Here is a 272,128-nt window from a genome sequence, read left to right as displayed (position 1 = left end):
AGTGTATGGCATATTCATATCATAGTGCCTTATGTCAAAATACAGCAATATGTCATCACTGTTGCCCATCACTGTCAAAGGGAGTGTTGTGCTAAACGAGACACTGTATTTGAATGTGAGAGTCTTTAAACCAAATCCGTTTCAGTTCTCATTAGATTTGTCATAAAAGCTGTAATCTGAGTATCGGTAGACTTCTTTCAAACTTTAATGACAGTTTTGTGTTAAATGTTGCGTTCTGAACCGAGATGTAAAACAAGACTGATTTTAAAAACAGCTTTATTTATTTTTACTTTCATGACAATTTTTTACACATCCTTGGTGGATAGCTGAGATTTCACCATATCCATTAATAAACTGTTGATTGTTATACAACCAAGTGGCAGATTTTTCTCATTATTTAAAACTCTGGAGTGGCAGGAGCTGTGGCCTGTTGATCAGTCCATGTTACTTGAGCTGAAGATTCCAGAAGTGCGGATCGAACGTGCTCTGTAGTGTGACACACGGGCACCGCGGAGGAAGTGAGGTGCCAGAGAACGCTGTTTTCATCTGTATTAAAGTGTAAAACAACGTTTGTACCACAAAACCGAAACTTTTTATTGTGTATGATTTGTACAGAAGCGGAGGAGTGAAGAAAGCCGTGGGGTGTTCGCGCATGTAAATGTACTGTAAAGTTGGAAGAGGAGACTTTTATAATTGTAGATTCTTGTAGATGGAAGAAATTAAACCCTACAACATCCGTTTGGTTGTAGCAGTTCTTGCCAAGTTCTTTCGCATGTGTAACGGAGGTGCATTTTGGTCAGTGTAAACTGGGTACAGAAGCATTCCTGTTTTCCTCCAACTTCAAAGGTGGTTTATGCTTATGGAATAATGCAGGCCATACTTTTTACTGTGCTTCCAGACGGAATGCTCTACTGGAATCATGCCAGTAAATTGATCTGTTATTTTTCCATTTATAAACATTGAGGTAGAAAGTTAACAGTTTTCAGTTTGCTCATAAAAGGTGAGGTTTTTAATGGCAGTGAAAACCCTTTCTTCAGAACTTTTCCACTTTCACTAAGAATTTAAGTTTTGAACTAAAGGTGTGAAAATTTTCTTCTTACTGGCATCTTTCATGTATAAAAAATATGCCTGTAGTACATCATGGAAACTGTTCTCTTGGACTTCATCTCACTTTCTCACTCCACGAAAAACATTGTCAAGTCGTTTCCAGCTCCTTTTCTGACTGGGTAAATAGCGACTGTTCCCTGCAATTCCGACTGCTATCGAATTGAAATAGCTGTTTTGGCCCGACACTGGTGACCTTCAGGTCTAGAGCTGATTGCTGCCATCAGAGATGACATCAGCACAGCTCCAATTTATCTTTGTTGGGGAGATGAAGTGATAGAAACTAAAAATAGTGGCTCTTGTTCTTTGTGGGGTGTGTGGAGGGGATAACTTGTGGTGGAGGAGAACTGTGGATAAGCGGTCAGCAGCATTACCTGCAAATGCCACCTGAGCTGCACGGCAACTTCATGAGAGTCTGGATAATTGCTCCAGCACCTGCACTATTATAGCCTCTTCCAGGAGGTGAGATCCCAGGGAGTTGCCAAAATGTATCGTGACATCTCTCTCTACCTGTTACTGCTCTGCATAAGCATATTCTTCAGCCCTGTATTCAGGGTATTTTTGAAGATCAGGGTTGAACCACTCACAGGTACTTTTTTTAATATTCTTTATTTTTAGCACAAAGTCTTCTGGCCTTGTTCCATGCAGACAGTTTTGGGCCTGTCTGCATAAATTAGTATGCAGAAAGCCAGAATGAATTTGCAGTTTTCCAACAACTGTGCACAGACTTCCTATTTTAATATTATGACAAGTGCTGTTGACATGTTCTGGACACAGGATGAGCAAAAACAGCCTCCTCAGTGATACCAAACTGTATCCAGAATAAAATCATATAAAATAAATAAAATAAACTGTATTTAGGGAATTTCCACCCTTACTTTCTGAAATTCAGTTCTGAACTTTGAATTTGGGAGAAGCATGAGTGAAGAGCAGTGCTACCAAACAGGCACGAGTAGCGGTGCTGATGCAGTACACAAAACCGAAGAAATTGTGTCGTGTTTAATTCAGACAGTTTTACTACAGAGCTAGAAAAATGCTTGTTGGAGCACAAGGGAAGGACAGGAGTAAGCGCGGACAGAGAAAGAAGGGTGGCTCAGCAGCACTGCTGCATGCACCAGGTTACAGTGACGGGGCAGCTGAAGCTGCTCTAGGACTTCATGTGGCTCGTGAGAGGCCTCAGCCCCGGAAAGGAACGGATAAAATGTCACTAAACTCAAGCTCACGCAGGTTTTTTTCCCCTGAACAGGCAGCGAGCAGCACCTGCAGATCTGAGACCACCACGATGGCTCCAGGTGCCCCCTTTCTTTCCAGACAGGCCCGTGCTGCCCATGGCGATGGCAGAGACCTTCCCCAGGGACTACTGGAAGTCCCAGATCCAAGCTTGCAACAGCAGAGCTCATCTGCCGTCTGAGGGCGTGAGACGCTGTGGAAATGGGTCCTGCTTCAACCAGGACTGTAAAACGTGCTTGATTCCTGGGCTTCCCTGTGCCCTTTCCTTGCCCAGCAAGAGATGTCTCTGGAAGAGAATTACTCTAAAGTGCTTCTTGGTCTTGGAAGAGAGCAGGTGAAGTTTGGTTTTACCTACTCTCGGGATTTTGGGCTGTTTAGGTGTAAGAAAATGTTTCTTAGTAGATAGACTTCGGCCCTCAATATTTTTCAGTATCTACAGATGCTGTGAACTAACTTTGGAAAATTATCCTTTGCTGACATTGATCACTTGACTGAAAGTACTTTCCTGTTTTACTTCTGGAATCCTTTCCGTTAAAAGCTCTGGCATCTTTACACCCCCACAGACAGCATTTGCTGTTTGCTAGGAACTGAACTGCAATCCTTGCGTCTCTGAGGCCTATTAATCTTCTTTTACTAAGGAATATTATTCTTCTGGGAACGTTTGGGTAACACAGAAAGACATAGCCTCACTTTCTGAGGTTTGAGCTCTTGTCCTCCCAGCAGACGAGGAATCTGACCGCAGCGCTTCCAAGCCTGCACGGTGCTTTGAGAACGCTCCTCTGCATCTCTCGAGAGAGTGCCGGGTGAGTTGGAGTATTCCAGTTTTGGTCCAACCAGACATGAAACCACACGTGCTTGTCACACAGCAGGCTGTCCACTGTTGGTACTGAGCTCGCCGGTCAGTTCTAGAAGTAACCAGCTTACTTCGGAAGTTTCTATGAACTTCCACCCCTTGTGCTCCCATATCCAACGCTTATTAGCAGTAATTTCCAGAGGAAAATGTCATTCTGAATCATTTTATATCCTCACAATGCATGTTATGCAAAAAGAACGTTCTGCAGACACTGCTCTTTACTCTTGACTTCAGGTCAGAATTTAAATGTGGTTGTGAAAGTCACTTTCTGAATCTGCGTTTGCCTTTCGATGATTGCAACCAAGCCTGTTCCCACACAAGGCATGGGAACAGGAGGTGACCTGTGCTCGCACATCAAACGCATTCCTCTAGGAAAAGTCTCTCCAGAGCACGTCTCCACCAGCTGCGTACCAGGACCTGCCTGGCAGCAGCCCCTGTGACTGGAGTTGCAGAACCATTTAATACTGAATTAGTTCCTTAATTCTTTTTTTTCTGCTAGCATTTTGCCAGTGTTTCTAACTGAATATTGGAAAATACGCTCGCTGTGAAAACACAGGAGGGAGTAGGAACAAGAGTACGATTGAACTGAACGGACTTTGTAACCTCTGTGGGCAGCAAGGTCTGTGCTGGACACATGGGAGCGTGCCCAGTGCCAATGCTGGACACGGCAAAAAGCTCCTGGGGAAGGTCCTGATTTCCCAAAAGACAGAGCAGGGAATTCAACTGGTGACTGTTCTTACAGGGCTCGAACGTACATGACAGAGCTGTTCTTTGGACTCTGAGTAGCAGCGTGTTCCTGGGTTTGCATGTACTGTAGTGTCACACGAACACTGACTGTGGAGTTACATTTACTACACGAAATTCATCACCCCACCTGCAGCGCTGCGTTCAGCTCTGGGGTCCCCAAAACAAGAAGGACATGGACCTGCTGGAGTGGGTTCAGAGGAGGCCACAAAGATGATAGAGGGCTGGAGCACCTCTGCTATGAAGACAGGCTGAGAGAGTTGGGGCTGTTCAGCCTGGAGAAGAGCAGGCTCCAGGGTGATATAGCAGCCTTCCAGTACCTAAAGGGGGCCTACAGGAAAGCTGGAGAGGGACTTTTTACAAGGGCATGTAGTGATAGGACAAGGGGCAATGGCTTTAAACTGAAAGAGGGGAGATTTAGATGAGATATAAGGAAGAAATTTTTCACTCTGAGGGTGGTGAGGCACTGGAACAGGTTGCCCTGAGAAGTTGTGGATGCCCCATCCCTGGAACTGTTCAAGGCCAGGTTGGATGAGGCTTTGAGCAACCTGATCTAGGGGAGGATGTCCCTGCCCATGGCAGCGGGGTTGGAACTAGGTGATCTTCAAGGTCCCTTCCAACCCAAACCATTCTATGGTTTTGCCTCCATCATGGCAAAGCAATTCAGGCAACAAAAGAAAGACATAGCGTCACAGAATGGTTAGGGTTAGGGACATGTTCTGGTTTTGCATCTCCCTCAACGTCTGTTCCTGATCTCGCTGCATACATATTTTCTACTGGTACTTGCGGTTCTCCCTTTGGTATTTTCCCTTTTTCAGAACCTAGGCCACACCTTAGGCATTGCATTCATTGATCATGTTTGCTGTTGACTCATTTACAATAAAATCAATATAATTTATCACCTGAGCTGATGACGAAGGCTACATTTGATTTGAAGGACTATCTGGTGAAGTGAGATACAGAGCAGACCTGGAATACAACCAGCGCATAGGTGCACGGCGTACGTCATCTGTCCCAAAGTTCTCTGAACTCCTCTGTAGTTCACAGCAAAACCTGCAAACACTGCAGAAATGGAGACGCTGGAGTAGGACCAGGGAATGCACAAGCAAAGCCCTAGCCCCTAAGGTACCACTGCTACGGAACGCTCCCCTCTGAAATCACAACCTGAACATCACACCTGGGGTTGTTGGGGGGGGGGAGAGAATTTTGGCAAAGGGCCCCTTGGGGAGCGTGTGAAGCTGTGCAGCCTGAAACATAAACGGTAACAGTCCCAGTCTAAAGCCCCAGTTAGACATACATGACAGAGGCTTCACAGCCCGAGTGTGCTCTCCCTCTGCACCAGAGCGCTCTAGGAAGCGTTTAGGATTAACCTGGGCAGGAGAAATGCAATGACTGCCTCATCACCATCTGGATCATCTCATCTCTGCTTAAGCTGCTACCACATGAGGAGCAGGACCCCAGAACGCTCCCAAAGGCCGCTCAGCACTATCGCCGAGCACGGAGAAATGACAAAGTTCCCTGACAGCTCTGTATTTGCTTGTATTTCGAGTGTCCCAGTCAAGACAGAACAAAACACTTACATGATCCTGATGGAATAAGCATTATTAGCCAATTCCTTCCAACGAACCAATGGAAGAAAAGAAAGTCACAGTTTTTTCTGCAAGTTTAAAACCCACCCGTGCCCAGGAAAGATGAGTTCTGTGTTCCTGCTGCGACACAGGCAGAGCAAGCGTGGAGGGTATCCTAAGGTGGGACAACTCTGTTGCAATTAGAGGCTGTAAATAAAGCAGCTGAAGGGGGAGGGAGCAGAAACCCTGCAGCAGTGAGCTCTCCTAAGTAAGAGTGAACAAGTGCCAGTTAACAGAAACAAGATAAATAAACAGACAAGGGTGCAAAAGGCGAGTGGGATAAGAAAAAGAGAGTAAGGGGAAAGACCTAATCAAGAACAGTGTGGTGTCAAGGAGAGAGCAAAACCAGAAACTCTCAGAAATCAGAAAATATTGGTGCTTACCACTCCCTGCTCTCAGCTTGAGGAAAGATCTGAAGGTATTTTATGAAGATGCAGATAAAGTTTCAGCAGAGCGCAAAGCACAGTGCCTAAGTAAAACGCGCCAAGTAGTAACAACTGTGAGGGTATGGAAATTGAAAACGTAACTACCACAAACTTCCCTTAGGTTTCCAAATCCTTTTATGTCATTCGAAGTTAACTGTTACCTCAGTACTTTCAGTCCTCTGGCTCAGTAAACAGTCCTAATTTTGGACCATGCCGTGGTTCCAGAGGGAGTGGGTGTAAAGAAGACGGCACAGCTGCAGAGCTACTCAAGGGATGGTCCTGCAGGATTACAGTGACCCATGTCTTTTTAAAATTACATCTTTTAAAACATGCAAGGCAAAACAGCGATGTGCATCAGGCAGGACTGTCCCTCTGCACCTCACAGATTGCTGAAACCGAGAGCACTCCGGTAACAAAGGCAGGATTTCTAAATGCTGCTCTTTCCTCAGCCCCACCAAATCCATCTGTGGGGTAGGACTGCACCAATCCCTGCGGTGTGGTACTCTAGAGCTGTGGCAAAGCAGGAACCCGTACTGCAGCGAGTGGAAAAGAGAGAGGTTGGACACTGATAAAGAACATGCAGAGTGACATCCACCACAACCATCACTGACCAAGTACATAAACCCCCCATTTTCTCACGAAATAACTATCTTTTCATCATGTACCTATTCACTAGAGGCAGTCACACCCGCTGTTTCACAGTGACCGGTACTTAGCCTTCAAGATCCTATAATCCAGAAGATGAAGGGTACAATCAGACTATGCCAAAAAACGCAGATACCTCCTTAAACCTTGTCTGCTTCTTCAGCAGCAAACTGCTTGTGTGTATAAGTGTCTTTTCCTTTAATTCCCTGCCCTCTTACCAGGTTAGATGAATGCTGGTACGAGGGAATGAATGGTTGCGATCCGGGGGAAGAAAACCCATCATCTCCCTTAACACCACAGAGCTGCTAAGTTAGTTTAGTTGTGTTGATCAGTTGTACCCCAGCATAATTGCACGGCCCCCCAAAAAAGACACACATAGAAAACATTTTTTACTTCGAAATAATGCTTATTTTTCAATAAAATGTGGAACGGGTAAACATTACCAGAAAACGTTTGCAAAGTAAGCAGCGGTAAATGTGGGAAAGGCGGATTCCCTGTTCCTCGTGCCTTTCTCCCCGAACTCGGCACCCGTGCGGTGCTGAAGTCACCGTTAGCCCCCGCAGCGCTCCCTCTTTCCGCAGCCTAAACCTCACCACCGCAGGATCCCGCGGCCAACGCTCTTCTCCCACCCCACGCCCTTCCCTTCACGCGCGCTCCGCAGGCGTTCGGACACGGAGTTTCCTCGGAAAAACCGCGTTTACCCGCGCGCAGTGGGAACGCTCCGAAACGGCACTGAGAGGATCTTAAACAAACGCCGCGGCCCGGCGGAGCGACTCTCTCCGGGACAGGCGGCCCAGCGGCGGTGCCTTCTGTGTCCAGGGCCTGCGAGCGCGGGGAACACCGTCCCCCCGCCGCCCTCACAGGGAAACCGGCCGCCGCCAACCGCCTGCCGCGTTCCGGGCCGCGAAGCGACGCTCCCCACGCGCAGGAGCGGCGCCGGACCCGATCGCACCGGCTGTGCCGCCGCCGCCCCGGGAGGAGCCCCCGGCGGCAGCGACCGCAGTCCCTCAGGAGCGTAACGTCCGCCGACACCGACCGCCCCTCAGCCGGCCGCACACCACGGCCGCGCACGCGCAGCTTCGCACCGCCCTCCACCCAATCCGCGTCCCCGCTCGCCAGTCAGCCCCACCCCTTTCTTTGAACGTTGCCGCAGCCGCCGCTCTCGGCCAATCGGCGCCCGCGCTGCCGCCGCGCCGCCCAATCGGCGGGCGGCGGGTGAGGCGGCGGGGCGGGGGGGCGAAAGGCATGACGCAGCGAGTTTTTCCCCTGGCGGCGCCCGGCGCCGGCTCTGGGCGGCGGGAGGTCGCCGCTCCGGCCTGTGACGCGTGACGCACAGGTACGTGAGGGGCTGGCGAGCCCGGCGGTCACGTGGGGCGGGCGCCGCCGCTGCTGCCAGGCGCCGCGCGTCCCGTGCGGTCGGCCCGCCGCTCCGCCGCCCCTCCCCCCTCCTCCCGCTGCCGCATGTCTCTGGCGGCGCGCCCCGCTCCCCGTCAGCCTCCCGCCGACTGCCGCCGCCACCGCCGCCTCCTCCTCCGTTGCCGCCGCCACCGCAGCCGCCGCCCTTGATGTGGTTCGGGGCCGGGCGGGAAGAAGATGCCGCCGTCCAAGTCCCGCAAGATCGCGATCCTGGGCTACCGGAGCGTGGGTGAGCGCGGGGCGCCGCCGTGAGGTGGGGCGGCGGGGGGAGAAGGGGGGCGGGGAGCGGTCGGGGCGGCGGTGCGGCGCCGTCCCCCGGCGCGGGCGGGCCGTCCCGGGCGCCGCAGCGCCCCCCCCGCCCGCGGGGAGCGCGGCCCGGCCCGGCCGGGCGGCCCCCGCCGCGCCGCCCTCCCCCGCGGCAGCAGGTGCAGCGGAGGGGAGGGGAGGGCCGGGCCTCCCCGCTTCCCGCCGCCGGGAGCGCGCAGCCGCGGCTGGCGGGCGGGCCCCGCCATGGCGGCGGCGGCGGCGCAGAGCGCTGCGGGCGCGGGGCCGCCGTGCCCTTAATAGGAAGTTTCGCCCCTTCCCCCGCCCTGCCGCCGCCGCCATCCCGGCGGTCATCCTCATCCGTTGGCCAGGAGGTTGTTGCCGCACCGGGAGGCTGTCGCTGCGCGGGCAGCTCGCCCCGCGGTGCCGGCCCCCCGCGGCCGCTGCCGCTCCCGGGCGAGGGCGGGGGGTCCGCCGGGCGCTCCCGGCGCAGCGCAGGTGGTTGCGCGCCCGTGGGGCCGGTGAGGGACGCGGGGCGGGGCGGGAGCGCTCCGGTCCCGCTGGCTCGGGGAAGCTGCGCTCTAACTCCCTCCAGACGCGCCCCTGCGTGGGATGTAGAGTCCGTTTGGCAATGGCGAGGGGAAGCCTGGTTGATCTGTCCGCGCTTTTAGCTTTTTATTTTTCCCCTCTCCGTAGAGACGCTTCGTGCCCGCGCCGACGGCGCGCAGCCGGCCGTGCAGCCGGTTGTACTGGCCGCGGCCGTGGGGTTGTGTTGGCTCCGTGGTGCGTCCCCAGCGCGGATCGTGTCGCACGGTGCTGCTGGCACAGTCCGGCGCGGGCTCACCGACGTGGAGGAACTTCCTGGAAGCGTCCAGCACAAGCCCACGGTAGCTGACAGGGTTTTGTTCCGTAACTGCCCGCACCTATAAGCCTTTCTTCCCCTGTGTTCGCCATCTCTGATGGAAAAGTCTCAGCTGTTTCAGCGCTCGGGTTCTTAAAGCAGAGGGGAAGAAGCCATCGAGCAGCTATCCCGATCGATCGAACTTGAAAGCGTAGATCAATGTTGAAGATAATGTGCGGTGGGGAAAAAAAAAAAAAAAAGATGCTGCAGAGAGATATTACGCTGCTATAAAAGGGGTTTTTACACTAAAGTAGTGGCTATATCGGTAATCTATCTTTTGTTACGTGCTCAGCAGAAAGAACCCTCAAATCAAAGCTTTTTTCCAAGATTAAAAAAAAAAGGCTAAATAAGCAGAGGCATGTCTTAGATTTTATATGTAACTGTAGCCTGACTTTGAGACGGGGCAATGCTGAATTTGTCGAGTCCTTAAAAGGAACAGAGAGTAGTACATTAATCAGTTTGCATAGCGTATTTGGCATTACTTGTTGCAGTCCGTTTCCTTGTCTGTCGTGTTATGTTTTTGTTTCTCTTTTTTCTTTGAGTACTGGCAAAGACAAGCAATAAGCAGTGTAAGCGGGAAGGAAGAATGCTTGAAATTCTGTCCTTTAGAAGTCTGTGATGAGAGCTGGGTAAATTATTGAGCTTTGGTCTTTCTTCTGTTGACAATGGAAAGCAACAGTCAAAAAATCCGATGATAGTAGGGCATATAGTCAGTTGAGGAAAAATAGAAGAAATAGTGTGGTATTGTTAATCTGTTTGGTCAAGTTTCAAGCAGTAGTACTCATATGGAAAGGATTTTAGAAAGATGTGGGCAAAAAGTTACCTAATTTCTATTAAGACCTACTGCTGAACTTTTTCAACTGAAATTTTTGGAGACTAGTGCAGTATTAGCCTTAATGGGACAAGATCAGTTTTATTTGGACAACTATAAGTGGTAGGAACAGAGAAGTAAGAGGGGAAAAAAAATCTGGTTTACGGTAGTTTTCATTTCATTGTCCTTGACAATTCTATGTTACCTCTCACAGGTAAAAATCTTGCATGATAAAACTGCAAAGTTACTCTTAAATATAGGAGCATTAAATTTCTAGGCAAACACTTACGTAAAAGTTCAAGCAGTAGAAACAGGTCATTGAGGTCTTTCTTACGTCTTGTAAAGCTGTTAGAAAAACAGGAAAGTTAAACAGATTTAGGTTGGGTCCTCTGCTTATCCAAATACGCTTCTTAAAGTCTAGGAGGACAGCAACTTAGTTTGGCTTCAGAGAAGCTTTTGAGTAAGTCTTGCTTTGTATCACGATGGCAAGAATGTTACTTGGACCCTGGGTAAGAAAGGATCTCTTTCTTAGGACAAGCTTTTGGATGGTCAAAAATGAAGAGCATTTCTTCCAGGGAAAATGCAAAATTTGAATAGAGCTAATGTTCGTTAAGGTGGGGAATAGTTCAGAAATCTGAAGGACTGGAAGGAAATGTTTTCTAAATATCCTTTTATAATTAGGGAGCTACATTCCATTAACATTAATCTTGACCCTGGAATGAGGGAGACTAACTCTGATGAGTTGTAAAATGTTTACAGTTTCATAGGTTAGCATAAATGCTTAGGTGACCTGCTCTGTGACGTTGGGTGCTCTCCGTAGTTTGTATGGTGTTGGAGATGAAGCTAATCAGAAAATAGTGAGCCTTTCTTCCTGTGTCTCTTTCAGTTACATGTTGAAATAACCAAGTTTCGATGACATATTTCAAGCAGAGAGCTGTTGCCTACGGTGGATGATTCAACAATTTTGTGGCTCTTTCAGGTTATGAGCATGTATAGTAATGGGCAGGCACGTCCTCCGTAGGGCTTTGTGAAACTTGCCTCAATCTTGTCTTGTCTTCACACTAAGCCATTGTTTCTTTTACTTCCATTAAATTTTATTCTTGCCCCAATGCTGTTGTCAGATAGACTAGAGATTGGGAGTGGTATTCTGATATAATTGTTCTCGGAATAGAAAATTCAGGAGTCTGCTCGTTTGAATACACTCCCTCTATCTTTCAACACCACCATCAGCCCTTTCATATGTGAAACTAGTGTGCGTCGCTGATAGGAGAGATCACAGCGGAAGCCTCACGAATTCCCAGGCAGATGTGCTTTCTGAGATACAGACAATATTTGCCAGGAACTTCGGGACTTGTTTTTTGGTGAAGAAGGCCAATTGCTTGTGGATATAGCGTGCAGGTTGTGGCATGACGCTATAGACAAAATCACACAAGAATGTCTCCTTCGGGTTTTGCTCAGGCTTAAATCAGCCTGAGAAAGTTGTATTTCATTATGTGAGTGTGCTCGTCTCAGTGAGGTTCTATATAGAAGTCGTGAGGATTTAATCCCAAAATCTAATAGTTTCACAGTGGGAAAGTCAACTTGACTTTGGTTACTGTTGTTTGATAAGTGACCGGAGTGGACCAGCTACTTGAGATTTGATTCTCTTACACATGATGAAGCGTAAGATTTGTAAAAGTTACTGTCTTCACTAAAAAGAATCTTCATACTTGTGTTTTGATCATAATTTAATATAGCCCAAATATAACTGGAAATAATGGATTTGCATGGAAATAAATCAAACAAGACTTAGATTTTCTCTTAGACAGGTTTTTCTGAATCTCTTCAGAGTAACAGCCGCTCTAAAATGCAGCATATAGGTGTCCAAAATGCTTTATGCTCAGTTTGTGGTTTTCTTTGTTTGTAGAAGAAATATGTAAATTCAGATAGACCACAAATGCCTGTATCAAAGAAGAGGTTTCTTCAGATCATCTTGTAAAGTAGCTTGTTACTGAGATGCTCTATATTATATTGAACTGATGGTAGTAAGATAAGCAGGGAGGTGTTGTTTGGATCATCTGCTTCAGTCGTAGGTCAGTATCTTGGCCTGATTTGTTTTTTGCTGTTCTTATAATTCGTGCTGCTGGTATTACAGACATACTTGCAGAAACTGGAATTCTGTTACTGAATTTTACACATTTGGACTGGTGATCTGAAAACACTCTCCTGGTCAGTTTATAGATCTGAGGGGGGAAATCCAGTTAAGTTAGTGGTGACTTACCTGTATTCTTCCCCAGTGAAGTAGTACTTGACTTTTGGGTTTATAAATCAACTTTTTTTGTGTAGGGGGAGAGCAGTCCATACTGCAGGCAGAAGTAGTTGTGGTCTGTGACTGTGGCATGCAGGTAGCAAAAAAAAAAAAATGTGGTGAAACAAAATAATCTGCCAAGGTTAGGCTGATATGGAAAGGCTTCCAAGTGGTTGTATTAAGCTAAAAAAAGCTTCTCCCCCTTCCACCTTACCTGAAAGCAAGAAAGACAGAAAAAGCAGTACCTTTAATACATACCTGGAAACAGTAAGAAGAACTATTAGGACAAAATGTAGTTACTGGTTTTGAAAACACGAGTTATTTGAGCATTAGGAGGTTTGTATTGTAAAATGGAGTTGAGGCTTTGCTTTTCCTTCTGAAAGATGGCATCTGTTCGCACAGTAGTATACCACCCTGAGGAAGTATCCCTTTGATACTGGATGGAGGGAAGTGGTAATTTTAGCAGGCAATAAATTGCCCGTGTAAATGTCAAGAGGGAAGGAATGGAGAAATTACTGCTGTCATGTGCTGTAATTTGGTTTACAGAATTGCTTGTGCCTGCAACATTGGAAATCCTGAGATTTAGCAGGAAAATCGAGCGGTTCAGGATCCAACTGATACCTAAGGTTAAAATTCTGCCGAGTCCCTAGTAAGTGCTTGGTTTATTTTCCCAGTGTTTCTCTTGTTAGGACCGCGTTCGCTCTGCCGGAGCGCGACAGCGCGGCTAAAAGGGAAGGTTGCAGCTACCGGGGGACTGGAATGAGGCTGGAAATGCCAACTTGAATTGCATTTCGGTGCGACTGGCTGCGCCGTTCGGCAGGGAAAGTTGCTGCAGCACATTTGATAGCAGTAGCTGGAAGCACTAGAGGCAGCATGCTCAGCTGTAATATCAAGCCACAGTAGGGTTATTTGAGGACACCGTTCCAGGATTAACTCTTAAATTGCCTACTCTGATCTCTTTTGGTGGTAACGCTTGCAGGTTTTGCTTGTACATTTGAGCGCCTTGGTGTTTGATTACTCAACGTAATCATGAGTTAACGTCGACGGGAGAAACCAAACGAAACGTAGATCCTGTAATTTATAATATAATCCTTTGTAACATATGAAGTTGAAGCTCTTGGTTTAGATACGCTACGCTGCCTTAAGCGTAGGTTCTGGGTAAACCGCCCACCTCTGCGGTACGCGCTGCTGCGGAAACTCGGCATAACCGCACGTTTGGGATCAGAGGAGCCGGCTGAAATGTGATGAACTACTGATTGTGATTAACTTCCTGTAGCTCTCCTGAAGGTCACATTCAAGGGTGTATTTTAAAAACTACTCGACTTAATTGTGTATTCAGTCCAAAATTGAAACAGCTTCTCTGTGGGATGTTTGTAATGCACTCAAGCTCTGCGAATCGTGCATGAGTCAAAATTGCTTGGTGTCAACCCAAATTAGCCTAAATCGGAAGCTGCAGACATGAAGCACGGTATGTAAAAACACGAAGCTGCCCTTGTCAGTCATGGATCTGTCTCCTTAAGGACTCGGTAGGTCTCCTTTTGTTTTCCAAGGCCTATATTTGAAGTGAATGGCAAATCTGTTGTGAATTTGATAAAGTGAGAAACTAAAATGTGCTTCCTGAGTTTGAGGAGTGGTTGTTGATTAAAATTTCTCACTTCCAATTCTGGTCGGGAAATTTGCTTTGCTATACGGTTCTTGCCCATTGATGGCAGCTATCCTGCAAGTAAGGGTATGTGGGATGGGGAAGAAGGGAAGAATGTGGAGAAAATCTGTGTTATCTGTTGTCTGGCCAGACCTCTTAACAAGATTTAAGATCATTAAGTTTACCAAAAACATTACTGTGGGCCGTTAAAGATTGTATTTCTTTCTTGAGAAACAGGAATTACAGTGGATGCCGAATTGTTTTTTGGAGGAAAAGATGCTTGTATTGAACTTGTAACAAGGAGGTAAACTGAGGCAGTTTTTGAACAGGGTGCTGAAACAGGCTTTCAGGTGCAACTTTACTCAGAGACGTCCTTGCCACTTTCTTTTTTAATTGCCATGTAATTAAGGCAGATGCAAATGAACTGCATAGGGTGGAGCTTCCTTTGGCACAAGTCGAGCTCATCGTGCACTGTGGCTGGAAATTGCTCCTTCCTGCCCCAACCTGTGCACTGGCACTGGCATGCTGGAAGCTTGGTCGCCAGCTGGGGGAATTGATTTCTTTCAAAAGTAAAGCAACCAGAAGGGAAAATTTTCATCTTGCTCTGCTGGTTGGTTCTGCCAGTACAACCCAAAGAGAGGGAATGGGGTCAGGAGCATGAGCTGTTTGGGGGAGGGTGGAGTGGGCTTTTTGTGGCTGTGCAGACTTTGGTTCAGTCAGACCTTCCATGAAACCACGTCGTATCTTCCTCTGCTGCTCCAGATAAGCATGAATGCTTTTTCATAAACTTTCAATGGCAGGCCTTTTGAACCCAAGTTGTTCTCTGGATGGAAAAAGATGGCCTTGTAAAGGTGGTGAAAGGCGTGTTAGGGAACCATGAAGAAATCAAGTTTTTCAAGATTCTTGTTTAAATAACCTTCTGTAGTCAAATCTAATCATTTCGTGCAAAGTCGAGGAAAAGTGAGATGTTTGACCTGGGGTGTAAATCTCAACCTTGTGCTGAAGTCTTCAAATTCGGATGATGCTTCAGGTGATATGATTGGAATTTTCTGGAAATGCTTGATAGTAAAGATGCTGCAGTGGATCGAAGCCAAAGCTCCAGACTACAATCATAGAATCATTTAGGTTGGAAAAGACCTTTAAGATGTCCAGCTGTAAACCTAACACTGGCAAGTCCACTGCTAAACCATGTACCTACACCTGCACCACATCTACACCTCTTTTAAATACCTCCAGGTGTGGCGACTTAACCACTTCTCTGGGCAGCCTCTTCCAATGCTTGATTTCAGTGAAGAAATTTCCCCTTATAACCAGCTTAAACCTCCCCTGGCCCAACTGGAGACCGTTTCCTCTTGTCCTGTCACTTGTTACTTGGGAAAAGAGACCAACACCCACTTTGCTACAACCTGTGCAACTGTACAGTGCAGTGCGAGGCATTTGGAATCACTGATTGCCTCCCTACTTGAAAAACTGGTGGAAATAAATCTAAAGGCTCTGTTGCTTTTCAGAGTAACCTTCAGTGTTTGCTAAGATACTCTAAAAAAAAAATCTGTCTTCTGCAAATACCTGGTTGACTCCTCAACCTGATTGACTCCTCCTTTAGTTACAGGTATTTATTGACAGAGTTGCAGCATAGACATGATTCACAACTATTTAATCTGTTTAGAGGCGCTGGTTCTTCCTCAGTTTACCATATGCACTTTGATCCCGGTACATGCAAATTTTAAGTGTAGTTGTATGAAAGATGTGGGATGAGACAATGGTGTAAAAGGTACTGGTATCAACAGATCATACAAGTTCTCAAAGTGCAGATTTTGGATTATCAAGTGTGATGTACTAGTAAAGATGAAGATAGGACAGACAAAGGATAGCTTCAGCCTTGGAGACTCCTGCAAAAGGGAAGTCTCTTGGAATTTCTTATGGGACTTCTTATGCGAATTAGAGAACTTATAACTAGAACAGGAGGAGGAAACCTATAGCAGTTTAATTTGGATGAAATCCATAAGAGTTTGTGGATAATGGCCAAAGATTAGTCTTCTGAGGCACAAGACTAAGTGAATGATTTCTGAAGGCCTTTTAAGGAACAAAAGACCCTAATGTGTGACACTCAGAAGACTTGTTCAGAAAAGTTGCAGTGCTTCTATATTAAATAGATGTGAACTGAAGAAATCATGATTCCCAGATACATTATGCTTTAACCGGTTAAGTTTCCTTTCAGCTCTCTAGCACAATGCTGAAGTCTTAAAGACTGAGGAGCTGCTACTTCTGGAATGGCTATCAGTGTTCTTAAGTATTTTACAGTACAGGAACCAGAACAGCACGCATGACATCTTAGCTAGTTAGCTGTATTCTGTGGAGTATTGAGTTAAATGAATTTTAATTTGGAAAAAGAGAGAATACATAAGTGGTCTTCAGTGTGTGGGTGTGAACATGTGCCAGTATAATATGAAATTATGATATGAAAGTGTCTCTTGACAGCATTGTCTCCTGAGTTAGTGGGATACATCTGTCTAGTTTCAACAACTTGTCAGATTGTATTGCCAAAACTTCATTCAATATGTGCGACCTCCTTTAGAGGTACTCTTGATATATGCAAAAGAGCTGGGATGCATAATATGTAGGAAGACTCCATTAAATCTGTCCTACAAACTGTCAAAACAACCAAGCACTTGACATTAATGCAGTGAAGTGTATTTTGCTTTAAGGCTTGGTCCTCCACTAATAACAAATTTTTGGTCTTCTAAAATCTGTTTCAAAATTAGCATTTTTAATTAGAACTGGAAGTTTCTGCTTTGAAACGTGCATATGAAAAAGCACCGTGTTTCTTGCAGGTTTCTTTTAGTACCTTCTTCTGCATTGCTTTCTTGGAAATGTCCTTTTCTGATAGATTTTCTGCTTCATCTGTATGGTTTGACACTGGTCTAAAGACAGTTGTGCTGTTTTAACTTTTTTCATGTTTGGACAAAAAGATTGTCAAAATTCTTGATACACCTTTTGTGGTTGCTGAACTTGTCTAAAAGTTGTTTAAATGTAAGGTAATGAAGGTTTTTTTCTGAACAGTAAAGCTAGGAAGAATAAGAAGTTAATCTGAATGTTTCAAAATCGTGCTGTTTGTATACAGAGTGTATCAAGGAGTCTTAGGACACTTAAACCATTTTTCTGCTTATCCTTCCTCAACTGCAAAATATCTTTTATCCATAAGTGTGGTGGTAGGACAGAAAGAAGAGTTAAAGTGAAACTTCCAGAACTGTTTCAATGACTAGCTTGTTGAAATTTCTTCTAGGTGTCTTGGATAGTGTTCCTAAGTCTAGCATTGGGTTGTGCTTTTGTCACAACCAACTAACTGCTATGAACAAGTGTAAGTTAATGATAGTACAGAAAAAAATGATGCCTTCTCTCTTTGCATTTCCAGGAAAAAAGGTGGTGATCTTAAAAAGCCATTATCTCATACACGATTTATAACTAATAATGAGACTGTAGGATATAGGTTTATTTTTTCTGAAGATGATTATGGGAACATCCCGTTGTTTTGACATCTAGCTACTTATGTGGTCATGGGCTGTATATCCCAAAGGGTTTAAAGGTGGAGGTTGGTAAGGAGAAAAGGGGACAATATGAGAAGGGGTGTAAGGACTCAAGTTTTAAGGGCAGCTTGTTGCGGGGAAATTTAGGCTATGTGCTAGCACAGGAGAGTTGAAGTGGTCAAGGCTCAACTGTATGTCTGTTAATCAGGACTGTCTCACTGCTCACAGCCTGGAGAAGAGAAGGCTCCAGGGTGATTTTATTGCAGCCTTCCAGTACTTAAAGGGGGCCTACAGGAAAGCTGGAGAGGGACTTTTACAAGGGCGTGTAGTGATAGGACAAGGAGCAATGGCTTTAACCTGAAAGAGGGGAGATTTAGATTAGATATAAGGAGGAAATTCTTGACTCCGAAGGTGGTGAGACACTGGCACAGGTTGCCCAGAGAAGCTGTAGATGCCTCGTCTCTGGAAGTGTTCAAGTCCAAGTTGGATGAGGCTTTGGACAACCTGGTGTAGTAGAGGGTGTCCCTGCCCATGGCAGAGGGGTTGGAACTAGATGATCTTTGAGATCCCTTCTGACCCAAATCGTTCTGTGATTGTATGATTGTCTGCCTGTGCATCTGTTGGCAGAGGTGTGATGGAGCTGATCATGTCCTGCTCTGCTGGTGGAAGAGAGTCAACACTAATCTTTGTTAGTATCCTAAAGACCCCTTTCTCTGTTTTGTGCTAAGATATGTTCATGTTGCCAGGGTTGGTGCCACAGTTCACGATGCTTCGTGCACCTTTGGGAGCTCCCACCAGTGTAGGTCATAGTGGGTCAATAGTGCTGTGTGCTGATGTTGAACGCCGGTAGCAGCACACTTTCCATGAACATCAGGGTTTGGCTGCCCCGTGCATTGCTGGCAGTTGTTGACATTGGGTTCATCAGACTTTGGACCATCAGTGGAGGCGCAAAGAGCCTTTTACAATGACTGACTACTTTGTAGTCATGCATACGGCTGCAGGCTGAAACTGCCTTTTGTTGCTGAGATCTTTTAGCTATTATTATGAACTTAGGTTTCCATATATATGTAGTATGTTGTAAAGTAGCCTGCCTCTGCTGGAAGTCAGTGTCTTCAGGTTTTAGTACAGGTTGACAAAGAGCTCTGTGGACCGCCCCCCCTCAGAGTAAGACTGACGTTTCTTAGCTATAGTTGCTGGATGTATGTCACATTATTTGCTGGGATTATGCTACCAAGAGAGGGGATATTACCATTATTTGCCTTCATTCATCCTACAACAAGAAAGAGAGAAATACATCTCTTACTGTTGGTCTTGCAATTCCAAGAAGATCCTGAGGGCCTGTGTAATACACATGTCGGTAGTGCTGCCAGGAGGGTGGGTCCGTTCCTCACCATTTCAGCTGCATTTCTGACAATTTACTTGACGTTACGATACGCATAGGGTCAAGCCTCTAGATTTGCCTTTTTAAAATGACGCCAGGAAAATTTCACCAATGTTTTCAGAGACTTAGCCCTCTGCTTGGTGCTGGTTGTAGGCATCTATGAGGTATGGTGGCCACAACGTTGGCAATGGTGAATGCTATGGCTCCAGTCCTCATAAAGATCCTTAGAAAGGAAGATCCTTAGGGAAAATACGCATTTCAGTGGAACAGTACTGATCCATTGAAAGACTGAGGTCTTTCATCTTGGTAAGGGTTCTGTGCTAGTAAAGTTTTCTCTGTTATTGGTGTAGATAGGATGGTCTAAAAATGTAAGTAAGATCTGCAGTGAAATAGAGAGAAGAGTTTATCCTGTTTTCCACTGGAAATGTTATGTTTAAAACTCTGGTTTTTACCTGTGAACTCTTGCTTGTTTGATGGCACACTGCTACTGCTTTGCCAAGAGGACAGTAGTAGCATGTAACTTAGTGTCGCTGGTGTTAACTTCAGCCAGTTGTGTAGAAGTGGAAAAAAGGAAAACAATGGCTGCAAACTCCTGGTAAAGCTAAACAGCTGCTTATATCCCATGTGGTGTGCCTAGAGCGGAGTTCATCGGCTTCTGCCGTTAAATTCACCTGAGCTGCAAGTGCATTTAGGGCAGTGCCTCTGCAACGAGTGGAGAGCTGGTGCTGGTGCCTACAGTTGGAAAGATGCACTTCTCAGAGTGCGTAAAACCTCCTAGTCCTGGTATTTCTGGAGTGCAGAAGGGTAATTCAAGTTGTACACCCCAGTGATCTTTAGCGTCAAGGAAAGATCTGACTGTAAGTTGGGAGTTCGTTCCCTTGTGTTGAAACTAAAACCTTGAATATGGGAAGGGGGAATGCATGGAATGCGTTAAAGCAAGAGAGACGCGTTTTTATTTCTAGTGACATAGCATTTTAAAACTGATTTAATGATGAAAGAATGACAGTTACTAGAAGTATCTTTCAAAGACGTTTCGTGTTGTACATACCCAATGATCCAAGGAAAGGTCAAGTTTATTCAGATACCTAATTAGCTGCTTGAAGTGTGTGCTTAGGGAGAGAGGACTTGGCTTCTACCCAGCAGTACAGCTTCAATTTTTCCTCTTCAAAGGGAAATCAGTACAAAGTTCAGGCTCTTTCCCTCTAAGTATGTCATAAACTGAAACATTAGGGTCTGATCTTTAAGCTTACTGCCTCATATTTAGTTTAGGAATACATTTGCTAATTAGGCTAGCAGGCATGCCTGATAAGTCAAGTTGCCTCTGAGTTTCTAAAACCACCTGAAGTATTTTAGGCGTGGTGCTGTGGAGTGGGAAGATGCTGCAGGGACACACAGTTTCTGTGGGAAGTCTAAAGAGAATACGGAGGATGATATTTATCTCAGCAAATATCAGTTGACTGTTTCGGAGATGGATGTCTGAATTTCCTTAGTAGTTAGGAGAGCTCGGGATGCAATTTTCCCAGACCTATTTAAAACATCTTAGATGCAGCCATCTATGCATGCATACCATGGCCGGGTGAGGTGCATCCCACAGAAGTTGTCTAGATTTGTTTAAGCCTTGTAACAGCTTTTCCATCTTTGACAACTGATAGTAAACACGTGGAATTAAAATTGGTTTACCTCGTTAAAAGGGAGACATCAGGCAAACTGTGGCACAGACTTTTCTGCCCGCAAGGGTAACGAGCAGAGGTAACTAGACCCTGCACTAAAATAACTAAAACGTTTCTTCTGACAATCCTTTGCTGAGGTTACTGACTTAAATGGAGACAAAATGGACACCTGGAAGTGGCAGCTAAGCCGTTGCAGCAAAACAGTGGAATTTTTCTGTATGTGCTTGCCTGGATATGTAACACACTGCAACAAAGGGCAAGTGATCGCTGAGGGACGAGCACTGCAGCAGGATGGAGCAAGCTTGCTGTTACACATCAGGGAATAAAGCACATGCTCTCTTCTTGCTTTCCTTACAGAAAATATCATCTAGATAGCGTTGTTAGGATTCGTGGTTTGGGTTTTGAAGGCTCGTTGTTGCCAACCTAACAAGGGCCTGCAAATACAGTTGTGAGTTTGACCGACTGCTTCGAAATCTGAAGAAAATAAAGGAAACCATCTGACTTTCTTTCTGAATGAGTGCCTCTCAGATTTCTTCTGGCTTGCAGAGGAACACCTTTGATAAACCTCAAGAAGATTGTGCAATGCAGAAGGAAGAGAAACAAGCATGTGTCCTCTTCTCCCTGCGGGCTTGTGTTCTTGGTGTTACAGACCATCATGTGAACCTCCTCTTCTACAGCAGGAGTGGTTCTTGCTACTATACCTTGCCCTTTGACTGTCAAATGTATTTCATTATATCCTAATATAAAATTAGATCAGAAGGCAAGGAACAGTTGTAGCAGTGGGATAAAGTGCCATAGAAGTTGAAAAAGAGCTTACGTTGTCCTGAAGTGCTGATCGGCTGTTTGCTTTCTCATGAAGGTTGCTTCTGTTCTTGAGGTCCCTCACTGCCAAAAGATGTCTCATTGAGGTCTTCAGGCTTTCCCTCTTAAAGGATTTTAAAGCCAGATCCTTTAGTCTGTCCTTCAGAAAACTCAGAGAACACTTTGAGAGAGGAGTGCCTCCAGCCTTTGTGTTGCAAATTGAGCACGAGTATCATATGAGCAGGTATACCCGTTGAGCTCTGTGTTTCAGCAAGAGTTTTCTCTATAAACGTCAAAAATTTTTAATCCTGGTAGAATGTTGACGTCGCAAGGAAATCACTACAAAATCGATAAAACTATGGCTCAAAGTCGATGTTTATAAGTGATAAATTCCTCATGATTTAAAGTCTAATAGTAGAATTAAGTTGCATCTGAGTAAAACACAAACTACTCATTGTATCACTGTCTCCAGAGGTTTAGAAACACAATTCTTTATTGACCCAGATGTATCATTTTTTTAGTCATTAGAATGAATCACTGAACTACATAGCAGTGGACAGCAAAATAGCAACTACATAGCTGTAATTAGCACCTGGGGGAAAAAAATCTTAATTAACCATAGACAGTTGCTAATGATGAAGCCTGAGATGAATGATGAGCTAGCGATGGGTTCTGAGATGTTCTATCTTGTGAAAAGATTTTTGTTGAAGAGTGATGCTGTAATTCCCTTTGCTACTCAGTTAAACCTCCGTGTGCTCCAAGAAGTTGTTCTGTCTCTTTCTGTGCTCTGAGGGCAAACAGGTAGTCTGCACTGTGGAAATGCTGGTGTCTCCATTTTGTGCATCTTGGTATTCTGAATTAAAGAAGATAAAGATCGTTGGGCTCAAATTAAATTGAGTGTAACTGTCAGTATGAAAACTGAAGTGTAGTGAGTGCTGCTGTGTGCGAGGTACTGAAGGTTGGGTACCCAGTAGGTCGTACCTAATTTGCTGTGACTGACAGCATTTCATTACGAGGTTTCTTGAACCCTTGTGTGACAAAACCTAAACTAGTTTGTTCTGTAGGTAAGACTGAGTAGATCTACGTAGAGACTGGCTTAGGTAAGGTGCTAGGCTTGTGGAAGGAGCGGATTAGATGCTGCCAGCTGTTAAGCATTTAGTAATTAAGCAAAGTACATAAACAGACGTTTTAGTAAAAAAAAAAATCTATTAAAGAAATGATGCATCTAAAATTCTGACAGAATGGCAAATTGCAGCTCTTCAGTAGTTGTTGTTCTTGACCTCGTCAAACTGTTTACTCATTGCTTGTGCAGATGATTTCGAGTATTGAGAAATTCTTCCTGTTGAGATAAACTGGGCTGCACTGCCAGGGGCTGTCATCATGGAGATGCCACGTTAGAGGGCAGCTGCGGAATCGAGCTTGCACAATGCCTCACTTGTGGAGCTGTTGTTTGGCTTGCTCGCTGCCCAGTTGCATCATTTCTGTCTCCTGAGTTTGGGGGGGAAGTTGGCTGCAGATGAGAATTTCATCTGGGCTTTCCCTCTGCCTATTGCGAGAAGAATAAGGATGCAGGACGGGGCTGGCAGGCGGGTGATGGCGTGTCGGAGAGAGGGCATGGCCTCTTTGGGGAGGCCGGCTCTTCGGGAGCCCACCCGGGCTCCGTTACTCATCTTCTTGGTAAACTGCCTGGTGTTGTAAAGCTTGAGTTGTAAAGCTAGATGAAATACCACAGCTCTTGTCCAAGAGGTAAAAGGATGAGTGAAAACTCGATTTGGCAATTGTTTTGCCTTGACAATTGCAATGGCATTTGAAACTGATGTGCTATGACTGCACTAGTCAGTGTTTATGGGATGTTCCTGCTTTACGTAACCAGTGGTCTATTGTACGAGCAGAAATACGACAGCTTTATTTTTCGAAATGGCTTTCTGTCTGAAAACCTGTTCCTTTTCTGTTTTGACAGTGGAATGCTCTTCTTTACCACTCCCGCATCATATCATAAATAACATATTGTGTATGCAAATAACCTTTTGGTAGTTCTGGATGACTTAGTTTTCAGCCACCTGGGATTTGTGGTGGAAACATTTGTAAAAGCCATTCCTCCCAGCCCTTACCTTCTGTCCTGTTCCTCCAGAGAGAGTCAGTGAACTTGAAGGATTTTGCTTACAACTCCTCTGCCATGCATTATCTAGTGCTTTGGGTTGCCATAGCAAGTACAGCTGGAGGTCTCATACTGCTGCCCTGCCCCAGAGTTGCCCTTATTTGATTCATTTATTTCTTCCTAGTCATTTTAAGCTCTCTGATTCTAGACAGTCAAAAGGTTAAACCATAATCTGCTGCAGTAACATTTTGCAAATACTTTTTCATCTCAAAATCACAGGTCTCTGTCAATTTAGTGAATCACTTCGAGCAGACTTTGCCTTGCTTCCGCTCATGACATTTCTCCTTTTGGTCTGGTCTCAACGGAGATTTATTTTCCTAAAATTTGAGGACAGCAGGTATGCTAAAAGTACCAGCGCGGAGGATGCCACAAGGAAAAGCTTAGCAAACTCAGAAACATTTGGTGTTTGTTCCAAATGAGGGCATGTTAGAGCTGAGCCTTTTTTGAGGTATGCACCCTTGAGCAATCATTTAATCAAGTCTTTGCTGCTGGTGTCAGGCTCTTTTGTCCTTGTAGGCTGAAGTGTGCTAGCAGGGTGTGCGCAGCTCGACTGCGCTGTCTCCCTGCGTCCTCCCTGCCGCGCTCCCAGATGGGGTTAGCACATCCAAAAACGCGGTTGCGTGCAGTTCCTTGGCCCCTGCCTCACGGATTTTGTGTTTATTTTATAATTCTCTCTGAAAATGGTGCCTGATCTTTCTGAGGAAAGAGGAGATAGGAGCTAAGTTGTCGACTTAATTTTCCTCTCTGTCCATGAGCGTAGGTCAAAGGCCTGGAATAAAATCTATGGGACAAAGTTCAAGCCAAGCTGTTGTTTACATGATCCTGTGTGCTCCTGGAGCATGGGCTTCGAGACAGCAGTGGGGTGTTAATCACTTAGGTTTTAAATTTCTTGTGTCCCCTTTGGAAGCCTTGGTTTAATGGGATACTGTTGCATGCACTTATCCCGAGGGGGTATGTGGCCGAATCCAAGACCGGAGAGCTTCCCTGTGGCTCATCTAGGAAAGCAGGCATCCTCTTGTGATGACAAACACATCATTACTGGAAGGCTTGTTACAAAGCGTGGAGGAATTTAGGAAGCGAGTGTTGGAATACTGGTTTTGTCTGGTTTTGTTTCCTCCTCTTTCACTGTTAGGAGGAAAGCAGTAATTAATACAGCTGGATGTTAAATGCAGCATTTTCTGTTGGCTCTGACTTCTTTCTAGTATTTGGTTTCCAGACTTAGCAAAGACAGATGGTAGCAGTCAAGTCTTTCAGTTAGTTTAGGATCCCTCTTAGGAGGAAAAATGTTTAGTAATGATGTGCGTTTAACTTTGCTGCTCTTATCTTGAAGATATGGACAGCCTAATCTAGGAATAGTTAACTTTGTTTTAAAATAGAGTGCTTAATGTGCTGGTGTTGGCAAAGAACCTGGAAGCGTGACCTCTGGGTAGCAACTTAATAAGCTTATAGCTGAAGAAGAACTATAGCTTGGAAGTTCATTCGCTCTCTTTAGTGGCATCCAAAATGCACCGTTTCAGAAAGTTGCTGGGATGCAAGAGCCTTGAGTAGCCTGATCTAGTTGAGAAGCGTCCCTGCCCATGACAGGGAGGTTGGATTAAATGATCTCTAAGGGCCCTTCCAGCCTATGCCATTCTATGATTCTATGCATAGTCTCAGTTCTAAGTCTTTCCTTATTAGGATGATTTCAGATGTGCATGGTTGCTTTCCCAGCCACCCCCTCCTTGCTGGAGCAATAGTTTAAAGTGCAATGTTCTCTGTAAACTCGTACACAGTGAGTAAGACACCTTTAGTTGTGCTGCTAGATGTATCATTATTTGATATCTAAGAATTTGGTTTGAGAAAAAGCAACTCTTAAAAGGTTGTGTGCTGCTGGTCTTCCTGGGGTTTCTCTTGGTTTTTTTAGTGTTGCATCTTAAATAAACTGATGTGATTGATAGGAGACAAAAAAGGGGTAAGTGTGGCAGAGCTGGGCAGTGATGATAAAATAAACCAAGCAGTGAGTTGATGAGGGTTATGGCTGTTGGAAAACACAATATGATGATGCTTGTGTACTATTTTCTCTCTTCCTCCTGGAGAAGTAAATCCCGGAGGTGTTGCAGTTGATGAAGGGGTTGACTGCACATGAAATCATAAATATTAAGCCAGACTTTCCCTTGCATCACTTTTGTTCTTGTACTTTTTGTCTACCTTGCAATTTTTTAGAATATCTTTAACAAAAGGACTTGCCAAGTATGCTGATAGTAACAAAAAGTCAAATGTGAACAAGTCAGGAGCCTTGTATGATGAAGCAAGAAAGGGGGGTTGGAAGTGGAAAACTTTTTTTTATTATCTCCTGAAGGAACACCTAGGATATGACTTTTTCTACAGCAAAGTATAAACATAGCACGGTCTAAGCACTGGCAGTCTTTATCCAAAGCAATTAATTTTTGAAAATAGTTTTACTGTAAACTAGTTCATCCACAACATTGGTTACTTAACGATGTCATTGAAAGGCTTCCACTGAGTAGGATGGTCTCGAGTCTAAATTTTAACTTGAGGTTGTATTTTGTTTGTGCTTCTCGCCGATGCGAAGAGTATAAAGGAGCATGAAGAATATGCTCATGTCCAAAAGCAGCTAAGGCACTTGGCAATCTTTATAAGAGCAAACATAATGTAATAGGATCTAGTAGATTCCCAAATGTAGAAGATATGCTGTAATGGAAATTGTGTTAAGACTTCAGGAGTGCTTTGGAAAGTCTTCAGTTGCAGAGCTTTAAAGGTGTTTTTTATGGTCAATGTATACGATTCACTTCTACCATCTTGAAAATCTTTCAAGACTAAATTAGTTTTCATTTTTTCAATCTGCTACTAAGTGCAACATTTTGCATTACTCTTTATTGAGGGATGTATAATCAGTTCAGCATAACTGAAATTGGGAAAATTGTCTGCAAAAGCAGCAATTCAATTGCTTTCAAAAGATAAAAATCCAGTTAAGCCCCCCCAATCACTATGCTTAAAATACAGCATCCACTAGTCTTTTCTAATGTGGCATTAAGAGAATTAAAGAAGAGGGGTGTATATTGATCTCAAGAATTTTGAGATCATCCTTTTGTCATGGGAAAGATGTCTGATCTCCTAGCCAAACCAAATCTGGCTAATTCCATCGAAGTTTCTAGTTTTCTGTGCAATGACTGAAAAGTATTTCTAGTTCTCCTTGCTCCTAAACAGGAAAACCTTCCAAGTATAACAGTTTGTTAAATTTAATTTTATGAGGGTTGGACACTGCTACTTTTAGATTTGGTTTAAGCTGGAGGAGGCACTTAAATTATGCTATGTTAAAACAAAAGCAGAACATGTGCTGAGTAGTTCTTGCACTACTTTTTATATGTTCAGGAGACCCAATTACTAGGAATAGGCACTTCATTTAAAAGTAGGTCAGTTGTCATGTATAGATGTTTAAATGAACCATACAAAGCTCATATTGGCTCTTACAGAAAAATTAGTGTATCTACTAGTAAGTGTAAAGTGATAACAACCTGAAGACTTGCTTCAATGCAAATTATCTTTTAGAATCATAGAATGGTTGTTGAAGACTTGTTTCAATGCAAATTATCTTTTCCTTGCTTTACAGGAAAATCTTCACTGACGATTCAGTTTGTGGAAGGACAGTTTGTTGATTCATATGATCCAACCATAGAGAACAGTAAGTAAATAACTGACAAGCTGTTCTTCTGTTCCTGACTCTTATCAGAAGCCGTTGTGTTGATACATACTATTTAGGTGGGCATTTAGTTATTAACATTAAAGCCATTCATTAACTGTTCAGTTTCATTAGTCTCTTAAGCCAGTGCTTACCAAGCTTGCAGTATTGCAGCGTGAAAATCACTGTGTGCATATTCTCCAAACAGCTTCACTGTCTTTTAACACTAAATGAAGTAATACCTAATCAATCTGGCTAAAATGCATCTCCTTCTTGCATTATATGTATGTTATTGGACATCTGCTTCCCCTAATGTAGTTGAGGCACCTCAAATTAAGTGTGTCATACCTATATGAAAATGTGCCACTATATACAAATATTCCAAAGTCTCAAATGTTTCGTTTGATTGGTATATCCAGATGAACACAAAGCCAGCCATACCAGTCAGGAGCAAACAGCTGCTTTAGAAGGTAGACATGCTGTGGCCATGATAACATTATAATCTTTTAAATTACTCATTTCCAACTGCTTGATAACAAGCCTGGTACACAATAAGCTTGCCGCAAATACTGGGTAACTGACTTCTCAAGTGTCTTTTTTTTCCTTTTAGCAGTTTTTTTTTTTAATATTAGTGCCTTTGTGAATAGCTAGCATAGTGGGTAGGTAAAGATACTAACACTAAAAATGCTGCCAAGAGCAGCACGTCACTTCAGAGGCAAGTTACTGGTATCATTACAATCCAGCCACCTCTTTCTGAGCTAACAGTGGTCGTAAAGTACTTGAGCAACTGTGGTGCTGGGCTGCGTAACTTGGTTGTATTGGCTCACTTTAATCATGTGGCAGATAAAACTTTTGGTTTGTGATCATAATCCTGGAGTTCTTGTACTTTAATGACTTCTGAAATGCAGTGGTAGCACACGTTTTTACTCTTTCGAACTTGTGCAGTAGGATGTTAAGCCTACATGGTAACTCTGGAAGTTTGAATGAAGTAAGCAGCAGAAGAAGGGGGGGTTTTGGGTGTATATATAGTAATAATTGCAAATCAGTAGCTATCGGAATGTTTCACTCAGGATTGTTTTCTTGCTTGGAACTAAAATTCAAATGCTACTTTTTGAGAAGCTCTAAATTTGCTTTAGTGAGTCAGAGTGAATAATTTGCCCTTGACCTGAATGATCTATTAGTCCTTATTCAGATGTCATTAATATTAATACTTTCCATCATCTCTTTTTGCTTTGTTAGAATTATAAATAAGGTTTGTTTTGAAGTAAAGCTGCTAACAATACATTAGGGATTGAGTGTCTGTATTTTAAATCTTAACATTAGTTGGGACAGGTTATTTTTCACGCTCTGTGGTATACAAATGCAACTTATTTAAAGTAATCTTTTACCTTTATGCAGTATGTGGAAATAAATAAAGCTTGAGAGACATGGGGTCAAAATATCTCCAAAATACTGAGTCTGTATCTTGTTTTAGGATTTTGACACCTGAGTACAATGTTGGCTTGTTTCATCACTTACAAGCTCTCGTTGTCCACACAAACCTGTTGTCTGTAGCTGCTGTTAGTAACTCTGTAGTTGTATGTCTCACCCTGGCAGCATTTCTTAATGATATAAAAATATACTCTGGATGAATTCTGTTCTTATTTGACTCTTGTACAAGTCTGCACTGCTTGCTTGATCTGAATTCTAAACATTGAGCATGTCATGGCCATGAAAACTGTTGGGCAGGGGCATCTAGAAAAAGTTTAACTTTTCACTGGATTTCTTATTTATTTGGAAAACAAACAGCATTATTCATTTGGTGAAAGTCTTGTGATCTGTGGCATGGCTAGAGGAATTTGCTTTCTGAAAGGTAGAGAATTGAAGGGCACTTCTTGCATCAGAACATATTGCTGGGAAGTAGGGGTTGACAATGTAAAAGGATGTGCCCTGAGGTTTAAGACAGTAGGAAGTCTGTCCCATCTCTAAGCCCTGGAAGGCCTGATAGAGAGAAGGTTTTAAAAATGCCTCTGTGAAGAACAGAAGAGATAACGCATGCTAATTTAACAATAAAATTTAAAATGCATCGAAGGTATCTTTTTTAAGGAAGACACGTAAAACTAGTTTTGATGGGGTTAGTATGAAATCATTCTTTTGACTTAAGTTCTTAATCTTTTTAAAATGTATTTATTCTAAATATAAATCTTTGATCAATCCAGTCTTCTGACACTCCCAGCTGTATGCAGGATCATAAGGCATAAAGTACATATTCAGCTCTTCAATTGTTTTCCTACCTTGTAGTTTCAAAACTGGTTGACAATGTTGGTAAAAGAGGTTGAGAAGTCCAGGTGCCTATAGTAGGAGCACGGTTGACAAATGTTGCATTTTTCCAGTGCATTATAGCGGGTTATAAAACCTTTTCAGTTTTGTCTAGTGATTGACTCTACTTTAGTGTCACAAAACATGGAAATGAAGAAAATACAGGCTAAAGAATAGTCTGGCCTCTGATTTCTGTTTTGTCTCCAGAAAATTGTTTCTGATGAACACCGTGCTGATGAAAGGATAGAAAGCTGAAGTACTGCTGGTAGCTTAATCTTTATCATTTTTTTCTTCAAATCATAAAACTTGTACAGAAAATTGAGTCTAAAGCCAAATTGTATAGAAGGCAAGTTATAGTTAAGCTCTTACAGGAACAAGTTGCATAGCATATAAGCGTTGAACAATATTCTAGAGGTTTCATATTTTCCATGTGAAAATCGCTACCTTCTTTGGGAGTAGTAAAGGGAAAACAAGTTGCATCAGATTTCACTTAGTGTTTGTTAAGTCAACACTGCTTTACTGCTGCATTTTCCTTTCCGTGGATTAGATTAGAACCAGAAAAGTTAAGTTTATTTAAGTTAAGAAGCATGTTGAATTCAGTTACTTCTGCTAACTTGTGTACCAGGAAGAGTAACTTGTAGAGTTTTGAGGCAGCAGCAGAGGTGAGAGTTAATTGCTGAGGAAAATAGTTTTTCCTTTTCTGAATGTCCCAACAGGAGTGACACCACAATGGATGGCTACTCTTGAGAGAGCTTGATTGAGACATTAGTGGAACAATTATTTGTGGGAGCATTGGAAAAAGAAGGAAGATCCTTGCAGAGCAGGAGTGTGTGGAGGGAGTCTCTGTGGGCGTGGAGCTGGATGGGGCTCTGAAGGCAGAGCTCAGACAAGCTAAGACCAGAACAATTTAAAACTCAAAAATTCTGCTGGAAGGAAAACTAGAATCTTAATTTGGAACTCAAAGCAAATAGGTCAGAAGGAATAGACAATGAAGATGTGCACATAACTCCACCCACCTCCATCTTTGCAGGCATGTCTTTGGTTATCATTAATTCAGTGATTTTGCATTGCAGGAAAGCTGACTTTGCTGCCTGAGTCTAAAAAAAAAAAAGAAACGTTTTCTCCAGCTCCTCTGAGGCCTGCCTGGCGGCTTTCTGCTTTTCCTTGCAGTTTCAGAGAGGCTTCTAGCACTGTGCCGCAACTTTGTGGTCTTCCTTTCTCCCCTAAACAGACTCAGTAGCTTCCTAAGGAAAGGAACAGTTTTCCCCCAAGGGCTTCCTACCTCCATCCCGTGTTTTTTGGTAGAATTATCATAGAATAATAGAATGGTTAGGGTTGGAAGTGACCTCAAAGATCATCTAGTTCCAACCCCCCTGCCATGGCCAAGGACACCTTCCACTAGATCAGGTTGCTCAGAGCCTCATCCAGCGTGGCCTTGAGCACATCCAGGGATGGGGCATCCACAACTTCTCTAAGCAACCTGTTCAATTGCCTAACCACCCTCAATGTAAAAAATTTCTTCCTTAGATCTAATCTAAAGCCATTGCCCCTTGTCTTATCACTATATACCCTTGTAAAAAGCTTTCTTGTAGGGCCCCCTTTAAGTACTAGAAGGCTGCTAGAAGGTTTCCCTGGAGCTGAGTAGAAGCATATTAGGAAGGGGGAGGGGGCTGGAGGAATCTTAGTAGTTGTTGAGGGGATACCTATAGGTTTAGATGGGTCTGCTGGAAGCATCTTAAGGTCTAAACTTCTGTGCACATCGTGACAACTGCACTGGAAGGGTGAAGTATGCTTCTTCCCAGGAGTTGCTGATGAGCAACCTTCTCAAGGGGTGGAAATAAGGCTTCTGAGAAAAATTAAAAATAGCTCTTTTGCATTACACATCTCAGTGTTGTAAAAGGTGTCCTGACAGATTAGTGACAGGCATTGACTTTGGAATGAAGACAAGTAGAAAGGGATGCAGAAGGTAGTAACCGAGGAACCCTTAAGTGGTGACTGTATTTAGCTACCAGCCAGTAGTTCTGGAAATAATATTACACCCCTCTTTTACCTTCACTCAGTAGTACTGTTGATCTAAAAGCCTGCATTTGTATGCCTGGTACTGATTTTTTTTTTTATCATAATGGCTTGCTTTCACAGCAGCTGTCATTTGAGTTGCATATGCAAATCATTTTGTTCATGTCAGTCTGATTGAAATATACTTGATCTGAGGGTAATGATGATCAGCAGCTGATGGAGTTGCTGCATAAGTAACGGTTCTGTGGAGCTGTAGCAGCATTCAGGGCTGCACTCTGCATGTAATTGTACCAGAACTTTCTCTGGTGGCAAAGTGGCTTTAGTTGCTTTGCAATGCAGCTGTTGACTGCTGCACCCTCAGCTGTGTGTATATATCTGTTTGATGCTGTGCTGTTCACTGCAGCAACAAATTGTCCCAAGTTTCAGCAATGCATCAGAACTAGGAACAGTTGTAGGCAAAGGTGGGGATTGCAGCTTTCTTCATATAAGCTGCACTGGAGTTCATAGTATCATAGAATCATAGAATGGTTAGGGCTGGAAGGGACCTTCAAAGGTCATCTAGTCCAACCCCCCTGCAAGGAACAGGGATATCTCCAACTACATCAGGTTGCTCAGGGCCTCGTCCAACCTGGCCTTGAACGTCTCCAGGGATGGAGCATCCACCACCTCTCTGGACAACCTGTTCCAGTGTTCTACAACTCTCATGGTAAAAAATTTTTTCCTAATATCCAACCTGAATCTACCTCCCTCTATTTTAAAACCATTACCCCTTGTCCTATCACAACAGACCCTCCTGAACAGCCTCTCCCCATCTTTCTTGTAGGCCCCCTTGAGGTACTGGAAGACCGCTATAAGGTCACCCCGGAGCCTCCTCTTCTCCAGGCTGAATAGCCCCAATTAGTTAGGTGTTACAAGCTGTAAGCGTGTCCTGTTAGCTTCGTGGAGCTGAAACAGGCTTTACCCATGCTCCAGCTGGTGAGCGGCGTTTCGCAGATGCTCACGTTATGACTAGGACTGCAGAGATTGTTCAGGTCTGCTGAAATCTGTCCTTGGCATACCAGGAGGAGCCATGCTGTGCCGTGATCGTATTATCGGTTGTTTGTCTTGCTCACGGGCGCAGCAGAAGGCAATGTGTCCTGGAATGGTACGTGATGGAATTGGAAATGAAGACTTCCTCTGGATCAACAGGACCTGTGGATCACTAATGGCATTTAATACAGCTGCAGGTTTTTCCCAAGATGAAATTGTTGCTGGGAACGTTTCTAAAAAGCTTCAGCAAAGAAATGAGAGTCATTAATTATGACTGCAACAAAGCAGATGCATGTTCATGCAGTGGGCTGTTCCTAGTGCTGCAAGCCTCTGCGCTGAACTAACAGTTCTCTTCACCCAGTCTGTGGTGACTCCTCCACTGTTTCCCTTCCCCTGGCTCTGTCACACTCTACTTCCAGTACCGATGATGATGATGTCTTTGCTGGGTCTATTCTAGACTTCTAGAATAGTCTGAAAAAGCTGCCATCTGTCTCTGTCCCTCTTTAAATATTAACTTCATGAGGCTCTTGCAGCTACTGTGATTGCAGAGTGCTTTGATGTGTGTGTCAAGTGTCAAGAGACTAGAGGCTGTTACTTTTAACACACCTGTTAATGCAGTCCCTCTCCGAATGGGCCTGTTTTCCCTCTGACGTGAAGCAGGGATGTTGTGTATAGCAACGCCGCGTGTTAACATCTGTTCAAACAAACAGTTGCTTCTGTCCCCGCCACAGTATTCATCCAGGGTGAAAAGTTGTTGTGGATTCTTGCTGTGTAACCCTAAAATTTTGTGCAGTGATGACAACAGTGTCCAGACAGTGACTTGAGAGCAGCTTGCATGTACACGTGCTAAAGCAGCTTTCTTAGAGGATGGACAGGGCAAGGTAGGAGCTCTCTGTCTTTGAGGCTCCATTTCAAATGGCACTTGTTGGTGTTGTAATGGAAACTGTAGGTACGCTTTACGCTGTTCAGACATGCTGCGTTAGTTTGGCTTTGCTGTGTGAATTGCTCCTTTTTTTTTTTTTAGAAAGGGTGCTTTGATTTACTAGGTGGGTTGAAGCCTCCAGTTTCAGATATTTCAGCCCACTTACTCAAGAGAATACTCACATTGTGGAGGCTTGACAGGACAGTGAGCATTGGTGGGGAGGAGGAAAGCTGGAGAACTTTCAGCTCCTAGGAGACCCTGTACCAAACCCAGAAGACGTAGGCAGGGGACTGCACAGCGGGATGGAGAACATTCAATTTTGCTGCTTCAGGAAGCTATTGGACAACTTCGAGTATGATGAACAGGCCACTCCAGTGTTGGCTGTTTGCCTGCTCATCCCCACAATGAAAGGTGGAGCTTCTTAGGACCATTAGTATTTGGGAAAACCACCTCAACCAGAGGACAACACAAGCTTTACTCAACATAATCAGTAATTGTTTCTGGAGTGCAACACTAAGGCCAAAGGGAAGCTCTGAAGCCAAGTGTGCGTGCTGTGGTCGGTACGTGTAGTGCTCAGTAGTACATTATTCCTGCAAGAGCTGTGACACCGTTTGCTTTTGCAGTCGCATAATACAAACACTGAGTAAGATTCCTCTGCACACAGCGCATTGGCATTTCATGAATCCGAGGAAGAGAAGCAATTCTCATGGCTTTCAGGGACTGAATGTACTTTCTGACTGAGGACTAGATAGGCTGGTGGCAACATGGTGAGCTTCTAACTAAATTATCATTATGTAGGTTTAGTGTATTTGTAAGTCAGGCTATGTGTGTTTTAGCCCCCAGAGAATATTTTTTAATCCAGATCATTTACCTCCTGATGTTTACATTTAGGAAAATTGATTTTGCTAAACTGCTTAGAAACTGAGGAAAATATTCTATAAAGTTCAGAGTTAGATTTGATGCTAGCTGTATTTAAGTGTCTTGTGTTACCACAAATTACACTTGCCTGGAAGTCTCTTAGAAATGCATGTAAAACCCTGCTTATCCTTTCCTTATAAGTAAAGGAGAAACTGCTGCATCCAATGTGAGAATCTTCCAAAATTTGAAATTTTAAAGTAAATTTCTGCGTTTTGTTATCTGCAATATGCTAGTTAAAAGAGTACAGCCACCTAATCTAGCCTTTTACTGCTACTTTAAACCCTGTAACTAAAGTTCTTTTTTATAGTGCGTTGGCTGACCGTGGCATAGATGAATGACTTATGATCCCTTCCTCGTGTATAATTCTGACATGTTTATGTGTGTTTGTTCTAGCTTTTACAAAACTGATCACAGTAAATGGCCAAGAATATCATCTTCAGCTGGTTGACACTGCTGGCCAAGTAAGTTATCTTTTTTCTTTTAATCATTCTTCAGAGTTAAGACAACAGGTACTCATACTCTATAGAGCTGAGTTAGTAGCAACCCTGCATTCAAAGGTGAAGGTTAACTTAAGTGATTCTGCCTTGTTGTTTAGTCACCAAAGAGTAATGTTTCTGTAGTGTTTATATTTGAAGACTTTGTTTTGGGTTTGGTTTGTTTTTTTCTCCTGTCAATTGAACATAGCCTAAAAGTGAAGAAGCAACTGCCTTAACTCTGATGTACCAAAAGTTCTTAAGTAGCTTGCTTGGTATTTATGGACTAAACTAGCAGTCTTGCTTTAGTTGGAAAATGTCACTTCAGTAAGCCGTGGAGAAGTTTTTCACGGCTTTTTTTGTTTGTGTGATCCAGCTACACCACTGTGACTTGCATCCATTAAACAGTCATGGGGAGTAGACAGAAATGCATATAGGTAGTACTTACCGGGCTACCAATAAGCTGTTGCAGTTTGTTTACATTTTCAAGTAAGTGATGATGCATGTGTACTTCCGAGCCTTCACGTGATGCCGGGGAGAGCAGGAGGAGACAATGAACGTGTGTCCTGTAGCATGGTCGGTAGCTTCATGAAGTACAGGTGTTCATTATATAGTGCTGCTTGGCTGAACTGGCACTGCATGTTCCATGCACAGGAGTGCTCTTTCTTTTGAAAGACACTGTATTAGGAAAAAAAACCCAGAACGGGGACTGTTAAACCCCTGTATTTTTATCCTGAACTTTTTATCGCTTACATGTTCTTACCTTCCGTTGAGTTCTGAGTAGTGTTAAACAACGTTCGTATTGTAAAATGTGCTGCTAGTACTTAAAACTTAAAAGCTGCAGGATGCTTGCTTAGAGCTGGGAGACTATGCAGAAGGGTTGTAACCTCCTAGGTATGTTTGATCATCTTCTTTAAAGAGCTACGTGTTAAGAATAACAAAGATGTATTTATATGATGTCAGCCTGTGGTGCTAATCAGCAGCATCGTTATCCACTTACCTGTCAGAGGTGTCTGAAGTGATCAGAAACACAATACTGGCCACGTGTTCTGTGGCAGAATTGTTCGATGGGGAATATTCTGCAGATGAGAGTGAGGTTGAGAGATGGGCAGGCTGAGAGGCATGAGCTGCAGAACAAGCTCCACAGATTTCCCTTTTAGCCAATATAAGCGTGCTTGCCTTGCATCTCCAGTTGTAGCATAGTGATAAAAGTAAAATTTCTCTTTGAGGAAGAAATGCCTGCCTGGGGAGGCAGTGTAACTTCACCAGTAACATACCTCTATTGCTGAGATTTATTTTCAGAGTTGATTTAATATTGTACAGTATTGTAAAACCAAAATAACTTCTTGACAGGCTGAGAGAGTTGGGGCTGTTCAGCCTGGAGAAGAGAAGGCTCCGGGGTGATCTTATAGCAGCCTTCCAGTACCTAAAGGGGGCCTACAGGAAAGCTGGAGAGGGACTTTTTACAAGGACGTGTAGCGATAGGACAAGGGGCAATGGATTTAAACTGAAGGAGGGGAGATTTCGATTAGATATAAGGAAGAAATTTTTTACATTGAGGGTGGTGAGACAGTGGAACAGTTTGCCCAGAGAAGTTGTGGATGCCCCATCCCTGGAAGTGTTCAAGGCCAGGTTGGATGAGGCTTTGGGCAACCTGGTGTAGTGGAGGGTTTCCCTGCCCATGGCAGGGGGATTGGAACTAGATGATCTTTAAGGTCCCTTCCAACCCAAACCATTCTATGATTCTGGGATTCTTTCCCAGCCTGTGGTTATTTTCAGATTTGACTCTTCCTATGAACAACTTGAACTTTGAGTTCTGGCTCTCAGGGTTAGAGGAGAGATGATATTGGTTTATGGAAGGTGTGGCTTGAACAAATGGCTTTCTTAAGTCTGTCTTGCTTAATGATCCATAGGGAGTTCTCTTGTGTATACAGCATAGCAAGGATTATATTGTGGATTTGTTATAGACTTGAAAACTTGGCTATTACTTGAAAAGTTATAGCTACGTTGTTTTATCACTTGGCAAAGTTCTTAATTTGACCCACAAGTTCCAGGAAGCATAGCAGCTTTTCTTGCTTCTCCTAACAATCTAAAAATTAGGTAATGAATTGGAAGCAGTTGAGGTTATGGCACTTATTTTTGTTGGTACTCCTCTTGTGTCCCGTGCCTCTCTACCTTTCATGGTTATCTGTTCAGATTTGCGTGGTTTGGTTAAACGGGAGCTTTAGCACAGGATCACAGAAGAGGAGTGCAGAAGGAAATCTTACCTAACACCACATTCCAGCTGGGGCAGTCCTGAGAAATTCCGGGTAAAGTCAAACAACTACAGAGTTGCACTTTCGCCTGTTTTGCGCACAGACTAGCTCAGATCCCTTCTGTATTGACTTTGGGATTACACGGCTAACTGGAGTGGCCGTTTGGAATTTCAGTGAAGAGGGGGGAGGGCTGCACTCAGTGTGTAGCAATAAAGGGAAATAAGGGCATCTTTTGTCAAGTGTTATTCTTTCAGACTTTTTTGGCTGAATCTGTGAAGTTGATTTTTAAAGAGTTTTTCCTCATTTGCCAGTTAAGGACGTTTGATTCCTTTTGGCTGTCTAGATTCGAGTTGCGTGATTGTGTTGCTCCATCTGTTCAGTCATGACAATATACAGAGAGGTTATGTGATCTTAAGCTAAAATTAACGTCTTAAGCGGCATGGGTTTAAAAATTTGAAAACTCACCCTTTAAGAAGTATGTCTCTTGTCAAAATGGAAATTTTTCCTAGGAACATCTATTAGAACAAATCAGATTTTTAACTTGGGATTGATAGTATTTGCATGACACTTCCTGCAATATGTCAGTCTGGTTTGTTTACCTATTTGATCAGATCCTTTTCTACAAGGGTAATAAATTTGGTGATTAATTTCCTAGCTTGGTGTTTGGTTTGTGATTTTTTTTTTTTAATTAAACGCTTGTCATATAATGCAAACTTCTATATGTCGTAAAGCAACTAGTAACTGTATTTCTTACATCTACAGTTGATAAGCATTAGTTAGTTGGCGAGCCACAGTTACTCGCTTCCTAACAGATCCTTTGAGTAATTTAGATGTGATCAGTGCCACTTGAAATTACAAACTGTTAATACTGTCATCAGCTGTAGAAATTAGGAATTTGAAACGTATCACTAGCAAGATAAGAGACGTGATTGCTAATTAGTGGTAGGACAGAGTGGATGTTTTGTACTAATATAAACTGATAATTAAGCAGGGTAAGAGGATTGGGGATGGCTTTAGCTGATCCGTAGTCTTAGAGAGAATAAATCAAAAAAGCTGTGGATTAAATTTTAGAGTATACAGACTGACTCAGCTTTCTGTTAATTTGGTAAAGACTCCACATCCAGAGTTCTGATGAAAATGCTTAATTTTGAGAGTACTGCCTATACAAAATAGTCTTGCACCCCGTGTCTTAGAAATAGACTAACTTAACTGCTGGTGAACTACTAGCATCAAGTTATGAGCTGTGGCAGGAAGTAATTCAAAATACATTATTTCTTCTACAGGATGAATACTCCATATTTCCTCAGACGTACTCCATAGACATCAATGGCTACATTCTTGTTTATTCAGTTACGTCAATAAAAAGGTAATAAAATCTGTTGTGTTCTTCTGGTTCAGATATTAACCAGATATGTTCTGGGTTCAGCTCCTGCCTCTCCTGTATTTTACATGCATTTAATTCATTGAATCTCTCTCCCCCTTAGCAGTATAATGGAAATAAAAAATTAATGGGTTTTCAGAAACTTCCCCTTAGATCCAAATGTTGCAGACACTTCACAGACTAATATGCAAGGTACTGTGTAAGAATCGAGACAGTGCTGAACTACATTGTTTTGAGGTGTGAGTAAAAAGTACGTAGAATGATTTCAGGAATAAGTAGAGTTCATTGCTCTAGCATCAGATATAAAGGCAGACTTGAATATGGACTGAAAGGGCACTGTTCATTTACATGAAGTACCCAGTTAGTTGCTAGATCAGTCCCTCAGTCTTGTAGCTTGTTACAGTACTGAGATTTCTTTGGCTTCTTGTCTTGGATTTTCTGGTTAACCATCAGAAACTTTCATATAAATAACAGTATATCAGTATATGACTTTTGGCCTGCATGCTCACTCTGGCCATTCTGCAGCAAATACGTTATTAGAAAAATTTCCCAAAGTATCTATTTCATCCATGCTGTTGGCTGCAGTCCATTCTGACATGAGGACATAGTCCGTTGTAGCTGGAGTCCTTCACTTGCAAGAAGCCTCTCGGCCTTCATAAGGTTTTATCATCTTCCTTTATTTTGTCCCTTCCATCTGGTTGTCTTGCTTTGTTTAAATACTGGTTGTTCTTGAATAGACCTTAATTTTCTAGTACTGTACAGCATCTTTCTTATGGCAGCCAAAATCCTATTTTTTTAAAATTTGTTTGAGTTGAGTAAAATGATTAAGACCTTGGGCCTTTCACTCTCTTAAAGTAGAAGAGAAGCTGATGCTTCCCTTCTATGTGCAAGGAAGCTGATCAGCTTTTTACAAGTGCTGCAGCGTTCCCCATCTCTTCCTCTGATGAAGACAAAACTGTTCATCTCAAGTGCTCTTTAGTAGACCGTCATAAAATACAGGTAAAACAACTTGCCTGTTACCTCTTCTGTGCTTCTCAAAGAAGGGATATGGTCTGGTTATAAACTTCCGTTGCGTGCAAGGTCTTTACTGTTGAACAGGCTTTGGCAGTTCTTCATTCTTGGTTTTGATCCTTAGTTCTGAAGTCGTGAAGGGTGAGCACATGTCATCTGGAGGAGATGAAACAGATGTTGGGCTTGCGTGTGTGTCTAACCAAACCACCGAACTCCTGTTTTTTTTCATCAGGGTTTCATTGTTGGTGATTAATAACGTCTGTGAAATAGGAGTTAGTGTTGTAAGTCTTAAGTAGACAATACTCGACTTCTAAAGTGAAGAGAAAAATGTTCATTGGTAAGGAGGACAAAAATATCTGACTAAAATCATCAGAGATTCTTGGAGGCTTCTGCAGCTTGTACTGTTTCCTGGTTGGAGCTAAAGGACATGCTCTTTTACAGCTGCTCCAGTTGTTGCTTCATGATGACTTGAGCTTAGCAGCCCAGATAAAGACATGAAAATCTGTTTTCTGTGGTAGCATTCCATCAGTTAGAACTGATAGAAACCAGATTATGGTGAAAATACTAACACAACAAGGTACGTCAAGACTGTAGGTAGATAGTATTTTCATCAGTGTTTTAGTCTTCATCTGTTTATTCCCAGTTTCTTCCTTTAAATTTCAAAGTATCAATGATTTTGCCTTGTTCAGTTCCCTGTGTTCTGTATCAAGACAGTGTTAGGCAATAGGAAGGATCTTCCACAATACTCCAGTAGCTTAGGTGACTTGCCCAGGCAGTCGTATTACGGTTACCATTTGTCTTGACTTCTCTCAAAGTGTGTATATTGTTCTGAGTATTGTTCCAGCAGAGCTGAGAGCTTTGACAGCAAACTTAATAGAAATGCCGTTTTTAAATTAGCATCTTCCCTGCTAACCTCCAGTGGGAAGTTGAAATGAGACTTGAGTAAAAGCTAACGCCCTACATTTTTCATACTCTCAGATTCTCAGCTGCAAGGTTATTGGAAGGCTTTTGCTCTAGTTCAGCTTAATTAAATGCCAGTTTTGTATCTCGCTAGGTTCCATAACTGTAACACATTCGTCTGACAGCTAGTAATTTTTTATTGCTGTATTTCACACATGGAGCTGTTTGCTGTAACCCTATTTGCTTGTCACAACTGGAAGGGACCTCTTAGGGTCTCCAGATCTCTTACTGTTTCATGACTTGATTTCATGCTGCTCTTTTTGGATTGGTCAATATGCATCTTAAACTGTGCCTCTGCTCCTTCTAGTCTTTATTAATTTGGAAAGCTTTCTAGAACATGAACTTGATCTGGTCAAGCCAATCTTTCTTGGCAGTTCTGAGCAACTTGTTTCTGTGTCAGAATTGTTTCTGAGTTTAAATAGCCCTTCTCTCTCGGTTTCCACCTTGATCTGTTAACAAATATCAGCTGTTTATTCTTAGTCTTTTTACTAAAAATGGAGCTCATGGGCTATAGTAGATGAGCAGATACCCAGGACTGGGAAATGAAGAGCCCGATTTGAACAAGAGCACTTTGCAGCATTGTGCACTGGAACCTCAGGTGAGAGCCCACCGGAGTGCTGTGCCATGGCATGGCTTTTTCTGGCTGTGCTGGGAACAGCAAGCCTGATAGTGGAAAGGAAACAGTGATTGTATTGTGTTAGTGATTCAGTCATCCGGTGGCTTGTACGCTAATTCCTTCCTGTTGCTTCAGACTGAGAAACGGTTTTGTGGTCTGTAGCAGAATTTGTTTTGTAGTATTTTTATTCCTCTTTCAGTTTGCAGGGTCACCTAGTTCTGTATGTAGCAATGCCCTCAACTCTGTCACAACCAGCCTCCATTTAACTCTTATTTTTGAAGTAATTATAAGCATGAAAGCCCAAGACAAGTTCTCAAGACCAGAATTTCACTTACGCCTTTTCAGCACAAGCTCTTTGTAACCCTGAAGTTCTTTCATTGATTCCATGTCTTTGTGGAATCTGTAGTATCGTACTTGAGTTACTAATAGTAAGTTGTGCCAGACTGAGTCGTGCTTTTGTTTGCAAGAACTAATTTTCTTGATAGGATAAGCTAAAACTGTCCGCTGAGCATGGAGAAGCACTGTTTTCTACTCAGTCTCAAAAATTATTGCTGGTCAGACAAATTGACCTACTTGACAAAAAATATTTTTAAATATGGTAGTGTTTATTGTTCCAGAAGTGAGAAGTTTTAATGATTCAAATAGCTTGAATAGTGTTTTTAAGCACCAGTTCTTTGAGGGCTATGAGTTGGAAGTGTTTGAGTGCTGCTCTCCTTTTAAGAGATTCAGTTCTAATTGAAATGCAGTGCAAGTCAAGACACTGCCTGTAGCTAACAGCCTTGGAAGTTGGAAAAGTTTCAGTCACTTTGTTGTTGTACAGTTGTGTTTCTCATCTGTGAACCTGTGCCTCTCTCTTAAAACAAGACTGAATTGTGCACTTCATGTACCAGCATTTTTTCCATACTGTAATTAGAGGAGCACAACACCTGCTCTTCAGCCCCATTTATAGCTTATTCTAAAAAGTACTGAATGTCAAATGCAGTGGATTTTGTTAGTGAGGGTTTTGGCTTCTTGATATTTCACAGTACCGCTTCTTACCTCCTGTCATCCAAACTTCACGTACGTGGTAGGTGAACAGGCAACAAGTATTGGAATAACCACTATTTCAATACCATCCTGCAGATCTGTTTACTCACTTTCCATAGAAAATTAGAATTTAGGCTTCTCTTGACTTTCATATAAATAAAACTATAGAATTCTTTATGAACCAAGTGTTCTTAAAAAATAATGTATTCTTTCAAGATGGAGTGTGCTTAACTAAATACCTTTTCTTTGAGACTGCTTTAGTTTGACATGCTCATCCAGAGTTGTTGGACTCCAGCAGTTAAATTTCTTACTGCAGATACAAACCAGATGGGAGGTGGGAGGGGCTTTTAGTGATTCTGTGTTAGATGCATCAGTCCTGGGTAATGTTATTTATTTCTGCAAATGTTCATAACCAGGGAGACATAGGCTAGTCTTTGCTCCTTCCGGCACCATTTTGTCTGTTGTACACAAAATCCGTAAGACTTTCAGCATCTTTGTAGTTCTGCCACTATACATAGAGTATTTTTTTAAACACAGCAACCTACATATGCATTTAATTGCTTGTGTATTGGGTATTAAGGATAAACATTGGAGTGCATGTGTGACTTCATCCCTTTATTTTGCAGTTTTGAAGTGATAAAAGTTATCCATGGCAAGTTATTGGATATGGTGGGAAAAGTCCAGTAAGTAGTGACACTTTCATCTCATTTCATTGCAGGCATGTTACTAGTACTTTGTTCAGTATACTATAACTGTTCTGAAGTTCTGAACTTTCTTTCACAGAATACCCATTATGCTGGTTGGAAATAAAAAAGACCTGCATATGGAACGGTATGTGAACTCCAGTATGTGTGAAATGCAAGACAGCAGCCGGCATTCCTGTGGCTTCAATGCACTGGTTTTGTTCCTGGCTTTCCGTAACTAAAATCAAATTGTAGGTTAAAGTAAGATACTGGCAAAGGAATTTTGTCCAGAATGTGAACTAGGAGCCATGAACTTGTGTTGTAATGTTGACTTTTGCTATGAGGTTCCAGGGACGGTCACTTAACACTTCTTTTTCAGTTTGGTTTTTTTTCTTTTTCAAAACAAATAACAGAAGCATATTTTTCACAACTGTGAAATACCAGATTATATTACAGATAATGAAAACAAAGCAATATTTTGGGACAACTACTCTTCTGGGTCTCACAGCAGTTTTACCTGGCCCAGTAGCGTATTTGACAGCAGCCAAAAGCAAATGCTCCGGATCAGACTTCACAAAACATTCCTATTACATGTATTTATGTGCTTCAGTACTCTGAGGACTTTCCTGATGTATCAAATTCCAATTCTTTTGCAAGTTATAAAGAAGCTTTGCTTTTTTTTGTCTTTGGTCAGGGTGATCAGCTATGAAGAAGGGAAAGCTTTAGCAGAATCCTGGAATGCAGCTTTCTTGGAATCTTCTGCTAAAGAAAATCAGGTAATGGATTTAAGATTCACTTTATTTGAATAGCAATGTAATGTAATGACTCACAGTTTCACTTAATAAAGGAAGCTAAAATATGTGCATGTACTCTACAGATATTTGTTGTAGATGGTTGGAAACAAAATGACTGCATTCAGGTTTATGTACGCAAGTTTTTCGACTCAACTGTAAATGGAAGGAGGAAGTGAAGAACTACAAGTTGAGCTTCACTGAACGTAGCAGAGCAGTTAGTGACAAACTAAAACTCGAATCCATGTGGTAGGTGGAACAGGGTCTGTGATCTGCTGCAGTTCCTTAAATAGGAGGTCATTGTGGTTGCAGAGGAGTGAGTTGGTGTAAGGGGACGAACTGCACGTTTTAAGGTGCTAGACAGGGCTCAATCTTTCTAATGTGGGGAATAATTGTATTGTGCGTCCATGAGGCGGGGGGGGAGCAAACAGAAAAATGTTAGGATGCAGTCGAGGCTGTCAGACACTACTGTGATACAGCTGTAATGAAGTTGCACAATTGGATGTGGTATAACCCGCACATATTTGCACTTGTTGGCTTCCTATCACAGAAAGAAAGTGTTTAATTACATTTTAAATAACATCTTTTTCTTGGTTGCTCTAACTTTCTTTAAAATGCCTCCTAAATACGTTCTGGTATTTGAATTATTCCTGTGGCTGTTAATAATACTTTGTCATTGATTTGAGACCTTATATATCTAAGCTACAAGAGCCTCCTAGTTTGGGCTAGAAATAATGGATAACCGCTGCGGATTGCTGGGGAAGGTGTCTTTTTTTCTGCTTCCTCCCTTTTTTTTTTCCTTCGTCCTCTATTTTTTTTTCCCCTATAAGTCTCAACAGCGTCAAAGCTTTTGTTTTTTGAAAACGTAGACATACAATAGGGTCAAAAGGGCATTCTCAGGCTAGTTTTAAACAAATGAGTCCTTATGCAGAAGAAACACTTATATTGTCTCATATTTAACCTAACGTATCGCCTCCTTGATTACATCAACACAACCGAAAGGGCAATTCTGTATCTAGGACAGGACCTGTTTAAGCAGCCTTTCTTTACCTCTCCTCTGTCTCCAAAAGCAAAACAATTAGCATTTGTCCAACATCTGTTGTCAACAATTCTGCAAGTTACTTGAGTAGTTGGATTTTCCCTGGAAGAAAAACTTGAATTTTTTTCTCCAGCTATGGAATACTTGCAGAAAAGTGTATATATGTATATGGAGTTGTATTATCAGTTCTTCTGTTTCTGGCTAAGACTTGCATTAACCTCGTCAAAATCGGGCATGATGAAAGCATGAAATTTCTCCATATCTTCTCTGTGCTGCTGGAGAGCTTCAAATGCATACCCAATGAAACTGAGCAGACAGTGTAAATAATAAACTAATTAAAGGCATCTGATTTTCTTTCCCTCCTCTTTATTTTAAACAACGTAATACTTCTGAATTAGGCAAAGCTATTGCCTGTAATTGTTTTCTTCTGGCATATGTTTGCAATGTGTAACAGCATAGAAATTCATATCTAGTAGAATATCTTACTGATAACTTTTTTGAAGTTTGTATTGTTCTTGATCCAAGAAAGAAAAGGTTGTATGTATTTATGCAGAGAAGCTACAAGCTTTAGATGATGCTTGGCCTGTCTTGCATATTCAATTGTTGCACAAAGTAAGTCCCACTGACTGCCATTTACTTGTGTCTGTTCCTTAGTCTCAGACTGTCTGTCTAAAGTTATGCTGCCAGCTGAAATTTGTACAGCAAACTCCGTAGCCTTCAGGGAAATCGGAATGGCAATTGTATGTCAGATACTCAAAATCCTGTACAGTGCTGTACAAATCCTGCAAAAAATCAGAAGTTGTGTTCATTCTTGCTGTCAAAGGTGTTCTTACAGGCCTTCCTTTCGGCAGCCTCCTTCAGAGTAACAGTCGCAGGTAGCCGTAAATTCGGTCCCTCTGGATTTAGATGCAGGTTGTTAGAAACAGATGCTCGAACACAATTCTTCCTTCGTGCCTCTTACATAACATACACGGTAAATTTGTCTGGCTTCAGAAGTTTAGGAGATCGTTGTGTCACTTCTGAGGTGGGTGCCCACAGCATATGACCATCTTTCAGGCTCTCTGGCGTGCTGCTTTTGGAGGCTTGGGATGTACAGAAGAAAGCGTGAAGAAGCCCAAAACTGGGGCGGCTGCCTTAGTCTTCTCACAAATGGTTGGAGAGGAATGTGCACCTCTGAAGAGGTGAAGGATTGAGCTTTGAGAGCAAAGTATGGAGTCGAGAACTGTGAGGCGCTAGGAGACACCAGGTGTTGTAGCATTCCTTCCTATGAGTTAGACCAGAAGCACTTCTGGGCTCATGCAATTTTTTTCCTCCAAATCCTAATTTGGCAGGATCAAAACAGCTTATATATAGACCTCTATCAACACAGGATATCTTCTTTTACTCTAAAAATGTCTCTGGTTTTGCGAGGGGAAAGGCTTTATTTTGAACTTGGTAACAAGACGTGTTGTCGTTCTCCTGGCACTGAATGTTCACCTTATGTGAGTCAACGTTACTGGAAAAAGAAGTCTGTCAGCACTTTTTTTTCTTGGAGGTTCGTCAAAATGTTCCCCCGTACTGGCTTGGTACAGTGAATGTAACATACCTATCAAGGTTAAGTCTAAACGGCTTCCAAAACTGCTTCAGATTCTGTTTGCTTTGCAGAAAGCTAATTTGATGCTTAAAGGGATGAGCTGGACTGGATTAGGAATTAAGAGTTTAAGAACTTCAGCCAAGAGCTCAAACCTTCCTGACTAAGAGGGGGAATTCTGTTAATCCTTTCTCTCTGAAACCTAGCCATCTGTATTTGGTGGATGTGGAGCAAAAGTATGACAATTTCTAGTATGCTGGTCTGAAAGTGGTTTGGTACGTGGTGTTCTTCACAGCAGTGAGAGTAAAGACAGTAGGTCTCCTTGCTGCAGGGGTTGGACCAAACTCAGGTCAGCAGTGTGGTTTATCCTTTACAACAGCTCTGTTTGTGAGGAACTGCTGAAACAAGAGAAGGTATTCATTGTAACAGGTTCTGATAGGAAAGATTCCTTTCCCCTAAATGGGAGTGGGAGAGCTTTGACTCTTCTCACTTCCTGCTTTGGCCAAAAAAAAAAAAAAAAAAATCCTCTTTGGAGCATCTGTGAGAGTCCTAGGAGCATAGCCCTACTATGTTGGGCAACTGAAATAGCAAACTAGTCCTGTTCTGCCAGGAGTTACCAAAAGATACCACGTTCCAGAAGTGGCACGATGTTGAATAGATGGAAAGCAAGAGAGGCAAGAATCATAGTTGCAGTGAGGATCAATGTTAGTGACTGGCAAGAGTTCCTAAATATACATATTCCCTCAAATATGTTTGAGGCTATGTATCAGTTCCTGCAGACAAGGGTGACGTGGTAGGACTTTCGGAGGAGGCTGCATATGAAGAACATATCAGTCATCTAGGGAAATCCCTGGGCTTTGAGGAGGAAATTCCGAGACTTAATGGAAGAGAGCTTAATGGTACCTGAGCATGACATAGATGATATGGAATAAGAGGTGGGAATGTGCTGGTTTTGTCTGGGATAGTTAGTTTTCCCAGCTGGGACAGCTGATGCTAACTGACCAAAAGGATATTCCATACCATATGACGTGATGCTCGGCATATAAAGCTGGGGGAGAAAGAAGGAAGGAATGGACATTCAGAGTGATGGCATTTGTTTTCCCAAGTCACCGTTACACATGATGGAGCCCTGATTTTCTGGAGGTGGCTGAGCACCTGCCTGCCGATGGGAAGCAGTGAAGGAATTCCCTGTTCTGCTTCGCTTGTGTGCCTGGCTTTTACTTTACTTATGAAACTGTGTTTATCTCAGCCCGCAAGTTTTCTCACTTTTATCCTTCCAGTTCTCTCCCCCATCCCACCTAGGGGGGGAGTGAGCGGGCGGCTGAGTTGGGGCTTAGTTGCCATCTGGGGTTAAACCAGGACACCTCTCAGATTCCTGCTGGGCTATTATTTTCATATCTTCTCAAGCTGCTTATTTATTATCAAGTATGTCAGATTGCTTTGGCTAACTTTAGGAGCTTTGAGCCTTTCTTGTGGAATTCCCTACTTTGTTTCACTTAAGCTATAGTAGTATGAGCAGTTGAGAATTTCCTCTTAGAAATAATAAAACAGTTGCAGAGTTGAAAAATACAACAATACCAAAGGATGAGCTGACTGTGGTGACTGTGGGCTGGCTTTGGGTGTTTGCACCTTCCTGCGCTGGCTCCTGGTAGCGTGTTCCTGACTGTGCTCGCGCGGAGAGCACGGCACCTCCCGAGCCGTCCGTCCCACTCGCACCAAGGAGAACATCTGCAGAAGCAGTTGAACCTCTGGTGTCTCTTGCACAGGGCTAAGCTCTTTAGGCAGCATGCCTTGCCCAGGCTGACGTCTGTTTCCTTAGGGGAGAAAGGTAGAAGAAAGGCAGATGGCTTTCTGTAGGCTAGATGTGACCCACCTTCTGTAATCGGACCGTATGGAGACAGATGTGTAGGAAGTCCGGCTGCATTCTTTATTCCACGTCACAAAACACAGCTTCCTGCGTTGTTTAAAAGCTCATTGTAAAATACTTCAGTGTGTTTGGGCTGAATTACAAATTCCTAAGGGTTAATTGTAGGACAGTGATTAAACCTCCTCAGTGAATATGTATTTTCTGTGAAATGAATTAACAAGCCCTGTGAACTCCTACATCTTACTGTTCCAAACAGCAGGTCTTTGACAGAGAATGTACAGATTCTTGGTTGAGGGAGTAAATTGTGGAGGTTTTTTTTAGCGGGTGCTTTGAAGCAGGGGTGTAAGAACTTGAGCATTGAAATGAAACCATTGAAAATGTCAGCTCTTCAGTAAGGAAACAGTGGTGCGGTATAAATCAATGTATCACCAAGTTTTGATTAAGGGAAGTTCTTAATTAGTGGCACCAGTTTGATGGCAATTGCAGTCCTGACCATGATTCTGAAGTCTAATTTGCCCAGGAAATGTGTTGTATAGTACTGGACCAGTGAGCTGCTTCTGTCAGTTAGTTGGGATTGCAGGGAAACTTCGTTATACCAAGGAATACTCTATTTCTAGCTGATGAAGTATTTCAAATAGTTTCAGAGATAGTACTGTGTACAAACGGTGTACGTATGGGAAACCTTAAAATTCAGTCTAATCTTGTTAAGATTGCTTTAAGATTGTTACGGGGCTACTTTAGTCAATGGGATTAATTTGGAAGTGATCCAATTAGGAATTATACCTTGTGGAGGCGGAAAAACATCTGTCAGGTCAGAACACATAGTCATAAATCACAGGGCGCTCTTCAGCCTGCTGATTAAAACCAACAAAGGTCCCTTTTTATCCTCTTTCATGATGTGACTGCTTTTATATAATGAATACACTTTCCTTCTTAAGGAGTGTATGCCTGGAATTCACGAGGTGGTTGGCTAGAGGTTCGATCAACTTAAAATGGCATGTCTGAGATGATCAGGAGACCATTTCCAAGTCAAAGATTCACATGCTGAAGTACTGATCATACGGTGAATCTTCAGCTTGAAAATACTGTAGAGAAGAAAAGCACTTTCGACTTGTCCTTGGCTGTAGTATAGATCTATCCTTAAATTACTTCTAGGAAATTTCAGATGCTGCGGGTTGTAGTCGTAGTTCCTCCGTATTTTGATGGAGGTTAGTGTACAGTTTGGAAACCCTGAAGACTGGGTAAATCCTGAAAATACCAGATTAACAGTTGAAGGTATTTACTACAAGTAGCATTCACGATGTTGTCCCAGGCACTCTACTGTCCCCATCTTTCATCACCTTTAAAAACGAACAAATAAAACCCCACCAAACCCAAGCTATACTTAACCAAATTCTTCCGTAAAATCTCCTGAATCACTCAAGTGGTCTGACATCTTTTCTTAGCGTCTCTGGTTCAGTTAAACTACTTTCCTGGGAAATTGCATCTTTCTATCCCAAAACTTTTAACTTGGGCTCACTAGCACATGTGTGTCTGGGGAGGTGTTGCCTTTCTGAGCCCGTGCGCTCTGTTTCATCACCTGCAGTTTTGGCAGGAGAGAGCCTTTCTTCCCAGATGGCTTTACGCTCAGCGTGGAGGGAAGAGATTCGGCGTAGCCGATGGCAGAGCAGATGACTCCTGCTCTGCAGAGCGCGTGCTGCCTTCCCTCTGAAGGAGTGAAGGGATCCATAGTGTGGCTCACGAGTTTGCAGAGGAGACCATTACAATCCTGCTCGTTCCGTGCAGTAGCTGGGATGTTTGTGTGAGCCTGACCACATTAGCGATGGCTATCCTGTGGTTCGAGCTGTTTAAAATATAAACCCCCTTTCTCTCAGAAGGACTTTCTCAAAGGATACTGCTTAATATTAGTGGCTAGTTTGGCTCATGTTTTCCCCTCGTCTTCTTGCACCGTGTCTACTACTGGCCTTCCCTCTAGGTAAACGAGAAAATCAAGAGCATTAAAGTAACCCTCGTAACTGGGCTGTGCAAAGTTAGTGTTTAGAGCTGAAAAACCTGCTGCCTTCTGGAATTACTTGGAATCTTAAAGATTACTTGGAGGAAATGAATTGGTTTATTCTGTGGAGCAGCACAGCATCGAAATTTTCAGTGCTGTCAGTCTCTCAGCACGCACTTGCTGTTTAAAATAAAGCTGAATTACAGTGATTAGCTCTGTTGTGAGTATGGCTCAGTTCGAACTTGCCCTCCCTGCAGTGACTGAGAAAATAGTTGAGGGTTGCTGTGGAGAAGGGGGTTACACGTTTCTTCCAAAAGGTTGTGTTCAAAACTGAAATTACTGTATTTTCCCTCTTTTATTTTGGAATCAGTGTTGGACGTGCATTTATCTATTGGTGTAGCCAGTAAAACTGCTGACATTTTTTTATTATTATTTTTTTCAGTAAGTGGGCAGTTTCTTCTTACCTATTAATCTTGTACTCTCTTTGCAGACTGCCGTTGATGTTTTTAAGAGGATAATTTTGGAGGCAGAAAAAATCGATGGGGCAGCTTCACAAGGGAAGTCTTCATGCTCAGTAATGTAATTCCACTGCAAAACCTGAAAACACTGGGAATACATTCTACCTGAAGAAGCAAAACTGCCCATTATCTTTAAGGATAAACTATGCTTCTTTTTTTTTATTTTTATTTTTTCTTCTGTTAACCTGAAAGATAAACAGTTGGTTTGGAGCCTTTCCCTTCAGATTATGTTAAACTCTGACTCCTGTGCAAATGGCTTCACTTCCATTTTCAAATTTTAAGCAATCATATTTTCAATTTATATATTGTATTTCTTAATATTATGACCAAGAATTTTACTGGCATTAATTTTTCAGTGTAGTTTGTTGGTTAGAATAATCATCAAAATGATGCATATTGTTACACTACTATTAACTAGGCTTGGATATCAGTGTTTCTTTGTGTTAAATGTATACTTGTAAATAAAATAGCTGCAAACCTTAAATGTTCTGTTCATAATTTTTTTTGTTGATTACTCCATATTGATTTTTTTTTTGTGAAGTGTTCACCTGCTGGCCTTAAGAGGAGGTGTGAGATCCGTGGAGCCCATGGATTGTTCAGCTATTGCTTGGGAAGCTGGTTGTGCGCGATCCGCACCGTGTTTGCTACTAGAACCCCAGACTGGCTGAGTAGCTCAGCTGTGCTTTGTTCATGGGAAGGTGGCACCAGTGACACGGTTGATTTGGAAGGGAAGTCTTGGGTTTTCAGTGAGACAACCTGCCCTGTGGTTTTCCTCTGTAACTAAGTTATGGTGTAAAAGATGCTCAGATCCGTTCCAAGTAATGGGCTGGCATGCACCTGCCCTACGGACTGTTCACGTGGACTTGTAACTAGGAACGCTTTCAGGATGGAGCGGATTTATCCAGGTCACAAGCATAGAATTGCTAAGAAAACAAAAATGTCATTTAAAATAAATTACACATCCCAAACAAATTGTCGTGGGCTGTTTATCATGCATTTCTGTACTGCTGCATCTGGACTGCACTGGTAGAGGTGAGGGGTCTCCTGGCACCTGGCTGTTCACGATGTCAGGGTCCCAGCACAGCTCTGGCAGCTTCCCCTAACGAGCTGCAAGTTTTTGCTTGGCTTTTGGACTAGAGGCTTAACAAGCCTTAATCTGTTGAGTCCAGAAACAAATTATTTCAACTATATATTTTAAAAAATGTGCAGTTGACCTGTTTTGTATTTAAAAATGAAATAAACCCCAAAACAACAACAAAAAAAATCGAGGCTGATTTGGAGAACAGTTAATTAAATGAAGTGTTTCTTATGCATTTTTGTGTCCATTTGAAAACTTAATTCCCGACAGGAGTAAAATGGAAAGGAAACTTGCAAAGTTTTTGCGGCCAGAATTGGCTTTTGTGTTTTGGTCTGTTGTAAAAGATACAGATTTGATGTGTCTCATCTCTTCATTTCTTGTACAGTGGTTCCCTCATATGATGTAAAACCCCTCAGTGAACAGTGTATGTAGAAAAACTTAGTATTTTCTTTGGTCACTATGAGATTAACTGGCTTCTTGGCAAAAATGTTGCCTTTTTTCCTCCATTTAGGATATTTTCCAGAGTTTCTGAAAGCTTGTTTGTTGTCTGAGTTTTGATACCTTGTGCCAAATACAGTTTGTGTAGCTGGATGATGATGACACGCGATAAGATCACCAAAGTTCAGCAAAGTTGGAGTGCTCGTTCTGGGAAACCAGTACATGCTTTCACTTCAGTACCAGACTGATCTGGAACTGTGCAGTAGGTTCTTCACAAGAACCTGCAACACTGGAACAAGGGTAGTTTGGCTGATAATGAAGTTGCTGGGGATTCAGAAGATCTGTGGACCTTGGGGTGACATGCATCTGTTTGGCAGTGTCTTTCATTGCCTAAATAGTGAGGTGGTAGGTTGACTTGTTGCGTGGCCAGAGTCTTTGGCATTGCATCATGGACACAACATCATGTGGTCTACATCAAAAGGTAGAAGTTGCGGAATACCAGAAACCTCAAAGACCACGTTTACTCAATTTTTTTTTTTTGTAAAATAGTGGCTGCATGTGTACTGGCCATCAATCTAAAGCCTGAAATAGCAGCTGCATTGGTGCTTGAAGTGTGCCAGCTGCTAAGGCTTTGAAGGGGATGGATGAGGAAATGTGCAACCTGGTAGTCCTGGGATAATCAAGGCCTTACTTTCCAGGGATGAGGAATTTTCAGGAGGACTTAACGGCCAGTGCAGGTTCTCTGGGTGATTTGCAGTGGGAACTTCCAAGACTTCATGTACTCGGCACTGAGAAGCATGTACTGCTCTTGCATTTTGTGTAATAGCTGAAGAATTGCATTCGTCAACGTATGTTGTTTCCTTTCTCCTGTTGCTGGCCCATCCGGTATGAAATGTAAATTACTCCACTGGTCCAAGCCTTTCTCTGCTAATAAGATCTAAAGACCAGCCATGTGCAATAGTCGTGCAGTTTTAATGAAATGTGTACTCAAGCGTGATCAGCGAACTACTTGTCCTTTTGCTCTACAGAGATTTCAGCTGGCCTCTCGGGATGGCACCTTCCAGCAGTTGGAGTCTACTAGAGGCTGGGGCAACCTCCTGCTTCCTTATACTGACTTAAGAGCTGGCACAAGGTGTAGGTTCTTCACTGAGAGCCCTCAAATGGGGTGGTGGGCAATCTTGGAAGCCCTGTGTTATGTACAGAAGCAAGAAATCAGTATCTAGGAAACTGCTGCTTGCCTGGAATTGATGGATTTATACAGCCTTGTCTGGCAGCTGCCGTGATCGTTTGGAGGCTTCTGGAGGATTGTGATAAATGGTGCACGGATTAAAAGGTAAGTCATGAAGGAAATAAGCTCTCTGGCCCTGGCTAGAAAAAAAAATTGATAGACATTTAATAGGGCCCAGCCTTATTCTTAAGGGACAATCATTGGCAAAGGTGAAAGCGTGAAGATCCTTTTCCTGTTGAGGAAATGAGCAACATGTGACCACCATAAGTCAAGTTAAATTCCCATTGACTTGCATGGATTTAAAATGTGCTGTTCTGGAAATGATTCCTGCCTGCCTTGTGTTCCTGTCCAACTCTGTGCTTTGCTGTGAGAATACTGAGAAACCTCTCGCTATCCTGAGCCCTAGCGACTGCGCTGCCCGTCTCCCAGCCTGCCGTGCATGGAAACATGGAGGACAAGGAAGGCGGTGGGGCAGGAGCAGCTCAGTAAGTGGAGGATGGTCTGCAGGCAGAAAGCAGATAGGTTATCCTTCTTTTTCCTGAGGTTTCTGTGTGTAGCAGAGTGTATCCCTGCCTGATTAACTCCACAAACGGGGAAGCCTTGGAGGCAGTCTGCTTTGGGTCTGTGCAGTCTTCAGCCTAATGCTTCTTCCCAGCTTTTGTAGAGGGTTGGTGAATGCATGCTGGAGAAGAAAAAAGCTGGAAAAGTGTATTTACTGCTCCCGTGTGTCCGCAGTAGCTGTATCGTAGTGTCTGGACCAGGCAGCCTTACGTCGTGCGTTCCTCAACGAAGGGCAGAGCAGAGTGGACTGAAACTGGACTTTGCTGAGGAAGCTCATGCAGCATTGGAGGCAACGGTGAAGACGTCAGGCTTCCCATGTGAGAAGCTCCTTCCATCAGAGAAGTTTCTGCATCGAAACTTGCACCCTGGAAGTGAACAAGGACATCAGGCACCGCTCTTGCAGTTACCTTAATTTTTGGCAGGGGTGAGCGTGAAGCACCCAGCTGGATCTGCCCCAGCTTACAACCGTTTCCTCTCAAGTGCAAGAGGGGCAGCAGCCCGAAATGAGAAGGGTAGCCTATGTCGTGGTCGTATTTTGTGTTTTACTCTCTTTAAAAGGAATGTGTGATCTTACACCTTTGTTGCTAAAGAATTTGTGCTGCTGCTCTGTGCAGATGTTGCAGGTGGTGCTGGTGCTCCTGGGCTTGCCAGGCTTGTCCTGGTAACGAGCACTGCTGTGCTGCAGCCTCTCCAGAAGGAGAAATCAACAGGTTCTAATTAGTCCTTATGTAATTAGTACTGCTCATCTTCAGAGCATTTCACTAATACTGACTAATCTTCCCAGCCTCATCTAATAAGGTCAAAATTACACCCCTTTGGCAGCTGGGGAGGGAGAACCTTTGCCCAGATGCCTTCAACTCATTACAGGCACAGCAGAAATGTGGCTAAACTAGGTCTGGGTGAGGGGTGTCCTCAGCATCCAGCTTTTTCTTGGGTGTCCTAGGTTTCCTTACTGGAACTTTTCCCTTTTTAAATAAGATGAAAATTTAAAGGATTTTGCCCCAAAACCCTGGGCTTTCTGATGTTTTCCAGAATGAAACCCAAGCCTCATCTCAGTCAGATACTTGCTGATGTGCTGCAGCCCTATACAGAATATTACTAAAAACAAGCTTTTGCAGATTTTTTTTCAATATCCATCCCTGTGATGCTGCTAATAAACATTTGGCTAAATCTGACCAGCAGGTGCCCTCTCCAAGGTGAGGAGTTATTTTTCTGAGCAGGAACCTGTCTGGGTCTGAATCACCAGTCTGTGACAAGATTTGCCCAGGTGTGAGGAGGTTTTTTGAAGTCTGTACTCCATGTGAGGTGAAGCTAGTTGTTGCCTGGCAGGGGACGGGTGGTGAGTCAGGGCATGGGATGCCCACCCTCGGTAGAGATGTAGCATAGACTCTCATGTCTTGATGCATCCATGATGAAGACAATGCCTTGAGCCCAAAACCATCACCTGGCAGCTGATTCCCATTTCCAGGAACAGGTGATGTATTCTGCCAGTGGAGAGGTGTGTTGGAAAATCCTCTCTGCTTGAATGGTTTGCAGAGATGTTCTACAGTTGGTGTAACCAGCCTCGCCAGCAGCTCTGGGAGGCAGCATGTGACGTATCCAGGCACTGGGAATGGGTTAATCACCAGCGGAAATTAGTGCTTTGGCAACTGGCTTGAGGTGGGTTAGGTCTTAATCAAGCAAGGTGGATTTAATACAGGAACTCTCCCTTGAGTCATAAGGATGGTTTCTTGCTCTGAATTGGCCCACAAGGTGTGCTTGTCCTTTTCACCAGTGAACCAAAAAATTTTCCACAGGAAGGAGCTAGTTCCATGGCTGTTCCATAGCTAACCAGCTAGAAGTGTCTCGTACTAAAGTATGCGAAGAAGAAATCTGTGAGATTTTTTTTTAAGCAAGATGGCCTTTTCAAAGCCCTGAGATATGGATGCTTCTTGTGCTGGATCTTAGTCTGCTTTGCAAACACTAAATGCTCCTCCAGAAGCTGGAGTGTGGCCCTTTCAGAGGATGTGGTGCAACTCCTTGGCTGTTGCTCACTTAATTATTATTTGCACGGGGTTGTGCTGGCCCTAGTAGGTACCTCTACAGAATGCAAATCCTGCTCAGCCTCTTCTAAGAAATACTCCTGTTGGCATTAGCGAGGTCACTCCCAAAGATTCACCCCCCAGGAGTCACGCCCCGCTCTCGAGGAAATCTCTGCGTCAGAGTAGGAGCGAGTTCGGCATCTTCCTACCGTCACTCAGGTAGTTGGGCAGCGTCCTTCTGCCAGCACCGCAGGTTGTTGCCATGCGTATTGCTGGGTCGGACACGTGCCATGGGCAGCGTCTGAGCTGCATGGAAAAATCACTCCCATAAATACTGTATGGGAGCCTGTGGAAAGAGGTGGTGGCATCTCAGAGCTGCATTTTGAAGACCACCCAGCCTGGGCTTATTTATGCCAACGTAACCTTGCTCACAACCCCTTGGCATGTAATGGAAGTCACTTTGTAAGAGGACAAGAGTTGTGCCCAAATCCTGCGTGTAGGTGGGATGTGGTAGGAAAACTGGGTGGTGGCCAGAGCCACCACATTTATCCAGGGAGGGTGTTTTGGTCCTGGATGGTTGAGTTCTGATTTCGTAGCATGGCTGGATCTGTCTCTGTGACTGATGTTGGCACCAACAGTGTCCCGCAGCATTAAGTCCTTCCCACCCTGGTTTTGTCAGGGATGTAACCACAGGGTTATAATTTACAATGGACCTGAAATCAACCTTGGCCATCTTGCATGGTTGGGGTGTTGAATTTTCCCACCCCTGGTTCTGGCCTAGACTTGGAGCAAAATGGCTCCGACCGTCTCACTCCTCGGCCCCATGGCAGCCAAGGCGGGCAGGGATAGCACAGCCCGGAGCCACCCCTGTGGACATCAAGTCAGATTTCTCTCTCTCTCTAATCCAAGATGTGCAAAAAAATCTCAGACCTACGTGTTTTGTCTTAAAGCGAAATGCTGAAACTTGTAACTTCATGTATGTCTCCAGCGCTTCATCCTTAAAACAGCCGCAGCGGAAGAGGGTGGCCCGTGGTCCTGTTAGTGTGAGGCACCGTGGTCAGATCATAGAATGGTTTGGGTTGGAAGGGACCTCAAAGATCATCTAGTTCCAACCCCCCTTGCCACAGGTTGCTCAAAGCCTCATCCAACCTGACCTTGAACACTTCCAGGGATGGGGTAGCCACAACTTCTTTGGGCAACCTGTTCCAGTGCCTCACCACCCTCAGAGGGAAGAATTTCTTCCTTGGGTCTAATCGAAATCTCCCCTCTTTCAGTTTAAAGCCATTGCCTCTTGTCCTATCACTACACACCCTTATCAAAAGTCCCTCTTCAGCTTCTCTGTAGGCCCCTTTAGGTACTGGAAGACTGCTAGAAGATCTTTCACGGAGCTTTCTCTTCTCCAGGCTGAAGAACCCCAACTCTCTCAGCCCATCTTTGTAGGAGATGGGCTTCAGCCATTGGATCATTTTTGTAGCCCTCCTCTGGACCTGCTCCAACAGCTCCATATCCTTCTTGTGTTGGGGACCCCAGAGCTGAATGCAGTACTGCAGATGAGGTCTCACAAGATCAAGTAGAGGAGCAGAATCCCCTCCCTTGACCTGCTGGCCACACTGCTTTTGATGCAGCCCAGGATGTGATCCTGCACCTGGGCATGAGCAGGAGGCAAGGTCTGCCCCAGCGTCGTGTGCCTGAAGGGTTGGTAGTGGCCGCAGGCTCCTCAGGCTGCTCTTTTCTCTTTTCCGTCAGCAGCCTTTCCATCCTTGGCAAGGAATTAAAGGGATTTGTCCAGGAATTATGATTTGCCATTCTTCAAGATTCTTTTTTCCCCATCATTTCTTTCTTTCTAGAGATGGGTCCTTTCGTATCTTTAACGTGGTTTCTCAGAGGAATGAGAATAAAGTTGTCACACCCTCTTTCTGTCTCTCCTAAAATAGCTTTTGAACCTGCTGAACAGCTAACAAATCTGACAGCCGGGTACAAGTCTCCTGAAGTTCCTGCAGATTTAATTAAAGCTTGCACCTTAGGAAAAACAGGAGAATCCTGTCATGAGAGAGAGCCGGAGGCTTTTGTGGTTCCATAAAAACCTCTTCCTGCGGTAATATTTGCTTTACTGAGTACTTTAGGGCCAGTTTGTCATGGATGCTCTGCGTCTTCCTCTCCAGGCACCAAACAGCTCATGGCCAATGGAAAGAGCATGTGGGCCTTTTCAACCCCAATGGATGGGAGAGTTGAGTCCCAACACCAGCTATGGTGCCACCTCATCACCCTGGTTCTCCCCACCATGACTTGGAAGAGGGACAGATGTCCTCCTTCGCTCCCAGGGCACCAAGTGCAAGGCTGTGAGGAAGGGCTGATTTTGGGGACACTGCTAATGCCCCCACCCTGGCTGCTGCTCTTCCAAGTGGGACTTTCCATGCACGGTTACTTTTCTCACACCATCTGGTGACTAATTTAGCACCTAGGAAATAACACCAGCGTTTCAATGAGGGTTTGGGTAGGGTTTTTTTAATTAGATGAGGCTTTTCTTCATTATTTCCTGCCTCTCATCAGAACACGTAAATGTAAACAGTGTTTCTGCGATGCCGGGGCAGGTTTACCTGCGTCAGCTGAAGGATGTGTTTCTTCTCCAAACACAACGTGCCACCTCCCTCCTTCCTCCTCCAGCGCATCCCAGTCAATGCGATGTCTTCCAGCTCAGCCTACGTGTGCGTGCACACACGCTTATTAACTTTTACATCTTAATTGAAAGGGCGGTGTACGTTTAAGCCTCAATAATGACGTCCTTTCTTCCCAAATGGTCTTTAATCTTGACACGAAGCGGTGAACAACGCCAGCAGAGCGGGGATTGCTGCATGAGGCTGCTGGCACACGTGCGGATGGGAGCGACCTGCCAAGAAATGAGTTTTTAGGGTTCAGAGTCAAAGCGTGTGCCTGACAGTCTGGGGAGCAGAGTGCCGGTGGCTGGGGGGGAAGTGATGGGAGCCCCGTGGGTGACAAGGAGGAGGATTTGATGAGCAGGAGCAGGGTGTGAGGTTTCTTCCAGAGCTATTAAAGAGCATAAAAGACAAATCTCCTGTTAACATGGTGCCTTGGCACGTCTTATGGGTCACCCCATGCATTTACCTTTACCTCTTCCTAGCCCAAGTCATTAATATAAACTGACGGGGTTTATGAGCTGGGGCTTGTCCTTGCTCTTTGTCCTGAGAATGCGACAGTTAAATTCCCTGGGTGCTCTTATAACACAAAAGAGGGGAATATGAAGCAGCCTTTCCTTGCGCTGGTGTTTGAGATGCCAGACTCCGAAGCCATAATTGCAGCTATATGACAAATATTACTTTATGGTCAATGTTATGGCTTAAAAATCCCTCTAATCCTGACTTATATCTGTGTCTTGGTGCTTCAGCGCTGAAAGATCAAAACATTCATAAAAATGACCCTCGTGAATAGCATCAGTGGGTTTGTGAGCCCAACCTTCGCACTTCGGAGGGGATTAGGTCCTTGGCTTTCGGAGATGCCATTTAAAGAGGTTTGAAGGTTAAACAAGAAACTACTGCTCTGACGGATGGAGTGCAATGTGTTACTGGTGAGGAGTCTTCCCAGGATGCTGGCTTTTGGCTGCCAGGCTGCAATAGGCGAGAAGAAGCTGGGAAAAAGCTGAGAGTAAGAAGAAGCAAACCCAGCATGGAGAAACTATGTGCCATGCTTAGAACTGCCACTGTTTCCTTATTTACTTCTTATCTGTTACCAAAAAAAAAAAAAAAAAGAGGGGAAAAGGGGGGGAAAAAAGGAGGAGAAGGAAAAAAAGAAAAAAGGTGGGGGGAAGGGAAAAAAAGTCCTTCAAAAAGGAGCAGTCAATGTGCACCGCTAATTGACCAAAGCCCTGCCAAGCAAATCTTTTGTCAGGTCGTCTGCCTGAAATCAAAACCCCGGACTCAGCAGGCCCCGTTACTGGCGGTTCTGCCTACGAAGCAGGACAGCGCAAAGCCCTCGGTTCCCACTGCTTTGTTCCAAAGCCCTCACGACACTGGCCCCATCTCCCCCCCGCCCTCCGGCTGCTATATAGCAGGGCATCCAACCTTCCCGTCCATCACGGTTTTGGTTTGGCTCCCACTTTTGGTCTTGGATAGCAGCCAGGAGAAAATGTCTCAATACTCGGGAAAAGTAAGTACCGATCCAACCGCTTGTCTTTCAGCCTGGAGCCGGAGAATCCGAGCATCCTCCGAGCTGAAGGAATAAGGATCATATCCCGGAGGATGCGGCGTGAGTGATGATACCAGGAGAAAATTCGGTAGCGGGGACGGGGAGGGTGCGGCAGGAGTTGCAGCTTTTCAGGAGCCGAGTTTCCTGTTCAAACATTCCTGCTGGAAATATGTGTGAGCGAGCGCGAGGCGGCGAGAAGTGTCGTAAACGCGGGATGCACTGCGTTCCCAGAAAAACAAATGCAATTCTTAGGAAAAAATGCCAGTGATGCCGTGCTCCTCTTGCTGGGCTTAAAAAAAAAAAAAACAAACCCAAACCACCTTCAAATGATGCATCTGCAAGTGGTTCCCATCTGCTGGAAACAGGGTCTGGCCGTGCCCCGGCTCCTCACCGTGCGCCCGTTCTCCTCCCTGCCCCCAGATCACTTTCTACGAAGGGAAATGCTTCACGGGCAGAAAGCTGGAGGTCTGCGGCAGCTGCGGCAGCTTCCAGGACCGAGGGTTCCTCAACCGGGTCAACTCCATCTGCGTCCATAGCGGTGCTTGGGTCTGCTTCGATCACCCCGAATTCCGAGGGCAGCAGTACATCCTGGAGCACGGCGAGTACCCCGATTTCTATCGCTGGAACGGCCGTAGTGACCACCTGGGCTCCTGCCGACCTGTTGGGATGGTGAGTGGATGCTGCTGGTGCTTTGGTCTCCTGGCTGGAATGTTGGTAGGACGGAGCTGCCGTTGGGCTTTGGTTTTCATGAACTTTGTGAATATGTGTAACAAAAATTTGTGCTCTTTAGAAATAACACATCCCGTTGAGAAGGAAATAGTCTCTCCGGGGAAGGTTTGTCACCCTTTGGAGTGGTCTGCACAGGCCACGGAGCCGAGTCACGGTTTCTCATGCCTTCTAGATGGGAGGAAGACACATCGTCTTCCTCCCGCAGCACGAAACGCAGCGGCTTTAACGGGATGAGATTTTCCTGGGGTTTTTCAGATGAGGTGGTGAGGTCCTGCTGGCGTCACATGCTTTTCCTTTTTTAACATGGGTCACTATGAAATACTCGTGGGGGAATTAAGGAAGGTCGTTGCCCAAGGCAAGTCTGAGCCACAGCAGCCGGGTCTCCCCACATGCCTGGCGGGGGAGCGGGCAGCCCCAGGACTTTCCAAACCAGACCCATGGGGCAGCTGTGCTGCTTCTGGCAAATTTTAGGTGAATTCTCTGCTATTGCAAAAAAAAACCCTCAATAATCCTAAACTAACCCCACTTTTTTTCCCATACTAGATACCCTTCCACTTATGAAGCTTTTAAAAGCACCATCCGGAGGGAGGTTTAATAGGGAAGATTAAAAAGTAGCAAAGAAAAATGAATCTGGGTTAAGTCTTTCCAACTCTCCTATCACTCCTGACCCTCAAGGCAATGAGGAGGCACCTGGAGCTGGTGGGGTTTCTCACTGGCCCCGAAGCTGCTTTTCAGCACAGCATCAAATTTGTTTCTCGTCCATAATGTCCTTCCCAAAGCACCTCTATGGTCTGTACCCGGAGGGATATGCTCTGCCTCAGGCCCTGGAGCCCAGCCAGCATGAGGACATGCTCCTCACTCCCTGGCCCATGATTTTCCCCGTGAGATGCCAGCAAGCACTTCAAGGCATTTCTGCAGCGCAGATTCCCGAAGGAATGTTTCTCAGGCACGGTATCCACTGCCGGCAGCTGCCTGCTGTGGGGTTTGGCATGGCAGCCCGGCCTTTTTCTGCGTTGACGTTGTTTATTTGAAAAATGCATTTAGGTATTTCTTGAATTTGGCTTTAAAACACCCGTTCGGCTCGCTCTGTCCCACATACCTATGCCTCAGGCTGCAGAAATCTCCCCGGAGGAATTTATGTCGTGTCATCCTCAAGGGTTCACGCAGCAACGACGATGCTGAGAAGGTTTCTTTTTATTTTCTCTTAATTTTTTCCTTAAAGAAAGGCACAACAGCTCCCATTAGGACCCGCAGCTACACGTGGAACTGGAGGCAATATAGATTAGTTTAGGGACGTAGTCTAACATCTCGGTACATTCAGGATGTACGTCCTTTTTTGCTGTGTGAGTGCATGCAGAGCTGTATTTGGGACGGAGGGTTTGTGGGCTGGGGAGGGGGGGTCTGCAGATGGGCGAGGGGCTACACGTGCCTGAGCGCAGCGCAGCCCGCGAGCGATGCGGTAGCACGTGCACGGCAGCTGTAGAAATGGGTGCGAGGGGGTGGCACGAGTTCGTGCGTGCTCTGCACGCGCTGGCACTGATGGCGTTGGACTGCTTTTCATGTTTCCCTTCCAAAGCACCCTTCCACCTTCCTCTTTGTCTTACAAAAGCCAGGGAAATAATTTGCTGCTTTCTTTTTTTTTTTTTTTTGGTTGACTCGAATCCCTTTGTTCCCAGCACGGCGAGCATTACAGGATCGAGATATTCGAGGGGAGCCATTTTAGCGGTCCCAGCCTGGAGCTGACGGAAGATTGCTCCTTCCTGCAGGGACAAGGCTGGGACAAGACCTGCATCAACGCCCTCAAAGTATACGGCGATGGCGCGTAAGTCACTGCACGCAGGGGAGGGAGGTGGCCGCGGAGACTCCCTCAGTCGTGGAAAAGCCTGTCGATGCCAGGGGGACTTGGGGAAAGCCTAAAAATGTGAGTTAAGCCTATGGTTTAAAGATAAATTTTGGTGCCTGCCCATTGAGAGCTGCTTCAAAGAGGCACCATTTTTGGTGGGTGGCAGCTTAGCACAGTTTACAAGAGCTCTGAGATGCCTTTTAAAGGTGTATGAAACAAGGATCTTAAAACCAGAGTGATGTTTTTTTTTCTTTTCTTTTTTAAACATTTCTCTGCATGTTTCCAAACACCTCTTTAAAGTCCACTTAGAGGCTTCTGGGGAGGGTGGACGGCTCCAGGCAATACAGGTCAAAATCTGGGCAATGCTGGTCATAGAATCATAGAATGGTTTGGGCTGGAAGCGACCTCAAAGATCATCTAGTTCCAACCCCCTTGTCATGGGCAGGACAACTTCCACTAGATCAGGTTGCTCAAACCTTCATCCAACCTGGCCTTGAACACTTCCAGGGATGGGGCATCCACAAAGGTCAGGGGTTTTGCTTTGCAAGTGGCTTTATCAAGGCTTGCTATGACACCAGAAACTTCTTTCCTGAACAGCAAATGTAGGCAGCGGTTTCTCACCTTAATTAAATCCTGTCTCTGAAGGAGAGGGGCAACCGCAGTGGCACGGAGGTGGGATGCCTGTACGCACGGCCGCCCCAGTGGTTTTTTCATCACCCTCAGTGCCTCATGAGCCTGCTTAGCAGATGTGTTGATGATACCCAGCCCCTTTCTCCCTCCCCTGCAGATGTACCCCAAAGCCTCGGCAGGATGGCGGCTTTGCCTTTTTTCTTGCTTTTGGATGGCAATTTGCGTTTTCTCAATGGTGTCAGTCATTTTTGTAGGGTTTTTTTGCACCAGTTACGAGATGGGTTGTTATCCAGCCATCTCCTCTTTCCTTTGTCCAACAATTACATTCTCGCTGCAAGTGTGCTGGGAGCCAAGGAACGCCATAAAATCCTCTTGGAGCTGGGCAGAGGGTGGCTGGAGTGAGGCACAGGGCAGAGAGGAAGCCATGCAGAGGACGAAGAGCAGAAATGCTCTTCTGCATGTGTCCTGGACTGGATATTGCACATCTCACCTGTGCCCAGTGTGGAATGTTGGACCCTTTCCGTCCACAGCAGTTTTTTTCCCAGAAGAAGAGAGAGACTGTTACCCTCCACGCTTGTGACATCCTGACAGCCAAGTGTCCTGCAGGACTCTTTCTGATTCAACCAAGACCTCTCCTCTTCAAAAAAAACCCAAACAGGTTTATGATCAGGCAGTGGTGGTTCATTAAAACTAAGGAGCGGAGCCACCAGCATCTAATGGGAAGAAATGGCTGGAGCCTCCCAGGGACCCCGTTAGTGCTGAGCATTTGAAGCAAAAGGCATTTGAGTACCAACAGTATAAAGCCAAGAGAGAGCCTGTGAGCGCTCTGGCAAGAGTTTTAGGGCCAATTATTTACCACATGTGTCCCTGTAGCAGAGCCTGGAGCTTGAGGAATTGGGATGCTGCCCAGAAACTTTCAAGCACTTCAATGTTTCAGATTGATTTTTCCTCTTCTCTGGAAAACATATAAGGGGCACATAGCTTGCTTCCCCTCGTGTGGAAGCCTGGACTGTTTATGTTAACGTTACATGACTTCCCAAAGGCTTTGAGTAGAGATAAAAAAATAGAAAAAAAAAATACTGAGAGGAGCATGAGGAGGAAACTTGCTGAGTTACGTTCAGCCTCTGGGAAGACAGTTGTAAGCACATGGAAAGGTCTGTAAAGGCCATTAAAAGGCAGGATGGTGCAGAGGGACGCGCAGGCCACAGGCTGCAGGAGGAGGGAAGGAAGGAGGAGACACCACAGCAGAGAGGTGAGACTGGGGAGGAGAAAGGGACCCTAAGGCACTGCTTTTCTATTTTGGGTGGACCATATGAGCCTCAGTGATCCCAGAGGTGCTGCAGCTGATGCTGAGCTCAGTGCTGGCAAAGCCCTCCCAGGACATGTCCTTGACCATGTGGGGAGCGGAGGAGATGGGGTCACTGGAGATGAGGGGAGTTTCAGCCCCAGGGTGTCTCCAGCACATCCCCAGGATGAAGGTGGGTCGGTTTTACCCTCTGCCTGCCGAAAGCAGATTTAAAGCAGGGTCCTGCTGAGTTCCCTGCCCGCCAAAGTCTCGCTCTGTGATTTTCCCCCTTAATTCCTGCAACGCGACATCCGTTGGATGCAGAAATATTTGCTTCCCCTTCAAAACCCGGGGATGATGTCACGTGCTGTTAAAAAGCTGCTGCCTGCACTTGTGGGGGTGGCCGTGCCTGCGGGGAGTGACGGTGGATCAGCTGGAAACACGGGAACGGAGAGAAACGCCTGCCTTTGACGTGGTGCGCTGTGGGGCTGAGGGTGTCCAGCACCTTCCCCACTGCCCTTTTTGGGGGCTGGCGACTGCTACCCCGCACAGCCTGAAAGGCTGATGATAAAGCTGTTAAAACCATGCTGGAAATGAGATTGCTATTTCGGAGTGGTTCTGAGATGTTACCGCCTCCTCGGAAGCTGTGGCGGTTTGCGTGGCAAATGGCTTTGCCCGTCCCACGGGCAGAGCCAGCTCCAGCGTCACATATGGTGTCATCTGGTTTTAGATGAAGATGTGCACTTCTCGTCCTCCTTTGTGCCTCAGCCGCTCCACAGAGGATTGCTTAGAAATAACAGCTTTAAAAAGCTGAATTTGTTTTACAGTCCGGGAGAGAATACCCCAAAAAGGGCTTTTGTAAGCTACAGTGATGTAACTTGAAGGAACCAGCCCAACCATTTATTCTGCTGAAGCATTTATGAGCACTTGGTAGATGTTCTGCAGTCAGGCTGTGAAATACCAACCAGACCAGATACTCAGACGTTGCCACCCAACAAACGTTACCTATTTCTCGCCAGAGGCGATAGCTGCTCGTGGCACTGCTGGAGTCTGACGTGGAGAACAAGTGACCTCAAGCCCTACTGAGAGCATCCCGCTTGGTTCAGGCTAAAGCTGCAGCACTTTTCTGGTTTTCCAGTGTGAGCAGCCGGTTTTGGCTTATAGGGCTTGAGCTGATTCCATACGAGTTTTATTCCCGTGTCCTCTGGGTTTATGTGCTAATGAAACACAGCACTGAGATGTTTGAGGGCTGCATGCTATGTGCCTGGATCAGCTCTCCCATGCTGGGCTTGAGGACAGGATCATCTTTTTGTTTTTTTCCCTGAGCTCCTGACTGACTTGATTTCCTCTCTCACTGATGGTGTCAGAGAACGTAAATTTTAGGCTATAAAAGAACAGCTAAGTAAGCCATACAAGTCTTCACTCATCACCTTGCACTGCCAATACACTTCACTCCCATCTTTCTGCTATTCCTTTTATTCCTCTTCTTTTGCAGCCTTTCCCTAAGCAGAGGGACAAGCCGGTGTGGTCTTATCACCATGCCAGGTCACGCAGTCTGCTTCCATCTATCCCAAGGCCTGTCCCATTCCCTCCACGTGACTGTGCAGACGTATCAACCGTGTGTCTGGAGAGAAACACAGAGGTCTTGGGCAAGACAATGACTATGAGGGGCTGCTCTACCCCCTGCATTGTTCCCCAGGGTCCAACAGTTGTTGAAAGATGCCTTAGAGCAGAGCAGAGCTGGAAGAACCACCACGTCCTGGTGGGCCAGCAACGCCCTGTCAACATCCCTGTCCTACCACCATACAGAATTTTCAGTAGCGTTAGGTATTCCCAGCAGGAGGGAGTGATTGAAAGGTGCAGAAGATAGGATCGAGAACTCTCTTCAGGAGTGCTTGAGGGAGGGATGGTGAGCTGCTGGAGAAAGAGGCCCATGATGGTCCAAAAAAATGGAGAGGTACATGTGAGCTGAAGGGATGGGATAGAAAAGGAAGAAAGCTATGCATGCCTTAGAAGCAATGCTGGGATGTATGTAGAGGAGGAGGATAATTTGATAAATTGTTTGAATTAAGGTGAGAGCTGAGCACGCTCCTCGACAGTGCACATCAGGATAGGTGATGAGGGGGACATGGCTTCGGGGCAACCTGCCATTGCACTCACATGAGCAGCAGCCTTCTCCACACTGCAAAGTGAGCTTCAAAGGAAAAGCCTGAGGACAACTTTGTAAGTCTGGTTCGGATACAAACTGGCTGCAAAAAGTGCCGAAGAATGAACTTTGTTTGTAGGAAATACTTCGGGATCCAGATGTCTTGGCTGAGCACGTTGCAGCGATGCTGCAGAACAGGGCTGTACAAGCGTGGGCAGCAGGGAGGAGAGGGGCACCAGGCAGGCGTGTGCTCAACCTGCTGGTCCTATCAGTGCACAAGCAGATGGGAGAAGGGACCCACCACAGTCCCACCTGGTGTCCTCTCAGAAACACAAAATAACTCCAAATATGCCAAGGAATCTGTAAGATGGCTCAACTAAATACTCTAAACTTTTGCTTCTTTTTTTTTTAAATAATGCCGATGGGTGGGTGGTTTTATAAGTAACTTTTTTCCTAGGCCTCCAGCTTTTTGCTTTGGATCAGACTGAGCTGAGTTCACCAGCTGTTGTCTGACCCCGGAGGCCCAGCAGTCTTTGACCCATCCAGTACTTAAAGGAATTTGTCCCTGGAAATCCCACATACAGTAGGTCCCAACCCTGATGTCACAAGTGAATTCTTGGCAAGAGATGGACCACAGAAACCAACTGATTTGGAGGATTGCATTTGTGCTCTGCTGTCATTGCTGAGCTGATAGATGGGACAAGCAGCAGAGATCCTTATAAAATCCTTACAAACATTGGGAAGAGAAGAACGAGGCAGAGATGAGCAGTTCAGCAATGATGGGGTGGAAACCTGACTGTAAAACTATCAGAGCAATGGCAAAACTTGGTTAAAAAGCATGGGAGATTTAAATAGAGGAAAGAAGTGACATTTGTGGCCACATTAAAATTACGGCACCGTGTGTACTAAAGGGATGAAGGGAGAGAAGAGCAGCAAAATTTGTCCCTCTTGACCATCAGAATTGCTCCTGATTTGAAGATTTTCAAATGGAGAAAGACACAGCCAAGCTAGGTGAAGAAGTCAGGCATGCCAAAGTCACCAGGGCTGTTGAGTCTTGTATCTATTTGACTATATTCCAAGGGAAAATTGTAGTAAACTCTGGACATAGTGATAAAGAGAAGATAACTGAGCCAAGTCTGTTGCAAAGCATCAAAGAAAGGCCATTGAGAATCACTAGTAAAGAGAGACATTATTAAATATGGTTCCCATCAGAGCTAATGAGTCAGTTCAAAGAAGTAAAACATCCTTCAAGAGTTGCACATTTCTCCTTACAGTCCAAAATGGGTTTATCCAGGGGCTGAGGGGACTCATGTCCTCCTTTAGCATTAATAAATGCTGTTAAATTGATACTGTTGCACATGGTGAAACTCAGAGAGATCCATTCCTACAGCACTGTGAAGTGGCGAGCCCCTGGTCACAGGCTTCAATGGTGGTGTAACCCAAACCAACTTCTAAAGGCAAGGTCCAGCCCGGCTGCAGTGCCTAAATGCAGCCGCTCAACGTAGGCACAAGGCCATCTCGTATGACCACGTCGTTGGGACCCAAGTAACTCTCCCTTTCTGCTCAGGTGGGTGCTGTACGAGGAGCCCAACTACCGAGGCCGCATGTACGTGGTGGAGCGGGGCGAGTTCAGCAGCTTCAATGCGTGGCAGGCACGCAACGGGGGTGTCCAATCCATCAGAAGGGTCATCAACTACTTCTAGCTGAGCTTTCATCCTGCCAGCGACGGCCTGCTGAGACCAGGCATCACCCTCCTTCCCACTCACTGATGTGTGGAATAAATTGTTAAACAACAGCTTTTGGCTCTAAGTACTTTTTTTCCATCACTTGCATGAGTTAAGAGCCAACAGACTTTCAGCCTTTCTAAGCTTGATTAACGTGGTATGAATTTGCTTTTTTATTTTGCAGTGATTTATAAGGAGGACACATGGGTGAAGGGCCAGAACTGGTGGTAACAAGCAGACCCGGGAACGTGCTCCCTGGTGCGGTTGTGGTCTGACACGTGTTCACTCTGCCCCGTCCAGGGCCACCACGTGATGGACCCAGCTGACTCCTGATGCCTGGAGCGGGTCACGTTGCTACACACACGCGTGGTGAGCGCGGGCGCGCGGACATCGGAGGGTCTGCTCGTGCCGTGTGAGGACACACGTGAGGATCATGTAAGGATCTGACCGACTCGCGGGGTCTGTCTGAGCGTGACGTGCTGGTCCTGATGCGAAGGTGATTGATAGAAATAATTTATCCTGAGTTTCTTTGACCTTAGATCAGCGCACGTTAAAAAATATATTTTAAAAAATTCCCCGAAGGCACAAAACCTGAGCAATCTTCTCTTTGCTCCCTGATTCATAAGCCCTTCAGCTGACAATGACATTTTGAGGGGGCGGCAGCAAAGAAAACAGCCACAGCACTGTCACTTTCTGCACAACCCTCTTCCCATCCTTCCGCCCCTTCGGTGCTCCCAGTCCATCCCAGTTGTTTCAGTGCTCCCGGACCCCATTGGGTGCTTGGCAGCTGGAATGGGAACAGTGATGGACCATCCACTGCAGCCTGGGCGCTTCCCCTTGCATTCAGCACCCAGAAGTCTGGTGGGCTCCTTTCCGTTAAAATCGTGAGCTGTGTTCAGTGTTAGCTGAGAATGTTTCTGGCTATTTCAGAAAGGGATAATTTTATTCGTTTCACTCCATTATTCTATTAGCCGTTAAGGCTTGGCTGTCTGATGGATTCTGACAGGCACGGGCACGGTGCCGGCAGAGCTGCAAGGCTCCGTGCTAATCTATTGGGAAGGCTGCTGATCTAACCACTGTCCCCAGCCCTTCGAAGTGATGTGAGCGAGGCTGACAGGTCCCCAGCACAGGGGAGCACAAGGCACGTGTGCCTTCAGGGCTGCTCTGCTTTGCAGGTCTGTGATGGGATCCTGCCCTTCGCAGAGCGATCGAGAGGAGCAGGGGTCTGTGCTCCGTGCTGGGACAGGGAGCTGGTTGGTCGTGTACTGCATCCCAGTCTGACACCGGATCCAGCTGCCATTCGATCAATTCATGCTTCTCTGCCTCATTGTTCATCTCTCCAGTTAGAGAGCCTCTTGTAGACAGCCTATGGTCTGGATGCCATCCTCTACCCAAATCATTCGGAAGCACTATAGTGACACCACACCAGTTCTGGCCTGTAATCACCGTGTCCTGGGTGGCTTCTGGTGACATGTGGTCCATCTGAGCCGTAAAAATGTTTAAACATCTTTAATGGATTACAAGGTATTTCTGTGTCAGAGGAAAAGGCAGGGAAATGATTCATTCATTGAGTGGGATGCACGAATGTACGACTCGTGCATCAACTCTTGCGTATTTCATTTTCTTTTAATTAAATACAGCTTATGAAAGATTTTAGGACTCCTTCCAGGATTAGCGTTGCTCTTGTTTCATGAAGGCTCTAATCAGCTCCTGAGTTCAATGCACTCTATTAAAAGTTAATATTCAGTCATACACATTGTTCTGTGTTGTGACCTTCTGGCCATTAATCTGCTAAAACCCCAAATGTGGTCCCAAAGAAAGACAGGCACTGAATTGTGACCAGCTTTGGAGGCTTTTCCTTCAGATGAAACACATTCAATGTCATGGTGCAGCATGAAGGATAATGAAACAAAGGCTTTAAAACATACATGAACTGGAATCCCAGATGCTCTAAGTAGTTAGAGGACAAAAAGAAAAGAAAATAAAGAACAACCATCCACCCAAATTCCCTTGAGAACAACAGTGTAAGCCCTGAAATCCCCACAGCTGGGTTTCTTGACACTTGGTGCACACAGCCAGGGGAGGTGACTGTCCCGCTAAGGTTGGGGCCAGACCTGTGATATCGCCGATATTCTGCTGCACGGCTTCCAGTGTTCAGTGGTTCAACCTCCCTCCGTGCAGACCAGCCCTTAGAGGGACCCACCGACATCCCTCCCCGTCCTTAATGGGATACGTGGGACTGCGCACGTACGCACAGACATACAAGCTGACTCCAACATACAGCTACTGTGTGCAAGCCCGCTTCACCTACACGCTTCAAACTCATCGTTTGTTTATACGTTCTAGTAGGTTAGTATTTGTTATTTAAATTGTGGAAGTACTTAGGAGCCCCAGTCCTGGACTGAACCCTGCTGCGTGCGAGGAGTTAAAAGCACAAAAAAGACAGTCTGGTTAATCCGTGCTGTTGCGGGGAGCCCTGTTTGTAACCAGTGAGCGTTTAGCCACCTCTAGCACATTTCACACACGTCTGTACAGACTAAATACTCATCATTTATTAACATCTGATATCCCAGTTATGAACACACGCTCAATGCAACGAGCTCCTCTCATGTGAACACTATTTAAAAAAAAAATCCTCTCTATGCCGAAGTTTAGTATCGCTAGAAACTGGCAGCGGGGAATTGAATTCCATCTATTTTTTCCTAATTTGAAACCTAAGTAGGGTGGCCGTGGGCCTAATCCAAACACTGATGCTGCAGGAACACGCATTGCGTTGGCAGCGGGGGGATGTGGCTCTCCTTCTCTTCCTTTTCCCTCCCCCTCCTTGCTAAATCTGCACTTGTTTAAAGGACAGAACGTACAGATCCCATATGTTTGCTAGTGGTTAGGGGGCTTTTTTAAAGATTATTGACATTGCTCTAGTATGGAACGGTACAATTTGTGAGTTTATAGCCTATAAAATATAAATGACAAAAATGCCGGCTCGATGTGAAGTGGGTGTGAGATTGCGCAGCAGAGGTTGGAGCTGCACGTCATCAAGCTGTGTGGCTGAATGAGTTCTGCTACGTGCACCAAGCAGTGGATTAAACAACTTGGAAACTATTCGACAAAACGCTAGAGATAAAACAAAGTTTCAAAAATGAACAAAAGGGACGAGTTATTAATTACAAGAGAGAAACCTAAATGAAATCAGCTCCATCTGGAAAACCAGGAAAGCCCTAATGATCAGCATTACTGGACTTGGCCAGGCTGCTGCCATGTAGTATTCAGAATAACTTTGGATTACAGCTGGCCCATAAAGCAAATAGCTCCTGCCAGAATGCCTGCATACATGAATGTCCTTTCTCTGTAGCTGGATAATGTGGGAATTTGATGGAATATCTCTTTCAAATGAATCCTTGGAAGATATCTGAGCAACTGCAGTACTTTCACATTGTTATATTACGCAGTACGTGCGTATCTAGTGAAGGTAAGGAGGAAACTGCCTACTGAGCCACTGTTGGCATGTTTGATGCTGCCATAGCTCAAATGAATCTCCACTAACTGCTTACACAGGCCAAAGGGCTGCACAGCCACCTCCCTTCCCCCGGGAATTCAAGAGGCGTTATCCTGCTATTGAGGCCACCCAACACTCACGTCTTCCTGTGCTTTCTTCTCTCCTCCTCCAGAGACACCTATCTGGACCTGGTAAGAATGCATTCACTCCCTGGTGTCTGCTAGAGCTGTTTTATTAGTTCTTTAAGTAGGAAGTCTTGCTCAACATTGACCTCTTTGATTGCAGAAAGGAAACAACTTCAAGGGACATCTCCGACCTCTGGCACCAGGAGGAGAGCCATGATCATTGTTAAAGCCTAAGCAATGATAGGGTGAAAATGTAGAGAGAACAAACCTTAGTGCTCTTGGAGCATTGACAGATATCCTGGCTCCCATGCTTTATCTAGTTTGTTTTTAGCTTTCTTTTCCATGTTGTATTAAAGTCAAGGAAAAATTAACTTGGGTGACAACAGGTTTGGCTTTGAAATTTTTACTATCCGTAGGCTCGAACTCTTGTTGAGGAGTAAATCTGATACAGCTAACAAGTCCTTGAATCAGATGGTATCTGCCTGATGCGCTCAGCATCTTCAAGATTGCAAATGGTGATTTGTTTTGGTTTTTAATTTTAAATCATCTGGTTTATTGGAGACGTAAAATTCAGTTAAATCAACCTCCAGTGGTTAGGACTCATGTAGCTTGGTGTCCTCTTGTTCCAAGAGTAATGATTCAGTCAGCAGACGAGGTACAATAACATCTCACACAATTTGAGCTGCTCCCGTATTTACTTGTGGCTATGACAAAAAACAAACATACATGGAAGAAAGTGGAAAAGGACAGAAGTAAAATGTGTATTAATTTCCCATGGAGTAACAGAAACCCTGAAGAAAGAGTAAATGGGTGCACCACGTTTTCCAAGGACAGCTGACCATCTTTATGTGGTCCAGAGTAAGTCAGTTTGTACTCAAGTCAAGCTGTCCCAGTTTAAGCATGTTAATATATGGAGGAATGTATCAGCGTATTCAGTCAAATTGTGCATGAAGCAAACATGAAATCATATTGAAATTGTTAAAGTAAATTCCTTCTTTAAATATGATGATCTCTAGTGGATTGTGGTAAATCCACACTTTGGGTAGGCATTCACACCTGCACTCTCACAGTCCAAAATGCACTGAATGTTTCCTCTCAGAAGGGTTTTCATGTGCTCCTGTTAGGATACTCCACCATTCAGGATGGATCAGTCCCTGCTATTCCATGCAAAAAATGCATTTTAAAAAATTTTGTTTAGCTCATTGCAGCAGTTTTGGGATGCTGCCACTCAGTTTGTTTAGCCTGATATAACCTAAGATAGGTGTTTTCTCATGTGAGTAGTTTTTGGTGGTCACCAGTGTTGCTCATCAGTGATGGGGTAAGAGAGCAGTGCAACTTCTTCCCCACAAGACACCACACCAAGCAAGACAACCCACTCGTGGTCAGCACAGGTTTATTCATGTCTTGGGAGAGGTACTTTTAAGCTTTGACGTTTCTGCCCCACGATGATGGTGGTGGGAAGGTGGGTGAATGATCCTGACTCATAGATGGGCAAGACTCTCTGGTTTCAGCTGACTTTCCCCTTGCGTTTTTTGTGCTTTTGGAAACCAACAGCTTACAGAGAGCAATAGCAAAAGAGTGTCCATGGAACGGACCTTTTCCTTGCATACTTTCCTGAAGGTAACCACCAAAACAAGTCTCTTACCTGTACATGAACCAGTGCTGTGTGCTGCATAAGCCGTAAGTTAAACGCACATAACTGAGCCCCTTCTGACATGGCAACATGCCTAATACTAGAAGCTTAGTTTAGTTCTGCAGGGTAGGCTGTACGTGAGACCTGCTTTTAAATCAAGCTCAAGCTTTCAAGAAGACAAAGCGCAGTGGGGGCCGTCCGCACGCAGAGCTGACCTGCTAAACTATGCGAGTGCAACAGCTGCTCCAGTACCGTAAGTGGGAATCAAAACTGCTGAGATTTGCAGAGCTTTATGTGGTTGTCATTGGTTTTCTTGGCTGGTAATGCAAGAAGAAAATAATAACACTTGAGTCATCTGAACCTACAATAATAATAATAATAATAATAACAGGATTCCAAAGGTTTTATTTCGTGTGTATCCTGCTATTATTGACTTGCCCTTTGAAATTATTTTTTCTGAAAATAATAGAGCTTCTTTCTTCACTGGGGGCTGGGGCCAGATTCATTTCTCATCTACCTTTTAAAAAGAGAGAGAGGAAAAAAAGCAGGCAAATACCATTTTGATTTCTGGTATTTATCATTTCAGTTCAAGTCTAACTACAGAGCTGACAATCTGGATTTCAAAGGATTCAAGCTTCTCTTCTTACAATTTATTAATAAATTATATTTAACAGTCAGCTCCCTTGAAAATTAAGGATCACACATCCCATCAGAAATAAGGACTTCCATGACTGGAAAAACTTCTGATTACACTGAATGATTCTTCTTTTCAGCTGTATTCACACAATATGGGTTTGGAGACACACAAAAAAAATCTGGTAGGAATCCAAAATGTCTGTAACAACCCCCTAGGCCTGGGATTTGTCTAATAGTTTACTATTAAAGAGTTCTTCAGCTGGAAAGAAGTACCAGACAGAGTTTCCCTTGTTCCACTTCTTGGGGTATTATTTTTTTCTTTTTCTTTTAAATTGGCGTTTGTCTCTTTAATACAAACTTGCTGTCAAGATGACGGAAGCTCTGGGGGAGGGCATAGGTTACCCCCAGATTCTCAAAGCTTGCACTGATGTCTTGCAGAAGGTGTTTCTTCCCCAGCACCTCCCTAGTGAGACAGAACAATATTAAGAATAATAGTAATAATAACAATAATAAAAGCATCCAAATCAGTGATTTTTCCATTTGGATCCAAATCACTCCCTGAAAGACACAGCAGAGCACTTTAGCTCGTATAGAAAAGACCCAAGACTACGTCAGGAAATGTCAGTCTCAGTCCTTTACTGTTCTGGCCTTCTGCTGGTGCAGCAATGACAGGGAAGCCCTGATTTCCCAGCTGCAAGGTGTGATTACCCAGTGTGGAAGGCAGTGGGTGCCAATTAGCGCGAATTAGGGCAGGCCCAGAGCTGCGCAGTGGCTGCTGCAGCCTGTTGCAGAGGGACACGGGCTGGCAGAGGAGCCCGGTGCACAACTAGCTCCTCGAGAAAGCCAGGTAGTTCTATGAAGTTCCCTTAGCCCAACTGCACCAATTCACTGCAGCCAAACAGCTGGCCCACAGTGTGTGTATGTTCCGATATGGTTAAAAATCATTCTTGACATTTCTGTTCCTGTTGAAGAGTTCCAAGAGTGCATATTTCAGCAGCGCCTCTAAAAAGCAGCTATTATCATTTCAGTGGTTTAGTTGTGAAATTTGTGCTTGACGAGGAAGGGAAAAAAGTCCAAGCAGCCGACCAAGGTAAATAGCATCACCTCCATCCTGATTCTTCCCTCCTGTCACTTCTGTGCTGTTATAACTCTCTGGGAATCCATCCCCATGCCTTAAACATCAGATATTCACTAACACCCTTGTAGAGCCCTGATTAGATGAAAATGGTATATCAAATTTAAGACTGGAAGTGAAGCAAGGCCATTGGTTTGATCAGCTTCTCCTTTCCTTCACCAACACAAACCCCAGGAGAACGAGCACCTTTCTCGTTAGCAAATGATAATGGAGACCATAGCCAAATTTAGAGAGAAGAGAGGAAAAGTATATTCCCTAACATTAATAACCTTAGCTAATATAACTGATTCAGTTTTATCAAAGTCAGTTATAGGTAAAACTGAGCTCTGAATCTTTTGCTTCCTCATTGTGTGGCTACGCCTAACGGGGATCTGAAGAGTTAACAGCACAACTGCTGGTCCCCTTTGTATTTATCTGTATGACCATAAGTAATGCATATTTCGAGCAACTGCATCCAAAATGAACAGATCTGTGAGAGGAGATGGATCACTTACAGAGCAGAACAGGAAGAGCCTGCAGCTGTCTTCCAAAAGCATGAGGTGGTTATTTTCTAGGTCCTAGTGCCGTTCCCAGCATATCCTGAGGCTGGAACACTTAATCAGCATGATTATCATCACACAAATGCTGCCAGAGACCTTGATTTGCACATTTACTTTTTTTACTAAACCAATAACCTTTCCAAAACCCCGTGACGTTTGAGCCGCTGTCATAATTCTTCTGCATTTTGGACGGCTTTCCTGCCTGCTTGGGGTTTGGAGCTTGTGTAAAGAGGTGTAATAAGAAAAGTTATTCACAGGAGACCATAAGACAAAGCAGGCAGCTCAGCCTGATTTAGCTAAGGCCTCATCCTCCTGGGGCTGAAGCCTGGCCATGGTGCGAGCAGATGCAGGAGCTCCTATTGCTATTTCAGGGGGAACTGTATCTGCGTAGAATAGGGGAGGGATTTCATTCCGGGCGAGCAGATGTTTTGTCAAACTGGTGCAAGCTGTAGGGAACTGTGCTGGGTCTGTATGTTTTCATGGTCCTTGGATCTCAGTGGGTGCATCGCCGCTGCCTTGCGACAGCTTTCCTTGTTGGCATGCTCAAGGCCAAATTCTCCGGGAGGCCGCCCTGCCTTGGCCCCAGAAGGTCCCTGCGGGTGTGACAACAGCCCGGGCTGAGATTTAGGAGGGTGCCAGAAGCACCCTCCCTTTCATCAGTCTCAAAGCACCTTTTTGGGCGCAGTGAACAACTAACAACCAGTGAGTGACTCACCTAAGCCTCCTGGTCTTGGTTTCATAGCACAGGCTCTCTTTGCCCCTCTTTGGAAGTGGGATGGGGAAGACCAGCTGCCCTACGCCTCCCAGGGCAGTGCCGAGCCCCAGGTCATTCCGGCACTTTATGCTCACACCTTCCCAGAGCTCCATCTCTGCCCTAAGGGCTCCACAAGGCATGTATAAGCGTCTGTGCCTTTTTTTCTTTGCCTCAGCTTTCAATTTACGCTCGAATGACAGCAGAATATAGCAGTGAGCCTTCTAAGGAGCCCAGGGTCCTCTCCCTCCCTTTACAGCCCTGGTTCTTGGCTTCTCCTCTGTATCACAAAACGTCCCTTTCCCTGCAGCCAACTCGCTGCTCTCTCTCCTGTTTCTTCTCCATTTCTCTCTCTCTTTCTCTTAAATAGTTGGCAGGAGGCCCTTTCTTTCATAACTTCCAGTCATTTTTGCCAGGTGACCCTGTGAGTAGTCTCCCCCAACAAATACACGAAGGCCTGGTTAAAAGACCACTTGTGGCAGAAAGAATATTCTTCTTTTGAACCCCCTCATTATTCTCTCCAGTGGGTCTCTCAAGACAAACAACACGAAATCCGGATCATCCGCATACCCAGACCAGACACTACTCTGTGGCACACACACTCGGTTCTTATTTCCCACCCCAGTGAATGGTTCTGGGAAGAAGTTAACCTCTTGATGCCAGGAAAAAGGCAGCAGAAGACTTAATAGCTTCAGTGATTCACACACGCTATTCCATAAAGTGGCATGGCAATTCCTTTAGTCCCCAGAGCTGCGTGCACCAAGATTTTTTTTTTTGGGGGGGGTTAAGTTTCACCCAACAGGCGTTTTAAATGTCACAGTTTATATCCTAGATGAATTTCACTTGCGAGTGTTGTTGCTAAGACAGACCATATTGTGGCATCAATTTTTAATCAGGTTGTTCCCTCAAACTCAACAGGGAGCTCTGCCTGAGACCTGCTGGCAGTATAAATCAAGAAGCTGTGCTGTTAGCATTTTTTATTACTCACTTTATGCCTCTCCCTGAAAAAAAAAGGAAGATAAAAGAAACGAGAGAGAGTTTAACAGAAAAATTAAGTAAATACTGCATGCTCTCTGATGAAATCTGTCTACTTTACATTCGTGAAAGTGCAGCATCAGCCCCCTCCTTGGAATTCAGTTTGGTTTTCCTCCCAGGGCTTAGATGCTTGAGTTTGGTGCTCCTGACGTTCGCCCGGCGAGGAGCTGGATGCTTGACCCTGTAGTCCAGTGTGTGGACCATGTGTGGGCTGGGGAATCGGCAGACTTCTCAGCCATTGTCTTTCTGACTGTGTCGTGCTGGTATCCGCTCCGTTTTCCAGGACAAAGAACACTCTCCGAATCTCCCGGCCCCACCTAACCCTTTGCTCTGGATGTGGTTCAAGTCCGCACAGAGTGTATCAGTGCATTGTTTTCGTGGGCAGCTGGAAAACCTCAGGAATGAATGGAAACAGACTGTTACAGAGCAGCTAAATTGCACACTCTCCTCTTGACAGAAAAGGGCTCCAGTCAGGGTGCCTTCCTAAACCAGGAATGGGATGAACACCACTGCAAACTCTATGGGGAAGGGAAGAAAGGAGAACAGAGATGAGGAAAGATTTATTCACCAAACAAGCCGCGGGGTATGCTCGGGAAGTGAAAGCAGAAGACTGACATCCCGTTACCTTATCTGTCATGCTGGTATCAGTGTATGGCATCAGGCTTCTTTGTGCTGCTCCATGGCTGCCATTTTGTGCCTCTCCAACAGAACAGCAATCACCATCAAGACTTTCGCACTTTCGACACCGATTTCAGTATGGTTTTGCTTGGCGATGGCACTGTGGGCCTGAGGAGGCTGCTGCAGCATGTTCCAGCTCTATCTAGCCCAACAGCAACAAGTAAGAGAGACAGACCATGCCCACTGGTGAGCCCAAACTCATGCAGATCATGGATCACATTATTTATGGTGGCTAGAGGTGGAGGCTGTTGCGGCACACAGTTTCCCTGAGCAAACCTATGTTAGACAGGTAGAAGTAAAATCCAGTCCTAAGGGTAAGAATATTTGAGAAGGCAAAGTCACATTTCTTACGAGGTCCAAGAAAAATGTGTCTTGTAAATAGCATAAAGAAGGGCCAAGAAAAGAAAAATAGGGGCATCACGTGAATATTTTGTCTATGAATCCAACCTGGCTGGGAAGCTGCATCGGAGCAGCTCAAACTTCAGAGGTGCTAGTAATCCTCGTGGTAGGCTGAACACTTATCCTAGTGTCCTCTATACCAAGTATGACTGGGGTATCTGGTAGAGAGAAATGATGAACAGCATTGGCTCTAAACAAGCTCTGGCAGAGACACAGAAGAGAGCAGCAGCTTTGACATCCCGTGGGATGGGACTATTTGCTCCCACCAACGGCAACGCTTGTCTAAGCTCTTCCCTGCCCTTCTCAGACCTCCTGGAACAGCTTTGCAATTCCCACGGTACCTGTGTCAGGAGCAGGGGCAGTCTGGCCCCGAAAGCCTGGTACAAAGCCCAGTCAAGGCTGTAGGAGATTATTCTGTTTGAGTCAGTGGGCTTTTTATCAGTTTTTCATACAACTCTCTCAGTAGCGATGAGCTGTAAGAGATTACGGATGTTCTCCCCTTACTAAGGTAGCAGAGCGATTTGGCTCTGCTAAAAACGAGACAGACAAAAAACTGAGATCTCTTCCAGAGGCCAGATGTGAATGCAATTGTTAAAATACTGCCTAGGTCACTGGTTGCAACATAAGCATTTTCAGAAGTTTGTTTTTGTACCAATGTCAAAGGCACTGGGTCTCTCTGCTTGCATCAGTACAAATCTGGATTAATGCAGTTAAAGCCAGCAGAGTTGTATCCATGCAAAATCAGTTAAAATGGGCTCAGCATCAGACTCAGAAAGTTACCCTTGTGTCACTTAGCAAGACATATTTCTTTTGGCTTCCATTTAGATTTGGTCCTTAAGGAGCCTGTCATAGAGATATATGGTCTGGGCAAGAGGCCAACTTACCGTCTGGAAAAAACAGCAGGGCTCCCATCGAAGTAGGGAACAGGGTAAAATGAGCTTTTGACTATTATTTTGCAATTTTGTAAATATTTGTGATTTTGAATTATGCAGTAAAGTTCTCACTATACAGTGACATGATGGAAGGGCCTTGCTGTCTATGGACTGTGTGAGGGGGAAGATGTTTACAGTAATATTTGAAACAGCTGCCATGAGATCTTACACTTCCCGACATGTAGCATCTTAAAAATTTCTAGGAAATTGCATCTGCTTTCTTAGCCAGAGAGATAAGATGCCTTCACAGCAGTGTTTCTTAAGCTATCAGTTCATCACAGCAAAAAGTTAACGCAATCCCCGACCCCCCCAGTTCCTGGCTAAACTCTCGTTTTATTAAGTATCTTTTTATTAAGTATCTAGTTTTTTTAACTATCTGGACTGATACTTGGGTTAGGTGCTAAGACTCCATTTGTATCAACCAGCAATTTTACCATCACCTAATCATTCATTCGGTCACTGAATTCCACTTTTTCCAGATCCCAGGCTTTCGGACTCCTAACATTGATTAGGAACCGTCCTTCCACTTAGGTAAAGCAGCAGTGGATAGCAGAGATGTACATGAGTTTTGCAGACAGGGGTGCTTGTTACAGCAGTATAAGAAACCTAGAAAAACAAGTATTTTCAAAAAGAACTGGTTTGGAAACACTGCTTCAGATCTGATTATAAACCAACAGAACTTTGTAGATGTTTACAGGAAATCCTAGGGTACATGACAGTTTCCAACCATCTTTCGTCCTGCAGGGGAAATTTGCTAAATGCTTATACCTGAGCTAGACTCAGGAGCACTCCAGGACATTTTAAACTGCAAAGGATCCATGCTTATATGAGGAGAGAAAGAACCGTGCCGCCTGTAAAAGAGGCCAGTTGCAGAGGGGTCAGAAGGAGCTGCAGTGCTGACTTATGTCGTGAAGCTTGGGTCTGAAGTCTGAAAGGATGACTTCAGATGGTGTGCAGAACTGCACATACAGGCACTCTGCCCAGAGCCTCTGAAGGCTTTTGGATGACCCTGGGAGAATGCATGGAATTCCAGAGCAGGCAGATGGGGAAGGTCTATACACCTTCCAAAACAGCTTTTGGTGTTTCCTAATACAATTGCCAATACTACAGTTGCCTGTGTACCTCTACATGTGTTTCTCCAGTCCTTTCCCCAGTGGTGCCTCACACACTGGTGCTCTATGGGTTAGGGTTTTGTGAAGCCCAGTTCTGCACTCCAACTACAAGCTGACACTGTGTTAGGCACCACAGTGAGCGGTGCATGCACATACCATCCCTCCTGCATGGAAAGACAGCCTCAGCTCGCAGGCTGGAAGGGAACCATGGTATACTCCAACAGGTCTTCCAATCTGGGTGGCAAGAGGACTGTTCTAAAGACCATGTGGTCCCATGTGGAGACACTACTATAGAAAAAGACTGCAGGTGGTCTGTGGATCAAACCAACCCTTGCTTTCAAAGACACCCCAAGCAATGTTACAGACAGCCTAGACATAATGCATAGTCACAGCTTCCCCTGCACTGTGACTGAGGTGCAGAGCTCCACATACATCTAGAGCTACATGGTGGTCTATGAGAAATTTTGAGGACTGGCAAGGTCCCACTGGTATGAATTGTTAGGGAATTTCTTTGTTAAACTCTTGGCCGCAACAGCATCCTGTGGCAATGAGTTCCACAGGCTGATTACACGTTGCCTAAAAGGTATTTCCTTTCAGAATTGTGAATTATCTGGCTTCCATTGACTTGCCCTCATACTTGTGGCATCGGGCTGGGAAATCGAGACATTTTATCCTACAGAGCTATGCTGCGGCATTTTAACACAAAGCTTAACACAAAGCTCTCTGCCCGTCTTTTAGCTGAAGTTTGGCTCTACCAGGAAAAGTTGAATGCTGCTGTTACTGGACTCACCAAAGGATGGAGGGAAGAGAAGGAGAGGGCAGCTTCTTGCCCTCCCTTTGAGCATTAGCACTGGCTGGGTCTGTGGAGCAGGCCCTGGTCATGTACTATTCAAGAAACTGTGCTGACTTCTGCTGCCTCATCCTCACTTCAGAGTAAGGCTACATCTGCTCGAGTTTTGGTAATTAAATCCATGGAAAATCAATCTGCCTTCACCAATGCCAACTCTTAATGCAAGTGAAGCTACTTAGACATTGATAATGTTGTGAATTAAATCAAACCAGTAGAAGCTACATTTAAATCTATTTAAGGTTAAATTTTATTTACGTTGTACCAGAGTAACTGGATCGATTTTTAAATCAAATTTAACCCTACCAAGGCAACTTTCTTAGTCTTTCTTAGTGTGGACTAGGTTTGCTCAGTGAGGAATCCTGCCTCTGGAGACACCACGTAACATGCTTTTGAGGCTAACAGTTCTCATTGACTATAACGACGTAGTTGATTAAAAAAAAACCAAGGCTGGATGTCAGTGCAGGATTTGCAACTATTGATCTTCTGGGCTCCTGACAGTAGTTTTAAGAGAGTTAGTTGGCTTTTGCAATTTTCTGAGGTGAAGAAAGAGGAGGCAATACTTAATTATCAGCAGTCCTGACAGTGATTGGGGTTGACAGCCTGAAGCAGAGCAATAGGATGAAAGTGAAAAGATGTTGGCAGCCAGAAAGGTCCTCTGTAGGAATGTGGAGGGGTTGGGATGATGGAAGGGGTTAATTCTCTAAGAAAGATAATTTGCTTGCTGCGCATTTTATTCTTTTGTTTTAGGCTGGGTGAGTGGAGCTCTCTGTGCTGACTTCTTTAGGGCTTTATTGGCTCTGCTTCTTTGACAGAACAAAAGAGCCTTTGCTGTCCATCAAAGACCATTGCAATCTATCCCGATACCCAAGGCCCCAGAAGGCCTTGAACGTGGAGGAGCTGCCTGTGTTCCTTTCCCCACAAACAGCATCAATAAATTTATTGCAATAATTTGCATAATTACTGAAATCTTATCAAGGGAAATGTGCAGCTACTGATGTAAATGCTGACTTAAATAAGACAGCAGGGTTTGGAGCTTACGCTACATGTATGAAGGTCTGTCAGATGAGTCTAAACAGAAATAATTTGGGATGAAGTTGCTTATAGAGGCTTTTACACTCAACCATTGCTGTCTTGGTGGGGATTTAAGGAGTGTCCCTGCACTGTGTTGTCTCTGGATCACAGATGTGAGAACAGGTTGAACCTCTAGTGGAATGAAGGTATGTTTTAAAGACAAAGGTCCCAAATCATCCTACTTAATGGAAGAGAATTAGGAACCTGCTGATGTTGGACCACTGGCACAGTCCATGGTGAAGGATAGAGGCATCCCTCACCCCTTCCAAATGACAATGTAGCTGGTCTAAACTCCACATCCTTCATTTACTTCTAGAGACTGCCAAAAGAGTTTAAACTTGGCTCCAACCTTAGTAATAGCCACTAAATCCTGCAAATCATGTACTATGAATCTAGCCATAAACATCTAGATGCCTTCTCAAGGTTTTATATTTATCTGGATGTTATAGCAGCAGCTTATGCATCTGTGTATGTACAGATGTGTATTTATGTACATAGCTAACAAAAAATTGTTGGGGAATGACAAGTGAAATGTATACCAGCAATCCTGAGTTTTGTACTTGTGCATCCTTGGGCATCTAGACGTAGGAGGATTCATTGCAGGATTTGGGCCCTGAGGAGCAAAATCAAACAGCAGATAACTTTATTTTGCTTTCCTCATTGTACTACAATTAAAAAAAAAAAAGAACACAAATGTAATAAAGAAAAATTATCTAAAATTCAGGCAAATAAAACCAATAGAAAAAAGAATACTTAAAAAACCTTAAGAGAATGAATAAATATTCATGAAAATATTCAAAAGCTCAGATGCTCTCATCAGTCACCACAGGAGGGAATTATTAATTTGAAACAACAATAAAAAACCTTGAAAAGGCTTTAAAAAAGGAGGGAAGGAACAGCACATCCTCTGCTCCCACGGGCTCCCATAGCTGATGCACAGCTGAGATGTGGCCAAGGGCTTCCCCTCTAGCTCAGCCTCCCCTGGAGATTTAAACTGCGCTTGTTTAAAATGCGCATACCTGCCCCAAACCTAACAAAATACCCCTTCCGTCTGAATTTTCCCTTGCGTTCACATCGTAGCAGCGTAGGAAAATAAAAAGGAGTGCTAATCTATCCTACAGTTTCCCGAACAAGGACTCCAGGCAGGGGTTTTGTGAGTGGATTTGACAGATGTACGAGCAGATGGTGAGGGACACTCCCTGAGAGCAGCCGATTCCCAGGCCTCCATGTCCAAAAAAAAAATCTTTCCATGGATAATGTGATTTTCAGAGCGAAAAAATCCAGGGCTCATGTCTCACACCAAAACTTCTTGGTCGTTTCTTGAACGCACAGGGGTTGTGCGAAAACGCCTGTGGTGAGAAAAGAGCTGGCTGGTGACGATGTGCCGCAGGACTCGAGCTGACCCTCGCAGAACCGAATTCGCAGCCCGGCAGCTCTGTCCCGCAAGCTTCTCCATGGCTGCATGGCTACAATGGCCAAATGGGGACCACCTCGTGTTTGCGTTGGGTGTGACATATTCGGCCCGTTTTGCCTCTGCCGGAATGCGTTGAGCAAAATAGCATATCCCATGGAGCATCCGTTTAACGCATGCGTTTCTGCACAGCCCAGGCACTGAAGCACATCGTGCAGGAGCGGGGCTGGTGCCTTGTTGGGTGTCTGCGAGCACCCAGTGCACCCCTACGCTGCACACGAGGGTGTGAAACGGAGTTAATGGGCCCGTTTTGATGCCAGTGATTTGACACAAAAAGGTGCTTTTCTGATTAAACGAGGCAGAAGCCGGGAGAAGTGGGCTTCGCAATTTATCCTGCCTAAAAACTGCTGGCATGTTTTTAGCAGCAAATTAGCCTTCGCTGCCTGTTTCTTACGGAGGGGATCCGTGTCAGACCCTGCTGCTGTCTTGCTGGGAGCTCTCGGTCTCCCCATATCGCCTTTCTCTGCCCAGCGGATTTATCATTTGGACATTTAATTATTCCACGGCGGAACAAGACCCTTTCAGCCCGTGTTTCGCACAGCTCCCATGGCAGCGGATCTCCGCTTCGGAGCAGCTCCAGGCCATCGCCCCACCACGTTGGAGCCCTTGGCCAGGCCAGCCCCTGGGTTACTGGTAGCGGACAGGACGAGGGGATGCTTTAACAAGAAATAGCCGAAAAAGCTTTGGGAATGCTCGAAGCAAAAGAGGGGGTTCGGTGTTCCCGTTGGGGGGCTCCTGAGGAGAGTTCGGCGGCAGCTGGCCCGGGGCGGTGGGCGACAGGAGGAAGAAAAAGCGATGGCTTCCCTCAGAGCCGACCCCCAGCTCAGCAGCACAAACCCCCGTGTCTTCCCGGGAGGAACCGGCCTGAGAAGCCGGGAGAAAACGCGGCTGCCCGCCGGGGAGTGTGCCGCGGGGCCGGTGTCCCGGGGGTGCCCTGAGGCGGCGGGGCCGGGGCTGGCGCGGCCCGAAACGTGCCGCAGGAAGCGCTGCCTCCCCCCGAGCGCAGCCTGGGCACCCCGCTGGCGGTGCGGGGTTGTGGTCGGGTGGTTTCGGCTGCAGTGCGGCTATTAAAGGGTCCCCAGCCGGGAAAGACCCTCCCGCCCCCCAACTCTTCCTCCCTCACTGCCGGGTGACTGAAATGAAGTGAGGGGCGGCTGCAGCCCCGGCGAGGCGGGCGGTGAGAGCGGCGGGGGGATGCCTCTTTCCCCCGAAGAGGGGGGCTGCTGCGGGAAGAGGCCGTCTCGGAGAGGCAGAGAGGCCGGGCACCTCCCGGGAGGACGAGGGGACCGGCAGCACCGACGAAGCGGCGCGGGTTGGGGGGGGAGGCCGCAGCTTCCCGCCCCAGGGAGGGGGGGCTGCCGCGGTGGGACGCGGCTCGAACATGGAGGGGGAGGTAACGGAGAGGGGGCCGGCGCTGGGAGCGAGGAACCGCCCCGAGGTGGCCTGAGGAGGGCACGGCGGCGGCGGGGCGCCCGCCTCGGCCCGGCGGCGGGGGCGGAGGGCAGCCCTTCCCGCCTCCCCGCAGGGCGGAGGCGGCGGCAGGGGGGAACCCGCGTTCGTTCCGGCGCTGCCTTCGGCATCCCCCTTCGGTTCCCTCTCCCCCGAGGGCGAGTGCGGGATCGTCCCGCCGGAGGCGAACTCCGCGCCTCCACCCGGGGCCGTGTCCGGGGCGGTGAGTTAGTGCCGAGGGCGGAGATGGCGGGGGGCCGTGCGGGCGGGATGGCGGCAGGCGGGGCGGGGAGGGCTGGGGGCCGCCGGGGTGACCCCGCGGCGGCCGGGGGAGGGGGCAGGCGGCCCCTCGGGGCGGTGCGGACCGCCTGAGGCTGATCTTCCCTCGCTCGGAGGCGTCGCCCCTTCGGCGTGCCCCAAGTTAGCCTGGAAGTTGCTTCTAGCAGCAGCGTGCCGGCAGCCGCAGAGCAGGGCACCGGGCAGCGGTGCCACCGCCGTCCGGGCTGGGTCTGCTTCCAGCGGCTGCCCGTACCTCCGTGCCCATGGAGAAGGCGCAGCAGCGAGCGCGTGGTTCCAGGGCCGTCTGCCACGGTAGGGCTGCGGTTCTTCGGTTCCCGCGGAGAAAAAGGCATTCGATGGCTTCGGCACACCCTGACAGAAAGTGGTGTATCCGCGGGGGAGATGAAACGGTTTAACGTGCCATCCTCTTCCTCCTTTGTGTCCCTGCGCAGGAGTCTGGACTACGCTGATGGTTTTTTGAAGTTGAGGTAATGGCTGAAGTTGGTCGGTGGGAGACGGCTGGAGGCCTGAAGCACCTATGATCTGACCCACAGCCTCTGCCCTCGCTGGGACCAGCAGGATGGGGAACAGTGGCTCAGCCGTGAAGGTCTGCACGGATCACCAAGGAGGCATCAACTGGCTGAGCCTCAGCCCGGACGGGCAGCGCCTGCTCACGGGCAGCGAGGATGGCACCGCGCGGCTCTGGAGCACTGCCGACAGCCAGTGCCATGGCCACTTCCAAGGTACAGTAGCTTCTTTTTGCCTAGTTTTTGAGTCTGAAGCCTGGTGCAGGCCACACGGCATGTTCTGGTCTGTTTCAGCCACTGCAGCCTGCTGAGCAGCCAGTCATGCTTGTTTTGTGTTTTTTTTTAATGTTGGTTACAGTAATGTTAAGCAGAAGCTGTGTCAACCCAAAAGAGGTTACCAGTGCTACTGAATGCATGGATCCTTTTATTTCAGGGTGTGGAACATAGCAGTTGTTTCACTTATGTCCCTTTCTGGATGCCCTGTTTTACACCCTGATGAAATCTGGATTTTTTGTGATTGTCTCTCTTTCTTTTTTTTTTTTTTTTTTGTTCCTTTTAATCATCTCATTTCCCAGACAATCTTTATTTAGAACCTTTTGACCCAGAAGTCCGAAAAGAAACCTTCCTAAATAGGCTATTTTTTCCCCCCACATTTGACACACAGAAATGTTAATTGCTGGGCGTTCTCATTTTAAATTGATTTTGCATTTTAAACAAAATTTGTTATCCTTAGACCAGCATCTCAATAATTAAAAAGAAAAGAAAAACTATAGAAAGTACAGTCATGCAGGAGTCAGATGTGAACTAAAGATGTTTGTATTCTTATTCAGTCATGTTCGTTTCTCTTCATACAGAAAAAAAAAAAAGCTCCTAAGTCTGGAATTTCTGATCCTTTTTTCTTCCAAAGAAGAAATCACATTACTGTGATTTTTTTGTTGTTGTTATTATTTGTTTGTTTGCTTGCTTGTTTTCAGCTATGGAGTATTGTCTTTTTTCCCCACATCCTGCCGTGGTTCTAGCTCCTGGAAAACTCACTGCATTTGCTTTAGGCGTAGAAACCCCTTTAAACCACTAATTAACTTTTAACTAGAAAGAGAAATGTGTTGGATAATATTCAGAATCTGGCCTATGTACTGCTAGTGTTGGGGGTAAACTGCACAGGAGGTTGGTTAGATGGTTTGTGAACCGTCAGTCAAATCAGATGATGGTATGGAGTTCATGTTTATGCACGTACCCAATTCTGGTGTAAATTTATCTCGTACAAGCTGTAATTACTGATCAACCTGTATCTGGAACACAGTTTCAAGCTTCCAGCACAGCATAACCGACAGACTTCTGTGGTGGCTGTTTTGGACCAGACCAGCACCAGACTTTGTCTGCCACAGAGGGTTTTGGCATCCTTTGTGTGGCTCGAGTGTTATTGATGCTTCAAATCTGACTGAGAGGCTTCGATGCAGTAACCAAGATGCTTATTTGATCTTCTCAGAGCAGGATTTACATGTCACTGAGAAAAATGCTGCTGGTTGAAACCTGTCCCATTTAAGCTGCTTTGCAAAAAGTTTTCACAAAAATCTGAGGATGAGTATAGTCCTGTTGATGTGCTTAATTTTTGACATCTGGTGAATTTGCTTAAGACAAAGCAAGATGTATGTTTGTAACATGGATTCTGGTTTGCTTTTGAACTACAACAAGGCTTTTGAACTGCAGGAGTTGTAATAAAATCTGGGTATTGCTGTCAGTGAAACAAAGCGTTTTACTGGGCAGTCTGCTTTCCCTCAGTTTTTTTACCATCTCCTTATTCTACAACATGATTCTGCTTTTCTAATATCTTTGTCTGGCTGTCTAATCATGTTTGTCCTTATATTTTTTCTTTTCTCCTCAAAGTATAGTGTTATTTAAATTGCAGTAGGGCCCACTAGCTTCAGTCAAAGTCTGGGGCTCTTTTGTGATAGTTACTTAAGAGGAACCAGTTCTAACCTTGAAAGCTTACAGTCTAAATAATTAAAACAAAAGAGCACAAGATAATACTATCCCAGCAATTAGCTTGGTGACAGCAGTTTCACACAAGAGATCTTGGACCAAGCTGGAACTTGAATCTGAAGGTGATTTTTAAAATGTGGTGCATTTAATGATACAACGGAAAAATGACACAGCTTGCTAAGCAACAACAAAAGCTTAAAGTTGTAATATTGATTCCTCTTCGCTAGCATTACTCTGTTTTTCAGCATGAAATTCTTAGGGTAGTGATTGTGTCTATTTTTATTGTAACCGTAGAATCCCAACATACTCTGAATACCGTATAAATATACCCTTACCCTTTCTTTCTATATAATTTCTTTAAAGGTGTACTGATATTTTGAAAATTGTGGGGTTTATTCATGTTGTCAGTCATAATGGGGAAAGTGTTGGCTGACTTTTTACCAGTGTTTTTTTTTTTTGTTTGTGTTTCATTCTACTTGGACAATGAAACTAAACTTGCTGGTAACTCTCAAGTTGCTTCCTTTTTTCATAGTTTCATGCTTTAATTTAGAGCTGTTTGTGTGCCGACAATCAATGGGCTGGGTCGAAATGCAGCTTTTTCTTCATGACTTCAGAAGAAAGAAGCAAAAGCATTTCTTTATTAAAAAAAGCCATTTTTTTTACTGGTTTTAAAGTTCAGTGGTCTGACTTTTATTATACTGGTGTTAATTTAGCTCATGCTTTTATAATACTCTTTGATCTGCCTGATTGGTAGAACTTTACTGTTTTTCACTTAATCTGTATATCAATGAAGCAGAGTTGTCTGCAGTTAATTAAAAATGTTGTGGTTTATACATATCCTTAAATGTGAAGAACATGGTGATGCATTTAATACTAGAGTTTCAGGCCGTTTGTTTGTTGTGTTTTTCTTTTAGTTAAGGTGAAGAGCTTGACTAGTCTGTCCTGCTTGCATGCAGAGTGATTGAATTTATTTCCTTCGTTATTCCTAGGGCATGAAAGTTACATCACCTTTTGCCACTTAGAAAATGAGGCTGCTTTCACGTGTAGTGCAGATCATACCATTCGAAAGTGGGATGTGGTGACAGGGCAGTGCCTGGCCATTTATCGAGGACACACATCAATTGTGAACAGGTTGGTTCTGTGGAGTTCTTCCCTTCTGTTACTGAAATCTATTGTCATACGTAGTGTCATTTTACTGCAATTCTCCATTACTACACTAATAAAATGGGTTGTGTAAACCTTTGAGTTCATGCTACACGTGTTCTGTGCTGTAATGATTAGTTTTCCTAGCAACAGTGCTGACACATCCATAGAGAGCAGATAGGAGAGAAATGAAAGGCACACAGCAGGGGAATTGAATCCCGGGCTAGGAATGAAATTCCAGAAGAAATTATTCAATTGATAACAGATGCTTCTGATAAATAGATTTAAAAACATCACGTCAAGCCTTTGTGTCAGTAAGATGGATAAAGACAGGGATTTTTCTGGAATTACTATTCCTGATTGTGCAAATGAAGTTTAATACTAAACTGATGGTGCGTGACTGATTGGCCTGTCAGTCTGAAGTGCCTCTTAATAGTTGGACTGGATTTAATTAATGACAAATAGAGCAGTCAAAGATTGTGTTTTGTTTTTTTTTCTTTAGTGGGTGGATTTTTTTATTCCTTGCTAAACTCAAAACACGTATGATGTGTAGCTAAATTTTGTAAATAGTTAGGAAGGCTGGCTCTGTCTGTATTTTGGCACTGGCCTGATTTTTGCTTGAATCAGCAAAAGGGAAATGTGTTCCCTATTCATATGACTTTGTTGCCAGTTTGAAAGGTTCCAGAGGACTAAACTCAGCTGACAAAGACGACAGGTTATGATGTTCCCTATTTCTGGTTTGGAAGTATGAACTGTGGAGATTTTAATGTTGTTATGTGTTTGTGCAGCTACTACTTCTTTTTTTTGGAGGCCCGGTAGGTTGAGTTTTGAGCTGTAATCTCTGATTTGCTCTTCAATTGTGTAATAAGTGGGTTGCTCTTGCTCTACCTTTTTTTGAGATCCTGGGCTAAGTGGAATTAGGTGTATATTTTTTCAGGTACTCTCTCTATTTGATGATGGAAAGATCATCATTACCTTTGCTCTCTGTCAGTTGCAGTTCAGGTTCCTGGAATGTATTTTTTTGTTTTAATTTCAAACTATTTTCATAGGACAGTTTATAAATACTTATTTGTAAAGAAATACTAATAAATAATTATCAAGAATGAGTCCCTTTTAAAAAAAAACAAACACAAAAACCGCGACAAACTCTTGCTTAGCAAATGTAACTTCTGAAAAGTGCATAATAGTGCTACTGGAAAAGATTTGAGAAAAACACAAGTGCCGAAAGTTACAATGCTATAGTGCTGAAATGTCTGCATTGATGTACCTGAATAAGAGGTCTCAATTTTAAAAGTAGAAACGGGGAAGTATTTGATGGTTTTTTTTTAAAAAAAAAAAGTTCATAAACAATGTGTATTAAACAGAGATGCTGAATTGGGGTTATATATGTTGCGTTCATGCTACCATTTCTAACTTCAGTGTGTTTGGCATTGACATTGTGACAAAAATGTTTATGTAAAAAGAATGATACTGTTCATACTTTATTTTTTACAGGATCCTGGTTGCCAAAGACTATCTCTTTAGTGGCTCCTATGACAGGACAGCCCGCTGTTGGAGTGTGGACAAGGAGAAACAAATCCAGGAATTCCGGGGCCATCGGAACTGTGTCCTGACTCTAGCTCACTATTCCTCCAGGGATGTTCTTGAAGAAGAGGAAGAGGATGAGGAGGAGGAGGAAAAAGTGAGCAGAGACCTCCTGGTGACAGGTAGCACAGACTGCACTGTTAAGGTCTGGTGGGTGTCCAGTGGGCGCTGTTACCAGACTCTGCTGGGACACACTGGGGCTGTCTTATGCCTTATACTTGACGCACCAAACAGGGAGCTGTTTTCTGGCAGCACGGATTATACCATTCGAACGTGGAATATTGTCACTGGTGAACAGCTGAAAGTATTCAAAGAGCATCAAGGATCAGTAATTTGCCTAGAGGTAAGAATGGAGACTTCTTCAAGAACCGTTTGAAGGGGGTATCCACATCCTAACTCATGTGGGTCTGTTTAGTTGTCTTTTCATTCATAAAGAAGCTCTTCTGAGGCAGTTTATAAATGGTAAGCGTAAACATTCATGTAATAACGAAATGATAATGCTCTGTGGTCTTGAAACAACTCTTCTTTCCCTAAAACTCTTTCTGGTATCCTCTTGGCTTCTAGTGGCTATCCTGGTCTAGCTTCTAGCTCAGTATCTATTTAAATCCTCCTAGGTCTTGAAACTCATGAGTATGTTTGCTGGGAGGACTGTTCATATGAGTAGGATTGTGTACACAGAATCACCAGGCTTTGAAGAAAAATAATGTGAGGTATTGATAGTGCAAGGAAACAGGCACAGGGTCAGATAACTTAAAATGAGGAGGGGGAAAAAATCAGAGTAAACCATATACCTTAAAAAAACCCCAAACAAAACCAAACCAAAAATCACTAAAACCAAACAAAACTCCCAACAAAAACCAACCCAAAATTGTGGGTAAAAGATAATAGGAACACATAAAGCTAAAGAAATCCTGCTTTAAAAACCACACAGACATAATTTGAGAAAAGAAAGGGAGAAAGAGATGGCTAAGACAAAAAAATGGGCACGGAAAATGGGAAAGAGAAGTAGAGCATGAGGGAGGGAAATCACGAAACGGTGAAGGAGAGAGGGGGAAAAAAATTAATGTGACCTGAAAAACCATACCCTGTTTTTCTGTTTGCAGTACTTTTCTGGTAAATGCTGCCAGTTTTGTTAATGTTGTAGAGGAGAGAACGAGGTTAGGTAGATGAAGAAGGAACCAAGTGCTTGTCCGGTATGCTTCATTATCCACCAGAAAATACTAATGGTATATTTAAAGAAGGTATATGGTGGTCTGTAACTCAGTTTCAGGTCAACAGACCTTAAATGTTCTTAAATGGATGTGTCTGACAGAAGTTAATGACAATAGTTTTTCTCATGACTCTCCTTATTTGTGTTTATGGTCCGTAAATGCTTCTTTACAGAGGTTACAGTATGTATTTTTAATAGCTGTTTAGTAAACCTTGCCTTTTTTCCTAAAGAAGGTAGTCACAGCTGACAATAGCAGACTGAAAACATGGTAGTACTGAAGGAATTCTATTTTCCTTCAGTTTTAGAAAGGAAAAAAACCACGCAAAATCATGTTGCCCTGGAGTAATGTTTGTCTTGGTTGGGTAAATTCTCAGTGTTAAAGCTTGTTTTATGATATTGTGGTAATGTATTTTGAGGATGCTCAAGTAAATCTGTTGCTGTTCTTAGTGTCACGCTATGTTTTGCTGTTTAATTGTAACCCTTCTCCAAGGCAGAGATTGGCAACAGCAGAGCTTGCTTTAATTTAATTGGGTTCTTGCTGAAATCGTTCCACAAAACTGGCTTGACCCTCTCCCAGAAGTCTGGGAAATTCAGTTACACTCTTTGAATGCTCAAAAATGAGCTTTGCTTCTCTGCTTGCGAGCACAGAGTTAAACAATGGTTTTAAACAAACAGAACTTCTTGTAGGGGAGAAAAAAAGCAAAACCGATACATCTGTTTGGAAAACCTGAACAGTTCAAAGTACACAAGAGTGCTGCTGCCAAGACTGTGTTGGCAACAGTCCTGGCCGAATCTTCTGCTAGCTGTGAGTAACTGGTAGCCCCTCACTTCTCTCATCACCCGTTGATGTCTGAGGCTAGAGGAGTCCAGCTGAGGTACATACTGCCCCCACAGAGAGCATTTAGTTTCTGGACCTCTGAAGCTTATCCCAGCTTAAGCAGTCGCTGTACTGCTGTCGAATAGCTTTAGGCTGTCGATCTTTCCTAATTCCTCCCTCTTCCTTACTGGGTTCAACACTAGCCCTTCTGTTCCACTTGGCTGCCTCTCAGCACGGCCCACATGGTATTTTCATTCTTTTAGAAGGGGGTCAATCACCAGAATCCATACAAAGATGTTACAACAGAAGGGAAACTTCCTGAATAGAGGTGTTTGTTTTTTTAAATTTTTGTTTTCTTCTCAAATAGCTCTTGGAGCCTTTTATTCCTAGGGCTTCTTAGTGACAGTGTTGCAGTCTGTGGCAGTGAGTTGGGACAGTGTTTTTCAAACTTTGGGTCAGGAAGGGCTGGAAGGTAGTTGTGAGTTGTTGTTCACAGTAGCCAGCAGACGGTTTTAATTGTTGACAATAGTTCATTTTCTTCAGGGCAGAAAGGAGCTGCTAATTACACCAGATTTTCACTCCTCTGTCCTGGAGGAGCTGAGTTGGTACCAGCAATTAAAGGTAGTTACCTGTTCTCTAAGCGGTATAATGCTTTTACAGAGAGAATAAAGGGAAATTAGTACTTATTTTCATTTTTTAAAATTCAAATAAAGATCCCTAAGGGAGGATGACCTTTCAGAAAGTTTGAGAAATGCTCAGTGTGATCTCTTATCCTGGACACAGATCAGGAAAAATTTTAATATTGAGACCATATTTTCCCCAACATTAAAAAGTACTGTTACTAATGGGAATGCCCCAGGATGTTCTAAACTGCTGCAAATTAGGTCTGGACTGTTCCAGTCATCTCCCGTTACTTTCCAGTAAGTACCAACAGCGTTACTGTAGCAGTGAATGGAAATTCCTGGAGCTTCTTGAAGGAGCCTTTTTGGATAGATATCCACAAAGCACACCCATGTTTTCCACTTCGCTTCCCGCAGTGCTGATGTATGAAAAGCAGAGGGGTGATGCCACAGGCATGTTTGGATTTTGACTGTTCCTCCATTGCTCTAAGGTCCTGTAGGTGTTGTCACCAGCTAGCATAAGTTAGAGGAGCCTGAAAGCAACTTTAATCTAGCATGGTAGGATGGAAAGTGTTGGTGAGTTTTCAGCTTTCCCTTTTCCCCTGTCCTTGTGTCCTGGACAGTGGAGTGAAGAGGAGGAGCTGTTCACGTAGACCCCAGGACTTGTCCTGCTGACCTGGGGTCAGTCCGTTGAAGTGATTTACCAGCTGAACTGAGTGCACGTGGTCTACTGTCAAAGTTCTGCAAGTACCAGCTTATTCTAATGCCACTCTTCTCTTCCTTCCTAATCTAAATTACACTGACGAAAGTTTTGCCAGGAGACTTTCTGTCTATAGTGGGAATCATGTGCATGTTAGGTGCTTTGACAGCCTTGATTACTTCACTCTCGTAGTCAGGCAAGGTAACTAGCCGTGGAGCAGCCAGAACTCTTTACTCTCTTTCTCCTGCCTTGTGTTAATAGCTTGGCAGGCGAGGGACAGCAGCTGTTTTGAGTGCTCCCTCTTCGTACAAGAGCCAATGATGAGATTTTATAGAACGATGGGAAAAAGCAAGGGTGGGCTGAGTGTGGTCACACAGCTCATGCTAGTTCTTCCACTTAAAAATTTCAAGCCTGGCTGAAGACCAGTGTTTACAATTAATAATCAAACACGCGTTTTCATTAAGGTGACTGCCTGCAATAGGCTCAATAACCCTGACTGAAATATTTACTCGTGTGTGATTTTTCCAAATGTCTCCAAAGTAGCTTTGCAAACTGTTCGCAAGGATTGCTTTGTCCTTTGCTGGTTGTTCTGCCTCTGTGTATTTATCAAAGTTGTGCTGCTAAAAACTGGCAGAGAGAAATGATCTAGCTTGGAATTTAGCTTGGATCCTATAGCAAACATTCTTGCAAGAGAGTTTTAAATGAACATGAGTGGGCAAGGACTTGCTTCTGGTTTTCCTGCAAAAGATCCTTTGTTTGGACTGTTCCCTTTAGTTGATTTTTCAAGCTGGCTAGAAGAAAAGAATGCTTTGAACAAAGCTGTTGCTTCAGCTCCCTTTATATGCTTAACTGTTGTGATCATGGGAACAGATTTTTTTTCTTGTCACACCAATTAAACTAAGTGCACGTATTTTTTGTAATTTGTGTTTGTTGCGTAATGCATCAGAGGATGAAGATGTGAATTAGAGGAGTATGAATGTGTACAACACCTGTAGAAAAGAAGCATGTTTCTAGGATCATTACGTTGCACTGCAGTAAAAAAGTTGAAAAATGTTCTCTAACAGCCAGACCAGAGAGCTCATTCTAGTTGGATTCTCAGGAAAAAAAACAATTTCTTGCCCACAGGGAGTTCATTAGCTCGTTAAAATGAATGTGGTTTGAATAGGATCCCGAAAGTCTAACTCGGCCGAAGGCTTACATAGTTGTCACTTGAGATTGGTCCAAGTTGGTGATTTTTAACTTAGAAGTGGCTGCGAACAGAAGACTCAGCTGTCAGATTGCAGGAATATGCACCCCCGTGTGAAGAATAAGCTGGTAATGAGACATGTGGTTGCTGATGTGAACTCATCACAAAGTTCCTGGGAGCCAGTCTCAGTTCAGTGACCTTCAGAAACAGGATGTGTCCAAATCTGTTCGGAGAGCCAGTTGCCTCTCCTTGGATCAGGGTTAAATTGTTCCTCGTAGCAAAGGTTAATTGGGAGAGCAAAGTCCACTCCTATAAGGTTGAAATACCTGCTGAACAGCTGTTTTGCAGATATTTTTGTAGTTGAGACAGGTAGAAATTGTCTTAAACTGCTGCATATATTCAGTTCTGCCAAGCTTGTGGAGGAGTAGGGTTGTGATTGTCTTGAGAGCCCAACCCTACATGTGATCGTTTGTTTTTTTATTCAAACGGGGGCTACAACCAGGGTCATGGTTGCATAAAACTGGCATTTTTTCATAGTGAAACCTGTAACTGCTTCAGCATTTACAACCTGTGTTCTGCTACTGCTGTTACTTTGCTGCTCACAAGCAAGTCGGACTGAACTTCTTCACGGAATAGTACATCTACAGTACTTTGGCCTGAGGATTAAGACAAATTTTCTCCATTCATGTGTCTCAGTGTTTCATCTGGTTCAAAGCAAAGTCAGAGTAATGAGAAAAATTAACAGTCTAGAATTACAAATATCAATGCAGTGATTTTTATTCTGTCTGGCTGAGGCTTTAGAACTGGGCATCTGGCTGTCATCAGGTTTTTAATTCTTTTGAAACTACTAGGGTTTGAAATGTCCACTTGTCTCGTTAGTATCTGAGCTGCAAATCTGTTCTGTGTTGTCTGCTCTGCTACAGGTGTCCTTGCCTTGTCAGGAGCTTTGTTGGGCAGTTGGCCAAAGCGAACGAAGTGCTGAAAAGCCAGCCAAGGAAAATAAAGCTCTGAAAATATCTCCGCTTCTCTGAAAATATTTTCTGCACTTGCAGATTAGAATATGTAACTGTTTATACTGATTGTTTTTAAACCAAGAATTGACAGACTTGGGTATATCAGGAAAAATCTATTGAGTGAAATTTTACGTTTTTTCCTTCTATCTCATAAGAAAATTAAATTCTTTAGTAAAAATAGGACTAGGACCTAGGGAATTGAGTGTGAGTTTGAAGACTTTAGGCTAGAAAAGCCCAGTACTTATGGGCCCGGGGACCTAGCCCACAAGTACTTGCTGAAAATGTCTGCGCCTGGATGCCCATCCACAAAAATAGGTGCCAGCCTTGGCAGCAGGGAGGCTTAGCTCCCACCAAAGCAGCAGCAGCATGGTCTCACATTTTGGTGAAGAAGTCAGAATACTTTGTCCAGCTCCTGAGAGGGGACTGATCCACTGAGCCTAACGTGTCAGCAGGGATGTTTATCTGAAGGAACAGCAACTGTGAAGAATTTCATTCAGGAATATGACAAGAAGGAGGGGAATGTATTATTTTGCCCAGTATTCCAACAGAACTGGTGGATCTGGATTAAATAGCCTCTGCAGGCTGAGGAGATTTGAACCTATTCAGAGAGTCCCGTAACCGCTGGTTAGGAGAAGCCCAGCTGGTGTAAGGAGGTTGGCAAGAGTCCTAAGATAGCCACCAGAAGGTGACCTAACTGGAAATCAGTGCTTTGGGCACCTGGCTGGAAGCAGGCAGGGAAACTGTGTTACAGTCCCTCTTTCTTGGTTTTTTTAGATAGTTTTCAATACAGTCATGACTTAAGAAAAATGATTACAGGAGCCAAGGACCTGCGCTGCTGGCTCACCCTAGGACCTCTGCTGCTTCCACAGCAAAGGTGGCTTGTGCTCAGCCAGCACGAGGGCATTTGGACACACTGTGCAACCTTGATGAGTTAGAGCCAAGGCTGCTATGTCTGCCTTGTTGGGGCATAGCCACGTACTTTGGGTGCAAACTCTGAAAGAAGGCACTGGAGTAAAAATACTGACTTGACATGGGTCATATTGGACTGGTGCCTCTGTCTTGCTCTTCTCAGACAGAATCCCATCTGGTTTTCATATACTCTCCTGACCACTTTCAGGGACACTGTGCGCTGTTACTTGTCACAACTGCCCTGAAGCACGTAATGCTTTCTGTGTGTTGTAGAAAGGGACAGTTGCAGCCTGGATCAGCCTCCCAAATCAGGGCTACGCTCTGGGATTTGGGCAGTCAGAAGTTAGATAGCTACAAATTTCAAGTCCTTGTTTGGATGGAATTCAGTTGGATTGTATCATGATTCCCCATCTATAAAGTAGGGAAGGTATTTATTTTGTGTTACACGGAGCGTGAGGCCTGCTTTAAGGTGCTTTGGCTAAGGGAACAGTTTGTGATGATTATTATTATTTTGATTAGATATAGATATCGGAAGTGTTGTAGCTTAGGCTCAACTTGTAATCTAGACCTATCTTTCGTCAAGCGAGGGAGGAGTCATCTCACCTAAATTGATCTAGATGGCTACAGCTGAGAAGGTTGTCCTTGTCAGGGGGCAGAAACAGTGAGTTTTAAGGCGTGATCTGAGCAGACATCTGCTTCGTGATGAGATGAATCGTGCCCTAGACTGTAGTGACTATAAGGGGACTGTCTTAGCTGTAGATACCTGCATCGACTTAGATGAGATGACACCTGTATCGTATCACTAAAGGCAGATCTGATTTGCAACTTCAGCCTGAGCTGCTAGCTCCATGGCTTTCTCCACTAATACCTGTTTCATGCTCTATGTTTTAAAAATACCATGGAAATGAGAGGCCGTGTGACAGTTAAAGCCTCTGACTGGGTTTTGCTGCTGGCTGTGCTGCAGGCTTAGCCCGTGACATCCAGTAGATTGTTTAACCTGTTAGTATTTCGGTTTCCATGCAAGACTGAGAATCCTTAGTGACTGTTCTCACCTGCTTAAACTGGTGAGGGGGAGGAAGGTGCATAGAAGTATACCATGGGGCAGGCTGGGAAGCACAGAGGCTTTGAATTTCATGAAGATGGTCGATGTGCCAGCCATCTCACCAGATCTCTCGCTGGGTGTCAGAAGCTTTTATGGCTCTTAGGATCCTGGTGCTATAAATTACCTGAATAAGCCCACGTCATTTAACACATTTTTCTATCTAGCAAATTAGCAGATCTAGGCAAGTTGTAGCTTTTCTGTTTCACTTCAGCATTTATACACCCACTTAAATGTAAAGATGAAGCAGCATAACCTAATGTACCATTAATGCAGAGTAGCATTTACCTACAGGAGGTTGTTATAACTTAGTGTTTTCCCTTGTTCAGTGCAGTTGACACTGCTAGCAAAAGTCTGAAAAAGAGATGCAATGACTTGGCCAAGAACAACGCAGCAGGATCTCAACTCAAAGCATCCTCTTTCATCTAGCAGGCATAGCATTTAGACTATGCTCTTTATGCCCATCCAGGTTGCGCCTGGAAATTAAAAGCCACGTTACCTTCCTCAGGGTAACTGTATAGCTCTCAGTTTTTGTTAGTGCTGCTGGTCATTCCTTCTCTTTCCTCATTGAGATGTAATATTAATGCTGTTGCTAAAACAGCTTAAAAGTGATAGCATGTGACGTTTCAAAGTGCTGCTGGCTTTTAGCAGTGGTATGTGTTTTACAGGCTCCTGATGTTTAGCTGCGAAAACTGTCCCATGGGCCAAGTTCTGCTGGTAGGAAGTGAGACATGCACTGCTCCGACTGGGCTGGTGGGAGCTGCGTCCAGTGACCCTCTTGGTCTGCCTGCACGCATTTCTTACATGGGTTAGCATAGTCCCATCCCTGTAGTGCTTTGCATCTTAAAATACGTTTTGTTTCATGTCATTGTAACACAGCGTAAATGTTTTATTTGCACAAAGTTCACTTATGACATCTTTTGGGATTGGGATGATCCTCGTTTGGAATGGGAGCAAAGATAGGAGAGCATGAAAAACATTCCAACCTTACAGATAAAGAGTGGGAACCGAAGGTTTATAATAATCTAAGACGGTAGAAGAACCAGACCCTTAAAAGTGACCTAAGAGAAAAGTTTAATAGAATCATAGACTGGTTGGAAGGGATCTCAAAGATCATCTAGTTCCAACCCCCCTGCCATGGGCAGGGACACCCTCCACTACACCAGGTTGCCCAAAGCCCCATCCAACTTGGCCTTGAACACTTCCAGGGATGGGGCATCTACAGCTTCTCTGGGCAACCTGTTCCAGTGCCTCACCACCCTCAGAGTGAAAAATTTCTTCCTTATATCCAATCTAAATCTGCCCTCTTTCAGTTTAAAGCCATTGCCCCTTGTCCTATCACTATATGCCCTTGTAAAAAGTCCCATGTCAAGTTGATTTGTCATTTATTCTGCAGTTGGTTTCTGAAGGTACCTGAGAAATGTAAGGGGTTAGTGCTCTGCTGGTCAATTGAACCTTCTGATCTGCGTGTCTGGAGACATACTCCTTGCAAAATTGCATCCTCCTTATGCAAATTCTGTTTTTTTGGTGGGGCAGGAGGGGGGTGAGGTGGTGATGTCAGATCTCTCCATCCTTTTGATATAGATATTGCTGCAACTCCATGAAACTTTACCTCGAACTCCAGCCTGTGGATTGCTGTGAGAGGCTGCCTTCAGGTGGCAGGTGGCGGGCCGATTCTCTGCTTGGAGGAGACTGCAATCAGCTGTACGTGATGACGGCTGTTAAAACCTTTAATTTGGTTTCATTAGATGAACATGGAATGCCAGATTTTTCTTTGCCCTGTGGAGGAGGATTTCCTGGTTGAGCTGCCAGGCTTTGGATAGTTTGTTGCTGCGTACTGGCTAGTTTGATGGTCTTGCACAGATCAGTTTTACTTTCTCTGTGTCTCGGGTTCCCCAACTGCAATGCTTCCCTCCCATTCCCTGTGGTGTCTGTGTGGAATAAAACCCAACCTCCACTACCGGTGAGTTCACACCGTGCGCAGGATGACTAGTCTAATGAGGCACTGTTCTGCTCTGGGGTTTATAGGCAGAGTTGCTCTAAACACACAGCAGAAGGCAATCTGATTGAAGATATTTAGAAACCTGTGTGAGGATGGTTAATCATTTAATCATTTGATAACAAAGATTAAAAGGAGGCTCATGGAAATGCAGATAAAGAAGTTTCAAGGAAGAGTTAGTGTTTCCAAATATTGACCTTGTGCAGAGTAATGATGTTAAACTGTGGTTTATGTTGTATAGGATTTTATTCTTAATTTACTTTTTTTTGTTGCTCAAAATCATTCTGAAATTTTTGTTGTAATTAAAGCTTACAATCTGATAAGAATTCTTGTTGAATGTGCTTTGCAGAAACTACACTGCAGGGTTGTTTTTGAGACTGTATTATTGTAACTAATTATGGAAATAAGGTTAGCATTGTTAAGCTCAATGAAATCCTGCCTGCTTACACCAGCAGATGGGCTAAATTTTTCATCCTCTGAAATATGAGAGCTGTTTTTAGGGGCTAGAAGTTAATGGGAGATGCGATGGTGAAGAATGCAAAGTCGGGTTTGCTCACCCTCTCTCTGTTCCAAGGTGTAGTTGTTGCTCTTTTTAACAGGTCGTTGAGTTGGAAACCATGACTTTGTATGAGTCACTTCAGTACAGTTCTTCTCCTGAGAGAATACTGCTGATGTTTTTTTCTCTTCCCTTCAGCTAGTGAATCGGCACTTGTATTCAGGAAGCGCGGACAGGACAGTGAAGTGCTGGTTAGTAGACACTGGGGAGCGAATCCAAACGTACAAGGCTCACAAACACAGCGTTAGCACTTTGAAATACCACGCTGGGATCTGTAAGTTGCCTTTCCTATGTTCAGCAATCCCGTCTCCTTTTCCATATTTGTCTTTCATCAAAGATTGTTAATAGAGAATACTGTAATTTTGAAGGCTTGTGAAACCACCACTTTTTTCAAGTCCAGCATGTTTATGTTCAGTATCAAACTTTGCTGTACTACTCCATGTAGGAAGCTTAGATCTTCCCTCCGTTTTTCACCTCCTTCTTTTGGCGAATGAAGAGGCAGTTGCTTTATTTCTGTTACTGAGGGAAGCGGCTTGAATCCTGAGCTGTGGGTTGTTTGTATAGCCGTGGTTTCACCTTGCTAGCCTGGTGTCTGCCAGCCTGCTTCTGACTCACACTCGGGGACAGCAAGCGCTGCTGCTGGATATGCAGCCCTGTGCCTGCCGCTGCTGCCTGGCAGGAACCGTGCAGTGCACTGTCCTAAACCAGAATAGGTTTAGGTGCTCATTGCTTCTTTCTAACAGGCGGCCTGTTCAGACTCTGACAATCTTCTAGACTCATTTTCCACAAGTTCTTTTCTCTTTCTCTGCCCTCTTTCGCGTATTTATTCACCAAATCACCTTTCAGCAGTAGCCAAGTATTGCTTGTCTTACTAATGCTCGGGACTCGGTTCCCATACTTTCACTACTCCTGTTAATAGTGGTATCTCCGCATAACTGTCCGTTGTTGGCATAACAGTATAGTCTGACCATGAAACCTCCCTCTTTAAATACCTCTCTTGGCTGGCTTTCCTTCTACACGTCATCTATGCATTTCTGGGTTTGAGTTGCAAGGCTGTGCCTCTGTTTTTATCAGCCTGAACCTCTCTGTGTCATCCTGGTCTTATTCTACCACTGACGTTAGACCCGATGTGCCTTCATTTGCTTCCCAAACAAGTACTTCTCTCCTTTAGGGTAACCAGGATGGCAACTTCTGTCTTAAACTAATCTGGAAATTCGCAGCACTTTTCTGATTTCTATTTCTGTACTTCAACTGTAAGACCAACGTGTAACACCAAACCAATGGTTGCTATTTGGGCCTTGAGGTCTCTTTTGGCAGATCGTCAGTGTGATGGTGATAAATGGCTGACAAATGCAAGATGGCAGTCATTAGATGAGAATCGTACCTGCACGGGCAGATTACAGTTTAGTGGCAGTTTTCTAGCACCATGCTTGACGTGGCTGACTGACCACATTTATCACCCAGGAACTGAATGGATTTCTTAATTATGTTTGGAAACTCAGTGTATAACCAAGCCCATAGGTAGATTTTGATTTTAATCAGGAAGCCTTTATTTGGTCTTCCTTTCAGCATTAGACCCACAGTGCTACTTTTCTCCATTAAAAGAGTTAATGATAATTTACAGTTAGTTTTAGCTCTCCTCATCTGTATTGCAGACCTACCTCACCCTGCCCTACTTACAGGTTATAATTTCTGCTGATTTCAGCTTTTGCAGTTGGTTAGAAGGCTGAAATGGAAGGGGAGAGGGTCTGAGCTTGTGCTGCAGCCTGAAATTATTGTTGATCAAAGGTACAGGCAGGTAGGGCAGGGGAAGTGAATGAGAATTTTTAATCCAGGATGAACACTGGCAAACAAAATACTGTTTTTTTTTTTTGGTGTGTGTATGTTTGCGTTTTCCCCCTTTTAATTATAAAGATACAAACCAAAACATTGAATTCATCAAGACTACCCAAAAGTGAGATAACTGTGCTAAGCTGATGTTGGCCTGATCCAGTGGGGAATCTTCATGTCTGGGTGGGAGATGAAGAGTCTGTCTCCTTCATTAATGAGACCTCCAGAGTTGCATTTTTTCAGTGTTGATCCTGCTTTTCATGCAACCAGTCTAGACTTGACCATACTTTCTAAAGCCATCATAAGGAAAGCTTAGGCTCAAACAAAAGTTTCATGATCTGATGCCACCCCCATCAGCTCTGCAGCTTTCTCTCTTTTCACCCTCATCCTACCACCCTGTCCTTGCCATACACATATATTATTTTTCTATAACACTTTTTTTTTTTCCTTAAGATGCAGGCAATTATTGCTGCATTTAGTCAGACCTGTGAAGAACATCCTGATAGTGTGACAGAAGTGTTCACAGAGTTATTTAAGATCGCGTTCTAAATCAAATACAAAAATACTAAAAGTGTCAAACAGGGAGAATTGAATTGTTCCACTTGAAGGGTAGAAAAAACGTCATGGAAAAACATTAGGGACTTGTTTGAATTTAATTTAGACACATTTTAATTCTCAAAAGAGGAAATTTCCCCTTAAAAATGAATTTATATACTATGATTGCTTGCATTATAGTAATACATTGCAGTTCTAATTGAAACGAAACTATTAGATAAGAAATCAAAGGCATGTTCGGTGGATATCGAATGTTGGAGCTAGTGTAGCTTAAAATTCTAGCTGTTCACCTGGGACAGAGCAGCACCACGTGTCCATTCTCTGTCTTTCAAAAACGTGGAGAAAATACTTCCATATAAATGACGCTTGTTATAGTTTGTCACATTTGCACCATTACAAGAACATGGGAAGAAGCTCAGCTCAGAAGTGGTAACTTTCTGTTGGAAGATCTTAATTCTGTTGCTCGCTATCTGATCAGTAGCCAAGGGTTGTTGCTGCAAAGAGTTTACGGTCTGCATAAGAAAACATAGTAGAAGAATGAGAGGAAAAGTTTAGGTGTTTCCAAAATGCCTTTATAGTGTACAGGGAGTCCAGACAGATCTGGGAACTAAGCTTTAAATCATCAGAATGTATTTCTAGTGGCTTTCCTCAGTCTGCTTGTGTAATTAATAGCATAGGGAATATTAAAGCTGGTTCTCAATCTAATTTACTTAATGATATTATGTTGGTTATTTCTCTCTTATCGTAGGTGCGCAGTCATTTACGATATAATGCGGTTTATATTTTTTCATGTTGCAAAAACTCCAAGGGAACATTTAAAAACTGTTCTCCTTCCCAAGGGTCTAACAAATTTAAGTAAAATCTAAAAATGAATTGTTGATTTAATTTTTTTAGTTGGTTGTTTGTTTCACAGATGGTGTATATATAAGCATATATTTAAATTCTAAATCTGGGTTAGATCAACAGCTCTCCTTTGAAACTCCGAGGTGCAAAGTAACTTCCTAAATGTAGAGTGACAGTTCAAAAGACATAAAAGATGTCTGTCAAAAGCAAAATCCTGATAGCGATAGCTAAAGTAAGCTGACAGCTGCATAGTGAAAAGAGCTCTTAATTGGTTCCTACTCCCTACATGTGTGTAATAGTATTAAGTGATTTCCATTCACTGGAAAAAAAAAATGTCTACTTCGTTCCCTGCTTCACGTTGTTGTTACTTGTTTGCAGAATGGGACACAATGCTTTTTCAGGATTGTGTTGGCAACTGAATTTATAGCAGCCCATATAAAATGACATTGATTTTCCACATCCAGATGTTTCTTGAAGGTGTACCCAGGAAGTACCCAGCCTCCTGCTGCTTAATTTGAAGTCGAAAAGCTGATGGCAGTAGGTAGCCTGTTCTCTCATCTCTTGTAGCCCTGGATTTACTGCCGTGATAATTTCTTCACCTCTCTTTAGGAATCCAGTGCCTGACTTCTCTCAAAAGATAAGGTATCTGTTGTCATAAGGCACTTCAGTTTCTTTCCATGGTAGTGGCTTTTGCAAAGACCTGAAATACAGGGAGCCGTGAATGTATTGCTTTTTGGAGTTCTGAAATATTTATCTCTTGATAAACCTGAGGAGTTTGGCTTAAGTGAAGGGAAGTGAGTGTTTACAAAGAGAGTTTGTAACCCTTAAAACACACAAATATGCTCCTTTTTGGGCATGTTGCTAAGTATAAAATGTAAATATTCAACACTGCTGTGCAGTTTCTGGATGCAGCAATTCTGGGGATCTGATATGAAGATCCTGAAGTGTTGAGAAACTGTTCTTTGAACACGTTAAGATACCCTAAGGAGACCTGATAAACAGGCAAAATCCCTGCTCATGCTTAATTTACTTTAAAAAACCCCAACCCCAAACACGCCCCTGCCCCAACCCCACTCTGGTAGCACATGTACGATGTAGCACATAGAATATGAGAGTTGTAGCCAGAACCCTCAAACAGTTCAGTGCCCAACTGGAACGGAGATTATAGCCTGGGCCTTGGGTCACTTCAAGGCTCTGCTTCTTGCAAAGATCCTAAGCTGCACGATTTAGCAGAAGGGATCTACCATGCTGAAAGAATGTATAAAGCTTCTTTATGAAGCTGCCTGCATGTGCCACTTGCCTCTGAAGACAGAAGATTTAACTGCTGTTTCGACAGAGATGGCCCTGCCTACTGAGAGTAAGCTTTTGTTGAAAATGAGGGGGGAAAAAACAGTATGTTTTAATGAAGTTAAGGCCAAATTCGTGTCATTAGTGTGAAAGAGGGCAATGCTGTACTGTGGTTTGCAGCTTCTCTGTACAGACACTTCTGTTGCTTGATGCTGCAGCAGAAGTGATGAAGATACTGTGGTACTGAATGGAAACCTGGAAATAACTGTGGCAAAACAAATGGAAGGCTTAGTGGAAATCCTTGAAAGCAGACTCTAAACAAGTTGCCGGCTTAGAATTATTGAGGCGTGTTGAGGCAGGGAAGTGCATGTGGAAGAGTAGAACAGAAACAGATATTTGGAGTGTGTGTGGACTGAAATGCTGATGTATGTAGGAACTTCAGGCTTAAGGCAGTTCAGTGTTTCAAAAAATACAAATGAAAACAAGCATGCTGGGGTCAGAGAAATGAAAATGACCTGAACTTTTTATAACCCAGAAGAGAACCCAGCCTAAAAATGATACGCTGTTGCCTCTGTGAACTGGTTTTAATGTGTTTTTGAACTCGGGAGAACTGACCTCGTGTGGCTGCTCACATCTGGCCCCGTGCTCTGTTGTGTGGTTGCCTTGCAGTGTTCACAGGAAGTGGTGATGCCTGTGCAAGAGCTTTCAATTCCAAGAGTGGTGTCCTGCAGAAGATCTTCCGAGGACACAAGTTCATCATCAACTGCATCCAGGTCAGGAAGGGGTTTCTTTGCAGGGATTTCTCACTTGTGATTGCTGCCTCATTTGTTTTGTGGGGATTGATGTGGCTAGCTGTTCTGTGTGTCTTGGACTGGATGTTGTTCTAGGATAACATGAAATGTGGCAGGCTTGAATATTCCTTATGTAATTTTAGAAAAACTCGATAATAGTACGGATAAGTGGAACCACAGAACGAGTCCCCAGAGCCAGTCCTATGTCTGTGATTGGAGGTTTTTCAGGTCAGGTTAGACAAGTGACCGTAAGAAATGAGACTGATACAGCCCATCCTGTGTAGAGGCAGGGAGTGGACTCCGACCTCCTGAGACACCCCTTCGTTACAAGACACTGATGAGAAGTGTTTTGCAATGCTCTAGGCGGAAAAGAAGTTCCTGCCTTATCCAGGCAGAATAACATGTAGCATTATCCCCCTGAGCCCCCTGGGCTTGACAGCCCCCCTCAACAGTCTGCCAGCTGCTTACCGTCTTTTTCAGTCTTAGTGAAGAGCTGGTGGTGATTTCCATGTGTTACCCTATGTGTAAACATTTATATAGAATATTTCCAGAAGGTTCTGTTTTTCTGAAGGTACAAAGATGTCAGAGAAGCTCTGTATTGATGTCTGACCCACATCCCACCAGACAAATGGAAAGGTCTCTGCTACTGGCTTAAACGTTCTCTAAAAGTTAATTTAAGTCCCTAAGAAGTTGCCTGTGTATTGTCTAGGCTCAAGTGATGCTGGCGTTTAGAAGTTAAAAGGGGAGATATTAGTAATCCTTGGTGGCAGTGCAAAGACCCGTCTCATGCAAGGAATCCTGAGGGGAAGGCTTTAGTCCTTGGATGCTTTGTGCGTTTAAGAATCCACCTCTTCCTGCATCGGGATCTCAATAAAAGCTGTATGCAGGATGAGGATTTTGATGAAGAACGTGAGACGCTGCACGTATTTCTGGCAGGCTGACAGTCAGAAGAAAAGAGAGAGGAGATAGAATTCCTTCTGGAGTTGAACTCAAGCGTAGAGAGCTGTAAACAGGGTTGTCTTTTCTATGTTTTTCTGAATTAGCAAGTGGCTAGTTGATCTTCAACTGCAAAGTCTTGGGTATTGAACAACTGGTGGTGTGGCAGATGATCACCTGGACATATCTGAGTGATAAATGATATATTTACTCTGTGCAGCCCAGAGCATCGACAAGACCAAAGCTTGGCTTTGTATTTTTTGGGGGATTTCATTTCCAAGTCTACAAGGCAAAAAATCTTGGGGAGAGGACTGAGAATTGGTGGCCTTAACATGATCCTAAGTGTATTGATGAGGGAGGGCTGAGAGGGCTGTGGTTGTGTGGTGCTTCGTGCTGATGTAAGCCGGACTGCTGGTGGGATGCTCGCTGTCATGGCCTGCCTCTGGAGACTGCGAGCACCTGCGATGGATGGTTCGATGCAGGAAAGGAAGATGATCCAGACCGATGCTGCACTTCTAGGGCAGGGTGAGGACGACTGGAGTCATTACCAACTGCAGCAAATGTTTCATTAAGGAACTGAAAATGTAGGAGGGGAATCAAGGTTAAATTACTACAGGTTTGGAAGAACAACAGATTTTGAAGGAGGAATTGTACCTATAGCTTTCTGAAAAGGAGGAAGGGAAGTGAGAAGGAAAGCATTCCTGAACCCCCCGCTGATGCTGATTTTGGTGCCTCCTTAAGCTTCATCTTCAAAACCAGCAGTCTGAAACGAGCACAGAAATTCCCAGCTACAGCCTACTCTGATATTGAGTTTAGTTCCCCATTGCTTTTCTGGTGGGTTTAGGTTATAAATAACTCTTGCCATTTACATTTTATGGCTCTTTGAAGTGGCTGAGAAATGAGTCCTGACGTGGTAATGTCTCTTCCCACCTCAGCAGCGTTCGTGATAATTTACACCAGCTCTTGCAGTGAGCTATCAGGCCGCAAGTGTTAGGATCAAGCTGTGTTTGCTCTGATTTTTGACAGTTTGATTGTGCCGATTCCGGGCTGTACAGCTTGGTATTAAACGTGATCCTGTTGTTCCAGATCCACAATGAGTTGCTCTACACCGCTTCCCATGATGGCACACTAAGGATTTGGGACATCCGAGGAATATGCAAGAGGAATAAGCGGCGTTTGAAGAAGGAGAAGTCTGCCCAGGGCAGGAGCTCTCAGAAGGGAAGTCTGTCTCGACTCTTCAACAATAAAGTCGGCTGTATGGTACAGCAAGAAAATGGGGAACACGAGGCGGTTGAACTAATGTGACTGTCCAGAATGGACTTTCCATCAGTGACCAAAGCTGAACCTTTTGTTTTCTGCACCACTGTGTCCATGTGAACCAGAACTTGGAAAGAGATGGGAAAGACTTTGCTCGAACCTCATTTATCAGGAGCCAGGATTCTCTGTGACTGTCAGGTGGCCTCAAGTCAGATGTTGTCGCTGCAGAGGACTCTCGGCGGAGCAGTACTGGGGTCAGGAGGGGCTGCAGTGTGGTTCAGGTGATGTACCGCTGTGTGTGTGTAACCAAGAACTTATGACTTCTCACTTCCCTCTGGCACAGAGGCGTTGCATACTTCTGCCTGCCTAGTATCTAATGAGAAATGTTTTCTCCTGCTTACATGCCAAGTGTAGAAATGAAAGGTGCCCTGCAGTACGACTTCGAATTTGTTCTTCACAGCTGACCTTTGGGTCAGTTTTGTGCTGATTAGACCAACACAGGATGGTACAGCTCAGCAGGAAGGAGTTTAAAGCAGACTGGGCACCTCTCTGGGAAGTTGGGAGTAGTAGGACAGAAATTAATTTATTTTTTTTTTAACAAAATGTAAGCTAGAGAACAAGCTCAACCTTGGACCTTTTGTACCGAGGTCAGCTATTTGCCCAGAGCACAGCAGTTGTCCTCCTCCCAGCAACCTAGTGGGTTCTTTTTTTTACCTTTTATGATTTCACACTTCAGCAAAGGAAGCATCAGTGGCCTCACATGTGTGTTTTGTGTGCTGCCAGGGGTGTACGCTTCCAGCTGCCTGCCTGCCCCCTGGCATGGGTCCCCAGATGGGAAACTCCTGATAGATTCCTCTGAAGGGCCTTGTCTCAGCATGGCAGGCATTGGAAGCTGATCACTAGGCACCAGGTCTACAGGGGTGACTGAACCACCTCTCTGGGCAGCCTGGCCCACTGCTTTACTGTCCTCGTGGGGGAGAGGTTCCTTATATCCCCTGGGAATGTCGAACTGGGGTTTTCAGAGGAGAGCAGAAGAGGAGTATGTATTGGGTGCTCTACATCTGTCATCTTTCCTCCTTCCAAGGTTATGGTCTGGCCTTGTTTTGCTAGGTTGGTGGTAGCATCACATAAGCAGTTGAACTGAAGTTCTTCCAGTCTTTTTCCAGGTTCATCCCTCTCTGATAACCACTGAGCCATGAATAAACAAGGATTCTTATATTTTTCTATTTGCAGATATAACTCTGTGTAGAACCAGTACAAAAATATCTAACCACGTTTTTATTTTTATGGCTTTATTTATTCTGTACTACAGCACGATAAAAATGCTGTAATCCTTTTTTAGAATGGATTAATAAACATGTGGCATCTACAGCCAACTGTCTAGTTTTTATTTTCTTCTCATTTAGAAGGGATTTGGCTGGCTGCAGATGCACAGCAGTTAAGAACGGATGGAATATGGAAAAAAAAAAAACTCAACCCAAAACATTGCTTGCCTTTCCTTCACTGCTGGGGCCGGAGTCAGCCATGCTGTGGTGGAGCTGTCCTGCCTCCCAGACTGCCAGAGCTCAGTTTCCCAAGTCAGGGGAAGGAGTGACCAGCCACAAACCAAAGCGCAGTCCGAAGGCAAAGCGAGGACGAGGAGGAGCCGCACTCACCGGCTCAGCGCTCGCTGTGGTGGCACTGAAGACCCCTGCTCTGAAACCGTAACACTGTCCTTGCTGCGACGTGCCCTGCCTGCCTCTCCTGCTGGGAAGCTCAGGTAGCTCTTCCCTGGCAGCTTTCTGCATCCGGTAGGAACCAGCATTTTAATTGTGTTCAGTGCCTACCAAGAGAGACCGAGTCGGGAGGTCGTCTGCACGGTGTAGACTGAATTCTGCAGTAAACCGCTCAGTCCCATCGTCATAACGATTTTCCTGTGGGCAATACAGTTTTACGAGGTGGTGGCTCTTGGTTGCTGGCTCGCTATGTGGCTGATGTCACTTGTATTTTGCTCATGAGGTCAGTGCTAAGTAGGAGACCTTTAGCAGCGATGGACAAGGTGGCACAGATGGCTCAGGCTATACTTTTTGTTTAAAACTTTGCAGACCATATGTTAGACGTGAGAGCTTACCTGGCCATGCAGCAGTTGCACATGGGAATTAGCCAATGGATTTAATAGACATGGATCTTGTAAAGAGTGGAGTTAATAAGTCATTACCACTTCTGCCTGTTGCTAAACATACTGCTGTTTTCAAATGCACGGTCAAAATACCTTCAAACTTGTAGCCAGCGCCTCCTGCCCTGCTGATTGCTTACAACTGCACGCACAGTTACTGGGGGCAGCGCTGGCAGAACTACGTCATTGAGGAATGGCTTCTCTGACAAGCGCTGCGTGTCATGATGCTAATTTTAAGTTCCCCAAGGACAAACATTCGCTTCTGGAGTTGTCACTGCCAGTTTGCTGTGCAAGCCACCTCAAAGAGAAGAAATACTGTCTGTACAGCCCAGTGCTGCCTTCGGTGCATGCCTGTGGGTGAGAGTAAGGTAGTGCCAGTATATTTGGGAACCCCTCTGGCTGAAGGAAGGAATAAATCTGTGCTTTCCTGTCTACTTCTTCTTAAAACTACATGCGTAGCTGAATGTTTTTCTCATTGTCAATTCTTTCGTATATTCTGCATTAGTCCAGTGGTTCCTCAGTGCTCCCGTGTAGAGAAATGGGATAGTATGTTTGCTGGGACTGTTTTTCCCCTCAGAAAACTGACTTTAGAAATGCTTCAACCTTCTGGGAGGAGATATAAAACTATTCAATTTTTATAGCACTTGTCCTGATGCAGAAGTATAGAATACAAATAAATCTTGAAGAGTGTAATCGCTCCTTGTTTTTTGCTGACCTTGGCTAAGGTAGCCAAGAAAAATAAATGCACTACTGAAGCCTATTTAGTCCATCAAACCAAAGCTCCATTTCCTCTGGTATCATGCTCACCCTAACGAAAGTTCAGGCCCTTGTGTCCCCACTGATAAATCCTGAGTACGAATAAACCGTCACCAAAGAGAAGGTTCATTTTCCAGCAGCCGCTGTTCGGCCTCTCTCTAAGCAGAGATCGCTGCCAGTTCCTCTGTTCCCACCAGCTCCAGCACTGCACCTCGAGCAGATGGGGCATGAGCTCCCTCTACCGTGAGACTGAACTTATGGAAAGTAAACAAACTATTTTTAAGAAAAGCTGACGAGCAGGGGAACTTCTGGTGCCCATGGAGAGGACGGCTTACATGGCAGAAAACAGGATGTTATAAAACACACAGAAAAACCCCAAACATTTCTGCAGAACGCTGAAGGTGGCTACAACTACTGAGATAGACAGCTGTGGAACGAAACTTGGTTCAGGCACTGCTTAAAGAAGATCTTGTAGTCCCCAGGAATTCCATGAAGCTCAAGCCCCACACCTGCAAGAGGTTAAGAGTTGCTTATTAAGTTGGTTATTTAGTTATAAAAGGAAACGCCACTACAGAGGTCAGTGGGGTCTGCCAGGACACAGCTCTGCCAGGTAGTTCCTACTGGTTTTTAAAACCAAAGCACAGAAGACTTACTCGCAGCAGAAGCAGCACGCAGTTACCTTTATTGCCTGTGCAACACCCGCATGAAGTGACAAGCAGAACACAGTATAAATCCATGCACAACAGCTACATAAACGTCTCTTCGAAATCTTTCAGAAGAAAAGGAGAACAGTTTGTGAGTTGACACCTCTATAACCTCATGAGCTAGGCTTCTGATTTACAAACTCACTTCCTTTTTTAAAGCTGGTATTTTAAAATGGCATACAAATGCTTCTTTACTTGAATACTAAGTGAATTAACTTATTTCACAATAAAAATATAGTTTAGTTCTATTAAATTTTCTTCTGAAAATAAATGTTTCTATTTTTCCGCTATGACAATAAATTACAACGTATCACAAATGTAGGCTTTAAGCAGCTTTATAAATAAGCAGGAATTAAGTGTTCCACCTATAGTTTAACTGAATTCAAGGCCTTTAGTAAGAGATAAGCTGAAGGTGCATTTATAATCCAAACTCAATTTGCCAGGGTAAATATACGGAACTGAAGTAGATGTAATGGGATTTAATGCTGTGGTACTTGTATATAGGATAAGTATTCATGAATGATCTGTTCCTCTTCCTCCAGCGTTAAATCCAGATAATCCTCTTCATGCTCAGGAATATCCTCTAGGATTTCATTGACTGCATCAGTCTCCATGTCTTCATCTGTTGGTGAACTAGAAGAACCTTCCAACAAAGAAACGCAGTGGTGAATTCAAAGAAGTTGGTGCTTTCCCCCTTTCACCAGCATGGCTGCTCTGTGAGTCTGGTGCTGTCAAACTGCCTCAGTAAAAACAGCTCCACAAAGGATACTGCAGGATGGCAACTTTTTCCTGTCATTTAAAGCTGTAGGAAAGCCCTGAGTTGTACGACAGGAATCACTACAGCTCTGACAAATAATGAGGGAGAAAGAGAATGTGCAAGTTTCGTCTGTGCTAAATGGCAAGTAGAGATTACAGCTCTACCACATAAGGGCCACAAGGAAGGAGTACGTGGTCAGATCAGCTGACTATAAAGCAGAGATTTGGATAAACTTCCCAGCAGTCAGAACCCAGATACTAGCAAGGTAAAAAATCGTCATTATCAGTGGCAGGTCCAGGGAACATGCTCCAGCAATTGAGTACTTGCTCTCTGAAAGAGCATCGGCAGGGAGAGGTTGGTTTGTTTTGGAAGAGACCTGGTGTGAGCATGTACAATTGGATGGCAGAAGTGAGAACTGCTTGTGGGCCAGAGGGCTGCGTGTTCCTTACTGGGGAGGGGAAGACGCAGATGCCCACAACCACAGCCTGCTCAGCAGCCGTTTCCTCTTAGCCCTTCCTAAGGACACCTCTGACGGTCACCCTTTTCTGCTGGGCTGCATCCATCTTACGTGCTGCTTGTAGCTGACAGCATCCCTTATGGCTTCCTACATGGCTGTCACTGGCTGCTGGGGCTACAGCTTATGTGGGGTAACGGATGCCTTGCCTGTTCACTGTTACTAATAAAAGTAGTCTGGGGCATTACTCAAGGCCTCCTACCAGTATTTAAGCAGAAATTGCTTAATCGTGTTGTACAAGAGCCAGAAGAACGGCCTCCCCCCTTCCCTCTCCTCTGCCTGCTGTACACAGCACTTCCTACCTGCAGACTCAGTAGGCGAGTCCTTTGATGAAGCTGATTCTTCTGATGGACTGGACCCTTCCAGAGACAGCTGCAGTGAAGCAGGAAGAACTCCCCCATAATGAGCGAGGGTTTGGGAAGCCAAGTGGATGTTGCCTTTGAAGACCTTTAAAGCTTGCTCTGCTGACTCACGGCTGAAACCCATATACATCAGCTACAGGAAACGGAGAGAAAAATATCTGGAGAAATCCAAGCTGATCCAGCACCAGGGTCTGACAGGAATCTGACTCTGCATCTGACAGTCATTCCTCTTGTACAGAGGAAAGCGCTGCATGCCAGGAATTCCAGGACACTGACTCTGGTTTACTGGAACAGTTAACAACAGGGCAGTGACCTATTCAAGGAATTGAGATGTTGAGCAGAATCAGGAGCCTCTTCTTTAGGACCAGACCAATTCTTTTTCTGTTTTTCAAAAGGAAACTTCAAAGCACTCCAGTGTATTGGGAGAGCTCATGAGCTCTTCTTCTAGGCAATATTGTTTTCTTGCCTATCTGGCATTAATTACATAGCCACACTAACTACTGAGGAGCTTTTTAGACAGCCTGTGATGAAAAGGACACATTCCAACTCCTTCCCTTGGCCACTGCAATGTTTAGAGACTTGAATACATTTCTCATTTGCTTTCTTTTTTGGGATAGAGCATTAGAATAAAGATACTTCCCTCTGCAATCTCTGCATGACAGGTTGGTGTAACGGGCATGAAGTACACACGAATTACATTTTAGCTCGAGTGTGACTTCACCATGAAGAGCAGATGCCACAGTGGAAGTGTGACAGTTTGAGTGACATGGGACAAAGAATATTTGTACAGCTTTGCTTAAGGAAGATGTGGTGTGTCTGAAGGCATAATTCAGAAACAAGACAACTAACTCCTAAGGAAGCAAAAGGTCTAACTTACTTGATCAATACTTTCCTGGGAAACCTGAAACTGGTCCATGGCCACAGGATCATCATCATCATCTTCCAACAATAACTCAGGATTGTCAAGAATAAACTACAATAAAACAGAGAGGGATCAGAATAGAGCAACAGGGATATAATAGTCCTCAGTATGGATATGTATTTAGCCCCATAGTTGATTAAGTAAACCTCAGCCAACTGAAATGATATCTGATTCATCAGGTCAGGAAGTGGAAGTTCAGTCATTACTGTTCAGGAGAGTTATGAACTAACAAACACAGACTACAGAAAACAACGATCTGCTATACAATAAGTCAAAAAAGCAAGCAAGTTTTTTTTTGCACCAAAGTACTACTCCTGGAAATCACTTACCTTAAAGGCTTGGTCCAGGTTTCCTTGTGTATTGTGAAGAGCTACTTGAGCAGCTCGCTCTGAATAGCCCATACTTTTCAAGGTGTTTACGTCTTCCAGTCGCTGCCTTCTTTTAGCTCTCTCCTCCCTCCTTATCTGTGCCTTTTCCTGCAAGAACAGCCATAACAAAGTTAAGTGTGCACGGGGATGCTTCAGCCTTACCCTGTGCATATAGGCTTTCTTGGATTTACTTCAAGTTTGAATCTCTTGAGGAAAAGGGATTTTTTTAATATTTTTAAATACAGACTGTGCTGCCAGACACTCGTTTCTAAATAAAGTTGCACTTCCATGAGCTAGCACTGTTGCCATACTTCCGCTCTGTAGCCTCTGCAGATGGGATCTTACGCTGTTGCAGCTATTATGGGCCCTGTGTGGTGAGTGATAAACTCGTCTGGCAGATGGGCCTGTAGGCAAGACTTGCCAAGGACACACAGTCAGAACTGGGCATGTAGCCAAGGAGCTCAGCCCAGCCCTTCTCTCAGCCATTTGACTTTTCTGTCCACATTTTGCTCTCTGAAGTCTAGAAGTGCCACTTCACTTACAGACGTAAATTCAGGCACTTCAGATGTGGGCAACACTGTCGTCAGTCCAGCACAAAAAACATCCTTCTCCCTCTCCTCGATCTACCAAGTCCAAAGCCGTAATATGGAGTAGCTCGATGGTTACTCTCATAGCACTTCATTGCGCAGCCTCTTGTCTCTCAGACCTGCCAAGCCCAGGAGTGACAGCTTGATCATGGTGGGTTTTTTTCTCCCATACGGAGCATCGCCGTCTAGCAAACACTCATGCAAAGTCTTCCTGTGTGCCTCTGTGGTACAACCACAGGTCTTTGGCTCTCCCATCCCATCTGTTTCGGGATAGAGCTTCCCTTGGTGCATTAAGTTTTGGTTTCAAACTTCTAGCAACAGATGTCAAGCTGTCAGTTATGCTAAAAGCGCCAAAGCAGGATAATCAAAGTCCTTAATTTAGCACCATGTTGCACTAGTCACACAAAACATGATCTTATGGACGCCCCAACTAACGTGATTCTTGATTTAATACTTTCACTGCACCATACCTCTCTCCTGTTGGTGATAAGATTGGCAGCGTGCTCCACATTCCCATGGCATGCTCGCAGGGCAAGGCGAGCTTCCTGTTCAGAGAATCCCAGGAGTGACAGGCGATCAACTTTATCAGGATCTATGGACAGCTCTTCATATAAGCGAGATGCCTGCATACAGGAAGAACAAAACACTACTACTTACACTGCTGCTAACATACAAACAAAACCATGCTTCCTCGTTTTCCTAAGCAAAGAACAGATGCAAGACAGAGCCCAAGCACAGGAGCTAGCGTGAACGACTCCAAAGTTTCACCTAATGCTGTCTTACCTTCTGGATATACTCAGCAGCCTCCTTTTCTCTGCCACTGTGGTAGTGTCCTATCCCTTGAAGGAGGTAAAGCCGTAGAAATAAAACCTTCTCCCGACCGTAGCTTCCCTAAAGAATTGTTCAAACAAGGGAGGGGGAAGGGCACATGGGTAGAAGCATATGGCACAACGTCAATACATTATCAATAGAACACTTTACAGATGTAATCACGCACCCCTAATTAAATCAAAACCAGCATACTTTGATATCAATAAGTCTTTCATGGTTCTCTCCATAGCACCTCTGGAAGCATCTATGTGCTGTGGACAGCTTTTTCTCTGCGTCATCCAGGCAGTCCAGCTGCTCCAGGCGGAAGTAGCACCACACAATATCCAGCTGCAGTACTGCATAATTATCAACAGTATTCAGCAGTTCTGCACTACACTCACTGGAAAATAAAACAAACATTTAATTTGGTTTTTTTTTGGGGGGAGGAGAGGTGGTTTATTTTTCCACAAAGTTTTTAACACTAATGAAACAACATGCTAGAAATATGTATGCTCACATATTTGAGCAAGCAGCCACTTCACATTTGAGGTAGCAAACTGATGTCAGTGGGCCTTGAATAAAGCACTGATCTCTCGTCACGTTCCCTAATACATGGGGCACTAACGGTAACACTACATCTCAAAGAATTACAGCAGTCACAACTAATTTTGTTACTATTTAAGACAGCATCTCTTTAAAAGCAGAATGGAGTTAAACACTGTGTAATCTTTGAGAAGACTGAGAAACTGTCTTCCCTTGTGCACGCAAACACGCTGAGCCCCATGCCAGTCTCCTTGCACATGCGTACAGATGAGAAATGGATGGGGACAATATTACTTTTGGAGATCTCAAAAGAGCAACTTAGGGCTCTGACTGCTGACAGGAAAGTAGTTTACTGCAGAAGCCCTGGTATTGTCAGTGACTTCAGCTATCTGCTCCACCTTTTACAGGAAATTATTACTTCACAGGAGCAATTGCAAGCTATCTGGAACTGTCTCTCAAGCTAATGCCATTTATAGCCGAGTACATGAATACTGACAGTTTCTGTTTATGTTGATATGAAAGATTAAATTGCCCAGTGGCACTATCTGTTTCAGCTGTTCTACATGAAGCCACCTGTCACTGCAAGTCAGAGCCTTTGTCTGCTGTTTCTCATCTGTGGAGGCGGTGTGAAGTAATCCCGGGGACAACAGGCTCCGATTTACATGCACAGGTAGAGCTAATACTATTCCTTTATTTGGTTGACAGTGAAGGAAAGAGAGACATGAAGATTCAGAGACATTCTTACCAGAAGTGTTTATCAGCATCCAACAAATACGGCAGTGCTATTTCATATTCTTTCTTCTTCATTAACGCTCTGCCCTTCTCATGACAACCCATTGCCAGCACAAGTGCCTGGAAAAACAGATTGAAACTTTTTTTGCGCCTCCCCGACTCACTTAGATATTTCTTTTTAGTTATATAAGTAATCCATTAGAGCCTTCGTTCTTCCTGGAAAAATACCATTGTATCAGCTCTGTAAGAGCAGTACTATTTCACCTTGCTTCACAATTTTCTGCCATCTGCTAATGTTAGACATTGTCTAATTAAAAGCAATGAATGTTACTGACACGTGAAACATTGCACCAAGTTTATTTTAAGAATGCAACCCTAGATAGATTTGCAATGATGAGTGATAAAAGGCTTCGCGTTTTCCCGAGTGCTACACCTCCTAACAGCATCAAATTTGTTTTGCTTTGCTATTACAACTATCTTGTAAAATCTAACAATTCACCTCCCGCAAAACCTCAAAACTGAAGATTAAATTCTGAACGTGGCCAGAAAACACTCCGGTGCCTGGAAATGTAAATAATATTTCTGGATAGAAGCAACCTGCAATATTTCCTCTCACCCATGTTCAATACTGATGAACTTGAACATTTGATGCTTTAACTCTGCAGGGGAATTACTGCTTTCAGCACTTCGTCAGAACAGCATGCACTGGGAGAGTGGACAGTTGTCCCAATCTTCAAGAAACTCCAGATGACGCAGAAAACACGTTATGCCTCGGAAGAGGCTGAGGCAGCAGCCTGCACATGTTGAGGCCTGTTCGTTTCTTCACGAGGTACTTTTCTTTTTTTGTTAGTGGGTGTAATTCCAAGCATTTGCAAAGATTTTTATTTATCTTCAGAAAATCCAGCAATCTTAAAAGATAGCATCTATCACTATTCTTCGCTTCAGGAGCGAACATCAGGTACGTCATTCCTACTGTAATTCAATGCATGCACCCAATCAAAGGTATCTTCAGGTGAGAACGTGGAACTTTCTTGAATGGTGAACAGATTTAAATTTGAGAGGGGTCACAGTGCAAAAGATCTCAAAACTATTTCAAGAGAGTCTGATTTTGAGAGATTCATCAAGTTTACAGCTGAAACTGAGGCCTAACAAACAAGTTATTTTCATGCCATTCTAGGGCACTCGAAATTTAAAATAGGTGCTAGGATATAACAAAGTTAAAGCCCATCTTAAAACACTAAAGTAAGATATGGACCGCACAGGGGTCAGTGCAAGATTAGACCTGCAACGAGATCAGCATTCAGACATCTCTCTCCAGATGACTGAAGTATTCCTAATTGTAGAATTCTACTTCAATTTTAGTTCAAAATTATTTCTATTAAGCAAACATCTACTGGACTCAGGGTTATATCCAAAAAAAGTCTGACTGTATGTCCATCCCGTATTTTAAATGGTTCACAAGTCAAGCCTTAAAAAGCCATCTTAGTAGCTTTATAAGATACTTTTACCTACTTTTTTAGCTTGAGGAGGAATCTCGATTGACCTTCCAGTCTGATTAGCTATATCTAGATATGGAGCAGAATCTGGATCCAAGTACTCCTCTGAAAGGTAAGAAAAAGCAATTTAAACTGTAAGTACCGCCTTCAACAGAGCACTCTGCTGTTGTAAGATTATGTCAGTAAGTACCTTGTTAAGCAAAAAAGCGAACAAACAACAACAAAAATATTGGAATTCCATAAAAAGGCTGCATGTGTGGGTTTTTTGGACGTACCTACCAACAATGGCTCTCATCAGGCAGACATGAGGAACCTTTAGAAAGGTCACTAAGAACAGGCCCTGTTCATCCAGAAATTTAGATACGACATTGAAAGTTACATGAATTGTAAAGAATTTTTTGCAGAAGACGAAACACCTACATTTTACACAATAAAACATTTGAAATGCTTTATCAAATAAAGCATAGCATATAAAAACTCCACAACTGAGCACAGCTGATAAAACTGAAAAAAAAGGTGCAGCTAAGTATTTTCCTTTCCCCACTTTAGTGCTTATAACCAAACTACCAATTTTGTTTTCATTTCCGTCTGATTTAAAATGAAAAGATGCTTTTCTTGTAAACAAAAGACAGTTAAGCGGGAGTTTGCTGAGATTAAAAGCTTCTGCCCTACAATTTTTCTCAGATGAAACAAAAAGGTTGTTAATTCCTTTCTACACTTCACACAAAACCTTCGGCCTGCGACCCATTGTGGACTCCACTTGATACTGGGGCATCGTGCTACAGCTGACAGTGGTAAACGCCTTAAAGAGGCTCTACGCAGGATTCAAGGGCTGGGGTCTAAATCACCCCTTAAATCCATAAAAGGAATTTCTTCTTTTGTTTGTTCAAAATCTGGCATTATAGTAAGAAGCAGGCTGTCACTGACTGTTAAGAAGCTTTGTTCAGGTATTTCTGCATTTGGCAGGAATTCATTACAGACTCAGTTTCGCAGCTTCTTGTTTGTGGATTTTTCAAACAATGAAAAAGAAGCGATTTAAACTCCCCATCTAGCAATGCAATTCACAAACACAACCTCATTTTGAAAAATTATTTCTGTTCAATTGACTATATCCATTCAACTTAATCCCCAGTTGCCAGCAATCAGCATCAAGCGCCATCGGAACAGGACAGCCACATTACAGATGAGAATGACAAGTGAGCTGTTCCGCACGATGAAACCATGGTTACGCACAGACGTATCTGAGGTAAACTACCAAAAACGTGTTTAATAATTTATAACACATTATTCCACTCTGCTTAGGTCTACAATAAATTTAAAGCCTGTTCTCAAGAGTCATCAGTCTCTTAACTGTCAAGTGCCAATTAAATAATAATTGATTCATATTATATCCTTCCCAAAGTGCCAAATGTGTTCTAGCATTCTAGTTGTGTAAGAAGATTTAGAGTAGAAAAGGAAGTTTTAGTCAACTTAAAATCCAGTTTTCAAGTAGGCAGAAACCTAGAAAAGTAAAAACTGAAATCCAGCCATGGTACCGGAACTCTTCTATTTTCCCTGAGAAAATATTTTTTGATGCATAAGAATTAGTAAACTCTTATCCCACAAAAAAACCAACCCAAACAACCCCACTTTACCTCTCTCTGCTAGAATTTCCAAACCCTTCTTAGTTCTTTGCATCTTTTCGTTTAGTTCTTTTTCCTTCTTGCATTGAACTTCTTCTTCCTGAACTTTTCTTTTCGTTTCCTCATCACTCTGTTCCAGTTGAAGTACCATCACTTTTGCATTGTGTGTTACACCCTGGTCTTCAAGGGTTTTGCCTGCAAAACAGGGTGTGATGAACACAATACAAATAGAGTATTTCTGAAGAGACACCATTTTACATTGCACTGCCACCGAGGGGTGGGGGAAAGACCAAAACCACCACCCCCAAATGAAACACCCTGAACAGCCCCTTGCCTTACTCGTACTGTACTGAAGAACTACAGTAATTACTAGACTCAAGAACTCAATCGAAACCCCTGCCAATTACTGACATATTCAGCAGAAACTCCGAAATTAGAATCAGACTTGCATATTAACAGTGCTTTTTAAATGACTGGTATGTTTCTTTACTTGCTTTTTTCAAAACATTCAAAAAATAAGATTGTTTCTGTTTCAGTTATTTGATCTTCAGGCAAAAACTGGAACAACATGCCCAGGATCATACATCACAACGGTAACAGGACAGAGGAACTGGGAACTGAATCTGAGTTCCTGTTGTCAAGTTCATGACTCTAATTCTGATATAGTTTAAGGGAAATAAACATGTCAGATGCTTTCACTATCAATAAAGAGAAAGCTGCTGTCATCACTTCCCACAACGTGTCTGACAAGTTGAACGTGAGTAAAACATTACAAAAAGTTTTTGAATGTGCTGTTATACAATACAGTTTTTGAGAAAATTTAGGGTTTCTCTTAAGCATGCATTGTCAGTCTTTCAACACTTGAAAAATGATTTTCAACATTTATTACAGGATTCCTGTAATTGCTCTAATTCTATCTAAGAATTTTGATCATTATAACTTATTACATTTCCTGTAAAGCAAAACCTGACAAATATAACTGCTATTCCTTGGGAATTTCTGAGATTAACAGAATTGCAAGAAATCTTTCTTCTGAGAATCAGTAAACTAGGAAATGATCATAAAAATATACTCAACTAGAGATACATACCCAGGTCAAGCTGCTTCTTATTTATGATTATTTTGATAGCATTTTCTTTTAATGCATGCTCCTGTGCTATCCTGTAAAATAAACCATTTCATTCATGAACATGAATTTGTAAAGCCATACAATATTTCTGTTAGAACAGCAATAAAACTCAAAAATGAGCGTGCTTGTAACTGGCTTAAAACTTTTGCTATAAAAGTCTGCTAGAAGTAAAATAACATCATCAGAAAGCTTTGTATACCATATAGGGAAAATCTGGGACACAGAAAGGGAAAAGGCAAAACAGACAGAAAAGAATCTGATTTTATCAGGCTTAAAAAGGCAAAAGGAAGAGAAGGTAACGTTCACTGCTCAGAAGACCTGCCTAGTTACAGATTTGGAATACTGATCACTAGTGCCTTCTCAGGTGCTTGCTGGGGATGTACAGAGCGCTCCTTCTTCCATAAAAACTTTCCTGTTTTTATCTGTTAAACCACAGCTTCTTACATGAAGAACTGCCCTGCAGGGACACTGAGCATCCTATTCAGCCACACTGAACTAGCATACACGCTAACAACAGCTTAATCAAACCGACAGCGTGCTCCGTGTCTTTTTTCCAGTACTGACTGGCAGTGTGCTGTCGCATTAGAGAAGAACCAAGGGAGATTACACTTACTGTGACCTGAGCTCCTTGCCTGTGATGAACAGGTTAGTTTCCAGTGGGACTTTCCTGCTCTGCAGTAATTAAAGTGGGCAGGGGAAAGAAGGAGAGAAGGAAAAAAAACATGATATCAAGATACTTTGGACATTTTCTTAATTAATTGTTTTACAACAACGACAATTTCTTTTTGAAATAATAATCATGTTAACAGGGTTACGGCTGGGCATACATATTAGCAATTTCCATGCAGAGAGTCTGGTACTTGCAATACAGTGCTAAAAATAAGCATTATAACAGCAGAAGATTCAGAATTAGATAAATCTCAATTCAGAACCAAACACTTTACACTGACTGATTTAATTATACACTTCCAATCTTAACTCTGCTTTGTAATTAGGCCACTCACCTGTGACTGGCCAAGTTATGATTAATTCCTATTAGTGTCTCTGGTCTCACATTAGGTAAACTGGAATTTTAAATTAATTAATTCCCCTATGCCCAGTAGCATTGTAAAGAGGAATTATGAAACTATTTGTTTGTTTAAACTGCATGGCAATCACTTAACAGCCTCTACCTTTCAGCCCATCACATTCTCTGCTAATTATTTTTCACTACAGGAGAGAGAACAATTATGATTGTGTGTTGTGTTTTTGCAAGTATTCAGTGGCAGAGGAAAAAAAAAAAAAGAAATCCTTCTGAAACATAGTTTTCCATCTAAAAATCTCCTGGGGGAAAAAAAAAAAATTGCCCTTTTCCAGAGCAAACATTGACTTCTATTGCTGATAAGATCACTACAACTCTTAAATTCCCTTAAATAAAGTTTTTCACTGTTGTCAGAGTGGATGAAGACATGCAGCACTGGGGAAGATGCTGCTCCTGCACAAGATCAAAACTGGGAAGTGACTGGAGGTAGTTGTTGTGGTTGCTAGAGACTGTTTTTAAGAGGAAAATGTTCCCAGTTAAGAGGCTTTGTATGAGTAAGAACCTAACCAAGGGCCTGCCCTCTGACCAAGCTGCACAGCACGCTTCACATCCATACGGCTGGACCCTCTCAACTTCCAAAGCAGAGCAGCTGTACCCAAAGTGCCACCTGAGATCAGTCCCCAGCTCATGTCAGCCCTCACCCTGTGCCTGGGCACTGCTTGGCCAGGCACCAGGAGGCCTGGGCTAAAGGGCATCAGAGCCCACGCTAACAGCTTGACGGAATGGATGTCCATCAAACAGTGGCCAGCCTGTCCTCCACCTGTGTTTAGCTGACCAGGGCAGATGTAGCCACAGCATCTGGTACGGTGACCAGTCTGACACTGATTTAATTAGATTCACAATGTTATTCTGACATATTCGATATGTGAAACTAGAGGCTGAAGCCCAGCTTTAAAAGGGCAAGACATAATCCAGTTGTTGTGGAGCTTTCAGGAGCCTGACTTAGAAGAGAACAGATGAGTACCATCACAATAGACAATCCTGCTTCTCCCTTTCAAATTCAAACACTGGACATACAGATTTTAAAGCAAGCTTAGTTAGCTGCCTGCACTGGAACAGTTACACGAGGATAACGTCATCACTAAGAACACTGCCACATGCCACAGCTAAAAGCTAAAGGAATTATTTTCAATGTCATCAGCCATACATGCTCTACGATGACACCAAGTTCAAGTTGCTTATTGTTTTTTTTTTTTTTAATTAAAGCTTTAAACAAAAGTTGTGGTAATAGAGTGATATTTACATGCCAATTCAACTTTAGATATTCTACAGCTGAAAGAATACATCTGCTCTTCACTGCTAATATGAACAGTTACATCAGAAGGAATCAAACTGAACTAGATAGACGCTTAAATCTAATTTACTTTTCTTAATCGAAAGATCATTTCTCATGAAATCCGAAAGGGAAGAAAATTACCCGATCTCTCAATATTATAGTCCTTTGCCATGATATGCCCACATACCTGGGAAAGTGAAATACACCTACCTAACTCCCCCTCCCCCTGTATCTTCTACACCTAACACAGATCCGTCATACAAAACATCAGAAAAAGTGGAAGTGAAAATATTTGCATGAGATACATATCTAGAACTCAAAAGGCTGAAGTAAAGCTACTTCTCCTGACTTTTCTGCAACGTACTTACTTTTCTACGAGGCAGATATATATCAAGTCTCGCAATCCCAGTCACTTTAAAATTTTCATTTCCTGTTCCGCGCTCAATTGCTTTACACCGTATTTCTTCAAGCATATTTTCTGTATCGTTCTCATTGATATTCAGCTTAGATGAGTATTTTTGGACAAGCTCCTAAGAAAACAGCAAGAAAAACTGGGAAAATGCATGAACAGTATGACATGGAAGATGTATGACATCAACTCAGAGAGAATATTTACCTTCATCTCTTTACCAGCTTCTTTTTTTTCATTTGTATATGGTGGTTTCCATAGCTGAATTTTGTCCTCTCTTAAGCAGCTTGTCAGTTTTGCTATTAAATACTTCTTTTGTGCCATTCTTTTAAAACAAAAGCAGAATTGGAAGGGAAAAGAAAGAAAAATAGTCAATCTTTTAATACAGTTTTCCTGTACTAAGATATTGCACTTTTTCCAAAGAAGTCTAAGTGACGTTTTGGAATTCTGAAAAAAAAAAAAAAAAAAAAAAAGTTGAGTATAAAATCCATTCCATGCATTTTGGTAAGGAGGAGAACCCGAGATCAAACTATTACAAAAAAGTTAGAAAAAAAAAAAAATTGAAGACAGGGTAAAATCTGGGTCAGAGAAGGGATAATTCAGAAGCCCCCTGCCATTTCAAGACAAATTAAACCTCTTCCTAATCCATCCTGTGAGCTGGAATTGCAGATGGTGCTGATTGATCAAAAGCCATGACTCAATTCTGCTCTGCCCTGGCCAGGGCTACTCAATCCACCTCCCCCTGCCCTCAAACATGTCCTTGCTGTACCTCTGCCTTCCTGCTTCTCCCACTTTCCTGCTTTAACAGCCTTTCCACACCAGTGGACAGTTGAACATGAATTGTTGCTCTCTTTGGGAGGAAAGAAAAGCATCATCAGGAAGGAACATCTCAGAACCTCAAGTTCCACCACGAGAAGACCACAAGGTAAAGCTCTCAGCCGTCCAGCAAAGTGAGATCAGTTGGAGTGCGAAGAGCTAAGAGCAGACAAGGATCTGCGCCTCTCCTCCCCAGTCTCAACCGTTTGTCGCGCAAATAAGTTTAATAGTATCATAAAATGGTATTGTAAAATTCTGGTTTCACAAAGGTGGCATAGCAGGCTGCCACGTTTCACAGTCCAAGAGACACTCTTCCCACTGCAAAGCCAGAACAGGCACACGGGGCACAAGCAACATGAAGTGAGATCAGAGATGAAGTGTACTGTAAATTTGCACCAGGCATTAAAGCACCCGTCACTGGGGAGAAGATGACAGTGAGCTGACAGACCGGCTCCCTGGCTCACAGGTAAGAGTTCGGGCTGAATTCATCACTACAAGTTATTCTTATTCAGCTCAGAGAAAGCAGTAACCTCAATGAGTGAATCGACACATCCCTGAAAAAAAACCCCAAGAAATAGGGAAGGCAGAGAGAAGGCAAGCGCAGTGATCTCAACAGAAAAAAAAACACACCAAAGAAAATATATGTACATGTTAAACCATGAGAGATTTTTGGCTCTTGGACACTGGGAATCATATGGAAGATGTCCTTTAATTTACACAGAAAAGTATTCAAAATGTTGGCGTATACGCACTGAGGTTGGCATGGAAATTTGATGAATCAGTTTCACTTTTCTTTCAGAGTGGTTTCCTTTTCTCATTCTTGTTTATTAGCACATAGCTCTCAGAAGAGGACAGAAATGAAGAATCAAACATTTATATCCGTTTTTCCAGTTTCAAAGACTGTTCCTTGCTCAGAAAAACACTATTTGGGAGCAAAAAGTCGCAGGCAAACATCCAATGTGTGGTAAGTTTACTGGTTAACCTTACCTCAACCCCAGCTTTACCAAGCTACAAAGAATCTTGGAACTCTGCAAAGCCAACAGTCTCCTCTAACGAGGAGTCAGAAGTGAGCATTAACTCATTAACTGAGCAAGGGGATGGTTTAACAATCCTTCCTGTTTGGTTGCTGCAATTTGCATAGTGCCTGTCCAAACCAGGAGAGACAACCGTGCATTCTTTTTCTTGCTAGGATGACCTTGTTGTCAGTATTATTTAAGGGCCAAGGCAAAACATGGCCTTTACAGAGCAGAAAGCAACAAACATGCTCAATTTCCAAAAGACTGCATTGAAATTACTAATGCAGCCTCCCCCTGTCATGGTTTAGGCCCACCCGGCAACTAAAGGCCACAGAGCCACTCGCTCACCCTCCCTCACCCCCAGGGGATGGGCAGAGAATTAAAGGGAAAAAGGGAAAGACACCTGTGGGTTGAGGTAAGAACAATTAAATACTACTAATAATAATAGATGAATATATATATGTATAATGCTAATAATATATACAGACAAGTGATGCACAGTGTAATTGCTCACCACCCAGTGCCCAAGGCCCGTCCTATCCCGTATTAATGATCCCAACACTGCAATCCCGGATGACCGAGAGGCACGAAAAGAGAGTGGGAGCCCCTGGAAGAGCAAAGGCCCTTCTTTCTGGTCAGCCCTCATCTATATACTGGGCATGGCATTGCATGATATGGAATATTCCATTGGCCAGTTTGGCCCTCAATCCTAAATCTAAGTTCAGATCACAAGGGGAGTTGTGGATCCTTCATCCCGGCCATGCTCCCCCTTCAGCCTGCCATGCTCCTACACACCAGCAAAACATGAGAAGCTAAAGATTCCTCAAAGTCTCAGTGCCAACTACAAACATCAGTGCGCTATCAACATTCTTGTTATAACGAGTCCCAGACTAAAACCAAAACACAGAGCTCTTCCAGCTGCTGAAAAGAAAAACTAACTCTGTCCCAGCTGAAACGAGGACACCCCTTTTCCAAAACATGCCAGGCAATTCTTGTTTTATTACAAGTTACAACCTGTAACCATCATTTTCCCACTTTTAGGTTATGCTGAAGAACCATTTTACAGGTTTAATTCTACTTAACTTCAGAAACAAAAATAATATCCATGGGCTTTGGGGCATCCAGACAAAGTCTAAAATTGCAACCTATGCTTAAGACTATGAATTGCAAATACGAGTGGCATTTATAAACTGGTCATTCATCTTTTTATACTTTTATAACTTTGTGATCTCTTACTAAGCTGCTAAAACAGAAAACATCACCAGAGCCTCCAATTAAACTTATTCTTTTCAACCCTTTATCAAAAACCACAAATTTTGCTTTCACAAACACAAAACCTATCATTTTATATGTAACACTTGTAACATTTACCATAAATTACTATTTCACCACAACTAAATTGTAAGAAAATCCTTAGCAAAACCATTTACGACTTACTTTTCCATCAGCCAACACCACAAGTGCTCCTCATGCAATTTCACTTTCGGTATGAGCTCAAAGGGACTTTCTCAAAACTAATGTGAGTAAACAATCAGGGGTATTTCCCAAAGGCCATTCCGAATGCAAGACTGAGTTTTTCTAACTAAAACATCATCCTCTAAAGCCAGTTAGTCTTATATATGACATAGAATCATAGAATGGTTTGGGTTGGAAGCGACCTCAAAGATCATCTAGTTCCAACCCCCGTGCCATGGGCAGGGACACCCTCCACTATACCAGGTGGCTCAAAGCCTCATCCAACCTGGCCTTGAACACTTCCAGGGATGGGGCATCCACAACTTCTCTGGGCAACCTGTTCCAGTGCCTCACCACCCTCAGAGTGAAAAATTTCTTCCTTATATCTAAGCTAAATCTCCCCTCTTTCAGTTTAAAGCCATTGCTCCTTGTCCTATCACTCCATGCCCTTGTAAAAAGTCCCACTCCAGCTTTCCTGTAGGCCACCTTTAGGTACTGGAAGGCTGATATAAGATCAATTGCAGAAATACGGTTCAAAAGCCAAGTTTTTGGTGTAAGGAACAGAAGATTCTCAGAACAGTTTACTAACACAGTAGTATGCATTAATTTTTCCAAAAGACGAGGAAAGCCACCTGGTGCAACTATGATACATCCCTCCATGGTGAAAGAAGGGGCGAGAGACAGAAGCAGCATCATGAGCAAAACCAGGAGCCAGAAGCTCAATGGAAGAACGGACACCCAAAGACAGCCATCCCGGCCTGGGGCCCTGGGGTGTCCTCAGGCCCCCCCAAGCGCACATCCAGCCTCTCCCCGAGCAAGACAGTCCCTAGAACACAGGCCACCGGCGTCACCAGCGGATTTTAAGCACGGCCACGAAGCCGCCGCAGCTCCAAAACACCGGGAGCGGGCAGGGAGCACGGGGACAACCACAGCAGGAGCCTCCCATGGCGGCGGCAGAGCTGATGAGACCAGCCCCCGCTTCCGAGCGGGTAACCGCAAGGCGGGGGCCGGCCAGGCCGAGCTGGCGCCGCGGGGAGCGGAGGGGCGCTCCCCGGGATGGGGCACCCACCTGCGCCGTGCGGCGGAGGCCGGGCCTCGGGGCCCTGGCGGCCTCCGAGGGGAGCGGCGGCCCGGCCGCTGTCTGAGGGGAGCTTGGGCCCTCGCGCAGCTGCTCCCCGAGGTCCTTCACGGGCCCGGCGCCGGGAATGGCAGCGGCCACCCTCCCCGAACCGAAGGAGCCCCCAGAAACGGCAGGAAGCGGGGCGGGGCGGGGCCAAGCGCAAGCCCCGCCCCCTCAGCGCTGTCGCGCGCTTACCTGCGCGGCCGCCGCTCGCCTTCCGCGGGGGCGCGGTGGGTGGGGTTTGCGCGCACGTCACGCCGGGCGTTTCGGGCCGGGAGAGGCGGGTTCCTACGGAAGCGCGGAAGGGTCAGTGCGAACCGGAGCGGGGCGGGTGCTCGTCACGTGGTTGAAGCCACGCTCCGCCCGCCATCTTAGCGTCCTGCCCGCGCTTGAGGGCGAGGTGTACGTCGGTTTTCTGTCGGTCAGTGGCCGGCGCTCTTGGACCCGTAGTGCCTTCTCGTTCCACTTGGTGGTAGGAGTCTCGGCTGCGGGAGCGAGTCTCCCGTCCGGAAGGGGTTGTAGGCCGGAGGGGGCTGAGGGCGCTGCAGCCTCTCTCAGCTGGGGCCTCTCCATTTGTGAGGCAAAAGGGACTGGAATTCCTGTCAGTGGTAAGAGGGAGCGTTTCCCAAAGGCTGAGGCGCTGTGAAACGTGCCAGGAAGGATCAATATGTGGGTTTTTTTTCTGTGCTCTTTGAGGGCAGCCTCGTTAAGGGTGAGCTTTTGTCGGGGGGCTTATGTTTCCCCTTCAGGGGTGGTGGGCAGGTTCTTGCCTGGTTGTGGGGCTGTTAAGAGTTAACCTGGGTTCAGAGACTGGTCTGGAAGAGTACATGGTATGTGTGAAGGAAATCTGATAATAAACACCACCTCAAGCTGAGGTGCTGGAGTGTCACTTCCAGCCCCCATAGTGTCCTGGAGTGGGAGTAGAGGTATGTACATACACAACATAGGCTCTTCAACATTGTATTTGTATTCAAGGGCCTCAGACGGTTGGGGCATGTTCCTGGAATCTTTTTGGTGCCTGTAAAAGACATAAATCATAGAATGGTTAGGGTTGGAAGGGACCTCAAAGGTCATCTGGGCTACACCAGAAATAATTAACTCATGTGAGTTAATTCTTTAATGTGACCAGCTGTCCCAGTAGCAAAGCAATTTTATTCTAACTTCTCTAATGTGTGACTGAAATCGTTGCACCAGAGTATTACTTATTCTCCTGCAGGAGATGTCCTATGTCAGATGTTTTCTTTAGGCAGTCACGCAGGCTAAGTGGGGCTGCTGCATACAGCAACTCTGGAAGCGGGAACCCCACAGGTATCATGAGCTTGTGAACACGACACTGAACTAGAATTTCAGGATTCCAGGCCCCTCGTGCATAAATCAGTCAAGTTTGCCTACTAATAAAATAAGGGTAAACTTGCTGTTACGGCAGTCTTGAGTTCAGTGCTTGAAACTTAGCTAAAGCTATGGTAACAGTGATAAAAGTTACTGTCCCATGATCACCGAACATGAAGAAACTAACAGTAAAGAGTTTTGAAAATCAGGTGCACTTGAGAACTAGGACTTTTAAAATGTGAAGTTTTGCATTTTTTCTTGTGTTCCCTATTTAATTTTTACTACAGGTGCTTTAGGAAAAAAAATATTTCTCATTAGATGATGTGCCTGTGTAATATTTTAGTCTCTTGAAATGTAAATATGGTGACTTTTCTCATAACTAAAACTAGTCCACTAACAAATCAAAATTTGCTGAAATTGTCTATAATGTCCTTGGGATCTAAATTGAAAGACTTCTCTGAAGGCATTTTCTATTTAAGTTCCAGTCAGTACAAAGCACTGTAAGGCGCTAGAGAAGCTTCAGGAAAGGACAAAGTGTTTGTATGAAAGTTCTGACAAAGGAGTTAGTTACTTAGTCTGTGCATAAACCTGCACTGAGTTTTAAATCAAGGTATTCCAAGGTCAGTGTTTAATTAAGATAATGAATTCAAAGCACTTTAAAAAAAAATAAGTGTTTGCAGAAAATAATATCAGTAATTTAGTTCAAATGGATTTATAGAGTAGGTAAGTGGCTGGATAAGGTTATAAACTTTCTGTGATACTGATTTAAAAGTTTAAGTTGCATTTGCTGAACTGTTCTCAAGTGTATAGTTTCAAGTATCTAGGCAAAATGATCTCAAATTAATTTTTGAGTAGTTTTAATAGTGGCCTCTTGCTAACATGGGGTTTTTCTTTCAGTTATTCCTTTAGCTTTATGTGGTCTACAGATTTGGAGATACAACAAAAATAGCACTTCAGCGTAACAACAGGCAGGAGTACAAATCAGTATACTCGGTAATCAGCAAGACAAGTAAATAGAAAGCTAATGTATACCACATATTTTAAAAAATTCATTGTCCTTTGATATTTTCCTCCAAGTAGTTTCTTGTTTCATATGGGCTGGTTGTTATCTAGTGTTTTCTCCCTCTTATACCTATTACGCATATCTGTGTTTTATCTTTTTTTTTTTCTTTCTAATCTTTCTTTAAATACTGTAGCTACTGTGAAGAAGAAAAAACCAACCAGATAGCTACGATTCCTTATTAATGTCACATGCCTACAAAAAAAGGGAATCGGCCATCTGAGGTGGAAACTGATCTGGGCAGGCTAGTTAATCAAAAACACTAGAAAACCTGAAAAATCACAATGAAACGCCTCTTCTCAAACCTGTGTCTTCATTCTGCTGCTTTTACTGAGGACGAGTGGAAAATTCTTCAGGAGTTACTGTGGTTTACTCATTGCTATTGGTAATAGCTAGTGCTTTTTGGCACTGTCTTAAGGACTGTCAGTTAAGGGACAGGTGCCTGTCTATCTGCTAGTGGCTGGATCAGTGTGGGGCACTCAGACCCAAACTCTGTGAACTGTTGAGTGGCACAGACAAAATGTCGTTTGGCCAGAGGGAGTGAAATAGCATTATGTTCCATGATATTTTTTATATTTTGAGGACTTTAAGTACTGTGGTAAACTTATCCTGCAATGGAAGCATAGGCTCTGGCAGATCTGTGCAAACATGGCCAGATGTGGTATTCTTCATCAAACACAACAAAAGTAAGTGGAATTGTATGGAGGATTAGTGATATGAAGTGTTAGAAATGGATGACCCTATCCCTTTGACAATAGGATTTTATTTGCACATTGGTATTAACTCTCTTTCCAAGGTATCTTATTAGCAGATGCTTTCTCTTTCTTGCTGAGAAGAGTTTGTGTCTAGAAGGACGTAAACCGCAGCTGAGCATCTTTTTTTTTTTTTTGCTCACTTTTTTGTGTGTGGATGATGCACTTTGAGACAGTGGTTATAACTGGGGATGTGTGCCTGCAGACTGTTTGCAAGGATCATGAAGAGCTTTGTGGGCCATCCCCCTGATCCTCGTTTTGCTGCCCTTTCAGGGTTCAGGTAGATATGGAATGGTTCAGAAGAGCCAGTGGCTTGTCAGGTGTATAGCTTGAAATTATTGTCATTGTGACACAGGGAGACATTTCAAGTCTCCCAATTTTTCTGAAGCCTACGTTTGAGAAAGAGCCCTGTCTGAATACTTGCAGCCAGAAGTGGGTGATATGCAGCTTATGGTTTTTGTCATTGAAAAGCAGCTGCAAGAGAGGATCTCCTTCCTCTGAAGATCTTGCAGGAGGGAAGATCAGAAGTAGCTACTTACTTTTAAAAACTTGCACAGGTTTGTGGTGCAGTTGTGCCACAAGAGAAAATGTTAAACTCTATCTATAAAAAACAGTTGTACTACTACAGTTTTCTTTGTGTAGTTGCAATAGTTGTATCCCCTTTGTGCACATCCAGTTGTAGCAGCAGAAAGGTGCATTATGCTTCTGGTGAGGAAGGTGTGTTGATATAGGGTATGGAGGAGCTAAGTAGTTATTTCAGACTTTTGTTTTCTAATGAAATACTCGAGATAGATGGGAACCAACAATGTGTTATTATAGAATTTATACATAAGAGAAAGGTGATGCTTACTAAGTCCCACTAAAACAACAATAGAAATGAGCAGAGGTTTTATTCATTGATTTAAAAAATACACACATCAGAGTATCTTGAATATCCTTTTTTGAGGAAACTGAAAAATGAAATCACATGTTCAATGTACCAATCACCTTTAATACTGTTTAATTTGTTACTTGTTTATTGTCTAATTAAATTGTACCATACTGAAATTTAGCATACTTGCTTCATCAGTAGTTCTACTAGTCTTTGCTATAGATCTTCCAGATACTTAAAATATTGCTGTGATGACATTTTAGCTTCTAAAATCAGTAATCTGAAAATAGAAAAAAAAAAAAAGAAAAGAAAGAAAATTGCTCTTATCTCAAATGATAGAAATGAGTATTTGTCATTGCAGCCTAGCATCTTCATGAGAACATCTCATTTTACACCGTGCTGTAAAACAACAGATTATATACTAAGGATCTTCTTTGGCTAATAAAAGTAATAGACCCTCAGCAGGTTGATCAGTGTAACTAGGAAGACTATTTTGCTATTTTAAGCTTTAATCAAGTTTTTTACTTAAACTGAGTATCTTCATTGTGAGACATATAATCCAAGCCTCCTTGCTGCTTCAGAAATTCTGGGCCCTTTTTTATTAGGGAAAGGGTAAAAGTTTAGTTTGTTGCAGGCTGGCATGCATTTTGTAGAGGAAATATGTTGATGTGTCCAAACTGCTGAAGTGGCTGATTTCAGAGGAGGCTCTTGGCAGGTGCTCGAAATGTTGCTGCCATTCTCTTTGCTGAAAGTGGTCAATGTGCTTGAACTTCCCAGTGGGCTGAGCGCAGATGGTTCACATGCTTCTTCTGACTCCTTGTGTGGCAGTGTGCTGTTCCCCTTCGAAATCAGTCTCTGATTGTCAAAACTGCACGATCTGTCCTTGCAGTGGGAAGGATCCCAGGAAACTCCTTGACAAGGGGCTTGCACCAGGCGGTGAATTCCCAGGTGGGTACGCCACAGTGAGTTGTCTTGTATGTTGCTACTGCTGGTCATTTCCAGTGTGACCCTTCTGACTGGAACATGTTCTGTGACTGATTTTGATCTTCTGACTTTTTTATTAATTAAAACAGTATTGACCATTGATTCTGGGAGAGCAGACTCATGTTCACCTACAAGAGAAATGCATATATGCACATTACTGTGGTGGCAAAAATCAAGGGTGTCATTTCTGTGGCACAAACTCAACTGAAGACCTTTAGCAGATGAATTTATGTGTACTCTTTCCGTTGTGGCTGAGAGTAATGTGAGTTCTTTTGAATCCAGGTTACGGAGCAGAAACATTTCATGCTCCGTTTTGCAGTTCTGAGGACATAAATGGTACCCCAGGGTTAGTCAAATGAAAGTGGAGATTTATCAAGTCAATATTGATCTAACCGGAACTCTAAGACTCATTAACAACACAGATTGAGAATTGACTTTCAGTAATTAATTGCTTGTAAGCAAAAATTCTTAAGGTGAGCAGAGATTTGCTCCGCATGTTCGTAGGTGCTGTGACTTGAAAGACAAAAATATTCTGATTCATCCTGTGTGACGCCTGTATTCACAGCTTAAAAGTACTGTGACCGCTTCTAGAGGAAACAAGTTGTGAATGTCTGTCTCCTTTTTCTTAGTGAGGGATTGTTAAGATATCGGCTTGTATTTTAATATTTTACTGAAGTTTTACTCTTGTAGTCAGTATAAATGGTGTGAATTAAATGGTGTGAATCACACTAGTGTTTCCTGAATGATGGCTTAGAGGAGCAATCTGCTTGCTCCATGAATGGCATAGAGTAGCTGTAACAGTGGGAGAGAATCTGGTCGGCGTGAAAGTTACTGTCAGAAATGTAGAAGATATTAGAGATAGAAATGCTAATGCTACTTTAATTACATGTAGCAGCCATTGAATTACTGAACATGACTGGCTTTCTGTGCCTTGAAAATGAATAGAAACTCAGCTATTACACCAAAGAGAAACAGTGCTGTTGACATTGCAAGTACTCATGAAATGTACTTCTGTTAGTATAAACATAGCTTAAATAGGAGTTGTGCAGGATGCTGACCTATTTACAGGATTGAGTTACAGGAGCTGTGTCTGTTGCAGTATGAGTTATGAAGCATATTGAAGTGAAAAAGGTAGACATAGGAGAGTGCTGATTATATTCTGAAACAGAATATCTGTGTAACCATTTTAAACAAATTGTAACCCTGAATTTGAAAGGAAGCTAGTTCTGATAGGATGCTGCCTTTAAAAAAAACAACAGCACAAACTCCGCCTTTATAACTGTCCTTCAAACCATCTTTAAAAGGAACTAGTTGAAGATGTCAGTCCCAGCTGATTTACTGGCAGAGAATGAACCTGTACAACATGGCTTTGGCTAAGGAGAGGCTTTCACTGCTGTCTTTGGCTCCCACTACTGAAGCAACACCACCAGCACAGATTTCTTTTTCTGCTCCCTGGGTTGGCCACGTAGGGTTGATCTGATACGAGCTGCTTTGCAGCATGGCTCTGGGAGTGAGAACTGTGTCAGCTCACATCTTCCACTCTCCTGCAGTGTTACCAGAAGAAAGGAGCCTAAAGCACATGCAGAGCTTAGAGATGCAGATATGTTTATGCGTATGTCTATACAGTGAAGTATGCTAACAGATTCTCCTAGGGTGAACCCGTTCATGGAGATAAGAACACACAGTTCTCTCTCATGGAACAGTGAGAATCAAAGTTATGACTGGACTTTATCCAGGAAATAAAGCTGGCCGCAAAAACAGATCCCTCTGTGTTCCAGAAACAGTGCAGTATAGCACCAAGCTACAAACATTTGAGCTTGTTCTGCATATGTGAGAGAAAACGCAAAAGCGAAGGAACTGAGATACTCCGAGGTGATGCAGCTTTGCATGTTCTTGTGCATGTAATTGCACTCTTGGCTGAACTGGCGTTGAACCTTATGAACTGGTCATCAGAAGAATTCTGATCTGTTTCCAGCTGATCAGAGAGTTCACAGTAGTGCATCTAGTCCAATTTTAATAGTCTGACCTGGTTTTGAGTTCAGGTTTGATTTGATTCCTTGGCTACAGACCTGGCACACAAAACTGAGCAATGACCTCTGATAGATATGGGAGAGTCCTGAACCACTGTGTGTTGAATGAACACACATTCAGCACTCTCTAAACTTCTAAACAAAGCTTTAATTAGACAGTTCTTTGATCTGTTTAGTTGTTGATTGTTTGGTTGCTTGTTTTTTTTTTTTTTTAAATTGTGCATAATAGCCTTGTTGCAGGGTTGTTTACTGTTTGGTCTTTTTCATATACTTTTAAAGTTCTGAAGTGAGAAAAGTTAATCTTATTTCAAGTTAGCTTGGGAAATTCTTGGAAGAGATTTCTGCAGTCAGAGCCCCAGTGTTTATTATGTTGTGGCTGTATGTGCTGAATGCTCCCATTTAATTCCTAAAGTAAATACTGTTTTTCAGCTTCTTAGCCAATAAATAATGAATACACTGCTGCGTTATCCCCTAGCTGGTGACTTTCAAATCTTGTCAGCTCTTTGTTCTCAAATAATCAGGAGCAGGCAAAAGCATGAACATGGCTGTGTGTATTGTGGAAAGAACAGAAGAAAGTTGTTTTCAGGTGACTTCTCAGTTACTAACCCACCAGTCAAAAACCTAGAGAAGTTAAAGAACCTTAAGTTCTCTTTAAAGGTCCACAATTTTGTGACTCTGGCAAACAGATAGTGACATGCACAGCTAGAAGTCCTCAAGGAAACTTAGAGTTACATTCCAGCTGTGGTGCAATAAACCTGAAATGCTCAAAATCTCTGTGATATTGTGGAAGAACAGCTCTTCTGTCCGGCAGAAACAATTTAGGGTTTTATTAGCTAGAATAAAGACCTTTGGCAGGGGTTTTTAAGACCATGAGGGAACAGAGGTGCCCTCCTTCCATGAGGCTTGAATCTCATGAGGTTTTTTATGTCTGGTCTCTGAGGTTTGTGTGTATGTGCGGAGTTGTGGTAGTGCTGTCGTTGTAATCCCCTTCCCAGCCCAGCCATAATCTTACTCTCTATGTAGGGAAACAATTTGCTGCCAGTACAAAATAGTGATACGTATGTGGACTGCCTTTTGGAACTAGCTGGAATTTCTGAATAGTTGAAGCTTGTAACTTAAGGAGTGCAGGGTGGTAGGCTATCCTGATATTGAACTGTTCATTTCTGCTTGGCACGCTCTTGGAGACTGATGTATGTAACAGGTTGAAAGTGCTGAGCTATGTAACAGGTTTCCCAGCTGCCACACCGTATGAATGTATAAGATCAACTTTCAGGACACTGAGCATAACAAAATGCCCCAAATTTCAACTGCTTCTAATAGTAACATGAATCCCTTCCACACAGGTTGTATAAAGATAGAAGTTCAGAGCAGTAGGTTATGTGGTTTTGTGAATGTTTTGGGTTATGTGTATGTATATGAAAATATTTGTATATGAACTTCCAGCTCTACTAAATTTTAAACTGTGCAGTCCTGCTTTCTTATGTCTTTTCTTTAATCTTCAAATGGTGTCCTTACAAAGAAATGTGCTCTGATTACATTCATTATATCTGAAGCTTCATTTGAATTTAATGTGAATACAGACTTCTGCTTCCTTTCTTTAACTGACTTACATTTTTGCTATAGCTGATTAAATGGGCTGTTTTGTCTTCAAGTTACTTACATTTTTCATACCTGATACAATAAGCTTGTGTATATAGCTATCTTTTTCCTCCTTACAGAGATTTAAATTCTTTTAACACAAGAATTTCTAGACGTATGGATGAAAAAATATTGAAGATGTGAATCTGTTGTATAGTTCAGAATTATGTGGTTTTTCAACTGTTTTGATGACAGTCTGACACAGCTAAAATCTAGAACTGCTGGAAAATGTATAGGAGACTGTAAAGAATGAAATAACCTAAATTCTGCATTTGTTGAGGTGAATAATAATATGAGAGGTGAATGAAGCATGTTTTTCATGTTGCAATTAAATTCAGAAGACAACTTCATTAATTGACTTGATATTCCCAATATCACTTTAACTTGGAAAGTAAATGAAAATCTATCAGTGGATTATTGTAAGCAGCAGTCTTACTAAAAGCTTTCAAATATTTCAAAGTTTCTTATGTAAAATCTGACATAGCAGGTACATAAGTGATATATATTGTTACTTGTTTATTTTTTTTGTACTTTCCAAGTAAAATGCAGAGAAAACACTTTCTAAACAAGACTCTTGTTCAAAGCTTATATCTGAATTACCCACTATGACTTGTAGTATAAGTTATTTTTTAACAAAAACCCAACTTGTGCTAGTTGCTTGATATTTGCTATTGCTCCCTGTAGTCTTGTAGCACACGTTTCTTTACACAGATAAAGAAGAAGAGAAAAAGAGACAGAAGACCCAGACTTGCTTCTTCTGGTGGAAGCACTCGAGAGAGCAGAAATGTTACAGAATACATGACACAAATACACTGATGATAGACGTGAAATACGTGGCTCCTGTAAGAGTTACCATTTATGTTTAGAATTTTACTTTACTGACATAAAACCTGTAAAACCTTACCTTAATGTTTTACTGCCATGAAACTAATTGATATATAAGACCACCTTTCAGTGAAATGAATAAAACCCCAAGATATCAGAAAAAGAATTCACTTTGTACCTCTCTTGAAGCCAAGCATAAAATGAACAAAGCTATGAGTTATCCAAGATTTAAAGCAATAAGTCTTTACATCTACATTTGCATTGTTTCCTATAAATATAAGCATACCTGTTTTAAATACAATAATGTGTGATTGCAGTTTTTGCTTCTGTTTTATATGGTCATACTGCTCCTCAAGTAAGCTTACATCCATCTTGGTTGGCTGCTTATCACGATCTGAAGCCTGTTGCTCTGAGGTATGAGTCACTGAAAAAATACCAATCATGCATTTGTAAACCCTCACCATCTGTTCCAACAAGGAAGAAAAAGTCATGCAGAAGCAGGACATTTCCTTCATTGTGTTGGCAAAAAAAGCTAATCAAGTATGAAGCATCTGAAATCTTCCTAAATGAAGAAGTTAACTTTCTTCTAAGTATGGTCACTTCTTTCAGAACTTGCGTGGTCTACTCTGAAGTTGTGGGTTTCAGTCAGCTTGTTTTCATGCGGTGTGTCTGGAGCTACTGCATACAGAGTTCATGATTATCAACTGGATAGCTGGATTTAATGTTGACTTAAGGTTGTGAGCATATGAAGCTTTGCCAAAAAAAACAGTGAAATACAAAACCTCTTTGAACACAGTCAGGTGCACTGAGGGCTGGGTAATACTGGTTTATGTTAATTCTTAAAGGGATGCTGTCATGGTGACCTTCCCAAGACAGTAGTTCCACCAGGGAAATCTTTATTCAGGTTTCTTTCCATGTATTTTGTGTTTTTCCCCTCCACACTCCCTTCCTTAACTCTCCTGTGCTTATTGCTCCCTTTTCAGAATGTGTTAAAAATATTCAGGCCCGAGCACAGAGTCAAAACAGTACGTGCCAACGGCACTTGGAATTGAGAGGTTGGAGACAGGAATGCCTTGCTCTGACTCAGTTTTCCTGCCTTTCTATAAAATGAAATAAACTATAGCAGTAATCATTTCCTTACTGAGAGCTGAACGAACTCTTCAAATGCATAGTAAGCCACATTTTAAAACCCACTATGCATGTTACAGTATTATCTAATAACGAGCCAAAAATTTTTAAAATACGTGGCTTTTGATCCTATCAAATAAAGTATGAGACTGTGTCTGGACTACGGACTGCAAGTTTCTCTCCCTGAAATAGGTCCATGTGATACTGTTATAAGGGCCCAAGAGAATAGTATGTGGAAAAAATAATGCAGTTAAACAGTAGTTTTAATATAATTGTGCACTTGCTAGGTTCCTTGCAGTGAGAAACATGGCATAAAAAACAGCGTGGAAGGGCAGTGTGTGGAAAGAATGCTGGTGTGCTGTGTTTTTCCAGGTACTGGCAGAAATTATGCGACAATTTGCATCATAAATGATTTACTGAATCAGGCTCAGATGCTGCAGGTCTTGGGAATCCCTTTGGAAGTTGTGCGTACGCAGGTGACGACTCTAGTTATGGTGTGCGTAGAGATCTGGTAAGGCTCAGCAGGCTCACGTGTTAAGTCTGCTGTAATTCACTTTACTGATAATTGTTTTTGCCTTTGCAGCATGCTTGTGTCTCGCAAATTGTGTTGCCTGCCTCAACTGCGGTCTTTTTCTGCCTTGGCCAGGAAGAGAACAGTAAATGCAATACTTTTTCAGACACTGTACCTACTCTTCAAGTTAGTTTGTCTCCTGACTCTGGAAAAAGCATGTGTCATGTTAGAGTTTTTCTGATGTATCGTGGCTTTGGTAGATCTACTTTGATATTCTGCCTTCAGCAGTGACAAGCACCAAGTGCTCTGTAGAAAGGAGTACCTCAGTTGCCTTGTTTGTTCAGTGTTCTGAGTTGTTGGCACATGGAGTCCTCCTTTGGACCTTCAGGCAGTTGGTTTATATATTGGAGCAGGAGATTTAATTAACCTCATTACAGCTTGAGCTGGCATTCAATAGAAACATTATTAATGGTCATAAAAGTTACCCAACCTTTTTAAAATTCCAGTCACACTATTTGACTCACTGACCTCCTATGAATACGACTTGTGCAACCTGACTATGTGTTGCAGAAAGAATTACCAGGATAGCATCCTTGAAAGTGAAATGTAGGCTCTGTCTTAAAAGACATACACTTGACTTCTCATTAGAAGAGCATTTAAAGTATAATGAATTTGTATCTGATCAGAAATTATGAAGATATTTAATTATTTGTACTATACGATTCCCTCAGGATCCTGGAAAAACCATCACACTTAGTTATGCAAATGGATTGTACAAGGACACCTCTTCCCAAACAGTTCCATGGGAAAGTAGCAAAACCAGAAGCCGGGAAAAGAAACCAGATGCCCGGTGAAATGGAGTGAATGAGTCCAGGTGGTACAGCAGGTCACTGGAACCAGGAACAGGATTCGCTTTTGTTCTGCTGAGCCAATCCTATATGCATTGCAGTTGGTTTCCTATTCAGGGACAGCTTCTGAACAGGGCACCTTGATTCAGTCTCACAAGATCTGTGTGTATATTTTTGTGTTTATATATGTTTGTGGGTGTATAGTTTGCTATCGAGGCGTATAGTGTCTGTGTGTGTACACACACACACACGTGTGTTTTGTGAATAATTTGCAACCAGGATATGATCATAAAATGAGTTGCAGGTCAAATTCACATGATATCACAAAGTACATAGAGTTAATTGTGGTTTTGATGTGTAGCAAGCTGATGTAACTAATCCTTGTTATGCCACTCAGATAAACTTGAAAATGGATTACCGTAGGTTCCGTTCTCATACCATAGCAGAACCACTTCCTTTATACCCCTACTCTCTTTAGGTATTACTACTAAAAAAAAACCGCAACCAAACCCCTAAAATCTTCTTACTGTCATACATACAAACAAAATTATGACTTGTCTTTAAATCAGTCAATGGTTTGGTCTTTCAGTTGAGTTACTTGCATGTGCAGACAGACCACTGTGTACTTTCAGAATACGCAGCAGGTGGCACTCTTGGAGTGATGTAACTGAACGTTTGCCTTAGTCTTCAATGTTAGAGTCCTCACTAGGCTTGTAGGTTGCTGAGGAATATAAGCAGTCAAACCCTTTCCTAGCACTGGTACACATATTTCCTAACAGAACTATAGGTTCTCAAAATTTATTGCCATGATTAGGTTTGTGTAAAAACTTGCCTTTCTTTAATTGCACTAACTCCTGTCAAAAACATCATCTATGAGTGATTTTCATTTGATTGCCCTCTGAAGTGCCATATTTCCCTAAAGTCTCTTCTTCCATCACACATTGGAAGCAATTCTTCATTTCCTTGAGGAAAAAAAAAAATAAAATTGAGAATACTTCATAATCCAAAAGCAATGGCTTTTAGAACTTGAAGTAGATGTTTACTGCCCTTGACCTTGGTTGCAAAATCTCATTTAAAAAGATGCAACTAATTTTATCTTATACTAATTAATTTCTGAGTAGTAAATTAGTTTTTTATTAAAAAATTGTTTGGAGGACCTTATAGGAATAATTGTTGATTTAAAGATAATTAAAAATGCTCATAATGGTTAACTGTCTCAGTGCACTTCCTGTAACACTGGAGTTTACTGCACGCCTGGGACCAGAGATGTATATGATTATTCATGTTGTTCATGTGCGGAATTACAGACGCGTCCAACACTGTTCATGCAGGTTACAAAGAGAGAATACAAATGACTTGTAGATTTGAACTGGCACTGAGAAGGAAAATAAAAGTTACTGTGATAATCCTCTTTCTCTAGCTTTCTGTAGTGTGGGTTTTTTTAATTTAAATGCAGTCTTGAAGTGTTAGAAAGTGACTATTTTATTGTTAGAAAATGTAATAACAAAAAGAAAGGTAGAAACAGGGTGGCTGCTATTCTTTGGGTTCCAGGCAGTATTAGAAGAATCAATAGTAGTTTTTTTGCTTTTTAATGAGATTTTTTGTAAAAGCACATATATTTCTGTTATTTGAAAGCACAGCCTTAAAGCATGCCACAGTAAGGAACTGGTTAAGTAGTTAGAGCACAGGATTTTCTGATGGTGTGAGATTATTTTTTGGCGTTCTCTGCATGTCCATGCTGACCGGATGAAGGAGTCTGTGATGGAAGTTTTCAGTATGATCCCAGGATCTTCTGATCCAACCTCTCATGTGCTTTCAGACATAAAGGGTTCCAGTGTGTCAAAGGAAGGGTGGCCCAGCAATCCTTCAAGTCCCTCTGAAGGTTTGGTGAGCTGGGCTGTATGCAGTCCACCTTCACATATCCTTGATACTATTCTGTTTTCCCCTTTTTTTCCTTTGGGGTCTTTATGTAAATATAATTAGGTGGTGTGTGCATGTAGGTATATATCAATACATCTGTATATCAAAAGTGAATCAAGAATGTTATTTTTTTCAGCTGGTCTGAGAAGGTTGCGTGGTTAGTACAAGCTGTAAAATGGCTTGCCAAATTTCTGTTCCTTAGATCCCTGAGATTCCCAGTTGACGGAGTCCACCACCACTGATCCAGCCCTAGTGATCAGGAGGGATTTTGCAAAATACCAGTGTGCCCAGAATGAGGTAGAAGCTGTAGGAAGCTCCAAATTGCTCCAGTCCAGTAGTGAGCTCTGGCATCTCATCCTGGGCTCTGCCTAGGTGGCTGTAAAGACCTAAATCAAGGACACCAAGTTAGCACTGAGGATTTCATACCAATCATCTGCACTTCACCTTTAATACTCATGTATCTGGCTTTGCATGTGTTGAGAACTTGGTGCTCCAGTTCTTTTTGCAGAACCACATTCTGGTTTTTATTTTGGGTATAGTAAATGCAGTCACATCGAAGTCACTGGATTAATTTAAGTCAAATTGAATTGTGCTGGTTGTGAGGAGTTAAATGGAGCAGATGTTGTGTATGTGGTTTTTTGTGCCTGGCATAAGCAGCATTTAAAAACCTCTGTTCTGTCTTGACTCCGTTGGTACTGAGGATTAAGTAACCTTCCTTTGGAGTGTTACTTGCTGTGGAAAATAAACTAAAATGCTGAAATTTGCTCTGTTACGGGGCTGCTTACTCTGTTAGTTGCCTGCATTATTACTCCCTCTGTGTTAACAATCAGCATCCAAAACAGGCTCAAGAGTTGTTGTTCATTTTGTAGATAGATCTGCTGTCCTTGCCCACTGAGAACTTCTGAGATTCCCTTTCAGAAGTGACAGTGTGCAGAGGCAAGTCTAAGAAGAAACTTATTTACCAGTTAGAGATTTTAAACAAATGAACCCTGACATCTTTTCTTACTGTTTCCCTTGCTTAGTGTGTCACACTCAAATTAGTGTGACAAACGAGATGGTTAGGTTTACTCCATTTTGACCTCATAAACCTGTTGATGACAAGAGGATGAGAGGGAACTGAATGGCCTTTGTGGATAGTCCTCTTCAGAGAATTTTGGAAACTCATTTATGCTTCCTTGATCCTACAGGTGCCTTAAATTCCAGTTACTGATAAGCAAGAGTTCACATTGCTGGTGCTGCTACCTAAATATCTTTTCTGTACCAGCTACTTTGACTATTTTCTAGCATAGAGTTATGACGGCTGCAGCTCTGGGAGGTGACAGCAGCCTGTGTTTATTCGTTCTCCCAGCAGACGTAATATCCTTATAGGAACTCGGGGAGAATTTCAAGCAGGGTCTAAACCAAATTGGATAAGCTATATAAATTTTCTGCCTTGATTCTTCCACCTGTAAATTACATGATTTTGATTCATTCTGGATTGCAAAATGGTTTTTGATCCTTGCAGGATGGTGCTGAAAAGTGCAAGGCTTGGCCCTTATTAGTTTCCACTTCAGGCATTGTTTGAGTAGGAATGACTTTATCTTTGATTGTTTTTAATCAATAAAATGTACTTATCTGTAAGTGGAGTTTGATAAGAATCAAGTACAGCATGAAAGAACTGGTTAATCTGTTGTTAATGAAAAGTTTTATCTGGATGACAACATCTTCCTTCTGATATATTTGCTTTTGAGCATTGGGACACAAACCACTTCAGTATTCATCTTCAAGGAAATCTGCCAGGTGTATAAGTTAACTTTAATAAGCCTTGCAAATGACTCTAGTTAAGATAGTCCTCCAAAGAGGACGCTGAAGTACTGTTGCTATTGTGAGAATGAATATGGACTTGGAATCTGTGTAGGGGAGGAAAGTATCCTAAAAATAATTTGCTATTCAGAAACATCCTTCACTTCACTTCCATGCAGAGATCTCATGAGGAATTTGTACTGCACTTCATAATCACTAGTAGCCTAATTGAGTCAATGAAATTACATCTGTAAAACTAGAGTATGTAAAACCAGATACAATTCCACAGTGCCTGATCAGTACCCACTGAAGTCAACACATGTTCTGCTGAATTTGATAGAACTGAAATTGGAGGATTTTATGTCCATGATTAAATAAAAGCTGCAAATTGACCAATACCTCTGAAACTGACAGTATAATTGAGATTGTGTAGTTGAGCTGTCATTTACATTCTTTCCTCGTACCCGTTGTTCATATACACATACATGCTTTTATATGGAATCCTGTGCCAGGTCTTCATGAGGTCTCTGTAAAGGCCCTTAATTGGTTAATGTAGTACAACACCTGGGATTTTGAATATGCACATGTCAAAAATTAAATCAGTAATTTTGTAGAATAATCACTATACCTAAATAAACTGTCTTCAGTCTCCACGTAACAACTGTGGTTTGGGCTTGCTTTTTTGGAACTCCTGCATAGGCCTTTTGCTGGATCCTTATACACAATTTCACCCATTCACAGTGCAGCCAGTAAAGCTACAGAGGATAACAGCCACCTCGATTCTTGCTTTTAAACATGATAGAATCATAGAATGGTTTGGATTGGAAGAGACCTCAAAGATCACGTAGTTCCAACCCCCCTGCCATGGGCAGGGACACCTTCCACTACACCAGGTTGCTCAAAGCCTCATCCAACCTGGCCTTGAACACTTCCAGGGATGGGTTCACGTACTTAGTCTTACAGAATGAATAATGAGACTCCACAGCATCTGGAGGTGTGGACAAACACAATGGTTACCACAAAATCATGTGCAAAAGTAACTTCAACAGATAAGCGCGTATTTAGAGAATACATTCCGACACATTTTTGGTGTTGTAACGCCATCTCAATAAAAAGAACAGCAACTTCATCTTTTAATTTATGGTACTGTGGTATTTCGTATTATCAGTGCTTGGTTAAACATTGCTGGAGATTTTGTGATAACAGAGTACTTGCAATGCTAAATAGAAAGGGAATGACCTTTAGAACATTGTCATTGTTCTGATATCTTTCCAGTAGGTAGGTCTAGTGCTCAAGCTGAGATTTTTATTTTTTTTTTTTTTTAAGGTGATGTGTTAATGTGTTATTGTTGTGTTACTTGGAGCTTAACATTGTAAACATCTCCCACCTAATTAGCAGCATTGCCTGTGACTGTCAGGTTGCTTGGCAAATAGGTTAGCGTTTATCTGACCCAGCTTACTAAGCTTTATGTTTCTGAGACTAATTAAAGACCCACAAGATTTCTTGCTAGAAGAAGGGTAATTGTGCCAGCAGGCCTAACAGTGCTAGGTCTAACGTGGGCTACCGCAGTCGTATGGCAAGTGCATGACTGATGTGTGTATGTGCAGTGACTCTTAGCTGTCCTCTTGTTTCTGCTATGCCACCTATGCTGATGAAAGAACGTGAAATACCTGTTCGGGGCTTAGAAACATTTGGCTGCCCTGCTACTCAAAATAATTAGTTAGATGCCCAAAATCTACTGTTGGAAGCAAAAGGATTGGTAGCTTTGTGGTTGCCCATGGACTTCTGTTACTTCCTATGAAAGGGTCAGTTCTTCCACATCCCCTTAAATTATGTAGCCAGTATAAATCAGGATAGCTGGGCTGCTGTCAATATAGTAATCCTGATTTATGTCAAAGGGCTGGTCTATCTGTTCTATAGCTTGTTGGCACATCTAAGATGATGTGATGATAATGAAGAATGGTAGTTAGGCTGTCACAGGTTTTGAAGGAGTTCACCTGTGAGGCTCAAAGCCTCATCCAACCTGGCCTTGAACACTTCCAGGCCTGGGGCACCTACAACTTCTCTGGGCAACCTGTTCCACTGCTTCACCACCCTCATTGTAAAACATTTCCTTAGGTCTAATCTGCCCTCTTTCGGTTTAAAGCCATTGCCCCTTGTCTTATCACTACACACCCTTGTAAAAAGTCCCTCTCCAGATTTCCTGTAGGCCCCCTTTAGGTACTGGAAGGCTGCAATAAGATCACCCCGGAACCTTCTCTTCTCTAGGCTGAACCTTCTCTCAGCCTGTCTTCATAGGAGAGGTGCTCTAGCCCTCGGATCATCTTCGTGGCCCTCCTCTGGACCCGCTCCAGCAGCTCCATGTCCTTCTTGTGCTGGGGACTCCAGAGCTGAACGGAGTATTCCAGGTGGGGTCTCACGAGAGCAGAGTAGAGGGGCAGAATCCCCTCCCTCGACCTGCTGGCCACACTCCTTTTGATGCAGCCCAGGACCCGGTTGGCTTTCTGGGCTGCCAGCACACATTGCCGGCTGATGTTGATCTTCTCATCAACCAGCATCCCCAATATCGAAAGCGGTTAAAATAATTTATGTTTTGCAATGAATTGAAATGAATGTGCAGTTGAAGTTAACTTGACAGTTGGGGAAGAAAAAAAAGTAAAGCATTAATTGGCATACTAGTTATAACTTCTCAAAACAGCTAGGGGCCTAGCAGAGCATGGAAGTATTGCTTCTCCATCAGGTCAGAAACTAGTTAATAGGAAAAGGGGAATAAACTCGCTTTTCCCTTTACCCTGCTCTATGTGTCTCAAGTGATTAATCTGTGCTCTGCCTCAAGCTGTTAATCTGCAGTGGTGACATTTCAATTATAAACGGCATTTTGTCCATCCCCTCTGGAAATTCTGGATTTGTCAGTGCTAAAGCATCGCTAGTACATGACTGCAACTTCACTGATAACTGCACAGCTAAACCTTGTTTGCTTTCAAGAAACCATTTTGGAGGTTATGGTGGTATCTGCCAACATAAACTGTAATGCAGAAAGAACAGCAGCAATGCACATTTTCCATACATCAACAACTAAATTTGAGAGAACACTGCCTTGATGGAAGGATGGGCAACAGAGTGTCTAGGTAAGGCAGTGATTTCTCCAAACTTCCCTATTTTCTCCAGAAAAACATGAAGAGTGAAAGTAGCAATGTTAACATTCTCATTCTGTCCTCGGGTGGATTCTTCTACCCCATGGTCTTGCACCCTTGTTCCTAATTTAAGAAGTTCTGATCATAAGGGTGGTTATTCCAGCCCCAATTTTTCTGTGCTATTTAAAGCAAAGTATTTCTTGCTATTCAGGACTATTCTTCTGATATGATTGCTGAAGAATATAATTGATTCTTACATCCTCATAAGATTATTTATTTATAAACTGCTGTTTCCTTTCTACTAACCAGTACCTCCTTTAAAAAAAAAAAAAAAAAATCCACTAATGTCTGTTTTTCTGAAGTCATTTATCATTCTTATGGCTTTCTTCAGAACTGCAATTTTTCTTCCTTTTTGCGAGAAGTTATATTTTGAAAATTGCAGCATTTCAAGGCTCAGCCTCCGTATCTGTTACTTCTTTATAGGGAATACGCAGCAAGTGAGATGGCAGAGCAAACCTCTCCTCCTGGCTCACCAGCCACCTTCTGCATTAACGGAAAAGTGGCTCCTACTTGTTATTTGATCCCAAGTGTAACTTTCACCAGACAACTAAGGAAACAGTTCTTGGTAACATTTTAAAAACTTTGTATCGTGGGTAAGTGAGACCTTTGCTCAGGACAGGTCCATCCAGCAAGAGCTCCTTAGGGGCAGGGAAATTCCACCACTGCCTGATGGCCATCTGATTTAAAGAGGACAAACTACAGACTGACAATTCTACATACTTTTATTTTTAAAAGGACTGGTACTTCCACTTACTTCGTTGGGATGTTTCCCGATTGGAAGCTATTCAGATAAATTGTCAGGATTAGACTCCAAAGTGCAGGCCAACACCACTATGCATTTGAAGGGATTCCCACATTGTAAATATATTTCCAGACAACTTGAAATTAAACTCTGCCTTATTTGAAGATTTTTGGATCACATTTCTAATGCAGGTACTCTCAATACAGAATATTCAAAGGTGATAGAGTAAGATTGGTTTAAAAGTCAGTATATTAGAATGTTTGCATTGTAGATTTGGGAGTCTTCAGGATTAACATTTAAAGGTTTTTCTTTGCAAAAATAACTAGAAATTTTACAAGTATAAACCTATGGAGTTAGGCTTTGAGAAATCACTGGGAATATTTAAAATGTATTGAAGGCGTTCAGTATATGCCAAAATTTAGTAACATTTTATAGTGTAAAGGGCATTTCAAATTAAGTGTTTGTACTGTTAAAACAGTTTTAAGATCCCGGGCATGCAAAACCTATTTAACTTCATTAAGGCTCTGCTGTGATAGCACCTTGATTGCAGAATGAAAACGTATTTTACATGATCCTTCTTTTGATTAAGCAACTCCACTTGTCACATGCTATGGCAGGTAATGCAGAAATCTAAAACCTTTCCGAACCCTCTCAACTGAAAAAGAAAAGCAAGCCACAAACCAAAACACCAGCCAAAGTAACGATCCTGCGTTTTTTATGGAATACTGTAGAAGCGCGTTTGTGCAAAGCCAGGGTGCGATACCACAACAGGACTGGCACGTGCTAATGGCATGTTAAAATGCCCTGAATTCCTTTGGACTGTGGATTGAAGTCGCCTCTTTTCCGAGCGCTGGGTGGTCGCTGCACCGCTGCTCCGGTGCTTTCTCACCGGCGGGGGGTCCCCGTGCATTAGGACGGAATTGCCGGTGCCCGGGCACCGATCAGCCCCCGGAGCCCCTCCTGCCCTACAGCTCTCGCAGAAGCCCCTCATGTGCGGGAGGGGCGGGGGGTTGGTCCCGCTCCGCGGGCGCTGAGCGCTCATTAACTCCGCCGCTCCCGCTCCGCAGGGCCGGGCCGGCGGCTCCTGCCCGGGGAGGCCGGGCCCGCAAAACCGCCCCCTGCCCCGGAGCCGGCAGCGGGGCAGGGCTCCCGCCGCGCCATGGCCGCTCCCTGCTACCTGGGCTGGGATTTCAGCACGCAGCAGGTACCGGGGCCGCCTCCTTCCCGCTCCCCCCCTCCCCTCCCTCAGCCGGCGGCGGGGCCGGGGGCTCGGCGGGGCGGCGGCGGCCCCAGCGCGGGGCCTGCCCGGCCCTGGCCGGGGCTCGTCTGCAGCCGCCGCCGCCGCCGCCTCCGGGGTCTGAAGCGCGGGGGCTGCGGGCGGCGGCACCCGCCGGGCCGCGGGGCGCTGCACGGGGGGCGAGGCCCGCGCTGCCCCCCGCCACCGCGGCCCGGCGGCGCGGAAGGGGAACGGGCCTTCCCCCGCGCCGGCGGCGTTCGTCGCCTCTTCCTGCGCGCAGCGACGGCGTGGTTCTGCCGCTTCCTCGTTCGCGGCAGGGCCGGGCTGGGCGCCGCGGGGTGCTGCGCCCGGAGCCGGGGGTTCACGCACACCAGCAGCCTGCTGCGGCCGATGCAAAATAATTCCGTAAAACACATCAGAATTACGTGGTTTAAGGCTTCCGTGGGCCACTGGCGTTTCATGCTCCCCGCTGTTCGCATTCCCCCTTCCCTTTGCCTGTATAAGCGCATCCTTCGTTCCTTTCTGTTTGTCCCATCTCTTGTCTGAAGCTCGTCCCACGTGTCCTGCTTCCCCATCCTGCTGGGGATGCGTTTGATCCTGGAAAGGAGTGCTACGACCCTTCACTGTGTGCAAGCTGCACAGAGACCCCTCTGCCTGCGGCACCAGCCAGGCTGCAAGCTGGGTTTTTGCACCTGAATCCAGCTTTTCCAGTGTCCTCGTGTGAATCGAGATTAGTAGGATTATGAACCTGGATGCTCGGGTTGCTTCTTGAAATTTTGATTTGTCGGCACAATCGGGTCTTACTACGCTGCAAGTAGGAGCTCTGCCCGAGTTGTGCGTAGGCCTGAAGGCGTTGGCAATGGGCGTATGAGCATAAATCACTTCCTCACGGCTGTGCTGAAGTTTGGGAGCTTGGAAAGACACATCCAGGTTAGGTTGATGGAGCGTTCTGTAATAAGGGGGCAGGCTGCAAGCAGAAAGCCAATTAAGCTGCAGTGGGTCAGAGCTGTTTTTAAGCTGGTGCAGGGCACCAGGCTGGTAATGAGTTGTGCCGGCGTGTAAATAATGGCCCCACGCTACTACAGCTAAAATGGGGATGGCCTTGTTGTTTGGGTACAACGCTTTGAGATCACTTAGTCTTTGTAGATTTTTTGTGTGTGTGTGTTCGTTCCTTTAACAGCAGTTCACACTCTCTCCCTTACAGAAATACGTGCAGGATGTGAGCTACCTTTGAATCACAGAATCATAGAATGGTTTGGGTTGGAAGGAACCTAAAAGATCATCTAGTTCCAACCCCCCTGCCATGGGCAGGGAAACCTTCCCCTACACCAGGTTACTCAAAGCCTCATTCAACCTGGCCTTGAACACTTCCAGGGATGGGGAGCATCCACAACTTCTCTGGGCAACCTGTTCCAGTGCCTCACCACCCTCAGAGTGAAAAATTTCTTCCTTATATCTCTTTCAGTTTAAAGCCATTGCTCCTTGTCCTATCACTCCATGCCCTTGTAAAAAGTCCCTCTCCAGCTTTCTTGTAGGCCCCCTTTAGGTACTGGAAGACTGCCATGAGATCTCCTCAGAGCCTTACTCTTCTCCAGGCTGAACAACACCAACTCTCAGCCTGTCTTCGTAGCTCCAGCTGTTAATGTTTTTCTTGTGCACTAGGGCAGCTTGAGTAAAGATAGAGGAGGAGAGTTTGGGATACTCTTCTTGTTTGTGCTTACCAGAAAGCTCAGCCTTATGGAGTCACCTGTTTGGGATATTGCTTTCCTTGGTAAGATGGGGCAAAAAAAAGGAGATAGTGAGGAAAAATAAAAGCATATGGCGTCTTTAATCTAAGATACCATATTCTTTGGGGAAGTTGGAAAAATTACTTACCATGATGCAAGCTATGAACCTGGTAATATGTTTGCTGTTCTTCAGCATGTGCCTGCATCTCGATCTTCTCAATTACAGATAGAGAAAATGAGGGGGAAAATGCAAGCAAACACATTGGCATGATGCTGAATAGGTGGCATGCTGGAAATTGACATAATAGCTGTTTTTTTGTACGATCGTGCCATACTTTCAGTGAATTGCATGGATCAGGATGATCTCCTTTCCCTTTTCATCTGTGAGAATTGAATTATTATAAATGAGTTGTCAGTGCTATTTAATTATTGTTGGTTTTTGTTAACATCCTGTTTTATATCTCGTAGCTGAAAGTCATTGCTATTGATGAGCAGCTGAGAGTCATTTATGAGGATAATGTTCATTTTGATAAAGACCTTCCAGAATTTAAGTAAGACTTTTTGTATTTTACTTGGATAATATAATGTAGAATGTTGGGAATTGGGGCAGGGAGGCTGTTGCCTTATTTGATTTTATTGATATGTGTGAAGGCATGGAAAAAGTTCATGCCATGTCCATGTTTCATACTTGGCAAGGATAGTATATGCTCTTGCATTCTTTGGTGTGTAAAAATGGCAAGAACTCCCAACAGGAAATAAGTGGGGGAAAAAAAAAAATCTACCTCAAAGTATTATATATAAATAAACTAATTTTTTTTCTGTGGGACTTCAAACATGTGGACATGACTGTTTCTTTTGGGGACACAGAAGTAAGCACTGCCTTTGTGTCTGGGTGGAATGCTGTGATAATTGCATGAGGGGAACTTCTAAAAGGCATTTGGAGACAAATTCAGTGGTTCCAAATCTCACAAGAGGATGCAGGGTGACAGTATTTGTTTACTTCAGTTAACAGACTAGAATTTACAAATGTCGTCCTCCATGGTCACAAGTTTCAATTGAGCACATTTACTTACTTGATGGTTTAACAGCAAAAATGGAATTTCGTCTTCTAGATTAAAGCGGCTAACGGTGACAGTTAGGAAACTTAGAGACAGCTATGAATTACATGGAGCCAATGAGCAGTATCAGCATTGTAATCTGTCACAGATCTTACTTGAGGATCACAGCTTTTCTTCGCAGATTATTTACTTTGCAATTGGGTCAAACATCTCTTACGTCACCTCCTAGGAGCTGGCTTTTGCCTTTTTCAGGTTCGAACACTGATTGTGTCCTTGCTTTTAACATAAAAACATTGCAGACTCACTTTGGTTATTAATAAATTTGAAGAACTTTGCTTGGTGGGGAAAAAATTGCTTAATTTACTAAAAGAAAAGACTGTTTTTCTGTAGGACTCAAGGTGGAGTCTATATTCACAATGACAGACTGACAGTCACTTCTCCAGTGCTAATGTGGGTCAAGGTAAGAAGAAACTTTTCTATAGTTGAGCTTCTTCCTTGCTGTTATTGAAATGCAAAGGCATTTCCTATGATTCTATGATTCTATTCTATGATTCCATTTTCTATGATTCTATGATTTCCAGCAGTCGTGAAACTCATCATTCAAATCAAAGTAATCCTTGTGCTTGTGTTCTGTTTCTTTTTAGTGTTATTCTGTGTCTTTCGTGCAAATATTAACATTATCAACAGAGGTAGTGGAAGTTGCTAACATTTTGAGAGTTTTTTGTTTGTTTATCCACTCTTTACTATTGCAACATTGTATGTGTGATTAACCCTTTCCTGACTTTCCCTCATTTGAAAAAAGAGTATTCTTTTTTTCCTTCATCTTCTTGTTTCATACGCAAAAGGGGCAGCTGTCACTTTGCCTTTCTGTGATTTTTGTAGCATCCAAGTTACTTGCATTATTTTTTTTTAGAATAAGCTTTGCTAACAAGTTATGTCACAAATGGTAAGTGGTTAAAGAGCAGTTTATTCAGTGATTCCCAGTCACTTTGACTGGTGTTTGTTTTGAAATACAGTGTGGATACTAAAAAGCTAGAAGCAGAGAAATTTTCCAGCTGCTGCAGCATCCTGTGAAAGTTCTTTTTCCTGTGCAGGCTAGCTGAGAAACAGTTTGAGGTTTTTGTAAACTAAGACTTTATCTTGTACCTGTAGATTGTTATGCAGTCTTGTTTATGGTACACTGGGAAAGTTGTTTTGAAATGGGTGTCGGAGCATTCAGCCAATCACTCTGGGAGGTGAATGGTCAAGCGACCAATTGCCTTGGCCCTTCTTGCGAACCACGTTATATATACGGATTTGTAATTAATTAAATAATGGCATTTTCTCCTGGACTTGAATTCTATGTCATTCTTCTCTCTGTCCTCGGTACAATACAGCATTCTTTTCTATTTTAAAAGAAAGCCTTCCTTGCTTCTGTGCAGATTCTGCCACACTTGATCTCACGTGGTACTATGTAAATTTGTCTACTAGTGTGATTTGAATAGTTGAGATATTTGAAAAGTCACAGAACCCCCAGCTGGTGATCCGCAGTAGTTGACAAAGGTTTGATAAATTTGCTGGCAGTTGGTCTCTTGAGCCATAATGAACAGGAACAGTTGTAATATTAAATTAATAATAAGATGATATAGGTATATGGTGTGTCTTGGGAAATTTTGAAGTCTAGCAGTGGTCCATTTGTCAAGATAGTCTGGGAAATGCTGATCCGATTGAGACTATGTGAAGATAGATTAATTTTTGGTTTTAAACTTCAGGAAAATGTGGCAAGAACAAAATTAACCTGAATGCTTAACGTGCTAAAGTTCACCTGAATTAGCCTTATATTAAAGAGACCCTGAGATTTCAGCTGACACTGTGGGTGGTGGTATTGAGGATAACAACATATTGTAGGATTGGGTGCAGGGTGCATCCCATGAAGATTTCATAGATTTCCAAAAGTAAGAACAGAAAAAGAGAATCCTGCTTTGTGTCTAGCATTCTGGAAAGTATCTTTTTATTGAATTGGAATTCTTTAACTACTAGATGACCTTTGAAGGTCCCTTCCAGCCCTAACCATTCTATGATTCTATGAACTCTTGCCTCTTATTTAGATTTCAAAGAATAGATCTTTGTGATTCAACTTGTTTAAAGATTTATTTTTTTTTCCCCTGTATGTTTCAACTTTTCTTTTGTGGACTCTTAGTAAGTTAATTTATGCAGCTGCTTGAGAAGTCCATTGCCATTAGCTAATTTTTCATTATCTGCCAATGAACTCTTATCAGTGATGAAATGAATTTACTGTTTAATTCCAGAGATTGTGAGTGTGCATAATTTCATAGCTCATTACAATTGTTCTTGATTCTGCTTGTTCTTGTAGGCTCTGGATATGATTTTGGAAAAGATGAAGTCTGCGGGCTTTAACTTCTCTCAAGTCAGAGCTTTGTCTGGTGCTGGCCAGGTTAGTTTACATTGAAAAAAAAATCAGTCTTACTATATTTCTTCAACAGAGTATAAAGTATAGTGATAAATTTCATTTAAATAATTGTATCGCAGAAGACCATAATGACATCAAGTAAAACCAAAGCTTCTATATAAACATCCGTTCAAAGACACGTTCCTCAGGGGAAATTAAAACCTGAAGCACACAGAGCAGTCACTGGAAGGTAGTGGGAGTGGAGGATGCGGTTTACAGCGCGATTGTTTAGATCAATATAGTGCATAACGAGTTGATTTCCTGTTGTTTAAATTCTCTGTACATACAGATTCTGAAATGACTGGGATCGGTTTGAATTTCAGCATATCCAGGTGCTTGTGGAAATGGAGTAGAAAAGATAGCAAGGAGCAGTTTACTAAAGGCACAGTGACATCCTGTTGAGCACAGTTTTTGTTGGTTAGGGTAGGGATCCGCCTAGGAATGACAAAAACCGAGTTACGACAGTCTTTGCAGAAATGCCAGAGATGCTGCCATGATGTAGCCTGTAGTGCGTAACGCCTTTTTAATGAGATTTATAAAACCCATCCTGAGACTTAGTCAGTTGGCCGCTCTCTTAGCAATCCGGTGAAACAAGGAAGTCTTTTATAACTTTCACAGATCATATCCGGGGTGAGGACAGCAACAAAGCGATAGCTAATTCTGACGCATGAGGTTTAGGTTGTTCATCTTGATATATAGGGGACTAATTAATCAAAACTCGTGCTTTGATTTCTGTGTTTCTTTGATTTCAGTTGAAAGTCTGAGCAAAGTGTCTGAAAATCGTAGCTGGTATCAAGGCTTTGTTATGAATTCTTCAGTGGAACAGAAGTTAGGGACTGCCAAGTAACCTCAGCCTACTCAAGTGAAAAAAAGAAGTGCATTTCCAGATTGCCTGTATTCCCTTTATTTTACCCATCCTCCAACAAGTTAGGAGTATCAACTTGATGCTAAATTCAGATTCTTTCAGGTAGAACAAATTTCATTTAGTTGCCCCATTCCAACCCATATTGCCTCTCTCCCTTTTCTCTTTGAAGTACCTTGTCTTTATGCTGCAGATCACTGCAGAGGTGCACTGATGTGCCAGTATTTGTCCCAAAGAAGGGAGAAACTTGGTCTCAATTGTCTGCAGAAAAGGCAGAGAGATGTGAAATACAATCTGGATGAGACTGTGGTCAAGTACTCTGTGCCCAGGGGTTTCTGCGTGCGCTTGGTGTCATCAGAACTGTTAGTGGGTCACTGGATGGTGCTTTGCAGTTGCCTAGGGTGTCCTTGGCTTGAGGAAGCCACCTGAGAGATGGAGCTTAAATATCCTTCTCAATATTAGGCAGTCTGTTAGTGGTGACTGGGGCAGGCATGTAACTGAAGGACCTGGAGGCTGTGCTGAAATAGCACAGAACTAACAGTCCTTACTGTGGAGCCCTGGCTACAGCTCAAAGAGCCCTCAAAGAAATATCTAAAGCCATTAGCAATATAGTAATAGTTCCCACTAGAAGTTGCTATAGTTCAAAATCATCATTGTCTCTTGGCTTCTACGTTTTCTGATTCAGTATATGCTTTGCTCAATCCTAAAGAGTCTTAATGAGGCACTTGATTTAAAAGGTGTATTTTTTGGTCCTCTTTTGAAGACAGTTCTCTGTCCCTTTGAGTTTTAAATTCAGATCAGGATATTAACTTTGTGGCTTGGGAGGGCATCTCCAACTTCTGTTTCTGTGCTTTCTACAGCAACATGGGAGTGTGTACTGGAAAAAAGGAAGCATCCACATTTTAAAGAATGCATCATCTGATCTGCCTTTACATCAGTCACTAAAGGTAACGTGCGTAAAAGAGGACTGAAGGGAGAGCTGTGCTGTCCTTTTTCTGATGCTTACATGTTGTTTTTCTCCTTGCAAACTTTTCCTCTTGTTTGGCTGAGTTGCATGCCCCTGCAGCATAAAGTGAAATGTACTGGTTATTCCTTCAGCTCCAGGGCTTTTGACGCTTCCTTTTATCCTGAGTGACAGTATGTGCTGCTTTAAAAGCTTACAGGTGCCAGTGGGTGTCCCAGAATCTTTCTGTGTCAGGGTAACAGCCTGTTTGTTCTTTTAGGAAACGTAATACTTTTGTAAATAGCCTGTAAATGTTTTACTTTTTTTTTTAATATATTTGTATTAACAAAAAATTGTGGTGAAAAATACCATTGTACCTGAGTTTCCTTGCAATGCTTGCAATTTCGTTAGAAAAATATTAAAAAAAAAAAAAGAAAAAAGAAAAAAGACCGATTTACACATACCTCTGAAAGGATGGAACTGTATTGCTGTGTGGGCACAAACTCCTAACTAGTACCTTGTTGAACTTCAACTTTCTATGTATACATGTGTGTGGTTGGTAAGTTTTGGACATAGACTTGTCAAACTTTTATTTAAAAACAAAAGTAGGGAGGAATCAACTTTCCTCTTGAAGACTCTTACCTTCCTTACTTCAAGATCAGAAAGGACAGTTGTATGTTGAAAGGGAGACATTTGTGTAACTGATCAGTTGAATGATTAATTTTTGAAATATCTCATCTGTGCAGAAATGGAATGGAAATGTCTCATGGAAATGGAATTAAAATGCTCTCTGGTGTACTAAGCCTCAGTTGCATTTCCAAATGGTTATGCCAGTCATTAAAGAGAAATTTGTTAGTAGGACTGTGGAAAGATAATCTTACTGTTTAGAGAGGAGCTCTAAGAAGTGGAGCTAAACTTGCATAAAAGGGACCAGGACTTTGGCCACCGACGGAGCATACTGAGACATCGTGCTGCAGCTTACGTCAAGTAGCAGCAGCAGAAGCCTGTTGTTTCCCTCTGGTGTGAAGTGTGGGTTAAACTTTTCACCACTGACCAACATGCTGCCCAATATCCTCTTTCCTTTAATTCTCCAGAGGAGACCAGAAAGCATGTCAGAGAGCTGAACTGTGAGCCGATACGTAGGTCTGCTGTATTGCTGTTACTCTTGCAGGGACTTCTTAGAGATCGGACTTACTAATAAAGGATATTCTTTGTTGCAGGCTTGTTTTTCTGTCAGCAACAGCCCCATCTGGATGGATTCGAGCACAGCTTCCCAGTGCAGCGCTCTGGAGAAAGCGGTGGGGGGAGCACAGCACCTAGCAAGTATCACTGGTTCTCGAGCCTACGAGGTAAGGAGCGGAGGGGAAGAAAGTCCTCGGCAGTCTCCTGATAGAAACAATTCTGCCATCACGGTGATACCGTAGCAGATAATCATAGAATCATAGAATCATAGAATCGTTAGGGCTGGAAGGGACCTTCAAAGGTCATCTAGTCCAACCCCCCTGCAAGGAACAGGGATATCTCCAACTAGATCAGGTTGCTCAGGGCCTCATCCAACCAGGCCTTGAACGTCTCCAGGGATGGAGCATCCACCACCTCTCTGGGCAACCTGTTCCAGTGTTCTACAACTCTCATGGTAAAAAATTTTTTCCTAATATCCAACCTGAATCTACCTCCCTCTATTTTAAAACCATTACCCCTTGTCCTATCACAACTGGCCCTCCTGAACAGCCTCTCCCCATCTTTCTTGTAGGCCCCCTTGAGGTACTGGAAGACCGCTATAAGGTCACCCCGGAGCCTCCTCTTCTCCAGGCTGAACAGCCCCAACTCTTTCAGCCTGTCCTCATAGGAAAGGTGCTCCAGCCCTCTTATCATCTTCGTGGCCCTCCTCTGGACCCTCTCCAACTGGTCCATGTCCTTCTTATGTTGGGGACTCCAGAACTGGACGCAATACTCCAAGTGAGGTCTCACGAGGGCAGAGTAGAGGGGGAGAATCACCTCCCTTGACCTGCTGGCCACGCTCCTCTTGATGCAGCCCAGGACGCGGTTGGCCTTCTGGGCCGCAAGAGCACATTGCCGGCTCATATTGAGCTTCTCGTCCACCAGTACTCCCAAGTCCTTCTCCTCAGGGCTGCTCACGATCCATTCTCCACCCAGTCTGTAATTGTGCCTGGGATTGCCATGACCCAGATGTAGGACCTTGCACTTGGCCTGGTTAAACTTCATGAGGTTGGTACGGGCCCACCTCTCCAGCCTGTCGAGGTCCTTCTGGATGGCATCCCTCCCTTCCAGCGTGTCAACGGCACCACACAGCTTGGTGTCATCGGCGAACAGCGATCAGCGTTAACTGGGAAAGAAAGACTTTTTGAATAAACTCCAATGATACCGTGCTTTGCAGTAGTCTCACAAAGGAAAGTGTGGAAATTTTAAAGTGAAATTAGGCAAACACAGGAAGTTTAGCTGCAGGAGGCAGCTGGGGTCAGCTGTTGCATTTCGCCAGTGGTTCTGAAATATAGCGTTTGGTGGCCATGCTTACAGTCTCAGGGCCTGGTTCTCCCCTGGGATCTCCTGTGGAGCCACGTTTCCATTGAGATGGCAATCCAGTTTGTGTTACAGGTTTACTTGGGGTTTTGACCTCCCTATTTGTGGATCACTGCTCTAGGTTACTTCCGCAATTAAAAGATTGGCCTTTTAATGTTCTCTGAAGGCTAACAAGCAGCTGTTGACCTAAGAGAAGTGTTTCAGAAGTTTGGGATGCTATCAGAGAGTACTGTGTTGCTTGGCTCCTCCTGACCCTTCTCTCTCTTAGGATCATAGAATCATAGAATGGCTGGGGTTGGAAGGGACCTCAAAGATCATCTAGTTCCAACCCCCCTGCCATGGGCAGGGACACCCTCCACTACACCAGGTTGCTCAAAGCCTCTTCCAACCTGGCCTTGAACACTTCCAGGGATGGGCTATGCACAACTTCTCTGGGCAACCTGTTCCAGTGCCTCACCACCCTCAGAGGGAAGAATTTCTTCCTTATGTCTAATTGAATCACAGAATCATAGAATCATCTGGTTGGAAGAGACCTTCAAGATCATCAAGTCCAACCATTCACTCTGCACTGTCAGGGTGCCTAAACCATATTGCTCAACACCAAATCTACATGGTTTTTAATCACCTCCAGGGATGGGGACTCCACCACCTCCCTGGGCAGCCTGTTCCAATACTTCACAACCCTCTCTGTAAAGAAATTTTTCCTGATATCTAAACTAAATTTCCCCTGGCGCAACTTGAGGCCATTCCCTCTCATCCTGTCATTCGTAACGTGGGAGAAGAGACCGACCCCCATCTCCCTGCAGCTTCCTTTCAGGTAATTGTAGAGAGCGATAAGGTCCCCCCCGAGCCTCCTCTTCTCCAGACTAAACAGTCCCAGCTCCCTCAGCTGCTCCTCCTAGGACAAGTTCTCTAAACGCTTCACTAGTTTTGTTGCCCTTCTCTGAACCTGCTTCAGCACCTCAACGTCCTTCTTGAAGTGAGGGGCCCAAAACTGGACACAGTACTCCAGGTGTGGCCTCACCAGTGCTGAGTACAGGGGGACAATCACTTCCCTGCTCTGCTGGCCACACTGTTTCTGATACATGCCAGGATTGCGTTGGCTTTCTTGGCTGCTTGGGCACACTGCTGGCTCCTGTTCAATCGGCTGTCGACCAGCACCACCAGGTCCTTCTCTGCTGTGCAGCTTTCCAGCCACACTTCCCCAAGCCTGTAACGCTGCAGGGGGTTGTTGTGGCCCAAGTGCAGGACCCGGCACTTGGTCTTGTTGAATTTCATACAGTTGGCCTCGACCCATCGATCCAGTCTGTCCAGGTCCCTCTGTAGAGCCTCCCGACCCTCAGGCAGATCAACACTACCTCCCAATTTAGTGTCATCTGCAAACGTGCTGAGGGTGCACTCAATCCTGTCATCCAGATCATTGATAAAGATGTTAAAGAGAACAGGCCCCAGCACTGATCCCTGTGGAACACCACTGGTGACCGGCCGCCAGCTGGATTTAACTCCATTCACCACCACTCTCTGGGCCCGGCCGTCCAGCCAATTTTTGATCCAACCTGGCCTTGAACACGTCCAGGGATGGGGCACCTACAGCTTCTCTGGGCAACCTGTTCCAATGCCTCACCACCCTCATTGTAAAACATTTCCTTAGATCTAATCTGCCCTCTTTCAGTTTAAATCCATTACCCCTTGTCCTATCACTACACGCCCTTGTAAAAAGTCCCTCTCCAGCTTTCCTGTAGGCCCCCTTTAGGTACTGGAAGGCTGCAATAAGATCACCCTGGAGCCTTCTCTTCTCCAGGCTGAACAGCCCCCACTCTCTCAGCCTGTCTTCATAGCAGAGGTGCTCTAGCCCTCGGATCATCTTCATGGCCTCCTCTGGACTCACTCCAGCAGCTCCATGTCCTTTTTGTGTTGGGGACTCCAGAGCTGAATGCAGTATTCCAGGTGGGGTCTCACGAGAGACTCTTGTAACTGTGACAATGAGTTGGAGCAGGGCTGCCCTCCAGACATCTCAGCTCCTGGCTCCTCCTCCTGTTGGGTCAACAGAACAAGGCTCTGACCTCCCAGATTGCTGATTTTGTGTTTGAATCATTGTGCAAGCTCTATGGCCAGCGTTGAAATCAGACTTTGCATACCACTAACGGTTTATTTTTAACTTGCTAAAGGTTAAGGTTTCAGTGCTAGAAGTTTTTTGTTATTCGATATAATACGTGAATGAAAAATAATTATTCTTACAACTATTATTAGCCTGTGCTGGAGTTGCTTCTTTGAGGATGAAGCTTCCTGCTTTGTTCACAATTCACCTGCCTCACAGAGGGGTACATAGGTTGGGTAGCTTAAACCTTTTCAAGGGTTTGAAGGCAGCATTTGAATGGTGCTGGTTCCTGTGCACGGAATAAATGTGATTCATTCCATTGAACTGTCATTTCTGAAATGTAAATTATGGATAGTAATGCTTTTTCACATGCTTTTTTTTCAAAAGGTGAGCAAAATTCTCATAATGAGACTGTGCGTTATAGCCTGTTTAGTGCAGATTGCCTGCTGTGCGCTGACTTTCATCATGCATCAGGCAAATTAAATATCCAAAGTGCGATGTACTGAACTCATTACACAGAGTTAATGATTATTGACTCCATTTAGGGTTTGTGTTTCTAAGCATTTGCATTTCTTTTTCAGCGTTTTACAGGAAACCAGATAGCAAAGATTTACAGCCAGAATCCTGAGGTCTACATGCAAACTGAGGTTGGCTCAACTTCAATACACTAATTGAAAAACACAGTTGAAAATCTTTTAAAATTAATTTTGTAGGGATGTCAGACTTTTTAACTAAAGAATATTTTGATTCTTATGTTTGATTTTAAGATTAAAATAAAAAAAAATATTATTTTAGTTTTTGTTTTGTTAAATTATTAGTTGTTAGAACTGATGCCCAATTTTTATCTGCCTATCTGGAATGTTATGTTTAACACAGCAGGTTTCATTGGATCCCATCTTTGTGGAAGAAGTTTTAAAAAACAGACTTGAGTGGCAATAAGTTGTATTTACAGCAATTTGAACACAAGCGGGTAATTAAGCACACAGTTGAAATTTTCACACTTAGAACTGGCCATTTGCATGCAGGAGTGTAATTGTTCTGACATACAAAGTTGGCATCCATGTGGATGTGCGTAGGAAAAAACCTGCAGTCAGTTCCAGACTTATTTAATGTTTTTTTCCCTCGAGGAGCTACTTTGATTCTATTGTTGCGAATGAATTGCATTGTTTAGTTGCTTTCTTTCTGATTTTTAATTTTCAGATATCAGCTTGCAATTCCATTATTGTTTCAGTTTGTTGAGTCTGCATCTAGCTGTGACTGAAATGCTATGGTTTGAAGCAAGGTGAAAACCCCACGCAAATATGATGTAAATGAGAGAAGGACCCCTGTCTTGTGATTAGAATATGCCAAACAGCCAGACCTGTGAAGTCGGGCTGCTCCTGGTTTTGTACTACTGCAGTACTTGATAGCATCGATCATAATTTTTTTGTGGTTTTTAAAATCTCACACCTGCATAAAACAGTTAATCCCTTGAGGAAGTGAGTTGACTCAGTATTTTGTGAGAAAATGCCTCATTTTTAATTTTTTTTTTCTTTCTTAGTACATTTTCTTTGTATAACCTTTATGCTAGTAAGGTATGGGATGAAACAAAACACTCACACAGTCTGATCATAAGCTTAAGACTAAATTTAGAGAAAGATACATTAATAGAGAGGAAGTGGGTCTGTGGAACTGAGAACTAGTCAAACCAATTTCAGACTTTGAGGGCTGGTTGCATTGATGGCACCTTTTAGCAATAAAGGATATGCAAGATGTTATGTTCAAGCACGAAATACCTCTATGCCAGAATTGCTCTTGAGGACCTTCAAGAAGCACTTAGCAGCTCGGCAGTCTCAATGACATGTGGAAGGTGGATGTTTTTCCTTCTGTAGGTCAGCTTGCTAAACTGGCTGATTCGCAGTTTAACTTCATCCTTTTCCTTCCATTTCAGGCAGCTAGTGCCCGCTGGGGCACCACAGAAGGTAGGCCGTCGTTATCTAAGCACAATATGATATATTCTTGGGGAGAGATGCATGAAGAGCAAGTGCATCATTAAGTTTCCTGGCCATTATAACCACCTCTTAGAGCTCTGGCTATAGCCTGTCTTTGAATGTGCTGTGTGCAGCGGTGGTTTTGTGATCATTAATAAAAAACCTGTCACTGCTGGCTCACTCAACCAGTAGAGATTTGATTCTGATTAGTTATTGGGTGACAATCATATTTCTTCTGAATTAGTCAGAGCACGCAATAAGGAATTTGTCAGCTTTTATGCCAGCTTCTTGGGAACAGATAATACTAGGTCATGCAGAAAGCTTGGCGGTAGCCGGTTAACTTCTTTGTTTGTATAGCAGATTTGAAGTGGAAGGAAGTTCCTGTTGGATCAGTGCATTGTGTCACGTGGCTGGGGCATTTTTGGGCCAATATTAGAAGCCCTACAGCTGGGTTTAATGCACTGTTGGAACATACCCTGAGGCAGAGCTGCAGGTAGTGGTTCACTTCAAAGCTGATCATTACCAGCTCCTGGCAGTAACTCCTGGGAGGTCTGGGGTCTCAGCTGGGAGGGAGGTAAGAGTTCAGTAAAGGTGCTAGCAGAGCCTTGCCAGAGCTGCTAAAAAGCTTACAGACCTGTGCTCTGGTTGAACCAGTGCATGGTTTGTGGGTGTTTCCCCTGTCGTCAACATACAAGTGTTTTTGTGTGGGTTTTTTTTATTTCATTTTATTTTTTTTAACTTGAAATGAGGTTCTGTGATACACCAAGGTTGTGAATTAATACATGATAACAGAGTATGCTAACATGCTAATTGTATTTTGCATGTTTCAGAATGCAAAGCTATTAACAGCTTTTATCATGGGGTTACTTTTAGATTGATATCTGCAGTGTTACTTAGGTGGTGAGATAGAACTGAATAATCCTTCTAGGTGTATTTTTGTGCACTTTCTGTGCCTAACAATAAGCATCTATTAACATTTGCTGCTTTCAGTTACTTACTATTTACTTTCTTCGAAGTGAATACTGATGGGACGCACTGTCTCACACTTTTTCTTTCAGAGAATCTCTTTGGTTAGTAGTTTTGCAGCTTCCCTCTTCCTAGGAGCTTATGCACCCATCGATTACAGTGATGGTAAGTGTGGGGGCTTTTCTCGTAGTAACAATTCAACAAGGAAATTTTCCTTTCCATCCTCACCTTACATAAAAGAGGAACAAAGTCTCTGCTATTTATTTTCAGTCTTTAATGACAAGTGTATTAGATTTTAAGCTAAGTTACTCCTTTCAATTTGTTGATACTCATGGTAGTGTTGTCAGCTGTGCTAATTTATTCCCATCATACTACGATTTCTGTTTCTACAAAATAGATCCACAGAAAATATTCTTAAATTGTACTTTTTCTCATTACTTGATGATATATAAAAGAATGTTGAAATATCTACTTAAAAGCATGAAAAAGTTGTGGATATTTGGCTAGACTTCATAGTTCTGATATTTGTTCTTTGATTTTGCTGGTTTAGCTCTGAGTTGCGCAGGATGTGAACAAGATGTATATTGTGATTATTTTTCCCTCTACCTAACTGGAGTATGGATCTGCAACAGAAATATCTTTTCAAAATGAACCAGACAAAAAAGCATAAACTAAGCAAAAAAATCCTAAACTCAGTTAAAAAAAAAAAAAAAAACCTTCCATATCTCTCTATTCATCATAACAAAGACAATAAAGTGACAAGACTGGTGTCTCTCTTTTCTGTTGCGTGTTATCTCAGTTATCCAGCTTTTAAATGGCAATTTTAAATGGCAATTACAAAGGAAACCATTTTCCTGGGAGCTGTGCCGTTATTTCTAAATAGCATTTTTGATTCCTGCTCTGAAACTAAAAAAAGATATATTTCAGAGCCGAAAGGTTAGATAACAAGGCTCTATAAGGAAATTTTGCAGTTTAGAGCCATAGTTGACACCCATGCGTTAAGACCAACTCATTTTTTCTCCGTCGTTGTTCCATCAAAGCTCATAGGAAAAGGCACGACACCTCAATTTTAGCTAATGGTCAACTTATTCAATATCAGATCTCCCAGTTATACTTGAGACCTTAAAAATTGCAACCCAATCCTTGCTTATTTTGCAGCAGTTGTGAGATTATTACATCTATCTTCTGGTCCTGTTCTGTTAGCTGTGTATTTTCACAGCCAAATTTTATTTTTTTTCTGTATTATTGGCAACAATGAGCCTTCGGAGGTTTGCACTTTGCTCCTCAGTAGGCCCAAATACTGAGCATTTCATCTGCTCAACCACCCGCAGAATTAGCTCCATGTATTGCATTTCAAAGAGAGGGGGTGAGATCTTGAAGGTGCTTTTTCTGATAAAGAAATATGTTGATTTCTTGTTTTCCAGTGAGAGTTAAGTCTTAATTTTGGTTCAAATGTTTGAAAATATAAGCATTAAAAAAAAAATCTTGGTTTTGGGGTTGGGTTCTTGGTATCTTTTTTTTTTTTTTTGGTAATATTACCTCTTTCTTTTCTACTTGGAAGCAGGTGAGGAAAATCTGTGCTTCTTCAACTTCGGAGCATGAAAATTTCTGTGTTTGTTTGAAAACGAAAACGTTCTAAACTAAAGAAAACGAAAATTTGCTTTATTGGAAAATTTTCTTAGAAAATGTATTGCAGTTTTCAAACAGCTCTAGGAGAACCTGTTCTGTTACACCTCTGGATGTTTACGGAACTTGAATAAATGTTATCTACTGTTCAGAGCATGTAAGATTATTAAATCTTTGTGTGAAAAAAGATAAGAGAACTAAGCAGGATGTTATAGTTCTCTTCACAAGGCAGAATTATTTTTTTCGCATTGTAAGCTATATTTTGTCTTGTTCATTCTTTTCTTCTGTTAACATAATGAGAGAGAATTCTAATTCCAGTAATAAAATATAATTATAATGTATGCAGTAGTTATTTGGATCCAGCTGAAAAACTTGTTTTCTTGTCATTTACGATTTCTTGCAATTCACTTGATCTTTTACATTGCACCTGTATATCGTAGTTTAAAATGCATCTTTCAAAATAATGTTCAGATAATAGACCTATTCTTCATTTCTGTGGGTTTAACTTCAGGTCATATCGTCTTTAAAAGACCCTGTCAAATTGTTTAGCTCTGCACAATAACTTATCTCTTTAAATTTGCAGGTTATTGTAGGAAATGTGCTATTCAGTTTCAGGGGTTTTTCTTTTTTTCTTTTTAAGGGTCCAATCTGGTAAGGTTCAAATGACTCCTCATGAATGGCTGAGCACCCTAGGTGACTGATTTAAAAAAAATCAAATTACATTCTGGTGGAATGAAGAATGATTTTCATTTATATTGTGCGGATGTTAAAAGTGAGATACATTTGGGACCTAAACAACTTGAGCACTTGAGGCATTGTTTCTTTTGGAAGACACCTTAAAGAACAGCTATTCAGCTCTTGACCTAGAGAAGCTTTATCTTTTGAAATGCTTTTATAAGAGCCATAGGCAAATCATAGCTTAGCATACTTGTTTTTTGTTGTTCTATCAAACAAGGATGCTTTGAACTGGAGCCTTTTCAAAAGGAAGCGTGGTGGGCTGGGTTTACTCCTAATGTAGCTTGGGTGGTGTCAGCAGAGTGACACTGCTTATGATTTCAGCTTGCTGAAAAGGCAAACCGGAGTGCTGTGATACAGATGCACTTAACTGTTTATAAATGCATGCAGATACTGATCTTTAGTTTGTTGATTAATAAAACCAATTAGTCTGCATCATTTGGTCTTTGTAATTAAATTCTTTTGGTGGTGTTTTTTTTTTTTCCCCCACCAGTATTGGAGCCCTTATGCTTTTTTCTATGTAATAAATATTAGCAAGTCCTGATTGTGCTCCTGGTCATTTCATGTTAAAAGTCAGTGGTCCTTGCAGTGAAATACTGAATCCTGTTCATCCATGTATTGACTCTTTTCTCAGTCCATACTGGACCATGGCCTTGGCTATTGACCTCCATTGCTGATGGGGTATCATAGAATACTGTAGTATCCATTTGGAGTGACAAGTCAAAGGACTGCCTTTGATTTTTTTTTTTTCCTTAGTTCTCAATTATTACTTATTTTAAACTTAGAACACTGTGCTTAAGCCATTTTTCCTAACTTTTATTTCTAGAAGTGGTGTAGATCATGTCCAGGGGTACTTGCGTTAGAAACCTGCTGTGCATCACTCCTGGTACAATTGAAGAATAAAGAGAAGTGGTTCCAGGGAGCATTCAGCTCTGGTTTTTGTTTTCCACTGACTACAGATTCTTATGCAAGTGTCCACAGTTGGATAGGATGAATCCAGTCCGACAAATTAGTAGTTCTTGTAAAATAGTTATTTCACATCTTTTAAATGAGTTTCTGAGGGTGGGATAAATTAGCTCATCTTTCTTTTCTCAGAGCATATTAAAGTCTTTGTGCAACTATATCTACCAGTCAGTAAACCAAAGGGTTGTTTCTGTAAAATATAAACTTAGACCTTTTCAGTTATAAAGGTTAGTGTTTTTCCTGTTTTACACAGAAAAGATTGGAAGCTATCCTTATCTCTTGCAAAATTGCACTGGAAGATACTAGTTAAATGTTTCCTGTAGGCTTGTGGGGGGACAAAAAGGATTGTTTTTTCAAAAAACCACAGAAAACAGCAACTAATCTTTCTGTAGTAAAATTCCACTCTATTTAAAGATTCTGTTGCTCGCTGATTAAATTAATTTAGGTAAGGGGTTCTTGGCCTTTTAAATTACAGACTTCTCCAGGAAAATTTATAGATTTACATATTTCCTCATAGAAAGCCTTGTCATGCCTGAGCTTGGGATGAGGCTGCTCACGCCGTCTCTGGGAAGTGCAGCTTGTGATGGTGGACTCAGTTCACACTGGAAGGAGGGGTTGGCTGGATTTAAGAGTTGTCTCACCTAGAGAACTGAGACAAGCTGGAGTAAATCTTGCCATCTTCCCTTTTCTGTGGGCGGTAGCGATTTTGACAGCAGAAAAGGGAAATGCATCTTTTGCCTGTGGGAGGCACGTTGCGCTTTCTGCTCTGCCAGATTCCTGCTGTTGCGTCTTAGGCCAAATGAACGAGTGCACAATTTGTTAAGTGTGTTTAATTTGCCTGAAATGGAATTGATTAAATGTAATATATTTAATTCTATTTTACATGTTATCAAGTATAATCCAAATATCCTACTGTTTGACTTGGGTCATTCCGGTGTCTCAATTAGAGTGTGCAACACTTTCTGTTTACAACACTGTGAGAAGGACTAGGTCCTCATGGTCCTTAGGAATGGACTGTGTGAATAGATACTTTATTTATAAATGTTATTAAACTAATTATCAAGCTTAGGTGAAAAAGGCTGCTGGGAATTGATAGGGTGGGCTCGTTTGTGCATGGGTAGCCAGTAGTAGTGTGTGCATGTGGAGTGTGTTGCAGGTGTGTGCCCTTCTTCAGGATAAGAGCACCGCTGGAGCCTTGTGATGTGCTGGCTGAGATGTGGGTTGCATCCCTTCTCTTCCTCTGTCCCAGCATTGCAAGAAGAGTCTTGTTCCACAGACACTGCATGGGGGGGTCAACTTCACCATCTCTGTGTTTTAAAGAGCTTAAAAGATGTTCTGAGTGGAAGTAAATTTCAGGTTTTCCACTGTGCTCAGCTGAGGATGTGGCTGTTTTTCTAAGATAAATAAGTTGTGGGCTAAACAGCCTTTGAAATGAAAATGTTAATCTAGAATAAGACTGATGTGTCCCTGAACAGTACTAACCAGAAACACACAGATTTTCAAGTTTAATGAAATGTGCAATTAAAGGCATCTTAGAAACATAAGCAAGGGATGTGGAGTGCTCAGGATGTTGTGTAGATCTCTGTTGGGCTGTTCAGCATTTCTGAAAGTCATGACTTTGGTATTCAAAGCTGGACTCTCCAAACTAGCCTCAAAATTAAAAGCTATGTTTGAAAATTTGACCTCTTGCTTTTTTTTTTTTTTTTTTTTACTTCTAAGCCTTTATTTTTGTCATATCTGAAGAAGGAAACATTGTTATGAAGGAAGATTAGTCAGCGCGGATTTAGATGCTAACATGGTACTCTACTTAAAGGTAGGAGTAGTGTAAAGCCATACCACCCAGGGGGGAACTTCTTCATTGTTAGGTCTTAGGTGAGCACAACACACCTTCAACTGACGTTACTGCATCACCTTTAGATAGTTGTAGTGAAGTTTTTGTCTAAGGTAGAAGATTTGGGACGGAGCTGATGAGGAGGGCATCCATGTTCTTCCTTTTGCTCTTAAACTGGGAATAACTGAATTGTCTAGTGCATTGTGCATCAGAAGAGCCTTTTCCGCTACCTTTACAGGTGAAATCTATCCAGAGACTGAATAATCAGTATCCTTTATGCTTAGAAGAGCTGTAACCTTTCTCTTTGAATGTAAAATATACATCCGTAAATTTTCTGTTGCCTGTAGTGAGGTGGAATTTTCTGATGCAGTACTGTCTTGTGTTTAATGGTATATGCCTCTTGTTTTGCTTTGTGTCTTGTAGGTTCTGGTATGAACTTGCTGCAGATTTGGGAAAAGGTATGGTCACGGTCCTGCCTTGATGCTTGTGCACCTGGATTAGAGGAGAAACTAGGATGCCCTGTGCCATCCCATTCAGTCCTGGTATGTGCCTGTCTAAAAGCAACAAATAGAGCTTTGTGCTGGGAGTTTTGCTAATAGTGTTTTCTTGGAGTATGCTTGTGTGTGCACATGAGCATGCATGTGCCGTTATCCTTGGAGCTACGCTACTTGATTTAATATTTCCAGGTGTGTTGTGAATGTGTATGCCAGAGCAGAAATAGACGTCTTTGAAAACTGGTAGTTGGTGTCTGTCGTAGCTTTCATCATTCATCACCTTGGATTCTTGCATGCCCTGGGCTATGAGGAGAAAAGTTCTGGTAGATGCTCCAGTGATAAGACTCTTTGGGCTACCACCCCATGCCCACAGGCACTTGGTCACTGCAGAACTGTGCGCAGTATTTATTACTCAACATTTGCTTTTCTTGACAGGGACCTTGTTTTAAACTGTTTGTAGAGTTAATGAGGTAATCTTTGTGAATAATTTGAGATATTTAAAGCTCCTCAGTTCACGTAGCATAAAAATCAAATCAAGCTGCACATCTCTTAGAGTAAATGAATTTAGTCTTACTTCCCAGCACAAAAAGAGCTATTGCTTTACTGGTGCACGTGTAGGATAGTGTAGATAGCCATCACCTGATCCCTCTGAATTAAGTGCTGATCTTCTGTAATGGAGAGAAAGGTATAAAAAAAAGCCTTATACATGTCCTTGTATTTTTCAAAGATAGTTTTCATCTCTGGGCTATTAAATGTGGCTTAAAAAAATACAGTTATTGACCCCTAAAATAATAGGGGTCATATTCCAGCATTTGATGTTGTGATGTATATTAATGTTGTGTTTCCTCTTATGTTTGCATGAGTTTCTAATTTCTATGTATTAATATTCATGCATGTATGTAAAATAGATGGATATGTTTATGTTACTTGATGTGAATAATTGGAGAGAAACCCAAAGCTAAAATGTTACTATTTGCTTAACCTATTTAAAAATCTAATCTGAGGGTATTTCTATCAACAATAGATAGAAACAACAAAAAATTTGTTATCTCAACAATAAAAAAATTTGGTTCAAAATCTTTAAAATATTCATTCATACCTTAAATACACAGAAATTGTTATTACAGCTGCTTTTGGGTTTATTAGTTCCATGTTACATTGTGTCATACATTGCAAGATTACGTTCCCTTTTTTTAGCTTTTTTTTCTTCTCTCTTTCTTTCTTTCTTTCCTTAGGGGCCCATTTCTCCATATTATTGTCAGCGTTATGGGTTTAGCCCAGACTGTAAAATAGTAGCATTTACAGGAGACAATCCAGGTGAGATGATTACATCTATAAGATTCAGTGAATATGATTATATATGTATTAAAATTCTACATCAATCTCATTTGTTCTCAGATGAAAGAATATCGTGTTTATCAGCATTAATACCTTTTTCCAACAGTTTTCCATCACTTGTTCTTCTGAGGTATAGACATCTTGGATAAGCTGGGTATGACAAATGAATTCTTTTTTGTGTAGTAATTAGAGGTGACTTCATTTGCCTCTTGATAACTTCAGTTTAGGTTTGCCTGCCCCTAAGAAACTATTCTTACTATGAATTGCTAACATTCTAACTTAGAAAATATGAATTAAAATATTGCTGTGTATCTTTTAAAGCAAACAGGTGGAGATGGACCTCATGGGCTTTCTCTAATATTTAGAGCTGTCCTTTTGTCAGTGTGAGAGAAGGTGTTAATTTAGGGTCAATTTTTTGAATCCTGGGGACTGTTTCAGTGTAGAGCAAAGTTGTCTGTTTCTGAAGACTCTGAAAATAAAATGCTTGTCTGTATTAAAGTAGCATATGTGGGTTTTAATGAAGACGGAGGCTTCATCATGGTATATTTTACATTCATATTCTGGGATATGGTTGAACTGTGCATTTCCCAAAAGTCCAATTTTTCTTCTAGAGTTTCAAATCTGCCTTAGTCCAATAAATATGTGAGTAGTCTGATGTAAATGGGGATGTTTCTTCTTTAAAGCGTGGTGTTTAGTAAGGGTCCACTGTGTTTAAAACCTGAACACGTAAAACATTAGGGAGCCACGCAGTTTCATAGTCTTTTGTCTTGAGCATTTTGGTTTTGCTAAAAATCACTCCCTCGCCCAAATGCTTTGCCCACCTTTTACAGTGTGTCGGTCAAGGCCATCATGAACATGTTTGCCGTTTAGAATGTGCTTTGAGATGCTGAGCGCAATCTTTTATGATGTTTCATACAACATGCTATGCTTGGGTCAAACGAGTAACCTTTTGTCTGGTATTCTGACTCTTTGCTTTCAGCGTCATTGGCAGGGATGAGGCTTCAAGAAGGAGATATTGCAGTAAGTCCAAACATACTCCCGGAAGCTGTCCATATCCCTGAATAAATGAAATACACGAAATGTAAAATAGCTGTAGGTTATCAGTGAGATTTATCTGCTAGTGTTGATTTTCTGTATATTGGATTCACGCTTGTTTTATTTCTATCAATCTGTAAGCTGCCTGAAAGATTTTAAGTAAACTCTTGTGACTATTTTTAACTAATGCTCCAGACATTAAAACCTAAGTCTCCATCTAGTATGTATTTCACTGATGTGACAACCTGAGTCAGAGCTAGCTTCAACATGAATCCAATTGACTTAATGTGTAATTTAAAAACAATTAGTGGTAATAACAAATGGTTTTAATTTAATTTCTGTATTGCTTTCCATGCACATTGTGATAACGTTTCAATTATTTTTTTTCCCCTCCAGATTAGCCTTGGCACAAGCGACACATTGTTTCTGTGGATCCAAGAACCAACTCCTGCCTTAGAAGGTCATATCCTCTGCAATCCTGTTGATTCTCAAACATATATGGCACTTTTATGGTAATATCGTTTATTTTTTGTGCATCTGGGATCAATAACGTGTATTTCTTTCTCTATGTTAGTGTTTTTTTATTGCTTTTGCAAAATGATAATGAATAGAACATTCAGTATTCTGTACGGTATATGGCAATCTATTGCTGAAACATTTGCATCAACATTATAGCGTTCCTATTGTTTAATTTGAGTAACTGAAACTGCAGAGTTGTGGAGGATAAATTCTCATGGCAATAAAAAGCTGAAATTATTTTTACATTACATAGAGCCAGTTCACTATGAGTCTAAGGTAATACATTTAATGTTCAGGAATAACAATCTTCTGAAGTATAATAATGTGAAATGTCAGAAGCTTGACCAGGCTGTATAACTTCTGTGCTCTTCTAGTGATCCAGAGGGGACATAATGGGGCAAGTGAAGATTCCCTTTTCATAGAGGACTATAATCAGTGCTGTTCAGGGATGGATTAAGCTGTGCATGTGGAACATACTGAGATCTCAAGAAGCCCAGCTGAGAGAATGATCCTCATGGTAGCTTTTGGCTGGTGTGATCCGGGAATTGTTTGGCCCCTTGCCAACCAAGTAGGGTGGGAAGATGGCCTGAAGCCACGTTTTTTCCCCTCTCTCAGTCAGTGTATTCACGGGAAGAATTTCCACAATGGGTCATAGTGTTTAGGCAAATATTTACAAGTAATATGCAGATAATTTTTTGTGTCCGAGTCCCCTGTTTTGTAGGTTCTTGTAACTCAAAACTTCAGCAAAGCTCAAATCTGCCCCTTAACTGTAATGTTGAGTCTTACCTGTAAAGTAATAGGATGCTGTAGATGACAGTGGGAACAATGTTTGTGAAGCTGAATTCAAAAGCATGATCTCAATTGCAAGTTACTGAGTTTCATAGGATGAATTACCAGCAGGTGGTTTGTTGTTGTTGTTTTGTTGTGTTTTTTTTTAAGTTTTGCATTCAAGCTTCTCATTTTCCCCAATATTTTTCCCACTGTTGCTGTGTGAGAACTATATAAACAGCTTGTAATAGAAAAGGAGATGCTGAGGCATTTTTCTGAATAACTGTTATATACCATTCTTTTACTGCAGCTTAACACGTGAAGAAGTCCAAACCTGCCTTTCAGAACACAAGATATTTCTGTGGCCATGCAGATATAAAGAAATCCTGTTCCCCTGCCTGGCCATTTCTTCCCTGATGCTGCCCCTTTTGCACCAATGCCCCTTTTAAAATAAAATAATGGAGTTAATAGAGGACTTTTGTGGATTAGTAGAAAAAGAGGGCCTGAGCTACCAGGCAGAATAATTGTACAGAGAACTCGAGTAACTTCAGCTGCTGCTATTGAGCAAGTTCAATCATTTCCTTGTCCTCTTTCTAGATATTTCTGTGCCTTTCCTGCTGTGTTGCTCTGATAACTCTGTGCTGGACAGTATTCGAACTCCTTTCCTTTGGGTCCAAGTCCAATGCTGCAGTATTTTGCAGGAGTGTTAGATTCACAGAGGGTGCAAGGGAGGTGACTGCATAAAGGGTGCAAAGACCATAAACACTGAACAGATGCATATTTTATGGCATGGCTTACTGGCTCTGGACCAGAACCGTGCAGATGCAGCTGTGGTGCTTTCCTTTGCCAGATCCTGGCATGGAGCTAGACCTCGTAAGTCTTATTGGACTCATGCTGGCTCCATGCTAGTACCATGCTCCTGAAATCATAAGTGCAGTGTGGAGACGCTCTTGCTCCTCCTCGCAGAGTCATCTCAGAGCAAGCTTTTTAGTGCTGTGTCAGAGTACTTCTGACAACACATAGTAGACTTACATCTGCACCCACAGCACAGAACGTTTCTCTCTAAAGTAGTTACTAGGGTCATCTGTGGATAGTCTAAAAGTACTATCTACAAGTACTAGTACAATCTAAAAGTTCATCTTGGCTCCTGGGTGCAACCAGACTTGGTGAAGCCCTTTATGGGAGTGCTGGCACAGTGGAGAAATGCAGCTCCACAGGACCTGCCCCAGGGCCAGCATGATTGGAGCTCCTGCTGCTCCATCAGTGCATGTGATGTGTTGTCCAGTGCTTTGAGCTCCAGGAGACCATAGTATGTCAGGCAGTGGGTTGCAACTCCTATGCCTGGAGCTCTGAGGAGATGTCTTAGCTGTTCAGAGAGAGCCTGGGTTTAGCATGGCCTGCCAGACTGGGTCTAAACTGACTTTATGGAGAGATGTGTACCAGCATCTCTGTGCTGCATTTCTGAACACGTCCTGTAATATTTGTTTTCTCTCTTATCTAGTTTTCTCCTTCTCCATCTCTTTCCATAATGAAGAAATGATTTTATCTTTTATCTTGCCCAGCTGTATGCAGCTGATACAATAAACTCCAATATCGAGTAAAACAACAACTTGCTTTAAAAATCTAGAGCCAAATGTTTTGGAAAATGCTTATGGTATGGTTGTGTGTTTCAGTTTTAAGAACGGCTCTCTGATGAGAGAGAGGATCAGAGATGACTGTGCTTCAGGCTCCTGGGATGAATTCTCCAAAGCCTTATCATCTACTGTGGCTGGAAACAATGGAAACTTGGGTATGAGCCTTAGCAGGGTGGGAGTTCCAGGGTTTGCTTAGATACATCATTTTGTGGGAGTTGTATCTGGCTTTTTTACTAGGGTCATGATAAAGGCCAAGAATGAAGTTGACTAGAGCAAGGGAAATTCCTAATGTGTGCTTAGAAATGCTCTGTTGGTGGGCTAAGTGTCACAATAGTATTTTTCTTTAATATTCACTAAATAAGAGAATTGTATTTGTGGAGCTCTTTTGATCATTGAAAGGGTGTTCATAGCATCTTAGCTGTATAATGTTTAAAACTAGTGATCTCTGAAGGAGGCATTCAGTAAATATTGTTTCCTTTTGCTGAAGACTCAAAGTGGACTAAGCTGCTCCATACTATTTCTTCCTCAATCTTCAATGGTTTTGATCTCTAAACATTACTTTAGAATCTTGTCCGGTGCATGTGAACAAAGCAGTAATAGCAAATGGTGCCTTGATTTCCTGCGTTTTCCCCAACGTATGTCACACAGTCATTTCATCCCTGTTTTTCCCCAAATTATGCTAAGTGAATGAAATCAAAGAAAATTATTCTGAATTGATAGGAGTAAAATTAATGTGAAATCACTGTAGATAACAAAGATTTTAAATGTAGATATTTAAGTTATAGAAGACTTCGCTCCTTACAAAGGTGAATATAAGATAATTTCTTGGCACTGTGAAGCTGTCACTGATTAAATTTTTAGAAGCTCTGTTATGTTGTCTCTCAAACCCAGTCTCTGTGGGGTATTAAAATGATCAGGAATCTCTTTTCACTAGAACACAAATCAATTCGGAAAATGGGAAGAAGCTATTCCAAACCCCAAAAGTCAGCCTTTTTAGACAGTATTAAAAAAACCCTGGAAGTCAATGAAAGTATTGTTACTGATTTCAGGGATACCAGAACACTACCTTAAAGTTTTAAAACTTGTATTATAGTATATTCACTTGGATATCTCAATCCCCTATAAACTGAGTATTTCCTGGAAGTCATCGTCTGTATGCTTGGATAACCTCTGAGTAAACATGTGAAAATACAGTAATCTCCATAATCTGAGTTCCTAAGGGAAGCACAACAAAGCAGTAACAGGTTAGGCACCCTCCCTTTTGTCACTTGTTCCCTGCTCTCCCTATTGTGTGACAGGGTGCCCCTGTGGAATTTTGGAGATGGGAAGAGGCAGCTGCTAGGGTGAGGCTGGGATAATGAGGTTAACAGGGGTAGCAAATAGGGAAGGAGGAGTGGTGAACAGATGAGGGTCCTGTTGCATCTGGGAAGTACTGAAAAGGCTGATAAAAGCAGCAAGTTTATTGGAAGACATCATCTGCCAGATTCAAGGTGGCAGCAGGGTCAGAAGGGAAAATATGAGATACACATCCCCTGGCAGTGCCTGCAAGATCTCTAACCCACAGTGTTGTTTGCTGGCAGCTTTTCAGAACGCTCAACCAAAAAGGTTGTGTGCTAAAGCACAGTACTATTTTGGGGTTTTTCTGGCTAATAATTATAGGGTCGCTAGGGCAGCAAACTCTTGTTCCCAGGTCTGAACCTTAGAAACTCTCCTTAGTTTCTTAGCTATTCTCTTCATTTTTTCCGTCCTCGTTTCCTTTTTTGTCTCTTTTCTTGAATATCTTTTCTGACCAACCCTTTTTGCCATCAACACAAAAGAAATCTTTTTCACACTTTTTGTCTAGCTGTCTGCAAAGCATTACTGCATTTCTTCAGATCTCATCAAAACTATTCAGAGACCAGCTCTGCTTCAGGACTTAAAATATCTGATGTTCCCTAATAAGCTCATGAAATCTAATCCAGTGCATGAAGTGTTCCTGTATTCCTGTACTCTTCTTACTAACTTACCATTTTTCTGTTTTTTTTTTTTTTTGGTTTTTCTTTCACCTTTGCATATGACCTACTGAAGCTATTTCTAAGATGTGTTGTGTATTATCGATGTTACTTGCGTGTGTGCATGTTCTGGTGGATGCGTGCTCTTTTGTAGGCATGCTGTTATTGCACCGTTTGGATGCCTAGAGCCAGTCATGCTTAAGATCCACATTTTTGTAAACTGAAAGTAGTTAAATTCCATAAGTGCCTGGACTGAAATTAGTTAAGAAACAGGCTGTGTCATGACTCCAGTGTTTTTCCAAATATGTGATAAACATTTATTATCATTTAGCTGTGTGCTGAAGTAAGATTTCAACTTTGGGCTAGGAGCAAACGTGACGCTCTTTAACGTTCCTTGATGCAGGTTTCTACTTTGATGTGATGGAAATTACTCCTGAAGCAGTTGGGATTCACAGATTCAACAGAGACAACCAAAAGGTAGAAATAACCTAGTTAACATCTCAAACCTTGAAGGAGTACTGTCAAGGCTTGAAATCTTTCCAGTTATCTTTTTTTTTTTTTTTTTGACTGAGATATTTGCTTTCAGTTGCAAGTCCCTGGGATGATTTTCGTAAGGAAGTATTTGTTCTGTAGCTTGAGAGTTTCTATAGAGCAAAGTCTAAACTAGAACTTAAATGGTACTTTTTTAGGAAATATTTCCTTTACTGGAAAATGTAGATTTACTGAAACCAACAGTATTTCTGAAGCAGGATTAGCTTTAAGCTTATTGAAAGCTTAGTACACTTACATGACTTAGTCCCCATCTTCTAAGTTTCAAACACATAGATAAGGACGTGTTGAAACTCTGGGCTGTAATATTTTGTTTTTTATCGTGCTCTAAATGAGTATATAAAGACAGGACGTCATTTTGCTGTCCTGCATATCTTGGAGTAACCTATAAGCCACACAGTGGCATGTAAGGAAACACAGGGTCAAGTCCAATTGGAATTAAAATAGAGATTATGTTACGAAAAGTTCTTTTTATCTTTTTTCTTTTGAGGAACGGATGTTTAAATGTCTGCCTTTCTGGGTGGTACTGAAACTCAGCAGATGTCTTTGATCAATCATGACTCCCAGTCGATTAGACCTCACCTAGGTGAACAGAGATTGATACTATCTTGTGTTTGCAGTGTAGCACTAGTCTCTTAAATGTTTGCTGTTTAAATGAATGCTTAATCACTTCTAGCTGTTACGCAAGTTGTAGGCACTTATTGTAGTGCATGGAAAAACTCAACTTTCTGTGAAGGGTTCTTTGTGTTTGTTTGCAGCTCAATATTTTCTTACTTCTGTTGCCTTTCTTGTATTCTGGTTGATGAAAGGACAGAAAAGTGTTATATATAGAAACTAAATAACTTAATGAAAAGATTACATGGTTTCACTTTTGTGCAGACAGAAATAGATTTAAACTTTTGTGACGTTACTTAATGCATCTGAATTTTATCTGCTTGCTTTAATTTTGTGTTTTTGAGAAACTGATTCTTAAGCAGCCTTTGGTGCTGGGAAACGCATAGAGAAGAGTTTATAACTTGCAGTAGAACCTCTTCCCATCATGCATTGATTTCAAGTTTGATGGATTTACCAACAGCACTGAGGTTATGGGTTGGGTTCTTTGTCATGAGTGTTTAGGTCCGTCTTGTGTGTGAGTGAAGAACTGGGCCTAGTTGAAAGCAGACTTCAGGGTGAAAGCAAGGATAATCAGCTATAAATCTGCCTTGTGTTTTTAACCAGTCTTCATCTTGCATTGTATACTGTGTGAGGTGCTTGTTAACGTATTCCCTCTTTCATACAGGTTTCAGACTTCCCAAAGGAGGTGGAAATACGAGCGTTGATTGAAGGGCAGTTCATGGCCAAGAGGGTTCATGCTGAAAAGCTGGGATATAAAGTCAGTAAGTATGATGGAAAGCTGCAGAACTAATGGCACTAGAGATGAAACACAAAGATAGGAGTCCCGACAGTAATGTTGGTGATTCTTGTCCTGCCTAACAGAAACCGGTAAGAATTCTAAATTAGCCTCTTGGAAAAATTTTTCAAGGTATGTTGGGGGCAAGTTTTTGCAGATGTTAACTTTAGAAGGACCAATGCTTTAACTTTAAGATGACTTCCTTTTCAGGTATTCATGCTGTTTCATTGTTATTGAGCTGCATTGTCAATTTTTAAATAAGAGTTTGGGCTTTGAGAGCTTGTTAAGTGAAAAGTAGACCAACCTTCTGCCTAAAGCATGAGACTGTAACTCAGAAAATCTGAAATCTATGTTCAGTTCTTGGATCTCCCATAAGCTGGTCACTTACCTCTTTACCTCATTTTTCTGTTAATAAAGCAGAAGCCCTTCCCCATTTTGTGATTTAGAAAGCAAGAGATCCCTCTTCCTAGTATTTATGGGTAGTTTTTAGCACATCAGAACAACAAAGTTGGCCAGTATTTTGCCTATAGAAGTGGGATCAGATCATTACTAGCTGTGCAGTTCTAAAAAAGAATACTGAAAAGTTGGTAGGATGTTTTATTGGCGTTTTCTGTCAGTGTATCAGCCAGTGGCATTTTAAAGAGTACTGAATTAACTCATCTTCAGGGTTTTTAACCAATGTTTTATTTTTTAAAATCATATTATTTTTATTTACCTCCTGACCTCCTTCTTTACAAGCCATTGCTTGACTCCTACCTTCAGGCTTTAATCCCTAATCATGAAGGATAGAATTTTTTGATATTTTATTTTTAAGAGAGAGCTCCAGGAGCTGAAAGTTGAGAAAATATAGAGGTACTGGAACAAATCACAAGGCTTGGCAACACCACCTCATAAATTTACACTGTAAAGGTTTTCCTGTTATATATTTTCTTATATACTTGAAACCATATTTATTTGGGGAGGTTATTTATGGAGACAGGCAGAGATTCAAATAGGTCGTGTTTAAAATACCTGTTTATCCTTCATTCCTAGATTCTGCTGCACCAAAAGCTTGGTTTATATAGCTTAGAAAGCTCATGGCTGAAGAGGATACTTTTGCACTCTGTAAATGTCAGGGGTTAGACAAACACCAGAGCTTGAGAACTATTTAAGATATCAGACAACTCTGACACAGGAACAAATGGGTAGAAATTGTCTGTAAATATATTTAGGCTAAATAGGACAGGCAAAAATCTAATTAGTTTTAGGATGTGGCTTAATAAGCTTTAAAAACTCTATTTTTTAAAAAAAAATATTTTTTAATGCTGTAGATGCCTACAGTAAAAAGGAGATGGATGTGATTGCATTGTGTTCCTGTAGATTCCTCGCAACCTTGTATGCTTTTGTTTTGTTGCATCCCAAGGGTCTTTTAGCTATTTGGTAACTAATAGATGAGTTGCTCTAAAAAAGAACTGCTGTACATAGTGTGGGCTGTATGCATCTCCCATTTTTCCGTAGTGGTATTATTTAAATGTCATATTCTGTTATTTGTGTAGTGATGGCAGCCTTACATCTGCATTTCTGGTGTGACAGCTCTGAAAACAGAATGTGTTCTGAATGTGTTTCGTGGTATGGATGAGCATTGTGGGAATTACTCTGGTATTGCCAGGCTTTCTCTTGTTTAATAGCTGCTGTTTTTCAGGCTGCTTTTTTTGTTTGTTTTAATGTGATTTAAAAGCTTATATATCTTTTGGATGAAATACGCAGTCAGAACCCTTGTGTTTATTCAATTCCTTTTAGGCCTTGTCTACATGGGGAATTTACTTTGTTTTTTCCGGGAATCAAGCTGATTTACGTTCAGAAATATAATCACAGCAGTGTAAATCTTGGCTGTTTTTGTTATTGTTGTTTACACCAATGGGAGAATACAGTAATAACTGCTCGCAAGATCTGGAAAGTTATATGATGACACCAATTAAATTGATCTGTAACAGAAATGGAAGTGACATGGTCAGTCACAACAAACGCTTTGCTGTGGTATCCTGAGCTTCGTGTGGTGCCGTCTCAGTGGTGCAAATGAGTCAGAAACCTGGCTGAGAGTTTCTTTAGCACTGGCACCAAGGTGCTGGAAAATCGCTTTGGCAGAGTCGTGAACCTGCCTCTCTGTTCTTGGGCCAAACGTGGTTTGGATGCCTGGAATCTGAAAAGAGCAGCGTACGTGGAAGAGAATTTCGTAAAAATAAATAAATAACAGTCTGTTCTATAGAGTTCTTGGTTATGCACTGTGAACATGACAAACAGTGCATAATCCCTTAGAATTTACTTTCAGTTAATGAATATACTATCATGCCAGCAGCAGTATTTTGAATCCTCAGTCTAGCAGGCTCTGCAGGAAGAAGTGCAACGATGCTGAAAGAGTGTTTTATATGTGAGGTTTTGTTCCCAGATTGATGCGTCCGGTATGTTATAGATCTTCCATAAATTACAAATAATAGTTTAAAAAACCCTTAAAACAGCTCCTCAGGTGCTGTTTGTGCTCGCCTGCAGGCACGCACGCAGGTTTCAGTGCAGCTCGAGTGCCGGCAGAGGGCAGGGGATTCTGCCTCATGATTTTATTCTTTGAGGCTGGGATGTGTGTGTCAGCCTTGTTTGGAAAATGGCACGGAGTCACCAGATGATCCTTAGGAGACAAGTTAAACCTTACATTAATTGTGATTTAAGGGTTTTAAAAGTGTGTGTCACTCTGGTCTAATTGCTCTAATCTTTCTCCATCAGATTTCAGGGGAAATCATTCAGTAACACCCTGTATCCTGTTTTGCTTATGTGCTTAAGGGGTAGATAGAGCGTTGTGGTCTAGAAACAAACAAGTGAAGTTTGATCTGTCCCTGTTGTTTACATCCTCTGATTCAGAGATTCATGTAGATAAGGTGAAGGTTTGCTGTTCTGCCTTCATTTTTCCTGAATTTTGATTGTATCATAAACACCTTATGTTTTGTCACTTCCTTTTTCTGCTTGCAGCCATTCCCTTCTGAAAGTTAAACTGGCAACTGGAGTTCACAGGCTAATCATACAGACATGCTTGCGGTGTGAGGACTCTGAAGTTAAACCCATGGCAACTTTATAGAGAAATGACAGTGTCTGCAGCTCAGTGACACAGGTGATCACAGCAGCTATAAAGCTGTCAGGGGTTCAGACTGATCTGCTAGTATATACTTTAATAATCTTGATGATCGCTTCAGAGTTGCTTCTATTCCTGACCAAGCAATCCTAAAATTCATATTGATACTGATTGGAGAATGTTGCAATGGTCCTTGCGTGGACCTAGTAAAGCTGTCCTGGTGAAGACCCACAAAACTGATTATTCTTGGAAGCAAAATCTACCCCTTCCTGCCCACTGATGGGTGAAGTATTGCCGTGATGTATGTTATGTATGCTGAAGGAAAACAGCACACGGGTAGGGTTCTGGTGTCGATCACACATGCAGTCAACAGATATTTAAATGATGTGCTGGTTTACAGAGTAGAAACCTCCATGGTGATGGTGATCTGAGCACTAAGTCTATACCTCCTGGGGCAGGTGTGTGCTAGAGTTGTGTCATGCTTTTGTGGGACTGCAGCAGCGATTAATAAATCCTGCCTGGTAGGTAGGCTGATTATCTGCGGTGGGATCTGCATTGAAGCTGTTGGCTTTGGACAGGGCTTTCTGCCTTCACGTTGTTGAGCCTGTCAGTGGTTCATAGTACTCCAGTTGCCCAATGTGCTGTTCGTGTCACATTTATACCTTTAAGAATCTGATTCTGCCACCTAACTGTCATCAGCAGTGGGAGATGGATAGAAGGTGCCAAATTTTACAAGCGCAAGCTTTGTCCATAAAATCCTGCGTCTGTGTTTATTATGTAATTTACAGTTTCTTACATACATAAATCCATCACTTGCAAATAATGCTGGTGCCCTGAATTCTACTGACTGTACTTGATGCTTAAGTACTGGCTGGGGTGACACAGACATGCCCATGGCTTTGCACTGGTTTAAGAATGAGCCAATTTTTTTTCCTTGAGTGCTACATGTTACTAGTGTTTCAAATGTGTGAAGGTACATCTTTCTGATTGGATATACAACAGGATGCATTCTTAAACAAAACAACATTCCTGCAGTGCTAGGGGAAATAAAGGGAAATATCAGACTATGCTGGGCCTCGCTTCTCAGTGGTTAGAGGAGGAACTTACATTTTTCTGAAGAACTCAGTCTAAGATTACATGGGGGCAAACTCCAAGGTGCCAAATCTCCCTTTTCTTCAGGTAGTGTTTTCATGCAAATGCTCTTTTCAGCAGGTTGAATGTAGTAATAATGTGTGACTCTTTATCTGCAGGAGAGGCAGTCTGATGGAGCGAGGGGAGCTCAGAAAACATCAATTATTATAACATGGAGCAGTTGTGTTTCGTTGCTCATGTTGTGATGTGGAGGCGCAGAAGGCTGAAGATGAGGTGTGAGGCTGTCATTTCACAGCAGTGTTGGTCCGTTGGAGGATGAAGTGGCTCTCCGGTTTGGCAGGGCTAGATACCACTGGTCCTCGGGACACTCCAGGAATGGCTTTTGTCAGGCTTTGAGATAGGTTTTAATTCTGGTGGTTGTCTCGGACTGACTGGCTTCTGTGACAATAGACTCCAAAACTCTTATGAATTATCAAGAACGTTGGGCTACTTGTTCCATCAGTCGCCTTTGCCGTCACTGCTGTGTTTCTTCTCAGTTGTAGCAGTGTTTTGGCTGAAATAAGGAACACTGAGTGAGGCCATTTTGTAGTTGCATACGGATTAAATTGATGTTTATGCCCTGCAGGATTTAAATTTCTTAGAGAAATCAATACTAAAATGTTGTGTTGGCTTCGTGCTCGTCTCTTGCTGTTTGCTGCTAAGAGTGCTGATGGTGTTTCAGCAGCACGAGGGTGACAGCTTTGTTAGAGGCCTTGTGCTTCAGCAAGTGAGTGAAAACAATTTAAAAATAATTAGAAGACAGTGCCCTTGATGAGAGGTTGAAGTTCTCTGTTTAAAATAATAGTGAATAGGTCAAATTGGAACGTACGAATAGGGATGGGCAGAGTGTACCGCTTGCTATGTGATACAAACAGACCATAAATACCACTCTTGCCATTAGATCTTAAGCCTATATTTTTGAGGGAGGAGTGTTGGCTCAAGAAGTACTTTCAAATTCATCAAAGGCAGGATCTTCCTCCTAGATAAGCCAGTGATTCTGTTGCAGAGAATATTTGTATTTTCTGATGAAACTTTTGGCTGATAACAGTGCCAGTGTGAGACGGGCAATACCTTGCCAAGAACTTGACTGTGTCCCCTCTTATTTCCCACAGAGCATCAGACTTTTATCACGTAGCAGAGCCTTCTAGGCACGATCAAGCAAGGCTTGGTTTTAAGCCAGTGATCTGGAGTGAAAGGTTGGTTAGCTCATTACCAATTCCCTGACCAAGTATTTTACAAAAAAGGACTTTTTATTATTACTTGGCTCAGGAGAGTACAGTATTAGTTTAACTAATTTTTAAAAGGGTTAGATAAAATGTCTCTGAAGGAAATGACCTAATGTGCTATAAGGAAGCTGCCTACGTGCTCTAGAATTTTTCATGCAGTGGCTATTGTCTTGCTTTTATTTTGTTTTATTGTTGTTATACATATACAGGAAACACAATGAAGACAGAAAAGCTGAAGAGTTAATAAAAAGATTGGAAGGAGTACTATCTGTCTGTCTTTCCTGACACAATGATAAAATGTTGTCATTATTTGAACAATCGCCTTTAATGTTTGGTCGGCAAAAGACCAAATATGTAAATGGTTCAATTCCTGTGCCCTGATGTGAGGAGAGATTGTTTATGACTGTTTCAGTGGATGTACTGTTCAAGCAGTATTCAGAAAAATAGTCAAGCTGTCAGTTGGCTGGTTTTGTTAGAGCTTCGTGGATCTCTAGAAGCTGGGGACTTGGAGATCAGCTGGGTGATCTAATAAATCTCCTTTTATCGCTTGTTTTTTGAGGCTGATCTGCAGTTTTAAATTCGTTTAGAATAGCAAGGGAATGACATGATTGCAGTCTATTAAGTACCTTCTTGGGGAAAGGAAACTTGATAGTATAGGACTCTTGAGCCTTGCAGACAGAAACATTATGGTTCAATAACTGGAAGTTGAAAGTAGGCAAACCTCAAATGACAAGCAAGGTGCAGATTTTTAACAGAAACTGAAATCAAACTGTGCAGCAATTGACAGTGGTATAGTGAATTCTTTAGCACTGACAGTTTTAAGAACAAGATTTTTTTTTTTTTTTCCCCCTAAAAATAGGTGCTCTGATCCAAAGAGATCAGTTATGTTATAAAAGGGTGAGTTCAAAGGATCAGCATGGTCCATTCTGTCTCAGACACATGAGAATCTTTAAGAGATGCCATTGCTAGGAAGCTCGTCTGATTCACAGCTATATATACCTTGCTTTGTGTTAATCATTTATACCAGGAGCAGCTGCTGGTATTGCTGTAAATGATGCCCCGTTTTGATGATCATTCTGCTTGTAAAATACAACATTTACCTTAGTTGACACTCAAGCAAATGTTACGTATTTATTATTTTAAATCTTTCCTCCTGTGTCTTTCTGTATTTTCATTGCTGTTGCTCAAATGTGGCAGGCCTGTTAGTGAACTCTAATCAGCTCTCCCAAGATTCCCTGGTCCCTCCAGCTGTCTTTCCTTTTTTCTGGTTTAAGGCTGCTCAGCTTCTCTTGGCGCATCTCACGTTATGCATCAGTTCTGAGCACTAAGCATCTCAATGCTTTCAGCTGCATCAACCCACACTTGAGGTTTTTCGCTGTTAACAGGAGTTCTACTAGACAGGTCATTTTTTCCCTACCTACTCTGTTTGCCTGCACGTATGGTGATTTTTAGCTATGATTGTGTCTGTTGCATGAAATTAAGGAAGACAGTTTTGCCTCACTTTAAAACAGATGATTGCCTAAGTTTTTAAAACAAATTTGAATATCTAAAGCTTTGGTTCTGTCCAGACTTGGATTTCCAGAGGACAGCTACTCAGTGTTTACTCAGATTATCTCATGAGAAAATAACCAACCATCCCAAACATTTCTTGTTTAAGTAAACACTAAGTGAAAGTTCACACATCTGTGGACAAGGGGAATTTTACAGCCTACTTGTATAACTTCTCTTTAGACATGAAAGAATAAATTTGGGCAGCTTTTATTTCTTATTTCTGGCCTGTGGTTTTCAAGAACACACATGAAGGGTATTCTTTTTTCCACCTTTAAACTTTAATGTTATTTAGCCTGTATGTGGTGTGTCTAACTTACGCACTAGCAAAGGTGTGCGTGGTGCATGTAAATGGCAGGTCTCTGCCCCAAGGCTTTCACAGTGTCAGTTTAGCCCAAGTGTAAAGGGTGGCAAAGGATGAGAAGTTCATGAAAAATAAGCTTCAAGTGCAGTATGTACTTCTGAAGTTCTCTCTCTGACATGAGTAAGAACAGAAATTTTTTAGCTTTACACATTAAAAAATCATATTTGTGGAAGAATGAGGTTGGAGCAGCCACAGAGTGAAGTCCCTTAATGATAGGGTATGTGACATAAAATTCCTGATCCCGGCTCCTGGACAGTGATATCATTTCTCTCTTTGATGTTCAAGGGCTGGACTTTGATGGTCGCTTACAGTGGCCTTCGGCTCATCAATGCTATACTTTTCCTAGTTGGGAAATCTGAAGAATGGAGGAAAGAACACAAAGAAGAAGGTTCCTTGAATCTGAAATTGTCTTTTTCTGACTGCACTTACAGTGATTGTACAGCATTAGACAGACTTAAAGTAAAATGAAACTCAGGAGTACCTGCTGAGCATTGTACATCAACTACTACTCAAGCAGAGAGTGAGTTTAAAAACGGCCACTTCTCTACCACTTGTGTTGGTTTTAAAGTATTTGTCTTTCATTTGACAATATTTGAAGCTTAATAAGATATTTCAAGAAATTTCTGAAAGCTGGAAATTTGAAATTAAAAATAGGAGTATGTATATGCATACAAGCAAAGAGTGGGTTTGTGATGGTTTTATTTTTGATAGTGTCTCAAAGTGAAACAGTTCTTTAGAGGACACGTCTACTGCAGATAAAGATTGATAAGTGCAGTTATCTGAAATGTTAGTAAAATGTGGCTAGACTCTTAATATTTCACCTCCTTGTGTGCCTGTCTCAGTTGATTATTCTGAAATGCATAATTATTAGAAGTTCTCAGAAGTTCTGGTGGATGAAAGTTCAGTTAGCCCCTGTTTGTAGAAATCAGCTAGCGTCTTTCTAAAATATAAATCTGTGTGCCTTTTTATTTCCACTTTTGCAGTAACACTAATGTGAAAGGAGTGGCTACACAGGAATTTGAATGATCTGAAGGCTCTGTCTGAAAAACTCCACTAGAAGGTGTTTGGTTGCACAAACACACAATATTGGATTCTTTCTTTTTACAAAGCGATAATATTACGAAAGGTAACAATACTAAACAATGTATATTCATTATAGAAGTAGTATCAAATGCCAGTATTATTTTGGACAACAAATGAACTGGCTTGGAAATATGTTTGGTTTTCTTAGCCTAAAGTTGGTAGCCAGGGTTTCAGTGTACTTTCCTAACTAGTCAACGCACTCCATCATTGACAGCAGTTTTCTTCAAGGTGTTCGCATGCCTTGTTTTCAACAGATGAAGATCACTTTTGTTTCATTTCAAATATGGGCTTTTTTGGTAGAGGCCTTTGGATCCTAGAAGTATCCATGTGCTGAAGGAAGGCTTTTGGAGGCTCTATTCCAGCACATCCTTGGCTGCCGCCTCTGTGTTTCCAGGATTTGATCACTCAGTTCCTTCCTTCTCCGTTACTGGTATCCATTACCGAATGGGTAAATGTCAATATTTACCTGTACGTAGCAATTGCCATCTATGTATCTCAAGAAGTAATTATGGAAAGCTGTAGGGCACTCAGCATTGTTACAAATCAGCAAAATATTTCAGTCCTCTCAGTGGCCAACTTAAAACACACAAACCAGCAGAAAATAATGTCATGTATTAGCCTGTGCAGTAGTAGCCCTGTGAGTAGCATTGGAATGAAGGTGGTCTCTGGTCATGGAGCTGTAGGGATTTTGAAGGATATTTTCAAAAGCATTCACTCTCTTTACTCAAGATGCTCTTGATCTTTTTCCTCTGTGTTTGTTGTGGTCAAAAATGAACTTTTTGTTGTTTTGAAGTAGTTCTAATTATAATGGTAATACAAGTGTACAAGTGAAGAGCTGCTTGAGTAATCTCTTCAAATTAAGTGCACTTCTAGTTAAATGACTTAAGTTTACCTGCAAGTGAACACTTGTGCTGCAGGCAAAGTGGCACGAAGCTTCCTATTTCATACCTAATTTTGTCCGTGAGCATAAAAGCCTGGTAGCCACTGAAATGCAGGTGAACATCTGAAGCCATTGTGTTTGAAGTATGACGCAGGAAAAAGTTGCTGGAATATCTATTTGAAAAGGTGGATTTGTGTTTTTAAATTACAAGTACTCAGGATGTAGTGGTTTCTTGTTTACATTTTTGTGGTTTAAATTCCCTTTTTCATTCATTACTTAAAGGTATTAATAAATTCTTTCGACTATAGTAGCTGCTGAGCTGTGATACAGGTCAGTGCAAATTTTAAACGTTATCTGGGCTGTTACTTGCAGATGTCATCACTGCAAGGGCATTCCTGTTGATTTCAGTGTTGATATTTGAATGAATAAGGGTTAATCATGAGAACAAAGAGAGTGCAGGACTATAACCCTAATTTCCAGCCCTTGTTATATGCTTGAAAATGAGCTAGATAGCCCCTTGGAGGCTTGACCGTTGAACCATTTTTCACTTTAACCAAGGGACTAAACTGATAGAGTGAGCAGTTCCAGCTTAGAGAGGCCTGTTTGATGTCTTGCATCTACCTCCTCCGTACATCCCTTCTGGCTGGCCTGATGGCACGTCCAGCACCCCAGAATCAGCTGCACATTCCAGGAGACTGCAAAAGCAAAAATATGTGGAGGACTGAGGTAGAGTGTGTTGTATTCTACTGGTTAAAACAAGAAGGTTTTATATATAAAAGTTTTTGTTTATACACAACGCACAGTCACACACTATATATATGTTAATGTCTATATCATACAGATAACTTTTCTGTATAATTTAGAGGATGGGGAGGCAAGTTTGGAGGCTTACAGAAACTTTTTATTTATTGTAACTGGCATATTTCTGAAATTAATTCTTTTGTTTGAGTAGTTGTTGATGTGCAAGTGTTCATGTGCAAGTTGTTCATGCGACACGTGGAGATGCAGAAAAACATCTTGTAAAACTACTGTGGCTTGAGTAACTCATGTGCATCTGATGCTTAGGAGCAATACCACAAACATATGGGAAGTGTGATCTAGTGGATAGTGCATACCTAAGAGCTCCACATAAAAGGCTCAAAGAACAATTATCTAAGTGGAATGCAGTTTTTTAAAAACAGCTTCATCCATTTTCCTGCCTGTTTTTGTGTTTTTTCTCTAAATAACTCTAATGTATATTAATTAATTGCTTGAAATAATACCAATAAATCTAACAAGGTTTGTCTAAAGCTTGACTGCACAGAGGAAACTTCATGTTTGTTTCAGTGGTGAGAGAAAAAATCATTTACTGAAAATATGAAGAAAGCTAATATTAATTTAGATGGAACTTAATGAAATCTTTAATGGCTTTTTAGAATTGTTTTATTTTCCTTAGATTTAATTTGAATTAAATCATTACTATTGTTAAATTAGTTAAACACTAAATTAAGAAATGCAAATGAAGTGAGCCCAAAATCCAATGTGGTTATAGTTTTTATTGATATATGTAGGCTAGTGGTGTGGAACAAATTCCAATTATATCTGATCTGTTATTTGCAGTACAAGTTCCTGACTCTTCATTAAGTGTAATACATTAGATTAAATGCTTTGTTCGATAAGAGCTCAGAAAATACCAGTATTGCAATAAACCTCTCGCTGCTTTTCCCTCTTTGTTTGGGCTGTTAGCGCTGCGTATAATGCAGGCTTCAAGGCTTTCTAGTTCACAGTTTTAAAATCCTGCCCAGCCGTGATCACCAGAGAAAGATAAATGTAAACTTAAGGTAGCGTAGTCTCAGGAGGCCCAGGAGCGAGGGAGAGTTGCTAAAGACAACTCCATTACATACACGAGTTCACCTGGATAAATGTGCAGTGGCTTCTGCTATGCTAACTTTAAACACTAGTAGCTAGCGAGGAAAATGCTAGTTCCACATGATACATCTCCCTGTACGATTAAAACATCCAAAATAAATGAAGTGTGTCTTCAAGTATCGGAACTAGATTATTCCAAGTTGTTCTTTATCCTTTGATTTATATTTTTATAAGATGCTGTATCCTAAACTGCCTGAAATCAGTAGAAATCTAGGTAAGAAAGAGGAAAATGTATGTGCCATTTTGAGCTCGTCTGCTTTGTGCACGGTCAAGGTATTTGTCTGTGTGAAAGCTCCTTTTTCATTTTTAAGCTATTGTTTTCCTCAGAAGCCATTTGGGAAGGCAAAATTGAACAAACTAGCTGCCAAAGCTGCCCATAGCTACCCTATGACAGTCCCAGTGGAAGAGGACACCGTAGCCGAGGGTACGCCTGGCTGCAGGACTGGACAACGCAGCTCTGGGTAAGCCAGGCACACGTGGTGGCACCACGTTCCTGAGCTGTGGCTGGTTTGTGCATGTGCTGCTGCATCTGTCCTGGTGCTGCATGGCTCTGGATGAGATGGTAGGGCTCCTGTGGTGTTCTCCAGAGCTACTATCGGATTTGTATCATCATATATTGTGGAAGAACCTGCCTGTCCTGTTGAGCCCCCATGCAGAAGCGTTCTTAGCTTGCCAGTGCAGTAGTATAAAATACTTTGAGCTCAGCATGCTCCTCACTTCAATTTATTCTAGCGGCATCAAAGCACATGTCCAGCACAAGTGGATGAGCTGCCTCTGCTGTGGCTGCACTGTATTTACAGCAGGGTGTAGAGAGAAAACATGAGACCTCATCACTGTTTTACAACCTTCTGGAAGGTGCCGTTGAACGTTGGTGAGGAATCCATGCGAGTGGGATGCTGACAGAGCAGTGGCAACAGCTGATGTTTACAGCAGTTGCTCTGGTTTCACTGTATGTGCATACCTTTTTTTTCATCCCAGTGTATGAGGTAAGCAGCGCTAGTAGCTTCATGATCATCCATGTGAGTAAAACTGATTCAGCTTCAGTCAATGGTTAACTCTTTCCTGGCTGGATAACTGTTGGAGTTCATGTGATGGAGGCTTGTGAGGTAGTTACTGTTCTGTTTTACCCTAATGTGGTGGGCATAGCTACTGAATCCAAAGTGCTAGTTGGCTTTGGGAGATGGAATTCTAATGCTGGGATTAAGTTGTTTGCGATGTCTATGTCTACGGGGGGAGCATGTGTTAGAGGTAGGACAAGACATTGAGCACTGAGCATGAGTGTCAACCTTCTCACCCTGTGCCCAGAACTTCTGCCTGTTCTACTCCAAATATTGGAAACCAGTCCTTTTCCCCTACTCTCTCTCTGTCCTCCTCTTCCTCCTCCTCTTTCAGTTTCTTTGAATTCCAGATCAACCTGCATCCGGAGTCATTCAAAGTGGTTCTGTGAAGGCACTGAAAGAGACTGTAATGTTTTGTTACTGAATGAATGAAAAAACTCTCATTTCTGCATCATCATGAGAACCTCATGGTATTTGCCATGTTGCTTTGTTTCACGCGTTTGGCTGCTCAGTAACTGCTATCGTACAGTTAGCAAAATGCTTCTTCCCTTTCTTGGTGCTTTCCTCTCATGCCTGTCATTGCACAAATCCTTGGAATGTGGCTCCAGAATGTGCCCCTGAAACGCATTTGTCTGTCAATGTAGTCTATTCGTGCTATTTCATTCCCATTGTCATCAGAATCCCTTTTGTGTGCTGGGGCTAAAAATGAGACCATTCTACCTCAGAAACCTCCTGTATGTCATGCTGGGTTTGTTGGTGAGGGTGATGTCAGCTGTCGAGTGCCTCTTAGCAGTGGTGGTGTGTAGATAAGGAGTTTCTGCATTGCAAACAGAAATCTTTACCTTGCAGGAGATGTCTTGTGGTTTAGAGGCTGACATTGCTTGAGTTTCTCTTGCAGAAGATTTTTGAAAATGCTCTTACATAGATGTTTTCAGGGTCTTCTTCCAAACTTATGGGTCTTTTTGCCACACTGTGATCAGAAGATGACTAGACTTCCAGAATGATCCTCTGGCCGCCTAGCACCGTGTTGCAATGGCATCATCTTGTACTTGCTTAACTGAATTGAATGGTGTGGCACTGCAGCAATCTGCAAAGAATGAGGATCTCTGCGTCCAGGAAGAGCAAACAGTGGGTTGTTTTCAATGCATAGTAGTTAAATGGAAATCAATTACGAGAAGTCCTAGAAGCACTGGCGTGGAGGAAAAGTGGGCTGGTATTGAACTTTAAGGTTTGACCGTGCTGCACAATAGGAGCTTGTACTGCTTCCTCCTGCAAAACAAACTGGTTTCAGGTGGCTAAAGTGGTTTGCAGGCTATGACCCAGCCCAGGCAGTCAAGCCCAGTATCAATGAATAGTGAGGATGAGTACTGCTGGATTAGAATATAAATCTTAATCGGGATTAAGCCACAGCAAATATGTACCTGTGGAGCAGAACGTGCTGTATGAATAGGAAACAAGCTAAACAGATTCCACAATTTCAGAGACAGCTCTGCTTCAGTCTGTAAGTGGTCGTGCCCTTTTACACCCCAAGGAGAATTCTTATAGCACTGAGGATGAGGCTTTTCTTTGAAATCAGGTTTGTTCATTGGCCCACAACTGAGCAAAACTTGCTGCAGGATTTGTGCAGAATTCCCTCACCCCATGTGAAATTCTGTCAGGGCTGAAATGAAATGTGAGCGAGAGGAAGAACCATGTAATGGTACAGGCTCATTTGTTTTCACATGAATACATTAAAGTAGAATCTCACTTTCATGAATCAGCATTTCCTTTGTCAATAGCTTTCAATATTAAACAGTAAGGTGACACCAGGATTACATTGGAGGAAAAGTAAATTAAACGGCAACAAAAGATTCTTGAGCGTAAATTGACACCTCAGGTCTTGATTCATGGTTCAGCTATAGAACAGGATGAGAATAACTGTTTCCTTCTCACCACGTTTAAAATTGTTTTGTAACTGAGAGATAAAAAGGACATTCCAGATCCTTAGAAGATACCAGTTTATCCAAATCCCACACTGTATCGAGAAATGATTCCTTTATTCCCTTCCATGTTTTCTGAAAATTGTAATACTCAATCAGTTTGCCAAGACATGGAGCATATAGTAGTGTACTTCCCTTGTTGCCTAGAAAGAAAATAGCTGATGTTTTAGTATCCTCATGTGCTGATATGTCGTATTCTTCAGCTGAAGTGCAGTTTCATCCTCTTCCTTCTTGCCAAATCTGTTTTGTGTTTCCACACATTAACCTCTTCCTGACCTAGTGCCACTCATGCATGAAAAGCTCAAGTGCTTCCAAGTTGCAAGCATAGCAGTTGTCTAATATGTTAGTCTTGACAAGGACTCAAAGGGAAATGCTCAAGTTTATGAATGTTATTAATAACTTTAATAAATAATCCTTGGAAGTTATTTTGGAATGCTTATTTTAGTGAAAAGGCTGCCTAAAGCTTCTGAAACTGGTGTTTAAATTACATAGGTGTCCTGATATTCTGATCTTAGTGGCAGAAATTATTTTACCTTGAGACACATTTAATTCATATCCGTAAGTATCCATGGGTTTACATAAATACAAATACATGCACTTCCTTGACTTGTCAGTTTACTGGTACCTCCTCCCTCAAACTTATTGGTGCATGTCTTCTAGACTCTTGGAAAATAAATAAACAAAAGAAGTTTTTTTTTATTCTTTCACTTGGCATTACCATTTTAAACAACCAGTCCTGAAATGCTTCTGTCTCCTTTAAAAGTTCACAGAATATTTGGAAGGCAAGCAAAAACCAAGAGAAAACAGGATCAACAGTGGTGGAAATTGCAATTTGTTCTTTAGTTACAGAACAGGTTCTGCACCAACAGCAGCAGTGAAGACTTCCCCACCCATCAATCCCATGTCTGACTTAAGAAAGCACCTTTAGAAGAAAATGTCTGTGGTTTTTATATAAGTGGGCTTTATCTCTAGTCCAGCCAAATTTTTGTGTCTGAATTTAAATACAGACATTGTAATTTCATTGACTTGTTGATGCTAGTGATGCTACTTCTGTTTAAGCATGCTCTGAAATGGTTTCCTAAGTTCCTAGCTTTAATTTTTCACCTCCTACTGAGATCCAGCAAGAAAACTGAGTCATGTCATTTGTGACCTGGTGTATGCTTAGAAATTCCTGGCAGAAATCCCTTAAACAGGGGCATGTGGCTTGGGCCAAGTTTGTCAGAGCAGAGAACTATTAGCAGAGAGATTTCCAGTGTGTTAGTCACTGTGAATATAAACATTGAGAAAGGTCTTATGGTATAATGAGAAAAGGCCAGAGAGGTGAGCTGTGCATCATACTACTTCATCCAATGTACACCTAATCCTGTGTTACACATTCATCTCTATTTCCAGGCTTATCCTCTGGTACGATGATGAGAAGCTCATGCTTGTGACTTGAATAAATCATGTAAGTTGCATGTTAAAGAGAGGAATGGTCTGTTGGGAGCTTCTTCAAATTCAACAAGGAGACGTGTCAAGTCTTGCACCTGGAGCACATAAGCTCCCTACATTGATAAGAATCTGGGGGGAAGCTCTGCTGAGAAGGATGTGGGAGGTCCAGCTAAAAATGAGCCAGCAATGTGTCCTTGTAGCAAGGAAGGCTGAGGGCGTACAGGCTGTATCAACAGGAGCACAGGCATGTGATTGAGGGAAGTAAATTGTGGACCTTTATTCAGCAGTCATTAGATTACATAGAACCATAGAATCATAGAATGGTTTGGGTTAGAAGGGACCTTAAAGATCATCTAGTTCCAACCCCCCTGCCATGGGCAGGGACACCTTCCACTAGACCAGGTCGCTCGAAGCCTCATCCAACCTGGACCTAATGGCAGCCTTTTAAGGTGCTCTTTGCTGAAGTGCGTGGCAGAAGAACGTGAGACAATGTCAGTAAATCAATAGATGAGAATTTCCAATGGGATATACAGAAGAAAATTTTCACAGGAATGTAGATGTAACGTGTTTTATTAGTGGGCTCTTGGTAACTGAAGGTCTTGAAACCTTGTCTCAGAAATGAACAAGACAAGGCTAGTTCTCCTCCAGAATAAAGTTGGAATATTGACCCAGTTCTGTCACTCTGCAGCCATGAGCCAACTGGATCCCTCAGCTGCCACCTCGACTCATTTGGCCTTGTTTGGACAGATAGAGCTAATTACAGTAGGTGCTGTATCCAAATTTTTACAGGTTAATTTACAGCATGATGAACAGAGTAAGTGATGGAGATGCAACCAAGGAAGTGAGGGATGCTCTGACCTTGTCACTCAGATGGATGTGGAGACGTACTGCTCTTTTCCCAGATGGCTCTTGAGTTTTACAGAAAGTCAGTGACATGTTTAATTACTTCTGACAAATAGAGAATGCTTTCTCTTTTAGCTGTATTGTGTTATGCCCTTCACGGCAGTGGAAAAAGGCAAAGCAGCGTCTTGACCAGCCATCCTTTCCGTAGGATATTACGGATTGAAAGTCTCAGGGTTGAAGTACAGGCTTTCAGCTCCCATTGACTCTTGATGCTGTCAGGATTAGAAATGCCTGATGCAAGAAAGTGCTTAGGTACCTGTGAGGTCAATGGAACTTAAATGTGGGCCTAAATAATGTTCTCCAAAGAGATGTTTTCTCAGCAATCAAGACGTAGTTTGCATGCTATATGGCATTTGATAACTCTCGTTAAACACAGATTTATTTGAAATTGCGGTAGGATGTAGGAAAAAAGGTCAAGACTGTTGTGCTCTCCAGAATTATGATATATGTAATTAAGACTGTAAGACTTTTGTCTTCTCATAACTTTTGAAACAAACACGTTGAAGAGGGGAAATGGTTATGCTTGGAAATTTAGAGCTGATACAATCGAATGTCTGTTTGCACGGTTTGAAGGTGCCTTATTTGTTGGCTTGGTGGTGAATTTTCTAAATACTCAACGTAAAATACTTTCATGTGTTTTGCGATAGGGAAAGGAAAAATGTGCACGGTGTATCTTCCCCACCGAGAATTCTTTTGGGCCACCTCTGGTTTGACCTGATTTGCAGGCTTTCATTCAAAAGTGACAGAGAGTTAAGGGGAGGCTCTTTCAAGAGTGCTGAAGGCTGAAATAGTTTTGCTTCTGTTGGTGAAAGCAAGAATGGTTATCCTGAGTCAGGCCGAAGGGCCAGCTAGGCTAGACTCTTCCTCTGATAGTTGCCAGTCCCTAATACAGTCCTTAATACACAAGTGAGGCTTGAACAGCAATTATATCCTCCCAGCTTCCACCAGTTTGCAGTTTAGTAACTTCCTGAGCCTGAGGGGATTTTTCATTTAAGGGTTGTTGACAGACTTTTTCCCATGAACTTCTCTAATCACTTTTTAAAAGCATGTAGGTTTTTGGCACCCATGGTATCCTGTAGCACTGAATACTTCAGCTGAGCTGTGCATTGTGTGGGAAGTCCCTTTTTTTTGTTTGTGTTGAACATGTCACCTGATAATTTCATTTGCTCCGCGGTAGGTTTAGTACTGTGAGACACAGTGAATAGTTATTCCTTATTTATCGTCTCCTTGACTGCCTGTGCTCTGCTGGCCTCCCTCTGGTATCCCCTTAGCCATTTCTTTTCTTGGCTGAAGAATTGTAATCAAGACTTACTCATGTCTCATTGGAAGCTGTCCCACACCTTTGATCAGCCTTGTTGTGCCTCTCTATATTCTTTCCGTTTTTATTATGTTCTTTTTGAGATGTAGGACCAGCACTGCACTGAGTATTCAAACAGAGACTAATCTTTTATTTAAAAGGGGGCATAATACTGTTTCTGGTTTTATTCCTTTTATAAAAATTTCAATGTACTTGCTTTTTCAATTTTTGAGTATTGATCTGGCATCTTAATGAAATTACTAAATTTTATCAAGCTTTACTCAAAGATAATATTTCAGAGCCTGTTTGATGTGCAAACTTAGATCTGTTCTTCCATGTACATTACTTTGTACTAATCAACATTGAATTTCATCTGCCATTTTGTTTCTTATTCCGTCTCTATCATGATAAAATACTGTAACTCCTTGAGTTTGGCTTTGTTGTCTCATTCTCTGCCCTTTCCCATATTACTTACTGCTGTTTGTTTTATGTCTTTTTTAAAAAACGGTAATTAATTTGTGAGACCACTTCCATTCTTGTCCTGTGGCAGATGTCTTTCTGCAAGAAACTTTGGCTAAGGACCTTGTCAAAAAAACCCTCTTGGAAATCGATGTTTATGTCTGTGTAAAAGCAGTAGAGTCAGAGACTCCTTTTGAGACCCGTTTGGCAGGATTTGCCCTTAAAAAAGGCACCTAATCTTCCCCATTAAATCACATTTGTCAAAGTATCTATTTAATATGTTTTTGCAGTGCTTCCTGCCAGTTAGCTCAGTATGGATCTCAGTTACTGAAAGCTCCCTGATGTCCAACTGGGAGCACATTTTGATAACTGGCATCGTGTTTATCACCAACATGTCTCTGATACTAAGGAGGTTTTAAGCAAGAGGTTGTGTTTTCCAAAGGTAACGTTTTAACACATTGGCACTTGACTCACACCCAACTTTTTCGCAGATAACATATGTTCTTATCTGTTTCTTCTAATTTATTGAGCTGATTTGTTCTTAAATATCTCTTGTTGATTCCTCAGTCTGGGACAAGTCCTACAACACATCCTGAAATTACAACCTTCTTCATACATTGTCCTTGAACAGTCTCACTCTTAGTTAAGAGCATTTTAGGCATCTGATTGCTGCCTTTAATTTATTTTTAATGTACTTTCTCCTCTTTATGTTAATTTACTTCATTGAAATTATGTATGTTTGTTGTGGATTGATTATTTATTTTGATTGACTGGCTCTTCATGGACCAGTGTATCCAAGTACTTCATGGTAACTATTACAAAATGTTAGCAACTTTCTGAACCCATGTGTTTTCTGCTTAAGGTAAGAGAGATCAGGAGCTGCTTCCTTTCTTCTAGGTTGCTTGAGTAGTCGTAGCATAAAATGTATGTGAGTTTGATGTTTACCCTGACTCATATAGGGATAACTGTAGTATCTCATTGTTACTGTATTGTCTGTCCAGGCAGTCTCTCTGATCTCTTTGTGTGTATTTTAGTCATTGTTGTCATTCTGGCCAAGTGGTCTGTTGTATGGTCCCAGTATTGATGTAGTATTCAAACCATGTGGATTATGTTGCAAATTGGTACAAGTAACTTGTTTGTCTGCTCTCACTTTAGGTTTTCATTAATGTACAGTAACACTCATTACTGTGGTTTTCCTATATCTTTGCAATATAATTTGTTCTTTTATTTTACAGCATGTAATGATTGTCTGCCTTTCACCAGTATGCTGCTTCTGTCAATATCCTCATTGAAAACTAGGCATTTTAAGGTTTTCTATCTTATTTTTTTTAGATTTCTAGTATCAGTATAGCAGCATTTCAGCACTTGGATCAGTAGCTAATTTTTTGTGCTATGATTAAAATGGAATTATTTCTTCTTTGTGGGTTTTTTTTTTTGTTTGGATTTATTAATGTCTGCCCTATCTTTTATTTATACATACAGAGTTTTAATGATTTCAGCCCTAGAAAATGTGAGTCCATTTGTGCCAGCTTTAATACACTTCTTAGTTTAAAGATTCTTCTGTAGCATTATTAATTGTAAATACCAGTAGACTGGTACCAGCTTGATTTAGATGAAAACCATCTTTCCTGTGTAAGTGACCCTTCTTCCAAAAGCTTCTGCAGCTCCTACTGAATCAAAATTTAATGGTGAAAGCTCACATTTGTGAGAACAGTTGTGCCAGCGTAGGATTTTTTTTAAAATCATAACCAAAATATTTGATAGACTTTATTGATAGAAAGAGATTTGTTAGAATACATAAAATGTTTGATTTACAGTAAATCTGTGGATGCTGAACATGCAACGTGGAAGTTGCCAAAGCAATAAACATTCAGGTATCGGCTGTGACTTTGGAAGGACTAAGCTATAAAAGCTCATTTTGTTCTGCCGTTGACTTGGCACAAGACGTTCAGAATCCTCGGCAGAGGAGAGAATCAGGCTAATAAAGGCCGATGCATGGTGTATGGGTAGGATTTAGTTGTAGGAATTTGAAAGTTGAAGACAGTAAGCTAAGCAGCTTAACATCTTCAGAATAAGAGGGAGTGAAGCTTGTAAGTGCGTCAAGCTGTTTGCTTAGATCTAGACTAAGGAGCTTAAGTGGCTTATAACACCACAAGCTCACTAGCTCCGAGGAAGGGACTTACAAGCTGTGCAACAGCTACACTTCAAAGGCCTTACAAGCACCGCTGGTGAAGCCTGCAGGGCTTCTAGAGAGCATGTCAAGTAGATCTGTCCGTCTGTCTGTTTCTCTGCAGTATCCAAGTGCTTCCTTTTGTTTCCTCCTTATAAAGTTATGGGCAACTTTCCCTCCTGGAGTTATCACAATGCTAAATACCAGGTTCTCAAAATTAATTTAGTTGTGTTCTCTATATATATATTCTGTCCTCCTTTTCCTCACTAAAAAAACATACTGTTATGTGTGCTAGGATGTACCATTTTCTTTTTCTGATGAAGTGTTGTATGAGGAACTTGAGAAGGATGAAGTGTCCCCTGCCTTTATAGTGAGGGATAGAAAATGGTCTCAATTGTATTGTTGTAAATGAGTTTTCTTGTTGAAGTCTTTAGGACTAGATGATCGCAAGTTGCAAAGTTGCACTGTATTGCCTTGGTCCCATCCAGTTCCCACTGAAATCAGTGGGCTTAGTTGGGGTCAAAGGCTCCTGCAAAGCAGAGATGGCTACATTCACAAATTTTTGCTCCACAAAATAACTGTCATGTCCTCAAGAGTTTCATTACTTACTAGTCAAAAGAATTATCTTCATGATGATTCTTTTTTGAGTAATTTTGTCAGCTTGAGCTTATTCTGTCCTGACTTCATTAAGTCTACTGGAGGTGCACTTTAAATTACAGGCATATGACCAGTTTTCTGTTTTGCTCTGTCTCCTTGCTCCCTAGAGCAAAGTAGATTCTTAGATGCGGTTTTATATTTTGTCTGTAAAGACTGGAATGTGTCGTGATGAAAAATGCATCTTTGTAAATTAATTTCTCACACAGTTTAGGCTGATTTTGAAAAGTAGTCTCTCAGGGTTTTACACTGTTTGCAGTTGCATGTAGGAAGTTACACTAAGAGTAGTTAAAATCATAGTATGGATGAGGATGGAAAGGACCTCTGAAGATCATCTAGTCAGAGCAGGGCCAGCTGCAGGAGGTGGCCCAGGACTGTCCACCTGGACTGATTTCTTGTAGAGTTAAAAAAAAAAAAGTTTAAAAGGAATTTTTTTGTATTTCAGTTTGTGCCCTTTGGCTCTTGTTCTGTCACTGGACAGCACTCAGAAGAGTCTGGCTTTGTTGTCCTACTCTTCCTCGTCAAGTATTTATGCGTATTGATAAGATCTCCCGTGAGCCATCTCTTCTCCAGGCTGAACAGTCCCAGCTCTCTTAGCCTTTTCTTGTACGTAAGTGTCCCAGTCCTTACTCATCTTCATGATCCTTCACTGGTCTTACTCCAGTATGTCCATGTCTCTCTTGTATTCCTACCCAGAGCTGGACCCAGCACTCCAGATGTGTCTCAGCTGTGCTAAATAGTGTTCCCTCAGCCTGCTGGTGACACTCTTTTTAATGCAACCCGGGATGCTGTTGGCCTTCTTTAATGCAAGGACACATATCTGGATCATGTTTACCCTGCTGTACACCAAGATTCTCAGGTCTTTTTCTGCTAAGCTGCTTTCCAGCTGATGGCCTCCAGCCAGTTGGACCTCAGCCTGTACTGGGGCATAGGGTGTTTCCTCCCCAGGGGCAGGACTTTGCATTTCTGTTTGTTGAACTTGATGAAGTTCTCACCGGCCTGTTCCTCCGGCCTGTTGAGCTCCTGCTGATGGCAGCAAAACCCTCTTACATATCAGTGTTCCTCTCAGTTTTGTATCATCTGGAGACTTGCTGAGGATACACTGTCCCATCATCTAGGTCATTAATGTTGAACAGTATCAGACCAGTATTGACCCTTGGGGTACACCACTAGTGAGTTGCCTCCAGCTAGACTTTGTATGACCAATCACAACCTTTGAATCCAGCAGTTCAGCCAGTTTTCAGTTCGCCTCACTGTCCACATATCTAATCTGTACTTCATCAGTTTGTCAGTGAGGATAGTGGGAGACAGTGCTGAAAGCCTTGCTAAAATTGAGATAAACAACATCCATTGCTTTCCCCTCATCCACCAAACCAGTTACCTCATCTTAGAAGGCTGTGCTGACTAATGCTAATCACCTTTCTGTTCTGCATGTCTTTGGAAATGATTTCCAGGTGGTTTTGGTCCTTCTTCCCAAGGATCAAGGTGAGCCTGATGGGCCTGTAGTTCCCAGTAATCCTCCTCCTTGCCCTTGTTGAAGATAGGACTGGCATTTGCTTTCTTCCAGTCCTGGGGAGCCTCCCTGAATTGCCATGACCTCTCAAAGATAACTGAGAGGGATCTTGTGATGGTATCAGCCAACTCCCTCAGCACTCATGGGTGCATCCCATGAGGTCCATGGACAGTTTATGTAAATGGTCCCTAACCTGATCTGTTCCATTGAGGGTAAGTCTTCCCTGCTTGGGACTTTCCCTCTGGTCTCAGGGACCTGACATTCCTGAAAGTGAATCTTGGCAGTAAAGACCGAGGCAAAGACGGCATCAAGAACTTTGGTCATTTATCACCAGGTCCTGTTAGTTTGCAGCCATATGCTACAGACCTTGGTCTGTATGTGTGTGTAAGTGTGTTTACGTGCGGGCTCGATTCCAAACAAACAAACCTGAGGTTTGTGCAGATTTCCCAGACAAGCTCTTCCTGTTCGTGGCTCAGGATGTCAGCCAGCTGCCCCAGCGAGCCAGCGATTCAATTGCAGGGGAAGTTCAGCTTGGGTGAAAACAAAGACAGCCGTACGCCTTTTTCTTTTGGTTTTTAATTACTTCCGTCTCTGTATCTGAAGCATTTTTCTTAAAAATACTTTACTTTGCAGGTGTAGCCTCATGGACTTTCTCTCATCATAGCTTTTCTTATCATTTGTAGCCACTAGAGAGTTCAAAATACTTTTGGCAGGGGAGTTAACACAGGTGCCCTGGAGCAACTCCCCTTGGGATAATTGCATTCTTTTTACATAAAGACCCCTTTTTGTCAGCTGTTATCTTCGGGTTCATTTCATGTCATGAGTTGTTGTGCTGTGCTGTCTGCCAGAGAGGATTGTATTTCACTGTGGACTTTTGTAGGGCTGAAACTTTTGTATGCAAAGTAATTTTTTTTTTTTTTTGGATACTGGAAGGACAATCCAATAAGCCATTTTCTTTCCAATTGGAAATTGAAATAATGTTGCTTTTTTCGGATGGAAAGAAGTGTACAGGCTGGATTTTGATGTCTCATTGATTTTAAAGCAAAGCCTCGACTGTGCTTCACAATGAGACGGTGGTGCAATTTAAGTGCTGCTTTGACACTTGGGAGACTTGGCCTGCAGTCCTAGTTCATCTAGATGAGTATCTTCACTGTATCTTTTTCTCACATCTGAAATGAGGAAGGTGATAATTCCTATCTGTCAAGGGTGTTCTGAGGATGAATCGACTATTATTAGACTGGGATTATAAACTCACTCAGTTGTTATATGGGAAACGAGATCCAGGCCCAGAGATTTCTTTTTTTTGTGGTTAATTCTGAGATGAAAGATCTGCTAAGGACACTGTACACGAACACGTACAGGGTCTAGACCAGGGTCATTGAAGTTTCCAGGTTTGCAGTGCAGCTTGGATGACATGCTTGTATCCAAGTGGAGGAGAATCAACCAATTTGACTCTCAAATCTGGAGAGCAGTGATTGTTGCTTCTGATGAAAACTTTCGTAGCATATGGTTTGGATTTCTGTGCAGTAGAAAAAGGGAAGATGTGGGGTAGGACTCCTATTGTTTCTTCTGGGCATTTGTGGAAGGAAATAGTAGCTGATTAGGCCAGGTAGCCTTTGCATGGTGAACGCGATGTCTCTGGTATGTCAGATCTCTGACACGTGTAGTGCACAGGGAGCCAGGGCACATATGATAAATCTTGATGCGTTTTGTATTCCTCTCTGTTCAGCCAGTCAGAATTTGAGCTCCAAAGAGAAAACATGAAAGCAGATATCTCAACATATGGTAGCCCCAATTAAGTGGGGTGATGTTATTTTTTCACCTTCAAACTCATTGCAGTCATAATGACCTTAGTGCTTTCCTTTCCTATGGTCATTCAGCTATTCCCATGAAAAGTTTGCTTTCCTGAGCAGAGAGACTGAGCAAGCATTTGCAATCAAATACCTGTATTTTTGTTTCCTAAGAAATGATGTGCTTTCAAAATTTCTTTTCAAACCGTCTCGTAGTTAAAGTCACATTTCAGGGGGCTTTTGTGAAGAAACATGAAGGATGCATCTCCTTTTGCAGACTGAGACTGAGCTCCCTTTTCTGACTGATAACAGAAATGAGTCTTGAACCTAAATTTGACATAAATCAAGCCAGTGTCTTTGCTATTGGGTTTAGAGTCAGTCTGTCTTCTGCTTGGGGCTATTCTGTGTCTTATGAAATATTCACCGGTCCAGAGAGACAGTGTGACTTTGTATAACTTGATGATGAAGGAAAATTTGGGGAAGAAAGTAGAGCCCAGTCTAGGTTCTGTCCCTGCTTTAAATCAGGTGATTTATACCGTAGGTAAGTCCATAGGCAGCAAGGTGATAGTGTTTATCTACTCTCTTTCTGATCTTTCTTCTGTTGCACATTTTCTGTCGTGGCCCTGAAAAACTCTTTGATTAGCTGTCACGGTCCAACAAAAAATATCTTGCAGAAAAATTCTTGACCAAGTCTGTCTCAATTACTTAGCAAGTTATGAATTATAGAACAAGGGTGCCAGTATGTTCTAGGTAATAGTACGTAGGGTTTCCCATTTTTTTTTAATAAATCTTTGCTAAAGTCAGCATCCCTATTTAGGTCTTCGGCTTGTTTGCAGCTGCTCTATTCCTACTTTGCATATGAAAACATAAGAAGAGGGTCTAACACTGCTTTTCTCATGACCAGAGCTTTGTTTTTCCCTTTTCATGTGATTCTCCATAATTTAGGTAGCTTGACAATGTGTCTTAGTGGATTTTTAATTTTGCAGAACTTGAGTCGATTTGCTTTTGAAAAATTAACCAGTCCATGCCCTTGAAAAGTCATTGCATCTGTTATTACCTCCACATGTGATAAGTTTAAGAGAATGATTAGCAAAGGTGTCACTCATTTCTGCATGCTGTATATCAGATCGGACTTGCTGTGAAGTAGTGAACCATATTAAAGCTGTGAAATCAGCCCTGCTCTACAGGGACTACAACCAGCTGCACCAATTTTACTACTTTTTTCCCTTGCAGATTCAGGAATGATTGGAATGGAGTTTGACAGTTTATTTACAGATTTGCTGTGACTGACAGGATGCCAGAGGGGAAATGTTTGTACTCCCTGAAGATAGTTTTTGGTAACTAAGGCTAAATATCTGACAGGACTTCTGTTACAAAACAGAGTGTGATCAACAGTTGTGTTTCTGCAGAATTCAGGGCATCTTTTCGTTTAAAATCCAACTAAAAATACAGAACTAAAGCCAGCATTTGCCTTGATGTATAGTGTTTGTACAGAAGAGAAGATGTGCAGCACTGGTGAATTCAAACTTCTCAGTCCAATTCTGATCTGTCATCCCTATAAGAAATCAGGGAAAGGAGGATGAAAACCACTCACATGCCACTTTCTTTCCTCTTGGTCACTGGTTTTCAAACTTAAAATTTGTCAGTTCCATAAATTTTTCAATGTGAGACTGGACCTCTTACATGGTAAATTCAAGTCTCCTTGACAACTGACCTGCTTCTCTTATTTTATGGGCTGCCAAGAGTTCACAGACCATGCACTGAAAACTTATGTCCATGTGTGTGATGTTAAGGTTCCTTGCAGTTTAACCTTCAAATGAATAAAACAAAATTACTCTTGTTTTCCTCTTACATTCATCCCTTGGCTTTGAAACTAGGGAAAATGGCCTTTTCCTTTTTCTTTTTCATGATCATGTCATTCTGTTTCTGATTGTCAGTGTAAATCTGCACTAATCTGACAAAAGTATCCTCGTGGTGTACAAAAATCAGTCTTATACAATGTTGCTTTGAAAACAGAAAACTTTCGGAAGAAGATGCACGAGCTAAATACTGTATTATATACAATATATGGGTAGTAATGTTATACTCTATTCCCAGAAATAGTATTAAACATTTGATCAGGAAAGTATTTTTTGTTCATTAATAGCTCTTTGTTCATCTAAGAGGCACGGAAGCTTTTGTACGTTGAAAAGGTTAATTATACTCAGAGTAAAGGTACTTGAATAAATTGTGTGTTTTATGGGTAGCAGAGGTTGAAGGTGGGCAGATTTGTCTAGCACAGAGAAAAAGTATATTTTTATTAGATTGCTAGGTGTTTAGAAGTGCTGCCAAATGTAATCTGAGTGTTCATGAGCAAGAGATACTGATGTGTTGCAGAGGACAGAAAATACGCACTTGAGTGCCTGTGTCCTTACTTGTGTTTAAGCCAGTCCTGCTGGGAATGCCTAGTATCACAGATTTCAGTGGGGTTAATTTTCTTCATAACTGTTTTTTTTTGTTGTTGTTGTTGTTCTGACAGGATAGGTAATCTACTGTTGACTGGATTCTTTGCTGTTATAAGATGATTATGCATCAAGAAACAGATGTAGAGCACAATTAGGGAAGAATAAATGAGAAAAGGCAAAATGAGCCTTTCTCAGACATAGTGAAGTATGTCCTTTTTTAATCCTGGTATGTGAGGTATGACTTACAGGAAGACCTGAATACTCTATGTTGTACCACAACTCTAAGGAAGATTTTTCTGACTCTCTGGTTGTTAGATCATCAGGCTGAGCTCACCTCCCCAGTGATGGGATTCTTCCAACACAAAATTTACTGTGGATACAACAAAGCTGACAGGGAAATTCTTATTTGCATTTTTCACTTGTTGGGAATAAAAGACATTTCTGGGAACAGAGACTGGCATCCAGCTTCGCTCTTTCCCAAGTAAATTCTCTTTTTATTAGACTATATGGTCATGCACAGTAACTTTTGTGTAATGGAAGAGTGGTGGTTGTCTGTGTTAACACTGTTGTTGTCCATGCAGCCAAGCAGTTCCTCAAGGAATGGGAGTGGTGGTTAACCTATTCCTATAGATCTGAGGGCTGGAGCACCTCTCCTATGAAGACAGGCTGAGAGAGTTGGAGTTCTTCAGCCTGGAGAAGAGAAGGCTTCAGGGACACCTCCTTGTAGCCTTCCAGTACCTAAAGGGGGCCTACAAGAAAGCTGGAGAGGGACTTTTGACAGGGGCGTGTAGTGATAGGACAAGGGACAATGGCTTTAAACAGAAAGAGGGGAGATTTTAGATCAGATATAAGGAAGAAATGTTTTACAATGAGGGTGGTGAGGCACTGGAACAGGTTGCCCAGAGAAGTTGTGGCTGTCCCATCCTTGAAGATGTTCAAGGCCAGGCTGGATGAGGCTTTGAGCAACCTGATGTAGTGGAAGGTGACTCTGCCTGTGGCACGGGGGTTGGCACTACATAATCTTTAAGGTCCCTTCCAACCCAAACCATTCTATGATTCTATGTCCTGCTATCTTGACTATTAAAAAGCTTTTCTTGCAACAAACCTAACTTTGGCATGTCACAGCTTAATACTGTCAGGCTTTGTTCTGTCTGTCCTAGCTATGGAAAAGAGAGTTTATTCATTTTCTTCTTGTGGGTGCTTTTTTATCATGTTTTCCATTAGGTTTAACATTAATATTGCCTGTTTATAATAGTAGAAGCTCTACCCTTAAGGGTGAAGGAAGGTTGCCCAAGGTAATGCAAGAAATCATTGATAGTTTAAGGCAGAAATACAGTCCAGCAGCCCTGAATCCTGCTTTCCAGCCGTAGTTCTAGTCTAATACCTTTCAACAGGTAGAATACAAAAGCAGATATACTGTACTTTTGTTAGAGTTCAGGCAATCCTGAGTGTGGATACAGAAAATCCTTAGTTTTCAGGTTCTCCCTGTTGCTGAAAGAAATTGTTAGGTGTCCACCGAGCTGCCATATTCCTGGCTGATGGTATCATTCCTGCCTTGGGTAGTACTGCAGTTATTATGGCTCATGCCTGTGTGCGGATTGTGACTGTGAGCTCCATTAAAAGATATTCTCATGCTTTTTAAGACCCTAGAAAAGTGACCAAAATAGTCGAAGAACAGTCAGTGACAAGGATGCTTAATATTATAGTTGAAGTTCTTCAGTAGTTGGATTGCCTTATTAAAAAAAGATTAGATGATATAGCAGGAATGGAGTGCTTTGAGATCAGCACCAGAGCTGTGAACTGGAATCACGAGTATTACTGAGACTGTCATCCAGTGCCTAAAGACAAAAGCATAATTACCACGAGAAGGTCATTTTTCTAAGCAAAGGACAGTTGTAAACTGCCTTTACCAGGAAAAAATCAGTATTTGTTGCATTGCATCATTGAATTATTCATCAAGATCAGACACTTTCTTGTTCAATTTACTTTGTCATTTTCTTCTAGCTTATTCTCAGCAGTTTGGATGAAAATATAACACAGTAGCACCTGCTTACAAGAGACATTCAATTCACTGGATGTCTGGATTGGAAAGACATTTGCTTTGGTCTAAGCTAAAATCAAATGCTCTTTGTTTTAATGGGATATTCATGTTTCATAGACAGATAACTAGAATTGGTGTTATGCTATCTTTCTATTAACCTGCTTTTATTATTTCAGTGAGTTATTTCAGGCTCTTAATTTAGAATAGACAAGATTTACTCATGGATCAGATCCTGCATCTTTTCTTCTGTTCTATAAAGCCTCTGTTGAAACGTGTTTTCCCAGCAGTAAGAGTTGATTGTCTGTAAAGGTGTAAACATTCCTTTTTCTGAAATAGCTTCATGTATATAGGTGAAAATAGCACTCTTATGAAATTCTAGGCATGGTTAGATTGTTTCAAGACCCTAGTCAGAGTACTGAAATGAGTAAATAATAATTTATCTGTCACTACACAACCTTTTCTTCTTCTACACAAGTATATAGAGAAACTCAGGTACACAAGGAGATCAGAATCTGCCCCCATATGTTCCTCTCACCACAATCCCTTTTTTTTTCCTCTTTTGTTGCTTTCCCCCATAATTTACTTCGTTTGCATATTTTAGTGTTTCATACCATGGTGCCTGAGTCAATTTTCTTTTGAATAATTAAACAGGTACATGCCCTTGGAAAGTCATTGCACCCTTTATTGCCACTTAATGTGTTAACTGTGAGGAATTGGGAAAAGATGTTGTGCGTTTTTGTTGGCTGCTGTTTTATGCAGGTGTTGGATATAATGTAGTGAATGGGGCTCAGAGAATACAGGGTATTTGGGTGTATGTAGTGAATCACATTTCAGGTACCCAGAGGGTGTACCCAGACTGGAAAACCTTGTCCTTTTGCCATTTCAAAGGAAGATGTGAGCAGCCTCTTATCTTAAAATAATAATAATAATAATAAATAATGATTGCTAGAATCAGTAGCTATTCAGTGATGTCCTATACTTAGAGGGGGATGGGTTTTTAGATAGTGGAAGGTTTTGGCCTCTGCATAAGAAGATTTAAAGAAAAGAATTGGACATGAATCCTCTGTGCTGTGGGTTTGGAAGAGAGGAAGAGAGAGAGGATGGACAGGAGGAGTTTTGCAGCTTTTTAATAAAGGTAGCTGAGACTTCTCTGGAGGGGTGGCAGAGTCTGCCAGGGCATTGCGGGGGGTAATGCGCTCCGAGCTGCTCTGGGGATGGCTGCGTTAACAGGGAAGTTTCTGTAAGCAGTGGAGAGCTCCAGGTTCTCATTACAATCCTGAGCCAGGTGAGCTTCAGCATAGCTGTGCTACAGATGCAGCTCTAGCGGCGATACTATACAAATTTGTTAAAATTGTGCTGACTTGGATAACTTCAGTCGCTGCTTCCGTTGTAGGAACAGCGAGCACGCACCAGGGTGTGCCAATGACAAAATGTGCTTTGCTAAATTGTGTTTTATTTTACTATTGTCTGGTAGTCATGCTTTACTTTCTCTTCTCGTTTTGCTAGTGAATACTCTTAATTGTAAACATATTTCAGTGTCTTTGGTCACTCTAAATGACATTAAAATGTCGGTTTGCCTTCATTGCTCATTCAAGCCCTACCCTTTGCAATTAGGATGCTACTAGAAATTTATATTGATTTCTGGGTGGGTGTTTTCCTTAGGATAGGACATATCTCTGCTTAAATGTTACAAAATAAACCAAGGCAGTTTGTATCCTTTAATGCCAACAAATAGGTTGTTGGGATTGTTTGACTTGTTACTCAGTGTTCAGCGAGTGTTGGGAAGAGATCCCAGCTGATCCCTGGGGCCAAGGCAGCTGCCTGACTCGTGGCTCCATGGCATGGAGGTGAAATCTCTGCCCCGACCATCGAAGGCAGATAATTCCTTTAAAAAGCAAAACTTCTGCTTGGTCAAGCTTGAGGAAAAAGCATAGACTGCAGCTTATGCTTTTGATGTTTGAGTTGATTAATACATGTAGAAATAGAAGGAAAAGGTTATAACAGGGTGGTTTTGGATTCAGTGCAGTCAATAGTGATTTATTTTGAGAAGAGAGACTCCACCCATCGATATGATTCTCTTCTCTTGGCCTTTGGAAAAGCTTACCAGCTTACCCAGCTGTGATTAAAATTTCCCTGTGTCAGCATGGCTGATGTGTTCAGCCAAGTGCCAAATGAAATGCCTCTGGTTTTGGGGTTCATCAGTGGGAGAAAACATGGGGAATATGGCAGTGGCTCATAAAAGAGCAGCCTTTAGAATCAAAGAGATTAACATCTCAAGGAAGGCTACAGGAGCAAAGCATACCTATATAATGATCATTGGTTAAAAGGCATCAGTGCCTTGGAAGTAAAGAACTTATAGATTGTAAAAGAGATTATCAAAATCCCTCAAAGGAGACAGTGTTAATGATGCAGATCGTGCAATTTGTGGTGACTGAGATTTAAATGTGTGTTTTGATATGAATTGTATGATCACTCATCAAAAGCTTCAGACCTGTTGTTTTTTTAAAGAGTGTTTTCTTTACTATCTGAATCAGATATGGCAGCTCTGCAATCTGTGACAGGCTAATTGAAATGCAGTGAGAGTGCAAAGTCTGAATCAAGCATGAGGTTGGCAAACTTTGTTCCTCCTTTTATTTGTGCAGATCTCTAAAAGTAACCACTTAGCTTGAGAATTGTTGATGAAGTTAGTGTGAGTCTCCATCCTTCCTTAGATAGGAAGGATTTGGGCAGTATGGAGCCTAAAGGAACATTTTGAAAGATGTCATATTTGAGTGGATTGAGGAATGAATAGCAAGAACTTGAGGAACATCTTATACTAGTATTACAGTTACTTTTCAGTGTCCAGTGATGGACTTTATCTCACTTGAGTTAAATTCTGGAAGTGGCATGCCAGAAATACCACAAGATAGTTTTTGCTGTCGCCTTTTTTCTCATAAACTGTTATTTAAATTTATGTGTTTGAATTTGGTGACATTTAGTGCACATTAAAGGGAGGAATTTATAATGCTGTTTAAAGCAAAGGGTATTTCAGGCTTGTTCTTTGTGAGCTTTTCTTGCTGTTCTGCCAAATCCATGTGCACCTCTGCTTGTTAGAAATCTGCACCACACCGTGATGGAGCTTCTAATTGGGCTCCTGTCTTACTATCAAATGATATCTTCAGAGACTGTCAGAGAGAAAAAAAAAAAAATCCAAACAGGAATTTGTAAAAGGCTTTGAACTACAGTCTGAGTTGTTGAAGACGTTCTTTCCTTCTCCTTAGCTGGACCTTTGGTTCCATTGCAGTGGTCTCTTGGCGGCTTTAACTTTTATTGATTTTACGAGAACATGATGGCAACTAAGGGTGGTTCAGGCACTAGGATGATCCACCAGCTTCAAGTACCCACACCCCAGCTGGAAGGGATTGTGATAAGGGCAGGCACTAAAAAGACCCCCTTTGCCATCAGAAAATCTCCCTGCTTTCCAGTGGCATGAAGTTATTAGGGTGTTTGGGAGGGAATGTTTGTACTAAGGGATTGTATTGTTCAGTACCCAACAGCGTACCCTTCCTAGGTCTAATATTTCATTTAAAAGCAATTTACCCGAATAAAATAAAATATGCATGATGGGTGAACACAGATGAGCTCTGTTAATGTATTCTAATTAACTTGCTAAAAATATTTTAAAATCTTAATAAGCTTAAAGAGAATTTCTGATGATCAGATGCAATGTTAATGAGCATGGTATAAAAACACGAGAAGGTAAAGTAGATAGCTGATTGGCAGTTGCAGTGCTGTCTGTATAGCTAACATTTTTCTTGTGCAGAAGAAAGATCTTTGGGTTAAATTTTAGCCTTTGTCTTGATAGCTAATTTCTCAAGATCTATTTCTAGAAAGCTTAATGAACAAAACATAAAAAAAAAAAATTTACCTCTGATTTGGGGTGGAGTAGGGATTTTATTGCTTAATTATGCCTTAGAAAAACACGCTAAGGACATTTATAATAAAGTATCTGTGTTCTTTGTGTGTGGGAGAATGACTCTTTTCCTTTTATATACACCATAAATCTCAGATAGTAGTTTTTTTTTTCTCTCCAGGCTATTAGGTTTCTGCAGACTGTATTTCATTCCTTAGCACCTATAGTTGCTTGGCAACAGCATCCGATTTACATGAACCCAGCCCTGTGAATGAACAGTTACCTGGAACCTTTCTGCACAGAAACCCCGAGAAACGTAGCGGTTCTCCCATTCAGCATGACAATTATTATGAAATATTAATTGCTTCTCTCTATTCGTCTTTCCGTAGCCTTTATTTTTCAGTTAAAGGGGAAAAAAACCTATATTCTCTGTTTAGTTCTCACCTGCCAGAGGTCACAAAATTCATTTATAAATAATCCACCTGGAAAGCAGGAGGTTTATTAATAACAGAAGACTTTAGTAGTGCTTAGAGCCTGAACTGGTACAAGCGGTCCCCAGTGCTGTGTTCTGTAGGCACAGAAAGAAAGAGGTTCAGAGGAGTGAAGTAAGCCACCGCAGTCACATACAGAAGGTCAGTGTGTTTTTTTTCTGCTAGTAAGTTTGGTATAGTTTTTAGGGAGAAAAAGGAGCAAATGTTTCCTACTCAATATGTTTACTTCCCTTCTTGGCATATGGAACTTCATTGAACAAACAAAAAACAGATTTTTCTGCTCCCTCAGCCTAGTGTTTTGCGAGCAGGTACGCCCTCCTATCAATTCATTTTATTCTTGTGAAGTACTTTACAACCTGTAGGTTATTTCTATTAAGAGGAGTAGGAGATATTAAAAAGAAGAATCAAGAAGAAAAATTCTTCACCAACACCAAACACAAAACAGACTAGAAAAAGAAGAGCTACAGGCAGTATTTGTGGATGCCAAAATAGTTGTCATAATTCTTTTGAAAAGTCTTGTAAAGAAAACACCCAAATTGCCTTGTTTTGTAAGTTCTTTTCTGTTTTTCAGCTGGCTTTTCCTTTGCAAAAATAAAATGATATTTGGGCCTGGACTCTTTTCTGTTGCATTTCTAGAGGCCTTTGTTAATGTTGTTTGAGGAGATGCAAAGACCGCTGCTGAGGGAAGCGGAGTAGGCTTGAGATCTGGTAGAGTTCTGGTTTGCAAATCTAGATCCCAAACGGATTTCCCCCCAAGTTTGTGGTGGTTTGGGTTTCTCTGAAATCAAAAATACCTGGTAGGATGTTCTTTCCTCTCTTCACTCAAGTGGCATTCAAGGTCAGGTCGTCGCACCCTGTACCTTTTAATTATATCCTGTGGCTTTAGGTAACGCTGAACTTGCAGCTGATGATTATTATATTTTTCTCCTGTGGACATGTCTTGCTACTGATGCACAGACTCTGAAGATTAACTAATGCAGAATCGAATGCATTTGTGATCTAAGTAATGAAGAGGCCTTTGTTCTATTCTTGGTTGTTCTACTGATTTTGTGCGACCTTGGATGGCTCATTTATCTCCTTCCTTGCTTTTCTCATTTTAACCTTCGATGGATGGTGTCATATGTTGATTTGCCAATGTAATTTTCTGTTTCCCTTAGAAGATTTGCAAGGCTGAATATTGCTGTATATGAGGACAAATAGTTTTTTAAAATGAAACAATGATGGTTTTTTGTGTTTCTAAATAACTCAGTAGCAAGCATTATTTACTGATGTGTGAGCTGTAAAGCCACATGTGGTAATTATACACATCAGAGTTGTGATAGGCATGGGAGGGTGTATATTTTGCTGAGTTTCAAGCACAAATTTCTCATGTGTCAGAATATTTTGAGGAAATACTGAGCTGTGCTACAATGCTCGCAACAGAGAACGTTAAAAAAAATGATCATTTTTAGTCAGTGGAAAATGCCGAAGATAGCAGTGACTTTTTACTTCTGGGTTGGTTTGTTTCGTTATTTGTTTTTTTAAAACCAATTTTTGGGAACATCTTGCATGCCTCTGACTTTGGGTGAATGTTTCACCTCCAGTTCTGAAAACCAAGCGGCAGGAATTGTAAGCTTGCATTTCCAGAGTTCCCAGAGGCGCTGGTGTAGTTCAGTGCAGAATCCTCCTGAACTCTGGGGCTTCCTGCGACAGGGACCATAGGACATCTGACCTCGTACCACAGAGCATGTGTCTGTTGGAGCTACAGACCTTCAAAGCCAGAACACTCCCAAGAAGCCAGGCAATTTTCTAGCGCAAGATTCTCTGTGATTTATCAGGATTTTTTATAAATTGTCACTTTCCTACTAAATATTTGGATAGGCAAACTGGCAACACGCAGTGTCAGATACTTCTAGGGTAGATGTTCTTAGTGCTCTTACCAACTCTGCTCTTTTTGGGTAGTGGTTTCAGTGGTGAAGACATTTCTGCTAGGCACTGGTAGCATAACAGCAGCACTAAGCTTCAGTGGTTTGTGGTCTTGAAATTATGCCTTTTAATGAGTACCAGAACTTAATATTCTTAGCTTATCAGAAAGACAAGATGCAATTTAATTGTGGTCTGTAAGTGCCAACGCGTGAAGAGGAAACTCAAATCTATGGTAATGTTTTAACTGGAGGGCTAAAGTCACAACAATCGAGTGACTAGGAGTTTAAAGAATAAAAATCTGAATTATGGGAAAAGTGCAAATATTTATCTTTAAAGGTATTAAACATGAAAACAGCCACTAGACGAAGTAAATTCTCAGTCACTCTGAGTCCTTCGGCCGAGATTCTGTGTCTTCTGATTACTGTATTTCGGTGAATACAGAGCTGGGCTGGACGGTGAGATCACTTTGTGAAAGTTGCGTGATTTCATTTAAGCAGATGGTCCACTCTGAACTTTTACATTTTGGAGCTCTCTGTAGGTAGGTTATTAAACAGCTGGATGTGATGGCTAGATTTCAAATGCCTGGTTTAGATCTCTAGGTTTTGTTTTCAGACTGGTACCACTTGCTTCTGAATATTTTTTGAGAATCTGTTAATTTGTCACGTTGGTTCCAGATTTCATATTTGTTTGCTGAACAACAGGAATTCTGAAGTAGAAGGTGAACGTAGGGGTGTTGCCAAGAGTCTATGAGTAATTGTGTGGAATCATGGGGTAAATCAAAGCAAGTTACACTTTGTTATGTTAAGCCTTTAATTGGAGCCTTGGCTAATTTATGGATGTTTGGACAACTGCTGAATAGTTATTGTGGTGATTAGTATTTTTCCTCAACACACACAATTTTTAAGTTTCATAGTTCTTGCCGTATCCAAACGTTGAGTAAGAAAGGAGGAAAACTTTGAGTGCCAAAAAATAAAAAATTGAACCTGATGTAAGCCGGTTCTATTGGTACATGCACCCATTTTACCTTACTAAATCATGAAATATATTACTTATTTTTTCTTTGAGAAATTAAGTCAGAACCAAGAATTTACACGAGTTAAAGACAGCAAGGGTTTATTAAGTTACTTCTAGTAATAATGTCTTTATCAGATGACTTTTCCCTAAGTACATTTTCGGTCTTGACCAAACAGTTTTTAAGTAGTCCTTCTAATTTTAGTTCCATCTCTTTCCCTAAAAACTTTCACAGAAATATTTTTTGAAAATATTCAGCCTATATCATGGAATCATAGAATGGTTTGGGTTGGAAGGGACCTTAAAGATCATCTAGTTCCAACTCCCCTGCCATGGGCAGGGAAACCCTCCACTACACCAGGTTGCTCAAAGCCTCATCCAGCCTGGCCTTGAACACTTCCAGGGATGGGACAGTCACAGCTTCTCTGGGCAACCTGTTTTAGTGCCTCACCACCCTCAATGTAAAAAATTTCTTCCTTAGATCTAATCTAAATCTCCCCTCTTTCACTTTAAAGCTAGTGCCCCTTGTCCTATCACTACACACCCTTGTGAAAAGTCCCTCTCCAGCTTTCTTGTAGGCTCTCTTTAGGTACTGGAAGGCTGCTAGAAGGTCTCCCTGGAGCCTTTTCTTCTCCAGGCTGAACAATCCCAGCTCTCTCAGCCTGCCTTCATAGGAGAGGTGCTCCAGCCCTCGGATCATCTCTGTGGCCCTCCTCTGGACCTGCTCCAACATGTCCATGTCCTTCTTGTGTTGGGATCCCCAGAGCTGAACGCAGGACTGCAGGTGGGGTCTCATGAGAGAAAACATCCAGAAAATAGTTTGCTCTGAATCTGCTTTTTTTTTTCCCCCTTACCGTAAACTCTAGTGCTGAGTTGTGCTTTTTTTTTTTTTTTTTTTTAATACTATTGGAATTTATCCCAGGCTTCATCAAAATATTCTGTCAAATAGAGATCTGCACCTCAGAGAAAAAAAAAAAATCACAGCGAATTGATAAGCAATTGCAGCTCTGCAGTATTTCTACAAGAAGTGCAAATATTTCAGAGGTCTTGTTGTGAGCGTGTCAGTGTATATGTTATAACAGCGTTATGACTATTGATCTGCTTGTTCCCAAGTAAGTCTTTACCATTCATGTACCAAAGTTTTCCTTGCCGTATAACTGCTGAAGTCAATGAAGTTGAATTGTCAGTGGGGTTGTATCTTGAGTAGATTTTGTCTCCTGTAGTACATCTTAGGCTGTGTGTATTTTTTGGGTGATCTGCAATAATTTAAGATGTACATGGTTTTCTATGTTTATTTTTTTCTGAAATCCACCAAAAAAGGGAAGGCTTTGCATCAACATTAAATTTTAAATTCATATCTGAAGTGAGCTAGAAGACGAAGAGGATTTTCAGAGTTAGGTGATTTGGTGTCTTTAAGCTTCAGGTTGTGAAGTTTTGTCTTTACTGAAGTGAGGTCTTAGGATAGCCAAATTTAGTGTCCTCGTGAAGAACAATTTCTGCTGATAGAAGTTGCTTGAGAACATAAGATGACCTAGACTAGCAGTAGCATACAAGTCTTGACTATGGATGCCATTTCTGCTGTTTTACTTCGGCATGTGCACATCTACTCATTTTAGTGGTGTTATTCTTGCCTTACAGCAGTGTGAGCAAGAAGAATCATGCCTGTTCTGCCCTACATCATTGTAGAGACTTTATCTATGTAAGTAGCATAAAAGTCAAGAATATTAGCCATATTTGTCATTGCTGCTGAGAAAATCGAGGCTTTTTTCCCTGGTTGAATTACAGCTGGTATGATAGTAGCTGTAGCCTCAGAGGCTGATGATCAATTCTATCCGTAAAAGTTGTTTTTCTTCCTCAGGCACTGCATTTAAAAAATAAGAATAAATTCTATCTCTGGAAAATTTCTGACATACATTTGAGCAGTTGAAGCCCTCAGTGAAATTAAAGAACATAACGAAATGTGAAAACTTCTTTGCTTATAAGTAAGGAAACAGCCAACCTATATGGCAAATATCGCTTGTTTTTCTCTCATAAACTAGCGGATGCTTCAAAGCGAAAGTCAGAAACACTTCTAAATTAGTTTTTGAATAGCTTTTAGGAACTACTGTATTGTTTTTAGAGTTGTAAAGGTGACTGACTTGGTTTAAATATTTGACTTCAAGCTTGTAATTTATTTGCTCAGTGGTATTGGTCTAAATTAAAAAAAAAAAGCAAAAAAAAAGCGTGTGTTCCAGTGTACATTACTTTTACCTTAATCAGGTTGATATTGTCTGGTTTGTGATGGTCTTTTTTTCTTTGTTACGAAATATGTGGAGATGTCAGAAGTGATGTAGCACAATGAGGTAGAGAAGCAAGTGCCGTTGGACTCAATCCTAGAACTTACAGGCACATAAAGGGCACTCAGTACCTTTAAATTTTCATATTTAAAAGGGTATAGACAAGAGAAGCCTTTTACCATAGCGGGAATTTAATTTCAGAGTCTTTATACGAATAAGAAAGATTAGCATGAATTTTGGAAGAGTTAATATGCAAGGAGGATGATTTCAGAACATTTGTTTTATAAATGGGACAAAATAATCCTATATTTTTGTTTTGTTTTTCTTGAATGAAAAGCTAGAAAATACTTTTTTTTGAAATTATAGTGTTTGGAGTTAATCAGAGAAATAAAGGAGGGGCTGATACTTTCCTTGTTGCTTGCAAATTGTAAATTGCAGTTATTCGCAATCATGCTTATAGCTGGCATGGGCTCATGTGCATAATCAGCTGCTTTTTGAATGCATGTTCTATTGTTCTGTTTTATTTATGGATTCAGTTGTGATGAGAAAGACGTTATGAAGTTGTTTGGATGAAGTCTTGGAAATGTCTTTTAGGAGTTTTGAAAGTCAAGCCAGTGCCTGGAGTTTGGGGTGTGAACTGGGGCTGTGCATAGCGCTGGAAATTTAGATGAAAAAGTTGAGGAGTTTTCAGCCTCAAAGTGGAAGGTCAAGTTCTGGTTTTGGACTTTACAGCGCCATGAGCCAGCAAAATTCTGGACTGACGCAGGCACATTGTTACCATCCAGTTGAAATATGGCCAGATCCAAAAGCCCTGAGGTCAGAAGTCATCCCATTGATTTCAGCATCCGGACCCGTTAGCAGTCTCGTCTGTCCCTGCTCCTGGTGGAACGGGAGGCTGAATTTCTACCTCTGGTCTCCTTGCACAAATGATACAGCAGCAGGCTTTTGGTGCTAATTATCAGCACTACCATTCTGATTGATGCAAATTTGCTTATGTAATTATTTTTATTAATAGCTACGATTATTAAGACCATTAGAGGGGATGTCGGACTACTCAGGAGAGACTCGTCCTGTGTTACTGCTTCCACTGTCTCACTTGCTGAAAGGGCAATGCTCTTTGAGTCTGCGTTTTCTAACATCTTTGGTTTTCTCTCCACTTTTTGTCTTAATCTGCTTAAACTGCTTGCTTTTCTGGGAAGACGTCAGTTCTGTGTGTGTAAATACTCAGCAATGCAGAACTTCAGTGTTTTTGGGACCATTGACAATGGATCAACACAAATAACAGTAATTACTCTCTCTTCTCAGTGACAGATTTTTTTTTTTTCCCCCTGTATGTGCCTTTCAGTGAAAGGAATATTTTGGCTGAAAACAAGAGCTGGGAGATGAACTTTAACATCATTCAATTCTTGCTGCATCTGTGCGAAAGGCAGAATGAGGGATTGTTGTGTGAGTAATAAGGTACATGGAGTGGGCGGACTTCTCCATCTTGTGTGGGACAGTATCTTATGCTCAGTCTTCCCACATAAGTGAACTTCTTTACTTGGGTCTTCCCCCCTCTTTATGTCCAGTGGGAATTACTATTTTAAGTGAATTTCATTAGCTTGATTCACTCATCCAGTGATGAGTGACGTTCCCCAGGGATCAGTATTGGGGCTGATGCTGTTCAACATCTTTGTCAGTGATATGGACAGTGGGATCGAGTGCACCCTCAGCAAGTTTGCAGATGACACCAGGCTGTGTGGTGTTGTGGACGCACTGAAGGGAAGGGATGCCATCAAAAGGGACCTTGACAGACTGGAGAGGTGGGCCTGTGAGAATCTCATGAATTTCAACAAGGCCAAGTGCAAGGTGCTGCACATGGGTCGGGGCAATCCCATGCACAAGTACAGGTGGGGAGGAGAATAGATTGAGAGCAGCCCTGAGGAGAAGGACTTGGGGGTGTTAACTGATGAGAAGCTCAGCATGAGCCAGCAATGTGCGCTGGCAGCCCAGAAAGCCAACCGTGTCCTGGGCTGCATCAAAAGAAGTGTGGCCAGCAGGTTGAGGGAGGGGATTCTGCCCCTCTACTCTGCTCTCATGAGACCCCACCTGGAATACTGTGTTCAGCTCTGGGGTCTCCAACAAAAGAAGGACATGGAGCTGCTGGAGTGGGTCCAGAGGAGGGCCACGAAGATGATGTGAGGGCTGGAACACCTCTGCTCTGGAGACAGGCTGAGAGAGTTGGGGCCGTTCAGCCTGGAGAAGAGAAGGCTCCGGGGTGATCTTATTGCTGCCTTCCAGTACTTAAAGGGGGCCTACAGGAAAGCTGGAGAGGGACTTTTTACAAGGGCATGTAGTGACAGGACAAGGGACAATGGCTTTAAACTGAAAGAGGGCAGATTTAGATTGGATCGAAGGAAGAAGTTTTTCACTCTGAGAGTGGTGAGGCACTGGAACAGGTTGCCCAGAGAAGTTGTGGATGCTCCATCCTTGAAGATGTTCAAGGCCAGGTTAGGTGAGGCTTTGAGCAACCTGGTGTAGTGGAAGGTGTCCCTGCCCATGGCAGGGGAGTTGGAACTAGATGATCTTTAAGGTCCCTTCCAACCCAAACCATTCTATGATTCTGTGATCAGTCGCCATGTTCCACAGCAGATAAGAGATCTGTAGAAGATGTGTGTATTACAGGATGACACTGTGCCATCTGCAGCTGCAAATGCTTTCCAGATAGGGTTAAAATTCTCTATCTGCTCTCTAAAAATCATTAATTTTTAAATAGGAAGGAAATAAACTGGTTGGTTAGACACTATGCAGGGAGCGTTTAATTAAACGATGTTTAAATCTGATTCTCTCAACTGTCAAAGAATTGAATTCATGAATTATGTTTGCTACAGTTGTTGGATTTTTTTTTTGGTTTTTAGTAACACTGTATTTAAGTTTTTTCTGTGCACTGCCGTAGGGGATAGATGGTAGCTCCTGACAGATTCAAACACAGCTGGCTGAGAACACTGCTAGTGATGGATGAACGATGTCTTTGTTAATGCCCCTCTATACATAAATGATGGGCTTTCTCTCTTTGTAAAATGTATCCAATTATATATCTCAGAGCAAGTGTCCGCTGTTCAGTAAAGCACACAATATTGGCTTTAAAAAGACAATCCCTGAAATCATCGATCAATGCATTTCCTCACTCTTTGGAGAGAAATTAAAATTAGAGAAAAACCTAAAATTTAGCAAATTCAAGTAAGTTCTTTTGGGACCTAATACTCATCTGTAAGACGTGGCTGAAAGTCATCCAGGGAAGCTGTTGTCTCTGCTCTGGTCGCACGCAGAGCTGGGAGATGAACTTTAACATCATTCAATTCTTGCTGCATCTGTGCAAAAGGCAGAATGAGGGATTGTTGTGTGAGTAGTAAGGTACATGGAGCGGTACAGAGCTGTGTCTGGAAACACAGGGCACTGGGTTCACCTAAGATCACTCTTCCACGTGGTCTGAATGGACCAGTCCCACCAGTACAGAGGGTCAGATTCTGTTGTCAGACAGTGATGGCTAAGGTTCACTAGACTGTTACCTACTGGGATATGTTTCAGTGAAACAAGCCATCCTAATTATTTGAAAGTGGAGGAGAATGAATGGTTTTGCCCTTCATGTAGCCTCAGCTTAGGGTTTGTTTTTTTTTTTTACTGTGTATCTGTGTACGTTCATACTCACAAGCTGACCCAATTTAGAACTTGAGATGCCCAACTGACATTAGAGACTTCACAGTGTAAATTAAGTTAGTTTCTTTTATCAAGTAGATTAGCTATATACTGAAATAATTGTTAGTATTTTGCTACGAAAGAATTAGTCTGGATTAAGATGGGTGTGCAGATAATCATGATGTTAAACACTTTTAGACTTGAGATCTGTTTGCCCTCTTAGATACCTAACTCAACTAATAGTAGGATAAATGCATACTCATGAGTGGTTTGTATCGGATACTGCACTGTAAATTCACCCCTACGTTTCTTATGGTAATTTCCTTATATAAAAGTATCCAGAATTAAAGTTACGGCATAAATTGTTAATGTAGCCAAAACCTGAATCTTCTGACCTAGTAAGGAGTAAGACTCCTGTCCAGTCCTTGATTCCAGGGACACTGGAGTCAGCTAAAAGGCACAAATCAGCCCTTTGTGGCCTATCAGTTGCAGTGGCAGTGAAAGCAGACAGCAATATACACTGACAGAGCTCCGAAACATTTGGAAAGTTGTGGAGCAGAAGCCCTAAGACAGACAGCTGGCATGTAGATGGAAGTGCAAGAAACAGTTGAGCTAAGATATATTTGCAGTTTTCACCGGAGTGGTCGCTGTTACATTGTCCACCATTCCATTCCCTGATGGTGATAGCCCAGGAGTTTATTAAGCCCCTTTCCAGAGGCAGTGGAGAGCAAGCCTGCCTTATTCTTTGGGTTTAGCTGCTGTGAAGGGTAGCAAACGTGAGCGTTTCTCATTCTGTCTTGATGTCTGTCTCTGAAATGTGGTGTTTTCATGTTGGATATGGTAGTTCTGCAAGAATTTATATCCGCAGCAAGGTTTAACAAGACAGAGTTGCGACTACGAGGCAAATCATTTAGGGTTCGGGTTGGTTTCTAGGAACAGAAGCTTACTAGTTATTTTTCACTGGTTTCTGTGCTATTAGGTTGTTGTTATAGTCTTGGCAGGGATCTGTCACTCCATGTTGGTATAATTGAAACTTGTTTTCCCTGAGGAATCACTCTGCTGTTTGTTTTATTTGTTTACTGACATTGACAGAGATCCTAATGGCTTTTAAAACCCAATTTGTGCATCACCGAATATCCTCCAAAGAGGAAAATAAAAATTAAATTTATCGGTAAAATAGAGTCCCCCATGCAATGGTTTGTCTGGGTCTTAGACTCCACCTGAGCACCTGGTTGTGGGTCTAGAAATAGTGTGGTGAGCTGCATCTTCTCTTTATTTCTAATTCTGTCTGCGGGACTTTTGTCCTTAAGATACTTGAAAGGAAAAATGACAATAAGTTATTTAGGGCATCAGTATAAGTTGACCAACTTTGCCTCGTGAGAAATAAATTATCTTTAGCTTTTATTAAAAAGGAGGTTAAGATAACAAAACAATAACCACAGTAAAATTCCCCTTTTGGGAGATTATACATGATGGTATCACGTACTGTTGCCATAAATCAGGGTAATGAAGTATTTAGATTTTTAAAATATGTGATATCAAAATATTTATGCGTTTAGTATGTTAAGTCTTTGAAGAATTTCAGTGAGATCATTTGGACCCCTCATGTTCATAATGCTTTGCTGAATTGTGGTTATGGATAGATGTGTGGCTTGTTGCATGCCGTGCTCCAGAGGACCATGCACACAAATAAATGATGAGGCACAGGACAGAAATTCAGGAATGTCAGAAGGAGGGGTGGGTTTCTTTAAGGACTGGAGAATGCAGGGTAATTTTTTTTTAACACCCCCAAAGCTGTGGGTTTGTTTTGAATGAAGATTCGAATATTTTTTCATTTTATTGAAGTAACTTAGACCATCTCTAATTGCCTTTTGACACACTTCCTTGTCATTCAAGCATATGGGGATTGCCCAGGTTTCAGTGAACTCTAACTGTGAACATCACAAGGAGATAAGCTTGGAAAATACTGCTGATTTTAAAGGTTATCTGTCAGTTTGTATATATACAGCTAGGAGCCAGACCAATCTGACCTCAAACCAGAACTGTAGTATAATAACACTCTGCCTTTCTTGTTGTATATCTCTTTTGCAAATCTCCCTGACTTTGATAGCACTATAATCATAATAGATCTGCAATATTTATGTTGCCTCTTCTGAGGAAGTGTTCTAATGTGCCTTGGAAAGGTGGGTAATTAGTCCTATCTCCTCTTTTACAGAAGGTGAATTAGAGGTACAGAGCGAGAGAGCTCAGACCATCTGACTCCCACCTCCTCGTTCTTGTTGCTTGGTTCAGTAGTGCAAATCTTGACAATGTGCACTTTCAGTCTGATCTATATGTTGTATTGCATTGCAGTGCCCAGATCAAGGATTTTGGCTACTGGTGGCGCATCCCACAATAAAAACATCTTACAGGTAAGTAGAAAACTAAATCCTTTGAACTGAACTTGCAGTTACATCTGCACTTTTATTTTGATGTACTGAATCCAAATCGCTGCAGCTGCACAGGAAGGTGCGGATATAGGATTGTGCAGGTCTTCGAGATTTTCTTTGGGTTTAATGTGGAAACCGTTTGGCCAATGCTAATTTTATATTGAACTTTAAAGGTTTTTTTACACTTGACTAGTTTTATGAATGTGTATCTGAAGCCCTGATGATTTCCAGGTCTCATCGCTTACATCAAATCAATCAGCAAAGAAATCAAGAGACTTGATACTATACCTGAGATTTCTGTAGTTTTTGCCATTCGGATCAAAGTTGGACCATGGATTTAAACTACAGGGGGATTTTGCTGGTGCTAAACACTCAAAAACCCCCACCCCAAACAAACAAAAAACCCCAAACAAACCCCCAAACCCCACCTTTATTCTGAGCACCTGTGACTTACTAGCATTGTGTCACGTGTTGGGAGGAGGCTACGCTTCTGTATAGTCTGTCCTCCCTCTTACCTTCTGCTGCTGCTGCCGTTGCTGCACATCCAGCCCTGATTAAGATCTTTTGTCTGTCTTCTTGAGAACAGAGCACTGCATCTCTCTGTTTCTGCCCACTGAGATATGGCAAAGCCTTGCTCATGTATGGTGAGAGGCCTCTCACCTGGCTTTTGCTTTTGCAGTTAGACATCTGGGTTGGGATTCTTCTTGCCTGAATCCAGTTCCCTGCAGTATGATGTCTGTATAGGATCTGTCAATCCTGTAATAGTCAGGGGAGATCCAGGCAGTTACAGTGCAAAGGAGACTGGATGATGTTTTTAATTTACCAAAGGTAGATGTTTCCCTCCGGATAAGCCAAAGAGCTTTCCATACCCCACCAACTGCCTTGACAAGCTCCCCTTTGACTAGAGGCTCCGACACTGAGCCTGAAAGTAGGTGTTTAGAGCACCATAAGGCACCTGTCTTAATCTTGAGCTAAATCCTGGCACTGGGATTAGTCAACACAGGGTGAATTCTTTTCTGGAGATGCCAATCCCTTTCTGTCAGCTGGAGAGAGTCTAGAGGCCAGCCTCAACGATGCACCGTACTCTTTGACAATTGCAACCATATGCAAGAAAGGTCATCCGCTCTGCGAAACCCGAGCTGGAATAAAGGGAGGTTGAAGGGCAAAGAGCAAAAACCTCGCTCTCTCCTCAGGCATCTACAACACATGTTTGAGTAACCATTGGTTGTTGTGATTGGGACACAACAAATTTGGCATGTTTTGCCTGTAGATGTCACTTCTTTTTGTCTACTTTGGTTATTTTGCTTCGGAACTTGACGTTGAAAAATTAACTGATAGGTTAATTGCTTAAAACATTGGTCCCTACTGGAGTAATTCTACTAAGAATACGTCAGGAAAGAGATTGGATTAATAGATGAGTTTGGTTTTAAATCTGTATTTCCGATTTGGATGCCAGGAGGATCTCCTTGCTGTGGAATGAAGGCAGAGAACTGAATGTTTTTATAACATGTAATTCTGCAACATACACAGCTGAAAAATTGTGGGGATGGGAGAGTGGTGGCTGTGGTGCTTGCTCTTCACGTGTAACAATACAGCTGCTTTTAAAACTCATTAGAAGTGTCTTAAAATAATATGATCAATACGGTGTCATCCACTTAATTCAATCACTGGTTAATTGGATCCTCCTTTTTAATTTAATCAAAACCTCAGAAACCATATCAGTTGCATGAAGAGTAACAGCATTCACCCTTATCATGGTCAATTTTGGATAATTTGTTCCAGGGCTACAAAAGACTATCATTTAATTAATCAACATTCAGTAACTCCTATATTTTACACCACAAAGGAGGCAACTTAGGAAAATCTGTTAAAAAAAATACAGTAGGGCAGCTTTCTCCACGGTTCTGGGAAGCTTTTTATAACATACGTGGTGCTTGATTAATGACCACGTGAAACACAGTGAAATATTTTTAACACTAAAACCTCTAACGGTTTCTTTTAAAATTATTCATGAGAGAGACCACAGTTTCAAGTGACTTACTAAATATATGAACTTTGAATAATTTTAATTTTATAATCATGTGGCGCAAAAGGTGGCTGTTATTTGTAGTATTACAGCACTTATTAGTGTTCAGTATAGAGCAGAGCTGCATCGTACAAGACTTCGCAGAGATGCAAAAAAAAAAAGACCTATGTTGTCCAAAGGAATGTATGAGTCAAGCTTAAGACAAGAAATGCCTACTAGAGATGAGATGAAGAAGTAGATGAGGAATGTGCTGAAACAATGTGGTAGTATTGGCTGGCAGGATGGGCAGTGGAACCAGCACTTTGTGACCTTATAATTTCCAGAGGGCTTTTTAATAGATACCATGATTAATTTTCCATTTGTCCTCTAGCGTTGAAGCTCGTGTATTTGTGCTCTATGCTTGCTCGCAGCTGAAGTTAGGCAATACTGACTTGGCTCTTACCAGCAGAGAGTGTTTTAAGTCTATAAGCTCAGGCTTTCACTGGATTCTAGTTAGCAGCCAGCCGCTTTTGTTTAAAATGATGAAAATTGGTGATTTTCAAATGTTTTGATTTACAGATTCCCCACAAACCTTCAGAGAAAGAAGCAAAATCCTTTAGAAATGTCACATACTATTTTTTTTTTCTATAGCAAATATGGATTAAATTTCTTAGTCATCTTTTATGGAGCCCTGGAGCCCATGATCAGTAGGGCTATAAATTCCTGGATCGGGGTTGCAGATCACTAATCCAAATGGTTTGGTTTCCTGGACACTCTGGCCTTATTTTAGACTTGATTGGATGGTTGTAAATCGGATGATGCAATGTTCCCTTTGGCAATGGTAATAAAACCAGCACAAGTTAAATCTGAGTTGTTACCTGCTTCTTGCGTTGCTCAGCCTGAGGGACACCTGCAATCCTAGAGGTGATGAAACCAAAATGGAAAGAGTTTGTTGACAATGTTTTTGGAAAAGAGTTATTGAACCTCCTGTGTCCCTATCCAGATATATCTTCATTTTCCCCCTTCTGTATCTGTTTTCCTAAACATACACTGTGGGGAAGAGCACATGTACTCTGGGAATGCGAGATGCCTGCTGTCGATTTCAATGCAGAACGATGTGTGGTCAAATAACTTTAGTATCTGTTGGGTACTGTAACAAATTCATTGCCTGTAAAATTTCCTTTGTGTTGCTCAAACCAAGTTGAGAAGTGTCTTGGTATGTCTTCATAGCTAAGGGTCCCATGAATACAGGAAAATTCCTGATAGATGTAGAGACTGTAGAACCAGCTCCTGAGTCATTCTTCCTGCTAACCCTAATATGATGGGAATGGTGGAGCTGAAGAAGACAGGTTTGGCAGGCCTTCATACTGCTGGAGCTTTTATTTTATCAAAGTTGGGAACTGAGGAGCTGTGACTGGTTCCTCTCTCCTTCCTTCCCACTTGGCTCAGCCATAAACACGATGGAAGAAAACAGGTACCATTTGTGGGTGCCTGAGCAGATCTCCTTGCCCTGATATAAGCCTTTGGCATGGGCTGATCATGTGGACTTATGAGGGAGATGATGCTTGAACCCAAACTCCACTGAACTTGTAATAAAGGGATCTGGAGAGAAATGAGACTCTGTTTCCTGGCTGCAGTTAAATCTCTAGCTCAGATGTGCCAATACCCTGTTGTGTGACAAGTTCAGGACTCATTGTTGCCTGCTGTGCTTCTTTCCATGGGTACCCAAATGCTTGGCTGGGGTGTACGGTAGTTATTTGTTTTCCTAAGCAGGGATAGGGCATTGCTTATCCCTTGTTTTTCGTGGACATGCATAACCGATGCTTTGATACTTTCTCAGGTCCTGTCTGATGTGTTCAGCGCACCGGTGTACACCATCGATACCGCCAACTCTGCTTGTTTAGGAAGTGCTTACAGAGCAATTCATGGTAAGACTGGAAGGAGATACTTCTGAGCGGTCTGGGCGTTTAATTTCAGTCGGTTAATACTTGGGATTAACATTACTGAAAATGAGGGGAAAGATAAAGCTGTGTGGATCTGACTGGAAGGTCACTCAGGTCAAAGAGGGTTTTTTGCTTGGATTAGGCCCAAGAATAACATTTGCATTATGATTCAAGTCTGGAGGCTGCTTCTTAACCAAGAGATAGGGCCTGGAAACTGTTGATACGGGCGGGGAAGGTCTAGGACCTTAATGTGTAGAGTTGCTGCCTCCATGTGCTGCTCTTGGAAGAATACATCTGACTGAAGGTGCTGGTGTAGCCTACTGCCCTGGTTTGTGGACCAGGCTGTAAACTGGATTGCTGAAATGGTCAAACCAAGCAAAAGATCAATTCTAGCAAAGAAGATCAGAGAGGGCAGGGATGACAGGACCAGTAATACTACCGGCCAAGTAAATGTTATTAAATCTATATGTGTCTTCCAGCTTTCAAATGTCAAGGTAAAGGATACGCAAGGTGTCCTGGGCTCCATGCTCAAGTATGCACTTTCTCTTGTAAAAGCATAAACCATGGGATGCTCTTAGGTTGACCAGTCATTTTGCTTGCTGTACTACATCACTTACTGTAATACAACAATCCAAGTCTCAGATTTAAAGTGTTGATTAACTTATATCTGTTAATGCTTGCAGGTGTATGTTAAGGGTGGGCCATCTGCCATTTAAGAGTTGAATCCCAGGCAGGAAATTTTATTAACATATTTTAAAACAGTTTCTAGTGTCTTATAGCTAAACAAATCAAGGAATGTGTATCAAATTCTGAAGTTCTTATTTAGGCCAACTTTTGTTAGCCTCAGTTTTTCTGATTAGAAGCTTCAGAATTTGGACCTTAAGACATGGATAGCTTCTATACGAGTTCATGTACGACCACGGGGTTGCAACAAGCATGGAAAAGATAACATCAGCCATCAGAAGAAATCAGCCAAGTTTTAATTTTAGAAGCAAATTCTGCTGTCACATTATAGCATCTGAAGACTACATGCTCTCTTGCATTTGAAAACAGCACAGAAAATTGCACAGCCAAAACTCGAGTCGATGTGTTTAATGCGCACAGTATGCTCTCCTCTTTATTTCCAAAAAAGACACAAGGGTTCTGTCAGGCAAAGTACGCTTTTGCAGGACAGTGGAAATAGTACTGTTAGATTATCAGTATGTTTGAAGGCACAGTGAGACCATTTTTCCACGCTGGGGGCCAAGCTTCCGACCTGTTTTTCTCTGTGTTCAAACTTTGCCTACTGCTTCAGAAGCCACCACAAACTTCCCAGCTCCTAATGCTGCAGGCAAATTCCTTGACCGTGCATGGATGTGAAATGTGGAGCCATCGTTAAAGTTTGTGCAGATATTTTGTACGTATGGAAGATGCGAATTCGCTCTGCCAGTTTGGCATATGAAAACTTGAGGCTTGGTTGACAGAGCGTTTGAGTGGAGATTTCAGATGCCATGCTGATGGAGAGACTCCTTAGCTCAGGTACTCTGCCAGTCAAGCCCCAGGGGCTTGCTCTGTGTGTTTCCAAATGGCATTTTTGATTGATGCTTTCAGCTGACTCAGTCTTGGCCAGGCAAAGGAATTGAGTAAAAGTGAAGACTTGCTAATATAGATGAAATATTGATGGCAAGGGCTCTTTAATAATATTACAGCGTACATCTGCAAGTGGGGTGTTCCACAGTTAGCCCGGGGTTCTTAGCAGGTGTACGAGGAACTCCTGAAATGTTGTGATTCACTTGCAAAGCAAAATGCTGTAGCAGCAGAACTCCCCTATTATTCTGCTTCCTTCTACATAAATATATTTAATAATTCGTAGCATATTTTCTTGACAGTGTTTTCACTTCTCTTCCTTTTTTTGTTCAGGCACATTTTGTCCTTGAATCCCTTGCTTCCATGTATTTTCACTGCTGTTTACTGTATTATTGTAACTATAAACAATTACTGATATTGTTGAGTAGCATTTCTGCTGCTTACCTATTCTCAAGGGTATGAATTGAGTGATTGGCAAAAACTCAATCACAGAGTCCCCACTTCCCGGGCTAGTGCGTTGGAATGTAAGCTCTTCTGCCATTTATCTTTCAATCCTGAATGCTGACCTGACCAGGGAAGATCAATATAATGTATTAATTTGCCAGGGAGTCAAGGCACATCCCTCATCGTGCTTTTTGCATTGATCAGGATTGTGATTCTCGTTGCAGGGCTTGTAGCTGAGACGAATGTGTCCTTGGTTGATGTCGTGAAATTAGCACCAGAGCCTAGATTGGTTGTTACACCAACCGCTGGGGCGGAGGAGGTAAGGAAACTTGGCAATACCATTTTTCATGTTGTCTTTTCGTTTCCTGTCTGCTTCAAAACATGGTGGTTTACTAATTTTTCAAGTAAAACAGATTAATTTAAGAAATATTTTGTTATACAATTCTTGTTGGAAAGATAGATTTGATTTTGGAAGATCTCTAGTGTTGTAATGATGCAATAATCTGAGTCATCGTGTCATCCAGGTCTGTGAGAGTGTTGTTTTTTTGTTTTTTTTTTTTCCACCTCCTAACTGGGTGTGATCAGAAAGCAAAATCTGCTCCTTAAGGGACAAAAAAAAATTATGAAATAGGTTGCGTTTGGATACAGGTCAGTCAAGTTGTAACTGCTGATATCGACAAAACAGGCTTGACTTGTTTGCAGGAAGCAGCATGGAAAAAGGTGTGGTGACAGTGCTTTCTGGCCTCTTGGAAAACATCCCCCAAAATCCTTCCTGTCTGTTCTTAGAATGGTCTGCAATTGTATATCTGTATTTGTAGCTCCCAGTTGGAATGTGTGCCAGGTTTGATGAGTCTTTGAGCAGCCTGGTCTAGTGGAAGGTGTCCCTGCCCATGGCAGGGTGCTTGGAACTAGATGATCTTTGAGGTCCGTTCCAACCCAAACCATTCTGTGATTCTGATTCATTAGGTGCAGATCTTCGCTACCATGCCCATCCTGGGAATTTCGGTATATTTGAAGATGAAGCTTGTGCTTAATGAGGCCACATAGATAAAGCAAAAGAAATAGTCATTGTTGCTAACTACGTGGTTCCAGCCCCTGTAAAACCAAGGAAGGAATCGTGTCTCAGGCCCTCCAGTGAAAAACGGCGCCTCTCGCTACCATGTACCGAAGGCCTTAGTTTACAACAGCTTCTGAAATATAATGTCCAGTAATAAATAAACACTACAGTATAGCAAGATTCCTAGAGAACACAAGTTTAAATAACCAAAGGTGAACCTAACTCTATCTTCAGCTGTGCAGAAACTTCTTTTACATCAACACAGCCTTACACTCTCCATTTATGAGATTTGGATGTGCCCTAACTACAGGCAAAAAGGTTTTAAAGCTTTTATTTAAACTGGGAAATTAATGATCTGCCAAAACTACTAACTCCCAGCTACATGTGTAGTGGAGCACCAGATATCATCATGAGTAATAATAGAAATGATCATGCTGCATTGTGCCTGCCAGCGTATTATTTAATTATTAACTGAGATGGAGGAGCTCAGTAATCGAATAGAAGTCCCCTTCAGAAATATTAAGACATTGAATAATTTAAACTTGATTGATCTGATCTCATTTACTCAACCTTCCCCCCTCATTTTAAAAGATAAAATAATTAACAGCAATAGCCTGTGTCACGTGTGTTGTGGCTGAAGCCTTCTGCGGGGAATATGCTTCACGGGCAGATCCCCGGTGTCCGGTTCAACCTCACGTTGCTGCCCTGTTCCCCCTAAAACGCTGTCTGCTGAAAAGCTGCGAGGCTGGGTTGTGTGGAGGTGGAGAGTGCTCGGAGACCTGCTTTTGACCCCCCGCTGCTGCTTCAGCTATAAAACTCAAGGACAGGGAATACAGCTGTCACTCACGGGGGCCTTGCAAGAGCAGCAGGCACCTTGTACCCCCGTGGGGGCCGAGCTGACCTCACGGGAAAGATCAGTGGGGAATTCATTTACCTCTTTCTATTTTACTGTCTGCATAAAATGGCCTGGAAGCTAAAAGAGTTAATTATCTCCTTCTCGATACTTTTCTTCTCCTTTTCCACTTGGTTAGACCTGGCTCTCATAGCACATCTTTTTATTAGTTTTAAATGATGTACAGCCGTGAATTATGGCCCCAGTAGATAGGAGGGAATGATAGGGAAGGTAGTGGCCAAACAGCATGTGAAGGAATAAACGTTCCTGCTCTTTAGCTTAGCTTGCCAGCTTCATTCCATTAAAAGCAGCTTCTTGCAATTACGTATTCCACACTTTTTTTTTTTTCTTCCTGTCTTATAATTTTGCAGTTGATGGTGGATTCCCTGGCTAGTTTCATGGCTGTGAAACTGCAGAAAGCCAGAGGGCCCATCAGTAATACAGTGTGTTAGCATGAACAGTGCAGTAAAAATTCATAATGTGATGAGTCAGTTTGATTCTGTTTTTTACAGAGCTGCATCTCCCTGTCCATCCAATTTCATTCTGGTGAGGTTAGAGGCTTTCACTTAAATGACGGTTCTTTTTATAAACTTCAAAGTCATCCTGAGGTTAAGTTCTGTCTCACTGAGGAGCTCTTCTGAAAGAGTCTGGCTAACCAATGTGAAATTCCCCGGACCACCTCCCTACATTTTTTGGATGGCTGCAGCTAAATCTTGGCAGGATGGAGAAAAAACAGGTCATAACACAGCAATCTGCTCTGGTTTCATCCTTTCTTCCTGGTATAGGTCGAAGGCAACATGTGTTAGATCATTGGAGAGGGGAAAACCTCTTACAGACAGAGGTCAAACAACAGTTTGATGTAGCTTCATTGCTAAGGCTTACACATGCAGTGGGGCTTTACAGGAACCAAAGATGCAAAAAGTGTTTCTTTGGTTGCTGAAGGATCGTTTGTGATAACGAGTGTGATATCAAAAAGGAAAAGCAGGGCACACAAAACAGCTCTGCTGGTTCAATTAAGCTGATGGGCAGGTAAAATAGAATAAAATCACGAGATGGGAGACATGGAGCTTGTGATGGGTGATGAGTTAGTGGAAACTGAGGTCCCATAAGTTCCAACTTGTCTGGCAAAAATGTGACTTTATCCTGTAGCAGACCATCCTGCCTGGAAGAGACCATTTCAAAGAGGATTTCAAAGTATATTTGTAGGGTGTGGGGGCTCACCCAGCTTGAGCTTGTTTCTAATTCTGTCAAGGCCCTACCAGGCCATAAGGTATTCTAGTGGTAACCTTCATGGTGATAGTCTTTGGTCACTTACTCAACCAGGGTAGCCGAAGTCAGTTGTCTGTGAGTTACCCTGATGAATCCTTCTCCCCTATTTTCAGAATAGCAAAAAGGAGTCATCTCACCTCTTTGGAGCCTTCTCTCTCCCTCAAGGAAAAAGATTAATCAGAACTACTAAGCATGACAGAAATAAGCAGGAGATTCTAAACCAATAAATATATATTAACAGACAGAAAGAATCTATTATTCCAGCATTATAGAATTCAGCTCTATTTTAGTAATCTGTTAAAACAGAGATGGTTGGCTAGTTGGTTAATTAAGCAAAAAAGCATGTGAGAGAACATGATTATCTGGAGTTGATCACTTAGGTTTATACAAACCATGTGCCTATGAGGTACTGTCAGATTTATTGTAATGTTGTCGTGTAGGGTTTTGTAGGGAGAAGGTGTAGCGCAGTTCACTACTCTGGATGTGTAATTTTTGATTGCATTATTGACTCTACTGAGATGTATTAATCCTGCAAAAATTCAAGAAGGGAAAATGTAGACCTAACAGGTTTTCTTGACTTTGGTGAATTGCCTTGTAAGTAGGTGGATTTATAGAAGTGACCCTATTACCCAGGAAGGTTATAATGACCTATTTATTGATTTAAAATAATGATATTTTTGTTGAGTTAGGTTTTGGAAGGGGGGTTGTTTTCTAGAATTGGTTTAGGTGGGTAATTTACTGCAAAGTAGGTAATAATAATACAACCACAAAAATATAATAAGTATTGATGGGGATTTGATTAAGGTGTTTTGTGTAGCCAATAATTTTTTTTAATCTATTAAACTGATTAAGATAGGCTTGCAGAATGAATATCTGAAGTAAATAAACAGTTTGAGATGTGGTTTCTTGGCAGAGTCTTCAGAGGACAGGACACTGTCTTCAGGAGTCTTCAGGACACTGTCATATTCTTTCTGCTTTAAGAGTATTCTTTCTGTGTTAAGAAAAGTGAACAACTGCTATGATGTAAAAATAAAACATCTATATCTCTTGATGTCTTAAGCAAATATCTGAGTAATGTGAGTTTGATTAAAAAAAAAGGAACCTATCAAAAGTAGCAAGTGTTTGTGAGAGGCTGATTAATTTTAATCTATTCAGGGTAGATTAAATGTACTCGGGTAGATTAAAGTTAGATAATCATCAGTATCATCTTTGTAATTTGTAAATTTTGAATTACTCCCATCGTTGGCTAACATAGCATTGCAGGAGATAGAAGAATCCATGTGAATTGTCAGTTGTAGTAATAATTTGTAGCTGGTTTTGCTTTTGGAGGATGGCAGACATTGTACAAAGAAACCGTGGACGCCCTGATGAGTTCATAGGCTGGTACTATGGTGAGATGTAGTCTGAGGATGACATATTTGGTTTGAACTAGGGAGCAAGGTAACATTTATTTGAATGCATTTTCCAGGGAGAGCAAGTTATTCTCTGTTATAATGCAATATTTATCATTAGTGTTTTCTTAGTTATTCATGGGACTGTCGGAGCGTGGCCAAATTGTCCCAGGGGAGAAGTTTAGGGTTTGTAAATGAAACCAGCAGAGTACAGCTGATGTTGTGGAGTAGGCTATAGAGATAAGCAGGAGAAAAGGCTGTAATATAGCAAGGGCAATTAAATTATGGACAATAATAAGGTTCATGTTGTGATACATGTAATTACTTTTGTTAAATATCATGGTCTGATATATTGGGTTTCAGGCTATGACAGAGAGGGAATTTATGTGCTTGGGTTTTTATGCATCACTGAGAGTTCTTTATTCCCTTTGGACCTCAATTATAAAAATAAATCTATATAATTGCCTCAGGAAAAGGCTCCTGGAATCACTTAGGAGGAGCTGCCTGAAGTTCTGCAGAGGCAGTTCAGTCGCAGCAGACGTGGAGGAGCATCTTTCACAGACATGACTGTGTGTGTGCTCAGGCCATGTTCTCAGTTGGTGCAGTTTGGCTTTTCTTCTCCATACTTCATGGGGGCTGCACTGCTTTGGCCCCAAACTTTAGCTGGTGTCAAGCTGGCATGTAACATACTGCTTGGCAAAAGCTTGTAGCACTGCTGCGCTTATCAGGTATGATGTGCTGGTGGTATTACAGCCAAATTCCCTGAGGAAGAGCAGTTTAAAACTTTGGCTTAGCCCTTTGAATTGCGCTGCTTTTTACCCCAAATGAATAGGAACAGACTACAAGGAATATGCTTAATTTTTTGTGGTTTTTTCGGATGGTCCATAATGCAGCATTTATTTACACTAATGGTTGGGAAGCGTATTGCAAATGCCTGAATTTTCTCAATTAGCAAGCTAAGTGCTTAAGTCCAATAAACAGGAAGAGAAACTGTATCAGTAAATGTGCTTGTTCATTTATTTTGACACATTTTAATTTAGAGCGATGTATGAACATTAATACTTCCCAGCCTTCTAGTAAATGCACTGTTGTGTCTTTTGTAAAAATACTGCTGGGTAAGTAATATGGAACCTGCCTTCTCAGTGGCTGAGCTCGCTTACCAATGCAGCTCTGTTGTGCTGAAGCTTTGTTGAGAAGTGCTGAGGGTTTGTCAAATTTACAAAACAGCAAAGTAAGAAATAGCAAGGCTTGATCGTAGTGGCTTCAGTGAATAAAGGAGCTGGTTTTGTTTGACATACTGATACTCCCAGTATAGCCATTGTCGCCTGCTCAATATTTTGTTTACTCTGATGTGCATATTTAGCAGAAATGGGAGCAATAGTATTCTCTGGGAACATGAAAAGAATATATATACATACTCCACTGAACCCCCAAGGCCCTCCTGTAGCCAGTTAAAAATACCATGCTGAGTCATGTGGCATTTCGTAATAGTGGTGCATTTTATTTTCTAACCCCATAAATCTGTATGAATCTCCATGGATCTCACTATCGCTGTCCTGCGGAGGAGTTGGGGCACATACTTGTTAAGTGAGTTGCCCGGCATCACTGAATGAGTCTGTTGCAGAGGTAGGAGTGAGTAGGCTTCTCTGTTCTAATCAGTATAGGTTTAAGACTCTCCAAGCCTCAGTTGATCCCTATGAGGTAGGTTTCAAAACTGTCCTGATGAAGCTTTGGCTACCGAACAGCATCTCTTTCCACTTGCTGTAAGTGCTTCTTCTCTTCTTCCCCTTGATACACTTAATCTGTTGAAAAAATGTCCTTTAACTTCTGTAGCATCTGGTTGGTAAAAGGGAGGAGTTGGTCGTAGCAGGCTTCTTCTGCAGAGTTTGTCCATTAGGTCTCTCTCAGCTGCCATCATGGAAGGTGGAAGTGGGAATGAATTGATAAATTCAGCTTTCACTGTTCAAGCTGAAACTATTGTTCAGGAAGAAAGAAACACAGAAACTGGATATTTTGCTAACAACTGAAACACAAGAACAAAACACAATTTCCTAGATGAGAAGACTGCAAACTCTTGATGTTTTTTTTTCTTTCATCTGAGAATGTGGCACTGTTAGAGACACTGAGACTACCGCAGGATACGTAAAACTGCGCAATAACAACCCTGTGTCTTCCTACGGCCTCATAGTTTACACCTGAAACATCTTCCTCCTGAATTTTTCATGCATATACAGTTGTTGACTGTGGCTGTTATCTGGAGGAGGATAAAATGCATTTAAATGCTGGATCTCACTTACTGATGAGAGCAGTAATTCAGTTTACTGGGTATGATTCATTATGGCTCTATAACCTCTCTGAACCTGGAGCCAGGAGCGAGACTGCCCTGATTATGAATAACATCAGTGCAGAGGGCTTGTGGACTAGACTGGCGGCCCCTTGGATTCATTGCGGCGGGGATATGACCTTATGGCATCCTCCTAAGGACTGCTCGAGCCTGTGACAGACCCCATACTGGCTCCTCGCAGTCCCTTCTTTGTGCTCGAACTAGTGTCGTGGTTTTAGGCTGATCCAGCAACTAAAACTCACACAGTCTCTCCTTCTCCAGTAAAGTAGAGAGGAGAGGAAAAAAAACCCAAAAAAAACAAAGGGACTGAGGGTTGAGACAAGAACAGAGGGAGCACCCACCAACCATGGTCCTGGGCAAAACAGACAGGGCTTTCTCAAAGCAAAACAGTTTATTAGTGATTACTTAGAAGGACAAAGGGAAACAAAAAAACGATTGCTTGAGAGGACAGAAAGAAACAAAACCAGATCTTAAAACTGACACCTTCCCCCCCCCCCCCCCTCCTTTTCCTCCGGGCTCTTCCTCCTCCCCCCAGCAGCACAGGGGGCAGGGACTGGGGGAGTGCAGGTCAGTTCATTCCGTGCTGTTACTGCTGCTTCTTTCTTAAAGGAGAAGGAGTCCTTACACCCTTTTCCCCTGCTCCAATGGATCCCCTACCCACGAGGAAAAAATCCACAAACTTCTCCAGCGTGAGTCCAGCCCACTGGAAACAATCCTTCCCCACAGATTGCTCCGGTGTGGGCTTTACCACAGTCTCGGATACTTAGGGAGCTGTAGCCACTCGCTCCGGCGTGGGTCGTCACTCAGACTCCAGATGCCTCTCTGCCGTGTCGTGCACCCCAACACGACCATCCTCAGGCTCAGGCATCTTCTCCCCACGGGCTGCGAGTGGGTCTCTGCTCCACCGAGGCCGTCCTGGTTGCAGGGGGGCCGCCTGCCATCTCACCATCAGCCGCAGGGGAAACTCGGCTCCGGCACCTCCTCCCGCTCCATCCTCACTGACCTGCTGTCGATGCAGCTGTTTCTCTCAGATCTCAGTCCTCTCCAGGTGAACTCAGCCCAGTGGGCACCCCGGGAGTGGGGTGCCCCCGAGTTCCCCAGCTGGCTCCGCCGCCGCCATTCTCCGTGGGCGGCGCCGGCCCGACGCAGGCAGCTGCCCGGCCGGGAGCCAGGGAGAGGGAACAGTGCCCTCCTCCCTTCCCTGCTCGATCCTGGGCAAAGCACCTTTTCCGGTTCCTTTGTCCTGACTTAAATAGGGCAATTCGCAGAGGCGCCCTATTGGCTCAACCCTGAGGGGGATGGCAGTCTGATCTGGTGGCCAGAACTAAGCCTAACCCGGTTCCAAAACCGGAGAGGTCGCAGGGAGCAAAACCCCTCTCCTGCCACCAGAACCACCCCCCCTCCACATCAAACCATGACAACTAGCAAATGAGTAAAGCTGTCCTGGTACGGCTTGTCAAACTACTGGCTTTATTAAATGGACAGTTAAAACCAGAAAGAGGAGATAAAGAAGAAGGTGTGTCTCCAAGATCTAGATGAAGTACAGTTTTGAGTTGGAGCCAGCAGTAGGGTTAGGCTCTATTTAGGGTTTCTGCTATGTAGCCTGGTTGCATACAAGCAGCTCATCTTCTGCAATATGTCCTGTGATGAGTTTGAAGCAAAGGGGGAAAAAAAAAAGGTAATGAATGAAACAAATCCCGACATGGATCTTGCCCACATCCAAAAGCATAAGCCGTGTTTGAATCTGGGGTTTTGAATACATTTGAATACATTTGAGTCTCGATTCTTCTTTTTATGGTTGTAACAATTCTGGATCTAAAAATTCCTGGACAATTATAGCTAGGGAAATACAAAAAAAGCTACTCAGATACTCGACATAGTTGTGGAGAAAAGTTGGGTCTCCGTTCGTGCCCCTGAGCCTGGGATCAGGGAGTGAGGAGCCTGGCTGTAAAGAAGCTCATAGATGGGAAAAGTCATGGCTGTGAAAGACGTGAAGGTGAGAAGAAGCTCGAATAGATATGGGAGTATGAGAGGGGCAGGAGAAGGAGTGTGAAGAAGACCCTGATCAGCATATTGGCCAAGGGGGACCATTCTGACAGTGGTGGTTGACTGTGCTAGGGGGTGGCAGTGTGCTTATTAGCAAGGCAGAGGAGGAGGGGACAGAGGCAGTGACCCATCCTCAGGTAGCGGAGGGAGGCAAGGACAGGAGTTCTGCCTGGGTGATTAGGACAGCTATTACCGAGGAGGGCATGTCAGACTGCGAGAGGTGACTTTAGCAGAGCTACTTCCTCTGGAAGTAATGACTTCTGCTTATAGCAAGAACGCAGCCACAATAAGAACAACCTGTGCATGTCATAAAATTAAGCCGTAAAGGAGATGGTAAAAAGGACTGTGACATTGGAAGAAGGAAGACTGCAGCATTTTCTTGAGCAAATTGGGGGAAAAAACCCTCAAACCTGTCAGGTACCTATGAAGATGCTACATTTTTCAGGTCTGAAGATGGTTTTTAACTGCAGCATGATTTCAAAATCTAATTTTTCAACTGAGACATACTTATTTCTTTTTCCTTTTTAGCTCTATCGTCCACTTCTGAAAAGATACGCTGAGCTTGAACAGAAGGTTATCTACAACCCAGCCTCTTCTTGCCTTGCAAAATAGAAGCAAACAAAATTTATAAGTCAGCTGAAGAGTGGACTCCCAAGGAGAAGATCAGAAAAGATTTGCTCAGAATTCACTGGAGTTGTTTAAATCATTTTGCTCCTCTTCGTAGACGAATAATTTTTAAATGTCTACGTTTGAGTGTGTTGGTGGAAAAAATTACTTTGTGATTGAAAACCTGATTAAAAAAGCATCATGTTGCTCTGTGTGCTTGTGCCTTCAATTTTTCTTGGGTACTTTTCCAATGGTGCTTGCTGTTTTGGAACAACTGGATGACAGAGTCGAGTCCGTTGTATATATGAATCACTCTCGCCATCTCTATCAGCTTTGATTCCATGTGGTTAGCATCCCAGTCTCTCTGCATACCTATCTAGCACAGTAGGTTAATTCCACAAATTCTCCTGCTTAAATCTTTTGAAACTGTCTTTCTGTACATCTGTAACTTGTCAATGTTTATATCTTTGCCTACATGCAACCAAGAGAAAGCGTAAGCACAGTGACTTAGTCCCATCTTTCTTTAATATGTGGAGATTTGTGGTGTGATAAAGACTCCCTGGGATCCTCCGAGAAGGGGAATTTTTGTTACATGACACTGTGGAAAGTCTGTTGTGTGATAAAACATGGTGTGGTTGGCTTTTATAAACTGTGGAAAGCACAATTCTTCTGCAATACAGACGCCATTGCAAAACATTTTACTTGGCATCAGTTTTGTAAAAAGGAAAATAAGGGAACAAACATGGGAAGTTTTTATACATTTCCTTTTTGTTTCAAAAAGCAGAGTCAGTTTATCTGCACACCTTTTTGGAGTTACACTGTTTTCCTTTCCTCCTTCACGTGTCTTGGCTATGAAATTCTTTGTGCCGTGCTGAGTGCGACCACAGAAGTAGGGCTCTGCTCCCAACAAGGCATGAAGGTCACTGTTTGTTTGTTTGTTGTTTTCTTTTTTAAATCACCAATATCCCATTTCTTTCTTGGAGATCCTGAGCAGAACTGGTCTTGTTCTGTTGCTACTCTTGCACTTCAAATGGTTTAGTCCAGATTAAGTAGACTCTGGCAGAGAAAATCTTAGAGAAACTAGAGGCCAGGAGATCTTTCTACAGAGGCATGTGGAAGTCGCAGAATATGAATGACCATCCTGAATCACCCTGTGCAAGTGGGAACACTTTACTACACCATTCTGCAGTGCCAGTATGTTTCCCTTAGGAATTTCTTTTGAGAATGAAGCGGACTTGTTTAATGAAAGTGGCTGGAGCCTTTCTACCCTTATTGTAGAAGCTGTAATGTGCCCAGGGAGTAAGCCAGGGAATTGCAGGGAGCAGAGAATCTCTTTGCTGACTATTTGAGAGCTGGATTATGTCCTTGCTGGAGGTGGGTGACTCAAATTCATATTCTTCACATGACAGTGGCCTAGGAGCACTCTCCCTGTCCCTGCTGCATGTCTGCAGTGGGGGTGGGAACCCCTTGCCATGACTCACCTCCGGAGTGGCAGGGGATTGGGCATGTTCCTTCTTTGCTCTCCCTTTTATATTCAAGTGCTTCATTTGTGAGTACAAACAGTGCCTTTTTTTTTTTTTTTTTTGGTTCACAACTGAATAATTATAACTTTTCTTGATATTAGCATGATTACTCAGGAAGGTCAAGAATTGCATTCCGAGTTTCTAAAGCAGGCTTCTTTCAAGCAATTGCTTTAAAAGGCAGCATTACAAATACACATCTATCTCTTTTATGTGCTTATTATTCTGGGTCCCCAGGTACAGTGCTAAAACGTATAATACTTCTCACAGGCCTCCACCGTCAGCAGTTGCTTTGTCATTGAGCAAGGCTGCAGAGAGGTGCAGAAGAATTAATTAATGCAAGTTGAATGATGCCCGCTACTTTAAGCAGCATTACCATCATTAGTCTTTAGTTCTGCCTGGTTACTAGTTTGACATTAAGGTTAACCACACAGGGAAGGGATTCAAGGAGGAGTTTTGACTTTGTGCAGTTTTGGTGAGCTTATTGAGCGAGAAGACCGATGTCTTTTGCAGCTTTGTGGCTTTATTTGGCTGTGAAAAAGGAGACTCACGGTCCATTTCTTACTCAGCTGAAGAAGGTTAAAGCTTACGTTTCCCTGCTCATAGCACGTTAGAACATTTCTAGATAATCTGTTGGCTCCCAACAAAGTGTTACATGGTACTGGTAGGAAATCGGCTAGATGGTTTAACTACTTTCTGGGCCGGAGCTCTTCCCTGGGTAGAGAGAAGGAAACTCTGTTGGTCTGGGTTGGGGCTCTCTGGTGTGTTCCGTGTTAGCATTGAAACACTGTTTCCTCAGGGTAGCTGATGCACTGCGTGCTCACTGCAGGAGTCCCTGAGAAAAAAGTCGGATGCAGGGCTCTGAAGGGCCCGGAGTTGAGCACCACTGAATCATAGTATTGCTGCGGTGATGGGTTTATTAGGGCTGGCCTCTGAGGAATGGTGTCTGGAGAATAAAAATTATAGACAAGCTCTTTTTTTCCAGCTCACCAAAGTTGCACATGTTCACTGACTAGTGTCAGATAGAATAAGACTCAATAAATCTCACCCTGGAAAGGGCCTTTGAAGAAATGCTGCTGTAAGACTTCCACCGCTTTCTTCTTTTTGTCTTTCCAGGAATGCACATTAGCCTGGCAAGGAACCACAAGCTTCCTGCTGTCACATGCACAGTGATGGAAGGATCTGGTGCCCTTTGGTTTTCAAAATCACATGTTTTTTTGCCAGCTTGTCTATCTTATGTTATTCTGGTTGTCTGGAGTGGAGAGGTTACCGACTTAATTAACGTCTTCGCCAACAGAAATCTAAAGGCAAGCCGATGTCTTCTACCTCAGCATATTTGATGGAGGTTGATTCCCTCGCTCCTCCACAAGTGACCTTACTGTTCTTCAAGGTGAGCAACATGGTGTCTTCATCTTCTCTAGACAAAAGCTTAACTTCTGTGTTTATCTCAGAATCTGTTGAGCTATTCCCAGTCTAGACTAATCTGCTGAAAAATTGATCTCATCTCCTGGAAAAAAAACCTGGATTGTCACGAGATTGTTCATCACTGTCTGACCAGCAGCTCTTGTCCTGCACAAGCAAAGCCACTCCAGTTTGAGGTGGCTTCTGGAGTTACGTGGAAAAATCCAAGCAACTTCCTTAGCTCGATGGCCCTGTGCCCTCACCAGTCAATCAGAGCTGGATTCACCCGCAAGCTCTTGGTGTACCATGACCCAAAGACAAACTGTTGTATTTGCAGCCTGCAGTCTTTAAAGTCTTTTGTGATGCAGCTGGAAACAAACAGGGAAGGATGTTTGCTTTTTCTTAAGGGATCAGTCTGAGATAGCTGGAGCTCTGATTGAATAAGTAATGTACTGAAAAAAGTCTGTGTTCTGTCGGTGCTTTAGTAAGTAATTGAGCTGAATACCGCCGTGTGGGATCCCAGGGGGACCTTCTTGTTTTTCAGCTTTCTTTTCCTTTGGAGTTGCGGCTACCACCACAGATCACAGAGCAGCTCGGGGAAGGATGTGTGTCTAAAGCTGCAAAAAACCAAAGCAGAACTTTCAACAAATCATTTGTTTTATCCGTATTTCTATTACTTCTGTCCCCAGACTGCTCCTTGCAGGTTAGGGGGTGGGGGAAGAGTAACATTTTAGAGAACTCAACTGTCTGCTGTTGGTGCTTGTTGTGAATGTGGGACCAGTCATAACCCCTTCTTTAGCAGAAAGATACTAATTTGGATTTTTCTTGCCCTCAGCCACTGACTTTTCATATAATCTTTCGGATCTTGATTTTTGTGACATCTCTACCTTCAGTTAAAATTTGAGTTGAAATTGGCAAACAAGTTAAAAATATGGCTAAAGATGATTAGAAGGTGAGAGGACATTCACTCAGATATCGGGGGATCGCTATCCCATGAGGAGCGTTTCCTTAATTTTCTCTGAAGGTGGCTGTAGTTCTGATTCCATGTGGCTTGAAATTTTAGTACGGTGCAAATTCGTATCTGCACCAAAGGATCTTCTCTTGTTATTACTTTACACTTTGTGTGGGTCAAAATCACAATGTGCTGTGCAAGACAAAAGAACTCGGGATGAATTTGTTTGGTAACTGGCTTTTTTCTGAGCATGTCTCTGAAGTGTGTGAGTAGGACAATTTTGACTGGGATATTCAGAGTAGTTACAGCCCCTGCTCACCTTCTGTGCTTCGGTTCCAGCATAGGTCAAGCCTCTTTGGTTAGCCAGTTCAAGTGGTTTAGCTTTCGGTCATCAAAGCTTACATAACCAGAATGGAAGATTTTTAGATTTTTTTTTTTTTCCCCTAGAGCCCTTTTTTCCTCTCCTGCAGCAGATACGACCTTTTCTTGTACACGGTTTGCCTTGTTAGCTGTTTCCACTTCTGCGGGATGCTGAGAACTTCTCTTATGTGACACTTTCCTGAGTGAACTTGTCTCCTGCTGAGATCCAGCCCCAAAACTCATTTTACTTTATGTGTTCTTCCGCTCCTCTGTTGCTTCTTAAAATTGGCCTTGACAAACAGAATGATGCTTCTGCAGTGATCCCAGACTTCTGGGAATATCTCGTCCATTGTGGGAACTCAATGATTTTGTTCAGTGTTCTTGAGGCACATACCCTGAGGGGTAAGAGTGAAGGAGCAGCTCTCACTGCTTATGGATACTGCTATGGTCTCTAATTTCAGTCTTTCACTCATTCATTGATGTGTCAGCCACCTGCCCATTAGAGCAACTGGGGATATTATTAATTGCATTCGGTGTTTCTTGCTCTAAGCTCTTTACATGACAGGTATCTGTGATATGTTCTTTGTTAAGATGCTGTGATTACCTCGGCTTTTATTTGGTATGTTGTGCCTTATCACTCTGTAATGCATCCGTCTGTTTCTCTTTTAGCACCTTATCAGCCAAACAGAAGTCTTTGGTCACTCAGGTGTGGGATTCATCTGACCAGTGTAGACATCTGTTTCTGCTCTCGCATGGGCTCCTTTCATAATCAAAGGAGAGGACCACAAGGGAGAGGAGTGTCTGGCTGTTTTTCTTCTTACCTTGTGGCAGATGTCTACAACAGATGAGGGGATTTGTCTCCTGAGTGAGCCATTTCTCCCTGCTGAGTAGAAAGGCAGTTCCACGGAGGACAGAAAAACCCAATTTTTCTTCTTGTGCCAAAAACTCCTGAAGACTTGTTTGAAAGCTGGTGTAAACTTTGGAGACAAGATTTGCCCCCAGTTACCATTGTACAACTAGAAAGCTCTCTTGTTCCAGGACTGCTCTGTTTTCCCTGTCAAATCCAGGAGATTGACCTCCCCAATTCCCTTCAGACAGTCCTCTCTGTGCCCTGCGTGGAGATATCCAGCAGACATAGGTTGGGAGCTTTTTACTTACAGTCTTGCTTTCTGTCCTTTTGTTGCACAGCCTTGCTTGTGTTTATTCCTTCAAGCTGGACTCTTTCAGGCATTTGTGTTATGCCTGCAAACTCAGTACCCCGGTTCAGTAGAAGACAGCTCCCTTAAGACTTAGACAAGCATTGCGCAGGAAAACAAAGGTCTCTTCAACTTGCTGTTTGGAGACAATATTTACTCTCTGACTGACATGTATGCACTACCCTCCTGAAACCTCAACTCTGTTCCAGATCTGATAAATACCGGTGTATTGGAAGATGGAATTCTCCTTGAAAAATAGTCTAAGCCATGTTGTATAAAAGAAGGTCCTAGAGAAACAGAGCAGAAACAGAGCTACTTCTTAGCTGAGGACTTCTATCTTAAAATACAACACGTTACAGAAAGCAAATAAGAAGCAAAGGTTTCTCACACAGCTTTGATATCGCAGCTTATGCCTCCTGAGAGCATCTCTTCACACTGCTGCCAGAGCTTGTTAGGGTAGCATGGGACATTCCCTTGTCATTTCTTTAGTAGCTTCCTGTCCTAAATGGCTCAATTTCAGGACAGTTGCATATAGTAGAAATACCCTTTTGATCAAGAAAGATGCCGTTGAAAGGTGGCAATATGTTTTCCCAATTTCCATTTCTCGGCCTAATTTTTCTGGTCCCTGCCATTGTTGTCCCTTAGAAGAAACGCCTACTGAAGCAGAGGGGAGAGAAGACATTGAATGCAGCTAATCCAGTATGTGATTTAGTCAGAGGGTTCAACTGAATGTATGAGCAAATAAGCTGCATTTCAAGACCTCCCTTGCTGTGAAAGCATTTTTTTTCTCAGAATGACTCTTGGCTCAGAAGATACAGCCACAGTGTTTGGTTTGATTCCATCTCACTGTGTTTGCAGCACGACAGACTCTCCCAAAAGCCTTTCAGCATAGACTCATTTCGCTGTTTGCCCAGTGAATACAGATTTTTCATTTTGATCTGTGTTGTGTGGTTTTGGCATGCTTTATAAATGGACTGGTGAAACAAATGTTGCTGACAACTTCCCCTGCCTGTTGGTAGTCAACCCTCATCGTTCATGGGCTTCCGTAAAAAAAGAGATGAGCCACCATGGGGCAAATGCTTCCTGTAAAGGCCAGAGAAAATGTCAAGAAACTTTTTCCCTTCTCTCTTGGCCAAGAAATGCTGTAACTCAGAGTCACTGGACAGGCAGTGTTGGATTGTCCATGGCATGAGTATTTTGAGGTAAGGGTTGCTGATGTTCAGCCAGATTGTCTAGGTGAAGAATCACTGAGGTGAGACTGGGCAGGTAATTTGTATCAAGTTCTGTGTTTCGTAATGCATACTCTGCATCTTTAAATGACAAAGTGAATGAACTTTCTCAGATGAGTGAGAATCATGTGTTTAGAGGGGAAAGGAGAATGCATCTGGACTCTGGAATTGCTTGGTGAGGAGACCAGGTACTCAGTCAGGTTCCCCTTCTTCTGACCTGATGCATCTTGCTTTTTTCCTGTACAGCAGCCCAGGATCACGGGAGACATGAACACTGCTCCCTCCCTGAGCTTCCTCCAGCCTACTGACACTGGCCTGCAAATGGGGACATGGGGTCAAACCTACCAGGCAGAAGTAGCACCCAGAGCTCCCTGTTCCCAATGATGTCTATCGTCCTGAGGCCATTGGCCAAAAAGCTGGCTGCTTCACACCCATTGCTCTTAGTTGGGCATGAGGCTGTCCTTGGGGGCTGAGTTGTGGTGCTACACTACAGTTTTGGACCCGTATCGGTCTGGGAGCTCAACCTTTATCGGGGTAGAGGAAGTGAAAGACTTCAACGTACTTGGGTTTTTTACACAGTGACTAGAAACTGTGAGTATGACCTGGCCATGAAGAAGGTGCATGTTATCCTTGAGCTTACCTGTGTGCCTTTCTAGTTGAGATGGGAGCATCACCTCATGCAAGGCTGTGAAGAGATCTGGTCTGAGAGGATGTTTGCAAATCTGCTCTCTTGTGTTCAGAAAAGAAGAATTAAAACTGAAACAGGTGAGGAAGATGGCTGATACATTGATCAGGGGAAGGGAAAGGCTGTCCTAGGAGAGGAGATTAAAAGCTCAGCTTGCTTCACCTAGCAAGTGGAAGCTGGGAGGCGGTACCATCGTTCGGTATAAATCCTTCAGGCTGGGGGTGAAGAGCAGGGAGAAAGCTGTTCAAGCCAAAGAACAAGGTTGGCACACGAACAAATGGCACATACTGATTGGGAATAAAATGGAACTGGAAATTAGGAATGAGGTGGGAGTGAGGTGCTGAAGGACCTCTTGTTCTCTGTGTGTGGTGCCAGGAACATAGAGCCTCATACCTGCAGGGTGACATTTTGTAGGGCTATAATATGGTGTCAGAAATCCTGTGCTGAAAACTGCGTTTGGTTTGGACTAGTAGTGACACCGAGAGAAACTGTTGTTTGCCGTGTGGACAGAGCGAGGTTTCATGTTTGACCTCTTTTGAATCTCCTTCTTGGTATGTGTGGTTTGTGGGAAGGAACTAGTATGGAAGGGACAAATAAATGGAAAGATTCCAACACTACTTCTTAAGCCTGGGACGTGCAATAGCCCAGTTTGCTATTGGTTTGCTGGGCTAGTCCTCTACAAACAGGAGGAATTTACCCCACGGCAATCTTTCTTCATGAGAACCCTGCAAGAGGAAGTGGGGTTTAATTAGCATTTTAAAGTGGACAGCCTTGAAGTTAATGATATTCAATAAAGAAAAATTGTTTTAACCTTATTTGCACTTTTCAATTTACTTATTAGAGGCCATCTGTTATATTTTAAGCAAGAGCACTGGGAGTGAAACTCTCAGATTGTCAAATGAGGTTTTAACTGGCTAAGCAGAAGGGAAAGAACAGGCTGCCTTAAATGAGCAATTAGACTGTTTTTTCTTCAGTTTCTTACTTTTGAGTCAAAAAGCAAATGGTCACCGTTTCAAGCAACAGTTGAGTTGCGACAGTGACGTCTGTTTTTACAGGTGCTGATGAGTCCTGGGAAGTGTCACTTGTCCTCAGATCTCAGATATGGTCCAATGTGGATGAAATTTAAAAAGCCAAAAGTGAGATGAAACTGGTGAGGACTGTGAAGGGCAAGAATAAGGATTTCTATAGGTAAATCACCAGAAAAAGGCAAACTAGGGTGCTCTTGCCTTTGTCGTTCCTGGCAAGGTCTGCTGCCGGGCCTCTTAATCTCTGTGCCTAGTGGCAGAATTCAGGGGAGATAGGTGCTACCTATAGTAGGGGAGGATCAATTTAGGGATTACTGAAGCAAAATGGGCATACATGAGTGCACGGGACCAGATGGGATGTGTTTGAGGGTGCTGAGGAAGCTGGTGAGTGTCATTGTGAGACTGCTCTCTATCATCTCTGAAAGGTGATGATGACCATGGAAGGTTCCCAGTGACTGAGAGGAAGCTAATGTTAGGTTCATCCTCAAAGAGAGTAAGGAGGAGCCAAGAAAACTGCAAACTGCTCAGCTTCACCTCTGTCTCCAGGAAAGGTACAGAGCAAATCTTCCTGGGGACCATTTCCAGGCATGTGAAGGGCAAGAACTCCCTGCTGAATGCAGGGACCAGATCTCCATTGACTGTCAAGGGAATTTGACTCCTAAACTTAGCTGTCTTAAGCTTGAGCAGATCCCCACCTTACCTCTGAGAAGCTGGGTGTTTTTCCTGTATCCCTGGGCAAAGTGTGAGCCTTTGGGCAGAACACAAGAGCTAAACCTTGGTCTACCAGGTCTCATGGGAATAATTTACTGGGCCACCCATGATTCCTCCTGCAAGGATGGGAAAGGAAAGTAAAAGGTCTTCTCGAAATCTACTTTAAACCTATGGGAGTCAGTACAGTCTGGATTTGGGACTGTACATTCATGTATGGATGTTAGCAATCCCTCTGGATTTAATAATGGATGTACTGCTGTTCAGCTGAGCAGAGGCTCTGAATCCTGCTCTCTGGGAGATTTGACTGTGGTGGCTGTAAGGCAACCATGTCCAGAGCAGGGCTGGAATAATAATAATTTCCAAACAAATGCAGAATGTGATTGATGCCACAGACTGATATCCTGCTCCCCAGGAGCAGCAACTTAAAATGCCACAGCCTGAATCATAGAATAGTTTGGGTTAGAAGGGACCTTAAAGATCCTGTAGTTCCAACCCCCCTGGTCCCATGGTCAGGGACATCTTCCACTACACCAGGTTGCTCAAAGCCTCATCCAACCTGGCCTTGAACACTTCCAGGGATGGAACATCTACAGCTCCTCTGAGCAACATATTCCAGTGCCTCACCACCCGCATTGTAAAAAATTTCTTCCTTAAATCTGGTCAAAATCTCTCCTCTTTCAGTTTAAAGCCATTGTCCCTTGTCCTATCACTACGCGCCCTTCCCTTCAACCTGCATATTGGAAGACCGATCCCACAAGTGTTTTTGTGTTTTTCCCACAAGTGAAAATGTAGATCTTATCTTCGCTCCCATGGGTCGTCCCGCTAAAGTTAGGCTGAAGTTGACTGCTATACGTGAGATCCCGTGGGGATCCCAGGGGCTGAACCCATCAGCTCCTGTTGACGCCAGGCTCTGCAGCCGACTGCGTTTGTCCTGCATGGTGAGTTACGATGACAGGAGGAAGGAGAAACGATCCAAACAAAAGAAACAGGGCAGAAACGTAAACCAGATCGTGTTGATTCACAACAGCACTTCATCATTAGTAAGAAAACCCCTACAAAACCAAACGAACTATGAAGTATCTGTAGCAGTGAAATCCAGCTGCCAACAATGTTACTGTAAAAAATGGCCATGGCTGCTGTTAGTTTGCTGTAAGCGCTAAAGCTGAATGTGTGTGCAATAAAATAGCTTTTATAAAACCTTGCTTTTGGGTCATTCCAAGCTTAAAATGCTGTTTCGTGTTTAGATCTATAGAGAGAAAAAAAAAACCACACCGCAACTTGAGGTGACTTTTGTTTGAAGACTGTTTTAAATTTATAACTGAGATGGCTAAAATGCTTTTCATCAAAGTACAGAAGTTTCATGCTGTAATTAATGGCAAGTGATATCTAACGCAATAAAACACCATCATTTGAGTGTTCTTACAAGACTATTTATGACTGGATATTGAAACTGATAATGATTCTGCCATTTGTCCTCATAATTTATTATTCCAAGGAGAGGCAAGTGGTGTTAAGGGTTCACGATCCGTTTTATGGAAAGAGTGCTGAATTCAGCTTTTTATGGGTGTAAATGACAATGTTTGGCGCTCTGTGGAAAATGTGCATGTGACAGCGAGCGTGGACCCTACCGAGGGGTCGAGCTGGGGGTGTTACCGCTCTTTCCTAGCGAGGGGAAGCCCCTCACCATGGGCTCCAGTTGGAGGTGGCATTACTGGGACCAGCGCAGTGACTCAGTTGTTGTCACAGCAGTATCCCTTGGAAGACCAGGGCAGGATTTTTCTGGAAAACTTCTACCTGTTTTCTGAGCTAGATTATCTCACAAAGTATCACTTTGGGCAGCCAAGGCTGAATTCCCTATGAGCAACCTAATCCAAAGCCCATGGAAGATAATGGAAAGAATTACTTGCTCTGGCAAGTCTTGTGTCAGGCCAAAACAAAAGCTTGACTGCGGAGGAGACTTCCCTCGGTCTTGCAAAGCGCCAGCCAGACTGCATCCCTCTGAGCACAGCCCTTTCCTACTGCGCTGGGCTGAGGCTGATTTACTGAACACTCAGGCTCTGATCCTCACCGTATTCAGCCTCATGGAAACCTGGAGGAATTTCTTTCAAGTCGATGTTGATGCAACTAATGGAAAATCTGAGTGAAGTCAGACCTTGGGGTTTATTTTTGGACTGAGATCTGAAAACCAAAGATGATACTTCAGTCTGCTGAACTCCCGGACCTGAGACTGCAGCTTTCTGGTTTTCCCCAGCCCGCTGTTCATTTGCTGTGGAATAAGGTACTGTAGGTAAAGATTTGCATTTCCATCAATAGCCCTAGCAGCACTTTAATGAGTTTCTTGCTGCTTTGCAAATAGTTTGGAGCGAATCTGATGCCACAGAAGCATAGAGCAGGATGTGTCCCGTTTTCTTTGCTTTTCAAGAGCTACAGTCCTCTTCCTCTTCCCTTCTGCCTCCCCTCATTTATTCTAATCAGAGTGTCAAAAGGGAACTTGTTCTTTATAGGAGGTTATCCATGTCAAGGGAAGTTATGTTTCCATCACTATCTGGGGGCCCATCAGCAGATGAAGATGGAGAGCAGTGACTCAGAATGACTTTGAAGCAACACCCAGCAGCGACTGAAGACGAGACCATAACCTTAGCTGACGTTTCAAATAACCCGATACACAAATAAAACCATTCTGCTAAATTATGCATCTTTTTACTCTTGTCTGTTCTTAAAGGAAAGGGACTGGGTGAGCGTCTTCTATGTGTGCCTCTACTTTTTCCTGTGCTGGGAGCTGGGTGACAGATGCACACTGATGGAGCATTGATTTTTGTGGCTGCAGGACTTTATGCTGAAAAGAAATACAGCTTTTAAAATGATGTAGGGCCCCTATTCAGAGAAAAAAAATAAAGTGAGGTGTACAGGTGAGTTTTGCCGAATGTGGTTTAGTTATCTGCTTTGAGTTAAGCACGTGCCTAAATGCTTCGTTGACCAGCGTTGATGGGAGCTCATTTGACTGTAAGTTTGAGTTGAACTAAGTAATGGCTAAAGAACAAGCAAGAAACGTAAGGTAATAGGGATATTGAGAAAAATCTCTCTGTGTTTTACTAGTCATGGGAAACAAAGAGATAACGTGTTAACTGTAAAGCTTTGCCCCTAATGTCACACACACAGACATGTGCCGTCGCTCGCGCACTCTTTTCCAAGCTGACGAGTAGGGAACAGTGAGTTGATAGTCGGTTTCAGCTCTTCAGTTTGACAACAGCTCAGGCTGTTGCTCTCATTGTCACTGATTTCACTCTGCTCTCACCAACACAGCCCCTGTCCGAACCTTCCTGAGATCCGTGGCCGAGCCCTTGCCAGATGCAACTTCATTGACCACAAAGGAGATGCATTGATTGACTTTGAGCAATGACCTGCCCCCCGCCTTTCATTTAATGGTTCTTATTCAGAACTTTCAGGGATAGTGGGGGGAAGATGAAAGACGTCTCATTTGATTTGGGTTTTATTGTATTAGTTTTCCTACTGCAGTAGCGCTTAACAGCTGTAGATGTGGACAAGTGTGATGTTACACTGTTCATAGAATCATACAACGATTTTGGTTGGAAGGGACCTTACAGATCATCTAGTTCCAGCTCCCTGCCATGAGCAGGGACACAGGTTGCTTAAAGCCGCATCCAGCCTGACCTTGAACACTTCCAGGGATGGGGCAGCCACTTCTCTGGGCAACCTGTTCCAGTGCCTCACTTCCCTCCTTGTAAAAAATGTATTCCTTATATCCCCTCTTTCAGTTTAAATCCATTGCCCCTTGTCCTATCACTACACACCTTTGTCAAAAGTCCCTCTCCAGCTTTCTTGTAGGCCTCCTTCAGGTCCTGGAAGGCTGCTAGACGGTCTCCCCAGAGCCTTCTCTTTTCCAGGCTGAACAACTGCAACTCTCTCAGCCTCTTCATAGGAGAGGTTCTTCAGCCCTCGAATCATCTTCGTGTCCCTCCTCTGGGCCCACTCCAACAGCTCCATGTCCTTCTTGTGCTGGGGACCCAAGAGCTGAATGCAGCACTGCAGGTGGGATCTTTGAGAGCAGAGTAGAGGGACAGAATCACCTCCCTTGACCTGCTGTTGTACAAATGCAGATCAAGTATCATGCTTGGGCTGCTGTATCTCTTCCTTCTGTGTCTTCTGTAAGTGCATAACTAGGAAATGCAACCCAAGTGTATACACTTGGGGTCATCTGTTGGCTCCTCTTCCCTAGGCACCTGCTGTGGTGGGCAGGATACAGACGAGCAGCAGCCTTGTTTGCAGCAGGGAGGGCAGTGCTTACCCTCATTGCATTTTGCCAAGACCTGTTTTTAAAGCGATGTCCTAGGAAACACTGCTTCTGTAATGTTTTTATGGCAAGGCTGTACCTTTCCGTGGTTTTCCAAAGAGATTCAAGGATTGCATGTGTCAAAGAAGCTGTGATTTGCAAGTGGAAAGGCTGGAGTAAGGGAGTTGGTTTAATGTTTATCCTCTGCCCTGCCTCCAAAAAAAATTGCTGCTTCTGATGGAGCCTGGTGGTCTGGTCAAAACTGTAAGTCTTCATCATGGCTTGAGTCACCTCTTTGATAACTTTAGCTCACTTAATTCAGTGTATTCATTTTTGGTGAGTCTGTGGTTTGAAATGTAAGTTGATTTTAAGCAGGAATCTTACATCTGTAAGGGAGAAAAATCACAGTTTTTAGAATATATATATCAATCTGTCTCATGGGTGGTCTCAGCTTAGTCTTCTGTGAACATGTGTCCATGTCACAAAATGACCATGCAATTTAGCATGACAAGCAAGAGACATTTTAAAGGTCATTAAGAGGATACACTGGCTAATCTGCCTGCAAAAGCTTGCGTAGATCCTGGCTCAGCCTGCGTTCTTGTATTTCGCCCTCTCTTACAATAACTAGCAATAAAAATTTAAGCTGTGTAGCAAAAATCCTTTTGTTTCAGGGGCCAGGCAAATGTCCCAGGTTTTGTGTTTATTTATAGGAGATGAACTTGCTTGCGTGATGGGGTTTGTAAAATTGGATCCAGCTTTAACCAGAGCTGAGCCAGATCCGTGGCTTGTGTTACCGGTAGCTGGTTTTCATGGAGAACACCTGAGTGATGCAGAGGAGCACAGGAGCTGGAGGAGGGCAGTCAGGGATGTAAGAGCTGATGCAGGAGACATGTGGCCCTAGGTTTCCCCATACCCTGTCAGGATCCTTTGGTATTGGACTAAGGGGACATGGAAGAGCACGGTAGGAGGGATGAAGGTAGGGGACTGGTTTGGGGTGAGAAGCTTGTCCTAAACCAAACACAAAACACCCATTTCTATGCAGATCATAGAAACCTCCAACATGTAAGAGTGCCAGCAATGGTGTGACAGGAAGGGGTGACCAACACAAAGGTTGATTAGATGCCAGGTCTCCAGGGTCTACAGGGACACTCACGTTAATGTCTTTGCAGTACCAGTAGCGATATCTATCATGGCCTTTTGGGGCTTGGCCCTGTCCTGTCTCTGACAGCTGGCAGAGGTGGCAGTGACTGCAGGGACAACCGTCCCCCCTACACCATCCCAGGCACTGAAGGTCAGGACACCAACTGCTGTCCCATGGCTGCATGATCTGCAATGCCCTGGGAAAGGAGGAGGTTTTGTTCAGTAACCTGTGTGGAAGTAGTCCCAGTCTCCAGGAGGGGATGGTGCCCCTCTGGCTTGGGGATATTTTACTCCCTCCTGCCTGTGCTATGAATCCTCGGGTTCAATGATAATGTAACCTGTCATCCTCAGAAATATACGGGCGCCTGTTTACCATTCGTGGAGCGGCGCTGCTCTGATGACACAGCATACATTACCCAAAAGTTCACTGGAGGACGGTGAAGGTGATGAGGAAGGGAAGAACGTTGTTTTTCTTCCAATGGCTTGAGAGCCAAGTCATAAAAGGCAAAATGTTCTCGGGTGGCTGTGACTGTAGCTCTGTGTGTGCTGCTGGGGCTGGGCTGGGCTGGGAAACCCTGGCCGGTCCTCGGGATGTTTTTGTGTAATTCAGACTCTCTTAATACAAATGTCCCACCCCAGATGTCACGCAGTCACCTGAATCTGCTCTCTCCCAGATTAATGCTGTCAAACAGTGACGTATCTCATTTCCCAGCACATGCCCTGGGACATGTCTGCCTTCATGCTCAGCCCCACACACACGATGCTGTGTGTGACGGTGGTCCCGGTGTCCTGGCATTGGCACTTCTTCGGTCTCAGCCACACCAAGTCCCCAAAACCTTGAAAATCTCTTTTGAAGCCTCACAGGGCTGCACATCTCCTGCAGATCAGCCGTGTGCCTGCTGAAAGTCTTGGGAGGCAAATGGCCTGACAGGCTCCCCAGGACGTGTTGCTGCTCATGCTAAGGAGTTTCGTGTCTTGCTACAGTGGAGGGCAATTAAAAGGGGCTGATGAGACCGAGCCTTTGGGCACAGATGGCCTGTGTGGTTGTGAGGAAAGATGCGGCTGACTTTACGGCGAAGGGTGCGGGAGGGATGAGGTTTTCTCGGAGCATCACACTAGAGGGTGCCAGATTGCTTTCCTCCGTGCCGCCGCCTTCCCTTGCACAGGTTTGGAAAGATTTGGCTTTGTACATCTTGATGGCTCCTTCCACCCCTCTAAATGCTCATTGTGCATGTGCAGCTAACGGGGTGGCAGCGCGCCGACCATCCCAGAATCCATGCTGTGGATGTGTGGTGTCCTCCTCTGTGCAGGCTGGTTTGGTCTCAAAGCCAGAACTGCTTCTTGAAATTCAGCAGTGGCCAAACAGCAAATTGGGTTGATCATAGGACGTGCCTTGACCTGGTAGCAGGAAGCATCTCTAGTCTTGGATATGAGCCCAGAGGTTGGGATGAGGGCAGCTGTCCTCAGCCCCACCAGCAGGAAGGTTGGGGGTTATCCCCCTGTGCTGTGGTGGGTTCATGTGCCTCCTGTGTACACCTTCCAGTCAGCACGTCCCACAGCTTTGATAGGATGTTGCTCTCCTTGCTGGCTCTTTGTGGCCCTTTTGCCTTTCCCCTGGATTATAAACCAGCAACTCTTGTTGTCCCTGTTCTCTGGAGATGCCCTTCCTGAGGGCAGGAGGTTGAACTTGCCTCTCTGTGTTTCCTTATTGCTTATTTCAGATCATAGTATTTCAGGTCATGGTCCACCTGAATTCTGCTCCTCAGCTCTCAAGTGCTCACACCCCTTTTGGGCTTGGTCCCACCACATTCCACAAACTCGTTCTCGAACCTTCATCAAAAGCATCAATCAAGACGTTGGCCAGACCCAAATTTGAGGCAAGCCTCCGCAGGTTTGAGAACGAGCCATTGCTAACCACTTTGCATGCTGTCTTTCAATCACTTGTGCCCTTTCCTCCGTAGCTTTTCCTACAGCCTTTTTTCCTACAGCTTTTCCTTTCCTGGGGCTATCAGCTGGACTTTCTGGGCCCAAAGCATCCATAGTATGATTACCAAGATCTGTGGATGTGTCCCTGGACACTACTGTGCAGTCCCATTCTTGCAAGGATGTTCCCATCCTGGTGGGGGTCTAGGCTGACCTGTCTGAAGTAATGATAATTCATTAGGATAAGAGCTTTTCCTTCCAAATTTGTTGATGGGTATATCTAGTGTACCAGATTCCCATCCACATTAACTGAAAGCCCTTGGAAGTACCTCTCCTCCCCAGAAAGATGAGGCTGGCACCGCTGATCCCCGTAGGTTTGAAATTACTCCTAATGTGAGACGCGAAGAGTCTGTAAGGGAAGGGGGAGTATACGAGACAGATGGGAGAAAATAATTATGAACTCCAAATCCTCCAAACTGTAATCCCACCCCTGCGCAAACACACTCTCACACACCAAGCAGAGTTTTTACCCCCCCAAATGCCTATAGGGACTCCCACTCCCTAAAATTTGTAGTAATAGTAGAGACTGGATATTGCAGGGGTGGGTAGCAAACCATCGGGTTGGTACAGCTGCATAATGGTAAATTAGAAACGATTTGATTCCTGAATACCAGGAGGGTAAATGTTTCTTCAGTGGGGGGAAGCCTCCAGCTCCATCCCTGGCCATCACTCACAGGTCTAGGGATGGTTTTCCTTCTTCCCCCTGTTGCTGTCACCCTCGGAGCCAGACCTCAATCTGCGTGTTACTTCTTGCTCACCCTGTGTGGGTCAATCAGAGCAGAAGCGATGTGAGACATAATCAAACCTGTCAATTAGAATTATGTTCAGTTAGACATAACGAGCCAAATTTGCACCCAGTGTAGATCTGCTGGAACGCCATGAATTTGCACTGTGGATGGATTTGGCCCAGTGTTTTCATGCCCTTTCCACGTGCCTGTAAATGGCTAATGTGTGACAACCCTTGGCATCATAGGACAACTGAAGAAGAAGAGATGTGTCCTCTTATCCATCCTGGCTGCTTGCTCCTTCATGCAGCCTTTTGCATCCATATTGCCCACTTTTATTTTAGAGTCTGGATATTATCAGGAAATGCGGGCTCATCTAAACAACATCCCATTTGAATTTGCTAGAGGTGTTAGCAGTGCTCTGTTTTATCATCCTCTGAGCTTTAGAGGGGCGAGAAAGAAGTCGGACTTTCCACTAGTTGCACAAAAAGCCCTGCCATATGTGAAGTGCTCCTTAGAAAAAGCAAGGCTCAGAGGAGTTTGGGGACCAGCTGTGGGTCTTGCTCCTCCCTGCTGCAGAGTATTGTGGCAACTCGTCCTTTCTGGAGGTGAATCTTTCAGACCAGGACTCAGCATGAGGAGTACCTTTCTCTACAGGTTGTCCTGGAGGTGTTAGTCAAGGTGTTTGATGAATATCTTGTGGTTTGGTCAGCAGCAAGAGGACATAGCTTCTTGTGACTTATCCTGCACCCAGTTGTGTCCATCAGGCTCAGCTTGAGTCTTGACCCATCTCCCTCACCTGTCAGGTCAGGGTGGCAGCCTCCTATCTGAGCAAGGGCAAAGCACCTGCTAAGAGACTTGGGGCCAGCCACTGCTGGAGGGCCCGTGGAAATGTTCTTTCATTTTCCACAAAGTTGCCTGTCTTTGGCTGCCGGACACCACAACCATGCTTTGCTCTCTGATTTAGCATAATTTCCTTGATTTCTCTCATTATTGTAATGGGAGATTAAAATTCAAGGTGTTCTCCTCCGCCTTCCTCAACTGAGATCTCACGGTTTGAAAAAACAGTGCCACTTCTCTTTTGCATCCTTGTCCTTCCCTCTAATCCTACCAAAGTTGGCAAGCTTGAAATGCTCACATTTAAAATGCAGAGGAGGGCAAAAGGGGAGTGTGCCCTTATTTCGGGCACCTGCACCGTTGCATGCCAACCTTTCTGTTGTTAATGAGCAGGGATGTTTTCTTAGGTTACAGTGGTAGGGCGAGTAGAAGTTTGATGCTCCATGCCTGCTTCTGCAGAGGGCAAAATTGTGCGGCTGAGGCTTTGAAATAAGTTATTCTTATTGTGATTCTTGTTTATAACACCAGATTCATTGTTCGCAATTTTGTTCAGTGGCATCCAATCAATAGCAGACAATAAAATATTATTTCGAGTGGTGTAGACGTTCCACGAGAATGTGATTGATTGCTTTAATTTCTGCCTTCCTCAGTGTTTTTACTAAGCCCTGTCTTGATTTCTTTCATTCTGCCTAGTTCTCTTCAGCATCAGTTGTTAAATAAAGTGACATATTTATTATATCATCTTTATTTGACAGATTGCAGGGCGACATATTTTAGATTAATTTTTTTCATTTATAGACGTATGTATATGTGTGTGTGAAATTATACATGTATATATATACACACACTGTATAAAATCAGTGTGTGTACGAGCGTACTTAAGGCCAAAATTTTGAAGCTCAGCTAGAGATTTTAGGTGCTGTTCTATAGGTGCCTACCTTGACACCCCTTTAACTAGCCCAAACTGAATTGCCAATGTATTTATGGTCATGCAACTTAAGTGACCATGTTAGTCTGTGTTAGATGAAGTTCCCACCAGTCGGCTGAAGTTTGTTGTCTCTTTGTATGGCTGCAGTAGCAGACCATACGAGAACTCTTGGTTTCCATGTCTGACAGGTTAGCTTGACAGACCGCCATTGAGAAGAGTTGTATTAAAACAAGCCCCAGAAGGTGGCTTTAATGTGTGCTGTACAGAAATATCTCAGAAATGTCTGGAAAAGTTCTTTTTGTTAAAAAAAAACCCAACCAAACATGGGAATTTGTTGGAACTATTTCTGGTAACCTTCAATCCCTTGTGGTGCACCTTTGTTCCCGTAAGTCTGGTGCGTGCAAGGTGTGGAGGTTAAAATCATGCTCTTTGAGTGCTATATATTGACTTGATCCATTTATTCCATGTAAGGATACAGGCCATGAGATTTAGTGAGCTTCCTAAATTACGGCCTAAACGAGCTCTTTCTCCCCATAAATATTGCATGACTTTAAGTTAGGTACCCCAGGACCTTAACAGTCAATCCCAGAAATCCAATGTCGTGGGGAACGTGGCAACTGCTTCCAGTTTTAGTTGGTCAAGATATTGGGCTGTAAATCCTAGTCTTGGTGGAGGACTGAGCATTACTTCCTGATGTGCCCAGTGTGCTTTGGGTAAGGAATTTCATAGCTGGAGAACAGCTGGGCGCTGTTCAACATCCATTCTTGATCCCCAGACGACTCCTTCTTTTTTGTGCTAACCTGAGATTTTCATTTAAAATGGCAATTGTCTGAACTTGCTTAGCAATTCAGGATTTTCTCATAGTGGGAAAGCATTAGAGACTACACAGACTCTGAATCGCATCTTGAAAATGTAGCACATTCGTGTTTATTTTCTAATCCTTTCAAAAGGTTGTTGGAGCAGGGTTTAAGCCCGGCCATCTCCGTTTCCGTGAACATGTCTTGTTGTCTCTGAGCTGCAAAAAAAACACAACCACCAAACAACCAACAAATAAATCCTATTACTCCAGAATATGATTAGTGTTCTGGTTTGAGTTATGAATCACCTTCATTTAAAATGCACTGTTGCTACAAGTTAGGATTTGAAAGTACAATCATGCAAATGCCATTTGCAATGTTTTCACTCTAGTAACCTTGGCAATACCGCAAACACCTCTCCTGTTTGATACACACAGTTTGGGAATCTCGATTGTAAAGCAGAGAGGGGGAAGCTGCTGATTTGTGCCAGTCCTGGGAGGAGAAGAGGTCATTTCTGGGGTAAAATTTGGCCGCTGCGGGAGCCGTGCCTTTTCAGTCCACCCCATTCTGGATACTAGTGCTTTGCTTTATGTTGTTTTACGCTGGTTATATCCAGCTTTACAATATTTAAGCCCTATGTATAAATCACAATCACAGGGCATAAATATTTATCAGCAAAAGAAATACACTGCACAGGAGACAAGCTCGGGAACAGAATAAGCCAAGTATTGCTTATAAAGGCAAAACCAGAGGGTTACGTTTTCATCCTGTCCAGAGTTAATATGTAAAGCAATCACAGACCGAGCACCTTAATTCCCACTCCTTTTGATATCAAACATCCCAGACCGGCGTAGATATTTGCGCTGTGGCCACCTGTTCCTTGGGGCTGGTGGAGGAGAGCAGTGGGGCTTCCCTTGGGCAGATCTCCCTTCCAAACAATGGAAACTCCGCTCCTGCAAGCACACAGCCCAGAAAATGGGGCCCATCTGGTACTGCTTGACCTGCCCGTGATGGCCAGCAGTTGATTTTTGGTGGACCTGGAGTGGTAGGTTGGACCTGACTGCCGTTGGGTTGCTACCTACCTGGTAGAGCGTGGAGGATACTTTGCAAGAGGCGTCTTGTCATGAATGTGGGAGAGCCGGAATTTCTGCTTGCAGGTGAAAAAAAAGCCCCTGTAACAGGTAGCAAGAAACTCGCTGTTGACAACCGTTGCCCTCCGACTGACAAGTTAGTCTGACATTTTCCTGCCCAGAAGGCTCCTGACCGATGTTGATTTTCTGGCAGCAGCCACTCTTGGAAATTCCTGTACCCTATCTTCCTCAGGCCATGGCTCGCTGCTCCTGGATGTCAGTCCTGCTTGTCTTTGAGCCTGGGACACTGAGACCTGCTGTACAGAGTGGGTGAGATGGCAGTGCATCAGCTCCTAGTGCTTTTCTGATGGGTCCCCAAATGTTGGAGGCCACTCGCAGCTCTGCTTCTGCTCCTGGAGGTGCCTGCAAGACCTGTGCAGGGATTGGCCCTGTAAGATATTGCTCCCGAGGTCTCCCAAAGCCTTTCTACAAGGAGATGTCATGGCAGTTCTGATCACAAAAAGCAAGCAGAAAATAATAATAAAAAAAAAAGGTATGAATAGAGTTTTAAGGAAAAACGTGCGTCATGTGCATGCATGTTTGTAGGAGAAAGTATTGCTGACTAAAAGTATCAAATCTAACCTTAGAGATGCTTGTGGCTGCTTGAACCTCAGCTGGTTTCCAGCGCTGAATTCATTAGCAAAAGCATATGAGTTAAAACTCACATCTCCTCTAATCCAGTTCACATGATAATCTCATTAGGTCCAGAAAACTCACCCAGTAGAAGAATATGAGTTTCATAAGTTGAATGTACCTGCAGAAATGGAGAAGAACTCCAGTTAGCTGAGTTCAGGCGGTGGCTGCGTGGCCGGTTCCTCTGGTCCCGATGCGCTCCCAGTCTCCACGAGAGCAGCACGGGAGGGATCCCCCAGGCTGAGACTGTTGGGGTTCGTGCGTGGATGGAGGGTGCATGGAGGGCAGAAAGCAGGGCCTGGGGAGTAGTTCTGATCTGCAAGAGCAAAAGGCTCTTGTTGTTCTGTAAAGGGGGAACGCCAGCCTGTGCCCTGCCGTTCAGCAGTGCGTGCTTCGTCTGGCAAGATTTTACTTTGAAACCAAATACCTTTCGTGTGCCTTTTCAGCACGGGTAGCAGGCGTGAGCATGAAAGCAGCCGGTGGCTGGGAATGGGGGGCTGGATGGGGCCCTTCCCGCCTCGGCAAGGGCTCTTCGTGTGACCGTGGTGTTTTGCATCGCCTTTCAGACAGGCATTTTACAGCCTTTAGCATTGGTCGGGTTCTACAGCACAGTCAAATGTTAATCTCTTTGTTGTAGTAAAATGTTTTATGAGACAATTTAGCTCTAGCTGTACCCTCCCCTTCTTCTCCCCCTTGTTTTCTTCAAAAAGGGAAAGGACCTACGCAGTGCCGTTTGTCAGGGTGTGAGGGGTCTCCTGATCATGCTTGCTGTCCTTCATCACTCAAGCAGGGAGTGCACTTGGGTAATAATGTCATGGACATCTGGGATAGGTGTTTCTTCCATCCATGATCTGCAGATGATCCTGCCTTTGTTGGCTCTGAGAGAGTTCTATCCCACCCCACGCAGATACCCAAGTTTGGAGCCCGTCACCAGGGACAAGGGCTGTGCTCAGGAAGCTTGATGTCCCCAGAAGGGTCATGTTTTCCACCCACTCTCCTTCAGACAATCTATCCCGTGTCAGCCTTCCAGTCCTCCCATCACCACCTGTGGCATAGCTGGGCTCAAAGTGTTGGACACGTTCCCCTGTGTTGATTTGCCCTTCCCCTTTCCAGGTTGGAGGGACAAATCAGGAAATAATGTGTTTCTAGTACAAAACCATTATTTGCAAAACAATCTTTCATCATTTCAGAAAATCATGTTTTTTCTGAACATGAGCAAGGAAGGGATAAGGCACTGAACCAAGCTATCATTCATCTGTTCTCCAGCAGCTTCCCCAGGATTAGAGTCCTCCTGGTAAGGTCTCAGCTGTGCTCGGAGGCTGGTTCTGGGATGCTGAGATGCTTCAGGATCTGTGGCCATGTTGTCTGTGGCTAGCTGGCTTCTGGTTAAAAAGCCATCTGGAAGCCAACACAAGTGCTTTATGGACACACTGAAATCATCCCTTAAAACTTGTCAGATCAGTATTATTCAAGATGAAAGGTTTTGGAGTAGGATGTCTGGAAGCTGACATCTTCCAAGTGCTATAGCCACAGGGCGGAAGCATGCAGCCAAGGGGGGAGCCAGGAGGGAGAAGAGGCAGAGAAAAGAGAATGAACTGTTTCACTCTTCAGACACTTTTGTGCCCTTCCTGTAACCAGGCTTGCTCTTACCCAAGGGAGCACACAGCTGGGGAAAGCAAACATCTGCATCACGAGGAAGAAACGATCATGTCCATGGCTACCATGGACAAGTGTGTTAAGACGAAACTGACTTAAGCCAGAGGTAAAGATGGTGCTGGCACCTCAGCTGACCTCACCAGCCATCTGAAAACCTCACCATAGGTGCAAAAAGACACACCTGGAAACAAAAGTTCTGTTTAGATGCTCTCCGGTTTAGGGAAATTCAAGAAAATTGAATGACGATAGGAGCAAGAGGGTTCTCTAAGCGTCAAATACAATTCTATGATTTTTTTTCTGCATCCTGTAGAATTTAATACAGATCAAGATCATTTCTATGAGTGTCTTTAACAATTTATTTTCTATTCAGTTCTGTTGGCAGGATATGAAACAGAAAACATACAGTTGCTATTGCAATGTGTAAAACATCATCCTAAGGATTTTTGCCTCTGAGATCCATAAAAGAAGCATGTTCCTCATCAGTTCAGGCTATGCTTTTGTCAGCATTTCCATCCTCCCTCAGTCCCTCCCATTATCAGAGGTCTTCAGTCAGCTGCAAAGAAAATCCCTCCACTTGGAAGCCTAGGATCCCAAATTCACCCTCTAAACAAAATCACCCAGATATGATTTAGCGTTTTGGAGGGCCGTTGCAGTGTTGCAATGAGAAACGTGCAAATGCATCTTGTCTTGTGTTTGTATGGTGGAGGAATCCCAAATCATGAACTTCTGCAAGAAAAAGGGATGGAGGGAAAATTTCCATGCATGCTGGCAAGGCAACAGGCATGCTAATTATCTGGGCTGTTTGCTACTCTGGGTCTCAAAGGGCTTGGGTCTGTTCAGGGATTTCTTAATTCTTTCCCTCATTTCCTACTTGTTTAGTTGTTTTGCTTTCTTCTTTTGGCCTTCACCTGTCTGATCTTGTGGGAAGAGCTATTAAGGGCTCTGAGGAGGCCTGTCAGTGAGTAATTGCTAGCACCCAGTAATTAGTTGAACTAATCAGAGGTGGTTAATTGTGATGGGATAATAAATATAGTAGCCCACCACTGTGATTTGTAGAATGGAAGTGAGGCTGGTGGCTGTCAGCACTCATGAGCAGGCAATGGATGAGAGATACAGGTGCCTGGTAAGGATTGTTCACACTTGGCTGTGGGTCCTCATTCAAGAAATTAGATGACTCTTGGTAGCCTGATACCCATACACCTCCAACTCCTGGGCTGTGGTTAAGCTGCATGGCTTCCAGGTTTCATTACCCCACCATGACTTGTCATTCCTTACACCAGCTTGGAGTTTCAATCCAGAGTGTTGCAATGCATATTGGATGGAGAAACTCTGTTAGTCTTCTCTTGCCCCTTGTTTACAGAGGTGGAATGAGGGCTTTAAAATTGCTACCCTGGATTTTGATGAGCATCTCTACAACTTGAGTCCTTCTCTGCTTGGAGAACTCTAAAACCTGGGTATTTGCATTGCTATTTTTCTGGCCTCTGGCTTGCTCTGGGAAAGGGAATGTTTTGTGATCCTTATCTTGTGAAATAGTAGGCTTTGGCATGTTGCACCACCTGAGACACCAAACCATTGGATCAAAGCTCCTACATCAGGCAGTGATTGAGGTTTCATACCTAAGAAGCAAGTGCAGACACTACACAGAGCCTGGCTGGGGTGGGCAGAATGCTTCAACAGAAAGTGTAAAAATGTTGTATTCTTTCCTCTCTTAAATTTTAAACAGTTCTCCTGTCATCCTGCTATTTCATGCCTTTGTCTCTGAAGAAGCATGTCCTGGTCTTCTCTTGTAGTGTTGCCCTGTGTTCTTAGTTATGTGCCTCAACTAGAAGTGTCCTTGTATTTTGCTCTCCTCACATTGCTGATCAAAACTTTAGACCATAGCTTGGATGGGCCACTTGTGCCAACTTTTATCATCTGTTGGCAAGAAGCTTGGTTTGCTTTTCCTTTTGTAACAATGTGAATGAAGTGCTGGATCTAAAGCAATGACAGGGGAACCTTTTTTTCCCCTGCCTCTCTCCTGAGGATGGACCTCATTTGGATGGAAGCTCTTATTGCTGTCCTAGGTAAAGCTTTTGTAGAAATTTCTGACAGGATGGTAGAAAGTAGCTCCTGGAAGTTGAAACTTTATTTCGGAAGGGTAGAATTACTGGCCAGAGAGAAATACCCTCATCTGAAGTACCTGATGATGGGATGAGTTTGGTGGTCACCTCAGAAGGGAGAAACCAAAGCTCGTGTCACTACCATGGCTTGAAGTTCACTGTGCTGCGACCCATGTGTATTGTCCTGCTCACAGTTTACTGGCTATTGCAGATGTGTTGTTCTTCTCCTCTTGGACCTGTTCCACTTCATACGGGTAGTTTGATAACTGTTGGACAGGGAGAAGGTAGGAAAGAGATTTCCTTCCTTTTGTCCCTCCTTTCCTTTCCCCTTTTCCCAGTCTGCAAGACTGTAAGGTTGCTGCTTTGCAGAACCAGATTTAAAAATGCCCTGTAATGATCATCATTTCCTACCCAGACCTAGCCCTCCTGGGAGGTCTTGATCCTGCCTCAGGGGAGGTGAAGGGTGTGAGTATGTTTGTGTATCCCAATGCTTGTTTCCCACAAAGGATCATTTCAGTTATTCTGACACTCTGTAGTTGTGGGTTTTTTTTGTCACAGTATTCATTTTTCATTTTTAAAGACCATTGATACACTCCCTCCAAATATTAACTTGCCACTCCTCTCCTGTGATATGTCTGAGACCCTCTGGGGCAGCTATGAGCACCATAGATTATCTTCAAAGAAATTTTTTCCTGTTTTACCTGCTTTCATCACTCATTCTTCAACCTGGAGAAAAAATCCAAAACAACCCAGACAGACTGGATTGTACCAACAGGATAAGACACAAACTGTACCTTGCACTACCAAACCCACAAAGTCCAAATCCATTCCAATCTTAACTGTTTTTAAACACCTAGATGGCCTGTGCGGCTTACAAAAAATGTAGTTTTGCCTTGTCTAAACGTCTCTTGTTTGTTGTTTGCCTTTCTCTCTCTGTGTCCTCTTGTCTGTCTGTCCTTGGCAAGAGAGAAGCTGCCACTACTTGAGCATTAGAGAAAAGCTTCTTGCACTGTAGGCTTATAAATAATAATAGAAACCTATAACTGTTCATACAGTAAACGCAAGTTAAGCACCGTCTGTATCTGGAAGAAATATTCATATTTTATGAGGAACTTTGCACAGCCAGCTAGGCGCACACACTACTGAGCTGTCCTGAACAGGTGAGCAAATAGCAATTTAGGCCATAAATTGTGTTTCCTCACCAGGAATAGGGACCTGTTTGGTTTTCCAGAATCGCTTTTGCTTTCTCACACCAAGGCGGCAGTTCAGAGGGGTGTGTGCATGAGCGTGGGGTCATCTTGTGTTCTTCCCACTGAATCTTAACATATATATTTTTACCACAAATGTAACACTAGAAACAATCAACAGGTGTTGGAAAGGTACTGTATTAATGACCTATTTCATATTCAAGTTCAGTTTCAGAATTCCCTTCTCAGCTGCTGATTTGCATAACGTTTTATTCACGCTCGTTAACCGTCAGGAGACTAACTCAGCAAAAGTGGATATTCATCAATTTCCCTTTGATAATGAATTGATACAACACCAAAAACGATTGTAAGCCTTCCTGTACCTGCTGCAGTACCTGGAAAGAGTGTGTCGTGTAGCCCAGTCACTTCATATCTGACAAGGATGCCTTGGGGGAATTCTTGTGTTTGATTTCAGTGGAATAAATGAGCCCTGAAGAGAGGCAGTAAAAAAATGAGACCATGAGTGCATGCTAATGAACCCAGGCCTGCCTAACTCTGAAGATTTCCAAAATCTCCCCAAAATGCTGTGTGAAGTCCAGGAATCTCTTCCAGTTAGCAGCTGAAGCCTTCAAAACTGCAGGAGTGTTACCAAGAGGGAAACAGGGGCGCAGGAGCAACCAGCATGACCAACAGTCAAAAATCGGTGCTAAATCTGATTGACCAGTTTGCATCCCTCCTGCCACTGACCTAGACCATGTCAAACTGCATCAGGTCTTCACATAAGAGCAGCCATCACCTATCACGTGAATGGAGAGCAGATGACAGCCCAATGTGCACCTGTGGAGAAGACCAGAAAACTTTCAGTCTCTGAAGGGCTGTCAAGTAGCCTGGATTTTTAATTTTTTTTTTAAATGCTGCTGGAAAACTTGATGCTTGGGACACACTGAGTTTGTTTTCAGAACTCAAGGGGATTGCTTTAATGTCAATAAAGTTTGTAATGGTAACAGCACAGAGGAACTCAGCAAAAATAAGTTTAGTGTTGCATATTAAGGAAGGGATACTCAAACATGAAGACTAATGGGAATGACTTGTTTCTACATAGTCCAACTAGACATGGAGAAGCTTCAAGTTCTGGTGTTTATTTTTGAAATATGCAAAATACCAGGGTATGGATGTGCATGCCTGTGTGTGTATGTGCTCTGGGGACTGAATTAGAAAGTGTCCCAGTATTTGGTCCAAATGTATCCGCAACAGACAGAAATATAGACCTTTTTGGGGGCAATTCATCTGATCCTAGTTAGCCATTTCTCTTAGAATAGGATGTGTTGTGCTCTCAGTTTCATGGCGGTTTTAATGCTGAATAGACAGAGGATGGTGGTGAATGGCTGAGCTCGAGAGGTCTTCATTGCTGTCTGTGTTTAAGCAGATGAGAGGCTGAACCATGCCAAGTACAACAAGCCTTGTTTGCCTTCAGCTGTCCGGTGAGAGAAATACCTCCTGAGCAAGGAAGTCAAAGCCATCAGTTACCTGGGTGAACCTGTAGCAGGTTCCATCCCTGATCAGTGAGGGAGGACCATACCCAGCCCAGCAACTCTTTTTAGCAACTTTGCTAAAAGTGGGATAAAAAAATAAGAGGGCTAGAAAAAAAATGTAAATTCCAGTCAGAACTAGGGCAGGGTGGATTAGTCTCTGCACGGGGGAAGAAGGTGTTGCGGAGGGCCTTTCTCACCCCTCCTCTGCTCTGGATCTGGTGGGACTCTGTGTCTTACAGACCCAAGTTGTGATTTGAAGTAATTCTAGGACAAAGCCAAGGCTCAGTTAATAATGTAAGACAATTCTGGGAGTGGGGGTAGGGGATAGCCTGCTGTTGCTTGTATTGATCAGGAATTAATGTCTAACCTTTAAAAATGCAGTGGAGAAGCTCGGTGTGATTGTGAAACCCTACTTTGTGCTGTGATCAGTTACCTCTGGGGACCTGTGCAGCTCAGGCTGCTGATTACAGATGCATTTGGAAAAAAACCTGAATTTTCAATTTTTCACACGAATCTCATAAAGCGAAACGGACTCCTGCTGGGATTTATAAAAACTGGTTTACTCTCCACTGCACTCAATACATCTACTCCTTAGCTAAGTTGGGAGAGCGCTCCAACCAGAGAGGCACTGCAAGAATTATTCCACCCTCAGCAAGTTAATTGCTGCATCGTCAAGTAGCATAGTTATCCATCCTGTCCCTTCTGCTTTCTCTCTCTTTTTTCCCCCCTCTTCTTCTCCGAGAGCTGATGTGTGATGTCTTTTATTTTTCTCTCCTCCTTGCCATCTGTTCCATGTTTGTAACGTGGGGAGGGTGGGTGTGTGGTAGTGGAGCTTGCGATGAAGTTTGCTGGTGGAGGCATTTCTTTCACTCTGTTAATTAGATTTGTGTTTTCGTTACTCCCAGTTCTAAGGACCATGCAAATAAGACTAAATTATGCATTAGCAATATGCCCCAGTGTTTAAAACATTCGTGTTGTTGGGGGACACCGGCTCCATCCCGTTTCCCTCCCTTTCATGGAATTCAATTATATTTAAACTATTAACAGGGAAAGTCTAAAAATTCTATTAAAATGTCAGTTTAATAAATCTTCCCAGGTTTAATCTTTCATTTCTGGACTGGAGGAAGGGGAGGATGAATTATGACAGTTTTAAGCTTTCCCAGAGCAGTGCCTGCGTGTTAAATTGTCTGTAACTCTCAAAGTGTTTTCTGAACTTATCTCTATTTGTAAAACAATTTGGGACAATAGGAGGGTGCCTGGAGTATTTACTGGAGTCAGGCACTTTGGGTGCAGATCTGAGACATGCCACAGTTGGGGGCATTTGGACCCATTCCTTTGGCTCAAACCATTACAGAGAAACAAGGGAAACAGTGTGCTTCGTGCCCGGTCTCCACTCCCCTGTCCAGGCTCTCAAAGATGGACTTATCTGGCTTTAGACCTGTGATTTGGACCCAGCACTATTTAAAGCCCATTAGATTGCTGTTGCTTTTCATTTCTCTCTTCCTTCACATGCCACTTCAGGACTATCAAGGGACCTGCCATTGTTCTGGTCGGTACCCCGTTGTGCTGAGCACCATGTGAACATCTCCTGTAAGTGATGTTTTTTTCTCCCCCTCTCTGTGTGCTCCACTTCAACCCTTAGTAAATGCCAAAATCGTGTCTCCTCATTTGCTTCAGCTAACTCCTGATTTGAAGCTGTTCCAGTGTCTAAAGCATAGGGAGTGTTCTACTATCTCCTCTCAGCATTCCTGTGCTTGAAATCAGGACTCACACATCACCATATAAAGAGATTGCAATGGTTTAGCCAAATAAAGAAAATCCAGCTCTTGGTCCTGCATCCTTATGACTGTAACACAGAGAATGCAGATGGGGTGGCTGTTTGGAGACGCGGGACATGAATGGAGCATCCAGGAGTGCCTTGTGACAGGACTGCTCCTACCATGTGAAGACTCAAGAGCTAAACATCCCTCTGTGTGGGGTTTCGTGGGCACCATCTGGGAGGGCAAAGAAGATCCAGGTGCTGATTTTGACCCAACTGAGTCTGCTTGCACCTGAAGTCCTCCTGGGCCTGTGCGGAGGCAAAGATGAGGATGGTGTTGTGGGTGATATTTTAAGGAGCCATTGGTAGTCCTGCTCTGCCTGCCCCATAAAAATATGGAGCTTTGCTAGTCTTTAGATGGTGATGGTTGCAGAGAGCAATGAGTGACAGGTGTGACCTTGCTTGAAGGGTCTTGGCTGGGGTTCCTCTGGAGCTGCCTATGAACGGCAATGGATTGTGATTTGTGCTGGCTCTGGAGGCATTGCTCGTGTGTCAGAGACAGAACTGGGAGCAAATCCAATGAGTGTGGGCTCTTCAGAGGATGGACACCGAGAAGAAAAATCCAGCTGCCCTGCCATGGTGAGAACTGATGCCAGAGTCGATGCATGTGAGGATCTATATTGAGATGGAAGAGATTTTCATTAGTTTCTTGGCTTTGCTGGGGAATCCCTGTGTGCTCTCGGTGAACTGCTGGCACAGCAGGTTGGCGTGGGCTCTGCCGTAAGCAATGCAGTCTCTCAGATAGGAGATACTTTCATGTGGGAAATGCTGCTGTTGGTGACATGGCACTGAATAAGAAATGAGTCCCCCCAACAGCTCTGCTGACCAATGGCCCACACCATGTCCTAGGGAGACCAGCGTTTTGCAGGGTGCCTGGCATTGCTTCTCCAAAACAGAAATGGGTGCAGCCTGGCACCGCCCACCAAAAAAGTCAAACTCTTCTTCTTGCCTCCCTCTTGCAACCACATTTTCAACTTCTCCCCAGTGTTTAAGCTCAGTCCAGTTAAATTGCCTTATTGTGGCCCTGGAAATGGAGAAAGCCAATGACCAGCAAGAAGGGTCAAAATGTTTTCAGGAGCTTCTGGGGAGAAAAAGGTGATAAATGATAGTGATCTAATGACTTGGTCAGCTGGGCTGTAGTGAGTAGCTAATGCCAGGCTGCAGGGAGAGTGTGCAGGGTGCAGTGCTTTGTTTGGGTGAATAAACCATGCATGTTCATGGAATATTAATTAATAATAAATGAACAAGCATGAATTATTCATGCTCATAAAAGCAAATTTGCCCTGAAGGCATAACACAAGATAGGTTTTAAGAAGGTTTTCTTTTTTTTTTTTTTTTTTAACTAAGGGACTGATTTGTGTGGGGCATAACTGATCGGTGGTAATTTGAATCCAAACGTAGTGTGACTGCCACAGCCACGGTCGAGCCAGTGTATCTCAGCATACTGAACATCCACTCCTGCTCCCACTAATGCTATTTTAATCATTCATTTGTCTTCCAAGATGCATATAGGGACCTACTTGCTCTGAATCCCATTTGACTCTAGCAGGCCAAAAACGGTCCCCTGGGTTAACACCATTGCTGCTGCAACAGGGATGGATTTGTCCCTGCACGTTTGTTCTGCTGACAGATTTGTTCCACCAGCGTGTAGCGCAGATGTCTCATACATGATGCAGGATGTCAGGTAAGATGTGAAGCAGTGAGCCGACGTAGGAAATACTGCCTCTGTGGTTTAACTCTAGATTATGCTAAATAGGCCAGCAGAAGCTTTGACTGTGCCAGTGTCTGTTCTTCTGGTCAAGGGAATAAATCCTTGTAAAAAGAATTTAAATAAAATAATGCTTTTGTGACTTGGAGATGTGCTACCATGCCATCATAGGCTGCAAATTGTCCATAACTTAAGAGGTATTTTGACTTAGCTTCGGGCTTGACTTTGCCAAGGCAAAAAGTCAAGAGCTACATCTAGAACAGGTGTCACTGTGGGACTGTCATGTTGTTTGCTGTGCTCTGTAAACGCTGACCTTGCAAGGACCAGGGGCCTAATGTGTTGTATCCATGCAAAGAAATGTGGACAAGTATCTTGCCAAGTGCCCTGCTCTGTCGCTGGTCTACAAAGTGCAATACAAAGCTTTTCTTACCGTTTGAGGCCATTAAATATTCTCAGGCTGCAGCCATCCACAGTTAGATGCTGACACATGGCCCCACTTATCCACATCCCTGTACAAGTTTCATGTCAAGATACTCCTGGCCTCTTCTGAACA

At 42.8% G+C, this 272,128-nt stretch overlaps 6 protein-coding genes across 8 annotated transcripts; 4 read left to right on the top strand and 2 right to left on the bottom strand.

Moving 5' to 3' along the window:
• The first annotated feature begins 8,152 nt into the window (after positions 1-8,152).
• On the top strand, positions 8,153-51,481 carry RHEB (Ras homolog, mTORC1 binding). Of its 3 annotated transcripts, XR_015222267.1 has the most exons (9): positions 8,153-8,274; positions 27,095-27,166; positions 34,740-34,807; positions 38,358-38,440; positions 42,695-42,751; positions 42,852-42,899; positions 43,446-43,527; positions 43,629-43,791; positions 50,502-50,537. XR_015222267.1 is itself a non-coding variant. In XM_086615047.1 (8 exons), the coding sequence occupies exons 1-8, from the start codon at positions 8,223-8,225 to the stop codon at positions 50,592-50,594; spliced, it is 555 nt and encodes a 184-aa protein (XP_086471173.1). In that variant the 5' UTR covers positions 8,153-8,222; the 3' UTR covers positions 50,595-51,481. The 3 variants fall into 3 exon arrangements, 2 of the variants coding, with proteins under 2 accessions (XP_086471173.1, XP_086471175.1); XM_086615047.1 differs by lacking the exon at positions 43,629-43,791 and having other exon boundaries at positions 50,502-51,481; XM_086615049.1 differs by lacking the exons at positions 42,695-42,751; positions 43,629-43,791 and having other exon boundaries at positions 50,502-51,481.
• An 8,247-nt stretch (positions 51,482-59,728) lies between these two features.
• Positions 59,729-68,465, top strand: CRYGN (crystallin gamma N). Its single transcript, XM_009984971.2, has 4 exons — positions 59,729-60,016; positions 60,476-60,724; positions 62,461-62,606; positions 68,256-68,465. Exons 1-4 carry the CDS (start codon positions 59,996-59,998, stop codon positions 68,389-68,391), a joined length of 552 nt encoding a protein of 183 aa, XP_009983273.1. The 5' UTR covers positions 59,729-59,995; the 3' UTR covers positions 68,392-68,465.
• An 18,118-nt stretch (positions 68,466-86,583) lies between these two features.
• WDR86 (WD repeat domain 86) lies at positions 86,584-108,893 on the top strand. The gene is made up of 6 exons (XM_086614951.1): positions 86,584-86,746; positions 89,500-89,641; positions 91,148-91,580; positions 101,485-101,620; positions 106,531-106,634; positions 108,675-108,893. The coding sequence occupies exons 1-6, from the start codon at positions 86,584-86,586 to the stop codon at positions 108,891-108,893; spliced, it is 1,197 nt and encodes a 398-aa protein (XP_086471077.1).
• Positions 108,894-112,360: 3,467 nt separating this feature from the next.
• Positions 112,361-129,702, bottom strand: NUB1 (negative regulator of ubiquitin like proteins 1). The gene is made up of 15 exons (XM_086614763.1): positions 129,671-129,702; positions 125,276-125,393; positions 125,028-125,189; positions 122,916-122,974; positions 122,264-122,334; positions 121,186-121,368; positions 119,568-119,656; positions 118,069-118,175; positions 116,994-117,180; positions 116,754-116,861; positions 116,441-116,593; positions 115,345-115,491; positions 114,971-115,066; positions 114,034-114,226; positions 112,361-113,103 (listed from the first exon to the last, which is right to left on the bottom strand). Exons 2-15 carry the CDS (start codon positions 125,390-125,392, stop codon positions 112,940-112,942), a joined length of 1,836 nt encoding a protein of 611 aa, XP_086470889.1. The 5' UTR covers position 125,393; positions 129,671-129,702; the 3' UTR covers positions 112,361-112,939.
• Positions 129,703-134,027: 4,325 nt separating this feature from the next.
• C7H9orf152 (chromosome 7 C9orf152 homolog) lies at positions 134,028-139,556 on the bottom strand. The gene is made up of 2 exons (XM_009992928.2): positions 139,251-139,556; positions 134,028-134,599 (listed from the first exon to the last, which is right to left on the bottom strand). The coding sequence occupies exons 1-2, from the start codon at positions 139,477-139,479 to the stop codon at positions 134,028-134,030; spliced, it is 801 nt and encodes a 266-aa protein (XP_009991230.2). The 5' UTR covers positions 139,480-139,556.
• A 10,689-nt stretch (positions 139,557-150,245) lies between these two features.
• On the top strand, positions 150,246-240,037 carry XYLB (xylulokinase). The gene is made up of 19 exons (XM_086614708.1): positions 150,246-150,293; positions 152,522-152,604; positions 153,502-153,571; positions 155,465-155,545; positions 157,283-157,369; positions 158,586-158,714; positions 162,586-162,651; positions 165,033-165,105; positions 170,519-170,637; positions 171,825-171,906; positions 172,907-172,947; positions 173,359-173,474; positions 175,923-176,038; positions 178,278-178,351; positions 179,703-179,799; positions 224,392-224,450; positions 228,314-228,401; positions 230,651-230,745; positions 239,954-240,037. The coding sequence occupies exons 1-19, from the start codon at positions 150,249-150,251 to the stop codon at positions 240,035-240,037; spliced, it is 1,605 nt and encodes a 534-aa protein (XP_086470834.1). The 5' UTR covers positions 150,246-150,248.
• Positions 240,038-272,128: the final 32,091 nt, after the last annotated feature.

This window comes from Tauraco erythrolophus, chromosome 7, assembly GCF_009769465.1.
Source record: "Tauraco erythrolophus isolate bTauEry1 chromosome 7, bTauEry1.pri, whole genome shotgun sequence".
Taxonomy (NCBI): Eukaryota; Metazoa; Chordata; class Aves; order Musophagiformes; family Musophagidae; genus Tauraco; species Tauraco erythrolophus.
Note: the sequence above shows the minus strand (reverse complement) of the source record. Positions and strands in the feature narration are given on the sequence as shown.

Coding starts and splice junctions, on each gene's coding strand:
- NUB1 (XM_086614763.1), bottom strand. CDS start 125,392: ATGGCACAAAAGAAGTATTTAATAGCAAAACTGACAAGCTGCTTAAGA. Junction 122,335..122,915: donor GGCAAGGAGCTCAGGTCACA/GTAAGTGTAATC, acceptor TTTATTTTACAG/GATAGCACAGGAGCATGCAT. Junction 121,369..122,263: donor TAAGAAGCAGCTTGACCTGG/GTATGTATCTCT, acceptor CCTGTTTTGCAG/GCAAAACCCTTGAAGACCAG.
- WDR86 (XM_086614951.1), top strand. CDS start 86,584: ATGGGGAACAGTGGCTCAGCCGTGAAGGTCTGCACGGATCACCAAGGA. Junction 91,581..101,484: donor GATCAGTAATTTGCCTAGAG/GTAAGAATGGAG, acceptor TCTTCCCTTCAG/CTAGTGAATCGGCACTTGTA. Junction 101,621..106,530: donor GAAATACCACGCTGGGATCT/GTAAGTTGCCTT, acceptor GTTGCCTTGCAG/TGTTCACAGGAAGTGGTGAT.
- C7H9orf152 (XM_009992928.2), bottom strand. CDS start 139,479: ATGAAGGAAATGTCCTGCTTCTGCATGACTTTTTCTTCCTTGTTGGAA. Junction 134,600..139,250: donor CATTATTGTATTTAAAACAG/GTATGCTTATAT, acceptor TTTCTCTTGTAG/GTGAACATGAGTCTGCTCTC.
- XYLB (XM_086614708.1), top strand. CDS start 150,249: ATGGCCGCTCCCTGCTACCTGGGCTGGGATTTCAGCACGCAGCAG. Junction 165,106..170,518: donor ACCCATCGATTACAGTGATG/GTAAGTGTGGGG, acceptor TGTGTCTTGTAG/GTTCTGGTATGAACTTGCTG. Junction 178,352..179,702: donor TCAACAGAGACAACCAAAAG/GTAGAAATAACC, acceptor TCTTTCATACAG/GTTTCAGACTTCCCAAAGGA.
- CRYGN (XM_009984971.2), top strand. CDS start 59,996: ATGTCTCAATACTCGGGAAAA. Junction 60,017..60,475: donor TGTCTCAATACTCGGGAAAA/GTAAGTACCGAT, acceptor CCCTGCCCCCAG/ATCACTTTCTACGAAGGGAA. Junction 60,725..62,460: donor CCTGCCGACCTGTTGGGATG/GTGAGTGGATGC, acceptor CTTTGTTCCCAG/CACGGCGAGCATTACAGGAT.
- RHEB (XM_086615047.1), top strand. CDS start 8,223: ATGCCGCCGTCCAAGTCCCGCAAGATCGCGATCCTGGGCTACCGGAGC. Junction 34,808..38,357: donor TGGTTGACACTGCTGGCCAA/GTAAGTTATCTT, acceptor TTTCTTCTACAG/GATGAATACTCCATATTTCC. Junction 43,528..50,501: donor CTTCTGCTAAAGAAAATCAG/GTAATGGATTTA, acceptor CTCTCTTTGCAG/ACTGCCGTTGATGTTTTTAA.